At 41.3% G+C, this 283,429-nt stretch overlaps 2 protein-coding genes and 1 non-coding gene across 11 annotated transcripts; 1 reads left to right on the top strand and 2 right to left on the bottom strand.

Annotated features, from left to right (window-relative positions):
• Positions 1 to 1,992: 1,992 nt before the first annotated feature.
• On the bottom strand, positions 1,993 to 23,002 carry N4BP2L2 (NEDD4 binding protein 2 like 2). 3 transcript variants are annotated; one of them, XM_056107948.1, is made up of 6 exons: positions 22,812 to 23,002; positions 20,063 to 21,153; positions 13,679 to 13,803; positions 8,376 to 8,464; positions 7,908 to 7,984; positions 1,993 to 3,661 (listed from the first exon to the last, which is right to left on the bottom strand). In XM_056107948.1, exons 2-6 carry the CDS (start codon positions 21,151 to 21,153, stop codon positions 3,463 to 3,465), a joined length of 1,581 nt encoding a protein of 526 aa, XP_055963923.1. In that variant the 5' UTR covers positions 22,812 to 23,002; the 3' UTR covers positions 1,993 to 3,462. The 3 variants fall into 3 exon arrangements, with proteins under 3 accessions (XP_055963923.1, XP_055963924.1, XP_055963925.1); XM_056107949.1 differs by lacking the exon at positions 22,812 to 23,002 and having other exon boundaries at positions 20,518 to 20,813; XM_056107950.1 differs by lacking the exons at positions 20,063 to 21,153; positions 22,812 to 23,002 and having other exon boundaries at positions 13,729 to 13,798.
• A 17,210-nt stretch (positions 23,003 to 40,212) lies between these two features.
• On the top strand, positions 40,213 to 215,832 carry PDS5B (PDS5 cohesin associated factor B). 7 transcript variants are annotated; one of them, XM_056107927.1, is made up of 35 exons: positions 40,213 to 40,326; positions 107,109 to 107,235; positions 112,677 to 112,880; positions 118,882 to 118,968; positions 119,074 to 119,171; positions 120,388 to 120,514; positions 125,713 to 125,793; positions 133,929 to 134,069; positions 136,331 to 136,446; positions 138,390 to 138,484; positions 144,462 to 144,607; positions 147,213 to 147,364; positions 149,005 to 149,118; positions 152,490 to 152,571; positions 158,839 to 158,887; positions 162,420 to 162,559; positions 164,041 to 164,156; positions 166,808 to 166,913; positions 169,443 to 169,603; positions 176,093 to 176,216; positions 178,587 to 178,745; positions 180,312 to 180,380; positions 182,658 to 182,794; positions 187,450 to 187,573; positions 192,981 to 193,185; positions 194,455 to 194,569; positions 197,255 to 197,387; positions 197,681 to 197,800; positions 198,496 to 198,558; positions 199,113 to 199,258; positions 203,695 to 203,797; positions 208,033 to 208,472; positions 208,566 to 208,673; positions 211,332 to 211,470; positions 213,044 to 215,832. In XM_056107927.1, the coding sequence occupies exons 2-35, from the start codon at positions 107,128 to 107,130 to the stop codon at positions 213,077 to 213,079; spliced, it is 4,344 nt and encodes a 1,447-aa protein (XP_055963902.1). In that variant the 5' UTR covers positions 40,213 to 40,326; positions 107,109 to 107,127; the 3' UTR covers positions 213,080 to 215,832. The 7 variants fall into 7 exon arrangements, with proteins under 7 accessions (XP_055963902.1, XP_055963901.1, XP_055963899.1 ...); XM_056107926.1 differs by having other exon boundaries at positions 208,563 to 208,673; XM_056107924.1 differs by having other exon boundaries at positions 203,695 to 203,803.
• A 17,151-nt stretch (positions 215,833 to 232,983) lies between these two features.
• On the bottom strand, positions 232,984 to 233,090 carry LOC130017253 (U6 spliceosomal RNA). The gene has a single exon (XR_008791358.1). It is a non-coding gene; the product is annotated as a U6 spliceosomal RNA (small nuclear RNA).
• Positions 233,091 to 283,429: the final 50,339 nt, after the last annotated feature.

The following is a 283,429-nucleotide window of genomic DNA, read 5'->3' as shown; positions in this document are numbered from 1 at the left end:
TATTCTTTCTACAAAACACTAGAAAGCAATTTTGTCCTCTGCCGCTTGGATCATCTTAACCTCCAGCTTCTGGTAACATATTCCTCATTTCCAGTTTCCATCTTTAATATTTTTATTTCCGGGCTTAGAGGAAATTGCCTTTAATATTATTTCCACTAATACTCTGCTCATGATCATGTATAGGTTACCACTAAGTTCTGTACTACAGCTACAGCTACTTTTCTTCCCAAGTCATCTCCAGAATTAGCTTATTTAAAGGCCATTTCTATCAGCAATCTCTCAAGGCAATCTCTTTTTTCTAATACTAACCTCAAACTCTTTCAACCTTTACCACACCCGTTCTCAAAGCTTCCCCCACCCCTTGTTGGTTGTTGGGCCACACCTACTGGCACTTAAGGATTACTCCTGGCTGTGCTCAGGGATCACAACTGGCAGAGCTTGGGGCACCACATGTGAGTGGGTGCCAGATCTGGTGGGGGTATTAATCCTGGGTTGGTCGCATGTGAGGTACACATCTTGCTCGATGCAGTCTCTCCAGCCCTATTTCTATATTACTAGACTCTACATTTGTTAGTCTAGGTACTTGTGTCTATTACTGTAGGTACAAACATCAAAATTTTATTAGGGGGCTAAAGCCACAAAAGATACCAAACATCTGATAGCTTTATTTCACTGGATGATATTTCCTTACAATTCTAGAGGCTGGCAATGGGTTGATTTTCTTCACAAATCTGTCTCATTGGATTATAGATGCCATGTTCCTTTGTCCTCAATCTTACCTTTATACCCATCTATGTCCAAATTTTCTTATATGAGGAAACACAATGCACGAAGGTGCAATGAACTCTTAAAGTTTACTTTAAAAGTAAAAAAACTTTTAAAGATATCTTATATCTTTAAAATTAAACAGGGGCCAGAGAGATAGTATAGCAGATGGGGCACTTGTCTAGCATGCAGCCAACCTGGGTTCAAATCCTAGCATCCCATCTGGTCCTCCAAGTACTGCTAGGTGTTATCCTTGAGCACGAAGCCAGGAGCAAGTCCTGAGAACCTACTACCTGTAGGATAACTATGTTATCCTACAACTCCCCCCAAAACAATTTGTAATCACTTATATCAAATTTGTAATCACTTATATCAAAATCCAGATCCCGGAACCGCGCGACATCTTATCAGAACTTTTTTTTATGACATCTTATTGTCTCATTCCTATTTTGGACAAACTTGCAGGCTATCGAATGTAGCCTGCCCACAGGGCAGAGTCTGGCAAACTCCCCGTGGCGTACCAAATATGCCAAATACCAGTAACAATGATGGGTCTCATTCTCCTAAATAGCCTTGAATATAATCTCATGGCTAGGATGAAAGAGACGTTACTGGGGCCTGCTCGAGGCAATCGACGAATAACAGGATGATGAATGAATGAATGAATGAATGAATGGAGAGTCTACCACTTAAAAAAAAAACTGGATTTTTGGTACTAAAATCCTGTTTACCAGTAAACAGTAGCAGACGAAAAGGGATACGGTCTAACAGCTGCTTAACCTGATCCCCAATGAAATCCTTTAGACTATTTTTAAAAAGTGCTAATTTAAGGGTCGGCCAGAGAGATAGCTTTAATAGGTAAGTTGCTTGTTTTTCAAGTGGTCAACCTGGATTCAACCTCTGGTACTCCATAGTTCCCCCAACTCCATTGGAAGTGATCACTGAAGTGCAGAGCTAGGAGTAAGCCCTGAGCACACAGGGAGTAGCCCAAGACCAAAAACCAAACTAATAAAAACCATACTAATTTTCACAGTAAAATATTAGGTAACCCAAGACCATGTTCTAAAAAAGTATTTATTCTGAAACAATATGTGAAAGTAGTGGAAGAAGGTAATGTGTACCTATAAATATATATTTACCCACTACATATAATTAGAAAATCCCTCCTACATTAGTTGAATACACAGACATACACACACAAAGCAATGTAGTACTCATTCAACTGCATTGAATAGTACAAGTCAATTTTATTATCTCACTAAATACAGAGTAATCAAGGTCTTGTTGAAAGTATTGTATTTAGTTTTGAGCCTTGCAACTTAGTATTACTTAACAACTCATTAATTAAAAAGTAATATAAAGATATGGGGTTAACATTTAAAATGAAGTTAAAAACACCAGCAGATTTTAAAACACAAAAAAATTACGGGATTTGGAATGGGCTACTTTAGAATAGCTTAATGGTTATGAAATAATATCAAGCAACATAAAAGATCATGACTTTTGTATAGCAAGAAATTGGGTTTTTTTCTTCCCCCTAAAAAAGAACAATCAAAGCAAAGATCAGGGATCTGGAGAGATAGTTAAGTGGGTGGGGCATCTGCCTTACATGCCTTACATGCAGCTGGAGATCAATCCCCGGCACCACCTATGGTCCCCCAGTACCACCAGGAGCAATCTCTAAGCACAGAGCCAGGAATAAGTCTGAGCACCTCCCGATGTGGCCCAAAAATAAAACAAAACAAAAAAAGGGCAAAAATAAGGATAAACTATGTCTGAAATTAATTCCATCTTGGTTTTAAAATCAAGATCAGAAGAATAATCTAACAAATCTACATAGTGAAGGAGTGATATACAGTTAACTCTACAGAATAAAATCAGAAATAGAAATAAAATATCCTATCAGACAGATGCTAAACATCTGTCCAAAATATTTTTATATTTAAGCTGTATTAAAAAAAGGAAAAAGGTTAAAAGTTATCAGAATAGCCTAGATTTTCCTAATAATATTTTCCTAATAATATAGCTCTATCCATTCCAAAATTAGGAAGAATGGGGACATGGCTTGATCAAGTGAAAAATCTGTACAGATTATGATGAAAAAATACATAGATTACAGAAAAAAGTCAACGTGATTACTAGAACTATTATGATATTTGATGGTAAATTTGGTTTCACTAAATGATGTTAATTTTAGCTTAGAGATATTTTCATCAGAGATGAATTTACATAAGCATAATTTTACTTAAATAATGAATAGGAGAATCAACTCAGATACCTACAATAAATTAATGTTTTGTATATTTAAGGATGTCCAAGAAAAATAAAAATACTGAAATTTTATGAAAAGTGAGATTTAGGTATGAACTATAAAACTTTTCAACATCATCTACAAAATTCATAAAATTAGCTTAAAATTCAATTGTAGAAAAACAATCTACTTCCTACTCATTTTTTTACCCAGATGTTTTCAAATAACCAAAGGCATTACAGCAAAATATTATTAAAAACATTTAAAATACATTTTTATATAATTTTTATTTACAGTTTAGAATTTGAACAACTTACTGGGACTATCCTTCATGAGGCACCCTTAGTCCTTAGTTCTTTTTTATTTGTGACTATTTAAACTTTAACACAGGCTCATTACTTGTTTTCCAGGGAAAGCAACAAATGTGTTACCTGAAAATACTCAAGTTACTGATTATTTGTAACACACACTTGATTCTGTGAGTCTAGAGAGCCTTCCCACCTCTGTCTCTCCTGTGAAGGAGAACTCTGTGTGCTTTTGTGTGATGGTTCCACTGAATTCATTACAATAGAGATGGACATTTCATATTCATAACGATCCAACATCTGAGCAATCTTCTGTCGAGACACACCATGCTTATTCCTCCTAACAAAAAAGAAAAGGATTTTATTTCTTTTTTAAGAATGTATAGGCTAAAGCTGAGTTTCCCATACTTATCTGGCCTATAATTATTATCCTTCTCAGAAAAAAAAATTCACTCAGCACTCCCTGAAAATCTACTTTAGTAAAATAAATAAGAAGAGGATTGGAGAGAAAATGCAGCAGTTAAGGCTTTTGCCTTGCATGTGGTCAACATGGGGTTCAGTCCCCAGCAGCCCCTACGGTCCACTGAGCACCACCAAGAGTGGTTCTCGAGTACAGAGCCAGAGTAACCCGAGTACAGATGGATGTGTGTCCCCTCCCCCAAATCAAAAGTAAATAAACAGAAAGTGCTACTATAGCTATCCCACACTATTCTAGTGCACTCCACAGGGTAATAACACCAACTGGGAAATTAGAATACAGATTCAAAACTATATTTTGCAAATAAATTAGAACATATATCTCATTTCCCTATATTTTATACCTAAACATAATATTTTATACCTAAATATAATAAATACACTGCCTCTCCAAGGTATTACTATGTTTTAAAGGTTTAAAGATATAATGAAGCATCAGGCCAGAAAGTTAACTCCAGGGGCTGGAGTACACGCTTTGCCACAGAAGCCCCAGGTTCAATACGTGGCACTAAAAGGTCCTCTAAAGACCATTAAGAGTGGCCCTCAGCAGGGCCAGAGCAATAGTACAGATGGGAGGGTGCTGGCCTTGCATGCAGCTGACCCAAAATTGATCCCTGGAATCTGATATGGTCCCCCATGCCCTGCCAAGAGTAATCCCTGAGCGCAGTCCTAGAAGTAAGTCCTGAACACGAGAAAGTTCTGAACACTGTTGGGTGTGGTCCCCAAACAAAGGAAAAAAAGAGTGGCCCTGAACATTGTATTGGGAATGAATAGACTTGAGTGTTACCAAGTGTGGCCCAATAATAGGGGAGATACATATGCGTGTGGGTGTGAGATACACAAGACATGAATGATGTTAACTGAATATGAAGAAGGTAAGCATACCCAGTATACATAAGCAGTACATAACTACTGAATTACTGACCCATTGGGTTTTAAAATCTCCCCTTTTGAATAACAGCAAATACTTACATAATACTGTTTTAAGAATTTTAGAATAAGTTCTAGGACTTAAAAAAAAATCAACAAAAAACACCTTCCATGTTGTTTTAGGTTCCTTCTTATCGCTTTCTTTTGAAGTTGGGGATCCTCTGATGCAGTGCTCAGTGGGCCTTGGAACCATGCTGCTGATACTTGGCCCATACAAGACACATGCACATGAGTCCTTTGAGCTATTTCCCTATTCCACTTACTGCTCTTTTAAATATATTATCAACAGCAAATTATTACTAATGATACAACTACTTAGACATAGCTCTCAAACATAATGTTGAGTGAAAGAAAGTAGATACAATACAACAGAATACAACTATGATTTTATTATTTATTATTTAGCTTTTGGGTCACACCTAGGGGTGCTCAGGGATCATTACTGACAATGGTCCAGGAGCACGTGAGGTGCTCGGAATAAAACCCACATTGACCCATGCAAGGCGAGTGCTTTCTACCCACTGTACTATCCCTCGGTCCCATGAGCACATGTTTTGCACGTGGGAGGCCTGGGTTCAATCCTCAGCAACGTGTGGTCCCCTGAGCATGACCAAGAGTAATCTATGGATTACTCCATAGGCAGGGCATTTGTTTAACCTTTGGCTTACCCAGGTTCAATCCCTGACATCCTATATGGTTCCTCCCAAACACTGTCACGAATAATTTCTGAAGGGCTGGAGCGATAGCACAGAGGGTGGGGTGTTTGCCTTGCATGCAGTTGACCCAGGTTCGATTCCCAGCATCCCATATGGTCCCCCGAGCACTGCAAGGAGTAATTTCTGAGTGCATGACCCAAGAGTAACCTCTGTGCATCACCAGATGTGAAAAAAGCAAACAACAACAACAACAAAACAACAAAGAATAATTTCTAAGGGCAGAGCTGAGAGTAACCCCTGAGTACCACCCAAAACCAAAAATCAAATAAATTAATTAAAAAAAACACAAAAACAAAAAACAAAACAACCCCCCAAAAAAACAGTAGTTCCTAAGTTTAAAACAAGGAAAAGCCTCTCTCTCTCTCTCTCACTCTCTCTCTCTCTCACACACACACACACACACACGATACTCACAAATCTATCAACTGATCTCTCCACATATAAGCACAAAACATGAAAAATCGGAAAGAGAAAAATGGAAACCAAAGGGATAAAAAGCAAGAGGTAAATATTTAAATCTACTAAGTAACACAGAATTATAATTTTAAGCCAGAAGCATCTTAACTGAGGCGGGAGGGAAATACTGGTTTAAAAAGAGAAGTGATACTCATACAACTCTGTGAATAACTTCTTGGGACTGGAGAGATAGCACAGTGGGTAGGGCGTTTGCCTTGTACACGGCTGACCCTAGTTCGATTTCCAGCAACCCATATGGTCCCCTGAGCACCACCAGGAGTAACTCCTGAGTGCAAAGCCTGGAGTGACCCCTGTGCATTGCCGGGTATGACCCAAAAACCCAAAAATAAATAAATAAATAAAAATAAAGGAATGACTTCCTGAGTCAGGTCTGAGTTATGTGAAACTATGTATCAAAAGCAGTTTGGGTAGGCCATGTGTAAGTACTGAAAGAAGAGTAACCAGGAAAACCAATGATGTGACCAGAAAGAGATAAAGGAAAACATAAATGAGAAAATGAAGTTGAAAGTAATACAAGTCCATGATCCCTCCCCACAAATTCTTAAACACAAATATTCTGAAATTCTGAAAACTCAGTTTTCAGCTGATTCACATGGGAGCAAAATCTCAACAGACTTGTACTCACATGGCAGCACAATCCACTAGAAATAATGTTAATAATGTTAGATCATGTAAAATCTTATCTTTATACTTCGACCAACAAGTCCTGATTTGCAATGAAATATCAAACATATTTGATTATGACATGTTTCCCTAAAACTCTGCTAGCAGAATTTTAATTATGTATGCCTTATATTATCTTTATAAAATGAAAAAACAATCTAATTCCAAAACACACTGAATTCCAAGGACTTTAGTTATGAGGGGCATAGATCAGTAATAGTTAAGACAGGTAAGAGAGCAAGATGAAAGTAAACAGGCTACAGGGCTGGAGAGAGAGCACAGCGGGTAGGGCATTTGGCTTGCAAGCGGCCAACCCTGGTTTCGATCCCTGGCATCCCATATGGTCCCTTGAGCACTGCCAGGAGTAATTCCTGAGTGCAAAGCCAGGAGTAATCCTGAGTATTGCTGGGCGTGACCCCAAAAGGGGGAAAAAAGTAAAGAGGCTATTAGACCAAAAATGGGATGATGATAAAGTTAAAAGGGCATGCATGGTAGTGGGGAATGTACACTGATGGAGGAATGGGTGTTTGATCTTTGTGTGACTGTAACCCAAACATGAAAGCTTGTAACTATCTCATGGTGATTTAATAAAATTTAAAAAAAAAGAAAAAAAAAGGATATGTAGAGAGATTGATAGCTCACTGGGTAGGGCGTTTGCCTTGCAAATGGCCAACTCGAGTATGATTCCCAGCATCCCATATGGTCCCCCAGCACCACCAGGAGTAATTCCTAAGTGCAGAGCCAGGAGTAACCCCTGAGCATCGCCGGGTGTGACCCAAAAGAGCAAAAATAAATAAATAAAATAAAGGGCATGCAGAGATAGAGAGCTAGATAAAAACCAGAGGTAAAGTCCTAATTTCCCTCGGTTTTCTGAATCTCCATTAACATTCCATAAATCTTGAAGTAATACAGGAAACCAACTAAGAGATAACACATTTAATAAACTGTAAGAGGCAATTCTCTTCAAAATTATTGATTTTCAAGTCCTGGTTGATTTCCCCCCCCCATGCCCCCCATGTTCTTTGTTTTATTTTGGGGCAACACCCAGGGTGCTCAGAGCTAACTCCTGGCTGTGCTCAGAATTCACTTCTGGTGGAGATCAGGACCATATGGATGCTGAGGATCGAATCATGCCACCCAGATATAAGGCATGGCCCTACTAACTGTACTATCATTACAGCCCCACACTTTCAATGGTCTTAATAGAAAGGAGTAGTACCTGGTTCACAAATAGTTACATCAAGACAAACTAGTAAAGGAAATGTATAAAGAAGAAAATAGAAAAATATTAGAATTCAGTTAAAAAAAATTTGAGCGCCTTACTTTTCTAACTCCTCAGGATCAAATTTCCACCAAGTTTCTGGTTCATGAAACTCAACTCTGTACCCTTTTCCTATGGCCTATACAAAGAGAAAGAAGAAAACAAAAACCCAGAGAATACTTCTTAAAGTTAAAGACAAGTAAGTTTTATTTTTACAAAACTACTTCAAAATTTGTTCAACCAAGAAAAATTTTACTTTTAAAATAAAACATCACATTTGTGCTTATAAAAACAGTAAGATCACGTAAATGGACAAATTCCAACTACTATTCTCAAACTACTGGTGAAAATAGTAAAATGAACATATTCTTTAGAAAGCATTATTTCCAATTTTAAAAAACTACACAACTGTACATACCTCTTTAGAAAATAAGGACAAAAGTTTTCATGATAAATGGTAAATATTCTAAATTTCAGAATACTAAAAAATTGACAAAAAATGTAAGAACACTCTCATGTTTCATATTTACCATTTCCACATATGGTTTCATTTCCCAAGCTTGTGTATTAGTGTTGTCTATTATAACTGGAGATCTCCCCTGATTGATGGCTTGTTTTGCTGAAATAATAAAATAAGTTTAAAATAAAACAAAATTAAAAAAGAACCATTAGGTCAAAATAAAATAAAATGTAACATTATGTTCTGGCAATTAAAAGATTTAGTCTTTGCTATAACATGTTATAAAAATTTAGATAAAACAAGCTAACAAGGACTTTAAAATGAAAAGAAGGAATAGAAACAGTAAAAAAATTAGGTGATGCAAGAACACTCCATCAAGAAATTTTCCACACCTCTACACTTAATAAAACTATGCAAATACTGAGTCAATGCCACTTAAAATTCAAAGAACTAAGGGGGCGGGGGGTCACTTCACTAGATTAAAAGGAAATTAAACACAACCACATTCAATTTCTATTTTCCAAACTGAACACTGCTTTTGCCAAATTAGCTAAGTAGGAAATCTTCTGCAAACCTACCATCTAAGTTTCATTTACAGGAAATACAGGTACACCTTGCTTCTGGACAACATCTGAATATAAGAGGTGAATATTTGCTGACAAGGAAAGATGGAGAGTACTAACCGAAAACTGCAAGTAATGAAACAATGTGTGAGCATCTTATATCTGATTAAAATACAGAGAGCTGGAAGAGTTACTATGATACCAAAAGTGGTGATCTGTAAATGGCAGAAATATATGCATTTTATCTATCTGTGTTGTATGAGGTTTACAATTAAAAATAAAGCTTCTGGGGCTGGAGAGATAGACAGGCTAGCAGGAAGGGAACCTGTCTTTATGCAGGATTCAAACCCCAGCACCCCATATTGTTCCCTGAGCTCACCAGAAGTAATTCCTGAGAACAGAGCCAGAAAAAACAAAACCAAAAAAAGAGAAAAAAATGTTCCTGAAATATAGATTTGCTTGAAAAAAAAGAGTACTAGAGGAGTTGGAGAGACAGTGTAGGCAGTTCAGGGACACGACTTGCGTGTAACAAATCCCAGTTTAATTCCTGGCACCACACGCTCTCTTGAACTGCCAGGGGAGACTCTGGGGGCCCTGGGATACCAGGAGGCACCCCTACTGCAAGTAATAGCATCTCAAGTAACAGCATCCTCAAGCCCTTGCACTGAACCACCAGTCCAACAGACCTTGACTAAGAGGCCTCCAGCCTCTTAAGCACTGACTGCTTAGAAAAAAATTCTATGGATTTATCAGTATTTGCCAACAAAATCAGTATTTGCCAACAAATGTACCAAGTGGCTGAAAACCACAGTTCAATGACTTTTTATCTATTTCTTATAACTATGATTCTTAAATCTTGAATTGAGATAGAAACTTTTCTAAACTAATCCCTGTATTTTACTATTTCCTGTGGGCTGAGAATTCCTGTCACAATCACCCACTATTAACGATACTCGTGTGCCTCTTAATTTTCTTGAGATTTAAAATTTAAGCCTCTAAATTCGACATAATGCAGAAACTTCATACAAATGTCTAGGCAGACATATAATTCTTTTACTTTTGTTGTTTTGCTTTGTTCTTGCTGTTTTGCCAAAAATAAAATCCCAGGCCTCACACATGCAAAGCTATGTAACTAAGTCACATCTGGCAAGGACAAGCTTAATTTACAAGGTTAGTCAAGTAGCGATGAGTACTGTGAAATACGCATTTTGGAGTTTGGTTCTATCGAAAGAAATTCAGAATTTGGGGCCTGATTAGGATATCACCCCATCTTCCACCGCTTAATCCTCAGTCATAAGCAAGAATTAATTTTTTCTTTAAAAAAAGCTTTTTGGGGAGTTCTTGGTTTTTTTGGTGGGGAGATGGGAGGCACTGGGCCACACCTAGTAATGCTCTGGGGACCGTATGCATGCTAGGTACAGAACTGGGGTGAGCTATGTGCAAGGTACTACCTCTCCAGCCCTAAAAAAGTGATTTTTAGGGCTCAAAAAGCTAGAGCATATACTTTGCATTCAGGAGCCCAGATCTGACCCATAGCATCACATGGCTCCTTGAGCACCACCCCGAGAATGACTCAAAAATAAAAATAGGGTCAGAGAAATAGCTTGATGGACTGAAATACATTTTTGTCTGATGAAGGCCCAGGTGCAATGCACAGCACTGCATGGTCCCCAAAACACTGTTGGAAGCAACAAATATCCAGCTCAGAGCAGCCTTTGATCACCTCTGGCTGTGGTCCAAAAATAGATAAATATTAAAAGCTCGTTAAAGTAATTATCCTACTCCCTGAGATTTAGGCTTAACCTTCTATACCTGAGAACTGGCACCTGTCTGCACAGTAGTTACAGTTCTAACCACTGTGGTTGACCAGCAGTTGCCCACCATTCTATACTTGTTGATCAGCACCAGTCCACAGACCTGTGGCTGAAGGCCACTGCTCTAAGATAGACTCTCATTAGCTAACATATTTCTAATTTGCAAGACTAATCACCATCCAATACCACGTTCTGGTGTACTCCAAAATATAGCATCTAATAACCAATGTGTGAATATCCGAACAGAAAGATCTGTTACCCAAAATATATCACCATAACCTAAGAATGATACCATGGATATGTTTTCAATTTCTAAGAGGCTGGTCTTAGATGATGTAAGAATTATTTTCAAAATGTCAAACCATTGTTCATTATCATTACCTTGAAAATAATCTCTATTATACCAATTATAAAACCAACAGTTTATCAAGACCCCTTATTTTGTTCAGCAAGTATAATTCACGTGACACAAACATTAATGAAATATTCTAGCCTAGTATTAATAAAAGGAAAAAAATTCTAAACATCTCAGTCTACAAAATACTGTGTAGATATTTGGAGGCCAATACAGCGGGTAAGGCATTGGCTTTGCACGTGGTCATTCCAGGTTCAACCCTGACACCCCAGATGATTCCCTAGAGCCAGGAGTAATCCCCAAGTGCAGAACCAGGAATAAGCCTATGCAATGCAGGTATGGACAACCCCCACCCTCAATACACAGTGAAATCTATTATAGTCATTACTGATTCAATGTGTTAACCTACTTCTAATTTCAAGACAATACCCCAAGTATTTTTAGAACTACAATACCATTGTTATCTGATTTGGGCAATAATGTTCTGTGCCATTAGAATAATTTTTTGATACGTATGCCTCTCTAATGTATGTAGGCAAATTATAGACTTTCATAGGAAAGTAAAAATTATCAATAAAGAAAACATCTTTCAATTGAACTTATTTTTTTAAACTTTCAATGAAACGATGAAACAATAATAGCAAAAATATTTTACTCAAAAATACCCTCACTGAAATTCCTTATTTTGAAAACTGTTAACCGAAACAGAAAGTCTTAATCCTGTTTTTCCTGTACAACCTGTTCTTCAGGATAATACTAGTTGCTAGTTCTAGCTGAAATTAAAAATAAAATTCTTCTTTATAGAAGAAGTCTAGTTACTATACAGAAAAGGACAGACTTAGAAAATCAACATTTTACAATCCTTAATGAAACAACTGATTCAAGAAACATTTCACTGTTGGCTAAAACCACTAAAATAAGGGGTGTGGGGGCTGAAGAAATAGTATAGAACATAAGGTGCTTGCCTTGCATGCAGAGACTTTGGGTTCTATCCCTGGCATCTGATATGGTCCCCTGATCTCCACCAAGAGTATTCCCTGAGTAGGCTGGAACGATAGCAGAGTGGGTAGGGTATTTGCCTTGCACGCGGCTGACCTGGGCTTGAATCCCAGAATCCCATATGGTCCCCAGAGCACCGCCAGGAGTAATTCCTGAGTGCAGGGTCCTGAGCAATGCTGGGTGTGACCCAAAAAGAAAAAAAAAGAGTATTCCCTTGAGCACTGCCAGATATATCTCAAATACCAAAAACCGAAACCACTAAAATAAGATAGGACTTAGAGATATAGTACAGGAGGTAAGATGCTTATTTGCATGTGCCCAATACCAATTCGTCCTAGCCCTGAGACTTTTAAAAAGGACGAAAGAGACGTTACTGGGGTCTGCTTGAGGCAATCGACAAACAACAGGATGGTAGTGATCGTAGTGAATACCAATTCAAATACCCAGAACAAAATATAGTTCCCTGAGCACTGCAGGAGTCCCTCATGAGCAGGGAGCCAGGATTATAGGATCAGAGGGGTGTGGTCCAACCCCTTCCTCTCGACACCCCCCCCCAAAAAAGATTGATAGAACCTTTACAATAGAGAAAGAAGTCTGTCCATTTGAAGCTAATTATCAATCTGCTTGTGAAAAAAAAACAAACAAAAACCCTAAATCTAGTACATACTCCAGTCTAGCTCTAAGTTTCATTTAAAGAAATACAGAAGAGGAATAAGATAAACAGTTATAAGGAAGCAAAGTATAAGATATGAGCCATTCCACATGATTAAATAACCAATTTTCTACAATAAACTAATGATTGAGAGTGAAAAGAGAGGAAACAGCTTTAGATCAACATAATTAAAATTAACGGGTAACCAAATATACTTCAAAGGAGCATGATCCTGATTAAAAAAAAAACTGTAAAGAAATATATACAGCACTAGGGGAAATTATATTATAAACTGGGTATTAAGTGATGTCAAAGAACTGGATTTCTTGTTTGTTTGAGGGCAACATTTAACTATGCTTAGGGCTCATTCCTGGCTCAGCAGTCAAAGATCGCTTCTGGTGGGATCAGGGACCATAGGGGTGCCAGGGAAAGAACTCAGGTCTGCAACGCAAGCATCCTCCCCACTGCATTATCACTCCAATCCCCCAGAATTGGCTTTTTTTTAGGCTTGATAATGGCAGTGTAGTTAAATAAAATGTGCCGTAAGAAAAAAAAAATCTGAAATGCATTAAAATGTTCAGAACTTGTCTTAAAACACTTTAAGCAAGTGAAAAACTTAATATTCAAAGGTATTATAAGACTTGCAAAACATTAGTGTGACTTCTAAGGAAATAGCTACCGCGTTAGCTATCAAATTTATTTATGAAGTACAGAATATAAAACCTACAGAAATTGCCTGCAACTCTTTTACCAGTTATTCTGATAAGCTGTTTACAATAAGCTGTTTCATCTAAATTTTCCTATTCTCCTCAAGCAGGCAGAACAAATATAATTTCATTGTTTCTACAGATTTAAAAAAATGGGTTTCAGAGCTTTTTAAAGAGCTTGTCAAATCATTCAGCTGATAAAAATCTAAATTGAGAATAAAACCCACGTCCATCTGAATCCTAACCAAATATTCTATCCCAGAAGACTTGGTCCAAAACAAACCTCTGTTCTGGTTCCAGTCATGGGCATCACCAAGCTGATTAACATTATACCTGTACCCATCTTGATGGTGAAAATAGTCATCAGTGCTGAACACAATGCCATCGCGACTCTGACCAAGCAGAATTCTGTTAATGAAAGAAATCATAAAGGTGCCATTTATAAAACCTGTTAACCATAAGAAATAAGTCACACAGCAAAGCTGATTAAATGAACTATGTATACTTACCTGTACATACACTGCAGAGATAATAACACGTGAGGTGAACAATAGCTAGCATCAAAAAACTTGTTGGGGAGAAGAGCTGGAGATGTAACCCACTGGTAGAAGACATGCCTCCAATGTACGAGGCCATGATTAAGTTCAATCCCTTGGTGCCCTTCTCCTCAAAAAAGAAAAAAACAAAAAAACCCCAAAATCTTTTGACAAAGAAATGAGAAATGAGAGACAGTACAGAGGTGAGGTGCTTGCCTCTTGTGCAGCTGACCCATTTGATGTCTAGCACTTCATATAGTTCCTGTGAGCACTGCCAGAAGCAGTCACAAAACAAAATAAAAGAAAAACAAAAGTGATAATTAGCAAGAGCTATTGCTCAGTTCTAAAGCTGCATGTGTGAGGCTCTGGGTTCAATCCACAGTGATCATGCTGATCTAGCTCTACACATATAACAAACTACTATTCAGCCTTAAAAAAGGAAATCTTGTTATAGCAACAACATGAATTACACTAAGCAAAATACATCAGAGAATGACATTAGTGAGATCTCATTTATACATGAACCCCCAAACAAACAAAGGTCAGGGCGATGGTGCAAAGGCCTGAAGTGCTTGTGCTGCCTCTGGAAGCCCCAATTCAATTCACAGCTCTGAGTGATCCGTTGAGTACCAGGAGAAATAGGCTTCAAGCACCGTATTGGGAATAGCAACACACTGCTAGGTGTTGTCCCAAACTAAAAAATTGTAAAAACACAATCTCACCTTTACAGAGAACCAATTGTCAGAGGTAGGAGTAGAGGGCAAAATGGATTTACACTTAAGTGTTCAAAATGCCACTTCATTATGAAATATATATGATAGGGTTTTAACATACAGCACGATGAATATATTTAATACTGTATTATATGTTTTCTAGCTTTTTAAACTGTGGGTGACACCTATTAAGGGGGTCACGTGTTTTAAAGTTGGAGCAACAGAACAACAGGTAGGGCACTTGCCTTGCACATGGCCAACCCAGGTTCAATCCCAAGCATCCCATTTTGTCCCCCAAGAACCCCCAGAAGTAATTCCTGAGTGCAGCACCAGAAGTAAACCCTGAGAATATAGCTGGATATGCCCCCAAACAAACAAAAAAATCAAACTGCCTAAATACAACAGGAAAAAAACAAGCTTAAACCAGCAACCTATTTGGAGAAAATCATGTTTCACCTAGAGAAATCGGATTAATTCATTTCTACGAAACACAAACATACAGCCCAAAAGTAGGAGTCAGAGTGAGTCAGGGAGCATCTGGAGATAAAGTTTAGCGGGTAGGATGCTTGCCTGCTGACTCAAATTTGATTTGCAGCATCCCATTCGGTGCTCTGAGTATGATAGGAGTGATTCTTGATTGCAGAACTAGGAGTAAGCGGACTATGGCTCAGTGGTCCCTCAAGCCCCACCAGGAGTGATTCCTGAGCTCAGAGCCAGGAGTGAGCTGGGTGTGACCCCAAAACCAAAATGGTAACAACCACCCCACAGTAAGAGAGTTGGATCATATAGTAACAAATGTTATCCAATTCTCTTCCTCATTCATTAGGCAATTAGGTAACATTCTATAATTTTTTTTAAGAGAATTTAATATTGCCCAGAGAGTCATTTTAGCAAACGGTTTTAAGACCCACGAATTACATGCAGCTGACCCTATGCTGGCACTACAAGATTCCCCCAGCATTGTGAGGCAATCCAGGAAGCCCCTTAAACTACATGAGACAACGCCAGGAGAAGCCTGAGCAATCCTGGCACCTGAGTTCTCACAACACTGAATGCTTGGGCCTTTCACTGAACTGCAAGCCAGTTAGGCTGAGAATTTCTGAGGAGCCCAGACTTCCTGATCAACAGTTTGAAAATCTCCACACACACTCCCCAGGAGAGTTCAGGGATATTTTTAAGTATACTTATTTTGTGGAACAGGCATGTGGCTTAAAACAGAAGACAGAGGGGCCAGAGAGATAGCAAAGCAATTACGGTGTTTACTTTGCATGTGGCTGACCTGGGCTCAATCCCTAGTACTCCATTTGGTCCCCCAAGCACGTCCAGGAATGTTTCCTGAACAAAGCTCTAAGCACCACTGGGGATGGGCCCCAAACAATAAGGAAACACACACGCACACACACACAAAGTACCCTTCAAGTTAAGTCACTTTCTAAAATGGATTCTCAGAATGCAAACATTTACAATTTAGAGAAACTAAGTCACCAAAAATAGAACAAATCACGGGCTGGAGTGATAGCACAGCGGGTAGGGTGTTTTGTCTTGCACTTGGTCAACCCCGGTTCGATTCCCAGCATCCCATACGGTCCCCGAAGCACCACCAGGGGTAATTCCTGAGTTCATGAACCAGGAGTAACCCCTGTGCATTGCCGGGTGTGATCCAAAAAGCAAAATAAAATAAAATAAAATAAAATGGGAATCTGCTATACACCAGCATATTTATACACACATGTGACTTCATTTAATTCTAGTAAGGTTAGTATTTTAACAGTAAGGAAGTTCAAGAATGAAAATAATTTCAAAAATCAAGTCTCTGGGTTAACAAATCATGGTGAGCCAAGATAGATCTCTGACCCCTAAACCAATGACTTACAATGACCCTTGCTTCTTGATATTCACTTCCCTGAGTGCTAGTTGGATTCAGTGACTAGCTTCAAACATGGTGGATGGGGAAACAAGCAAACCTTTTGTGAGTGATGCTGAGTGAGCATTTAACTCCCAAAATCAAACTACAGACAATCAGCTTCTGTCCAGCACAGTTTCTCTCACTGTGTGGAGCACCTGTGCAGGGGCTGAAAGGTATCTCTGGTCTACGGCCAGGCCAGTTAGGAAGTCTTGTTATCAACTATAAATAATGAGTGTATGCTATGTTTATGATTTTTCACTTCAGGAACAAACGTACATCTTCTTCCTGAAGCACTGTTTTGGGAAAGCTAGTCTACAGCCAACAAAGAGTTACTTTTTGTGGCCTATTTAAAAATGTTTTAAGAATTATATATTGCTTAAACACATCTATAAACATTTTTAAACAGAAGTAATTTCCCCACCACCACCACCGAATCTGAGTAAAACTGATACTTCATGAATCTTTTATTGCCTACCAAGCAGCCTTGAACATGACTAAGAACCCAAGGGTACCTTACGCTAAACACTCCCTCAATTAAGAGACCTACAGAGGAGATAACATACCAGTCTAAGAATCCAATCCCAGCACTACATGGTTTCCTGGGTATCACTCCAACATTCCAATCCCAGCAACACATGGTTCCCTGGGTATCACTAGGTGCAGCCCTGGAGACGCCCAGAATCAGGGTGTCCCAACATTGTAGGCATCACATGGTCCAAGCAGCATGGTATCCTTGAGTTCTTGCTGGTTGGCTGAGAAATGCCAGTAGTAAGATTAATGGGCTAGAGATATAGTTCAGCATAGTGGGTAACAAAGGAGCAGATGCAGGTTCCACCATCATGAATGATCCCTGAGCACAGAGTCAGGAGGAAGCCCTACGCACCACCGCACGTTGTCCAGGAACCCAAAAAAGAAAACATAACTTTCCTCAAGAACTGAAAGATCTCCAAAAGGAGGGAAAAAATATCCTCCTCTTTCTCTGGAAACTGATAGATAAATTGTAGCACATTATTAGAAGCACCAGAGAAATAGTATGAGAGCGAAGGAGCATGCCAGGAACAGCCCACCTGGGTATAGTGTATGATTTCCCACGCAACACCAGTGGGGAACCCTGATTATAGAACCAGGAGACCTAGACACCACAAGTGTGGCCCAACCCCCAGCCCCACAAAACTTACTACAATTTTGATGGCTTAAAACAAAAAGGATTTGTTACAGTTCTGATGATTTGAAGTCCAAAATCATTCTTTCTGGAGGCTCTAAAACATTTTCCCAAACTTACATGGCTTATGGCTTCCCTTTCAGGAGGAAAAAACAAAAAAAAAAACACCCTGGAAATTTACCTGCTTTAAGTGAACAAAGAGAAAGCACCCCTTCCCCTAGAGATAGTACTGCAGGTCAGGCACTTGCCTTACATGCAGCTGACCTGGGTTTTATCCTCAGCACCCCATAAGGACCCCTGAAGTCAAAGACCTGTCCTATCTCTAAGCGCACAGCCCTGGGAACTGCCAAGTACTGTCCCTACCAAAATTTTTTTTAAACAAATTTAGCCCTCCTCTTTATATAGATAGGATATAAGAATCTAATAAAACCTACAGCCCAAATCCATGAAGCATGATACCTTAAATGATCCTGAGCCCAAATCCATGAAGCATGATACCTTAAATGATCCTGTGTTCAATCAGTGAGACAAATTCTCTGGCTGGGGCCTGAGTGATAGCACAGCAGGGCAGGTGTTTGCCTTGCACGCTGCTGACCCAGGTTCGATCCCAGCATCTTATATGGTCACCCAGAGCCGCTAGGAGTAACTCTTGAGTACAGAACTAGGAGGAACCCCTGAGCATCGCTGGGTGTGACCCCCCCAAAAAGAAAACAACAGTAACAACAACAACACCCAACCCCCCCCCCCCCCGAATTCTCTGGCTGATTTCAAATGGTAACTAAACTCTATCTTGAGACTACCGATTCTAAATTACTGAGAGCCTGCTATAGGCACAGGCTTAAGGCACAGTTGGGAAAATTGGAAATAACAGTGGTGAGGAGGTGCAATGGTGGTGGGATTGGTGTTGGGATATGCAGACCGTGAGCATGTGAGCTGTCTGGGTTCAAGCACCGGCACCACATATTGTCTCCCAAGCTCTGCCAGGAGTGATCCATGAGTGTGGAGCCAGGAATGAGCCACAAACACTGCCATGTGGCCACCTCCCACAAAAAAAAAATTTAATATATTTTCAGATATATTGATTCTGCTACAAATCGACCTTTCAAATTGCTGTTTGCCTAAAAATTAAAAAGTTAGCATTTCATCATATGTACAAAGGCTGCATAGGCTGTTTTACATGAACTTATCTGTTAATACTCAGAGTACTGTTAGACTTTAGTCTGATTTTATTAGAATCTGCTAGAAGTAGTGAGTAAACCACTCTCAATCATTTATAATCAAATTGGCTACTGTTATATATTACGTATTAATAAAATAAAACAATGCTGTCTTAAATACCTTAAGCTAAATGCAAAGAATAAAAGCAAATACTGCAAGAGACCAGGAGGATCACAAATAAATACTACAAAGGGGTCCTGAAAACAACAGATGGGCAAATAGGTTTTCTTAGATGGATTTACACAAGCAAGTAAGTAAAATAAACATTAACAAATTAGTTCCTTGAACCTTTATCTTATCCAAAAATATCAAATAAAAAATCTGGGGGGTGGGAGTGGGTTGGGTCATACCCAGTGGTGTTTAGGGGTCATTCCTGGCAGTGCTTAGGTACTGTGTGTGTGTGTGTGTGTGTGTGCGCGCGCGTGTGTAACCACCAGGGTAAGCTGTAAGCAAGGCAAAGGCGAACCTTAAAGTCTGTGCTATCTTTCCTGATCATCAAATAATTTTTTTCTTTATATCAGTATGCATTTGGAATCATCCTCCACAAACTACAAAAAATGTGTTGTATTGTTCTCCTTTGCACCATTTTTCACCATTGCATCAGTATTTTTTTTTTAATGTAATAAAACCAGGAATTTGCAATATTTCGGTCAGTTTCAAACTTCTTATATTTAAAGAAATCAAAATATATCCTCTGCCCATCAATGTTTTAACATAGCACAGCACTTAAAATATACTCAAACTGCCTCAAAAATAATTGCGAAGAAGTAAATACTATTCTGTTGATAGCAAACCTGTCCAGGATTATATGGTGCAATGAGTCAAAGTCCAAATCATCAAACACTAAGTCCACCTTTAAACTCTTAAGTCCAATTATTCTCAAATAGACAACTTAAAGGGAATGTAAGCAGAGTTTTCAGAATCTCATCACTGGCATAATTAAGCATGCTGTATTTTAAAGTCCATAACAGAAAACATTTAAAAAACATTTACATTAACAGATACTATACTGAAGTATGACAAATTAAAAACTGCCTACTAGAAACAACAAAGTATTTGTCATCTACAGCAACTACCTTTTGCAATTTTAAAGTAATGAATTACCAAGTATTCACCTGCATCTTTTACTTACCGAGACAAAGTTGTTTTCCCAGAACCAGGCAAGCCCCTTAAAAGAATGAGTAACTTTTGCAATTTATTCAACTTTTCCTCTTGAAACTGCTGGTTTAGGAACCTGTCTGTTCTATTATACTCATCCATAGAAGGATCTTTCCAATGTACTGCACTGGTTTCACAGAAACCAATATATCCATCTTGTACACCGTAGTCTGCATATTCTTTGTTCTGGTCAAAAGTCAAACTGTTCCAATTAACATGACAGCTATTTTCATAAAACCCATTTCGTATGTGAGAGCTATCATGGGCACAGAAAATCTCTGATGGCAGATTTGGTGGAGCACTGAGTCTCTGAATATTTAAATAGTTAAAACTGGGAAGAGGAGGACCATGGGGTACTACAAAAGGAGGAAGTGCTGGCCATTCAGGCCTGAAGGAAGTAAATGAAACATCACAAACTGAAGGGATTACCTGTCCATTACAAGGATGTTTGTCAGGCTCATTCTCCACATACTGCAGATCAGCACAATGGGGTTGAAGAGCATTACTGATACCACTTTCTTCTTTTTCTTCAGATCTGAAGAGATCATTTTTATGATGTTGATCCTCAGGGGGGTCAGGTTCCTTACCACCACCTTCAGAATCAATTTTTTCATTCTCAAGCTCTTCGATCTCTTTATAGAATTGGGATAGTTCACTGTCAATCTCTAATTTTTTTAAATGAAATTTCTGTTTTTGTTCTCTTCTTCCTTTGCTATTGGTACTGCCTGCTTGAGTTCTTTTTTCACTACCTTTTTTTTTGTCAGGTTTGTAAAGGGGTCCTATAAATGCTTTACTTGTGCTATATATCCCATCATCAGTAGACTTTAATGGAGGCCTTGCATCCTTTGAAACTTGTGAATCAGGCCCCAGTAAATCTGTAGTTTTGGTTTTGTCCACTTGAGAATCACTATGCTTTGCCACATCAGTTCCAGTTTTCTCTTGGAGTCTGTGAAAATTAATCCTACACTGACGAGGAAAAATGGAACGCTGTTCGGTTGCCTTCAATTTTTTACTGCATGGTTCACTTAATTCCTTCCCATTAACCTCAGTTTCTCCATAAGGCATCTGAAGAGAAAATAAATCATACAATAAATATCTAACAATTTAAAAAAACCTAAACAAGGGACTGGAGACAGTATAGTATTTACCTTGAATGAGGCCAACCTGGGCCCAATCCCCAGCACCACCAGGAATGATCCCTGAGCAGAGCCCAGAGTAAGCCCTGCTGTGACCACCACCCCCCCCCCCCAAATAGCCTAAACAAAAATGTCTCCAGAAACTTAAAAAAAAAAAGGCATTTAAATTTGTGAAGGCACTAATCCTTTTAAATAAATAAATAAATAAATAAATAAATAGGGCAGTCCCACCGTGCAGTGCCAGGAATCGAGGCCAGGATTCCAACATCTCCCAGTCCCCACTTTTAATCTAAGTTTTTTCTTAGTTGTTTGGGGGCCACGCCTGACTGTGCTCAGGGCTCTGCTCTGCGCTGAAGGATCACTCCTGGCAGGGTTTGGGGAGCTGGGGATGAAACCCGGGTGAGAACTGTGCGAGGCAAGTCCCCTACTTGTTAGACTACGGCTCTGTTCCCTCAACGATGCGTTTCTGTGCTGAAGAGAACATAGGTGTGAGTCAAGAGCACAGCGTCTGTTCTGTCTAAAGACAGTTTGTTTTGGGGCCAAATTCTCCGGCGCAATAGTACAGTACAATATATTTTGATAATATACTCAATTGTGTACTAAGGGTTGTTCATTTTTTTATTTTTCCTTTTTGGGCCACACCCGGGATGCCCAGGGGTCACTCCTGGCCGTGCTCGGGGACCACGTGGGATGCTGGGGATGGAACCCGGGTCGGCGGCGTGCGAGGCAGCCGCCCTCCCCGCTGTGCCGTCTCTCCAGCCCCTGAGGGGTGCTAATTTGCCCAAGATACCGACACACAAAACTAGACCTGGAGGACCGCATCATGATCATCTCTCGCAAAGCGCCGCGCGAGGGGAGAGCACGGGGGTGGGGCCCTGGCCCCCCGCCCCCAGATGCAGGTCCACGGAGGGCCGTCGGGAGCAAGCTAAGAATAAACCCTGGGCACTCCCAGACGTGGCCCCTTGTCCCGCAACCTTATTTTTCAAAACCACATAAAGCCATGATGTCCTTCGAAGCGGCCGGCTCCAGCTCCTACGCTTCTGACCGCCGCTTGAACCCGGGTCTGCGGGCTCCACTCCTGTGAGTGGCTGCCAAATGCGTCCACCTGCCGTCGTCTCGCGGGAAAACCACCCCCGCGGCTCCGAGAACGAGGCCAGGAGCCCGGCCGAGCCCGCAGAGTCGAACTCGGGGCCGGCCCGTCCGGAGGGGTGGGGGGCCGCCAGGCGCCCCCTCCTCAGCTCCCTTCCGCGCCTCAAGGTCGAGCGCAGCCACCCTCGGGCGGCCGGGGCCGGGCGGATGCGGCCGCGCGAAGGGGCCGCGCGAAGGGCCGGCAGGCGAGCGGCCCGCGAGCGCGCGGCCTCTCCCTCCGCCTCGCTCGCCCGAGCCCGGCCTCCACACGCCCTCCCGGCCCGCACCGGTCCCCGGCCACGCACGCTCAGGTTCCTTCTGGGATTCTGGAAGTCTCTGGCGGCGGGAAGGGTCCCCGCGGGCGACCGAGCCGCCGCCGCGGACGAAGAAACGAACCGGAAAACGTCCCCGGGAGCCGCCCGACCCGTCCCTCGCAGGCGGGCGCGCGTCGGCACTCACCTTACTCGACCGCTCCGCATTACCTTCCTCTCCCGACGAAAGCGCTCAGAGAGCAAGCACTCCCGAGAGAGGAAAGCCGCAGCCAAAACCCACGCGGGAAAAAGAAAGGGAGAAATAAGAAACGCCGGAAACGGCCCCAGAGCAGCGTCCGGGCGAAGGGCCCCCAACTCCAGACCGCAGCCGGGACCACGGCAACAGACCGCGGCGCCGTACGCAAGATGGCGGCCGCCTCGCGGCAGCCCCGGTAGGAATCGCCGGGGGCGCCAGGCATTGTGGGAATCCGAGTCCGGCCCTCGCAGCCTGGCCCGGGGCCCCCGCGCGGACGGACTTCGGCTCCCAGAACCCTCTGCGCGACATCCGGCGGCATTGGGCCACGCAACTAGGCCGGAACTGGTCTCTCGCCCCGGAGAGGAAGTTATTGGGAAAGCTCAACTTTGGCAGGAAAAGGCTGCGCGTTGTTCCGGAAGACAAAGGGAGCTCGAGTTCTTGGCACCCCAAGATGATACCAAAGCTGATCTCAGAATATGTTTTTAGGGTTTCCTAGGAAATAAGAAATCCGGTTTTTTTTCCCCAAAGAGGTTTTAGCATTTATCATCACCTAGTTGGGTTGCCTGCTACTTGCTGTTTCTATTGAAAACACTCAGTGGGCCTGGCAGTGTGGCTCCTGGGTGAGCGTTTGCCTTGCGCGTGTAGAGACCGTGGATGGATCCCTGACGGCAGAAGGAAAACCGCTCAGCAGTTCTACACTCGGGTTCTACCGAAGTGGAGAATCACTGCCAGAGAGACTTTTCTCTTCCTGTCGCTTCCCATCGAGACCTACTCCCTTCCTTGTGTTCTTTCCTAAGACTCAAGGAAGACTGCGGAACGCTTTCAATTTAAATATTTTTGTTGCAACACTGTGGTAGTTAGAACCATATTTGGAGTATTTGGTAACAGCCTTGAAATGTAGAGAACTCACCGAAGCTATCCGCTTCAGAAAGCTTTCTCAAATGGTATGGGAGTGGTAGTACAGTGGAGAGGGCACTTCCCTTGCACAGGGCTGACTTTGGCTTGATCCCTGGTGGTCCATTCGATCCATAAAAAATAAACAAACAAAAGTTCCTCAGATAACCTGAGAGGTCTCAATCGCATGTTTTCTTGTGGATAGATTTGAAAAAAGATTCCTTTCCAACTGCTGTGAGCAGTCCCATTTCCAACTGCCCTATCCTACATTTTTAATATTTCTGCAAATTCCTGGGCTCTTTCTGATAAATGGGTTAATGGATAGGTAAATGGATAAACAATTGTCCAACTTCATAAAATTCTTTCCCAAGACTTGAGGCTCTGCTAGGAGAATAAGATAATGGGAAATCCATAAGGCAGATGGCTAGACCGCTCTGTAAAATCTCTGTATTCTCTGTAACATTCTTGTCAACCAATAAAACAATTCTGGGAACTTAATTTTCACTTAAAAGCCCTCCCCCCACACCAACACATAACCCCTTATCTTTATGCTCCCTGCATTTGCTGTAACACAAAGGCCCAGTTTTCCTATAGAAACCCCATAAATAAAACTAGCCATAATTAAATTAGTCCTATACAAAGTTCCTCCCCACATAAGGATTCCTATTTCTTTTTTTTCTACTTTACAATAAATTTTTCTCCTTTCAAACTCTGAGCATTTTTATTATTCAATATTTTCATACTTGAAAATATTGAAGAACCTGGGAACCGTGGACCAACAAAGAGACATACTATCACTGCTCCTGCATTAGATTCAAGTTGTGAATCCTACCTAGTAATAACATGTTGGGTGTTGTGTTTTCTCTGGATGTTGTATCTAGACTGTCTGTCTATCCATTATAAATTGGTACTAATCTTTATCACTAATTATTTCCACATTACTCTCTCTCCACTTTGATTTCATTCAATATTTCGACCCCAGACCCACCATTATTAAAAATTTGGGATTTTACCCCAACACTCAGATCTGCAGAGAAGGCAACCGTAAATAATTTGTTTCCATTGCTGATTATGAATAACATATAATGTCACGCAGCTGCAGTAGTGGCTGCGTGATATTGGAATTCTGAAATTTTAACAATTAAATCTAGAGGGATTTCTGCCAAACCCTGCTGGGTTCCAAGATTTGTTCCTGAGCTTTTGGGACGTTAATCAGCTTGATCAGGAGCCAAGAGAGGCGGTTCATGGGCGGCAACTTGGGGGTCTCATTGGAGTGGGAAAGAAAGGACCGGCTCCACCCTCCTCTGGTGAGGCCTTGCGTGTCTCGTCACTGCAGGCCCAAACCTGACCATCCAATGGCCTCTGGAAAATGGTGGCCACTGAGCCCACAGGAGGAACAGGCCAAGACATGAAACCTATTCCCACTTGGAGTAGCCCAGTGCCAGTAACCGCTGTGGGGACCAGACACATTTCTGCCAAAAGCCACTGGGTTCCGAGATTTGTTTCTGAGTCTCTGGGATCATGGCTGTTAAGCAGTTTGATCAGGAACAAGAGAGGCCTTGCCTCCAATTATATAACTGAGCCGGAGGTGGTTTGTGGGTGTGTCTCCCACATGCCTAACTTTTGGCTGTTTACTTTCTTGGTAAACTTTGCACCGAGTTGTTGGGGTGTGGCCAAAGGTACAGGAGCAATTTTGGGGTATCTAGAAGTCTGAAGGCACCATCAGGCTGCTGATGCACTCGCCTCAGGCTTGCAAGCCTTTTAAGCCACAGAGCCAGTCCCTGTCTGGACTGCTACCAGTGTTTCTTCATTATTATTCTCTCCCCTGGTCGGGGCGGGGAGGAAAGCTCAACCCGCTCCCCTCCAAGGGACCCTGGCGAGGAACAGCCAGGCGCAGGGGCAGGAGACTGCACTGGTCTCGTCCGGGAGCTGGATTTTATAGTCTCTGAGTCTTGGCCGTTGATGGGATTACACGGTGCCAGGGGGCCAGGTGGTGGGTGTGACCCCTGCCTACTGGAATTTGGAGGATCTGGGTGGAGGATGCTCAACTCCAATCCGAGTAGGCTTGGAGATCTCGGCCCCGGAACCCGCGTGACTTTGTCCCTCTGCCAGTACCTTCATGTGTGCGGAGAGTGGTCTCAGCATGGTGGTGGCTGGTCCTGGAGGTCCTCGGCTGCCGGAGGGGAGCGGGTTGAGCTTTCCTCCCCGCCCCGACCAGGACTCCGGCAGCCGAAGACCTCCAGACCAGCCACCACCATGCTGAGACCACTCTCCGCACACATGAAGGTACTGGCAGAGGGACAAAGCCACGCGGGTTCCGGGGCCGAGATCTCCAAGCCTACTCGGATTGGAGTTGAGCATCCTCCACCCAGATCCTCCAAATTCCAGTAGGCGGGGGTCACACACACCACCTGGGCCCCTGGCGCCGTGTAATCCCATCAACGGCCAAGAATCAGAGACTATAAAATCCAGCTCCCGGCCGCGCGACATCTTATCAGGACATCTTTTTATGACATCTTATTATCTCATTCCTACTTTGGACAAACTTGCAGGCTATCGAAGGTAGCCTACCCACAGGGCAGAGTCTGGCAAACTCCCCGTGGCGTACCAAATATGCCAAATACCAGTAACAATGATGGATCTCATTCTCCTAAAGAGCCTTGAATATAATCTCAGGGCTAGGATGAAAGAGACGTTACTGGGGCCTGCTCGAGGCAATCGACGAATGAATTCTCTCCCAGTTTTAAAATTTGAGGTATCATACTTTATAATAATATTAATGATATTATTTCATCCTTATATTGCTATTGCATCATACCCACTACCAGATCCCCAGTGTCTCTCTGTCCCATCTCCCATTAAAACCACCAACACTATCACCCAAACCAGCCATGGCAGTCTCAGTTTTATGTTCTCTTGGCAGTATCTCAGAATTTGTTTCCACTGGGCAGTGTCTGTTCTATTTCTCTCTACCTTACATATATGTAAGACCGTCCAGTATTTGTCTTTCTCCTTATTCATTTATCCAATGCCCACCAGTTCCATCCATACTGCAGTGAAATGTAATATTTCACTTTTTTATAGCTCAGTAGTATTTCACTGTGTATATGTACAATTTGTTTATCCACTTGTCAGTTGTCAGACACTTGGGTTGCTTCCAAATCTTTACTATTGTAAATATCACTGAGATGGTCATAAGTGTACATATACTGGGCTAGATGTCAAGGAAGATCATAGGAAAAGTCTATGTTTAGTTTGAGAATTTCCATATAGTTTTCCAGAGAGACTGAATCAAATAGCAGTTCCACCAATGTTGAATAAAAATTCCTTTGTAACCACATCCTCACTATCACTGGTTGTTTCTGGACTTTTTGATATGGATCACTCTCACTGGTATAAGGAGCAATTCTGAGAAAACAGAAAAGAGAATTCAGCACATTTCCTGACTTTAAACTATCCTGCAAAGCTATACCAATCAAAACTGAGTGGTCCTAGAATAAAAGCACATTTTAAGACCTGTGGATGGAATTGAGAGTCCAGAGAAAGAACCTCAGAGAATCGACAGTTTATGGCAGAAGGGTGAATGAGGTGCTTTAAATGAAGCAAGGAGGGAGGGAGCTGGAGCGATAGCACAGCAGATAGAGCATTTGCCTTGCACGCTGCTGACCCGGGTTCGATTCCCAGCATCCCATACGGTCCCCTGAGCACCGCCAGGAGTAATTCCTGAGTGCAAAGCCAGGTGTAATCCAAAAAGCCAAAAAAATGAACCAAGGAAAGATTCTTTAGTAAATGGTACTGGAAAAACTGGTCAGCCTTAAGTGAAAAAAAAATAATAATAATCAAACCAAGCCAAACTCCAATTTCACACCACACACAAAGGTTTTAGGAGTTTGGAGCCATACCTGACAGTGCTCAGGAAAAATTCTTAGCTCTGTCTTCAGGAGTTGAGTAATGAAAAATTGCTAAATCAAAGGATACATCTCGATACGCTATGTAAATTAAAGATGGTCTCATTCTGTATTCTACCAACAATATGAAAAAGTGCCAATCTACCTGAACTTTCATTATCATGAGTGAGAAATTATGTCAACATAATTTTAATTTACATTTCTCTAATTAAGAGTGAGAGCATTTTGGGACTCTGTATGTGTGGCTCTTATATATCCTGTTTTGGGGCCACATCCAACTAGGCTCAAGGTCTATCCCTGACTCTACCTCAGGAGTGATCCTTGGGTGATGCTCAGGGAGACATAATTGTGCTGGGGATTTGAAAGGGGTCAGCAGAATACCAGGCCCATTGGCTTATATTTGTTGAAATTGAAAAGGTTCTTGCTTAACTCAATTAAAAAATGTACTTATATACTAAGGATATTTATTTATCTTTATTTTTACTCATTTCTTTTTTGTTTTGAGCCACACTTGGTGATGGTCAGTGATTACTCCTGACTCTTCAGTCAGGAATTAGTCTTGGCAGTGCTTGGAGAATGATATGGGTTGCCAGGGATTGAACCAGGGTTGGCCACATGCAAGGCAAATATCATACCCACTGTACTATCTTTCCGGCCTCTCTGACATATTTCTTGCACTATATTTTCTCCACCTAAGTGTATTTACTGTGATTTTTTTTCATGTAAAAGTTTTTGGGTTTTGGCCACACCTAGCAATGCTCATGGCTTACTACTGGCTGCACTCACAGAGATCACTCCCAGCAGAGCTCAGGGGACTACATGGGATGCCAAGAACTGAACCTGAGTAAGCTGCATACAAGGCAAGTTGTCTGCCTGTCTCTCTGAACCCTCCATATAAAAGGTTTTTTTAATTAGAAAAATTATTTTTATTAAACTCATCATTTCTTGGGGTCAGAGCAATAATTCAGAGGGTAGGGCATTTGCCTTGTGCATGGACAACCCGAGTTCCATCCCCAGAATCCCATATAATCTCCTGAGCATTATCAGGAGTAATTCCCAAGTGCAGAGCCAGGAGTAGCCCCCACGCATTGCCAGATATTTCCTCAACACCACCAAAAAAGAAACTCATCATTTTTTTAATTGCATCTGGACTGTTATGTTTTGTTTGGTGGCCATATCTGACAATGTTCAGGTGTTATTACCAAACAGGTTCAGTCCCAGCAGTGCTCAGGGGCGCATGGCAGTGTTCAGGGGGCCACGTAGTGCTGAGTATGGAGCCCAGACCTCCAGCATGCAAAGATGCACCACAGACCTTTGAGTATCTCTCCAGTTCTGCATTAGGCTTTTAATTCTTTTGGAGAGACGGTGGTGGTGGAAGGGCCCTACCTACTGTGCTATCGCTCCAGTCCCGGTCCTATATTTTCATAATTTTCTGGTGCTATCTATAATGGTTCACCTGCCTGTAGCTTTGGAACAAGATCCCTGATTTAAGTCAGTATAATTCAGTCCCTCTTTCATCCTGATGAATATTAAGAATAGACCCAAGTCATTCATATACTCACAATTACTAAGTCTATTTATTTATTTATTTATTTATTATTTAAAATTTTATTTTTATAAACTTGTTCACAATAATTTATTACATTCAATATTCCAACACCAATCCCACCACCATTACACTTTGAATGGTGTAATTCATTACTTTGAAACTTCCCATCACCACCCAAGCCTGCCACAGAGGCAGATCTTAAATAATTTATTTTGTATTGCTTATTATGAATAATGGGCTGGAGCAATAGCACAGTGGGTAGGGCATTTGCCTTGCATGCGGCCAACACAGCCGACCTGAGTCTGCTTCCTCTGCCCCTCTCGGAGAGCCCGGCAAGCTACCGAGAATATCTCGCCTGCATGGCAAAGCCTGGCAAGCTGCCTGTGACATATTCGATATGCCAAACACAGTAACAAGTCTCACAATGTTACTGGTCCCGCCTGAGCAAATCGATGAACAACAGGAGGACAGTGACAGTGACGGTTATGAATAATCTACTAAAAATGATCCAAAAGGGTTTCCTTAGAAGAAGTGTGTGAAGATTGTTTTATCTCACCTTGGAGCCCATAAGTCCTTGTATAAGAGATTTCTAACATGTTACAGGTTGAGCCATGTGTACTAATTTATATATATGTGTGTGTGTGTGTGTATAAATATATATATATATATATATATTGAGATTGGTTGCCTTCTATTTTACATCCCATCAAATGTAGTGTGCTGCTTTTGGTACATCAGTGGCATAGAGTTTGAGATGTTGCTCCAGGAATTATAAAATTTTAAATAGGGTGATACAGCTGAGTTAAATTTTTAACTGTTTGGTCACTTTGGGGTCTGGAGGTATCTCTGCAGCGTTTGCTCTCTTCCTAGATTTATTTGTGAGTTTCTGGATCACGGCTTTAATGAGCTTATATGACAACAGAGGCAGTTTGTAGGCATGGCTGCCAGGCTTCCAGAAGGACGGAGAGATATGGGGAGGCTGTCCATTTCTGACTCCGCAAACCTGGAGATTTTTGTCACAAACCTCACATACCTGAGTTTTTCAGCAGATTCTTTCTCATGCATGAGGGGCTCATCCCAAGCCTGTGGAGATTGGCTGTGAGCATGGTAGTGATTGGGTTCTGGAGATTTGGGGCTGCCAGTGCTCTATTGGGGCAGGTGGTGGGACTCATCCGCCTCTCTCTGGGGTGCTCTGGATGGACTCAGCCTGGTGTGGGGTGTGGAGGCATCTCTGCAGCTTCCTGCTCTTCTGAGATTTATTTGTCTCTAAGTTTATTTCCTTGCCACAGTAGCCCTCATCATTTAGATGTAGATTAGTATTAAACAGGCTACCAGGTTATAGACTTATTTCTGCAATACATACAGACTTGATTAACAAACTGCCACAGAAGAGAATAATGACAATTAGAAACCTATTTTGTGAGTTTTATTACGGACTTTAAATGTTCTTTTTTTTTTTTCCCGGAGAACCAGCTCTTGGTTTCATTGATCTTTCGATTTGTTTTTTGGGTTTCCATGTCGTTGATTTCTGCTTTAAGTTTTATTCTCTCTTTCCTTATGCCTGGTTTGGGCTCCTTTTCTTGGTCCTTTTTTAAGATCTTGAGTTGTGAAGTCAAGTTGTTTATATGTGGGCCCTTTCTTCCTTCTTGAGAAATGCTTGCAGAGCTATAAATTTTCCCCTTAATACGGCTTTTGCTCTATCCCATAGGTTCTGGTAGCTCATGTCTTCATTCTCATTTGTATCCAGGTATCTTTAGAACTTTAAATGTTCTTAAAAATGGCATGTAAGTATCCTAGCTACAACCATATGAAGAATTTATTAAAACAACTACAATGAAGGAAAAATCAAGCTAAGGATGTGGCATAGGTGGTAGAGCATATACCTAACCTGTCACCAACTGCCTGTCCCTTAACCAAACTCTCCAAAACAAATTTTTTAAAAAGTCACTTTATAGATAATAAGCAAGAAGGATCCCCCAGATTCGTGTCTAAATAATCTTTTCTTTCTTTTCTTTTTTTTGGGTCACACCCAGCAATGCTCAGGGGTTACCCCTGGCTCTACACTCAGGAGTTACTCCTGGCGGTGCTTGGGGGACCATATGGGATGCTTGAGATTGAATCCAGGTCGGCTGCATGCAAGGCAAACGCCCTATCCACTGTGCTATCGCTCCAGCCCCTAAACAGTGTTTTAAGAAAATAACATCATGTTGCTTCAAGGATGCCTTAGTAATCTAAGAATGACTATTCTATGTATAATGCTTTGTATCAGTACATATCTGTTCTGTTTTTCTATTTATTTATTTATGTAGGAATACTGCTATTTATTCAGCTGATTGAATTGGGCATGAACTCCACCTTACTTTTTTTTTTCATTTTTTATAATTTTATTTATTGAATCACCGTGAGAGCAGTTACAAAGTTTTCGGGTCTAAGTCTCGATTGTACAATGAAACACCTGTACCTTCACCAGTGCCCATTCTCCACCCCCAACAATCCAAGTATACCCCCATCCCACACACTCCACCTACCTGTGGGGCAGATGATTTCCACATTACTCTCTCTCTACTTTGATCACATTCAATACCTTGACACCAGACCCATCATTATTATTTGAGATTTTACCCCAATACTCAGATCTGCTGAAAAGGCAACAGTAGACAATTTGTTTTCTATTGTTGGTTATGAATAACATATGATGTCACGTGGCTGCAGTAGTGGCTGCGCGATTTTGAAATTCCGAAATTTTAACACTTATATGTGGAGGGATTTCTGCCAAAAGCCACTGGGTTTCGAGATTTGCTCCCAAGTCTCTGGGATAATGGCCATTGAGCAGCTTGACCAGGACAGAATGACAGAGAGGCCATTCGTGGGCGATGACTTGGGTCTCATTGGGTTGGGGAGGACAGGCCCGGCTCCACCCCCATCCTGTGAGGCCCAATAAGATTCGTTACTATGGACCCAGACCTGACTGTCCAATGGCCTCTGGAGTATAACGGCCACCGAGCTGCCAAGGGGGAACAGGCGGAGGGACAACATCCTTTCCCCCCTGTGGTGGCCTGGCAACAGTAACCTACTGCGTGGTTCGGACGCATTTCTGCCAAAAACCGCTGGGTTTTGAGATTTGTTTCTGAGTCTCTGGGATCAAGGCCGTTAAGCAGGAGCCAGAGAGGCCATTCGTGGGCGATGACTTGGGGTCTCGTTGGGGTGGGGAGGACAGGACCGGCTCCCCCCCCCATCCCGTGAGACCCTGCGTGTCTCGTCACTGGGGGCCCAAACCTGACTGTCCAGTGGCCTCTGAAGTATGGCGGCCACTGGACCACCAGGGGGAACAGACCAAGGCACAAAACCTATTCCCACCTGGAGTGGCCCAGCACTGTTAACCTACTGCAGGGACCAGACGCATTTCTGCCAAAAGCTGTTGGGTTTCCAGATTTGTTTCTGAGTCTCTGGGATCATGGCTGTTAAGCAGTTCAATCAGGAACCAGAGAGGCCTTGCCTCCAATTATATAGCTGAGCCGGAGGTGGTTTGTGGGTGTGTTTCCCAAATACCTAGCTTTTGGCCATTTACTTTCTTGGTAAACTTTGCTCAAGTTTTTGGGGTCTGGCCAAAGGCACAGCATCAATTTTGGGGTATCTGAAAGTCTGAAGGCGCCATTAGGCTGCTGATGCACTCGCCTCACAGGTACAGATTGACCTGCTGGCGGCACCATACCCCCAAAAGTCTTTATATCTCTTAATCATCTTTAAAATGTATATTAATGGGTCAGAGAGATAATACAGAGGTAAAAGGCACGTGTTTTACTGCATTAAAAAATTTTTTTTTGCACTGAAAAAGATATGAGAGTTGGGGTCAGAGCGATAGCCCAGCTGGTAAAGCACTTGCCTTGCTCGTGGCCAAACTGGATTGATTTCCACCACCCAATAGGGTTCCCCTAGCTTTTCCAGGAATGACCCTGGAGCACAAAGCCAAGGGTAGGACCTGAGTACTGTGGGTTTGTCTCCCAAATAAAAACAAACTAACAAACGAACAATAAGAAATGAAAGTCAAAATAAAGAAACCTTACGAATAGAGGGGAAAAAAATTCTTACATCATATATCTGACAGTGCTAAAATTCATGAGATGGTGAAGCACTCATGAAACTCAACAACAACGAAACAAACCCATCGAAAAATGGAGAGAGGATAGGTCAGGCAAATCGCTTTAAGGGCCAGAGTGCATGCTTTGCATACAGGGTTCAATTCCCAACAGCTTGTCCAAGGAACCAAGGGACATGGTCCCTTGAGTACCAACCAGGAGCAAACCCCAAGCACCCAGCCGGAAGCAGCCCTGAAACTCCACTTGGTGTGATCCCCAAACAAAAACTGAGACAAATGGAGCTGAACAGATACTTTTTTCAAAGAATACATATAAATGATCCACAAGCTTTTGGAAAGGTCACTTACTATATTTATAATAAATATATACTGTATTTGTTATTAGGGAAATTTGAATAAAGCAACAATGAGATCATCTCATATCCTCCACCACCGTCCCCACGTCACTTTGGTCCTCCCTTCCCCCGCCCCTACCCCATATGCCTTTTCCCTGACCAGCTCCACTGAATTCTGGTTGTTAATCATTTTTTTTAGTTGGATGGGGTGTACACTCAGCACTGTTCAAGGGTTGCTCCTGGCTCTGCATCCAGAAATTACTCTTGGCGGTGCTGAGACCATATGAGATGCCAGGGATTCAACCAGGGTCAGCCATTTGGAAGGCAAGTGCCCGACCTGCTGTGCTATCTTTCCAGGTCCTGGTAACAACCAGGTAATAATCAGTTTTGTAATGTAAGTCTGTTTGTCATTGTTCACTAGTGTACATTTCCTTGTTTTGTCCCAATTCTACTGGTTTTATTTCTGCAAGCTAAAAAAATTTTTTAAGTAATGTCAACATTCTTCAATAGCACCATCTGCTGGTTGCTGAGTAAATTAAGCGTTAAATATTTCCTTCTCCCTTCTGCCCAAAGAAAAAGAATTCCTGTGTTAAAACTAGGGATATGGGGACTAGAGAGACAGTGCAGTGGATAGGCCTTGCCTGGGCCCACCCAGGCTTGACCCTCAGCATCCGGTATGTTTCTCCAAAGAACGCCACAAGTGGTTTCTGAGTGCAGAGCCCAAAATGACCCCTGGATAGCTCGCAGGTGTGGCCCTCAGACAAACATAAAACAAAACAAAACCTCTAGGGATGCTTCCGAACCAGGGGATCACTCAGTGCCAAAAGCACCTGCCCTGCAAAAGTGAGTTAAACCCTGTTCCTGCCCGCTTGTACCCATAGGCTCCACTTAGGGTATCTCAGTGTCACTGAGTGCAATCTCGGAGCAACACGGAGCAATGCTACGGCTCAAGTCTGCAACCCTTAGCGAGCACCATAGTCAAGTATGAGCACCACAGTCAAGCATGTGTATAACCCTCAGTCATTGCAACAGCATAAAACGAAAGGGAGGAGGGTGAGTGCTGACTGATAGTACAGGGGGTAGGTGCTTGTTTTGCATGTGGCTGTCCTGGGTTCGACTCCCCGCTCCTCCTGTCTGCCCCCTGCACTCCAGACCCCTTGAACATCATCAGGAGTGATCCCTGAGTACAGAGCCCTGAACTCTGTACACAGGGCTGTTGGGTGTGACCCAAAACAAAACAACACAAAACAAGAACAAAAAAACCTGCCTTTTAACTAAAAGTCTTTTAGTTAATTGATGATTGATGTTGATGTTTCAAAATTTTATTATCAGTCTGCTTACATGTAGATATACTTTGGAAACGATCAGGGAATTGTGTCAGAAGCCACAAATATTGAGAATTTTAGGATTAAAAGAGCATAGACATGATCACCTGTAATTCTCACACTTTCCCAAAAGAAAGGAGACTCTGGCCTTGGGAGATAGATCAATGATCCAGGCACTTGCTTTGCATGGTAGAATCCTGGTTTTCATCCCCAGCACTGTACTGTTCACTGAGCACTGCTGGGAATGAATAAAAAATCACTGTATCACTGTTATCCTGTTGTTCATTGATTTACTCGAGCTGGCGCCAGTAACGTCTCCATTCGTCCCAGCCCTGAGATTTTAGCAGCTTCTCCTAACTCAGCTTTCCCAAAGCTGCTGTATTGGAGGCTCTCCAAAGCGAATAAAAAATAATAAATAATGAAAATCCCGGGGCTGGAGAAATAGCACAGCGGGTAGGGCGTTTGCCTTGCACGCGGACAACCCAAGTTCGATTCCCAGCAACCCATACAGTCCCCCAGGCTCTGCCAGGAGTGATTCCTGAGTGCAGAGCCAGGAGTAACCGCTGAGCATCGTCTGGGTGTGACCCAAAAAGCAAAAAAACCAAAAAAATCCCTTTCCATATCACGAATATGCTTGAATCTTTTAAAATTATGTACCGCTCAAGGGGACTGGAGCAATAGTACAACAGGTAGGGTGCTTGCTTTGCACGTAAGCCAATTCTGGTTTGGTCTCCCAGCAGCCCATATTATCTCCTGAGCACTGCCAGGAGTAATTCCTGAGTGCCGAGCCAGGAGTTACCCCTAAGCATTGCTGAGTATGACCTCAAAACAACACCAAGCTAACACACACTCATACACACACACACACACACACACACACACACAAACCCAAATAAAATTAAATGCCACTCAGGGCTGGAGCGATAGTACAGTGGGTAGGGCGTTTGCCTTACATGCGGTGGGCGCAGGCTCGATTCCCAGCATCCCATATCATTCCCTGAGCACCACCAGGGATAATTCCTGAGTGCAAAAGCCAGGACGAACTCCTGTGCATCTCCAGGTGTGACCCAAAAAGAAAAAAAAAACACTCAAGTCATTAGAAAACACTGCAGATTGTGGGAATACTGAATAATTTAAGAAGAAAAAAGAAGCCCTAAGTCATGGCTACTTCTAGAATCTCATCAAATGTACCTTCTTAACCTTTTTTTAAGTAGTTCAGTAGTGTGAAGTATATTTACATTGTTAAAAAACAGCTCCAGAGCTTCCTTATTTTATAGAATTGAGATTTTCAACTCATTAGTAACAGAAAGCTTTAGCTCTTTCCCCAGCTCCTGGTACCCACCATTCTACTTTGCTTCTAAGAATGTGTACTTTAGAAACCCTCTAAATAGAATTGGAGAGTATTTGTCTTTTTATGACTGTTAGTATTTTTTTCTTTTTGACCATGCTGGCTGTGCTCAGGGGTTTTCCCGGCTCTGCATTCCAGAATCACTCCATTTTGGGGGGGGTCACACCCAGCTTGCACAGGGGTTACTCCTGGCTCTGCACTCAGGAATCACTCCTGGTGGTGCTCTGAGGACTGTATGGAATGCTAGGAATCGAACATGGTTGGCCTCGTGCAAGGCAAATGCCCTACCCGCTGTACTATCGCTCCAGCCCCCAGACAGAATCACTCCTGGCCGGGCTCAGGGGACCGTATGGGATGCAGAACATCTACCCAGGGTTGGTTGTGTGCAAGGCAAGCATCCTACCCCCTATAATATTGCTCCAGGCCCATGACTGGCTTATTAATTGACAAATGATAGATTTTACTCCCCTCCAAAAGAGGCCACATTTGGACACTCCAAAATTTATTATCTTATTAATAAATATAGACATTCAACTAGTATTAGCATCATTCTTAATTAGCATCAATATTGCAAAAAAAATGATGAAAAGCTGTGGGTTATTTATTGCGTGTTGTTAAGAAACAGCATTTTGTTCTAGAAGTTTAGCTTTATCTATACATGTTACTGTTTATACACACACACATACACACATGAGATCTCTTTTGTATGTGGGATATAAAGAAACATAGTAAGGGAAACAACAAATGGCAGAAGGGATCTGAAGTGGAGATTTTGGGCTGGAAAGATAATATGGTGGGTAAGGCCTTTGGTGGGTAAGGCCTTTGCTTTGCATGCAGCCCACCCTGGTTAGATTCTCAGCATCCTATATGCTTCCCTGAGCACTGTCAGGCGTGATTCCTGAGTGCAGAGCCACGGGAAACCCCCCTGAGCATTGCTGGATATGGCCCCACCTGCCGCACCCCCCCATCCCACCCAGAAAAAAAAGTGGAGGTTCTGTCTACAGAACTGAGATTACCTGGGAATGAGGGTGGATGGATGGGAGGGATTGTTAGGATATTGGTGGAAGGAAGTGGGCAGTCTGGTGGAGGGAGTGGTGTCGGAATGATGGATGTGTGCATGAAAAGTCCAATTTATGATAGTCCAAATCACCTCAATGAATAAGGGCAAAGAGGAAAAGGTAGGATTCTGACTCCAGGGTCTACAGCTTAGGGAGTTCACACCGGAAGCCTCTAGCCACAATGTGCTAATGAAGCACTTGAAGTATATCCACTTTGAATTAAGTGGTGCTTTAAAATTTTTTACTATATGAACCAAATGATGTAAAACAGCTTATTCATCCATTTTAAATTCACTTGGGTGGGAATGACAACATGGCTACGTTGTATTGCAGAAAATATTAAAATTTATTGTTTTGCCACTGGGGGACACTTTCTGTTTGTTCCTAGATTTCTGGTGCACTTGCCTGCTCTCCCTTCTTGTGGTGTGTAATTTCTCAGCCTTGCCTTGCCTGCATCTATCTGAGTTGTGGAATTTCTTACTTTAGGGCACATTTCCCCAATTTGGGGAAATGGCTCACACATTCCTGCTTAGGATGTGAGTTTGCTTTTTCCATTTTGGATAAGCTTCTGTTTTCTCTTGCCCAATAGCTTTATCTACCTCTCCCTTCTCTCATTTATTACCCTGAATCAATTTTTACCTTTTTTTTTTTTTTTTGGTTTTTGGGCTACCCTGGGTACACTCAGGGGTTATCCTGTCTCTGCATTCCTGGCAATGCTCAGGGAATCAAATAAGATACTGGGGTTTGAGCCCAGGTCGACTGCATGCAAAGCAATCATCCTTACCTTAAAAAGTATTGCTTTTGAAATACTGGTATTGCTCTGGTCCTTAAACATGTACTTGTAGCACTGTAGCACTGTCCTTGCATTTTTCATCGATTTCTCATGTGGGCATGAGTAACGTCCCCATTGTGAGACTTGTTACTGTTTTTGGCATATCGAATATGCCATGGGGAGCTTGCCAGGCTCTGCCCTGCAGGCGGGATCCTCTTAATAGTTTGCCAGGCTCTCCGAGAGGGAGGGAGGAATCGAACCCGGGTCGGCCGCATGCAAGGCAAATGCCCTAGCCACTGTGCTATCGCTTCAGCCCTATCACTATGCTATCACTCCATGCACTTAAAAAAAAAAAGATAGATTTACAGATGGAGCTCTGGGTAATTATTTTCTGAAATGGAAAGGTCAAATCAATTTGGAAATATATGCTTTAGAGTGTAAGTAGATATAATTTCCTCCGATCACTGAGTCCAGATCCACAGACTACCAGTGCTGAGTGCTGGCTGAGGTAAGACAGGGGTCTGGAGAAGACAGCACAATCTGTTTTGTGCAGTTCCTAAGACATCATAGAGTTAATTTCTATTCTGCTTAGTCTCCACTAATAGATACAGTAGATAATGAACTCATGGGCAGTCTTTGTCAAGCAACAATGTGTTTTTCAAAACCAGTCCTCTAAATGGAAGGATTTAGCAGTTGCAGAATGGAAGAACTCATCTTTTCATCTTGACTGGCCCTGGGGGAGGGTTTGAAGTAATAGTCTCTACCTAAGTAGATGGAGTCTTCTCACTCTCTAACGAAGTACCTTGCAGGCTTTAATACATACAATAAGTGTTCTGTTTTTTAGTGATTATAAAGGTAAATGTCACGGTCACTGTCACTGTCCTCCCGTTGTTCATCGATTAGCTCTAGCCGGCCCAGTAACGTATCCTTCGTGAGACTTGTTACTGTGTTTGGCATATTGGGTAGCTTGCCAGGCTCTGCCCTGCGGGCGAGATACTCTTGGTAGCTTGCTGGACTCTCCGAGAGGAGCAGAGGAATCGAACCCAGGTCGGCCATGTTGGCTGCGTGCAAGGCAAAGCCCCACTGCTGTGCTATCGCTCCAGCCCAAAGGTAAATGTAAAATGATAAAATATATTCTTTCTGTTGTTGTTTATGGGCCACACCTAGCAGTGCATAGGGGTTTCTCCTGGCCTTGCACGCAGGAATAACTCCTGGTGGTGCTTGGGGGTTGTGTGGGATGCCAGCGATCAAACTCAGGTCAGTCATGTGCAAGGCAAATGCCCGACCCGTTGTACTATCATCATTCTGTCCCCTTGACAATGATATATTCTTTTTTTTTAAAATAATGTGGGAGTACTGCTATTTATTCAGCCATCGATTAAGCCGATTGAATTGGGCATGAATGCCACACTGCTTTTTAAATTCAGAATGTCAATTATACTTTTATTTTATTATTATCCCCCCTTTTTATTGATTCACCGTGAGATAGTTACAAAGCTTTCATGTTGAGCTCTCCTACAATCATCAAACGCCCCTCCTTCCAGCGTGTCCTCTATCCTTTGCCCTTCACCAACTCATCAGGCTGGGAAAGCCGCAGGACTAAGAGGAGACGTTAACACGGAGCAGAAGAAACCACGTCTCCCGAGACCCTGGGCGGTGGGAGCAGTCGCCGCGCCAGCAGCCCAGGAGTCAGCAGCACCAGTCGTACTTCCAGGAGGTCAGCCCTCGGTTCTCGGCGACGCCCAGTCACGCCGAGGGAAGCGAGGCCAGGAGACCCACTAGTCCTCGGTGCTCCCTGCGGGCGTCGACGCAGCCGCGGGGGCACAGCGCCGCCAGCCGCCCCGGGGCCGCGCGGCCCGGCTCTCCAGGCTGTGCGCGCGCCGGCGGCGGGGCGGGGCGGGGCGGGGCGGGCGCTCGCGGCGGGGGCGGGGCGGGCGGCCGGCAGGGGGCGCTGCGTCCTCGCGCGGCGCTTGGCCCGCCGGCCCCCGGGCGCCGTCCGCGGCGGTTCGATTGGAGCAGCCGCCGGAGAGGGCTTGGCGCCATTTTGAAGCGGAGAGGAGGAGGAACGGCCGGGCCGGCTGCGGAAGGGGAGGGGGAGGAGGCGATTGGATGCGGCGGCGGCGGCGGCGGCGGCTCCCGGAGGGCAGCGGAGTGAGCGGAGTCGCGAGCCGAGCGGCCGGAGGTAGGGGACGGTGCGGGCAGCGGGGAGGGACCCGTCCCTGGGCTCGGCGCCGCCGCGCTCCATTTTTCGCGCGGCCGCCGGCGCGGCTGGTGTCGGCTGGCGGGGCTCGAGCGCCGCCCGCTCCCGCCGGCCGGACTCGCCCGCCCGCCCGGCTGCGGGGCTTGGCGGCGGCGGCGGCGGCGGCGCGGGGGCCCCGAGCGCGGGGCGCGGGCGGGGGCCGCGGGGAGGGGGTCGGGAGGCCCCGCGGCCCGGCGCACTCCCTGCACGCCGCCGCGGGAAATTAAACTTGCCGCCCTGGCCCGGCCCGGGCGGCGGCGGCGGCGGCGGCGGGCGGTGACCTTGCGCGCGGCTGGGGGTCCGCGCCGGCCCCGGGGCCGCCCGCGCCCTGCGGCCGCCGCCCCTCCCCCCGCCCGCCAGCCCGGCCGGCCGGCGGCTGTTTCCCGGGCGGCAGGCGGGCGGCGCGGCGCTCCTGTTGAATCCTCCCGCGGGCGGGCGGGTTTTCCCCCTTCCGGGCGCGGGGCGGGGAGCGCGGGGCCCGCCGAGCCTCGGGGCGGCGTGCGTGTGCGTGTGCGGGCGGGACTGACATTTCCCCCGAGTGGCGCGCCGCGGGGCGGCGAGGCGGCGGGGTGCCCACGGCGCGGTGGGGTGCGGTGGGGGCGCGGGGGCTAAACCGTTTGGCACCGCGCTCGGCCCGAGGCACGCTCGGAAAGTTTGTGGCTGCGGGCGCCGCCGCCTTCGTTCGCTGGGGCCGCGGGGCTGAGGGAGCGACGGAGGCGGGGAGGCCGGGCAGTTCCTCCGACGTGGGGGGTCGCCGGGCGGAGACGCAGCCCGCCCCCACCCGCTCCCCGCCCGGCTCGGTCTGCGGGACCGCGGGCTCCCCCGCGCCCCCCCCTCCCGCGCCCGGCCCCGCGGCCCCGCGCCGCCCGCGCGTCCCGGCGGGAGGCGCCGGGCATGGCACCCGGGCGCGACCCGGTCCTCAGTCGCAGCAGAAACTTGCAAAGTTGCTCCGGAGTCGTGTAGCGTCGGGTCCCGTGGGGGTCTTCTGCCGTCCGGACCAGTAACCCGCGAACGCGCCGGAGTGTGTCTGCGTGCGTGCGTGTGTGTCTGCGTAAAGTCGGCGGCCTGGCCGTGGCTTCGATCGGGGGCGGCCGCAGGACCATTGTTCCTCCCGCGCACATCCACGCGAAGTTCCGCTCGAGAGCAGGTTGCGCTCGTCACGAGGGCGGCGGTGCCGGAGAGCGGTCGGAAACGCGAGTGGCGTGAAGCGAGTGCGCGCGCGAGGGGACTGCGAATCTCCGCGGAGCGTGTGTCGGAGGGGTGAGCAGTCCTGGGATGAGGAACCTAGCGTTCTTGCAGGGCTGCGGGGCCGTGTGTGGAGCCAGCAGCGGCTCTTTTTCACACCCGGCGATAGCAGGAACTCACCCACCCTGTCGTGGCGGCGAATGCGCGTGAAGGTCTCAGCAGCGACTTCAACGTGGAGATGCATTTACTGTCAAGGGCAGCTCGAGAAGCAAGTGCCTTTCCCTGACTAACGTACATAGGGCATCCCTTTGAAATGACAAATCTTCCGCGGACAGTACACGCTAAACTTTCTAAGTAACTTAAAATTTGGTACCTGTTTTGGGCCCACACCGGGCGGTGCTCAGGGCTTTGTGTCTCCTGCTCTGTGCTCGGGATCGCTGCTGGAGGCGGCTTTGGGGACCATAATGGGTGCTGGGCGAGCAAGTGCCCTGTCCGCTGTCCTACATCGCCCCGGCCCTCAACACTTTTTTATTGATGGTTCATAAATATTCCTTTTTAACTGGGTTTTATTTGAAGGTTTTTATTAAAAACATTACTTTATCATATAAAAGGTATTTTGAGTGATAAGGTAAAGTTTTTACAGGTTGGTGTTGGCTTTTTTTTTTAAAGAGTTTTTGCTTTTTGAGTCACACCCAGCAGTGCTCAGGGGTTCCTCCTGGCTCTGCACTCAGGAATTACTCCTCGCGGTGCCATGGGGCCCATATGGGATGCTGGGAATCGAACCTGGCTCTGCTATGTGCAAGGCCAATAGTACAGCTGTACCATTCCTCCAGTCCCAAGAAGAGCTTTCTTTCTTTTTCTTTTTTCTTTTTGCTTTTTGGCTCACACCTGGCGATGCTCAGGGGTTGCTCCTGGTTTTGCACGCAGGAATCACCCCTGGTGGTGCTCAGGGGACCATATAGGATGCTGGGAATCGAACCCGGGTCGGCTGTGTGCAAGGCAAATGCCCTGCCCGCTGTGTTATTGCTCCATCCCCAACCTTTCTTGACCTTACCTTTTTTTTGTTGAGGTTGATTTTCCCTGTCGCTATTTCTGCAGCCGCTTTTGTACTCTTTTTCCTATGGTTTTATTATTAAATTATTGAATTTTGGGCCACACCCAGCAGCTCACGGGTTCCTCCTCACTCTGTACTCGGGAATCTTGCGTTGCTGGGGAGGGACGAGATGGGACGGGGATGGGAGATGGGGACACCTTTACTGGGATGCTGGGGGATCGAACCTAACCTGTGTCTGTGTGTGCGAGATACATGCGCTGCCTGCTCTACTATCAGTAATTTGGCCCCTCCTCCTGCTGCTTTTATTCCTCTGTGTGTGCGTGTTCCATTAATCCCCCCCACCCCATTGGAGGAGATAGGTAGTGATGCTGATAGGTGTTAAGAGATGTTTTTGACTAAGTTTATGTGATTTGTCCTACAGAGTTGTCTGTTGGATAAGTAGTTTTAAATGTTAGAAAACCAAACAAAACTATTCTGCACTTTTAACAGACTCAGAGAAGCGTTTTGAGAAAGAGAAGACTTTTATTTGTGATTTAAGCCTAAAATGCAGTGATGCCCTGTATTATCTAGAGTTTGCCTTGTGGAAGCGTGAAGAATGAGTTGGTAGGATATTCTCAAAACTTGAAGAGGAAAGGAATATTTTGGGGGATTTTCTTTCCCTTTTCTGTTTCTCTGCCCACCCCCTTTGGTTTTCTCAGTGCTTTCTCCTACCCCCAATATGTGCGCTTCAGACAAATGGAGCTTAACTTTGATTTGGCTTAAATGGCACGTAAATATTAGAAAAGAATAATTGTGCCTCCATTGTTAATATTAGGCAGCTTAAAGATTTTTATTTCACTTTTTCATATAATTGAGAAATTTCTTTCATATTATAATTTAATTTAAAGTTGCAGTTATCTTCATGAATTGGGGCAATGCAGAGATCTAGAAGCATGAGAATTTCCCTATGGTCCGAATTAGTTTTTCAGAACTTAAGCAGCATTTAAAATTATTGCCAGGTATCCTATTGTTTTCCAGTCCTTTCTCCCCAACTGCCCCTTTTCTTCCTCCATTCACTCAACCAAGAAATAAAGTTTCAGGGTCAACCATTTGTTTTTAGAGTCTGGTTTTAATGATTTCTATCCAGGAGTCAGCCCACTTAAAGTTGTCTCTGAAGACAGCCTCTTGCATGTTTCTTTTGGAAACACCAGCTTCTTGGTCTTTCATTGTGTATCTTTCACTGTACTTGATAGGACATTGCTTTATTCTTTGTGACACTTGAGAGTCAGAATAATTTGGGAAGGTTAATATTGAACTATTGTGTTTGATCTGTGTTTTTCACTTTTATTAATTTTTTTTCTTTTTTTGGGTTGCACCCAGGGATGCTCAGGGGTTACTTCTGGGTCTGCACTCAAGAATTACTCTTAGCAGTGCTCAGGGTACCATATGGGATACTGGGGATTGAACCCGGGTCAGCCGTGTGCAAGGCAAACTTGCCCCTACCCAATGGACTATCGCTCCGGCCCCTAAAATTTCTTTTTTTCTTTTTGAGTCACACCTCGCAATGCACAGGGGATACTCCTGGCTCATGCACTCAGGAATTACTCCTGGTGGTGCTCGGGGGACCATATGGGATGCTGGGGATAGAGCCTGGGCCGCTGTGTACAAGGCAAACACCCTACCTGCTGTGTTATGGCTCCAGCCCCTAAGAATTTTTATATTATTAATACTTGCTGGTTTGGGGGCTACTCCTTGTGGTACTCAAATTTATTCTTGGCCCTGTGCTCAGGGATCACTACTGGCAGGGCGCTGGGGATCAAATTCAGGTTAGCTGCATGCAAGGCAAGCACCTTATTTGCTGTACTCTCTGCCCCTGTATTCTTTGAAACATTTTTTTATTTGCTCATACTCATCTTTTCAAAATTACAACAGGGATTGGGAGAAAATTGTACTTACAGTATTCCTGTTCCGCAATGTTATAAATTTAAAAGATACTCAGGTTAAAAAATAACCAGTAATTCTTTTGAGTATATATTCACCTTTTTTTTTTTTTTGCTTTTTGGGTCACACCGGCTATGCACAGGGGTTACTCCTGGTTCATGCACTCAGGAATTTCTCCTGGAGGTGCTCAGGGGACCATATGGAATGCTGGGAATCAAACCCCGGTCAGTCGCATGCGAGGCAAATACCCTACCCGCTGTACTATCGCTCCAGCCTCATATATTCACTTTTAAGGCTTACTTATGATACTGCCAGTGGTTTACAGTTCTGATTTTTGGAGTGTGGAGCTCAGCTCTTTCCTCTATTCAGTTATGAATCACCTGATTATAATAGTTCTCCCCACACTTAAAAAGGCCCCTATCATAAGTTTAATTGAAAAATGGAGAATGTTTGCTGTTTTAAAAAGTGCTCTTGAGGGGGCACACCCAGTGATGCTCTGGGCTCCTAGCTCTGCCCTCAGCAATCACTCCTGTTGGTGCTTGGGATGCCAGGCATCGAACCCGGGTTGGCCACATGCAAGGCAAGTGTTTTACTGTACTATCACTCAGGCCCCCCCACCCCCCGCACTCCCCTGCCCCCACAAATATTTATTTTGATGATATTTGACAGTGCTCGGATTATTCCTGGCTCTGGCAGGCCCCAGGGACCATATTGAGTGCCAAGGATTGAACCTAGGTCAACTGCATGAAAAGCAAGTTCCCTACCTGCCATTCTCTCTCTGGCCCCTGTATGTTTGCTGTTTTGAGACAAATTATTTTAGTTGGAAGCAGGATCATCACGATTACCATCACGATCATCCTGTTGTTCGTTGATTGCCTCGAGCAGGCATCAGTAACGTCTCCTTCGCCCTAGCCCTGAGATTTTAAAAAGTGCCATATTCAAGGCTCTTTCAGAGTTAGGGGAATGAGACCCATCATTGTTACTGGGCTGGAGCAATAGCACAGCGGTAGGGCATTTGCCTTACAAGCGGCCAACATGGCCGACCCGAGTTCGATTCCTCCGCCCCTCTCGGAGAGCCCGGCAAGCTACCGAGAGTATTCGATATGCCAGACACAGTAACAACAAAGTCTCCAGTGGAGACGTTACTGGGCCCGCTCGAGCAAATTGACGATCAACGGGAGGACCTTTACCTTTATTGTTACTGGTATTTGGCATATTGGGTACGCCACTGGGAGTTTGCCAGACTCTGCCGTGTGGGCAGGTTACATTCGGTAGCCTGCCAGGTTGTCCAAAGCAAGAATGAGATAATAAGATGTTGCGCAGCTGCTAATGTGGCCACGCGCTTCCGGGAGCTGGATCATGCAGTGAGGAAACCATGAAGCTCAGACTCAGATGGTAAAGGTAAAGGCCCTCCCGTTGATCGTCGATTTGCTCGAGCGGGCCCAGTAACGTCTCCATTGGAGACTTTGTTGTTACTGTGTCTGGCATATCAAATACTCTCAGTAGCTTGCCAGGCTCTCCGAGAGGGACGGAGGAATCGAACTCGGGTCGGCCATGTTGGCCGCTTGTAAGGCGAACGCCCTACCCACTGTGCTATCGCTCCAGCCAGATGAGTGAAATTTAATTGTTTAAATCTTAAAGCCAATAATATGAGGTATTTAACAATACCCATAGTAATTCCTGGGTTCTAATGATTAGATGTTAGTAAGAGCTAGAAATACTTGGTTTGATGTGTAAAAGTTTAAAGTCAGCTTAGACTGATTAAGTTGGAAGGTTTTTTGAGGTACCTTTGGAGTCAAGACCTAGAAGTTCTTCACAGAATTGCCTTTCTTGTGGACAGAGAGTACTCTGTCTAGATTCAGTAAGAATGAACAAAAATTTTGTTTCCTTGCAATATCAAGGATGTTGCAGTAAACAGGTTGAAGGCCCTACTCTGTGAAGTCAAATGGTTGGCTATTTGACCAAGGTGATGAGCACTGGTCTCTGGGCTGAGCATTTTCTAAGGGGCAGATCTTCCTTCTTCTTCAGTGACAGTTCATGTGTTCATGTTAGCCAGATTAGGTAGGAAATTGACCAGAAGGAATATTATGGTGCCAATAGTTGTCTGTCTCTGGGAGAGAATGGTTAAGGGTCCTGAAAGGATAGAGTTTATGGTTCCCATAGGCAGTGTAGAGATCCCTTTTTTCTTTATCTCAGCGGTGTGGTAGGGACGTGATTTAATAGGAAAACACATAGTTATCCAAATTGTATATCCAAAATATATTCCTTATCAGTCAAAATTCTCTCCATTTCACATAACCTTCAGATGGGTGGTGAAGAGTTGGTGATAGACTTGAGGTTGGGGGGGGGGGGATAGAGTACTTTCAAGTGCTGTATGTATATATATTCTCCTCACCCTTTTTTGGGTGTCCACACCTGACTGCTTGCCCAGCTTAATTCCTGACTGTGCTTAGGGATCAGTTCTGGTGGAGGTGGGGGACCACATGGGATGCCAGGAATTACTTCTCAGTTGGCTGGGGAAGGGAGGTGTTCTACCACTGTACTATCTCTCTGTGTTGTGTATTTTAAAAGTTATTAGTATTGTATGGGGGCAGGTAGTGGCATGCAGTCTGTAAGGCGCTTGCTGACCGGGTTTGACCCCTGACATCCCGTATGGTTCCCCAAGCACTGCCAGGAGTGATTCCTGAGTGCAGAGCCAGGAGTAACAACCCCTGAGCATTGCAGGGTGTGGCCCAAAAAGTTTTCAGTAATGTAAACTACAGACTCTCAAAAAATTTACACATATTCATGGAAAATTCTAACAGAACAGAAAAGTAAAAATAAGAACTACGTTTTCTCTTTACCCCAGATAGTAACTGCTAAGTTTCCAGAAAATTAAAATCATACTAATACTATTGTACTTTATTTTTATTTTTAATTATAACTAATTTTTTGGCTTTTGGGCCACACCTAACGGTGCTCAGGACTTTTTCTTGGGTCTGCCCTCAGGGATTATTCCTGACAGGGCTGGGGGACCATATGGGGTGCTGGGGATTCGGTCTCTGGGCCAGTGTTGTATAAGGCAAGCACCATACTAATACGATATCTCTATCTGCTAGTATCCCTGGGTCACCGTTGCAGAAGGCAAGCACTTGTACATTATCTTCATTTGCTAGCATTTGCTAGCATTTGCAAATGAAACTTCATTTGCTAGCATTCTTTATAAAGGTTGTTCTCTCTCTCTCTCTCTCTCTCTCACACACACACACACGCGCGCAGGCACAAACACACACACACACACACACGGTGCTTAGGTTGCTGGGTATCGAACCTACCCATTGTACTATTGCTTATTGCTCTAGCCCCTGTAGTTCTGTTTTGCCTTTGGACCACATCCAGCAGTACTCAACATCTGTTCTTGGCCCTGTACGTGGTACTGGGGACTAAATTGGGTTGGCAGCATGAAACCTTGCCTCCTCTGGCTCTTTTTTTCTTTTTAATGAGATAAGATTTTTCTTTGTAGATTTGGGGAGGTTATTGGTTAAGTATAAGACCTGTCAATACCCCATTCCCATGGTAATTAAGTGGAGGTGACATTAACATAATTCTGCTCTTTCCCCAGCATGTATATATCAATACAACTTGTATTAAATTGTCAAAGGTTATCTTAATAAAGTGTTTAAGAAAAGGTTCTTGTTAATCTTTAGTTATGATAGATACAGGTAATAAATCATTGGCACTGTTTTTCTTTTACTCTATACTTAATCCTAATCTAGACCGTGGCTTCTCAGAAGGGGACGATAATGGATGATAAAGGGAAATTTCCTTTCCCCTGCTATTTGGCAGTGTCCACAGAGATGGTTTGGGGGTCACACTGGAAGATGGGATGAAGGGGAGATCTAGTAGATAGAGGCCAGGGATGTTTGCAGACATTTTCCTACAATGTATAAGATAGTCTTCCACAATAAAAAGTTAACTGGTTCAGAATGTCAGTCTTGCCAAGGCATAAAAACTGTGGTCTACTCAGAGTAGCCTGGGGAGCCTATAATTAGCACCCAGCTTAGCAGTTTAGTCTTGCCCATCAACTTTGATGCAAGTTATCAAGAAGCTGGAGAAGAGAAACTGTTAAAATCAATATCAAAAGGGGTTCAGAGTTACAGTTCAGTACAGTGACAGTACAGTAGATACTATGGCAGACCCTTCCTATCCCATATGAACCCTGAAGCATCATCAGGAGTGATGCCCAGGGCAAAACCAGGTCTGACTCAGATGCACAAAAATTCCTGGCTCTGCTCAGGAGTCACTGTTGGCAGTGCTGGATGCTAGGTAAGCTCCGAACCCATTGTCCTGTCCCTCCAGTTCCTTAATCTCCTTTCTTGGTTCATAACATGTATCCTGGCTTGTCCCTGTCCCCTCCCTCCCGCCTTAAGTTGTGAAGGGTGGAGATCTGTTACCATGTCAGAGATGGTCTGGAGTAATATTGACCCTTCCTCTGTTTCTTCTCATATCAAAAGAGCTACCAAAGGCTGTTGCCATTGATACAGTGTTTCCAAAGTGATTTTTACTGTATACATATAATACTTTGAAAGGTAAAAATGAGAAAAAGCAGCTATAGAGATATAACCCATGAGTGGGAGTACACACATTGCATGCAGGAGGCCTGGATACCATTGCCAACATTGCATAGTTGTTCCCAATTCACACCCCTCTCCTTGCCATTCTCTGCACGACTGGGTGGGAGTAAATTGTAGAGCAATGCTGGTTGTGGCCAATTTTTTATTTTTATTTTTTACCTGGTGATGATCAGGGGCAACTCCTGACTTGAACTCAGGAATTAACTACTCCTGGCAGTGCTCAGGGATTGAACCTGGGTTGGCTATGTGCAAGATAAGCACCGTATCCATTGTACTATTGCTCTGGCCCTAGTTTTGGCTAAATTAAAAAAAAAGAAGTTATTGTTGGACCCAGAAGGATAGTATAGTGGTTTAGGGTGCTTGTTTTTAGTGTGTTGTTCTGAGTTCAAATTCCAGGTGTCCTCAGGATGCCCAGTTTGATCCTAATAGCTCTGTTTTCTGCTTTCCCTGGCACTTAAGTGATTTTTGACTACACTGCAGCCAGGAGTGTTTAAGAATCACAGAAAGAGGTGTGACCCCTCCATTAACCACAGCATTAACAAAAAAGGTTCTTGTTTCATTTTTTTGTTAATACTGGCGCCAGAGAGATAGTACAGTGGGTAAGGTGCTTGCCTTGCATGTGGCTGATCTGGATTCAATCTCTGGCATCCCATGTGGTCCCCTGAGCACCTCCACGAGTGATTCTTGAGTATAGAGCAAGGAGTAACCCTTGAGTATCTCCAGGTGTGGTCCCAAAACCAAAACAAAACAAAACAAAAGAAAAAGTGTGGGTGCTATGGTGAGGAAGTACAACCCCTGGTGAGCGTGTGTGAGCATTGCAGCTAAATGAGCGTAGAACTTGGTGAGTATGGTGTGCGCTTGTGCAAGTGACCTTAATGTGCAACCGCTGACAAGTACTGGGGTTAAAAATGTGTGAACACTGCAACAGGCATGTGTGTAACTCCGAGTCATTGCAGCACAGTTAGCCAAGGAGGGATGGGTGTGAGGGAATTAAATATCTAAGTAAAGTAAAGTAAAGGCCCTCCCGTTGATCATCGATTTGCTCGAGCGGGCCCAGTAACGTCTCCATTGGAGACTTTGTTGTTACTGTGTCTGGCATATCCAATACTCTCGGTAGCTTGCCGGGCTCTCCGAGAGGGGCGGAGGAATCGAACTCGGGTCGGCCATGTTGGCCGCGTGCAAGGCAAATTGGCCAACATGGCCGACCCGAGTTCGATTCCTCCGCCCCTCTCGGAGAGCCCGGCAAGCTACCGAGAGTATTGGATATGCCAGACACAGTAACAACAAAGTCTCCAATGGAGACGTTACTGGGCCCGCTCGAGCAAAAATATGTAAAAATAAAATTATTTCTACCTGGGGCTACTGGCTGGGAAGAGGGGGATGAAAGGTGGCAGTGTGGTGGTGCTTGCCGTGCCAAAGAGCAAAGCGAGTCTTGTGCCAGCAGATTTGTGTTCTGCCCTGATGCTGTAGTCCAGGCCCCTAACTGCTTTACCTCGTGACACCTTTATGACTTTTTATACTCTCTAGAACTTTCTCTTGTGCTGGTGCCTGAACTCTCTGGTTTTCTTTTTCAACTGCTGCAGTGTTTGTTTTTTATTTGTGTACCATGATTTAGCTAGCCCGCTGATTGTGTTTTTTGTTTGTTTGTATTGTATGTGTGTGCTTGGGGATCCAGGACCCTAGACATGCAGAACATTTGCTATACCATTTGGGGTATTACCAGAGAATTTAGAGTTTTGGGGGCTGAAGAGACAGCATAAATAGGTGCATGCTTGTCTTTCATGCAGCTGACCCGGGTTTGATCCCTGGCACTCTGAGCCCCGCCAGGAGTGATCCTGTGCTCAGATCCAGGAATAAGTCCTGAACAGCACCAGGCATGGCCCAGAAACAAAAACGAATTGAAAAAATCGTCTCTATGACATAGTATTTCCAACTTTATTTTTGGCGTAGATATAAATTTCATCGGATGTTTATTCTTCTGATTGAAGAACTTAGTTTTTGTTTTATTCCTTGGTTTTGGGCTGCACTGGGCACTTCTCAGGTGCTACTCCTGACTCAGGGTTGCTTCTAGCAGGGCTTAGAACACTGGGTGGTGCCCGGAGTGGATCCTGGACTGAGTGTCTGCTCTCAGTTTGCTTAACTCGTTCTGTGTCCGCAGTTCATTTCTTAGTTTTTGATTTTACTGAAAAAACAAATGACAGTGTGTCAATTTAAGACATACCACATAACTGGAATATATGTGTGTATAGTGAAACGATGTTCGGGAGCACATCAGTCAACTCACATAGTTAACATTTTGTGGGTAGTGGGAGGATATTTACCAATCTCTTAGCAGCCGTCAGGTGTATTCTACCTAGCTATAGCCTCTGTGCTACACATCATTAGTACCTCATCTCTTCAGAGAACTGAACGTTTGTATTTTTTGACAAATTTACCTATTTTCACATTCCCCAGCCTTTGGCAAACCCAATTTGTTTATATGGATCTGATTTTTTTTTAAATATTCCTGCTTTATGCTTAATGGTAGTTTAGAGTTAAGGTGTTTTCTTTTATACTTTATGTGTTTTGTAATATTTGTATGATTGGGAAGTCATTTTTTTGCATCTGAGCACACATAAACATTTTTCCATGTAAATTGATGCAGTTTGCCTTAAAAGCCGTCTTTGTACCTGGATCAGCACCTGACTGCAGACTAATAGTTGGAAAGCAGTGCTCTAAGCATTTCGACTAAGAAAAGTGTCATGGATACTGCATTTGAAAAAAGTTTGTTTTTTAAAAAATGTACTTTCTATCTTTCAACTTACTGTAATACTGCTTTAAAGTCCTTGTCAGTTAGTTGCCTAAGTATTTCATGATCTTCTATTTACTGATTTCCCCTATTTTTAACAATAGGTTACATGTCTAGGAAATTTTAATTGGAAATAATTACTGGTTGAAGATGTTGAATTTTTTTTTTTTGGATTTTTAGATGTTGAACTTTCGTAGGTTGATTTTACATTTCAGCTTTATTGTTATTATTATTTTTTTTGCGGGGGGGGGGCTTGCTCCCAAACCATGCTCTGGGAGCATCCTTTAAGTCACCCAGCTCTTCGAACTGTCTCCCAGGCCACTTTGCCTTTCGTTTTAAGATGGGTTGGTAGAAAGATGTTTTATGCTAAGCCGTTGTAATCTGACCAGATTCAGATTTCAGACTCCTACTTCCTCTGCCCTGGGTAGCAGCTGAAATTACTGCTGAGTTCTCTCAATTGACAGTTGTTTCCCACTCGGCTCCGTGGACTCTTTCTGGGCATCTTAATCCAGGGGTCAGTGAAGAATTTAAAGTTTGCAGTAGCTTTTGAGACTTTCCCTAAGTCTCCTTTCCCATCTAAATATCCAACCACTCTGGATAGGAATCCAATAAAACGGCATCTTTTTGCTTGAATTCTGTTATTTCTGTCTTATTGCAAATTATATCGCTCACTTCTAGTCTACCACTTCCTTCCATATCCTCTCATTGACAAAAGTCTAAGGGATTATTTATTTATTTATTTTTGGCTTTTTGGATCACACACAGCGATGCACAGGGCTCACTCCTGGCTCTGCTCTCAGGAATTACCCCTGATGGTGCTCAGGGGACTGTCTGGGATGCTGGGCCACGGGCTAGGCAAACACCCTACCTGCTGTGCTATCACTCCAGCCCCTGAGGGATTATTTTTATTGTGTACTGTTCATTCCCTTGCTTTTCTTTATATGCCACATATGAGAGATCACCTGGTAATTCTTCCAACTGCAGCTGGTTTATAGGGGTAGTTCACTGGATAAAGTGCTTGCCTTATATGCCTTGTATGGTCCCCCCGTGGCTAAGAGTGATTCCTGAGCACAGAGCCAGGAGTAAACCCTGAGCACTGTTGGTGCTTCTAGCACAAGTCCAGCATTAAAGTAGTGTGGGGGCTGGTGAGAGCACAAGCAGGCGAGGTTGGCCTGAGTTTGAGCCCTGGCACCCCATGTGGTCCCTTGAGCACTGCCAGGAGTGATCCATGTTTGAAGAGCCCGCAGTAACCCCTGAGCATCTCCAGGTATGACCTCAAAACCAAAAACCAAAACAAAACAAAGAAAAGTTAGTCTAAACATATTTATCTTGTGATTAATTTTGATTTGGAGTCCACAGACAGCTATAACTAAGCCCCACACTGAGGGATAAGTCCGTGACATCGTTCAAGGAACTTGTATGGGTTGAATCTGATTGCGTGAAGGCAAGCACCCAACCTGCTGTATTACCTCGCTGGTACTATCTTGGTTTTTAATTGCTTTTGAATAAGGAAAATGCTTCATTATTCCAAGAGTAATAATAACTATGAGAGGGCAGATTTTAGAATTGCATTGGCTCCGTTAGAAATGCAGAACTGGAGAGAGAGTAGGGGATGGAGGGAGGTGCTTGCTTTGCATGTGGCCTCAGTAATGACCCTGGAGCACTGCTGTTGTGGCTCCAAAATGAATAGAAGAAAGTAGGGATATTCAAAACTTAATGTACTTCAGGTCAGACATAAAAGCATTTTTGCTGATGGGGAAAAATAAGGCATATGATAACGTCAGTATGTGGTATTTTTCTCTTTAGTTTGGATGCTTTATGTTATGTGATGTAGGGAAGAAAACAGATGGAAGAAAACAGATTTGGCCCTTTCTAAGCTTAAGTAATATTTTCTACCTCCATCATGTAGAATCTGACTAGAAAAGTAAAATTATGAGTAGTATTAGTTTTTGTTGTTGTGGTTGAATCTGATCAATTTTATTTTTTAATTTATATTTAATTTTGTTTTTGGGTCACATGTGTTAATGTTCAAGGCGTATTTCTAGCTCTGAAATTGCTCCTGGTGGTGCTTGGGGCGGGGGGAGGGGGGGTGCATATGGGATGGGGATGCCTGAGATTAAACCCAGGGTGGTCATGTGCAAGACGAGCACCCTGTCTGCTGTAATATCTATCGCTCAGGCCTCGGAATCTCATTAATTTTAGGACCTTCTATATTGCTAAATTTGGTGCCATATAAGCCAGTGGGTGTTTGAGCTTTTAAACTGCAATCTGAAAAAAACAAACAAAAAACTGAATAAATAGCAGTACTCCTACATAAAAAGTCTAAAATGTGGAACTCAGAACTCTGAGTCTGAATTTGGAGCCTTCATTGTTTATCATATCACTGTGTGCACACTTGCATCTTTGAATATGTGGGTAACCGTAGTAGGTATGGCACAGCTAACCAGGGAGCTGCATAGAAACGGTATTATTTGAAAAGCAAAAGTGATTTGACAGGAGCTGAGACACGTAGGCTCAGTTGCTGCCCCAGACCACGAAGGTGCTCGAGCTCAGAGATCCAAAGCAGGGCCAGGCACACAGAGTTCACTGGGCCACGTCTTTACTTTCCACCTGGCTGACCCTGTTCTGTCCTGCACTTCGTTTGGTTTCCTGAGCGCCACCAGGACTGATCCCTGAGCACAGAGCTGGGAAAAGTCCAAACAAGGCAAAGCCAAAAGAACCCAGTATGTGAAAGTAAGCAATAGCACCTGCCTTGAAAGTGATAGTTTGAACTTGGCTACTGTTTCTTTAGTGTTCTAAATCCAAGGCAATTTCTTTTCAGGCTGATTCTGTTCTGTAACCATGCAGGTACTGAATTTGGAGAGACGTAGTTGCAGCCAAAATCACAGTAAAAAGCCCTCACAATCCACTGTCTTGTCACTGTAATATTTGTACACATTCTTTTCAGTCATACTTACAAATATAGTTGCAAAGCTACAGTTTTGCTGAACATAATGCTCATGTTGTTGTTCATCTGATAATACACAAACTCTTAAGAGCATGTGCAGCATGCCTTTATTCATAATTGGACTCATCCAGTAACTTAATTACGGAAGTATGTCATGAGATTAGCTACTTTTAGATGGTTGTAGAAAGGGAGATACAAAAATAAATCAGCTAATTATGTAAAAATTTTCAAATCGAAATTATTAATTAGAATTTTCATTTCTGTAACTAGTTACATGACTGTAAGTGGTACCTATGATTGCCTTTTCTTGTTGTCATTCCGCCTTCCCTCTGCTATTGGCAAGTATCTCAGCTGATTGTGGTTTTTTCCCAACTGGGGTTACCCAGACTTTCATTGCTTTAGGGTCTGGTTCATTAGCAGCCCTGTCTGGACAGTTTCCACTGATGTAAATCATAGTATGTGGAAAAACTAAGTGGTTTGCCTGAGGAACTCCTGCATTCCAGTCATACTTTATCCTAGTACCTTTTATGTAGTAATCTGGTTTCCTCTTGATAGTAAGATTAATCATTCCAGTCTGTTCTTTGGTTTGTTGATTTATTAGTAGGAAAAGCCCAAAGATAATGGTGGTAGTCTGAGTTTGTTTTGGGGCCACACCTTGCAGTGCTCATCAGGTACTTCCTCAGGTAACCATGTGGTGCTGGGGATCAAATCAGGGACTCCAACATTCAAAGAATGTGCTCTAGACTTTTGAACCATAGGGGTCCTCTTCCTGTTTAATAGAATCAGTAATGAATCTCTTGGTACCAAGCAAATTATATGGGCATATTTGAGTAGAGGATGTATGTTGTACATAAATGATTTGAAAGCAAAGTATGTCAGTTAAGAGTGAGAATGAATTAAAAGAATATAGCTATATACATCAGGATACTGTGCACACCTACTTAGTAGCACATATCAAAGTGCACATAGTTTTTTCATTATGGGGCTGGAGAGAGTACAGTTGGTAAGGTGATTGCCACGGATGTGGGTGACCCAGGCTTGATTCCCTGCACCTCCGAACGACCAGGAATAAACTCTGAACACAGCTTTAAAACAAAAACAACCCCCAAACAATACTTCATAATAGACAGGTAGTTAGAAATTGAGTTCTTATTATAGTTATTTTTGTGTGTTTGTGGAGTGTGGGGTACACTTGACAGTGCTCAGTAATTAGTTCTGGCAGTGTTTGGGAGACCATAGAGGATATTGAACCTAAGTTGGTTGCATGCAAGGCAACCAACTTCTTATTCTATAATAAGAATTCTATAATTCTTATAATTCTATAATTCTATATATATATAAAATTCTATAATTCTATATATATATAATTCTATATATAATTCTATAATTCTATAATAAGAATTCTATAATAAGAATTCTTATTCTTATTCTTATTCTATAATAAGAATTCTTATTCTTATTCTAGGTTTGATAGACTCTTGTCTTTATCTAATGTAAGAAACAAAATTATATTTACTAATTTGATCTTTTTTTTTTCTTTTTTTGTAGGAGTACTGCTATTTATTCAGCCACTGATTAGCTGATTGAATTGTGCATGAACTCCACCTTACTTTTTTTTTCTTTTTCCATTTTTTATAAAAGGCCCTCCCGTTGATCATCGATTTGCTCGAGCGGGCCCAGTAACGTCTCCATTGGAGACTTTGTTGTTACTGTGTCTGGCATATCCAATACTCTCGGTAGCTTGCCGGGCTCTCCGAGAGGGGCGGAGGAATCGAACTCGGGTCGGCCATGTTGGCTGCGTGCAAGGCAGACGCCCTACCCGCTGTGCTATCGCTCCATTTTTTATAATTTTATTTATTGAATCACCGTGAGAGCAGTTACAAAGCTTTTGGGTCTAAGTCTCAGTCATACAATGAAACACCCGTACCTTCACCAGTGCCCATTCTCCACCACCAAAAATCCCAGTATACCCCCATCCCACACCCTCCCCCTGCCTGTGGGGCAGATGATTTCTACATTACTCTCTCTCTACTTTGATCACATTCACTATTTCGACACCAGACCCACCATTATTTAAGATTTTACCCCAACACTCAGATCTGCTGAAAAGGCAACAATAGACAATTTGTGTTCTATTGCTGGTTATGAATAACATATGATGTCATGTGGCTGCAGTAGGGCCATGTGCTTTTGAAATTCTGAAATTTTAACACTTAAATCTGGAGGGATTTCTGCCAAAAGCCACTGGGTTTCGAGATTTGTTTCTGAGTCTCTGGGATCAAGGCCGTTGAGCAGCTTGATGAGGAGCCAGAGAGGCCGTTCGTGGGCGATGACTTGGGGTCTCGTTGGGGTGGGGTGGGGAGGACAGGCCCGGCTCCCCCCCCCCCCCATCCCGTGAGGCCCAACAAGTTTCGTCACTGCGGGCCCAAGCCTGACTGTCCAATGGCCTCTGGAGGATGACAGCCACTAAGTCGCCAAGAGGGAGCAGGTGGAGGGACAGCACCCATTCCCCCCTGGGGTGGCCCGGTGACAGTAACCTACTGCAGGGTCCGGACACATTTCTGACAAAAGCCGCTGGGTTTTGAGATTTATTTCTGAGTCTCTGGGATCAAGGCCGTTGAGCAGCTTGATGAGGAGCCAGAGAGGCCGTTTGTGGGCGATGACTTGGGGTCTTGCTAGGGTGGGGAGGACAGGCCCGGCTCCACCTCCCCACCCCCCCCCCCCCCCCATCCCGTGAGACCCAACAAGTTTCGTCACTGCGGGCCCAAGCCTGACTGTCCAATGGCCTCTGGAGGATGACAGCCACCAAGTCGCCAAGAGGGAACAGGCGGAGGGACAGCACCTATTCCCCCCTGGGGTGGCCCGGCGACAGTAACCTACTGTGGGGTCCGGACACATTTCTGACAAAAGCCGCTGGGTTTCGAGATTTGTTTCTGAGTCTCTGGGATCATGGCCGTTAAGCAGCTTGATCAGGAGCCAGAGAGGCCGTTCGTGGGCGATGACTTGGGATCTCGTTGGGGTGGGGAGGACAAGCCTGGCTCCACTCTCATCCCGTGAGGCTCTGTGTGTCTCGTCACTGGGGGCCCAAATGTGACTATCCAGTGGCCTCAGACGGATGGCGTCCACTGGGCCGCCAGGGGGAATAGGCCAAGGCACGAAACGTATTCCCACCTGGGTTGGCCCAGCACCGGTAGCCACTGCAGAGACCAGACGCATTTCTACCTAAAGCCACTGGGTTCTGAGATTCGTTTCTGAGTCTGTGGGATCATGTCCATTAAGCAGTTCAATCAGGAACCAAAGAGGCCTTGCCTCCAATTATATAGCTGAGCTGGAGGTGGTTTGTGGGTGTGTTTCCCACATACCTAACTTTTGGCAGTTTACTTTCTTGGTAAACTTTGCCCCAGATTTTTGGGGTCTGGCCAAAGGCACGGCAGCAATTTTGGGGTATCTGGAAGTCTGAAGGCGCCATGAGGCTGCTGATGCACTCGCCTCACAGGTACAGATTGACCTGCTGGAGGCACCATACCCCTGTATTTGATTTTTTGTGGGCTGGAGCGATAGCACAGCGGGTAGGGCATTTGCCTTGTGCGCAGCCAGCCCGGCCGTGCTGGGTTCGATTCCTCTGCCCCTCTCGGAGAGCCCAGCAAGCTACCGAGAGGATCTCGCCCGCATGGCAGAGCCTGGCAAGCTACCCGTGACATATTCGATATGCCAAACACAGTAACAAGAAGTCTCAAAATGGAGACGTTACTGGGCCTGCTTGAGCAAATCGATGAACAACGGGAGGACAGGGACAGTGATCTTTTGTAAATTTTAAAGGCTTTTCCACAAAGTAAATACTGTAGTAGTATTATTGTACCTACTCTGGAATTGAAGTTATATGACAAAGTGATTAGAAAGGTGAATATGGGATAAGAATGTGACCCTTATTTTTTTTTCTCTTAAACTTTTTTTTTTAAGTTTTTGGGTCACACCTGATAATGCTCAGGTCACGCTTCATTCTGTACTCAGGAATTACTCCTAATTATGCTCAGAGGACAATATGGGATGCTAGGGATTGAACCTATGTTAGGCACATGCAAAGCAAATGCCACTGTATTCTCTTGCCAGCACCAAAAAGACTGACTTTTAAATTTCACTTTTCTATTTGTCAAGAATATTCTTAGGACTGGAGTGATAGTACAGTGTTTAGGGTGCTTGTCATACATGCTACTGACCCGGATTCAAGCCCAGGCACCCCATATGGTCCACTGAGCCCCGTCAAAAAATGATTATTTGTTGCTTTTGGGCCACGTAAGCAGTGCTCAGGACTTACTTTTAGCTCTGTGCTCAGTGATCACTTCCTGGTGGGCTCAGGGGACTTAGGGTGCTGGGGATTGAATTTGGGTTGACTGTGTGTGCAAGGCAATGTCTTATCCTATAAAATATTTCTCAAGCCCTTCTGATATTGCTCTGAATTTGCCCTCCCTCACTTAGTCCTTGGGGCTGGGGATGGGGGGATTAGTCACTTAAAAAGAATAGGTATCATTTCTCTTTTTCAAAACTCTTAGATTTTTTTTTTTTTTTTTAGTTTGTTTGCTTTTTTGGATCACACACAGCAATGCACAGAGATTACTCCTGGCTCTGCAGTCAGGAGTCACTCCTGGCTGTGCTTGGGGGACCATATGGGATGCTGGGAATTGAACCCAAGTTGGTCCTGTGCAAGGTAAATGCTCTACTAACCTACTGTGCTATCGCTCCAGCCCCCCAAATTTTAAATTTTTAAGGAACTTGATTAAATCTATTAAATCATATCCTATGATTCCCAAAGCTTTTCATAGTTGGGGTTTCAGATATGCTATATTGCAGCACCAATCCCACCATCGTGGCTTCTTCCCTACACTCAGGTTTCCGGGTACCACCCCGAAAATCACGTTTTCCCCGCATTCTCAGTCTGTCACCTTGACGGACGTCTTTTGAGTTTTGATTGCTGGAATTTGGCTCTTGTTTTTGGCGGGCGCTGTCAATCTGTGTTTTTGATATCTAGCTCTGCCATTTCACTTGCCCCTGGTGCCCTTGGACTCCTGCTCCTTCCCCCTCGGTTCCTGTCTTTCTTCCTGTCCCTTTGGTTTCTTAGCTTCTCTGCTCTTCTCTTGTAGTCAGCGGCTAGGCATCCCCCCTTTCCAGCATTGCATTCCCGTGCCCACTTATTTTGCATACTACCTATGGGTGAGATCACCCTGTGCTTGTCCTTCTTGCCCATTGCTGGTGGGAGTATCTGAGTACCCACAGGACAAAAATACATTAATTCAAAAAGATATGTACACCATTCTTTATTGCAGCACTCAGTCCGATAGCTAACATAGGACATCAGCATAGGTGTCCACTCACAGCTGAGTGGATGATGAAGATGTGGTGTACAAGAACAATGGAATGCTGTGCGGCCTTAAGGAAGATGACATTATACAGTTTACTGCAACCTGGGTAGGACTGGAAGAGAGCATGGTAAATGAAGTCTGTTCCTCATGAATCTGGATCAGATGGAAGTTCCGATATTCGGACTAGACTTGTCTCGTTTCAGCAGAGGTGTTGCATTTCGTATCATTCCTGGCAGGTGGCTCCTGACATTTCTAGAGCTTGATTAGCTCTCTGCTTTGTGCTTGAGGTTGACGGAGGTCTATATCTCTCACTCATAGGCCAGCCTGCAGGTTCATATGAGGGTGACAGAGTTGAGAGGTGGTGGAAGTGTGCATGGTCACTTGAGACCTACTGTTGGAAAACAGGAAGAAGATGCTACTTCTGCCAGGTTCTGTGAACCAAAGGACTCCAAGACGTGAGGCAGAGTTCAAGATATTGAGACCTTAACCTGCTTCTTGAGCAGAGGAACTGTGGGATTGGGTATTAAGAGGGATGACCATTGGGGCTGGTTTCCAGTCATTCTGCCATACGGTGAGGTCTTGCCAAGTCTTCATGTTTTGAGTCTGTTTCCTAACCTGTGTGAATGAGAGAACTGAGTGGTAGGGCGTTCGCCTTACACGCGGCCAACATGGCCGACCCGAGTTCGATCCCTCCGCCCCTCTCGGAGAGGCCGGCAAGCTCCCGAGAGCATCTCGCCTGCACGGCAGAGCCTGGCAAGCTCCCCGTAACGGATTCGATATGCCAAACACAGTAACAACAAAGTCTCCAATGGAGACGTTACTGGGCCCGCTCCAGCAAATCGATGAACAACGGGAGGACAGTGACAGTGATGTATTTAATTAAGGATTAGATAAAATAATCTTTGTTGTTGTTTGTGTGTGATTTTTGGGCCACACCTGATGGTGCTTAAGGTTTACTCCTGTCTGATGGGGCCACACCTGATGGTGCTTAAGGCTTACTCCTGTCCTGAACACAGGGATCAGTCCTGCCAGAGCTCGGGGACGCATGGGATGCTGGGAATCCAGCTTGGGCTGTTCGTCTGCAGGGCAATTGCCTTACCTGCTGTATTATTGCTCCAGTCTCTAGATAAGATACTTTGTAAAGTGTTTATGTTAGCATTTTGATATATGCTGGTTTGTGCTCAATGAATGGTAGTGTCAACTCACGTTATTTCTTATTTGCAACTAAATCTTCATAATCTGTGGATATATTCATTATCTCCTTAGAGATGAGGAGGTGGGTTAGTTGATTGAATTGAAATGCCAAGGTTGATGGTTGACTTTTACATTTGAACCAAGTTTTGCTTTGAAAATCTAAGACTTGCCTTTGAGAGCTATTGGTGTGGTTAAATGTGTGTTCTGCAGTTGTATTGAAGTCCTCCCCTTAACCCTTCCTAACAATTTAGCCTTGGGCAAATTGCTTCACTTCTTCCATATTTTCTAGGAAAGGAGAATGCTTTTCTGGGTGTTGGTGAGGATTAAGTGAATTAAAAGTCAAATGTTTAAACGTTTGAGCAGAGGTTAAGTAGATACTTCCACCTTCCTTTTCTTCTTATTAGTACACCATGTTTAATCTAAACCTTCTAAAAACTTGCTTGGGTTAGGCTTGCATGAGTGGAACCCCGGGTTCAGTTCCTGTTAACTCATGATCCCTCAGTTCTTCTGCTGGTGACCCCTGCGTACCCAGTAGACAGTAACCCTCAGCACTATCACCCCCAAACCAACCAAGCAAAAAGTTTTCTTAGAGCAGTGTTTAAATGAGACAGAAATGATCACCCATTGCTTTTCACAGCTCTCTGAATTTCTCACCAAGTAGCATTAGCCTTTGTGCTTAGTTTCCTAATATAGTTATCGAAGAATTGGTTGATGTGAACTGAAATTGATTATATAGTGATGTTTCAGTCTAAAGGAAAAAGTTACACAGTATTTTGTCTTTTCCCTCATCTCTTTTCTAAACTTTTCTTGCATAAATGTCAAACAGTTATTTTCATGGCTTTCGTTCTTTATTTTTGTTGTCATATTCAGTGGTGCTCAGGTTCCTCCTGGCTAGGTTGTTTGGGTGGGGGTGCTGGCTACCTGTTTGCTGGGGACTGAAACCGGGTCTCCTATATGCAGACATGTGTTCAGTCCCTTGGACTCTGCCCTGTGGCTCACAGATCAGCACCTGAAGTTTGACATTATTCCTGATTTTTTTGTTCATTAATTTTTCTTTCCTTTATCCTATTTGTAAAGTTTGTTTTTATTTATTCAGTAATGTAGGAGTACTGCTATTTGTTCAGCCATTGGTTAAGCTGATTGAATGGGGCATCAACTTCACAATACTTTTTTTTTTTTTAAATTTTATTGTATCACCGTGAGAGTTACAAAACTTTCATGTTTGAGATTCAGCCAAATAATGATGGAACACCCATCTCTCCACCAGTGCACATTTTCCACGACCAGTGTCCCCCCCTCATCCCAGTCCTCACCCTGCCTCTCACGATCATGACCATCCTGTTGTTCGTCGATTGCCTCAAGCAGGCTCCAGTAACGTCTCCTTCGTCCTAGCCCTGAGATATTTTAAAAAGTGCCATATTCCAACACCCATCCCTCCACCAGTGCCCATTTTCCACCACCACGGGTCCCAGGATCCCTCCCGCCCCCCATCCCCCCATCCCACCCTGCCTCTGGCAGGGTATTCCCTTTTCAAAACATAATTTTAGAGAAAAATATCACTGTATGTTTACTTTAAAGTCAAACTCTGGATCATTGTATAACTGAAAACCAAGCACAAAAATTTGTAACTCTGCAACTGTACCTCATGGTGTTTCACTAATAAAAATTAAAAAAAAAGGTGCCATATTCAAGGCTCTTTCAGGGTTAGGAGAATGAGACCCATCATTGTTACTGGTATTTGGCATATTGGGTATACCACGGGGAGTTTGCCGGACTCTGCCGTGTGGGCAGGTTACATTCGGTAGCCTGCCAGTTTGTCCAAAGTAGGAATGAGATAATAAGATGTCACAATCAGATGTCGTGCAGCTGCATTCGCTTCTGGGAGCTGGGTTTTATAGTCTCTGCGGCACCAGGGGGCCAGTTGGTGGGTGTGACCCCGCCTACTGGAATTTGGAGGATCTGGGTGGAGATGCTCAGCCCTGATCCGAGCAGGCTTGGAGAGCTCAGCCCTGGGACCCGCATGCCTTTGTTCCTCTGCTAGTACCTTCATGCGTGTGGAGAGTGGTCTCAGCATGGTGGTGAGAACAGCGCAGTCTCCTGCACCCTGCCTCTATGGCAGACAATTCCCCAATACTCTCTCATTTTGGGCATTAGGCTTTGCTCGAGTTTTCCCACCACCATTCGAGCCTGCCTGCCAGGGGTAGACGCTAGATAATTTATTTTCCGTTGCTCATTTTGAATATCACGAGAGCTTGCGCGGCTGCGATTGTAAATGTAAATTTCTAGATTGTAAATGGTTGGGTTCCAGAGACATCCGGGTATGACACTAATTCATTTTGGGATTCAATTGGGAGTCTCTGGGCCAGGGCTGTTGGGCACTAAGATGACGCCTGGAGGCAAATTGTGGGCATGACAGCCAGTCTTCTGGGGGAGGTGGTGACCCAGGGAGGGACAGCCCCGGTCCTCTGCTGCCATGTGGCCTGGAGATTTAGTCCTGGACCCTGCATGGAGAGGGGTGGGGGCGGCCTTGCTTGTGGAAGCTCTTGGGCACTGGGATTCCATCTGGACTAAGGGGGGGAGATGGGGAGATTACACCTGCTCCATCTGGGGTATCCCGGTGGTATTGGCTCGGTGTGGAGCCTGGAGAGATCTCCGGCACTGTGGTGTCTCCAGGGACTTGCTGCTGTGTCTCTCTCTTGGCCAAGGCTGTTGGTGCGATAAAATAAACATTACAAAATTTTCAGCAGATTATATCTTGGTGAGGTTCATCCTGAGACAGTAGAGTCAGGCTGGGGGCATGGCAGCGGTTTTGTTTATGGAAGCAAGGGGCTGTTGGAGGTTCTGCTTGGGTGGGCACAGGCCAGCCCATCCCCTCCAGTTTACCCCATCTGTTCAGCCATGCACTGGTCTGAGCTTAACTCTGGCTTTTGATCTCTTTCGAGATTTATTTCAGGGTCTCTGAAGCAAGGCTGGTAGTAGAGCTTACAAGGTGGCGCTGGATTTGGTTCGTGGAGGTGACTGCCAGTGCTTCCATATGTATTGGGAAGTGCGGGGAGGTAGCCCACCCCAACTCTGAGAAAGCCTGAAGGTTTCAGTCACAAAAGACCCATACCAGAATTTTCAGCAGATTATATCTTGGCGAGGTCCGTCCTAAGACGGTGGAGTCAGGCTGGGGTGGGGAGGGGTAAGGCAGTGATTTTGGATTGTGGAAGCAAGTGGCTGCTGGGGCCTCTGCTTGGGCGAACCACCAGGCAAACCCACCCCACTCTGATTTACCCCAGTCATTAAGCCAAGCTTAGCTGCGGCTTTTGATCTCTTTCGAGATTTATTTGTGGGTTTCCAAAATAAGACCAGTAATTGAGCTTGTATAGCTGAGCCAGAGGTGGTTTGGGGTGTGGCTCCCACATACTTGAGTTTTGGCCATTTAATTTCTTGGTAAACTTGGTCCCAATGTGTTGGGGTCTGGTCAAGGGCACAGCGACAATTTTGGGGTATATGGAAGCCTGAAGGCATCATTAGGATACTGATGCACTTGCCCAGTAGGTACAGATTGATCTGTTGGCAGCACCGTATCCCCTGTTTTTATTTTTTATCTTCCTTTTCTACCCTTTGTTGTTGCTGCAACGATTGGGGGTGGGTGCGGGTCACACATGGTTGTAGTGCATACAATTTTTATTTCATTGTTTTTTTTTTCTTTTTTTTGGGGGGGATAGGGGTCATGTACTTGTATTGTCATGCTTGAATACACTTGGTTGTAGTGTGCCAGGTATTGCAACTTTATTTGGCACTGGGAATCAGGGACAGTGCTAGGGACTCACTAAGCATAGGGGGTGGTACTGGGATTGAACTGGTTCTACAGAGGCCTATTCCTGAACCCGTTTCCTTCTGTCATTTCCTCTTTATGCTTGTTGCTTTGGGTTTAGTTCAGGTCTTTTATTTTATTTTTTTTTCTTCAATTGGTTTTAGCACCCCCCTCACCCATTTCTCAACATCATTTTTGCCTTTCATGCTCTTTCAGGAACTGTCAGAAGTTTATGTAAAAAAACATTCGGTCATTTTATTCCTTTGGCTAAAAATTTATTTATTTATTTGTTTATTTTAATTGAGTCACCATAAGACACACAGTTCCAAAGTGGGTCATAATTGAGTTTCAGTCATATATCATTCCAACATCCATCCCTTCCTTCAGCAGTTAAAAACTCATTATTTGGCCACGCTCTGTAGTGCTCAGGCCCACTCCTGGTTCTGCACTCCTGAATTACTCCTGGGGCTCCAGGGGACCATATGGGATGCTGGGAGTGACCGGGGAGACTATGTGGGATGCTGGAGATCAAATTCAGGTGGGCCGTGTGCAAGACAGGCACCCTTCCTGCTGCACTATTGCTCCACAGCACCCTGCCCACTCTACTCTTGCTCCAGCCTAAAGCGTATTTTTGTTTTTAAACTCTCCCCTTTTGAGGTCCCTTATCTTAACTGCATGCAAAAAATAAGCCCGGTTTAACCAGGGCATTTTATGTTTTTGGTGTGGTGCTAAGGGCTCTGACTCATCACCTCATGTTTGGGAGCTGGATATTGTACAGATCCACATCTCTAGCCTCAACTCAGGGTTCTGGGTGAATCTGTGTCTGACTTCACTCCAGCAGAATCTTTATTTTGCACTGAAAAATTTGAGTTTTGGCTGTACTAAATTATTAAAGGGTTATCATAGTCGCTGTACTTACATGTATTTTCATATGTTTTAATTTCTGCAGAAACAGTCTCTTTCTAGATATGTTCTTTTGGAAGACTTGAAATGTTCTTAAAAAAATTTTGTTTTAACTCATACCAAAAATACTGGGAAAAGTCTGTTGGTGGGGATGTGATGAAAAAGGAACTCTTTTCCACTGCTGGTCGGAGTGTTGTCCGGTTCAACCCCTGTGGAAAGCAATAATAGGGTTCTCAGTAAACGTAGAATTGAGCTCAATTCCATTTTTGGTTATCTATCTTCAGGACAGAAAAACTTTCATTCAGAAGGATGTATGCACACCATTATTCATTGCAGTACTCATTACAGTAGCTGAGATATGGACTCTGTTAGGTGTCCAACAACAGATCAGTAGATTATGAAGATGTGTATATATAAATACACACACACTTATATATTATATATATATGCTACACAGCTGTAAGGAATGATGAAATCATGCAATTTGCTCCAGTGTGGATGAAATTAGAAGATACGTAAATGAAGTAAGCCAGAAGAAGAAGGACAAACACAATGATACCACTTTTATATGGTATTTAGAGCAAGTGGACAAGGAAATGCAGTGGTTTAAAATGGGGGGTGCTTTAGAAATTGAGCTCCCATTTGACCCAGCAATACTACTCCTGGAAATATATCCCAGAGAAGCAAAAATGTATAGTCAAAGTGACATCTGCACTTGTTTGTTCATTGCAGCACTCTTTACAATAGCCAGAATCTGGAAAAATCCTGAATGCCCGAGAACAGATGACTGGTTAAAGAAACTTTGGTACATCTACACAATGGAGTACTATGTAGCTGTTAGAAAAGATGAAGTCATGAAATTTACATACAAGTGGTACAATATGGAAAGTATCATGCTAAGCGAAATGAGTCAGAAAGAGCGGGATAGACACAGAAAGATTGCATTCATCTGGGGAACATAAAGCAACAAAACGGGAGACTAACACCCAGGAATGGCCGAGATAAGTTCCAGGAGGTTCACTCCATGGCTTGGAGGCCAGCTGCACATGCTAGGGGAAAAGGGAGCTCAGATAGAGACGGGAGCACCAAATAAAGAGTGTTGGGAGGATCCTCCCAGGATGGGAGTAGCATGCTGAAAGTAGACTATGGACCAAACATGATTGCCACTCAATGCCTCTTTTGCAAATCACAACACCCAAAAGGAGAGAGAGAACAAAAGGGAATGCCTGGGCACTGGTGGAGGGATGGGCAGTTGATCATTGTATAATTGAAACCCAAGCACAAAAATTTGTAAGTCTACAACTGTACCTCATGGTGTTTCACTAATAAAAATCAAAAAAAAAATGGGGGGTGCTAAGTGGCTGGAGCAATGTATAGTGGGTAGGGTGCTTGCCTTGTATATGACCAATCTCTGTTCTGTCCTCCGCACTCCACATAAACCGGTTTCCTGAGCCCACCAGGAATAATTCCTGAGTATAGAGCTAGGAATGACCACTAAGCGCCACTAGAGGTGTGGCTCCCCCCAGCTCCCCTATCAAGAAATAAAAGGGAGGGGGATTCCTCGATCACCTTGACACCAAAGTATAGGAAGGAGAAGGAAAGGAATTGAGAGGAAGGAGGGGAGAAGAAATGATGAGAAGCAACAGGGGCCAAGGGGTCAGGGGGATTCAGGTATGTTGTTGGTGTTCAGGAATGATAGAGCTGAATACCCAAAGCCACAAGTCATCAACACTGAAGTCAGACTTCAATAGCCAAACTTAGAAAGGTGCCTGTTTAGATGGGGACTGAAGGGGGTGAGGGGGTAGGGGAGGAAGCCTGGGAACACTGATGGAGGGAAGTTGACACTGGTGGGGGAATTGGGCTGGAACATTGTAAGTCTGAAACTCAACTATGAATAATTTTACATATCATGATGCTTTAATAAAATAAAATTTTTAAAAAACTAGAAAAACTACAATAGCAAAAAAAATTTTTTCCTCATTAAAAATACTTTACCAATGCAATTTTCAAGAGGACCAATGATAGATTAGTGAAGAAGTGCTGTAATGGTTGCCATGAGGGTGAAGTTTATTCCCTGATGCTGCCCCACATGCTGTGTGTTCCTTGTATGTGGGATAGAAGGGTGGGGCACCAGGTGAGATAGTTAATTCAGTTATTAAATTGAGTTTTGTTTTTTTTTGTTTGGGGGCTATACCTGGTGGTGCTCGGGGCTTTCTTCTGGTTTTGTGCTTGGGCTCAGGGACCTGTATGTGGGGCCAGGGAACCTGGGTGGGCCGTGTGTAAGGCACAATACCAGCTGTGCTATTGCTCCGGCCCTTGTGAGTTATTTTAAATCTTGCCTGCTGAACAAAACAACTCATCAGAATAGATAATGGGATGGCTGAGAGGGGGATAAAAGGAGGGGATAAAAGGAAGCCTTCAGTCAGGTAAGGTTAGCTTCTCTCTCTCTCTCTCCCTCTCTCTCTCTCTCTCTCTCTCTCTCTCTCTCCCCCCTCTCTCTGCCCCTCACCTGGCAGAAACAGGAATCTCAGGAATCTCATCTGTATGTACGAGGCTCTGGCGGGAGACTAGAGGTGATAGGGAGCTGCCGGGGTACGATCCGAGAGAGGCCCAGCGACAGGTCACATGGTGGCAAGCCCCAACAAGAGAACACAGGTGATAAGACTCCAGCTGCAGATTCCAGGTTAGGAAAGTGCACACTGGACAGAGAATGATGTAGGGACAGTACGGGGCTGTTGTACACTAGAGAGATTAGACAGGGGGACAGGACTTGGTGCTGCACTCTGAACCTGGCAGCGAGGGACAGGATGTGTGATGTTCCACATAAGGAGAAGGACAGTGGGGAAGGACCCATCATTCTTCAACTGTACTGTAGACTAACTTCTTTTTTTTTTTTTAAGTGAAACACCATGAGGTACAGTTGTAGACTTACAAATTTTTGTGCTTGGGTTTCAATTATACAATGATCAAATACCCATCCCTCCACCAATGCCCATTTCCCACCACCATGGATCCCAGTATCCCTCCCACCCCCATACCCCTATCCCACCCTGCCTCTGTGGCAGAGCATTCCCTTTTGTTCTCTCTCTCCTTTTGGGTGCTGTGGTTTTCAAAAGAGGCATTGAGTGGCAATCATGTTCGGTCCATAGTCTACTTTCAACATGCATCTCTCCTCCTGGGAGGATCCTCCCAACACCCTTTATTTGGTGTTCCCTTCTCTATCTGAGCTCCCTTTTTCTCTAGCATGTGTGGTTGGCTGGTTTTTATAGTTTCTGAGTCTTGGCCACTGATGGGATTACACAGTGCCAGGGGCCCAGTTGGTGGGTGTGACCCCCGCCTACTGGAATTCGGAGGATCTGGGTGGAGGATACTCAGCCCCGATGGAGTAGGCTTGGAGATCTCGGCCCTGGGACCTGCGTGACTTTGTTCCTCTGCCAGTACCTTCATGTGTGCAGAGAGTGGTCTCAGCATGGTGGTGGCTGGTTCTGGAGGTCTTCGGCTGCCGGAGCCCTGGTCGGGCCGGGGAGGGAAACTCAACCCGCTCCTCTCCAAGGGGCCCTGGTGAGGACAGCCAGGCACGGGGGCAGGAGACAGGGCCAAGACTCAGATACTATAAAAACCAGCTCCTGGAACCGTGTGGCTGCATTTGCGGCCACGCAACATCTTATTATGACATCTTATCATCTCATTCCTACTTTGGACAAACTGGTAGGCTACCGAATTTAACCTGCTCACACAGCCGAGTCTGGCAAACTCCCCGTGGCGTACCCAATATGCCAAATACCAGTAACAATGAAGGGTCTCATTCTCCTAACTCTGAAAGAGCATTGAATATGGCACTTTTTAAAAAAAATCTCAGGGCTAGGATGAAGGAGACGTTACTGGGGCCTGTTGGAGGCAATCGACGAATAATAGGATGGTTGTGATTGTGATTGATTGTGTGGTTGGCCTCCAAGCCATGGAGTAAAATTCCTGGTACTAGTCTCGGCCATTCTTGGGTGATGGTCTCCTATTTTGTTACTTTATGTTCCCCAGATGATTGCAATCTTTCTATGTCTATCCCTTTCTTTCTGAGTCATTTCATTTAACATGACACTTTCCTTGTAGTACCACTTGTATGTAAACTTCATGACTTTGTCTTTTCTAACAGCTGCATAGTACTCCATTGTGTAAATGTACCAAAGTTTCTTTAACCAGTCATCTGTTCTCAGGCACTCGGGTTTTTTCCAGATTCTGGCTATTGTAAAGAGTGCCACAATGAACAAACAATTGCGTATGTCACTTCGACTATACTTTTTTGCCTCTCTGGGATATATTCCCAGGAGTGGTATCGCCGGGTCAAATGGGAGCTCAGTTTCTAATTTTTTGAGAATCGTCCATACTGTTTTCCAAAAGGGCTAAACTAGTCGGCATTCCCACCAGCAGTGAAGGAGGGTCCCTTTCTTGCCACATCCGTGCCAGCACGGTTGCTTTTGTTCTTGTGGATATGGGCCAGTCTCTGTGGTGTGAAATGATATCTCATTGTGGTTTTGATCTGCATCTCCCTGATGATTAATGATGTAGAGCATTTTCTCATGTGCCTTTTTGCCATTCGGATTTCTTCTTTGAGAAAGTTTCTGTTCATTTCATTGCCCCATTTTTTGATGGGGTTGGATGTTTTCTTCTCGTGGAGTTCAACCAGTACTTTGTATATCCTGGATATCAACCCCTTGTCAGATGTCTATTCGGCGAATATCCTTTCCCATTCTGTAGGCTGTCTTTGTATTTTGGTCACTGTTTCTTTGGAGGTGCAGAAGCTTCTTAGTTTGAAGATAGTCCCATTATCTATCTCTGTTTTCACTTGCTCGGCCAGTGGCGTGGCATCTTTGAAGATACCATTAGCTTCAATGTCATGGAGGGTTTTGCCAGCTTTGTGTAGGCTAACTTCTTAAGGGTCTGAGTTTTGTATGCAAATCATCTCATATGATTCTCAACCCATAAATAAGTCATGTTTATGCTAACTCCTGCAGCACAGTTATTTGGATCCCTGGTAACATAACCAAGTCCAGGATCCCCCCAGTGAGCACCAAGTGTGTTGTTTTTTTATTTCCATGGTATTATTTGAAGCATGAAAGGTGTTTTTTTTTTGAGTCTGTGCTTCCCCACTTTCTGTCCTTGTTGTCTTTGGCGTTGAGCCCAATTTCTTTCCTCTATTTTGTCACTCTTGCCACTCAGAGAGATACAGAATAGCTTACTGTGGCATAAAAGTTATTTTGAGATCTTTGATTTCTGAGCTCTCTCTTTTTGTTTAAAAGCAGAGCCTGTCCAAGAACACAGCCGTTTTGCACCTTCTTCCCTAGAATAGTCAGGGAAGAGCTACTCATTTTGGGGAATAAGGGAATAGGGTTGCAGGGTGTCAAGGATTGGGCCACACTCAGCTGTGCTCAGGGCTTATTCCTGACTCTAGGATCGTTCTTTGTGGTGCTCAGGGGAACCTTATGTGATGTCAGGAATTGATCCCAGATCGGCCATAAGCAAGGCAAGCACCTTGCCTGCTATATTATCTCTTTGGCTCTGAAAGGTCTGCTCTTACCATTGGAGAGAAGTCTTCATACATTATTACCTCAACAAATGCTGTCAACAAAAGTACCAGATCTTCCATCTCTTTTGAGGGTGAGATCTCCAAAGATCTTCCATCTTTCCAAAGATCTTCCATCTTTCCAAAGATTTGTTTTCCGGTGTTCTTTTTTTCCTTTATTAAGATGGTAAATAAGTGCTTAATTCTAAAATCTCCTTAAGTCACATTTTTCTGGGAATCACTATACATATATCAGTAATTCTTTTTTTCTTGCTAATATTGTGGTAGAGAAGGGGAAAAAAAAATCTGTCCTATCTCTTTTCTCCAGCCTCGGGTTCAGTTGATTGAGCTCCTAAAAATTATATTCAAGAGACAGATTGATGAGAGAAAAATGAATGTTAATTTGATCATTGCAAATGCATGGACGTACTAAGTGATAAGTAAGATGAGTATGTCTTTAGAATACTCATCTTTCTCATGGCAAATAAGGAAAGAAAAGCACATTTTTAGAGACAGATCAAAGAGTTTTGAGTTTCCGTTTTTTTATTTTTTCTACACCTGGCAGTGCTTAGGGATTTTGGAATCAGGAATCACTCCTGGCAGGTCTGAGAGGACCATACAGGATGCTTGTGATTGAGCCCAAGTTGACAGCAAGCAAGGCAAGCTCTCTACTCACTGTAGAACTCTGGCCCCAGGTTTTTTGCATTTCTAATGTTGGAAAATTGTGAGAAGTTAAATTTATTGGGCATCTAATGGAAATAAGGGCTAGTTAGTAAAGTTAATTTATACATAGATAATAGTTTCAGGCATATAACAATGATTTAGTGTTTGTATGTATTGTGAAATTATCACAGTAAGTCTAGTTAACATCCTCTCAATGTGGTACAGTTTTTTTTCTTGTGATGAGAACTTTTTGGGGGTGGGGTGGGATTTGGGCCACCCCTGGCAGTGCTCAGGGCTTTCTCCTGGCTCACTGCTCAGGAATCACTTGAGGTGCTGCTCAGGAGACCACATGCAGTGCTGGAAGTCTAACCTGAGCTGACCACGTGCAGATATTCAACTCCCACTCCCTGCTGTCTGGCCTGTGATGAGACCTGCTAGGGTGTAGTCTTACAGTTTAAAAATATGCAATACAGTATTAACAGTAGCCATCATGCTACAAATTACATTTCATGACAGTATTTTATAATTGGAAGTTTGTGTTTTGTTTTATTTTTGGGCCACACTGGTGGTTGTCAGGGTTTTCTTTCTTTTTTTTTTTTTCAATTTTTATTAGTGAAACACCATGAGGTGCAGTTGTAGACTTACAAATTTTTGTGCTTGGGTTTCAGTTGTACAATGATCAAGTACCCATCCCTCCACCAGTGCCCATTTTCTACCACCACCGGTCCCAGTATTCCTCCCACCCCCCATCCCCCCATCCCACCCTGCCTCTGTGGCAGGGCATTCTGTCAGGTTTACTTCTGACTCTGATGTTTACTTCTGATGTTCAGGGATCACTCCAGGCAGTGCTTTGTGTGGGTGGCATGTGTCGTGGTTGGGATTGGGCCTGGGTCAGCTGTATGCAAGGCACATTCCCTAGTGGCCCCTCCCCCCAGGTCTATCATTCAGCACAAGATTGTTTTTATTTTCATTTTGTTTTTGTGCCACGCCCCTGCAGTTAGTGCTCAGGGCATATTCCTAGCTCTGTGATGAGGAATTACTCCTCATTGTGTTTGGGGTACCATACAGAACGCAAAAGATCCTATCAGGGCTAAAGATCATACCAGGTTGGCTACATGCAATGCAAGTGCCCTACCTGTTTTATTCTCTCTCCAGCCCAAGATCGTGTTTTTTAACTATAGTAACCCAAGATAGGGACCTTTGATCTTACTTCTTTATTCTAGTATCTTCCCTCCTGATTTTTTTTTTGAAATGCAGGAGTACTGCAATTTATTCAGCCATTGATTAAGCTGATAGAATTAGGTATGAACTCCACATTACTTTTTAAAAAATTTTTTTAAATTAAATATCCATGAGATAGACCGTTACAAAGCAGTTTATAATAGGGTCTCAGTTATACAATGATCCGTCACCCATCCCTCCAACAGTGTACATTTCCTATCAGCCAACCACTTTAAAAAATGTTGTTTAGGGGCTGGAGTGATAGCACAGCGGGTAGGGCATTTGCCTTGCAACGTGGCCAACCTCGGTTCGATTCCCAGCATCCCATATGGTCCCCTGAGCACCGACAGGAGTAATTCCTGAGTGCATGAGCCAGGAGAAACCCTTGTGCATCACCCGGTGTGACCCAAAAAGCAAAAAAAAAAAAAAAGTTGTTTAGGGACTAGAGAGATAGTACAATGGGTAGGGCACTTGCTGTGTGTTCAGCTGACCTGCATCCAATGTACCCTTTATGGTACTCTGAGCCCCTCAGGAGTGATCCCTGAGTGCAGAGCTAGGAGTAAGCCCGGAGCACCTTTGGGTATGGCTCATTCCCTCAACTCCAAGTAGAAAAGGTTTTGTTATTTATGGTAAGGTGGAAATCAGTACTTTTTTGTTTGTTTTTCTGCTTCAAAATATGAAATTTATTCTTGCCTTTCTCTCACATTTACTCAGTTAAAAAAATTATTTGCTAGTTTAAGAAGACCTAAAGTGATTTTCTTAAATCAGTGTTTTATGAACCTTGTTTCAGTTAGAGTAGAAAATATCAGAATGAAATACAAGAATAATATTTAATGAGTTTTGGGATATGGTTATGTACTACTGAATTGTATTGCATTTAAAACCAAGTATAAGGTATGAGCCAGCGGTGACGGGGCAACTGCAGTCTCATGGGAAGGGGGGCAGTACTGGCTCGTCCTTCATGCCCTTCCGAGGTCACGGGTTGCCCCCCAGAGCAGCTCTCCGGCATGGCCATGGCTCCAGAGGCAAAAGGACTTAATCCAGAGCCCTGCAGCTTGTGGCAGAAAAGTGAATGGACCATGCATTAAACTATGGCGCCATGGCTCCCCGGGAGGGAAAGGGTGTTGCTCCCTTCTACCTTTTCTCCCTCCCCCCCCAGCAAGGTGGCTGCTGCCTCAGAGCTTATCGGAAAGCCAGGTATGAACCGGCGGTATGAACCAGCGGTGACAGGGCAACTGCAGTTTCATGGGAAGTGGAGGCGGTACCTGCTCATCCTTCACGCCCTACCGAGGCCACGAGTTGCTCTCCGCCACAGCCATAACACCAGACACATAGAAACCAATCTCGGAATTGTCTGGCATTTTGCAGAAATCCAAAATCATTATATGACATTATATGATTCTCATACTAGCTATAGAAAACAAAGTATTTCACAATGCCTTTTCAGCAATTCTGATTGTTGGGGAAATTCTGAACAATAATGGTGCATCTTTTGTCGAAATAATGAATGTGATCAATGTAGAGAAGAGTTAAGTAGAAATCGTCTGCCTCACAGGCATTGGGAGGGATGGGAGGGGGGCATATTGGGGTTCTTGGTGGTGAAAAATGAGTACTGGTGAAGGGAAAGGCGTTTGATCATTGTATGACCGAGACTTAAACCTGAAAGCTTTGTAACTTTCCCCACAGTGATTCAATAAATAAATGTAAGAAGAAAAAAATAAATAAAATTATGAAAAAAAATAAAACCAAGTTTAAAAGTCATTGTCTTAACCTTAGGCATTTGCTCTAACCTCTGCCTCCCCCAAAGAACCTTGTCATCTATCAAGATCTATGATGCTGAGCGCTTTAAGAGGGTCTGGGGCACTTCTTTCCTCTTCTAGCCACAATGGAGGTATTTAAATGTTCTGAAAACTGAAAATTTGAGTTTAATGGTCCAGTGAATATTGTTAATAGGTATGGAAGTGGTAGGTCAGACTGTAGTTCTTTGCTTTTCCTCCAGGACAGATTAGGGACCTCTGCTTGTTACCTTTCTTTTTTTCTTTTTGAGTCACACCTGGTGCTGCACAGGGGTTACTCCTGGCTCTGCACTCAGGAATTACCCCGGCGGTGCTCAGGGGACCATATGGGAGGCTGGGAATCGAACCCGGGTCGGCCGCGTGCAAGCAAATGCCCTTACTGCTGTGCTATAGCTCCAGCCCCTGTTGCTACATATTTTGTAGCTTAGAATTTGGTAGGAAACTTAGTTTGAAAGAAAAACAGCTATTAATTCTTAAAAAAAAAACTGAAAACTATTGTTTTTTAGAAACCGAAGCTTTAGGCTATTAATAAACTACCATAATATAGGAAATGTTTCAGTATTTTTTTTGTTCCTGACTTACTGTTTTCAATCTTAAATTTTTTGGTCTGTTTTCTAGAATGTATTGTGATGTGAGCAGCTTGTGGTATGTTTTCGATCTTCACAGTTTTTAAATTTACTTTGCCTTGTCACCGGTAAAGATTGGGGAAAGATGTGCAACTTTAGAAGTGTCTATGAGAATTTCTTTCAAACACAATGGGAGGTTCCCATATGTTCTTAGTTCATGGTGTATTAGTACATTATTTTTTCATAAACCCAAAGAACACACATAACAGTCTTGCATTATTTGAGAACAAATAGCTTGATAAGTATATGTGTTCTCAAAATTTGCGTAGAATGAAGGCACAATATATTCTTTCAGTATTTAAATGATGACATTTACTTATTCATGAAATACTTGAGTATTGGTTATGTACAAGTTCTCATTTTTGGGAATCAGATTGGGCACCCTCATTTTCTGTTTCACACTGACTTTTTGTTTTTGGGCCACATCCAGCAATGCTCAGGGTTTACTTTTGGCTCTGCACTCAGAAATTACTCCTGTCAGTACTTGGGGGACTCTATGGGATGCCAGGGATTGCGCCCAGGTGACCACGGGCAAGGCAAGTGCTTTAGAATGATCTCATGTTGGAATAAAATTACCTTGAAATAATAATTGATGAGATCTGATAGATCTTGAGAAGTGTTTTTTTTCATTATAATTAAAAATATCTCACAATGCCTATGAATTTACCATAGTGTTTAGGGTATCCTGGTATGCAGTTTGATAACTGCAGTTGTAGGACTTACAGTTTATACAGTGATAAATTGATGACCACGCTACATTTTATAGATGAGAAAATGGAGACTTTGTGGGGTAACTTTGAGTTGTAAAATTAGCAGAGTAGATCAACACTGTAAATATAGTAGGTAAACTGTAAACTCTTAGAGGAAAACACAGGCGTACAACTACATGGTCTTGGATTTCATAGTAATTTCTTAAATATGATATCAGCAGGCTCGGTAATAAAAGGATAAGTGGATAAATTTAATTATGAGAATTAAAACTTTGGTACATCAAAGGACATTTTCATGATGGTAGAAACACAGACTACAAAATAGGAAAAAATGTTTGAAAATTATTTGTGATAAGACTTTAATATTAAGGGTAGACAAAGAATTACTGCAACTCAAAAAATGACAACTTGATAAAAAGTGGGCAGAGGGCTTGGGTAGATATTTTTAGAAAGGACCCATGAATTTATACATTAGTGTTCATTGTCATGTTATTTCAAGTAGATATAGGGAGGAAAAATTCAGATGTCCATCAATAAATGAGTGGGTAAACAAAATGTTGCTTATATTAAACAATATTAGCATAAGAATAATGAAGTTCAGGCAGTGAACTGTTTCTTCTCTGTATAACCGACAGAAAGTAGATTAGAAATAACGATGATTAGGGAAAATATTGAATAGTATGGGAATGGGGTTAATGCTTGATGATTCAAGTTTCTCTATGAGGTGGCAGTTCCACAATATTAGGAATGTGGTTAATGATACTGGTATTGTATATTTAAAATGGGGGCTGGAGTCATAGTACAGTGGGTACCGTCCTTGCTTTGCATGCAGGTGAACCAGGTTTGATCCCTGGCACCCCGCATGTGCTCATTCCTCCCAAGTTCTGCCAGGAGTGATTCCTAAGGGCTGAGCTAGGAGTAAGTCCTGAGCATTGCTGATTGTGGTCCCGAAATTAAACTGAAACAAAAATAGGGCTAAAATAGTAAGTTTTATGCTGTGCTTATTACCATGATAAAAATTAATATTTTATTATGTCATAAACTTGTGTAATTTGAAGAGAGAATTATATGGTATATGATATATTCCAGTAAAGCTGTTTAGAAAACAAAAACAACTGTCCATATTTGGGTAACAGCACAATAGAAGATAGTTGATTTTAGCTATAGAGATGGTAGATAGAGACAATATTTTATCATTAACCATAGAAAAATCTTTTTGGGACACTCCTTCACTGTTGGTGGGAATGCCGACTGGTTCAGCCCTTTTGGAAAACAGTATGGACAATTCTCAAAAAATTAGAAATTGAGCTCCTATTTGACCCAGCAATACCACTCCTGGGAATATATCCCAGAGAGGCAAAAATGTATAGTCGAAGTGACATCTGCACTTGTTTGTTCATTGCAGCACTCTTTACAATTGCCAGAATCTGGAAAAAACCTGAGTGCCCAAGAACAGATGACTGGTTAAAGAAACTTTGGTACATCTACACAATGGAGTACTATGTAGCTGTTAGAAAGGATGAAGTCATGAAATTTACTTACAAGTGGCACTACATGGAGAGTATCATGCTAAGCGAAATGACTCAGAAAGAGAGGGATAGACATAAAAAGATTGCATTCATCTGGGGAACATAGAGTAACAAAATAGGAGATTAATACCCAAGAATAGCTGAGATCAGTACCAGGAGGAATACTCCATGGCTTAGAGACCAGCCGGGCATTCTAGGGGAAAGGGTAGCTCAAATAGGGAGCACCAAATAAAGGGTGTTTGGAGGATCCTCCCAGGAGGGGAGATGCAGGTTGCAAGTAGACTATGGACTGAACATGATTGCCACTCAGTGCCTCTTTTGCAGACCACAAGATCCAAAAGGAGAGAGAGAATAAAAGGGAATGCCCCGCCACAGAGGCAGGGTGGGGTGGGGGGATGGGTGTGGGAGGGGTACTGGGATCCATGGTGGTAGGAAATGGGCACTGGTGGAGGGATGGGTATTTGATCATTGTATAATCGAAACCCAAGCACGAAAATTTGTGAATCTACAACTGTACCCCATGGTGTTTCACTAATAAAAAAAAAAATCTTTGTAAATCTCCCAGAGTCCGATCTGTAGTTTCATGGGATGATGTTGGTGCAAAATATCAGCAAATAAGCAAATGACATTTGGGAAATTGAAATTGTCAGACATAATTCAATTAAGAATAATTAAATTATGCCCAAATAATTGTATAAATAATAAGCTGTATTACTGAAGGCGTAATTATTTGAAAGTGTATTACTTACCTTGACCCTTTGCTTGTTGAGGATGGTAACTAGCCCGGCTGTCTACTAATTTAAGCCCATTAAGATGAGTCAGTTGGGCTTGTTGTTGTCTTGATCAGGTTGTTGGGGACAAGCAAGCCTAGTGGGGCACGGAGAACTTGTGGCTAAAGAGGAATGAGACATTTGCAGGGCAGAAGACAAAACCCTGACAGAAGCAGTAATCAGATCCTCAGGTGTATGTTGGGTCATTTCACTTTTTGGGGGGGGCAGAGGGAGACCACTCAGGAATTACTCCTGGTGGGTTCAGAGTACTGTATGGGATGCCAGGGATCGGACCTGGGTTGGTGGCATGCAAGGCAATCGGGAGTTAGTTCCTGAGTGCAGAGCCAGGAGCAACCCCTGAGCATCGCTGGGTGTGGCCCAAAACAAAACCAAAACCAAAAAGCAAACTACCAGTGTTGACATGGATGTGGGGAAACAGGAACCCTCATCCATTGTTTGTGAGTGTTTACTGGTTCAACTTCTCTGGAAAACCTCAGAATAACAAAGAACTGAGCTTTCATATGACTCAGCAACTCCAACTTCAAAACATCAACCCCAAGGGCCCAAAACGTCTTCAGAAAAGACATTTGCACTTCTGTGCACTTCTGTGCATTTTGGCAATAGCCAAAATGTGGAAACAAGTGCCCAGGAATAGAGGATTGTGTAAAGAAATTATGGTACATTTTTTAATTTATGGTTTTTGTTTGGGGGCTGGAGCGATAGCACAGTGGTAGGGCATTTGCCTTGCATGTAGCTGGCGTGGCTGACCCCGGTTCGATTCCTCCGCCCCTCTCAGAGAGCCCGGCGGAGTGATATAGTGAAATATTATACTCAAAGTATCTTGCCCACACGGCAAAGCCTGGCAAGCTCCCCGTGACGCATTCGATACGCCAAACACATGGAGACATTACTGGTGCCCGCTTGAGCAAATCGATGAGCAAAGGGAGAACAGTGCTACAGTGCTACAACATAATGGAATAAATTTTTTTAATTTTGATTTTTTAAATTGAGTTACTGTGCGATACATAGTTACAAAGCTGTTCATGATCAGGTTTCAGTCATTCAATGATCCAACATCCATCCCTCCACCAGTGTTCATTTTTCACCACCAATGACCCTGGTTCCGTGGCCTCCCTCCCCATGGCAGACACTAGCTCTGTACTCTTTGCTCTCTCCTGCCCCCACTATGGTCTGCAACACAGAGACCTGAGAGGTTATCGTGTTTGTTCCTTTACCTATTTTCAGCACACAGTTCCTGTCCAGAGTGGTCATTTCCAACTCTCTTTGTCATTATGGTCCCTTCTCTATCCCAATTGCCTCCCCCCCAGGACTTCAACAGGCTTCCAACTGTAGACTAATCCTCCTAGCCCTTGTTTCTACTGTCGTTGGGTATTAGTCTCATGTGATGAATCCTTTTTTTTTTTTTTTTGAAATACTGTTTGATAGTAAGTTTGAAGGTTTGCTGGTTAGATCTACCGATCTTTTTGCATAAATGTTTCTGAACCTTTCTCAACTGTGTTCCCCTTTAGGCTGTGTTTCCTTCCTGTGACCCTCCTGTTTTACTGGTTGGCCTCTTCGTCTCATGCTGTGGACCTCTGTTTACGTGATTTTCAACTGTGGCCCCGTTGGAATATACTAGGGATCCAGGTGGCCTCTAGTTGAGAAATGCTGGTTTAGATATGTTATGCTGTGAATGAAAATATATTTTCTTAGTACAATACAAATTAGAACAATAGCTGGGAATTCTGATCCAAAACTGTAACTCTCCTCTTCGTTGTCTTTCATATCTTAAATTCTCTGTTATACACTGTTGACAGTTCTCCTGATCATTTCTAACAGAATGAATTGTTTCTTATTTAAAATATGATTTTATGTCTATAACACAGTGATGTGGTACATTTAGAGTTTTGTATGACACCACCCTACAAAGATTGCTTGTGTCCATTTGTAGTCACTTTTTTCAGGGTGGAAGTGAGGGGGCCACACCCAGTGCTCCTCAGGGGTTACTCCTGATTCTGCCAGCAATTACTCCTGGTGGAACACAGGGCACAGTTTGGAATGCCAGGATCAAACCTGTGTGGGCCCCCTGCAGAGCAAACACCTTACCCGCTCTGGCTACTGATGACTGATTATTACTTTTTTCTATAAATTTTCCTCTTCTGATATTTCATAGGAATATCATACGACATAATTTAATATAGCTAATGTTTTTGTGGTTGCTCCTCCTTATACATCAATGAGTTTCTTTTTATTCCTGATCAATATTTCACTGCATATATAGCATATTACATTTTCTTCATTCACCATATTTTGTTAACTAATTAGTAAACATTTGTGTTGTTTACACTTTTGGACTTTTTTTAATATCTCTTTTGTTTTAATTGAATCACCCTGAGATACAGTTACAAAGCTTTCATGTTTGAGTTTTAGTCATACAATGGTCGAATATCTATCCCTCCACCAGTGCACATTTTTCAGCACCAAAGTCCCTAGTATCCCCTGCCCTCCCAGCCCAACCCTCCTCCTGTCTCTATGACAGTTTTCCCTATACTCTCTCTCTACTTCTGGACATTATGGTTTGCAGTTTAGATACTGAGAGGCTGTCATGTTTGGTCCTTTATCTCCTTTACACATCTCCGATACCGGATGATTCCTCCAACCATCATTGACTTAGTGATCCCTTCTCCATTCTTTCTCTACGTTTGGATATTACGGTTTGCAATATAGGTACTGAGAGGCTATCATGTTTGGTCCTTTATCTCCTTTACACATCTCCGATACCGAATGATTCCTCCAACCACCATTGACTTAGTGATCCCTTCTCTATTCCAGCCTCCTTCTTCCCCAGCTCACGAGGCAGGCTTCCAACTATGGAGCAGTATTCCTGGCCCTTATGTCTACTATCCTTGGGTGTCAGTCTCATGTTATTTTATATCACTTTTGGTCTATTATGAATTACAATTCTCCTCTTTTAGGATGCATTGCTACTCAACTTAAAATATTTTGCATATACAAATTTCCGTGGAACTTTTACTGTTGTTGGAACTTTTTTTAAGTGAAGATGTTTGGGCCTGTTAGAGGAGCTATAAGATTAGGAATTACTAGTTTAAGGAAATAGAATTGGGGATCAGATATGAATTATTTTGTTACTGGGTTAATAACTGTGTTAATTATGAGCATGGTTAATAACTGATCCTCTTTTTCTTCCTGAGGAAAAATTTTTTAAATGGGCATAATTATGTAATATATCTCATGAGGAATATTAAAAATGAACAGAGGTATGAAGTAATTTTGCGTGCAGCAGCCCTGGGTTTGATCCTTTGTTCATGCTGGAAATGACCTAGCATCTAGTTGGGAGTAGCTCCTAGGAATGTCTAACTATGGAGAGAGAAAACACACTTGCTATTTATTCTTCATTTTCTTAAGTATTAGATATACAGCATAGCGCTGTAGCACTGTCCTCCCGTTGTTCATCGATTTGCTCGAGCGTGCACCAGTAACATCTCACACCAAATTGCGAGACTTTTTGTTACTGTGTCTGGCATATTGAATACGTCACGGGTAGCTTGCCAGACTTTGCTGTGCGGGCGAGATACTCTCGGCAGCTTGCCGGGCTCTCCGAGAGGGGCGGAAGAATCGAACCCAGGTTGGTTGCATGCAAGGCAAACGCCCTACCTGCTGTGCTAGATATACAGCATAGGGAAGAAAAACAGGGTTCTTGGTTTCATATACTTTTAGTTTAGTAGTGCAAATGAAACCAGTTAGAGGGTAAATATTTTCAGTTAAAAGTTTTTAAAATATGTACAAGTGTGGTATTAGAATATAATAGATACTTCATTGAACTTGGGAAGGAATTTACGTAAGAGACTTAAAAAGTGATTGTCAGGAGTGGGAAGGGGTGACTGGAGGAGGAAGTCTCTGAAGTAGAGAGTTTCGAACACAGAGACAGAAGCATCTTGGACTGGTGCCTTTATGGGACAGAGATGTGATTAGAGGAGAGAAAGTGTTTCATATTTTTACAACTCAATCTAACTAAGGTCAGTAGGAACCTATTTAAGAATTTGGTCCACATCCTTGGGTACTCTTGGGTCACTTTTTTTTTAAAATTTTTAAAAATTTTTTTGCTTTTTGGGTCACACCCGGCGATGCACAGGGGTTCCTCCTGGCTCTGCACTCAGGAATTACTCCTGGTGGTGCTCAGGGGACCATATGGGATGCTGGGAATAGAACCTGGGTTGGCCGTGTGCAAGGCAAACGCCCTATCTGCTGTGCTGTCTCTCCAGTCCCACTTGGGTCACTCTTAACAGTGCTTGAGATATCACGTGCACCAAGGAACATAGGTGATGTTGGAAATTGACTGGGACATCTAGCACAGCAGGTAGGGCGTTCGCCTTACAAGCGGCCAACATGGCTGACCCGAGTTCGATTCCTCCGCCCCTCTCGGAGAGCCCGGCAAGTTACCGAGAGTATCTCGCCCGCACGGCAGAGCCTGGCAAGCTCCCCGTGACGTATTCGATATGCCAGACACAGTAACAATAAAGTCTCCAATGGAGACGTTACTGGGTCCGCTTGAGCAAATCGACGATCAACGGGAGGGCCATAATAATATAATCTGTAGCAAGTCAAGGTACTTGACCCCCCTCTATTACTTCTCTGGCTTCCTGTATGAGAATTTTAAATAAGGCAGCAATATGAAGAGATAAACATATCAAGACCATTATATTAAATGAAGAATGAAGTTGAGAGGCTGCAGAGATAGTATGGGGGATGAGGTTACTCACCTTAACATATGGCCAGCATGAGTAATATCCCCCGCATGACGTAGTCCCCTGAGCCTTGAGCTCCACGAGTAGTGACCTGTGAAAGCAGAACCAGAAGTAAGCCCCGAGCACTCTCAGGTGTGGCTTCAAAGCAAAACCTGACAAAAAAGTGAATCAGTTGGAAGTACTTGGTATCTTCTCAGGTAGCACTTTCAGGGATGATGGCTGTTATTTTTTTTTGGGGGGGGGGTGGTGCTGCCTAAGAATGCTGGGGACTGTGCTGTGCCAGGGATTTGCGCCCAGTCCCCCTGCATACAAAGCAGACACCCCAGCCCTTTGGGCCATCTCCCCTGTGTGTTGATTGCTTTTTAAATGCTGAAGATTGTTACCAGTTTCTTGGGAGGGGAGAAAGTTGTGTATGCTAAAGTACCAGATACACTGAGAAGATTGAAGGAGGAGGATCCTTCTTGGAGAGAAGTTGGACGGTAGTTTGTTGCTTGGGGCATTTTAACTTCAACTTGACTTGAAGAATACCCAAGAAGAAATGTTAAGTGTATGTGGGCTGGAGTTCCAAAGATACCACTTAGTGGGTATCACAGTCACAATCACAACCATCCTGTTATTTGTCGATTGCCTCGAGCAGGCCCCAGTAACGTCTCTTTTGTCCTAGCCCTGAGATTTTTAAAAAAAGTGCCATATTCAAGGCTCTTTCAGAGTTAGGAGAATGAGACCCTTCATTGTTACTGGTATTTGGCATATTGGGTATGCCACTTGGAGTTTGCCAGACTCTGCCGTGTGAGCAGGTTACATTTGGTAGCCTGCCAGTTTGTCCAAAGTAGGAATGAGATGATAAGATGTCACAATAAGATGCTGCGCGGCCGCATTCGCTTCCGGGAGCTGGGTTTTATAGTCTCTGAGTCTTGGCCACTGATGGGATTACACAGCGCCAGGGGGCCAGTTAGTGGGTGTGACCCCTGCCTACTGGAATTTGAAGGATCTGGGTGGAGGATGCTCAGCCTCGATCCAAGCAGGCTTGGAGATCTCGGCCCCGGGACCCGCATGCCTTTGTTCCTCTGCCAGTACCTTCATGTGTGCGGAGAGTGGTCTCAGCATGGTGGTGGCTGGTTCTGGAGGTCTTTGGCTGCCGGAGCCCTGGTCGGGCCGGGGAGGGAAACTCAATCCGCTCCCCTCCAAGGGGCCCCGGCGAGGACAGCGAGGTGCGGGGGCAGGAGACTCTGCGCTGTTCCCTTCCGGGAGCTGGGTTTTATAGTCTCTGTTTTATACTCTCATAGTGGGTATATGTTTACTATTTTAACTTTAGATATCATGGGAAGAGCTTTGTGAGAAAAATGAATGGCTTAAAAAGTGAAGAAAGTGGCCAGACCTGAACTGATGGATTACTGGTATTTAGAGGTTTGAGTAGAGGTGAAGGAAATAAGTTAGTAAGGTAGGAAAAAAATCAGGAACAGGTAGTGAGGAGTAAAGATAGTTGTTGTGGAAACCAGTGGAAGAATTTTCAAGGAGGTGGTGATCAATTGTGTTTTGCTGCAAGATTGATAAAGTAAGGATTGGAAAAGTGTGTATTCAGTTTGGCAAAGTGAAGGTCATTGATGACTTTTAGTTTTTACTTCGTAGCAATCAATTCTGCGTATTTGTAACTCGAATTTGACTTAGCTGGACGTTCTTAGCTGATCTTACCTTGGCTTGTCAAGCATACATAGGTGTATATCTGTCACCTAGTGAATTGGCTGGGATTGGCTTGATCATGATGGTTATAGCTGGGGCCTCTCCACCTTATTTCTCATTTTCTAATGTGTTTCTACTATGGTCTATTTCTGGACTTGTTCGCATGTTAAGAGCAAACTTTTTAGAACAGTAGGTCAGTAAATCTAAAGACTAACAAGGAGTCACTAAATTTGCCAATGTTGCATTGACTAAAGCTGATCATAGACCACCTCAGATTCAAGAGGTGGAAAACGGACAGGTCCTGTACAGCGGGCAGACCCTGACCGTGGACATGGTTAACCTGGGTTTGATCCTAGCGCCCCATATACTCCTCCCCCAAGTCTGCTAGTAGTGATCCCTGAGTGCAGAGCCTGGAGTAAGCCCCGAGCACCACCGGGTGTGGCCCCCAAACAAATAAACATGATAAAACCTTCATGGGAGTAGCAGCAAAATGACATTGCAAGGGTATAGATATGAGGGGGAAAATCACTTTGTTACTTAGGTCTCTGCTCTAAATGGATTGAGGGTTGGAAAGATTGGATTAGGATTGTCTTCTAAGCAGATCTGTTCTGCCGAATGGTGCATGCACCTGTGTGTGTGTGTGTGTGTGTGTGTGTGTGTGTGTGTTGTGTCCTGCCTTTTTCCTCAGTGTTCTCTTTCTACTCCTAAGCAGTGTCTAGAACATTGGAAGAATGATCCGATGGACTCAGAGTATACTGAATGCAAAGGAAAGGGGGGCAGGTTAACTAATGAAGTGAAAATCATTAAGAAACCTGTAGAGGATAAAATTTATGTGCGCTTATGAAGGATTAGATTTTGATATGAAGACTGCTTCCTTTTCGATAACTGGAAGGAAGAAAGGAGTTGGGTACAAATAGTTTAAGCAGGAAAGTGGCTTAGTGATGAAAAACTGAGGAAGTACCTGTTTGACATGATACAACTTTTCCTAGTTGGGAATGGGACATAGTGCAAAAATGTGGACTTCAGGCTTGATGTGAGTGAAGAATTACGTGATTCTGTTTTCTCACTGCATGGGATGCTGTCATTGTAAGAGGCATTATTTATATAGGAATTTAGTACACTTCTGTTAGGAACTGATGCTAGTTGACATGTTCCAGGACCTGGATGGGATTTCTTTCTGTTTGAATTCTTTCACTTGACTCTTTTCTGTAACACTGGTGGGCCTTTAAAGAATGTAGGCAAGAAAGCAACCATATATTTTGACATTTGTAAAAAGACATTCTTAAATATAGCAATATATTGGGCACACTTTATAAAAGTACATTCCAGAGCATTTGAAAATTTTTTTCAAAGAGGAATAATTATTAAATTCACTTAATTTAGTAAAGATGAATGATGGGTTGATTAGTGTTAATATTGTGTAAAAAGCCGACTTTCTGGCTTAGTAGTTGGAAATTTTGTACGTTGCCATAAGGTTGTATATTTTGGGGGGGAAATAACATTTTCTCATTTTTCTTTTTTCTTTTTTTATTTTCTCATTTTTCTCTTAGGAAATTCATCCCTTGGTTTTTCAGTTGTCCCTGGTCAAGAAGTTTACCTTACCCTGTGTTGGTAAGGATTATTAACCGAGAGGGTTGTCTTTATGGAGGGCACCATCTGCTGGTTGTAAGAGGTACTGGAGTGGCAGACTATTTTGCAATTACAGATTCATCACAAAGTCTTGTTTCCTTTTAGTCCAAACCTTAATCCTGAAGTCTCAGGAGGAAAAAAATGCCTATTTAATAAGCACTGCCATAGAATTCTGTATATGGTTTTATTTTAATTTTTTGTAAAATCATGATGAAAATGGCAGATGCCTTCTGAGTTTAATTTAAAAATGATTATTGTTATTGCTTTTGCTGCTATTGCTACTTGCTCTTCAATCTAGTTAGGGCAAAAGTTGTTAAGTAACGACAGTCTCTTTTGAATATTTATATATGATATTATTAGAATGAATAGTGAGGGGCTGGAGCGATAGTACAGTGGGTAGGGTGTTTTGCCTTGTACGCGACCGGCCCGGGTTCCATCCCTGGCAATTCCATATGGTCCCCCGAGCATCGCCAGGAGTAATTTCTGAATGCAAAGCCAGGAGTCACCCATCAGCATTGCCGAGTGTGACCCAAAAAGCAAAAAAAAGGAAAAAAGAAGAGTGGATAATCATGATTTCCTTCTTTTCCCTAGGGCCAATGATCTGGTGTTTCCCTTAATTTGTGACTGAATAGTCACAGATTATCTGAATTTATTCAAAAGATGTATGAGTTCTTTGGTGTTAGAATATTCTAGTTGGTTTTTGACACGCAGCGTTCCGTCACTGATCCTGCCGTCAGTGTCGCCTTCCTCACGCCAGTGTCGCCAGCTTTCCTCTGCTGCGCCCCCGCCCCCTGCCTGTGCCTCCTCCTGCCAGCCTAACGTACCTTTTCGTTGGGTTATTAACATGCAATAATTTTTGAAATTCATTCTGAAAGCGATTTCAGTTTACTTTAGAAGCCAGGGGAATTCTTTTATTTATTTATTTTTTCCTTTTTGGGTCACACCCAACGATGCACAGGGGTTACTCGGGTTACTCCTGGCTTTGCACTCAGGAATTACCCCTGGCAGTGTGCAGGGGACCATATGGAATGCTGGGCATTGAACCCGGGTCGCCGGTGTGCAAGGCGAACGCCCTACCTGCTGTGCTATGGTTCCAGCCTCAGGAAATTCATTTCTTTTCTTTTGGTTTTTCTGGTCACACTTGGCGATGCACAGGGGTTACTCCTGGCTCTGCACTTAGGAATGACTCCTGGTAGTGCTCAGAGGACCATATGGGATGCTGGGAATCGAACCCAGGTCTGCCACGTGCAAGGCAAACACCCTATCCGCTGTACTATCGCTCCAGCCCTGCCCTAGGAAATTCTTGATTGTCATATTTTTACTGTAATTGATGGTTAATTAAAAAGTTGTTTGTGTTGTTTTTGGGCCAAATCTGCTGATACTCGGGTTGCTCCTGGCTCTGCACTTAGGAAGTACCCATGTAAGGGCCCAGGGGACCTCATGGATGCCAGGGATTGAACCCAGGTCAGCTGTGTGCAAGGCTTTATATTATCTTCTGGTCTCAAGCTTTTTTGGGGGGAGGGGGTTGCTTTTGGGCCACAACTGATGGTGCTCAGGGCTTGTTTCCTTCTGGCTCTGTAATCAGGGCTTACACCTGGTGGGGCGCTGGGTGGCCATATGGGGATCGAGTCTGGATCTGTTTTGTGTCAGGTGAGCCTTACCAATGTTACCCACTGTTCTATCTGTTAGGCCCCGAAAGTGTGAATTTTTTTAGATAGAAAAAATTATTCTAATATGTAAAATAGTTACATGAATTCAGATATACTTCAGTTTTACACAAAATTTTTTGTATGTCATTCATTTCTCATTTCTAGTATGTCTGCTTTGCCTTAAAAGTGAGTAGAAGAAATTGAGTCAAATAATCTGAAACTGTTAAATTCAGAGGAGCTCTTTCACCGGAGGTGTTCCAGTTAAGCTTCTCCTTTATTTATTTATTTATTTATTTATTTATTGAATCACCATGGGAAGGGTTACAAAGCTTTCAGGTTTAGGTCTCAGTCATGCAAATATCAAACACATTTCCCTTTACCAAAACTTATTTTTTACCATGAAGAACCCCAGTAAAACCCCACCCCCCACCCCTCCCAGTCCCTGTGGGGCAGATGAATTCTAGTTAACACTCTATCTGCTTTGATTAGATTCATTGTTTCAATAAAAGATTCACCACTATTATTTAGAGTTTAACCCCCCCCCCCCCCCCCCCAATCAGACATGCTGACAAAGCATTGTGAAGTGATTTGCTTTCTACAGCTGGGTTCAAGAATTATATGTTGGTTTTGGATTTCTGCTATTTTACTTATTGACCCTGGAAGTATTTCTACTGAAAGTCAGATAGTTAAGAAATTGGTTTCTGTGCTCTGGAGACGTGGCCGTGCTGGAGAGCCGCTAGTGGGGGGCAACTGGTGACCTCGGTAGGGCATGAAGGGCGGACTGAAACGCCCCCCTTCCCATGAGGTTTTAGTCGCCCCCAGTCCCCCGGCTCATACCTGCTGTCCACAAGGCTCCCATGCGGCCGCCATCTTTCTTTCCAGAGAGGAGAAGGCGACTGGGGCAACACCCTTTCCCCTCCGGACAGACATGATGGCCTGGATTAACGCATAGTCCTTTCACTTTTCTGCTCCAAGCTGCCGGGTTCTGCATTAAGTCCTTGTGCTTCTGGGGCCATGGCCGTGCTGGAGAGCCGCTCGCGGGGGGCAACTGGTGACCTCGGTAGGGCGTGAAGGACGGACCAGAACGCCCCCCTTCCCATGAGGTTTTAGTTGCCCCCACACCCCCGGCTCATACCTGCTGTCCACAAGGCTCCCATGTGGCCGCCATCTTTCTTTCCAGAGGGAGGAGGGTGGAAGGGACCAACACCCTTTCCCCTCTGGGCAGACATGATGGCCTGGATTAACGCATAGTCCTTTCACTTTTCTGCTCCAAGCTGCTGGGTTCTGCATTAAGTCCTTGTGCTTCTGGGGCTGTGGCCGTGCTCCAAATTTAACTATGATTTTCAGAGAGAAACGTTGGGTGGTTTACTTCCCATGGATCACTTTGTATATAGAGAGATGTCGCGCGGCCGCCTAGTTCCCGCATACTTGAGCTGTGGTTGTAGAGGCTTCTGGTCACCGGGGTTCCATCTGGGGGAGGCGGGATGCGGTACCTACCCCATCTGGGGCTTCCTGATGATCTCGGCTCTTTTTGGAACCTGTTTTTTTTTTTTTCCTTCGGGATCTGTGGATCCCGCCCTCCATGTTGTCCTTCTCTTCCAAGCTTCTCCTTTATAGATAAACAAACATCTTTTTTCCCCCATTGATTTTCGATAATTGATTTTTGACCTTTTTTCCTCTACCCTTGCTTTCTTCTGAATTGCTCCCTTCTCCTTTCACTTTCTGTGTACCTTGTAATTGTGCTCATTCCTGTTTATTTTGGGAGACTAAAGATCACCTTACCTCAGTCCAAGGAGTGTATTTGAGGTCATTTTCTGTGTTTCAGTGCTGTGCACTTTTGAAGGAATTGGTACTATTTTTCAAACATTACAACAGTTTACTATTTTTATTGGAAGTAACCGCTGAGCTAAAGCAAGCCCGGGGCTGGAGCGATAGCACAGCGGTAGGGCATTTGCCTTGCATGCAGCCAACGTGGCCGACCCGAGTTCGATTCCTGCGCCCCTCTCGGAGAGCCTGGCAAGCTCCCGAGAGCATCTCGCCCCCGCGGCAGAGCCTGGCAAGCTCCCCGTGACGTACTCGATATGCCAAACACAGTAACAACAAAGTCTCCAATGGAGACGTTACTGGGCCCGCTCAAGCAAATCGATGATCAATGGGAGGGCCTTTACCTTTACCTTTTTAGCAGGGGAGCGCAGCTACTCGTATACCCTCGACCAAAGACCGGTCCGTCTCTATCGGGGAAGGCCATCCTCTTCGACCGAGCGCACAACTTCGGGAGGGACGCACATGGAGCGGTGAGGGAGGAAGGGGACACCCGCCTAGCCAGCCAGATCAGCTGAATCAACCCTGGCGATCAATGGGGTGACATATGTCGCAGCCAGAAAATTTTGTTTTGTTTTGGTTTAGTTTTTGGGCCACACCCAGTGCTGCTCAGGTCTTACTTCTGGCTCTGTGCTCAGGGATCATTACTAGCTTGTCCTGGGGGAAAAATATGGGATGCCAGAGATGGAACCCGACTCTGCTGCATGCAAGACAAGCACCCTATATGCTGTACTCTTACGAATACCCCAATAGTTCATATCTTTCCTAACCTGAATTCATGAGGTTCTGATACATATATATGTATATATGCACACATATATGTGCATGTGTATATATATTTAATTTTTTGGGGCCACACCCAGAATGTTCAGACTTTTTTCCTACTCTGTGCTGAGGGATCACTTGGGGCAGTGCTGGGGACCATGTATGGTGCTGAGGATTGAATCCGGATTCCTTATGTGCAAGGCAAGTGCCCTACCTGCTATACCATCACTCTGGCCCCTCTGACTAATATTTTAAAAACTTGCACGTTTTGTATAATGTTTAGGTTATTTTATTTGTTTCATTTTGGGGCCATCTCCCACAGTGCTAAGGGGGAGTTATTCCTGGTCCTGCACTCAGGAATTACTCCTAGTGGTGCTGGGGTGGGGTTGGGGTGGGGAGACCATATGGGATGCTGGGAATTGAACCCCGATTGGTCACATGCAAGGCAAGCACCCTACCTGCTGTACTATTGCTCTAGTATACCTGAAGTTAGTGGTGTATAGTGTACGGAATGGAAAAAGTGTCATTTTCCCTCCATATATCCTAGAACTTAAACATACAAATCCAGTTTTATCGAAGTTTAATTTACGTACCTAGATCCTCCCTTTCTCCTCTTTCATTCTCAGATTTGCAGCCCTCCCCTCCCTTTCCCATTTTGTGCGCTGGATGGCTCCTGAGGTGCTTGGAGAGCTCTGTTGTAGGGGATTACACTGAGATCTGCTGAGTGCAAGGCAAGTGCTTAACCACTCCACTGTCTCTTCTGCCCCACCTATTTATTTATTTATTTTTTTATAATTTTTTTATTGAATCACCGTGAAATACAGTGAAAAAGCTTTCATGTTTGAGTTTTGGTCATACAGTGATCAAACACCCACCCCTTCACCACGCACATTTTCCCACACCAAAATCCCCAGTATCCCCCCCAGACCCTCACGTCCCCCATCCCAACCCTTTCCCTGCCTGTGTGGCAGACAATTTCCATAACACTCTCTCTCTACTTTGACTACATTCATTATTTTGACACCAGTCCCACCATTATTATTTGGAATTTTCCCTCCACCACACCAGTCATGGGCTGGAGTGACAGCACAGCAGATAGGGCATTTGCCTTGCATGCAGCCAGCTTGGGTTCGATTCCTCCATCCCTCTCAGAGAGCGGGCAAGCTGCCAAGAGTATCCCGCCCACACAGCAAAGCCTGGCAGGCTCCCCGTGGCGTATTCGATATGCCAGAAAGAGTAACAGCAGGTCTCACAGTGGAGGCGTTACTGGTGCCTGCTCAAGCAAATCGATGAACAACAGGAGGACAGTGCTACAGCGCCACAGTGCTACTCTAACCTGCTGAAATGGAAGTGCTAGACAATTTATTTTGTATTGCTTGTTATGAGTAGTGTAAGGTGTCGCATGGCTGTGAGAGTGGCTGTGCACTCCTGGAATTCTAAAATTTTAGGGACTTAGGGTCTGGAGAAATCTTTGCAATGAACTGCTTGGTTCCGAGATTCTTTTTTTTTTTTTTTATTAGTGAAACACCATGTGGTACAGTTGTAGACTTACAAACTTTTGTGCTTGGGTTTCAGTTATACAATGATAGAGTACCCATCCCTCCACCAGTGCCCATTCTCCACCACCAATGACCCCACTATCCCTCCCGCCACACCATTTTTTTTGTAGTACCCAATATTTTATAGAAAAAAATGGAAGAAAAACAAATATATGAATGTATCATACAACACAGAATCCTATTATTCAAGCTTAAATGAAATAATTCCCTCATACCAGCAGAATAATTTTTAATTCTCAGCCTCATCACCTTACCGTTACTAAAAATTTGATAGGTGTATTAAAGGAAGAGAAATAAAATACCTTCACACCTACAGGTAGTCTCTCTGTCTTTAGTTAATTCAGTAATTTTCAAAAGATACATATATAACATGTTATCAGATTATACACCCAAAACTTTATATAATTTAATTTGCGATATAAAAGAAAAAATTCTAGGCAGTTTAAAATGACTATTTCATGCTTGAGACTCCATCTTACTGAACTTTAAACTTCTTTATTTATTTAAATTTTTATTTATTTATTTATTTTTTCTTTTTGGGTCACACCCAGCAATGCACAGGGATTACTCCTGGCTCATTGCACTCAGGAATTACCCCTGGCGGTGCTCAGGGGACCATATGGGATGCTGGGAATCGAACCCGGATCGGCCGCGTGGAAGGCAAACGCCCTACCCGCTGTGCTATCGCTCCAGCCCCTATTTAAATTTTTATTAGTGAAACACCATGAGGTACAGTTGTAGACTTTCAGATTTTTGTGCTTGGGTTTCAGTTATACTATGATCGAGTACCCATTCCTCCACCAGTGCCCATTCTCCACCACCAATGATCCCAGGATACCTCCCACCCCCCACCCACCGCACCATTCCACCCCGCCTCTGTGGCAGGGCATTCCCTTTCGTTTTCTCTCTCCTTTTTGGTGCTGTGGTTTGCAAAAGAGGCATTGAGTGGCAATCATGTTCGGTCTATAGTTTACTTTAGAGCATGCATCTCCCATCCTGGGAGGATCCTCCCAATACCCTTTATTTGTTGCTCCCTTCTCTATCTGAGCTGCCCTTTCCCCTAGACCGCCACCCCATTTTATCCCCCACATCCCACCCCGCTTTTGTGGCAGAGCATTCCCTTTCGTTGTCTCTCTCCTTTTTGGGTGCTGTGGTTTGCAAAAGAGGCATTGAATGGCAATCATATTTGGTCTATAGTATACTTTTAACTTGCATCTCTCATCCCCAGCGAATTCTCCAAACATCCTTTACTTGGTGTTCCCTTCTCTATCTGAGCTGCCTTTTCCCCCAGCATGTGCTGCAGGCTTTGAAGCTGTGGAACAGACCTCCTAGTACTTATCTCACCTATTCTTGGGTGTTTGTCTCCCATTCTGTTACTTTATATTCCCGAGATAAGCGCAGTCTTTCTATGTGTGTCCCTCTCTTTCTGGCTCATTTCACTTAGCATGATACTTTCCATGTAGTACCACATGTATGTAAATTTCATGACTTCATCCTTTCTAACAGCTACATAGTACTCCATTGTGTAGATGTACCAAAGTTTCTTTAACCAGTCACCTGTTCTCGGGCACTCGGGTTTTTCCCCCAAATTTTGGCTATTGTGAACATTGCAGCAATGAACGCAGAAGCGCAGATGTCATTTCAACTGTACTTTTTTGCCTCTCCGGGATATAATCCCAGAAGTGGTATTGCTGGGTCAAATGGAAGCTCAATTTCTAATTTTTTGAGAATTGTCCATACTGTTTTCCAAAAGGGCTGAACCAGTCGGCATTCAAACTAGCAGTGAAGGAGGGTCCCTTTCTTGCAACATTCGTGCCAACACCAGTTGCTTTTGTTCTTTTGGATGTGGGCCAGTTTCTGTGATGTGAGATGATATCTCATTGTGGTTTTGATCTGCATCTCCCTGATGATTAATGATGTAGAGCATTTTCTCATGTGCCTTTATGCCATTCGGATTTCTTCTTTGAGAAAGTATTAGTTCATTTCATCACCCATTTTTTGATGGGTTTGGATGTTTTCTTGTGGAGTTCAACCAGTGCTTTGTATATTTTTGATATCAACCACTTATCGGATGGGTATTGGGTGAATATCCTTTCCCGTTCTGTAGACTGTCTTTATATTTTGGTCTGTGTTTCTTTTGAGGTGCAGAAGCATCTTGGTTTAAGGTAGTCCCATTTGTCTATCTCTGTTTTCACTTGCTTGGCCAGTGGCGCGTCATCTTTGAAGATACCATTAGCTTCAATGTCGTGGAGGGTTCTGCCAACCTTGTCTTCAGTGTACCTTATGGATTCCAGTCTGATGTTGAGGTCTTTAATCTATTTTGATCTTACTTTTGTACATGGTGTTAGGTAGAGATCTGAGCCCATTTTTTTGATGTAGCCGTCCAGTTTTGCCAGCAGAATTTGTTAAAGAGGCTTTCTTTGCTCCACTTCACATTTCTTGCTCTCTTATCAAAGATTAGCTGATCATGTATTGGGGTTGGGGGTGTTAGTATATTCGATCTTGTTCCATTGGTCTGTGGCTCTCTGCCTTTGTTCCAGTACCATGCTGTTTTAATTATTACTGCTTTGTAGTAGAGTTTGAAGTTAGGGAGGTTTCCCATTTTCTTTTTCCCAAGAAATGCTTTAGCTATTCGTGGGTGCTTATTGTTTCATATGAACTTCAGGAGTGTTTGCTCCATTTCTTTGAATAATGTCATGGGTATCCTTATAGGGATCACATTGAATTTGTACAATGCTTTGGGGAGTATTGCTATTTTGACAATGTTAGTTCTCCTGATCCATGAGCAGGGGATATCTTTCCATTACTTCGTGTCCTCTTTTATTTCCTGAAGTAGCGTTTTACAGTTTTCTTTGTACATGTTTTTTATGTCCTTAGTTAAGCTGATTCCTAGGTACTTGATTTTCTGGGGCATGATTGTGAATGGGATTTTTTTTTTTTATGTCACTTTCTTATTTGCGAATAGGAAAGCCATGGACTTTTGGGTATTGATTTTATAGCCTGCAACTTTTTACTATACAAGTCTATTATTTCTAGGAGTTTCTTGGTAGAGGTTTATGGTTCTCTAAGTACAGTATCATATCATCTCCCGAATAGTGAGAGCTTGATTTCTTTTTTTTCTACTGGATGCCCTTAATATCTTTTTCTCGCCTAACCGCTGTTGCAAGTACTTCCAATACGCTCACTTAAACTTGAAGGAATGGTACACTATTTTGTGGATAAACAACAGTTCAGGAACTTTATAGACTCAAAACCAAACCTAAAAGAAGGGCTAAAGGAGCTACCGTAAGGCAAGACAAACCCCTACAAGCACAACAAACCCTTAAAGATGACACAAAACCCGATAACAGTCTCTTTCAGTGTCAATGGTCTAAATTCACCAATTAAGAGACACAGAGTGGCAAAATGAATTTAGAGACAGAAGCCAACATTCTGCTGCCTACAAGAAACACATCTGAACAGTCAGAGCAAACACAGACTCAAAGTCAAAGGATGGAAAACAATTCTGCACCCCTCAAAAAAGCTGGGGTGGCCTTACTAGTATCGGACAACATAGATTTCAAGTTGAAAAAGATTAGAAGGGACAGTGAAGGCCATTTTTATTAATCAAGGGATATGTACAGCAGGAAGAAATCACACTCCTAAATGTATACATGCTCAATGAGAGGACAGGCAAATATCTAAGACAACTGCTAATTGACCTTAAGAAGGACATTGTGAGTAACACAATAGTAGTTGGAGACTTCCACACCGCCTTGTCACCTCTGGATAGATCAAGAAGATTAAAACTCAGCAAGGAAATAATGCCTCTGAAGGAAGAAATAGAAGAGAGAGGGATACACATTCTTTTCCAGTGCACATGGAACATTTTCCAGAATAGACCATGCACCGGGCCACAAAGAATACCTCAACAGAATCAGGAAGATAGACATTGTGTCAACTATCTTTTCAGACCATGATGCACTGAAGATAGAAGTTCATCCTGTATAGATGCAGAAAACCAAACATCTGGAAATTAAACAACTCAATGTTTAACAACAAGTGGGTCAGGAAAGAAATTAAGGAAGATACCTGGAAAAAAGATACCTGGAAACAAATGAAAATGAAGACACGAGCTACCAGAACCTGTGGGACGCAGCTAAGGCTGTGTTAAGGGGGAAAATTTATATTTCTGCAAGCATTTCTCAGGAAGGAAGAAAGGGCCCACATAAACAACTTGACCTCACAGCTCAAGATCTTAAAGAAGGACCCCCTCAAAAAAATCCCAAACCAGGCAGAAGGAAAGAGGTCATAAAACTTAGAGCAGAAATCATCAACCTGGAAACCCAAAAAACAATTAGAAAGATCAGTGAAACTAAGAACTGGTTCTTCGAGAAAATAAACAAGATAGGTAAACCAATAGCAAGACTACAAAAAAAGAGAGAGAACCCTAATAAACTGAATCAGAAATGAAAATGGGGATATCACAACAGAAACCAAAGAAATTCAAAAAATCATCAGAAACTACTTTGAAAGTTTGTATGCCACGAGACAAGAGAACCTAGAAGAAATGGATAAATTCCTAGATTCCTATAATTTCCCAAGGCTGAATCAAGAAGATCTAGAATATCTGAGTAGTCCTATTAATATCAAGGAAATTGAAACTGTCTTCCCAAAAACAAAAGCCCACATCCAGATGGATTTACTAGTGAATTTTTCCAAACATTTTTTTTACTAGTTTTTCCAAACATTTTTTTTTACTAGTGAATTTTTCCAAGCATTTTCCAAACATTGCCAGTTCTTCTCAAGCTTTTCCAGGAAATTGAAGAAACAGAAACTCTCCGAAGCAGTTTCTGTGAGGCTCATCTCTCTCTAATACCAAAGGGAAACAAAGATACCATAAGAAAATAAAACTACAGGCTGATATCCCCGATGAACACGTATGCGAAGATTCTCAACAAAATACTAGCAAATAGAATTCAACAACTCATCAAAAAGATCATACATCACAGACAAGTGGGATTCATCCCAGGGATACAAGGATGGTTTAACATTCGGAAATCAATCAACATAATCCATCATATCAACAAAAGGAAAGAAAAAAAACCATATGATCAGATTAGTCGATGCAGAGAAAACATTTGACAAGATCCAGCACCCATTTCTGATGAAAACCCTCGCCAAAGTGGGTATAGAAAGGACTTTCCTCAATATAGTTAAAGCCATCTACCACAAGCCCATGGGGAGCATAATCCTCAATGGGGAAAAACTAAGAGCCTTCCCTCAGAGATCAGGGATGAGACAAGGATGCCCACTCTGTCCACTGCTGTTCAATATAGTACCAAGATTCTTTTGTGTGTCTCTGGATCATGACCGTTAAGGAGCTTAACTAGTAGCTGGAGGCAGTTCTTGGGCATCATCTCAGAGTCCCATGGGGCGGGGGGACGAGAGGGACCAACTCAGCCCCTATCTCGGGAGGCTTTGTGTTTGCCGTTACTGCTCCTGCATACCTGGGCTTCTCATTGGGTTCTGGAAGATGGTGGCGGCAGGAATTTCGAGGGGGCAGGCGGAGGCAGAGCATGTGCTCCTGTTCCGAGTAGCCCACCCTCCTATTTCTTAAAATTGGATATTTTGTCAACTCTTTTGATCTGCCACTCTTCTCACTTTTCAGATTTTCCCAAATATTCTTATCACTGAGAATCCCTAAATCTCGCTCTAGCTTTTGAGATCTACTGCGCACCAGCTATTTCCTTCCTTCCTTCCTTCCTTCCTTCCTTCCTTCCTTCCTTCCTTCCTTCCTTCCTTCCTTCCTTCCTTCCTTCCTCCTTCCCATCATGAGGGTCCAGCATTTGTTTCCTTCTTAATTGGTACTTGCTGAAAACATTTTTAAAAAACTACAGCTTATTAGAATATAATTGACTCTTTTTTTTTCTTTTTGGGTCACACCTGGTGATGCACAGGGGTTACTCCTGGCTCTGCATTCAGGAATTGCTCCTGGCGGTGCTCAGGGGACCATATGGGATGCTGGGAATTGAACCTGGGTCGGCCACATGCAAGGCAAACGCCCTACCTGCTGTACTATCACTCCAGCCCTGTAATTGACATTTTAAAAGTCCACCATTAATATACACAGTTTGATGAGTTGGGACATATGCAAATACCACGCACAGTCAAGATGGTAAACCACTTCTTCCAAAAGATTCTCTGAATCTCTGTGCCTCCCTGTCCTGCCTTTTAAAATTTTTTTATTGTAAGATTTAACCTCTTCATAAACTTTTTCCAGGTGCCTTACAGTATAATTAACAACATGAGGCACTTGTCTTGTAAGCCCTGAGAATATCCAGGTGTGGCCTCAACACAGGAATAAAACAATTAATCGGCTGTGTGTTCTACAATACGTTTCTAGACTTTAATCATAGTAGCACTGTGGCATTGTTCTCCGTTCATCGATTTGCTCGAGCGGGCACCAGTAACATTTAGCCATAAATTCATTGAGTGACCTGTTTCCCTTTCTTCCACCATTCACATCTGTTACTCTGTTTTCTGTTTCTGTAAATTTGACTGTTTCATAAATGCCCTCATTCAGTATTTGCCCTTCATTGACTGACTTCATTCACTCAGTGTAATGTCTTCCAGGGCTGTTAGTTCCAAATGGTAGAATCCCATCAACTTTGTGGAGGTGAGGTTTATACCTTGGGCTTCTAGTGTTTGAGGCATGTGCACCAGTGCTGACCCACATTCCCCTCTCCCCTGACCCCCGGATTTTTGTTTTCTTTCTAAGGCTACATAATATTTAATTTTATGTATATGCCAACTTTTTCTTTCTTTCTTTTTTTTTTTTCTTTTTGAGTCACACCCGGCGATGCTCAGGTGTTACTCCTGGCTCTGCACTCAGGAATTACTCCTGGCAGTGCTCAGGCGACCATATGGGATGCTGGGATTTGAACCCGGGTCTGCTGCGTGCAAGGCAAATGCCCTATCTACTGTGCTATTGCTCCAGCCCCCAAATTTTTCTTTATTGATCTGTTGGTATACGTTGGAGTGTTAGTCATGTCATGGCTATTGTGTATAATGCTGTGATGAATGTAGGTGCATATATCTCTTAGCCTAATTTCTATTCATTTGGCTGTGTATGCAGGATTTCGAGGAACTTCAGAAAAATGCGAACTGTTCTTTATAGTTGATGACACCATTTTACATTTCCATCAACAGTGTACAGGAGTCTCTGCATTCTTGTCATTAGTTATTGTAATGATTTATAATTTTTTGGTAATGCAGGAATTGAACCCAGACCTTTCACGTGGCAAATGGTCTATAGAAGAGCAACATCTGAAGGCCCCCATTACGAAAATAATAGTAATAATAATAATGACAGCTTGAACAGGTGTTAAATGATAACATTATTGTCATTTTAATTTACATTTTTATTGGTAATATCGGAAAGCCCCCCCCACCTTTTTTTTAAGATCAGGAATAAGATATGTATGCCTCTCAGCCAAGGAAATTCCAATCAAAGCAATTAGGCAAGAAGGAAATAAAAAATGTTCTAATTAGAAAGGGAGAAGTGTAATTATTTGCTCATAGGTATCATGATCTTATGTAGAAAATCATAAAGCCCTGTCAAAAATTATTTAGAATAAACAAATTGAATAAAATTGCAGGATATAAAATTAACATGCAGAAAAAAGCCAGATTCTGGTTATGTTAATAAGAACTATGTGAAAAGGCAATGAATACATTTCATTCACTGTGGATCAAAGATAAAAAAATTACTTAGGATGAACTTTTTCAAGGAGTTTGTGAAAGACTTGAAAAGCACAATACAGTGATAGAAGAAAAAATGACACAAATTTACAGGAAGACAGTGTTTATTAGTCTGAAGACGCAACTGTTGAAATACTAAGCAGTATTCAAAACATTTATTTTCTTTTTGATGTGACCTCCTATTTTTAATATATTCGGTTTGTTTCTAGGCTGTCCGGCTCTTCCCATGGAGGGATTTCTACACCAATACCCACAACATCTATTAGTTTGCACTTTATGACAGATTTTTAGCATCTGGGTGAACAGATTTATTCACTGTTTTTCATCTTTAGATCTTGCTGTTTTGGGGCATATATATGCATACATATGTTTATATCTACATATACATGTATACATCTGTATATGTGTATACATACATATACATTTACACATATACATACACATATATGTACATATATACATACATATACATACATACACATATGCATATGTGTGTATATATTTATGATTTGAATGCTTTTAAGAAAAGATTAAAGATTTTTTGTTGCTTGGGCCACACCCACTGATGCTCAGGGGTTGCTCCTGGCTTTGCTGAGGGATCACTCCTGGAGAGCTCAGGGGATCATATGGGATGCTGAGGTTCTAACCCAAGCTGGCTGTGTGCAAGGCAAGATCTTTACCCACTGTAGCTTCACCTAGGTAACGTGGTCAGAGTAGTAATAACTTTTATGATTTTGTTGTGTAAGATTACTACACTTTCAAGGACTGGAGCAATAGTGTAACATGCGTCCAACCCCAGGTTTTATCACCAGCATCCCATGTGGTCCCTTGAGTACTGCCAGGAGAGCCAGGAGTGACCCTTGAGCATTGTCCAATGTGCTCAAAAACCAAAACAAAAAAAAGTCACTGCAACTTCACCACCACTGAAGTCCCCCAAGACCCATCTGTCATTTTCTACCTCCTCCTCCTCTGCCTGGAATCACTGGCTTAGTAACTTAAATTCTCTGCACAATGCTAAGAAGTTTATCACCTTTCAGTCTCAACCATTATAGTGCAGATGAGTGCTGTCATTTGTTATTTGTCCTTCACCCCCTGACTTATTTCACTTGAAGCCTTTAGCTTCATCCAGATTGCAACAAATTGCAACTTTTTTTCCATATTGCTGCATAATATTTCACTTTGTATATACACCACTTTATCCATTCATCTGTTGTTTGACATGTTTTTTCCCATAGCTTGGATCTAGTACTTAGTACTTCCATGAATGTAGATTGCTGATGTATGTTTTCCAGGTAATGCTTTCATGTTCTTGGGGTAGATACTGACAAATGGAATTGCTGGGCCATAAAAGCTGTATTCTTGTTTTCTTGGTGGGGGGGAGGGGGAAGCTATGTGTTACTCACAGCTTACTCTGAGCTCAGCACTCAGGGATCACTCCTGGTGGTTCTTGGGGAGCTACATGGGGTGCTGGGGATTGAACCCGGGTCAGGCATGTGCAAGGCAAGTGCCTTACCCCTAGAACTATCTCTCCATCCCTAACACATTTTTATTTTGGAATAATTATGAAGAAGTTACAAAAGTAATATATAGAGTTCTCTGAAATTCTCTATCTTCTGCCAATGGGGAAATCTGTAGCACGATATTAAAATTAGGAAGGTGACATTGATATGATAGTGTTAATTTATAGACTTGTTCAATTTTCTTTGGTTTTTGCGTGGCACTTAATGTGTGCATATATGTATGCATGTGTGTGGGATTCTTTGTAATTTGGTACTATATAGAGATTTGTATCACCATAACCACGTTCAGATACTGTGTCATAATACACTTTTCTTACATCCATTTATGCCTCTTGGCAACAGTTAATCTCTTCTCCATTTTTATTGTTTTGTCATTTTGACAAAGTTAAATGAATGGAGTCCAGTCGTGCAGCAGGAAACCTTTTGAGATGAGCTCTTCCAATAATCATAACACTATAAATTATTGCACATACCAATGATTCAATTATTTTTATTGCCCAGTGGTATTTCATTATATGGATCTCTCTTGAGTTCATTCAACCTTTGAAGGGCATTTGGATTGCTTCCAGTTTTGTGTTTTATGAATAAAGCTGCTATAAACATTCTTATACGGATTTGCATGAACACAGGCCTTCATTTCTCTGGGATAAATGCCCAAGAGTGCAATTGCTGACTTGTATGGTGAGTGAATATTTAGTTTTATGAGAAACTGCCAGACTGTTTTCAACTATGGTTGCACTATTTTACATTTCTAGCAGCATTGTGTGATAGTTTCTTTTCATCCTTGCCTACATTTGATGTTACCCCTTTTTAATTTTAGTTATTCTAATAGTATATAATGATATCTCATTATGACTTTAATTTGCATTTTCCTAATGATTAATGTCATTGAACATCTTTTCATATGCTTATTCACCATCTGTATATTCTCTTCAAATGTCTGTCTTTTGTCCATTTTTTAATTGGATTATTCTTTTAGTATCCTTTTCAGACTATTCTTTGTATTGTTGAATATGAGTGATTAGGGCACACTCCCATGCCTTGTTTCTGATCTTTGGAGCTTTATTAGAGTCTTTCAGTGTTTAGTATTGTGCTAGCCATAGAAAGTCGATATTTGTATATTGACTCTTCTACTTTAAAACCATGCTAACTCAGTCTTATTTTGTTGTTCTATCTGTAAATCTTTGTTGTTCTATCTGTAAATCTTTTTGGAATTAAATGGAATTAAATGAGTTTTAAATATGGTAAGGAGGTGATGATTAGTCTGGAAGGGTTCCTTTGAACTGTGTCCACGGACTTGTCCAAGTACAAGTATGTGTACAAGCGTCGAACGTCTTTATGAGTACTACGGTATTTCTTAGTCTAGTCAGTGGCTAAAAAGGGCTGTGGTGCAGATGAGGCGGAGCACATTAGTTGGATTCGGCCCTTGGTTGGATTCGTCGCATCACACAGTCGCAGGAGCATCTTCTTACGTAGCCTGGTGGCCCCAGCACACCACCTGATCCACTGAACTTCCAAACTTGTACCATTGTGCTGAATGTGACTGTATGAAAAAAAGATAAAGAATGGGGTGCGGGAGGTTATGTTCTTAAGGCTCTGGCCAGTGGATTTCTTTTGTTTCCTTGATCTAATGAGTGTCTTAAGTTTTGATAAGAAGGGGAAGCGGGCACCAGTTTTGATGATTTGGGCCAGAGGTCTGCCCAGGCAATTTTGGAGGCCTTGGGGCTGGCTCCTCCTGGTGGTACTCCCCATGAAGTGTTCCACTTTTTAATACTGCACTGCTCTTGCTGGGCGGGCCTGGAGGTCATACTGAGAAGTGCTTGAGGTAGGGAGCATGTAGGGATTTAACCTAAGGCCTCACACATGCCAGGTGTGTTCTCCAGCACAATTAGTCCTTGCTCATACACTTTTTTGTCTGCATTGTTTTGTGGCCACATTCAGCGATGCTCAGGGGCTACTCCTGGCTCTGTGCTCAAGGATCATTCCTGATCCGGGGACCATATGGGACACTGGGGATTGAACCCAAGTTGGCGGCATGCAACGTGAGCACCCTACCCAAGGTGCTCTCCTCTGGCCTATTGCCCATACACCCTTTAATTTCATTCTTTCTCTGTTGACTTGTGTTTCTATTAAAATATCAAATAGAAGTAGTGATAGCCAGTGGTGATCACTGGTAAAAAGCTTTCATGGGATCATCAGGATGCATGTATGTACACTTTTTGCTTAGGGTGTTTTGTAATATCCTACCCGTCCCAGATAAAAAAAAGTTTTGTCTAGTTCTGAATTTTTTAGTGTATCCCCCACCCTCCGACCCCTGTTTTTTCTTTTTTTCTTTTAGCAATTGTGATTTGATGTTGCATGCAAGGCCTTGACACTTTTATGTATATCTAGTCCCTGGTTTAGTTTTTTGGTCACATTCACTGGTGCTCAGGAATCAACTCCTTTTTGGTCTTGGGACTATTTAGGGTGCTAGGAATTGATTTCTGGGTTGACTGTGTGCAAGCAAGCGCCCTACCCACTCTACTTCTTCTTTGATCCCTTAGCTCTGTTTTAAAAAATACGTTTTGGAAGCCAGAATGATGATACAGCGGGAAGGGCACTTGCTTTCCATGTGTCAGACCCTATTACCAGCACTGCCTGTGGCCCCTGAGCACCGCTGAGTACGGACCCCCATGCCCACACCTCCCACTTTATATATGCACAATATATTTTATAGTGTATACATAATACATATGTTAGTGTTTTCATAATTTATATTTGTATATCAATTTACTGTGGCACTCCGTTTTTAAATTTTATTTCACCTTGAAAATTATATTTCTTTTATGTAAACTGTTTAGCTTTGTAATTGTAGTTTTTCTCCATATAGGGATGACATTTTGCTGTTTCAGGCTTACTTTCTTGAGAAATCACTTGTTAATTTAAATACTGTTCTTTTCAAGAATTTGTTTTCTGGGCACACTACTAATTGGGTATTCAGTGCATTCTAAATACCTTCTTGAATTTGTTATTTTATGATAATATGCCTCACCCCTCTCCTTTGCTACACGAATAGATCTTTTTTTGATATACTTTCCGCCCTTCTTTTTCCTTGTTACTGCAGTGACTACAAGTCTTCCCCACTTGGTTGTAATGCTCGCTGTGGAATCCCCACTTGACTTGCGGTGTGTCTGGTAGTGCCTGCCCTCTTGAAGTGCCAGGGATTATAACTGCATTCTTCTCAGGATTGTACTCAGCATGAGGGGCAAGCTGGGAATTGAACTCGTTGCCTCATGCATGCAAGACTGGTGCTGTACCACATAGCCACATCCTCAGACTTTGTTTTTATGTTTCTTTTCCATTCTGGATAGTTTTTTCTGAACTCTCTCTTTGATCACTATTTTTCCCCCCTTTTGGGTCACACTTGGCGATGCATAGGGGTTACGCCTGGCTCTGCACTCAGTAATCACCCTTGGCGGTGCTTAGGGGACCATATGGGATGCTGGGAATTGAACCTGGGTTGGCCATGTGCAAGGCAAATGCCCTACCCGCTGTGCTATCGCTCCAGCCCCTGATCACTATTTTTTTTTTTTTAATGTAGGAGTGCTGCTATTTATTCAGCCACTGATTAGGCTGATTGAATTGTGCATGAATTCCACATGATCACTATTTCTAATAACCTTTTTCTAATCTGTTTCTAGACTCAGCCACTGAGATTCATTAACCCATTTTTATGTTTTCTTTTTTATTTTTCACTGAATCACTGTGAAATACACAGTTACTAAGTTGTTTATGATTGGGTTCAGTTGTACAGTGTTCCAACACCCTTCACTTCACCAGTGTACATTTTCCATTTTTAATACTTGAATTTTTAGACAATTTACTTTTTTTGTTTCTATCTTCCAGTTTACTCTTTATGATTTGTTTCCTGTAGATATTCTTCTATTTTAGTTTTTAGAATTAGGCATACATCAGGATTCTTCTTTTCCATTTTGGGGGAACGGGCAGGGAGACCTCCCATTTGGTGCTGTGAGGTCCCCAGGTTACAGTGATACTTGGGTGACTTGGCCTAAGGTTCAGGGTGATCCAGACCTGTGGTGCTGGGCACTGCTAGTGCTGCTTTGGCTCTAGTAGCTTGGGGAACCTCCAGAGCGACACCCAGAGATGTTGAGATTAGGTTACCAGGGATGGTGCCTGGGCTAATGGATGTTGTTCATTGTCCTAGAAATCTCACAGTGAGGTGAGGCTCATTTGAAGTATGGGTGCTCTCCGCCAGGCAGGACTGAGTTTCCTTGGTGTTGTGCTTGGGAATCCTTCTGTTTGGGGCCACTGAGCCTGCGTGCTGAGGTGATCTGCATTACTTAGCTAATAGAAAATACTGCCTAAGTACTCGGTTCCATTGTCAGATTACTTTGTTCTTCCTTCCTTGATCCTTGCCACTTGACTCTTAAGTACCAGGGCGGCCTTTGCTGTCTTCTGTGTGTGTTGATGGCGAAATAGGCATATGATATCTGATTTACTCTCCCTTTGCAGCTGCTATAGAATGCAGTTCTGCATAATGTCGAGAAGCTCTTTTATTTGATGTTCTGCTTTGACAGGCTCTGTCCCCCTAGCCCCATAAGACCCCCAAAACAGAAACCTGGGCTTTCAAGGTTGGTAAAAATAGCAGGACATAAATGGATATAATGTTATGGTGCTCCGTTTACTTATACTACACATTCTTTTGGATTTTGGCTTGAGTTATTTGTGATAATTTTTAAACACATGCTTAATTTGCAGTTTCCCGTCAGTGTCATTTTCTAGTTGTCGGATTAATGCAGAAGACCTAATTGCCACAAAGGAAATAAGTGATTTTTATTATTGCATAAATGGATTACTATAGAGATGTTTTTGAATAATATTGGGGGGCAGGCTGTGTTTTATATTATGCCATTTATTTCTAGTTCTGGTTTGATTCTAATTAAATTTTCTTGTTTTAGGGGTAAAAATATTTCCATCATGGCACATTCAAAGACAAGGACCAATGATGGGAAAATTACTTATCCCCCTGGTGTCAAGGAAATCTCAGATAAAATATCAAAAGAGGAAATGGTGAGACGGCTAAAGGTGAGTAAAATTGGGTTATATGTTTTGTATATCTGTTTATTGTGGGGGGGATGTGTCATGGTGGAAATTGTATAGGTGTGTATTTTTTGGTTCTAGGGGTTTTTTTTTTTTTTGGGTCACACCTGGCGATGCACAGGGGTTACTCCTGGCTCTGCAGTCAGGAATTACCCCTGGCGGTGCTCAGGGAACCATATGGGATGCTGGGAATTGAACCCGGGTTGGCTGCGTGCAAGGCAAACGCCCTCCCTGCTGTGCTTTTGCTCCAGCCCCTGGTTCTAGTTTAAAAAAAAATTTGATTTAATTTTTTGGGCCACATCTAACAGTACTCAGGGTTTACTTTTGGTTTACACTCAAGGATTACACGGGCAGGGCTCTGGGGGCGATATGGGGTGTCAGGGATGGAACTTGGCTTGACCATGTGCAAGGTAAGAGTCCTAACTATTGTACTACCTCTCAGACTCCTGAGTGTATATCTTACGACGGCTGCTTTAGGATTTTCTGCACTTGGGTTTGAAAACAGTCTACAGTACACTGTTATTTCCTTTGTGGGTGCCATTCCCAGGAGTGCTTTGGCTGGTGAGTGGTGAGGGGCCGTGATGGCTGTGTTTGGTGTGGTGCTCTGAAGGTTATTTGGTGTTGGGAATCAAACCAGGACCTTCTCCATGCAGGGCGTGTGCTTGACCGCTTGAGCCACATCTGTGACCCTTGAATTTATTTTTGTTTATAGTAGGTTTTGTCCTTACATCTGTATGTTATTTACTGTACAAAACAACCATTTGATTTGAGGAGGGTAGTTTTAAGTCTTTGTACTCAGCTATATTTTGAATTCTTATGTGACTCTGAAGATAAGGAAAAGAGTTTACTTTTTTAATTTCTCACCCTCTGAAATGCCACACAGGTCCACATTTGATGGCGAATTTTAGATGAGAGTCTTGGATGACTGAGTCTCTAGATGTATTTTTATTTATTTAAAGTGCTTCTCAGAGAACAAGCTTTTCTTTATATTTTGGTCTTTAGCCACACTCGGTCGTGCTCAGCACTCTGGCTCTGTGCTCAGGAATCACTGATGGCAGACTTGTGGAACCGTATGGCATGGGATGCTGGGGATCAAAGCCAGGTCTTCAGCTGCAAGCGAGGCACGCGCCTTGCTGCTGTGCTGTTGCTCCGACTGCTAGATTTATTTTCAATATCTTTGAAAAACACCGTTTTCTTTGTTTTCACATTGAATCGCCATGCCTTACAAATTTAACGATTATTCATGGTTGAGTTCTAGGTAGACAGTGTTCCAGCACCAGGCCCTGTTCAGTGTCCACTTTTGTCCACAAGTGTCCCCAGTTCTCCCCCTCCTACCGCCAGCCTGCCTCTGTGGTAGGCACTTTATAGAAGTCCTCTTAGCGGTCCATTCTCCTTCAGAGCGGCCACTTCCTTCCACCATTGTTGTATTGCACCTTTTTCTTCAGGGCAGTGATGTTAAAATAGCTAAAGAAGAAGAAAGTTCAAGGACAGTGTTAAAGGTGAATTCACAGTTCAGATATTATTATCTCTGTTTCAGTTATTTTTTCTCTCTCTTTTTTGTTTTATTTAGACATTTATGTCAACTCGACTTATTACTGTTTATTTCTGTTCAAACAGGAAAACTCATGTTTAACCATTGAAATCTCGGGATGCTTGAAGTATTGTTTTTCAGTATGCACTTATTGCATAGCTAATGTATATTCATAATAAGGGTCTTCTAATAAAAATAAAGTGTTAGGACTCCCGAACGGCCATGGTTCTAGAGGCATACAAACCAATCTGGGAACCTGGCCGCTTCTGGCAGAAATGTCTCTGGACTTAATTACTAAAATACCAAGAATCAAAAATCACGCAGCGCTGCGTGATGTGATATGCTCTTCATTTTCAGCAATAGAAAACAAATTATCTAATGATGCCTTTTCGGCAGGTGTGATAGTTGGGGAACAATTTCAAATAACAATAGTGGGTCTTTTGTCGAAACTTTGAATGTAATCAAAGTAAAGAGAGAGTAAAGTGGAAATCATCTGCCACACAGGCAGGGGGAGGAGTGGGATGGGGGGATACTGGGGTTCTTGGTGGTGGAACATGTGCACTGGTGAAGGGATGGTGTTTGATCACTGTATGACCGAGACTTAAACCTGAAAGCTTTGTAACTGTTCTCACGGTGATTCAGTTAAAAAAAAGATCAAGTGTTAGTATTATTTGTAAATGCAGAAATCAGTAAAATTTCACATAAGATGTTTATTATAGAAAAAATATCTTTGAACTGCCAAAATTTCCTGATAGGTAAGTGTTTTATTATTGGGAACTGAGTATATTTTTTCCAGAGATAAGCCACACTTTATATACTCTGATGTTTTCATTTTGAAGGATTTATGTTTTCTTCACCTTTTTTTGTTTTTTTCTGGGCCGCGACCATCAGTTCTCAGAATTTACTCTTGGCTCTATGCTCAGGGATCATTCCTGGTGATGCTGGAGATCAAACCCTGGTTTTGCATGTATGAGGCAAGCACCTTACCCATTGTACTGTTGCTCTGGCCTCTGTGTACATTTTCTTTACCTGTTCAATTTTTTAAAAAAGAAATACATTAATGTCTCAAATTTGTTTATATTCCACCAATGATAGGTAAACAGCTCTTATTAAGAAATCAATGTTAAGCCCTTATTTTCTAAGGTACATTTTTAATTTAGATGACTCATGTAAGAAATTTTTTATTTTTTATTGTGGGGCCACACTGGGTGAAACCTGGGGTAGGGCTGTGCTTGTGGACAACCACAGCTATAGCCAGTGGTGCCTGGGAGCAGGGAGTGCTGGGGGGCCAGGCAGTGCGCAGGACCAAAGGCTTGTGCTCTCGAACATAGTCTGGCTCCTCATTTAGGAGTTCGTGATGAATTTTCTAACACTATTGGAGTTTTCGACTGAACTGGAATGTAGGGAATTCCCACTTAGCACTTGAGTAAACTTTGTTGTTAGTTAGTCTTGGTGATTTCTAGGTGCATACTCAGTGTTTATAATACGCTTTCCAGGGGCTGGAGCGATAGTACAGCGGGTAGGGCGTTTCCCTTGCATGACCCCGACTTGGGTTCGATTTCCAGCATCCCATATGGCCTCCTGAGCACCACCAGGAGTAGTTCCTGAGTGGAGAGCCAGGAGTAACCCCTGTGTATCGCCAGGTGTGATCCAAAAAGAAAATAAGTAAGTAAATATAGTATGCTTTCTCGTGTCTTGTAGACATTTAGTAATCTGGCTAATGACTTGTTCTTTATTTTCTAATTTGACCTACCCACTATTTTTAGCATCCTTCATAAAAATATAAAAGATCTATTGTGGGATGACAGTAATTGTCATATGAACAGGTTTAAGCTGTATAAATTATAATTTGTTACATAATATATCAAAATGTTTAGAATTTTCTTTAATATTAAAATATACTTTTCCTTTCACTCTTGTTAAGATATTCTAGAGAAGCAATTTAGTTATTTGGCATATAGCTCTTTTTTTTTAAAAAGTATTTCTTTTTTTTCTATTTTGGTTTTGGGCTGCACTTAGCTGTGCTCAGGGCTTAGTCCTGTTTGTGCACTCAGGGTTCACTCCTTGGGGACCAAGAGGGGTGCCAGGGATTGAACCTGAGTTGGGTGCTCAAAGCAAGTGCCTTATTTGCTGTCTGTAATATCTTTCTGTCCTCAGCTCTTTTGAAAAATTATTTTATTTTTTGCCTCATTTAGTGATACACCTAGGTGAAGAAAGTGTCTTAAAGATGAATAAAAAGAGAGTGGCTCTGAGCTTCATAACCTTAAACTTAGTATGCTGTAGTTCTGGCATCTGAGCAGTAGAACTGATGGTTGAAGAAAACCCAACACAAAGCTTTGTTTCTCCCCAAAAGTCTGAGCATTCAGTAAGAACTTGAACTACCTACTACTTAAAAGAATGGTGACTCTGCAGAAAGTGGACATTCTTGGAATATGTCTTAAGCATCCAGGCATAGACATTGGTACTTGGGGACTGTTCTAGTTTATTAGTATTTGCAGCACCACCTAGTGGATGCCACATCATCACCTTTTTTTTTTTTTTTTTTTTTTTTTGCTTTTTGGGTCACACCTGGCAATGCACAGGGGTTACTCCTGGCTCTGCACTCAGGAGTTACTCCTGGCGGTGCTCAGGGGACCATATGGGATGCTGGGAATCGAACCCGGGTCGGTCGCATGCAAGGCAAACGCCCTACCCGCTGTGCTATCTCTCCAGCCCAGCCCCACATCATCACCTTTTGATCACAGTTTTATTCCTGTCAAGTTGGGTAATTTTGTTGTTTCATTTGAAGTAGGAAAATACAGATCGAAGGCTTACTGTGAGTACCAAAGCTGAAATTAGGGAAAACTCTTGACAGGACTCGGGCCACACCAGGCCTCACCTTTTCCTGTAGCTTCCCCCTGCCCACCCCATAGATGCTGTTGAGTCTTGTCAGTTGGCTGTTCTCTTCTTCTGGGGCTTAACAATATTTTGGATTTCTTGCATATTTTTAAGTTGAAAAGATACATATATCTGAATGGTTTATCACTGATGAAGAAGTTAGTTGTTGTTTGAGGTTTATATTTATGGTTCACTTTTTCTTCTAATGCAAGATTTAGACATGTTATTTTTGAAAGGTACTATTATGATAGTACTTTAAAAGGCATTTCAAAAACAGACACAATTCTGTTAGTTCAGTTGTAAAAGTGAAATCAGAAGCACTCTCTAGAGTTAGCCTTAAATTTCAAAAACCGGGTTAGCTAGTACGGTGGGTAAATAGGACACTATGTAAAATACTTCTTTTTTTCACATCCAGTGGGATGGTGGGGGCTTAGAATAATGTGTGTGGAGCCCTGGGGCTCCTGCACACTAGGCATATGTATGTTCCAGCTCTTTGAGCGTCGCCCATGCTTCTACTTAGTCTTTAAAAAAAAAAGTTATTCACTCTGTCATTTTTTGGGGTCGTTTTGGTTTTGGGCCCCATCTAGCAGTGCTCAAGGCTTACTCCTGGCTTGCTGCTCAAGGAATCCCACTTAGCAGGCTTGGGTGGTCATATGGGGCGCTGGGGATTGAATCTGGGTTGATTGTGTTGTCCTGTCATTTTAACATTGAATTTCGTTTTTGCGTTTTGGGCTCAGGGATCCCTCTTAGCAGGGCTGTGGTTGGGGGGGGGGCACACAGGGTGCTGGGGATTGAACCTGGGCCAGCTGTGTGCAAGGCCGGTGCCCTACCTCCCTGCTGGACTCTTACCTGACCCTGTAGATTTTACAAGGATCTTATTTTCTCAGAGAAGCACTTTGAGGAGAACAATCAAAGTATCTTTATTGGAAGTTAAACTCTATGCTTTATAAGGCTTTTTATTTTAAATGACTGTATACTTATGTGGGGAATTTTATTCTTGGTTTTCTTTTTTGAATAGATGGTTGTGAAAACTTTTATGGATATGGACCAGGATTCTGAAGAAGAAAAGGAGCTTTATTTGAACCTAGCTTTACATCTTGCTTCTGATTTTTTCTTGAAACATCCTGATAAAGATGTTCGCTTACTGGTAGCTTGCTGCCTTGCTGATATTTTCAGGATTTATGCTCCTGAAGCTCCTTACACATCCCCTGATAAACTAAAAGTAAGTACTAATTTAAAGAATTGCCATGGTTGATACTTTGACTTGTCTTTTAACTAAAATGGGAGTTCAAGGATTTATGTAATTTCTGTGGGTTCATTGACATTAGGTGCAATAATCTTTTTTGCTTGTTTGTTGTTTTGCTTTTGGGTCATACCCAGCAGTACTCAGGGGTTACTCCTAGCTCTGTACTTCGGAATCATTCCTACTGTGTTTGGGGGACTGTATGGGATGCCAGAGATCAGCACAGGCCAGCCGTGTGCACGATCACCGTGCTATTTCTTTAGCCCTGAAGCAATCATCTTTTGATAAAGTTTTGTTTCTGTGGGTTCCCCCCCTCTAAATTTAGTACTTTTACAAAGCAGTTTCTGTTCTTCAGGAAGCAGTAGCTTGGGGGGCTGGAGAGAGGGTCCAGCTAGTAAGGCACCGACCTTACGTTGCTGTCCTGAGTTCGATCCTTGGCACCGCATATGGTCCCCCAGTACTGCCAGCAGGGATCCCTGAGCACAAGCCAGATGTAAGCCCTGAGCACTGTTGGGTGTGACACAGAAATAAACCAAAAAATAAAAGTGGCTTTGACCAATGTATTGATGCTGTTAATATTGTTACTCTATTTCAGTTTCATTTGGGAGGGATACTTTTGCTTTTTTCTTGAAATTCATATTGAAATTCGTATTGAAGACCATGCTATTTAAGTGATAGTATCTAGTACAAATTGGAATCACTGTCACTGTTCATTGATTTGCTCGAGTGGGCCCAGTAACATTGTGAGACTTGTTGTTATTGTGTTTGGCGTATCGAATACAGCATGGGTAGCTTGCCAGGCTTTGCTGTGCGGGCTAGATACTCTCGGTAGCTTGCTGGGCTCTCCGAGAGGAGCAGAGGAATAGAACTCAGGTGGGCTGGGTTTGCCATGTGCAAGGCAAAAGCCCTACCCGCTGTACTATCACTCCAGCCCACAAATTTAAATATATAAGTCTAGGTCATAAAATGGAAACTATGAGTTCCTTGGAAGAAAAATAATGAATAAAATTTTAATGAATAGGTAGACACCTAGTACTTGGTTACTGTATTGATAGTAAAGCCATGTGAAAAGATAAAAGGAAATAATTTATTTGGAAAATGCTGGTAGAAAGCAAAAAAAAATCATTAGAGCTGTTTAAAAGGGTACTGAACAAGACAGATTAAAAAGTAAACTAGGAATAACAGCAACATTAAAAGAATTATGGGGACTGGAGCAAATAAGGTATTTGCCTTGCATGCGGCCGACCTGGGTTTGATTCCCAGCATCCCATATGGTCCCCCAAACACTGCCAGGAGTAATTCCTGAGTGCATGAGCCAGGAGTAACCACTGTGCATTGCCGGGTATAACCCAAAAAGTCACTGTCCTCCCATTGTTCATCGATTTGCTCGAGTGGGCCCAGTAACGTCTCCATCGTGAGACTTGTTGTTACTGTGTTTGGCATATCGAATTTGTTACGGGGAGCTTGCCAGGCTTTGCCGCGCGGGCGAGATACTCTGGGGAGCTTGCCGGACTCTCGAGAGAGGGGCGGAGGAATTGAACCCGGCTTGACCAGGCCAGCTGCATGCAAGGCAAACGCCCTACCGCTGTGCTATCACTCCAGCCTGCAGGGCAAAGTCTGGCAAGCTACCCGTGACGTATTCGATATGCCAAACACAGTAACAACAAGTCTCAAAATGGAGACGTTACTGGGCCCGCTCGAGCATATCTATGAACAACGGGAGGACAGTGCAGTGCTAAACCCAAAAAGTTAAAAAATAAAAAAGAATTATGTAAACTACGTGTTAGATGAGTGCTTAGAAAGATTATTAATACCCAGTATGGAGTATGGCAAATAGGTGAGGTTAATTTCACTTAATTTCACTTAACATGTGTTAATGTTAAATAGGTCCTATGGACTAGGTTTACAGTGGCTTAACAAAACAGCAGCAACTTCATGCTCAGGCATGGTGCTTGTAGTGTTGGAGATTCTTTTTTGAAGTTAGAAACCGGCTTATTGACCAGATGTGCCAGAGTTTGAGTATAGAATGCTCGTTTTGGGTGTACTTGTTTTATATTTGGTTTGAAAAAAAAATGAGGCACACAATTGTCATCCTTGAATCTGCTGTGGGAGCTCAAGCAACATTGCACCCGTGGGGCTTTATACTGAACCACTGGTGTGATTCCCCACCCCTACCGCCAGGCCTTCTGGCCATCACTTGAGAGGCTCTTCCCCTGCCCGGCACCCCCAACTCACAGTTACCTTGAGGGGTGTGTAAGTTTGTCTTGTGGCCAACGTGGGTTCACTCCCCGACACCATACATGGTCCCTTGAACCTGTCAGGAGTAATACAGAGCCAGAAGTAAGCCTTGAGCACTGCTGGGTGTGCCCCCCAAACTGGGAGTGGGAGGTGCAGATGACACAGGCTGTCTCCCTGTTTTGACCCGTTGGATTTGTGAACTTCAGTTTGGAGGCACCTGCGTGGTTTAAGGAGTGGTGGTTTGGAGCTGACTCTAGGCTTTTAATTTTCCTCACTAGGTGTTTTGTTGGCATTTTCATGATGAGGAAAGTCTAATTCTTTGCCTTCTCTGTGGAGTTCTCAGTTTGCATGATCATTTAGGTCTCTCAAGACTTTATTTCATTTTTAATTTATTTTATTATTATTATTTTTGCTTTTCGGGTCACTCCCGGCGGTGCACAGGGGTTACTTCTGGCTCTGCACTCAGGAATTACTCCTAGTGGTGATCGGGGGACCATATGGGATGCTGGAAATCGAACCGGATCGGCTGCATGCAAGGCAAACGCCCTACCCACTGTGCTATCTCTCCAGCCCCAGGTCTCAAGGCTTTAGGGTAAAGAAAAGCCCTTCCCAAAAAGAATAGCTACAGACAGAACAGAAGAATTTATTATAGAATGTCAAGGAGCGGAGATTAAATTAGTTTTAGAACAGAAGAATTTATTATAGAATGTCAAGGAGGGGAGATTAAATTAGTTTTTTTAGATTATTCCATAGCTAAAGATTTTTAAACTATGTTGGGCTTCTTTTTTTTTTTTTTTGTATTTTTGATCTTAATTTAGATGGTCCTTTTTAATTTTAGTGAGATAGTACTTTAAAATGACTTGTTTTGAGGGCATCTTCTGAATACTTATGGAATGATTAGCATCAATTTGATTTTTTTTTTACTCTACAGTAGTGTTTTGTGTAGTAAAAAATCGGTATTTGCTCCTCAAATGTCCATTGTTAACTAGTTTATCATTAGAAAGCTTTTATGTGCCTGGATACATGTATAAGTCATTAATGAAGGAATTACAAAGGAGTGACTTGTCTTTCCCTATCTTGGTAGAGTCAGTATGGCAAGCCAGAAAGGGTTCATTCTAGGGGATATATTTTATATGGTCTTATTATTTAACTGTTCTTTTTTAAATATTCAAGTATTGTTTTTTATTTTTCAATTTTTTTCCAGTCCCAAATTATTATTCTTATTTCTTTTTTTTACTGAATCACTGAGAGAGACCCTTACAAAGTTGCTTATGATTGGATTTCAGTCATACAGTATTCCAACACCTACCCCTCCACCTGTCTACGTTTCCCAGCACCAGTGCCTCCAGGTTCCCTCCCATTACCTCCCAGCCCCCTGCCTTCCTCTGTGGCAGGTTTCTCTCTCTCTCTCTCTCTCTCTCCCCCTCCCTCCCTCCCTCCCTCCCTCCCTCCCTCCCTCCCTCCCTCTCCCCCCCCCTTTTTTTTTTTTTTTTTTTTGCTTTTTGGGTCACACCTGGTGATGCACAGGGGTTACTCCTGGTCTGCACTCAGGAATTACCCCTGGTGATGCTGGGAATCGAACCCGGGTCGGCCGCATGCAAGGCAAACGTCCTACCCGCTGTGCTATCTCTCTCCCCTCTCTCTCTCTTTTTGGCAATTGTGATTTGCAATATTGATACTGAAAGGTTGTAAAGCATATCCCTTTACCTACTTTTAACATTCAGATCCTGTCCAGCGTCATCATTCCCAGCTGTTGTCATTGTCTCTTCTCTATCTTACCTACCCTCTGCCCCCCACATACTTGGGATTAGTTCCCCCACACACTTGCAGTTAGTTCTGACCATTGACCAGTCCTCCTAGCTCCTGCTTTCCCTGGCCATGGATATTAGTCTTCTAATATATATATATGTATATATATATTATATACTATTATTGTCCCCTCTCGGAGAGCCCGGCAGGCTACTGAGAGTATCTTGCCTGCACAGCAAAGCCTGGCAAGCTCCCCGTGACGTATTCCATAGTCCAAACACAACAACAAGTCTCAAAATGGAGACGTTACCGGGCCTGCTTGAGCAAATCAATGAACAGTAGGAGGACAGTCACAGTGACAATTATTATCATGTTATATTACCTAGATACATTCAAGGGGGTGTATCTTGGTAATATTTTCCTTGAAATGCTACTCCAGTCACCTGCATATTGCATTTCTTCCCTTTTAAAAACAGCCTTGGGGCTGGAGCGTTAGCACAGCGGCTAGGGCGTTTGCCTCGCACGCGGCCCACCCGGGCTCCATCCCCAGCATCCCCTATGGTCCCCCGAGCACCACCAGGAGTAATTTCTGAGTGCCGAACCAGGAGGAACCCCTGTTCATTGCCAGGTGTGACCCAAAAAGCAAAATAAATAAATAAATAAATAAAATAAAATAAGCCTTGTTTGTCATTTTACTTACGGGAAAACTTTTTTTCTCCCCCCCTTGGGGGGGGGCGGTCTTCCAAATGAAGAGTGGCCTGAGTTTCTGCCTGGTTTCTGTGGGTCCAGATCCACCAGGGCCATGCCAGTGGTGTTTGGGGAACTTAGTGGTGTTCGGGAAGCCATGTGGTGCCGGAAGTCAGCCCTGCTCAAGTGCGTACTTAGTGCTTCACTGCTGCACTATCTGTTGGCACATTTGTCCCTCTTCTTGATTGATGTAGTAGTTTTCTTGCAAGATTAACATTTAAAATGACTCCTAAGTGGCATTCCAGGCTCAAAAGGAGATATAGTAAAAAAAGTCTTAAAAAAGAGATGACAGTAGGTTGAGAAATAATATGGAGAAAAAATCACATAAATCTAATTGTTAGATAGGAAGCTTGGCAGATTGACACGTAAGGGTCTTTTCTTTCTTTTTCTTTGTTTCTTTCTTTTGGCTTTTTGAGTCACACCCGGCAATGCACAGGGGTTACTCCTGGCTCTGCACCCAGTAATTATTCCTGGCAGTGCTCAGGAGACCATATGGGATGCTGGGAATCAAACCTGGGTTGGCCGCGTGCAAGGCGAACGCCCTACCAGATGTGCTATTGCTCCAGCCCCAACACGTAAGGGTGTTTTAAAAAAAAAACAGATCCCAGGCCTCTACAGTCTGTTATCTTTTTACTTGATTTTATTTCAAGTTTCCTGAACTGAATGCTTGCTGTATAATTACCATTTATTTATAGTGCTTTTCTAGCAAAGTCGATCAGTTCTCAGCCTTGTAACCTTTAAAAATTTCTAATTATGGCATAAAATCTAGTTTCACTTAGTTTCAAGTCTTTGTTTTGTGATGATGGGGTATTGAATGCAGAACCTCTCACATACAAGGCTTATGCTCTGGAACTGAACTGTATTGCTAAACCTCATCTCTTTTTCTAAACATGCTTTTAGGGGAAATTTATATTTTTCTCTTTTAAGAACATGGTGGGTAATTTACTATTTCTCTTGAAGGGTGATTAATATACTTTAGTGTTTTTATATGATAATGTGCTTAAATATTTCAGCCCGATATATATATGTATATTGTGTATATGTACTCATATATAACATATATACATTGTATGTATATATACATATATATTACACACTGATATAGATATTAATACATACTTTGTAACCAACTCTTTATGATTTATCATAATAGATACATAGTAGTGCAGAATTTAGCTGGGGAGGGTTTAGTGATTTTTATTTAGAATTTATAATCTAAGCAATAGTTTGTCTTTTCTTTTTCAAGGATATATTTATGTTTATAACAAGGCAGTTGAAGGGGCTGGAGGATACCAAGAGCCCACAATTCAATAGATATTTTTATTTACTTGAGGTAAGCAGTATATTATACCTGACAAGAACATTTTAAATTGGTTTTTGTGCGGAAATATTTTTACTAATTAAAGTGTTTTCATCTTTTTTTATGTCTTATATTTAGAACATTGCTTGGGTCAAGTCATATAACATATGCTTTGAGTTGGAGGATAGCAATGAAATTTTTACTCAGTTATACAGAACTTTATTCTCAGTTATAAAGTAAGTATTTTACTGTGACTATAAGTTTTTTAAAACAGAAATTTAACTTACATTCATAAATTTTTATTTTTATTTTGGGGCCACACTGTTGGTATTCAGGGCTTATTCCTGGCTCTACAATCAGGGATCACTCTTAGAGGTGCTTCAGGGACCCTATGGGATGCCAGGGATCCAACCCAGGTCAGCCACGTGCAAGGCCCTATCTGCTGTGCTATCTTTCAGGCCCTGAGAATTTTAACATAAACACACACACAAATTTAAAAGAATGTAATCCAAAGATTATGTTTACATTATATATTTACATTGACTACTAATTGTTTTAGGCTATTCTTATTGTTTGCAAAACACAAATAATTAAGTTCTATGCATTTTTAAGCCTCTATAGTAATATTAAATGAGTTCTTGGATATTTTATATTATAACATCAATCAGATCAATCAGACTTAACCCTCCTCCCTCCTCCCCCCCAACCCCCGCACTCCTTAATTCACATCAATTGAAGTTTGGGGTGTTTAAAAAAAATTCTATTAAGGGTCCAGAGTGATAGTACACCTGGTAAGGTGCTTGCTTTGCACACAGCTGACCTGGGTTTGATCCCCTGTACCCCAAAGAGTTCCCTGAGTACAGAGGTGGGAGTGATTCCCGAGTACAAATACAGGAGTAAGACTTAGCTCTGCTGGGTGTGGTACGAAAGACCCCCCCCCCCCAAAAAAAAACCCAAAAGACATAACAAGAAATTGTCTATTAAAATAAACTTAACCAAAGCAATTACTTTATTTTTCTGAATTTACAGAGAGTTAAAGTAGCATTTGATTTACTTACTTTCATTGTGAGAGGTTAAAATTAGGGAATGTATTCAAGGAAATGGAGTTTAAGTATGTATTTGGATTCTGTTGTTTAAGATTTGGGATCGGGGCCAGCACAAGGTGCTTTTCATGCCACCAACCCCAGGCTCAATCCCTGGCACCACACACATAGTCCCCTGGGTCCTGCTCTGAATGATCCCTGAGCACAGAGCCAGGAGTAAGCCTAGAGCATTGCTGAGTGTGTCCGGGGGTTGGGGGTGAGAAAGATCAGGTAGAGGAGACTTTATTAATGCATAGAATTTCTCAGAATTTAGGTATTTTAAAATAATGTAGTGTTTTTCAATATTACATTATGATGAATATTAAGCATTTAAGTTACACTTAAATGAGATACTAATTTTGAATTTCAGCAACGGCCACAATCAGAAGGTTCATATGCACATGGTAGATCTCATGAGTTCTATTATTTGTGAAGGTGATACGGTATCTCAAGAACTTTTGGATACAGTGTTGGTAAATCTGGTACCTGCGCATAAAGTAAGTAACATAGAAATGTTTAAGATCTAGGAGTGCTGAATCCAGAATGTTTAATGTTCTTAATATTTCTTTTGGTTTCATCTTAGTTCCTTTGATGCTTCATTAATAAAATGAATGTCAATTGTGCTTAATGTCTGGTAAAATAGTATGTTCACTAAATGAGAAGAAATTGATGTGATTGTTGTGATAAAATACCTGATAACTCAGTTTTACGTATTTCAAGGAGTGGGCTAGTTAGTCATAGCTGCTTATGTGCTGTATGGCACTTTATTGGGAGATGTAAAAGAAAGTGATGGTGATAGTGTAGGTGAAACAGAAAGATGAAATTATTAATTCAGATAGAAGGGACGTCAACAGTTTTTCTCCCATGTGGTGATTTCAGTCAAGATGTGCAGTCTGTGTTTTGTTCTGTTCTTCAAATTACTTACTCTCTGAGAGCAGCTGGAAGTATGATTCTGTGATGTACAAGGGTAGTTAGAAGACACAAGAATGATCTTACGGTTTGCACCATGAAAACCTGTATAAACCTAAGTGCTTTTTTTTACAAGGTGTTATCTAAGTTTATAACTACATAGCATTCACATAAATAATATTTAGTGAAATATCCTTTATGATCCAAAATTTCCAAGTCTAAAAAAAATTGTGAATGCTACAAATAATAAGATTAGTAGAGAATGTCACATAGTAGATAAAAGCAGTAAGGTAAAAAAAAAAACTCCTAAAAGGATTAAAGATAATGCACAAGGAGATTAAAGATATTTATGAAAAGAAGAGACTGGAATGAAAAAAATTTAAAATTCAAAATTTAAGATATTGACCACATAAAGAGATCAAAATGTTAGTGATTTTAGAATAGTCTTTTCTAATCTGGGTAATTCCACTCCCTTGGGGGATGTATGTGCTGGAACGATCCAGAGGGATAGTATTTGTCTAAAGTGCAATTGGGAACTGTTTCACATCTGTTCTCACTAAAAAGGTAGATTTCCAGGTGAGTCCTGAGTGATTTTATTTTTCTTACAAGGGGTGGTATGCCAGATAAGTTTAGAACAGGTAGAGAATATATAGAATGATAATTAAAATAGAAGAAATTTGGTTAAAATACTCCAGAATTGATGACATGAATAAATATGTGGGTGTTTCAAGCAAAATAAATATAAATACCTGTCCACATTGTAGAAAAATTACTGCATGCCCAAATCCAGAAATATACTATAAAGCACATTAAGGGAAAAAGGACATGGATATTACCAAGAAATACGGGTTTGGGCTGATTGCTCACTTGTAAGTATCTGGAGTAGATGCCAGAAGATAATGAAACTTTGTTTCCAAAGTGCCAAAATAAAGCACCTGTCAGTTTGGAATTTTATTTGCAGTATTATGAAATTAAGTCATTAAGTATTCACTTGTCAGTAGATACTTCTTTAAAAAACTTCTTGTGTGAGTACTTTAGAATGGGAGTGTTGAAGAAGTGAGAAAACGAAAACTTTAATTGTGAATGAGGAAATGCTCTAAATATGAATTGATCAGTAATAATAGTATTACAATGATTATTTAATTTTAGTATTTAAAAGGGTTATTAACAAAATGGTCCTAGAAGCCTGAATGGTCAGTGGGTGGTATTATCCTTATGGGTGGTATTATCCTTATGATGATAGTAGTAGGAATCTATTAACTTTAACTATAAATGAAGTAATCATGTTAAAATTTTAGGGATTACAATAAAAGCAAGAATTACAATAAATGTAAAGTTTTCTACTTTATTATTGTGTTTGATTGTAAGTGATCTATTTTCCTGGAAGTAGACCTGAGGAGACTTGGCATGAGTCTTGGTGCCTTCCCTAAATCTGCACCTTCCCTGGAGTATAACTGGGAGTGGCCCCTGGACACTGCCAGAATGTGTCAGCCTATCAAGGGAAAAATAATTCAGCTGGTCATTATTAATAAATAATAACAACAGAAATACCATGATAAAAAAGTTGAAAGTAGAAGGGAAAAATGACTTGCTATTCATTATACCTTAAAGAAAGCTGAAATAGCTTATATTAAATTATCACAGACATAACTATAGGAAGAAGGAATGTATGCGGAGACACAACATTCAGTTTCCATACCCATCCCTAAAATTATATATACAGCTCAAAATGTTTAAAGCATAACTTGAGAGAACTATTGGGAGAAAAGAAACACTGATAACTTGACTGATCATTTCAGTGTATTTTCCAGTGATTATTAATCAAGTAGACCAAAAGTCTGTAAGAAGATAAAATGTTTCAAACTCAGTATAACTACAAAGCTATATTAGTCACAGTTTGTTAGAAGAATAGCTCATACTGGCTGTTAGAAAATATTTTAGGGAGTGATAGGAGAGTGGGTAGAGCTTGCCTTGCACGTGAGCCATCCCATCTATGTTCTATCCCTTGCATCCCATGTGGTCCTCTGAGCTTGCCAGGAGTGATCCCTGAGCACAGAGCCAGGAGAAAGCCCTGAGCACTGCCAGGTGTGGCCCCCAAATAAACAAGAAACAAAACAGAAGTATTTTAAATGATACAAATTAAAGTTTTGTTCAAGAAATTGTAAAAGCACTATCAGAAGATACAAAGTGTACAAGGAAGAAAACAAGTAAAAATCAGCTAAATAGGTAACACACTTCACAGAAATCCAGATTTTTAATTGCCAAGATTGGTAATTAAAAAACAGAAATTGGCAAACCCTTGTAAAATTAGAATATGAAAAGGGAGATGCCATCAGTATACAGTTTCAAATATGGAATGAGGAGTAACACATGACAAAGATCAGAATATAGTCCCAGAAACATTTTATGCCAGCATACTTAAAATTAAACTATTTTAAACAGGTTCCTTTAAAAAAAATCTTAAAAATTTGAACAAAATCTTGAATAATAAATTGGTTTTTTTAAAATTATGAACATCAAATGGAAAAAAATTCTTTCTAAATAACAGTAGCAATAGTAATAATAAACAATAGTAATCAAACTGGTTAAAAAAGAACTTAGTTTCAACAAAATTTTATTAGTAATACAAATAGTGTATTGTATTCAGTAAACTCTTCCAGATTATAAAAAGGAAAAATGGAATTTTTTTAATGGGAAAATGAGAATTCTTTTCGGAAAACCAGGCAAAACTAAGCAAGGAAAATTTTAGACTACTTTATAGAACTATTGACTAAATCCAGTATAAAATACAGGAGGCATATCTAGCCTTATTGATATTAGGAATTTTAGGAACATTTAAGAACATTTAGGAATTTTAGGAACACTTAGGAACACACTGATTTTACTTGAGGTACATAAGGATGGATATATTTTATAAAATGTTTAAATTAAAAGACAAAAATATCAGTAGATAAGAAAAAGAGAAGTCACAAATAAGAACAGAAGGGGCTGCAGTGATAGTACAGTGGGTAGGCATTTACCTTGAGGATCGAACGATCCTCCTACCTTATATGGTCCCCTGAGCACTGCCAGGAGTAATTCCTGAGCACAGAGCCAGGAGTAGCCTTAGAGCATCACTGGGTGTGACCCCCAAAACAGAAACCAACCAAACAAAAAGAACAAGGCAGAAAAGCATCCTGTTGGAAGCTGATGCAAAAATTACACTAAAGTTTTTGGAAGCATAGGAAGCATGTACACATTTAATAGAGTATCTACTCATTCAGGTTGTGGCATGTTATGTAGTGAGTTGCCTGCCTTCCCCACCCTGCTTTCCCCTCCCTCCCTCCCTTCTGTTCTTTGCTTGTTTGGGGCCACACTTGGCAGTGCTGGGGTTGCCCTTGGCTCTGTGCTCAGGAATCACTCCTGGTGGATATTGGGCAACCGTGTGGGCTGCCAAGGGTCAAATCTGGGTCAGCTGTGCTCAAGGCCAGTGTCTTACCTGCTGGACTGTCTCTCTGGCCCTAAGGTGCTTTTCTTTCTTGTGGTTGACCCAGCATTGCATATGGTTCCCTAAGCACAGAGCCAGGAGTAATTGCTGAACACAGTTGGGTGTGACTTCCAGACAACAAAAATACCAAAAGGTCATGCTGAATGAGTTTCAGGTTATGTGGTTCTCTGTAATATATGTGTAACCAAAATAATGATTTCGTTTTGTTTTTGGTGTTATTTCTTCTTTCATCATTGACCTTAGAAGTACGTTTTGTAACTTTGTTTTTTTGGGTCACACCCAGCGATGCTTAGGGGTTACTCCTGTCTCTCTGCACTCAGGAATTACTCCTGGTGGTGCTCGGGGACCATATGGAATGCCAGGGAATGAACCTGGGTCGGCCAAGTGCAAGGCAAATGCCCTGCTGGTACTATCGTTCAGGCCTCTTTCTTTTTCTCCTCCCCCCCGACTCCCCAGCCCCAAACCACTTCTAGTTTCTGGGTTTGGGTGGGAGGATGACATTGTTTATGGTGCTGGGAGTTGAATTAAGGGCCTTACATGTGCTGGGCATGTGCTGTGCTATTTGAGCTATCTCCCTGTCTCTAAACCATTTATTTTAATGCATGATGATGTGTGTTTCCTGTTGTAGCTATAGACTTTATCTGTGCTGAAATATGCCTGAATAATTCTGATTTTTCACAGGTACCACATTCCTGTCTTTCTCACTTGTGGGCCCCACTCCCCCCATTCCTGAATATTTTATAACCTCAGTTCATCTGTTTAGGATGGTCTGGTTTCTTGAACCTGGATCCCGTATTTGTACTCAGTTGAACTGATACAGTTTTGGGACTGTAGCACTGTCCTTCTGTTGTTCATTGATTTGCTCGAGTGGGCACAGTAATGTCTCCATTGTGAGAATTGTTACTGCTTTTGGCATGTCAAACATGCCACGGGGAGCTTTCCAGGCTCTGTCGTGTGGGCGGGATACTCTCGGTAGCTTGCCGGCTCTCTGAGAGGGGCGGAGAAATCCAACCTGGGTTGGCCGTGTGTGTGCAAGGCAAACACCCGACCTCCTGTGCTATCGCTCCAGCCCCAGCTTTGGGACTAGGTTTAAAAGTTTATTTTAACCTAATAAACGTTTTTTGACCCTTTCTTTCTGGTTTACCTTGTTCTATGACTGAGATATAAATAGACTATATTTATCCTTGCTTGAAAGGGATCTTACACTCCAACTCTAGTAAACTGTAGTCTTAAGGGGAAAAAAAAAGGTTACTTTAATAGGAACCTCAGAGTTACACACTGCAAATATTTATTTTTCAGAATTTAAACAAGCAAGCATATGATTTGGCAAAGGCTTTACTGAAGAGGACAGCTCAAGCTATTGAACCATATATTACTAATGTAAGTCCCGGTTACAATTTATTGTCTGAAGGATTAGCCAAAATTGTAAAATTGGCAAGTAGTTCATTCTGTAACATTTTGTGTTGTGTAAATTATTAATATATTTTCTTCTCATTTTAATTACTCTTGCTGAATATTTTCTGGGAGATTAACTCTTGTCTTCATACATTTATTTTCTTTGCGAATGTTTTTGGAACTAAAACAGCGTAAGATATAAAAGTAAGGTTTTTATTGGAAGGAAAGTGGGAACTTTGGTGGAGGGAAGTTGACACTAGTGGTGGGATCGATGCTGCAGTTTATTTTACGTCTAAAATCCAGCTCTGAATAACTGTAAATCACAGTGATTTAATTCAAAAAATCCCCCCAAAATTTATTCTGGTGATACTGACCTAAGACTTATGAGTTTCAGGTGTTGAGTCTTGTGGTAGAACACTCCTTGTCACGTTCTCCACCAGTGAGTCCCCTCACTTACTCACCGGCACTTGTCTTCACCTGGTTTCCCTGGAGTAGCTAGTCTGCTTTCTGTATCGGTTTGTTCTGGTAAAATTGTTTTTATTCTGTCCAGCAATATACATCTTTTTTTTTAAATGCTGGAAATAGCATTACATGTAATTAGCTAAAACATAGGGAGCTTTTTAGTTATTCAGAGAAATACAGTTTTTTAGAGGTTAAATTTGACTTGTATAAGAAGATTGAACTAATATCAGACCTAGAAGTTGAAGGCCTGGGTGAATGACAGCAATCCGTTACGAGCTACCTATCCTGCTCAGTGACGAGCCTGTATTTATTCTTCAAAGGAACATATTTTAGCTGATAGTGTCATTGATAGAAGCTTGTGAATTTTCCTCTAGAGTTTGGTTGCATTTTGCATAATGCTCAACGATTTCATTAACATTAGAACCGTATCTGTCTGTCTACTTCAAGCTTATTCTTTTTTAAACCCACTTTGAAACATGTAGAAGGAGGATGTAAGATTGTCTTTAAAAAGTCTGTCTTGACAAAGACTTATAGTTATTGAAGAATTTTTCCTGTTTATTAAAATTACAGTACAGGGAGCTGGAGAGAGAGTCTAGGAGGTATGGTGCTTGCCTTGCATTTGGCAAACCCAGGTTTAATCTCTGACATTCCTTATGTTCCCCTAAGCACTGCCAGGAGTCATCCCTGAATGCAGACCCTTGAGCAGCACTGGGTGTGGCCCCAGAAGAAAGCAAAAAAAATTATCTATAAAATACATCAGGAAAGAGGCTTTGAAAAGTAACATTTAAAAAAAAATTTTTTTTATTAGTGAAACACCATGAGGTGCAGTTGTAGACATACAAATTTTTGTTCTTGGGTTTCAGTTATACAATGATTGGTACCCATCCCTCCCCTAGTGCCCGTTCTCCACCACCAATGATACCAGTATCCCTCCCACCTCCCATCCCCCCTATCCCCCCCTGCTTCTGAAGCAGTGCATTCCCTTTTGTTCTCTTTCTCTTTTGGGTGCTGTGGTTTGCAAAAGAGGCATTGAGTGGCAATCATGTTTGGTCTATAGTTTACTTTAGAGCATGCATCTCCCATCCTAGGAGGATCCTCCCAACATCCTTTATTTGGTGCTCCCTTCTCAATCTGAGCTGCCTTTTTCCCTAACATGTGTGACTGGTCTCCAAGCCATGGAGCAAACCTCCTGGTGCTTTGAAAAGTAACATTTTATAAAATGGTACTTTATAAATATTAGCTTTTGTTTTGGCTTATGAGCTTTTATCTAAATATGTAATGGCTTGTGAAAATACAATTAATTTACTTATAAATACACTGTTTGGGGTTGATGAACTTTCAGGAGCTGGCAACTCAAATTATGTAATCTGTTTTAATTAGCTCCAAGATTGTTAGGGATCTCCTGTTATTGGTTTCTGTAAGTATTGTGAGCCTTTGGTATTGTCAGAAGTCAATCTGTACATAGTTCTTTCTGGTACTGTGGCCCTTGAAGTGGGTAGAACCAGACTTAAGCTTTCTTTTTTTTTTTTTTTTTTTAACCTTTACCTTTTACCTTTATTAGTGAAACACCATGAGGTACAGTTGTAAACTTACAAACTTTCATGCTTGGGTTTCAGTTATACAATGATCAGGTACCCATCCCTCCACCAGCGCCCATCCTCCACTACCACAGGTCCCAGCATCCCTCCCACCCCCCATCCACCCCATCCCACCCTGCCTCTGTGGCAGGGCATTCCCTTTTGTTCTCTCTCTCTCTTTTTGGGTCCTGTGGTTTGCAAGAGAGGCATTGGCTGGCAATCATGTTTGGTCTATAGTCTACTTTCAGCATGCATCTCCCATCCTGGGCAGATCCTTCCAATACCCTTTATTTGGTGCACCCTTCTCTATCTGAGCTGCCCTTTCCTCCAGCATGTGCGGGTGGCCTCCAAGCCATGGAGTGAACCTCCTGGTACTTATCTCAGCTATTCTTTTTTTTTTTTTTTAATTTTAAAATTTTTTTTGTTTCTTTTTTTTTTTTTACAGTTGTAGATTTACAATTTTTTGTGCTTGGGTTTCGATTATACAATGATCAGATACCCATCCCTCCACCAGTGCCCATTTCCCACCACCATGGATAATATCCCCCCACCCCCATCCCCCATCCCCCCCTGCCTCTGTGGCAGGGCAATCCCCTGTGTTCTCTCTCTCCTTTTGGGTGTTGTGGTCTGCAAAAGAGGCATTGAGTGGCAAACATGTTCAGTCCATAGTCCACTTTCGACATGCATCTCCCCTCCTTGGAGGATCCTCCAAACACCCTTTATTTGGTGCTCCCTTCTCTATCTGAACTGCCCTTTCCCCTAGAATGCCTGGCTGGCTTCTAAGCTATGGAGTAATCCTCCTGGTGCTGATCTCAGCTATTCTTGGATATTAATCTCATACTTTGTTACTTTATATCCCCCAGATGAATGCAATCTTTCTATATCTATATCTCTCTTTCTGACTCATTTCGCTTAGCATGATACTTTTCATATTGTACCCCTTGTATGTAAATTTAATTGAGCTCCCATTTGACCCAGCGATACCACTCCTGGGAATATATCCCAGAGAGGCAAAAATGTGTAGTCTAAGTGACATCTGCACTTGTTTGTTCATTGCAGCACTCTTTACAATAGCCAGAAACTGGAAGAAACCTGAGTGCCCAAGAACAGATGACTGGTTAAAGAAACTTTGGTACATCTACACAATGGAATACTATGTAGCTGTTAGAAAAGACTTAAGCTTTCTTACCCCTTCCCTTTTCCTCTCGGTTCACAGTCCCTCAGAATAGTTCCATGGCTCATTAAAACACTAGGTGAGCTCCTCCTGGTGGTCAGTTACTTAAATTGATATTGCCAAACCAGATGTGTTTTAGGGGAACACTAATTTTTTGTTGGCTTTTTTTCTGTCATAAAGATAAGAACATAACATCAGTCCACATATCTTATTTAGGATTGGAGAAGGTATCGTATTATAAACATAGAAAAGAAGTTTTCAGGTCAATAATTTGTGTTGGTGATAGGGGATTTGCTGTTTGAGTAGAATCAGTATAATATTCTTTAGAAATTTGTTTATGCTTGAAAATATATTAAGGGTTAAAAGGATAAATGTCTAAGGAAATAATCTTAACAACTGTAGAGAGATCAAGTAAAAGTATTTTCTTAGTATTTTCTTATCATGTATACATTTATAAATATATCTACTTTTTTTTTTTCTTTTTGGGTCATACCTGGGGATGCACAGGGGTTGCTCCTGGTTCTGCACTCAGGAATCACTCCTGGCGGTGCTCAGGGGACCATATGGGGTGCTGGGAATCGAACCTGGGTCGGCGGTATGCAAGGCAGATGCCCTACCCGCTGTGCTACATTTATTTTTGCCTTCTAAGTTGTGCGTGGGTTCCCCTTTGCCACTCTCATATACTTGGCCCATCAGGTTAATAGCCCAGTGCTGGAGTTCCAGGATACTGTAGGATGTTGGTGCCAGGGACCATTGGACTGCCCTGGCGATAGTTGAGCATTTCATATCACACATGGCAATAGTTGGGGGCCTCCAGGCTGCATTTGGTAATGCCCAGGAGGCCACGTGGTGCCGGGGATGACCCCGGCCGGGTCAGGCACCTGCTGGTCATGCGTGCCCTCTGCTGAGCTGGCTCCTAGCCCTCTCTCAGGCCTGTTGGTCTTATCTTTGCTACAGAAACATATACCCTCTTTACTTTCTTGTTACCTTTGTTTTTTTGATTTTAATTCTTTATAGGGGCCACTCTGGGGGGTACTTGGCCTGGCAGTGCAGACCTGGAGGTTTGGTGATCAGCCTATTGGTGTTGGCAGTTGTGGGCAGATTGAGCTGATGGTGCTGCACTTGCACTCTGGCCCTTACACGTGCCCGGCGTCTGCTCTGTCTCTTTGCACGGTCCCTTGTCCCTTCTGTTAAGTTTCTGTCAGGGCTGGAGAGGGCAAGAGGTATATGACGGAAGAGTGGTTTCAGAACACCTTCATCGGTATTTATTCTGGTGCTTTGTCCATTTTCTTATCTTTTCCTGTTTTCTTGATTTATTTGGTGATTAGCCACAAAATCATTATTTCATTCTTTCCTTCTTTAGTAAGTACTGTGTTTATTTCTACCTCAACATTACTCAATTGCATAAAAATTACTTTCAGCTGAATGTCATTGTCTTGGAGTAGGATAATGTTACTACAGTGTTAAAGATAATTTTCAGCTCTTTGGACTTTCATATTCAGTAACTGTTCATTTGTCTTTGTAGTAGTGAATTAACAAGTGAAGAGAGAGGTAGAATACTGAAATACTAATCTTTTATCTTTCTTTCAGTGGCATCCTTTTTAAATTTCATCTTGCTGCACTGGGCAGTGTTTAGGGTTACTCCTGGCTCACTGAGGGATCACTCCTCGCGGGCTCTGGGGACCCTATGGGGTGTCAGGATCGAGCCTGGGTCAGTTTTGTGCAATGCTCTACTGTCTCTCCAGCCCTCATTACTGGCATCTTATTTACTCATGCACATAGCTACATTTAAGTTAGTTTATTATAAAGTGATTTGTAGTAGTACTTATATAGTAATTCTTAGATATGTAAGTGGCATAGTAAGTTATACAATAGAATTTGTTGTAATTTGGTAACTGAGGATACTTTAATACATACATTATATATTAATATATAGATACTGTCAAATATATTTGTATGTACATATATATTAAAGATGGTATCAGGGAAAAGAGTATACAATGACTCTTTGGAAAATTTACCGCATGTATCATTTCTTGGTAGTGTTACTATTTTTCACGGGATGAATACAATGCTGTTGTTGGTTTTTGTTGTTGTTGTTAATATTTGGTTTCTGTGCCATAACCTGTGGTAGTCTGAGAGCACTCCTGGCCACACTCAAGAAACTGGTGCGAGAGATTTAACCTGGTTCAGCTGCGGGCAAGGCAAATGCCCTAGCGTTTATAGTATTGTTCTGGCTCCTAACCAGCACATTTTTATTCACACATTTAAGAAGATGGCACAAAATTACCATGAACTGAAAAGGTCCATCTTCCAGTATAAGTAAAATTCAGTTAAGTAGCTTAATCTCACTTACCCTTCATTTTTGCATCTGTGAATTGAAATTAATAATGCTCTGTTGAGACTGGAGAATGTATGAAAGCACTGTCATAATTAAAACTGATCTTTAAGGTAGAATTTTATTACTCACTTTTATAACTTACTCATATTAGGAGGTAATTGTTTTAATTTGTAGTGTGAAAATTACTCACTTGTAAATGAAAGACTAACGTTTTCAGGAAGGAAATGCTTTAATCATCTGTGTCTACCTTCACTAGATTAGAGCTTTCATGCAGGGCATGAACCGTTTTACTTATATTTCATATGTAAAACCCCTTCCAAATTCACTCATTAACCATATTAAGTACCTACTCTGTCAGGCACTGCTCTAGTCTCTCGGTATACAGTGAGAAGACGTGCCTTTGTGAGGATTATGAGTCTTAATAGTGTTAATGTCTTTGACAGAATTCCAGAGAATGACTTATTTGACTGGGCTGTGAGGGAGTTGGTGTTAATGTCTTGGACAGAATTCCAGAGAATGACTCTTTTGACTGAGAGGTGATGGAGTTGGTATTGGGCAGTCCTTGAAGTGCTTACACTTCATTACACCCTGCAGTACTCAGGGCTGACTCCTGGCTCTGCACTCAGTGATTTGTCTTGGAGGGCAGCGGGTACCATATGGGGAACTGGAGATCAAACCTGGGTAACTATTGCTCCAGCCCCAACATTTACTATTTTTAAACAAAAAATTTGTGAACTTGAAAATAACAAAGCTACTTTATTTTAGCCTGGATAAGAATTTATCCATGAAATTTGGTTTCCAACAATTTTTAGAGGATATGAAGCAATTTTCAAGACTAGCGAAGAAAAAAATAGTAAGATACATTTTGTTTTCATTTGATTCATTCATGTGTAGTTGTTTGTGCAGTTTCATAGAACTAAGAGCAGCCCAAGAACTAAAAATAAACAGAAGAGATGTAGAGATGGGAAGTTCTTGACTTTGTGCATTCATAAGCCAGGTTGTATGTCATCTGTCCAGGAGAAGAGATCAGGCAGCTGATGCGTTGTAAGGAGTCAAAAGCTCCTTCAGGGAGGCAGAAGATACTGCTGACAATAGCCATGTGCTCTAGGTTAACCTTACACATATTACGGAAGATTTTAAATAGAAAGCAACCTGCCCTTCTCCCAGTTTTGATAGTAATAGGATGAGTAATCTGATTCCGGAAACTGCTTAGAGCTGGTGGCTTGTTGAAAATTGTTCATATTTGAGTTTTCCTTGTGTTTGTGTGTATTGATTTTAATCTGTAATAGCTCTGCTCAGTTGGTGCTGGGGGGGGGAGGGGAAACATGGGAGACTGGGGATCAAACCCGGCTTGGCTGTATGCAAAGCAAATGCCCTACTTATTGTAGCATCACTTTGGTCTCAAAAAGCTTCCCCCCCCTTAAGTTAAAAATAACAAAAATTTAGATTTTGTTATTGGAGCTGGAGCGATGGGACAGTGGGGAGAGCCCTTGCCTTGGCTGCAGCTGACCCTGGTTCGATCGATCCTTGGCATCTCATATGATCCCCTCAGCACTGCCGGGAGTGAATTCTGAGCATGGAGCCGGGAGTAAGCCCTGAGCATCGCCTGTTGTGGCCCCAAAACAAAACATTGGGATTGGAGAGATTAGCTCAGAGGGCTGGAGTGCATGCAGGTGGCCTGGGTTCCATCCCCTGCATAACATGGTACCCTGAGAACTGCTGGGAGTGAGCCCTGAGCACCACTGATTGTGGACCAAAAACCAAAAACAATAACCAGAACCTCCCCAAATTACATATTTAAAAGGAGCAACTGACTCCTATGAAGGCGCAAAATTTTGTTTTAGTTGCTTCCCATACACTGAGATGAACAGGATTTAAATCTTAAGAAATTTGCCCAATAAATAAATTAGGACCTGTAAACAAATACAGATAAATTTTGGTAAGTACCATAAGGTAAATCAATGTATTCAGTAGGCAAGGTTTTTAATCATTATGTTCATTTTGAGTCATTACAAACCACCTATTTTTATTGAGTACACGTGGATTCCTTTTTTTTTTTTTTTTGCTTTTTGGGTCACACCCGGCGATGCACAGGGGTTACTCCTGGCTTTGCACTCAGGAATTACTCCTGGCGGTGCTCGGGGGACCATATGGGATGCTGGAGATCAAACCTGGATCAGCCAGGCAGACGCCCTACCCACTGTGCTGTTGCTCCAGTCCACTGGGTTTCTTTTTTATATCTTCATGTGGTCTGTAACGGTTTCTCATCTTTATGTTGAGGTGGGGGCCACACCTGGCAGTGCTCAGGGGTCACTCCTGGCTCCCCACACAGGGATCACTCCTGGTAGGCTTGGGGGACCACATGGGGTTCCTCAGATCGACCCAGGTAAGCCGTATGCAAGGCAAGCGTCCTACCTGTGGCACTATATTGTTCCTGTTCCGGATTCTCACCTACTTTTGAAAAATGTTTTGATGTGCTTATTTGACTTTGAAGTAATAACAACTGCAGTTTTAGAAATTTTATCTATGGTCTTTCTATTAATGATATTTTTTTTTTCCTTTCAAGTTTTTCAATCAGGTGCTGATGCTTGGGAAAACATCTATTAGTGATTTGTCAGAGCATGTCTTTGACTTAATTTTGGAGCTCTACAATATTGATAGTCATTTGCTGCTCTCAGTTTTACCCCAGCTTGAGTTTAAATTAAAGGTAACGAATCTAATCTAATTATCTAATTGTGTCAACCAGATGAGTAAGTAGCATTACTGTGGATTTAAAATTTCTGTAATTTTAAATGAATGTTATAGATGTGGGGGCTGTATTTCTAGGTATATTTTAGATGTCTTTTAAGTTTATTATTAGAACGTGATTTTAACTTTAGGGTCATAGCTCTACATAAAACTGAAAATTTCCAGCTCTGGCTGATTTTGACGACTCTGGAGCTGCAGTGTATGCTCATTAATCCACATCTGTGTGAGCTGTCAGTGGCATGTGCTGGTGGCAGCGTGTTAAATGGGTTCTGAGCTGCATTGATTGGGCCATAAAAGAGTTTAGGATTCTCTTCATACATGAGATGTTTTTCCTTTTTTCCTTTTATCTTTTTCTTGCCTATGTTGAAAGCTCATTTGCTTTTTATAGAGTCCTCTGGAATCTTTTGGTTCCTCTTGACATTAAATTATGCCATAAAATTGGGTTTCGTTTTCATATTTGAAATACATACTTTAAAAATTATTTCAGGAAAATTAGAGCAATTATAATTATTAATCTTTGAAGGAACCCTTGTGTCACAGTTCTTAAATAATTTTTGTACGTAATTCTTGTTTCTGGAAATGTTTGATTTTTGTTCTTTTAAACCAGCAACATTAGCAATCTATGTTAGTAGTGTGTTTACCCCACACCTCCCAACCAGCAGTTATTGTGATTTTATTCTGATGTATGTTTTTGGTGCGTTTCTCACGTGAGCCATTGGATTCACTGACCTCCTGACACCCACTTTTCACATTGTTAGCAATTTTGATGAAGCAGAAGGCAGTTATTCCTCATTGAGCTGATGTTCTCTAATAAAATTATTTAATGATTCTTGCTGTGTGCATTTTCCTACACACGATAAGAAATACATAAATAAGCAATCTATAAGCAATAAATAAGGCCAGTCTAATAAGAGGCCAAATATTGTAAGTGTCATAAAAGATACAAACAGCATACAATTTACGCAAAGGAATAAACAGCAATCAGAAGCACGTAGAGGTAGGAAGGCGCTGAGTGAAGTTTTGGAACACAAAGAATTATAGTTGGACAGTAACATAAAATAAGTTGAAAAATCTTTCCTGACTGCTCATTAGAATCTCCACCTGTGGAGCCTTCGTAACCAGGCAGGTGTTTTGACTTTAAACTAGACCAGTCGAGCAGAATTTCTTTCGGTGGAGTCTAGTCATTATCCTTAAAAAATAAAAACCTGATACTTTCGAGGTCAGTTTAATAGGCTCAGAAGTACTAGTGCTTTTAAAGGGATAGTGACAGATAAGGAACGAGTCTGCCATTCATGGGTGCTCTTTGTGCTGTCTGGAGAAATTGCTCCAGAAAAGTTGTACATTGCCTCCCATAATACCTTGAATGTATGTTAGAACTTTCTGATAATTTCTGATTGTCACATTATATGTTGAAGCTTAATATTATGACTGGCTTATTTAACCACTGTGTCATTTGTTGGAGGTCTCAAAATCAGTAATTGAGTTTTTGGCCCTAGGATCCTGCAGTATGTTATAAAAAGCAGAAATTTCAGTTTTTGTGTGTGCAAGAGTTCATCATCTTGTTGAACTCCATTCTGAACCTGGGATAAGATGTAACTGTCTATGTAGTTGATGTAACTATCCTACTGGGAACCTTCAGACATATTTCTATTTACAAAGATCTTAGTCATGTGCAGTGATGCAGAATTACTGTTTTCTGTATACCTGTTACTGATTGATGGCTCTTTTTCAAGACCCAAAATGAGTTTTCAACAGTCAAGTCAGTTTAATGAGTTATTTTTCAGTTTGAATAGAAATAAACCTTAATTGTAGAGATGGTTTCTAACATTTAAGCTAACTCTGGGATTCATTTTCCTTAAGGAACTGTGCTTAAATTTGAAATGGTTATAATATTACAAACAGTGTCTTGTTTTTCAAAATCTATATTGAGCATTTCAGAAACAAGGTCACACCGAGTGCATGAGAGCTTCCAGGGCTCACATCTGGTAGTGCTCAGGGTGCTATGTGGTGCCACCTAGGCATGGAACCCAAGAGTCTCACATGTGCAGATCACATAGTCCACTCTTTGAGCTGCATCCCCAACCCTGCTTGGGCATTTTTACGTGTGATTTTGCAACATTTTCTGTAGACTTGGGAGGCGAAGGGATATCGTGCAAAAGCTGTGTATTCTGCTTCTGTCTACCCTCAGTGTTCTAAAGCTGTGGTTGTGTTTCGTTGTAGAGCAATGATAATGAGGAACGACTGCAAGTTGTTAAACTATTGGCTAAAATGTTTGGGGCAAAGGATTCAGAATTGGCTTCTCAAAACAAACCACTTTGGCAGTGCTACTTGGGCAGGTATATGATTTTGATGTACCGTTTACAAGTAAAATACTTTTTTGTTTTAAAACATCACCCATTGCTTGTTATCTGAAGTCTAAAAATGAAATCTTGCTGTTAGTGACTTTGCCATACTTAAAAGTTTTTTTTTTCCTTCTAATCTTATTTTCTTCTTAGTAATAACATTTTCATGTTATTATGATCTTGAAATGCATTTTTGCATACCAAGTGATTGATTCCAACTGAAAAAATTGTTAAATTAATCCCTTCGTAAAGGGTGACTTTGGAGATACTGTAGTACAGAGTAAATGTGTATGTATGCTACTCCTTAATCTCTTTCTACGTTTTTTATTTAAAGGAAATTACAACCTGAATTCCTTGTATGCTTCTAGTCACATAACTTCCTGAACTGGTTATGAAAGTTTGAGTGGGTTGTATAGTTCTCTTTCCTGTAAAGGAGGTTCGTTTCATTGTTTTTCAAAAGGCTTTTCTCATTTTGAATATGTTATAACCACCGTGGTTAAAAGCCTTCCTACTTTGACCCTGATGTGAAGGAGGATTTTCCCTTCTCAAATTATCCTTATAACAGTTAACTGCCATAAATAATAAATAGGATTTAAAGATTCTAATGTTGTTTGCTTTGAAATATTTGCCTTATTAATCAGAACCACTGTTTTTTTCTATTTCAAGATGATTTCAACCATTTAAATGATTACGAGAAGTCTTTTGTCCTTATTTTCCTTATTTGTTAGGTTATAGGCTTTTATAAGTGCTTGTTAAGCCTTAAATTCTTACTTGGATTTCTGATCTCTTATGTAGCACAATAATAATCAACCAGGTGAGTTCAACTATAAATATCAGCCCATTGTTATTTTAGTTTGATTTCTAGTCCTTTCCCCTTAAATAAAACCGACAGTTGGTGAAATACATTACAAATTTAATTGAGTTAAACAACTAAATATAAAGTAATTTCAAGTGTTAAAAGTTTAATTTTTATATGTAAATGTTCAGTCTTTAAGCCAGGAGCTGGATTACCCAGATACTTTTGGAGGAAACAAAAGTCCTAATGGAAATTTGTTACCTTTTTATTATATTGCAACGTATTTAGGCTTTGAACATCAGTGATTTAGAGATATCTAAACATGTTTTCTGATTGAGGAACATAGTATTATCTATGAAATAGACTTGCTGAAAAAATGAGAGTATGTTCAGGTTTGTTGATCTCACTATCAGTTTGCAGGAGATAGCAGAGAGGAGGGGAGCCTATTAATTCACCCCACACAATTTAATTAGCAAAATGTAATGCAGAAAAACACTGCATACGTAAGTACAAAATGATTGCTTCACCAAATCAATGGTAAGAAAACAAAAAGGGAAGAGAGAGGGGCCTGGGGGTGGTGGAGCCAGAGTCTTGACAACTCCAGGCCCTGAGTAGATCCTAGCACCTCCGCTAACTTGGCGTTTCTACCCAAAAAGGGTGGTGGGGGGATTGAAAAGTTAATCAGAGAACTTTAATTTGGTACGTAATCAGATATTTTGGTCTTGAAAATTGTCTTTGATATTTGAGAAAGCCTAATACTTAACGATGATTAACGAGGGGTAATTTGGGCACAATTTCAGAGTAATAAAATTATGCAAGATTTAGCTCAAGATCTGTGGAATGTTTGTGAATGCCTATATTTAAGAAAGAGCACTTTGAAGAATTTGCTTTCAAACACAGTATTGGATCTTGGTAATGTATCTATGAATTCTGTACACACATTTGTATGAACAGATAAATTTGAAATGACAGTCCAGTTTTGTTGTTTGTTTCTTGCATTTGAGCCAAAGTGTATAGTTTAAAAAATAGTTTTTATAGGAGAGTGTCGTAGTATATACATAAACTGAAAACTTGAAGACAAGCCTAATTCCATACCCGTTTCTCTTGTTTTAAAGATCACTGTGTCTTTATGTTTTATCAGGTTTAATGATATCCACGTGCCAATCCGCCTAGAATGCGTGAAATTTGCTAGCCACTGTCTCATGAACCATCCTGATTTAGCAAAGGACTTAACAGGTACTATATACACAGAACAAATGTTCTTACATATTTTACAATGCAAAATAATCTGTCTCATACATAAGAAAAATTAGTCCTTTGTTACTGTGCTGAGGATTTTTTTAAGTTTTTTTAATGGAATATTTACGAGATAGACCATTACAAAGCAGTTCATGATGGGATTTCAGTCATACAGTGATCCAACACCCATTCCTTCACCATTGTGTGCGTCCCACCACCAGTGTCCCTCGTTTCCCTCCCACCATCCCCCCAGCCTATCTCGATGGCAGACACTTGACTTTCTCTCTCCCCTTTTATGCATTGTGGTTTGCAGCACAGGTACTGGGAGGTCATTGTGTTTGTTCAGGGCTTTCAGTATCTTTATTGGGAAGATAAGGCTGGAGTAGCTTTTTTTTTTTTTTAACTGGGTGGCAGCTTTGGAAAGTGGACATGTTGGCCGAGTCTTCCAGAAGCACAGGGAGTGTGTGTGTGTGTGTGAGGGAGTAGCTCATCCTGGAGAAATCCTAGAGATTTCACTCACAAAAACTGCATACCTACGTTTTCAGCAGTCTATGTCTTGGTGAGGTCTGTCCCTCCACGGTGGAATCCGGCTGGGGCCATGGTGGCCATTTTGGATTGTGGGAGTAAGTGGCTGCCAGGGGCTTTGCTCAGGTGGGCACCAGGTTGACCTGATCCCCTCCGCTTGACCTTGGTCTATTTGGCCTTGTGCAGGTCTGAGATTCATTGTGGCTTTTGATCTCTTGAGATTTATTTATGGGCCTCTGAAGCAAGACTGGTAGAAGAGCTTACATGGTGACCCTCGGGTTGGTTCATGGGGATGACTGCCAGTGCTTCCAGGACTCTAGGGAAGTGGGACAAGGTAGCCCATCCTGACTCCGAGAAAATCAGGAGATTTCAGTCACAAAACCTGTATCTCTGAGTTTTCAGCAGGTTGATAACTTACTGAGGTTTGTCTTGAGACAGACCTGGGGCATTGGGGCATGGCAGTGATTTGGGATTGTCGAGCAAACGACTGCCATGGGCTCTGCTTGGCAGGCACCAGGCTAAACCAACTCAGCCTAACCCGCCTGCCTCCAGTTTACCTTGGTCTATTCAGCCTTTTTGTGAGTTAGAGATTTACCGCTGCTTTTGATCTCTTTTGAGATTCATTTGTGGGTTTCTGAAGCTAAGCTGATAAATGAGCTTGTATAGCTGAGCTGGAGGTGGTTTGTGGGCGTGGCTCCCACATACTTAACTTTTGGCTATTTAATATCTTGGAAACTAGGTCCCAAGTTGTTGGGGTCTGGCCAGAGGCACAGCAGCAAATTGGGGGTATCAGGAAGTCTAAAGACACCATCAGGCTGCTGATGTACTTGCCCTGTATTGCCTACTTAGAAACGCGTTAAAAACTTGCAATTATCAGAGACAATATTGTGTTAGTAAGACCAATTTTAAAAATATTTCAGGCGTATGTATTTAAACAGTCATTGACATTGTTGTTTTTTTCTTTCTTTTTTTTTTAAGTTTATTATCTGCAGTACGATTTGGTTGCTTTATTGGGGAGAGGGCTACACCTGGTAGTGCTCAGGGGTCATTCCTGGTGGGTTCGAGGATCCTATATGATGCAGGAGATTAAACCAGAGTTGGTTATGTGCAAGGCAAGGCCTACCTGCTGTGCTGTCTCTTTGGCCCCAGAATTTACTTTCTAAATGTCTTTCCTCATGTTGCTTTTAAATCCGTACTTTTTAAATTTTTTAAAAGGAGAACATGCATTCAGTTTGTTTTTATTTACTTATTTGTCCATACCCAGCAGTGCTGGGGCTTACTCCTTGTTCTGTGATCATTCCTGTGGTACTCAATAGACCATATGGGGGATGGAACCTGGGTTTGCCACACGCAAGGCAAGCACCTTAATCCCAGTACTGTCCTCTCTAGTCTCTGTTGGCACCTTGTTCTGGGTGCTCTCAATCCCAGTTTACACCATTCTTAGAGATGCTTTCTTCTGTTTAGGTTTTTTGTTTTATTACTCAGCTTTCAAGGAGATTTTCTAACATGTAGTAATGTTTCATTTTCCTCTTTAAACATTGTCATTTTTATGAAAATAACTTTAGTGACATGATAAAAATGGTAATATTTATAAGACTTTAGAGATTGATTATAAAACTTTTAATACTTTATTTTATGCTTTAACAGATTTAATAGATTTTGAATTTTCTTTATTGAAATAGGTTACCCCTTTTTGTTTTGTGTGTTGTCAGCATTGAACCCAGTCATTCATATAAGGTCTCTAGTTAAATTTTATTCTTTTAAATTCTGCATAATTTGAGCTAATTAAAATTCCTTGGGTTTCATATCTAATTAGTAACTCTTAATTGGTAATTAATATAGTAATTAGTAACTGTGTATTCCATATAGTTCCTGGCTATTTTATTGAGCTTTATATATTATTAGACTATATATTATCTATTTATGATGGCTTGGGAGATCAGACTGCTTTCACTTAGCATGATATTTTCTGTATTATTTGCTTATTCTTTTTTTTAAGTAGTTCATATGTCGTTATCTGTTCATTTTTCCTTTTGATGAAAATTGGGCCTTTTTGGGAAACTGTTGTGACTAAGATTCCAAAGAGCATTTAAGTCCACATGTTTTTTCTGTGGGTTTATGTTTTCATTTCTATTTGAAAATACTTAGGCGTGAAATTGATGGTCACAGTACAGGTACATGTTCAGCTGTAAAGAATGCCAGGCCTTTCCTCCCTTGGAGACAGCCATGTTCCCTCTTGGATGTATGTCCCTGCCTTTCTCTCCCTCCATTTCTTTAAGTGAATTTTTAAAAATAAAACTACTTCACTTAATTTTTTTGAAAAAGAGATCACTTGCTTCGCATGCTTGCCTGACCGCCTCCCTTGGCACCACACAAAAAGAAAACCAGAGTCATAGTTCTTCGTGTCCGTTGTATTATTTTTCACTTGCGCCAGAAAGGCTTAAGAGAAAGTTCTTAGTGTTTTAGCTAACGTTTCTCTCCCTCCTGCCCTTCTCTTTGTTGCTCTAACATCAGGGGACTTGATGCTTGTTTGCTTTGTTCACACGTATTTTGGTTGCTCTGTGTAGAGAGTCACAAAGGGGATTGCACCCTCCATGTGGCGTGGTGCCAGGTGTTGAACTCTTGGCATCTTGCATGCAAGATTAGTGCTCTGCTCCGAGTCACATGCCTGGACCCTGTAGCCAACAGTTTTTTTTTTTCTTACAAATTTTTTTTTAATTATATTTATTTATTTTTTAATAGTGAGGCACCATGAGGTACAGTTGTAGATTTACACATTTTTGTGCTTGGGTTTCGATTATACAATGATCAAACACCCATCCCTCCACCAGTGCGCATTTCCCACCGATAGCCAACAGTTTTTAAAAAATTCTTGTATTTTATCTTTATAAAGTTGTTCTCAGTAATTGATTCCAGTCAATATTTCAACACCAACCAGGCGCACCACCATGACACCCTCCCACCACCATTATTGCGTATTTTCCCGCTACCACCCAAGCCTGCCCCACAGGCAGGTGCTCGATAGTTTGTTTTCTTTTGCTTTGTTATGAGTAGTACGAGATGTCTGTAAGAGTCTGTCTCACAGTGATTCAATATATGAGATGTCGTGCAGCCGCACGCTCCTGCAATTCTAAAATTTTAAATAATTGGGGTCCAGAGGTATCTCTGCAGCTTGTTCCGTTCTGAGGTTCGTTTGCGAGTCTCTGGATCATGGCTCTTCGAGCACTTAAGTGCCTCTGGCCAACATTTGATGTTGCCTTTTTTGCTTCAGTCATTCTCCTAGGTCCTGCTCTATTGTCTATTCTTTGACAGCATTCTTCGAAGAATATAAAGAAGAGTTTGTATTTTTTCTAAGGACTGAGAAGTTTGAACAACTTTCCATGTACATGCTGATAATAACTTTCTTTCTCTCATTGTTTTGTTTTTGTGCCAAACTTGGTGGTGTCTGGAAACTACTCCCATTTCAGTGATTGGGGGTTGTTCCTGGTATGCTCTGTGGACCATGTGTTGTCAGGAATCAAACCTGAGGATCTTCCTACGTGCAAAGCGTGGGCTATGTATAGTCCATTGAACTGTTTGTCTGGTCCACCAATCTTCTATTATGAAGTGCCTTTAAATATTTTAAAATTATTTTTAAATTTTTATGGTTTTTTAATAAATTGCCAAGAGAAACAGTCACAAAGCTTTCATGTTTGTGTTTCTGTCATACAATGTTAGAACACCCACCCCTCCACCAGTGTGTCTGGTGCACATACAAATGTGTGCAGTCCTTCTATGTCTTTTCCTCTCTTTCTGACTCATTTTACTTAGCATGATACTCTCCATGACCATCCACGTGTCTTTAAATTTTAAACCCATCTTTTAAAAATTTGTTTTTCGTGTTTTCTTGTTTTTAGTTTGTAGTAGTTCTGTACATATCTGAAGTATGAAAAATTAATTTATTTCCTCATGACAAAGATTTGCTATTTGCTAAATAGATATCTTGATTTTATTATAGGTATCAAAAATAAACCTTCCTATTCCCCACCCCCTCACCCCCACCCCAGTTGCTTTCCACTAGTTTGTAGTATAAAAAACTTCTGATTACAAAACTACAGGTGTATGTGTATTTGTATGCTGCCACTTTCTTCATTAATTCTAGGAATCGTACTATAAAATATTTTTGTGTGTGGTCGGGGGAAGTTTTGGGTCCCTCCCTATGGTGCTCAGGACTTATTCCTGGCTCCTTAATTAGGGACAACTCTTGCCAGTCTGCGGGGTGGGAGTGGAGGACCAAACCGGGGTCAGCTGCATGCAAGGCAGACACCTTACCTGCTTGCTGTGCCAATTGTCTGGCCCTTACCGTGTACTCTTTTTCTCTTCTTCTTTTTTTAAAAGAATATTGTTATGTGACTCAGAAATAAACAGTGATAATATTTTTTTTCCTCTCTGAATTCCTGCATTCTAACTCCCCGCCTTTAAGCCATCCCCATCCTCGAGGTGGGGAGGGCTGTTCTCCCTAGGACTTGGTACTGGTAAGAGTGGACATGCTTTCTTTTTTTTGTTAATGTATCAGTCAACACTAATCTATATTAGTGTCCATTGGTCTTAAGTCATTGATCAAAAAAAAAATCATCTGCTAGACTTCCTGTTTCTGTTTCATCCAGACTGATTTTTGGAACAACTTAACTTGTCACTGGATTTAACATTTTTCCATATTTGCTTTATTTTTCTACTAGAAGGTGCTGTACCTCTTGAGGAATTGTTTTTTAGGCTATCAGGGAATAAGGGTTAATTTTTTTAGGATTTTCCTGAGTGTGGGTGGAGGGTACCAGTTTGGGTATGAAGTCCCATTTCTTCTCTCATTACTTTGGCCTTTCTTCATTTTGTCTCATGGTTTTTCCTGTAATTCTATTTCATGAGTAGCAGTGTCTCAATACTAGTTTTTAAGTAACTTCACTCAGTTTTCCCTAGTAAAGCGATACTCTTAGCTATTCCCAAGTTCAGCACCTTGAGTATTCTGACCAGTTGAAGACAAAGGTAACATTTTTTCTGACCAGTTGAAGACAAAAGTAACTTTTTTTCTGGGTAGAGACAGTTTGGGGATCAAATCTATGACTCCACTCACGTCAAGCTTATACTCTATCTGTGTGGCACATCCCGGACTCTCAAAAGTGAGAACTTTCATGTTGCTGTGTTTGTTTATTTATGTGGACTGTTAGTGAGTTAAGGACCCCTGAATCAACTACTCGTTCTCCACATGGATAGGGGATCTACGTTGCTTGTGTTTTGATTGAAGGAATGATTTTCTTTCTGCTTCCGTTTTACCACCCTCCCTCCCTCCTGATCTTAATTCTTAGAAAATTTAGCCTTCTACTTATTTCCATTTCATTGTTTACTTCCAATGTAATCTGAAAACAATTGTAGTTGTGAAAACTCCGTTTTAATCAAGGACAATTTTATCTTTCAGAATATCTTAAAGTGAGGTCCCATGACCCCGAGGAAGCTATTAGACATGATGTTATTGTATCTATAGTTACAGCTGCTAAAAAGGATATTCTTTTGGTCAATGATCACTTACTTAATTTTGTGAGAGAAAGAACATTAGACAAACGGGTAAGTAGAAAGAGTAATTTACCGTTTTTCATTTTTACAGATATTTAGATTTAAATGTTATCAGCTCCTTTACCGGGGGGACTTTTCTAGTATTTAAGATTTCATGAGAAAGTTTTACTTTTTATCAGGTTATATTGTATTAATTTTCCTTCTTAACATTATTCTCATTACCAGAATAAAACAGTTGTAAACGGTAGTCAGATATCCCATCCAGCCTGTACACTGTTTTCGTAAGTGTCTTAAGTGACAAGATCTCTGACACACTTCACTTCTCTTAGGTTTTGGCTTCTTTCTTTTCCCATTCATAAGAGTATCAGTTAGTAGTCTTCTTTCTGCTTGGATTATAATTTCCAAGATCTAGGAAGTAAAAGATGTGTTTTCATCTTGGCAAAGCTAATCCCAGCAGGGCATCATACCTCTAGCTTGTGTTCTGTGACCCCCCCCACCCCCACCCCTTCCTTTCTGAGTGAGTATCCACCATTTTCACTTATTAATCAGTAACTTCTGAAAAGAGAATGAGATCCTGTTTTGTATGTATTTTATATTGCTTGGAGTATATTTTGGTAGTCAGTAAATGTTCTTTCTCCCTCTCCATCGCCTGCCTTCATTGCTTAGAGTAATTTTGGTGAGGAGTTGAAATCCTTAGTGCATTTAGGTGTCAGCCAGCAGTAGACAAGGGAAGGTCTGTTGTAGCTATGAGTAGCTTTGACTAGGTCAAAGCTTTTCAGTGTTTTTACCTTAAAGAGTTTATTGTGCTGTCACTGTAGTTTTCTTCCTTTTTTTTTTTTTTTTTGCATTTTGGGGTCACACCCGGCAATGCACAGGGGTTACTCCTAGCTCTGCACTCAGGAATTACTCCTGGCGGTGCTCGGGGGACCATATGGGATGCTGGGAATTGAACCCAGGCCTACCATGTTCAAGACAAACACCCCACCCACTGTGCTATTGCTCCAGCCCCTGTATTTTTCTCTTTGGTAATATTGGTTATGGGTGGAGACCAGATGACAGAAATTCCATCATTTCCCCCTCTTCAGATCTACAAATCTTCAGAAAAATTTATTTATTTGAACTGATAAATCTGGATTTTTAAAAAATTAAATATTTTATTGGGGCATAAAACAGTGAAAAGGCCAAAGGCATAAAGAAGAAAAGGGAGATTAGCAGTAGGATGGGATAATAGCCCTTGAAATGTCAAATGCCCATTTTCCTAAGACCTGAAATTTGGCTAGGTTTTGTGTGTTCTTGGGAATCATAATTTATGTATACTTTTTCTCATCATTGCTTTGGTTGTAAATCCACTTAATTCATAGTATATCAAAGAATGATTGTATGTATGATCATGATAATAATAGGATATGCTTTTTAAATTCTTAAGATAGTTTGGAAGAATTAGAGATAAGGTAATGAGTTAGACATAAAGTTTTTGTAAACAGATTGCGTTTTTGTTTCATGGGGAAGACTTTTAGAGTTTTTCTATTTGGAGCGGGAGGTGTGTGGGGGCTTCCGAAGCAGTGTTTCAATGGCCAGGAACACTTCTGATAGGTAATACTCAGCCTGGCTGTGTGCACCTGATGGTTCAGTTTTTGGAATCAGTGAGGTGATACGGCACTGACCCAGAGGTGGTGGGCCACCAGACGTGCAGGAGCTCTGCAGTGGTACTGAGGATAAAACTAAGAGCTGTGTGCATGCAGGTTATGTAGTAGATGACTTAAGAACTGTCTTCGGGCCCAGAGTGACAGTGCAGTGGGTAGGGACTTGCCTTGCATGAAGCCGACCTGGGTTTGATCCCTGACACCCCCACATGCTCCTCCAAGCCTGCCAAGAGTAAGCCCTGAGCGTTGTTGAGTGTGAAAACAAAACAAAAAGAACTGTATGTATTGTCGTGAATGGAAAGAAAAAGCAAGAGAAGAATATTGATAAGGATGACTGACAAGTTAAAAAAGAAAGTAATCTCTGCCCATTTATAGAATGCTAAATATCACTGACTTCTTATTACAGGACTGTGTTAATGTCAACTATAGCACTAAATCCATTTAAGATTGAAAAGTGTTAGATTTTCTGAAGCAATATGTATTTTAAAGTAGTTGAATACATTCCTATTATGTTTCAATTTGATTCACAGTTGTACACAATGAATAATTTATGGACCTTGTACAGGGAGCATTTGATAGAACAATGTCATATATATCTCTAGTGTCTAAAATAGTTATAATCACCATTGTTGATACAAGTATGCTTAATACAGACATAAGTTAGAAAAAAATTGGCTGTATCTGTATCAAGTTTATCCAATTAGTTAACTTCTTTTGCTTTTTAAAATATGGTAGCTTTCTCTCACCAATTCTAAGTGATGACATGTAGATATGACTGATTTGTTTTTTTAGGGATAGGTGATGGATTTGTGATACCGAAGCATAAAACTACGTGTTTTTTATACAATGGATATAGTCATAATAATTGTTTCTGATACAGTAATTTAAAAGTGATATTCATTGAGACTATGGGAAATGTGTAAATTAGAAATTTGGAAAACTAGACTTTCATAAATTTAATAAAAAAAGGGAAGTATTTTTAAAGATGAAAGCATTTTTGTTTTTATCTTAAGTGGAGAGTACGCAAAGAAGCCATGATGGGACTTGCCCAGATCTATAAGAAATATGCTTTACAATCAGCAGCTGGAAAAGATGCTGCAAAACAGATTTCATGGATCAAAGACAAACTGCTTCATATATATTATCAAAATAGTATTGATGATCGGTAAGTTAAGGATACTTTATGTAAGATTTTTGGTGTTAACAAAACTGTTGATCTGTTGTTTTAGACAAACTCTTCTTTTTATAGTTTTTAACTCCGTTCTCAGTTTTTAGTACAGGCAGCTAATTTCCATCCCATGAAAGCCATAAATTAAGCAGTAATATACAGTTTATACATTAGCCTTTATTTACAAAATCTGGACAGTAGTATTTCAAAGTAAGAATGTGCACAACTATAAATTTTATTTTATAGATGTGTTGTAAGGATCCTTGTTTTTTCATAATTGAAATTTAAATAAAAATAAAGTTTTGTCCAAGATACTTTATTTTTTAATATATATATATTTTTATTTTGGGTCAAACCTGACTGTTCTCAATCCTGGCTCTGCACTCAGGGATCACTTCTGGCAGACTGGGGGGGACCATATAGAGTGCCAGGGGTCTAACCCAGATGATCTGCTTGCAAAGCAAGTGTCCTACCCACTGTACTGTCTCTTTGGCCCTGGATAAGATATTTTTTTCATTAAAAAAAATTCCTAAAATGTTTAAAAGGGAAGTTTGCAAATTTTCGTAAAAACTTTTTTTGATGTCTCAGTCTTTTTCTGTTCCAGCATAAGGTTAGGTGCTGTATGGATTCTAACCATGTAGTAGTTAAATTTGAAATTCTGTTTGAACTTACTAACAGACAGTTGGTGGGATCCATTGTTTTTTGCCTATAATAGGTTACAAACTATTACAAACTATGAATTACCTTTTAAGTGGCGAAGGAATTAAAACTGTGGTATGTTTGATTAGGAAACGTCAGTTACTTTTTTTTTCTTTCTTTCTTTTTGAAATAAAATTCAAGTCTTTCGACTTTTTTATGTTTGTAACCTTGATGCACAGAAATCTACATGATGATGTTAACACTTTTTGGGGAGTTTGTGTGTACTTTTAACCAGTCCGCTCAAATGAATCTTAGAAATTTCTTAGTTTTAACTTTAGAGATGTTTTGTTTCTCTCACTTGTGGCGTTTTGTTTTCTGTTTTTGTGTTTCGGTTTGGAGACACTCTCACTCAGGTTAGTGATCCAGTGTGAGAGCACAGAATTGTGCTGGGGTCACCTCAGCCACCCTGGCAGTGCATAGCGGCCTGAGGGATGTGCTGGGTCTGAAGCTGGGCTCAGCCACATGCAACCTACCTAGATACTCTAATTCCTGATAGTAGGATTTTTTCTTTTACTACAAGCGGACAACATGGCCGACCCGAGTTCGATTCCTCCGCCCCTCTCGGAGAGCCCGGCAAGCTACCGAGAGTATCTCGCCCGCGCGGCAGAGCCTGGCAAGCTCCCCGTGACGTATTCGATATGCCAGACACAGTAACAACAAAGTCTCCAATGGAGACGTTACTGGGCCCGCTCGAGCAAATCGACGATCAACGGGAGGGCCTTTACTTTACTTTTTTACTTTACTCAGAGAAGGAAATTGAATCTTTAACATAATTTACCCAGGGTCATGCAAAGGTTTTTAGCCAAGCCGGCTGTCAAACTGTTTCCGATATATCCAACTAAATCCTTATATCTCTGACACTCAGAAGAATCTGTGTTTTGTACAAATTAAATACATGCATTAAAAACTAGCACTATTATCTTCATGTTCTTTTTTAGATTGCTTGTTGAGCGGATCTTTGCTCAGTACATGGTTCCCCATAATTTGGAAACGACAGAACGGATGAAGTGTTTATATTACTTGTATGCCACACTGGATTTAAATGCTGTGAAGTATGTTTCAAATGTCAAATTCTCTTCTTTTAATTTTTTTTCAGTATATTGGATTTTGCGCGGGGTGGAGGAGATAACAATAATACTTTAAAATGCTAACAATTTAATATAAATATTTAAATTGTTAAATACAATAAAACTCAGTTTTTTTAGAAACTTTGCTGCTGTGAAATAAAAGTACTGCTGTTAGCATGAGTTTAACAGTGATTTTTTTCAACAATTAAAAAATAAGATCTTGTGGAATTTGATTTTTATATCTCTTGACGTTTATAATTCAGAAAATATCATTGTATTTGTTGCTTACCTTTGTGTTTTCTTTAAAGCATTATGAAAATTACATTAAACACTGCTGCCTGCCACATACATACACTGGATTTTGGGCTACAACTGATGATGTTCAGGGATTACTCCTGGCTCTGTATTTAGGAATCACTTCTGGCAGTGCTCAGGGACCATATGGGATGTTGGGGACAGAACCCGGGTTGGCCTTGTGTAAGGCAAGCGCCTTACCTGCTGTATTATTCTCCGGCCCACAAATATATTTTTATGATCCTGTTTCATGCAGAAAATATTTCATCAGTATGGGTGTTTTCATCAGCAGTTGGAATTTTGGATACGAAGGAGACATAACTAAATTGTGTTGTGCTAGGAAATGGTTGTTACTGTCACTGTCCTCCTGTTGTTCATCGATTTACTCGAGCAGGCCCAGTAACATCGTGAGACTTGTTACTGTGTTTGGCATATTGAATACACCACAGGTAGTTTGCCAGGCTTTGCCATGTGGTGGAGCTTGCCAGGCTCTCCAAGAGGGGTGGAGGAATCGAACTCGGGTCCGCGGTGTTGGCCACGGGCAAGGCAAATGCCCTACCCGCTGTGCTGTTGCTGCAGCCAAGGAAATTGTTGAGAGGAAAATTAGAAAAGTCTAAAAGTTCCATTTGCTCTAGGTTTTAGGCAGTGTAGGCCCTTAGTACTTCACCATATGCAGTTGCAACTATTGGGATTAATTGACTAGACGTTAGAAGTAGTGGAAGTCATATATGATTTTTACTCATGTTATTTAATGGGACTTTTAACTCACCCTGTGGAACTTTTATATATGCTATTTAAATATTCTTCTAAGAAAGGTTGAGGAAGAGGAGAGAAATGTACATTTCTTGATACCTGGGTATTTTCAGACATAGAAATGTACATTGTCCTTGACTGCTTTTCAGGTACAGTGGCAAAGTTGAGTAGTTTTAACAAAGACCTTTGGTCTACACTGTATCACTGTCATCCTGTTGTTCCTCAATTTCCTTGAGCAGGCACCAGTAAAGTCTCCTTTGTCCTAGCCCTGAGATTTTAGAAAGTGCCACACTTGAGGCTCTTTCAGGGTCAGGGGAATGAGACCCATCATTGTTACTGGGCTTTGTCATATTGAATATGCCACAGGAAGTTTGCCAGACTCTGCTGTGCAGGCAGGACACTCTCGGTAGCCTGCCGGGTTCTCCAAGAGTAATAAGATAATAAGCTGGCTGCGCACTTCTGGGAGCTGGGTTTTATAGTCTCTGGGTCTTGGCCGTTGATGGGATAACATGGCACCGGGGGCAGTTGGTGGGTATAACGCCTAGCTACTGGAAGATGGGGGAGCTGGTTGGAGGAGGACCAGTCCCAATCCGAGCAGGCTTGGAGATCTCAGCTCCGGGTCCCACACACCTGGGTTCCTCTGCCGGTTCCGTCAAGCGTGAGGCTCATCCGAATGTGTGGAGAGTGGTCTTAAGTGTGGCTGTAGCTGGTTCCGGAGGTCTTCAGCTGCTGGGGCTCTTTGATCTACAAAAGTTAAAAATAGTAACCATGTACTTTTTTAAAACCTCATGGGGAGATGAAACAATTTTTACAAATTATTTTTTAATTCTTATGAGGTTGTTCACAATATTTGATTACATTTAATATTCAAACACCAATTCAAACACCATTATACCTTTCTACCACTTTCGTGAAGCCCAAATCCTGCCCCCAAAGCAGAACTGAAGTAATTTATTTTGTATTGTTATGAATAATCCACTAAAAATGAGACAAAAAGGTTTTTTAGAGGAAAGTATGTGAAGATTGTTGAATTTCACCCAGGAGCCATTAAGCCCTTCTATAAGAGATTACGAACATGTTGAGACTGTGTGCTTATGTATCCATCTGTAGAAATTTATTTCCCCCTAAGATTGGTTGCCTTCTACTTTAAACCCAGTCAGATGTGGCGTGCTACTCTTTGTATATTGGTGGTGTAAAGTATGAGATGTCCAGGAGTAGATTCGCTTTTGGGTGAGACTTGTCTGAGTGTGTGGAGACAGCAGTGAGCCTGGTGATGGTGGAGTTCTGGAGGTTTCCGCTTGCTGGGGCTGGGTCCTGGGGACAGGGAGGAGCTTCATGTACTCCCTTCCCGATTGCCCTGAATGAAGCAGCCTGCGTGGGTTGTGAGGCAGATCTGTGGCGTTACTTCTGTGCTCTTTCGAGAGATTTACATTGAATTTCTGGATCATGACTCTTAGTGAGGTGGCTTGTGGGTGTGGCTGCCAAGCTACCAGAAACCAATTTTTTTTTTTTAACTGAAGTGTTTTTTATAATTCCATTAGCCTTTTAGTTGTAACAAGAAATAGAAAATAAATTATTGTATACCTGCTAAGGGGTTAGGTTTGGGGAGTACTTTGGAAAATGGGGATCCCAGTGGTGGAGGAGGGTCACCTATGTGGTAGAATTGGTGTTGGAACATTCAAAAGCCATGAACACCTGTGTTATGAACAACTTTTTGTAAAACCGTCCTGTTTCTTTTTGCATAGCTTGCTGTCCTGTAGTAAAGGTGATGGTTTTCCTGATCACCTTTATTCATGGTAAACAGAACCCCAGAGTTGTACAAATAATTAGAGATAAAACTAGGATTAGAACACGTTGTGTCTACTTCCAAAGCTCAGTTTCCGTCCCTATGTATAGTAATACAGATTCCTACCATGTTTATGTATTTTTTTTCCCTCTTTGTTTATTTGGTTTTAGTCATCTCCCAAGTAGTGCTTAGGAGCCGTTACATTTGATTCCTTTTCCTCTCTATACACCATAGGTGCATAATCCTGTGAGTTCTACCATAGGGCACCTCTTTTTTTGTGATTTAAACTTTGTTTTTTGTCCGGGGGGAGGGGGGTGGGGGGATGGGACCATACCTGACTGCTTGAGGCTCTGCTCTTGGCAGGGCTTGGGGGACTGTACATGATTTGGGTCAGCTGCATGCTGCATGTTTTACCCTCCCAGCCATTGAAATCTGAACTCTGAAAGAGGGGAATACAGTTGAGTATTCTGGAAGGATTTTTCTCCTGTTGTATTATTTAAATTCACATATTTCTGTTTTTCAGAGCATTGAATGAAATGTGGAAATGTCAAAATCTGCTCAGACATCAAGTAAAAGATTTGCTTGACTTAATTAAGCAACCCAAAGTAAGTGAAAATAAGAAAAAGGAATTGTTCCTTTGATGCTCAGTACTGTATTTTGATTTCTCTTTACCATTGTTGCTACTTTTAAACAACTAATACAGTGTGGTACTGTTCTGATTACAATCTGTGATCCCTAAGCACACCGTATTTTAGTTTTGTGGACACACCCAGTGGTGCTCAGGGACTATTCCTGACTGTGTGCTGAGTGACCATGAGGGTTGCTGGTGATTGAACCTGGGCTGTCTTTTGTAAACATTTATCTCTCTGGCCCATAATTCTGTGATTTTTTACTCTGGTGCACTTAGAAAATTGCAGGAGTCCCCTCTGGCCTAGGTGCTTATGTGGGCACCTTAGCCGAGAAGGGGTCTTCTGGTTCGCCCTGGCGGCTGCTTGCTCCGCTCACTGCCAGTTCTATGCTTGTTAAGAACTTTAATTATAAAGAAAAAAATCTAAATATACTCTGTTAGCTAAAAGTTATACCCAACAGGAAAACAGTTTTGCTTTGCTGCTGTGTAGTTGGAAATGAGGTGGCTTCTTATTGTTTAAGCTTAAAAATGAGAAACTCCAGCATCATTGAAAGCATGCAAAATGGAATCAAATTATACTTTATCTTGTCACAATGGCTTTTCCTGTTATTGTATTCTTGTTTAGCAAAGTTTTCTGTTTTTTTACTTTGGCCACACACTCAGTGATGCTTGGAAGTGAGGGAAGGGGAGGGGGTTACTCCTAGCTCTGTACTCAGGAATTACTCCTGGTGGTACTCCTGGGACGCCAGGGATTCAACCCTGGTCAACCATGTACAAGGCAAGTACCAGCTATGCTATCTTTTCAGCCCCTTGTTTTGCAAAGTTTTAATTATCGATTATAATTAAATCTCTTGGTATTTTCATTTACAATTAATACCATGGAAGTTTTAACATAGTGCTTATTTCTTGTTATAAATTAATGTTGGAGTTCATCCAGCTGTGTCTTATTTTAGTTAGGGAATTTTTTTTTTTTTAGTTGTCTCATGAAACACAGGACCCCCAAGTATCGAGTCAAGACTCGACTGTTCTTCTCCACAAAAATCTTTAATAAAAGCTGAAAGATATATATGATCTGAAGAGAAACCAGAGTTAGTTTGAGGATATTTAAAATAATTTCCAGTGTTTTGTTTTTGTTATGAAACACATGTTGTGCCTAGACCTATTAGAGGTACAATTTATCAAAGCTATCGTTGTTCATATTACTACCATTTTTTCCTTTTGAGTCACACCCAGCGATGCCAGGGGTTACTCCTGGCTCTGCACTCAGGAATTACTCCTGGCGGTGTTGGGGGACCATATGGGATGCTGGGAATTGAACCCTGGTTGGCCGCGTGCAAGGCAAATGCCCCTACCTGTTGTGCTATCCCTCCAGCCCCCAAAATACTACTTTTTAAAAATTCCCTAGTCCAAAGCAGAATGAACACTCCACCTTCTACCAAAAATGTATGCTCAATGTTCATACTGTAGAAGCCAGTAGAGCTCTGCATATTTTTTTTTTTTTTTTTTTTTTATAATTTATTTATTTATTGAATCACTGTGGGAAAAGTTACAGAGCTTTCGGGTTTAGGTCTCAGTCATGTAGATACCGAACACATTTCCCTTTACCAATACTCATTTTTAACCCCGAACCCCAATAGACCCCCACCTCCCACCCCTCCCAATTCTTATGAGGCAGATGAGTTCTAGTTAATACTCTATCTACTTTGACTAGATAGATTATTTCGATAGAAGATGCACAATTATTGTTTAGAGTTTACGACCCCCCCCCCCCCCCCAATCAGACATGCTGAAACAGCGTTGTGAAATGATTTGCTTTCTAGAACTTGGTTTAAGAATAAAATGATGTCGCGCGGCCGCTATCGCGGCCGCGCGGTTTTGAATTTCTGCTATTTTACTTATTGACCCTGGAAGAATTTCTATTAAAAGTTAGCTAGTTAAGAGATTGATTTCTGTGCCCTGGAGTCGTGGCCGTGCCGGAGAGCCGCTCGTGGGGGGCAGCCGGCGACCTCGGTGGGGCGTGGGGGACGGCCCACAAAGCCCCCCTTCCCATGAGGTCCCCGCCGCTTCCCCGAGCCCGGCTCAAACCCGCTTTCCACAAGGCTCCCGTGCGGCCGCCATCTTTCTTTCCAGAGAGGAGCGGGCGGGCCGGTCAACGCCCTTCCCCCTCCGGGCAGGCTTGGTGGCGCGGATCAACACAAGTCCATTTGCTTTTCTGCTCCAAGCGGCTGGTTCTCTGTGCTAAGTCCTTGTGCCTCCGGGGCCGTGGCCGTGCCGGAGAGCCGCTCGTGGGGGGCAGCCGGCGACCCCGGTGGGGCGTGGGGGACGGCCCACAAAGCCCCCCTTCCCATGAGGTCCCCGCCGCTTCCCCGAGCCCGGCTCAAACCCGCTTTCCACAAGGCTCCCGTGCGGCCGCCATCTTTCTTTCCAGAGAGGAGCGGGCGGGCCGGTCAATGCCCTTCCCCCTCCGGGCAGGCTTGGTGGCGCGGATCAACACAAGTCCATTTGCTTTTCTGCTCCAAGCGGCGAGCTCTGCATTTTAAGGTGTGAAAATTTTAGTTTTCCTAGGTATAGGTTTGCCTGTTTGTTCTAAAAATAAGTGTGCTAACCCTGTTCGGTTTAGTGCTATGTAATGACCCTCTCATTAACTTTTTTTTGTCTCTCTTGTTTTGTATTATTTTTTTGTATTATTTGCAGTTTTATTTGTGGGTGGTTCAGTCTGAGAATGTGACACCATTGTTGGGTAGGGAGCACAAATTAGATACAATAAACAGTCTTCTTTATGTTGTCCTTAATTTATGACAATATTTTAAATTTCATTTATAATGGGATTATACATGTATTGTATGCTCTCTTTTATTGCTGAAAAACACTTGTTTGGATGTATCACATTTTGTCTCTCCTGTAACCAGTTTATAAACATTGAGACAATTTTCAGTTTTGGGTTACAACAAAGTATGTCATTTTGGGCATTCATATGTAAAGCTGTTGTATGAATATATATTTTCATTTCTTCTTAAAAAATATTATAGGGGGACCAAAGCGATAGAACATCAGTCAACCCCTCACTAATTAAAATATTTTTTTCAAATCACAAGTAGTAAAGCATTTCAGTGTACTTATTTGTCTGAGATTTTCAAATAAGTAATACTTTATTTTATAAGCTAATAATTATAGTTTTCTGACCATAATTTAACCCTTTATTGATTATATTGAACCTAAGAAAATGAGTTTTCCATGTATTTAACGAAGGACTAAAAACTGGTTTTAGGGAATTTACTTTTCTTAGTTATTTTTCTGAAAGAGAGGATGTTGGAGAAAACCACTGAAATTACAGTTTGAGCAGAGAAACCTGTGTTTTTGGTCAGGGTCACAGTGTTACAGTGTAATACAACATGAGTTACTCATAATAATGAGTAATTCTGTTTTCCTTAAGAAAGTGGGATAAAATGCTCCATTTGCCACCTAGTACAATATTGCTTCCTTTTTTACTTAAGATGGAGAAGTATTACTTAAAGATGAATAGTTAAGAGTGAATCATAATTAAAGCAAATCTTTTATATGGATTTTTTAAGTGATTACATCTATTTTTAGGCATAATTGATGCTGTAATAATGGCCAAGTGATATTTTAAATGTGTGACATGATTTGTGAGACTGTAATCAAATAACAAGTTTTTCCACTTCCACTGCCCTGTAAGAGTTATTTAGTGGGAGCATATTCCCCTTGTTGAAAAAGATTTTGGGAGGGTATCATGATTTTCCTGTTCGGTCTTAAGTGAAATTATAAAACCAGGCTCAACCAGTGAGAATTCATTGTTATGTGGAATTTTCCTTTAAATTGTCTTAACCAAATGAAGTTATCCAAATTAAATTGAATTCTTGTGGGTTGAAGGAACTTGTTTGGAACTTGCGAGAATTAATAATCTTTCATTGATGTTCACTTTATACCAAGATCATAGTAGATATTGTAAAGTTAAAGTTAGAAAATAAGTACAGATGTGTTTTACTTTTGTATTTTCATATTTTTATTTTACAGGGAAGACCCATATATATATATATATGTATATATATATATATATCACAGTCAGAGAGTGTTTTTTTTTTTATTGAGTCACCATGAATTACAAAGTTCCGTTGATATTTGTGACTGCGTTTCAGCATGCAGTGTCCTAACACCAACCCACTCACGAGTGTCTGCCCCCCGCAGTGGCAGGCTCTTTGCCCTCCACCTGATCCCTTCCCTTACTTCTCCTCCACCCGTCTCCTCAGCAAGCTTCCTACTGAAAACCAGGTCTCTTGCTCTTTGTTTCTATTGCCTTTGGGGCGTTGTTCCAGTTTGTTGTTCAAGTTTATTTATGTCCCACTTATGAGAGAGATTCTGTGTCTGCCCCTCTCTATCCCTCTTACTCTCTCTCAGCATGATGCTCTCCAGACCATCCATGTAGCACCAAATTGCAGGATTGCAACTTTTCTTACTGCCAGGTAGTGTTCCATTGCGTGTGCCAGGGTTTCTTTATCCACTCATCTGTTCCTGGGCACTTGGGTTGTTTCTAGATTTTGGCTGCTGTGAACAGTGACTATTTATTTATTTATTTATTTTTTGGTTGCTATTTAGTCAGACCTTTTTGTTTTTAAAGTTGTTGTTGTTTTGTTTGTGGTTCATCCTCAGTGCTCAGGGCTTCTTCAGCTAAGAGAAGCCAGGATCAGCTTCGGCTTCCTGGATGCAGAGCCTGTGTTCCAGCGCATTGAGCTCTTTCTCTGACCTTCAAGTCTGAGATCTTTTCAGATCTGCTTTAGCTCCTTGTGCAGCTTTTCTGCTGCGTTTGACTAAATTGATTTACTCATTGACATGCAAAATGACTTTGTCATTTCCACTACTTTTGTTGATGCTGTCATCCCTGCCCTTTCTGCCACCAGGGGACAGTTTCTTAAAATTTCATCATTACCTCTTTCCTCCTTTGTTAAACAGTTACAAAAATATTACATGCTTCAACATTCATTCAAATATTTAAGATTCTAGTTATTTTTGAATTCTCTCTTGAGCTCTATTTTGCTTTGCCTCTGACTTCTCTCTCTCTCTCTCTCTCTCTCTCTCTCTCTCTCTCTCTTTTTGGCTTTTTGGGTCACACCCGCCAATGCTCAGGTATTACTCCTGGCTCATGCACTCAGGAATTACTGCTGGCGGTGCTCGGGGAAACATATAGGATGCTGGGATTCAAAGCTGGGTCGGCCTCGTGCAAGGCAAACGCCCTACCTGCTGTGCTATCGCTCCAGCCCATGCCTCTGGCTTCTCTTAGCAACATCCTTTTCAGTAGGGTTTGTTATTTGATTTTATTCCAGTGTTTATCTAACACATTCTACATCAGAGTTATTCAGAAAAAATCTGGATTCAGTGAATTGCATTCTTAAAGATAAGCATTATTCACATGAATTTACGGAGTGTATTGAATGCAGCAGAATGGTGAAGACATTACTGAAGTAACATAATATAGCACGTAACTAGTGCTCTTGGAAATACCTTCTGTGTTAAGTTAATGACAGTTTTTGTGTTATGACAATATTTACATATGTTAGTGGCATTTTTCAGTGTTTTCGCTTTATGTTTTATGATAATCTTTGAAAATTTTAGGAACTCCCTAAATCAGAGTTGTATATTGAATTGTCTTGTATGAGATAAAGCAAAGAAATTAGAAAATTTTCAGAGTATTTTCTTTCTTTTCTAAACTTAGGTGACTGTTTTTTTCAGTATGAAAGAAAAAATACTATCCTTTCGTAAAAGATCAGTATAGAATCTGAGAAAGAGTACAGGGGTTCAGCCTCTTGCCTTTCGTACAGCTGATCTATGTTTGATCCCCAGCACTGCAAATGTTCTTCCATAAACCACCAGGAATGTTCCCTGAGCACAGCTGAGTGTGGCCGAATCCCCATCCAACCCTGGATATGACCCTGTAGCCTCCTCCTCTATTTCCCCACCCTCAAAGAGTAGAAAAAAAAGATAAATGAAGTTAGCTATGGTTTTTTTGTTTGGAGGCAGACAGAACAGGGTAAGGGAAGGTGTGATGACTGGAGTGTGAGCTTACTGCCTCCTTTTGTTTAATTCATATGGGTTTTAGACACAGCAAAAGGAAGAGCATGGTGTGGGCATGGACCTGAGCATTATCAGTGACTAGGTTTTGTTTATTTACTTTTCAGGGTATGTGAGTGTGATCCGGGTATATTAATTTTACAATTTTTTTGTTTTATAGACAGATGCCAGTGTCAAAGCTATATTTTCAAAAGTGATGGTTATTACAAGTAAGTTGTTTTAAATATTATATGTAACTTTAAAAATTTATTTAAACTGTTTTTGAAGATTTGTCTCATGTGGTTCCATTTTAGGTTGTGATAATATAGTAAAAGATAAAATTTTTTTAAAACATATTCTTGGCTTTGCATTTTTTTCTCATATTGAACACTATACTGAGCTTTTGTGTGTTGTTTGAAAACTGGACATTCTATTTATATAAGTTTGATTTTTAGAATTGTTTTAAGTTGTTATAAATTTACTGTTAAAACTGAATCTTTGCTCTGGCATTGCTAGCTCTGATATGAATTTATCTGAAGATAAATTATGTGCAGATAATTTTATTCAGAATCAAAACTTAGAGTGAAGACTCTAATATAGAAAAGAAGCCTTTGGAAAGAATTAACTTGCTTTAGTGTTTCCAGCGATTAAAATATCTTATAATCACTTTCTACAATGAACATAAAAGGATTGTTATTTTATTTTGTTCTGTTCAGGGAAAATATATATCTGTTTTTGCAGGGCATTTTCCCCACTGTCTCTTAGATGATATAGAAGAAATAGTCTTTAATACATGGACTGCTTTACTTGAGCTTGTTTAGTAGTAATAAAGATATTCTAGTTGGATTGCTGAGATGTTAAAGACTATTACCACATATATAGAGTAGTGCTAAGATACAGATGAAAAGAATAAAATAATCAGGTTTTAGAGTAAATAATAGAAGTTTTAGTCTAAGTAAAGCTGTAAGACCAAATTATCTTTTATCCTAGATGCTTAAACATATATTAGTTTTCATTTTGCTTTAAATTTCGCTTTAAATTTACTGGGTAATTTAAAGCAAGTAACTGTGCTATTACTTACAACTATCTCCTTTGTAATTGGATTGTGGAATTATCTTCTCAACATCATCTCCTTTATAGTTTGTTTTTCTTTCTTGTCCTTTTTCTTTCAGTCAAGTATAGGATTTCCCAAATTTTCTTCTAGTAATATTGCAGTATTACTAGTATTGCTAGGAGAAAAGGTCTTCTTAGTCTTATACATTTGTAGAATAGCATAGGTTTTTTTTGTGTGTGTGTTTGTTTTCCCCATTCTCTTCCATTCTTCACCATCCCTATCGCTTGTTTATTTTGTTTCTCTGAATTACAGATCTTACATAGCCTTTTTTTCCTGTACATTATGGAGTAGATATAAAGTGTTTTCCATAATCAGTTGAAAATACAGTGTTATAGAAATATGAAAAGTCAGACTGGAGCTATCGTACAGTGGGCAGGGCATTTGCCTTGCACGCGGCTGACCCTGGCTTCGCTCCCAGGCCTCCCATGTGGACTGTGACACTGTCCTCCCCTTGTTCATCGTTTTGCTCGAGCTGGTATCAGAAGTGATTTCTGAGTGCAGAGCAAGGAGAAACCCCTGATTATCACTGTGACCGAAAAGAGCAAAAGAAAAAAAATGAAATAGTCATATAGTCACCCTTTTTAATGGGAAAACCAGTATATTCAGTCACCAAGCCAGGATAAAAATAGATAGCACAGCAGGTAGGGCATTTGCCTTGCACGCAGCTGACCCGGGTTCGACTCCTCTGTCCCTCTTGGAGAGCCCAGGAAGCTACTGAGAATATTCCGCCCACATGGCAGACCCTGGCAAGTTCCCCGTGTCGTATTCGATATGCCAAAAAACAGTAACAAGTCTCACAGTGAAGACGTTACTGGTGCCGGCTCTAGCAAATCGATGAACAACAGGAGGACAGTGCGTGATGACATTGCTACCGTGCTACATATGACTATAAATGCTGAAGTCAAGTTTTAATTCTCTTGAATTTTTACCTCTTTCATTACAAATTTTAGGTCTATGTTGGCAGCATCTGTTATCAGAGGGTTATTAGTCTGGTGCTACACGACAGATCTGGGTAGCCAGAATATTAGAATAACAAAATCTATATTTTGATAGGTGATATAAGGAGAATAGTATAAAAATAATTTTGTAGTATACAAGGACTCTTATTTCTAATGTAGCACTGTCCTCCTGTTGTTCATCGATTTGCTTGAGCGGGCCCAGTAATGTCTCCATTGTGAGACTTGTTATTTGGCATATCGAATACGTCAGGGGTAGCTTGCCAGGCTTTGCCATGTGTGCGAGATACTCTTGGTAGCTTGCCAGGCTCTCCGAGAGGGGCAGAGGAATTGAACCTGGGTCGGCTGTGTCAGCTGTCAGCTGGGTCAGCTGGGGAGGCTGCGTGAAAGGCAAACGCCCTACCCGCTGGGCTATTGCTCTTTCTGTTTCTAAAAACAGAAAACCCCAAATCCAAATAAATTTCTTGTCATAGTTCACTGTCTTTTTTGCTTTGTTTTGTTTTTGGGTCACACCCGGTGATGCACAGGGGTCACTCCTGGCTCTCTACTCAGGAATTACCCCTGGCAGTGCTCAGGGGACCATATGGGATTTGCGCTAGGAACTGAATCCGGGTTGACATACAAGGCAGACGCCCTACCTGCTATGCTATTGCTCCAGCCACTGTTCACTGTCTTTTGCCTTGCTTTAGCTTTTGCTAATAAAGCCTGTTCCAGTTAGAGGACAAGTTGAAACTGATAGCATTGTTCCTGCAGAAATGTTCCTTATAGGGCAGGATATTCTCAGGGGAGAAGGAGCCATTTAGCCAGTTACTTACCAGTCAGCTTGCTTCTTTGAAGATTCCTTATCCCTTCCTTACTGCTGCTTATCCCTGACAGCTTGCCGAGGCTCCTACCCTACACTGAGTTCTGGAAAGACTTTTTTTAATCTAGTGGGCTACTTTCTAAAGTACAGAAAGGCCTATATAGACTCTTCTAATGTACCAACAGTAAAGAACACAGTTTGGGAAAATAGATTTTTGAAGGTCACCTTAATAATCTCTTTTGTTTGGGAGTCTCTCCTGTGGTACTGGAGCTATACCCGCGCCTTAGGAGATGGTGTAGTGTCAGATACGGAACCTCTTGATAGGAATTACAAGAGGGAAATGTTTAACAGAGTACAGGAAGCAGTAATAAAATTTGTGTTAATCGCATTGACATTTAATGCTCTTGACATCAATATTTTGCCCTCAAAGCAATCTTTGTTTTTGTTTTTTGTTAGATTTTTGTTGTTGTTGGTTTGTTTTGGGGCCACATCTGGCAGTTCGCAAGGTTACTACTGGCTCTGCACTCAGAAGTTACTCATGGAGATGCTTGGGGGGATCAAATGGGATGTTGGGGGTCGAACCCTGGTCAGATTTGTGCAAGGCTAGAGCCCTACCCGTTGTTCTATCTCTATCTCTATCTCTGTCTCTATCTCTATCTCTATCTCTATCTCTATCTCTATCTCTATCTCTATCTCTATCTCTGTCTCTGTCTCCCAGGAGTCAGATTCTTGTTTGTAAAAACGAAATATTGAAGATACTTCACAAATTAATCTCTTTAAACTGAAAGTGTGGATTAGGATTGTTATTCAAAGGGATAAAAAGAATGAGGAAATGTTGATTTTTTTTTTTTTTGAGAAGTTTCTAAAATTGTATTTTAATTGATTTTAAGGAAATTTGCCAGATCCTGGTAAGGCACAGGATTTCATGAAGAAATTCACACAAGTGTTAGAAGATGATGAGAAAATAAGAAAACAGTTAGAAGTACTTGTTAGTCCGACATGCTCCTGCAAGCAGGCTGAAGGTTGTGTGGTAAGGGGAGAAATTTTAAAGAACTAAATGGTTAAGTTTTTATAGTCATGATTTTTTTTAAAGATACAATCAGTTTGGTCAGTATCGTGGTTAGCAACAAAAAACTCAAGCAAAATATTATATTTCTTGTTGCTAATCATCTGACTTCTCCTTGGATATCTTAGCCATTCACATTTTTTTTGTTAAATGGCGTTTATAACCTTTGTCTATTTTTGTGGAATATCTGTCTTAATCTTGGTAACTTATAAGTTTCTCATGGTATTGTATGTTAAGTTGCAAATAGTTTTCTGTCAGTTATAGTTTGCCTTTTCATTTTATAATGTCCTTTACATACTAAATGTTTTTATTTCTCATAGTCTATCAATATTTATTTTGTTTTTTAAAAAATTTTTTTGTTTTTTGACTATGCTTAGGAGTCACTCCTGGTTCTGTACTCAGGAATCACTCCTGGTGGGTTTGGGGGACCATATGGGATGCCATGATTGAACCTCGGTCTTCTGCATGCAAGGCTATCACCTGGTACCAACTTTGGTATTTCCCCACCCCCTCACCCTTTTTTTCCCCCCTGTTTGAATGGGGGCCATCCACAGAGTTGTGGGCGAGGTGGACTCGGGACCATTCCTGGACAGTATCCAGCCTGATATATTGACCCAGTGGCTTAGTGCTTGGGCTTCTGCAACACCTTGGAGACACCAGAGCCAAACCTGCCAAGCTGGGTGGGGATATGGAGGTGTCTGGTGCCAGGGAACAAACTCCTGGCCTTACACTTACTCGTATATTCTCTACTTGTTTAGGTGTACCTAAACCTATGTACCTCTTGTCAAGAATTTTGCCTTTGAGTCCTGCTTATAAAATTGGTTCTGTGGTAGAGATTGAATTTTCAGTGCATGCGTATATTCTTCCTGCAGCCCTTGTCTTTCCCCATACTGATGTCTTTTGAGCATCTTTGTTTTGAGGATCACACTGGTGTGGGGTGTTGCCTGGCTCAGAGCTTGGGTTTGCTCCTGACTGCTTGGCCAGGGTGTGGGGAGGTAGGGAAATTCACTGTGCTTGTGCTAGGGATTGAATCGGGACTCTTGCTTGCAAAACGTGTACTTGAGCCTATTGAGCCTTCTTCTGACACACTTTTTAAAATATAGACAATTCTTGACCTCATGCCAGCTTGAATAAATAAGACTTCAGAAGGAGACCAAGGAATCTTCAGTTTTAAATAGACTGTTCTGAAGGTTTGCTAGTGGAGTGTCTGAATCCACTGACCTTGGGTTTTATTCTTTTGTATATATTTTTCCTTTCAGAATATTTTTGCTAGATATGAGATAGGGATCTATTTTCTTAAGACTAGTTATTTCAGTATACTATATGGAATGATTGTTTATTCTTAATAGCAAGATTATATGACATAAATTATGCAACTATAGAATCTTAGAATTTTAATATGCTTATGAATATTTTTATAATATTCTAAAATACTTACTTTGCAGCGTGAAATAACCAAGAAGTTGGGCAATCCCAAACAGCCGACGAATCCTTTCTTAGAAATGATCAAGTTTCTCTTGGAGAGGATAGCACCTGTGCACATAGATACTGAATCTATCAGGTATCTGTATATCAAGACATTGCATTTTTATTGATACTTATTCAGTGCTTCATTTTCTGATGAGTACATACTCTGCTCAGTGCACTCATCTGTGTGTATGTGTATGTGCATATGGTTAAGTACTCATTTGCATGTTTATATTTATATGAATATATGTCTGTATATAAATAAGCGTACAAACACTTGACTATATCATCTATCTTGTTATCTAAGTATACTTCAGTATGACTGAGAAATTGTTGCTTCAAGTGTACTTTTTGTGTGTTACCTGTGTATCAAAGAATTCCTCTTTTAGAGTTAACTTTCCTAGGTTAGGTAGCATGAGGTTTTCAGTTATTCCTTTAGGAAAAGAGGCATATGTTTGAGGTGCTGACGTGTTTTAATTGTCTTGATGGTGTTAATAGAATAAAAATGAATGAACATGTTTGAGAAAGTCTTGAAAATGTTTTTGTTTCTATTGGGCCACAGCTGGTGGTGCTCAGGACTTACTCCTGACTCTGTGCTCAGGGATCACTCCTGGTGGAGTGCGTGGGATCGTATGGGGGTTGGGGGTCGGGAATGGGGCCTGGGTTGGCTGCATGCATGACAAGCTCCCCACTTGCTCTTTTGTCTCTTTGGCCCAGTTTGAGGAAGGCTTTTTAAAGAACAGATAATAAAATAGTCCATCTTACTAGAAAGAGGGAATAAAGGTGACATAGAATCTAAGAGTTCAAATTCATTGGTATAACTATTCAAGTCCAAATGCTAAAGTGTATAGTAGGACTCTCTTAAATGAGTGAAGGAGCTTGTTTTAAAAAAATTTTTTCTGGGCCTCTCCAGCTGTACTCAGTAAACCCAGAGGCCTCCTCAGTGGCGCGTGTGCAGTTGAATGGAGAGCCTGAGAATGCACAGCAGCGTGCTGGGGATGACCCACCTCCCTGGTGTTCGGGCTTCCCCTGAGCTCACCACGCAGTGCTCAGGTGACCTTCATGCCAAGACTTGAACTGGGGTTGGCTGTATCAAGGCATGTGCCTTAACCACTAGACCTTATAAACTGGTCCCTTGGAATTTTTTTTTTTTTGTAAAGATTTTTTGTAAATGTAAAAAGAGTTTATAGAAGTGTTTTGAAAGTCAGATGAAGGTTTTTAGAAATAGTACTGTGGACAGTCAGAATATGAGGACCCAAATGGACCTGTGACTTTAGAAGACTAGTAGGTGGTAGGGTCACAGAGGTTATGTAAAAAATAAGTAACAGAAACAGTACTTATCATGTGTCTGGCATTACTCTCTGTGTTACGTGTTTTCACTAATTTATCAGACAAGGAATATTATTACTCCCATTTTTTGAGATAAGAACCAGTGACTCACACAGACTTTCCCATAACTATCAAATCACCAGGAAGTAGCAGTTTGCATTTAAATGCAGAAATTCTGCTTCTAGAGTCCTCCTCACTAGGTACCATACCAGCTGTCATTGTCAAGAGGAAGAATTTACTCACAGTTCTCCTGTAGGCAGTGCCTGACTCTTCCTAGGAGTTGCTCTGACCTTTCAGTATTTGGTGCTCTGTGATTTCATTTTATTTTTGGTTTTGGTTTTGGGGTCACATCTCGCCATTCTTGGAGACTACTACCAACTCAGTGCTCAGGGATTACCCCTGGTTGATTAACTCAGGGTGAAACAAACCCTGAGCTCCTCCTCCATGCAAACCATGTGCCCTGCTTATATTACTTTGGCCCCTCCCACAGATTTTTTGGGGCGAGGAGCCACAACTGTTGGTACTCAGGGATTACTCCTGGCTCTGCAATCAGGAATTACTCTTGGTGGGCTCAGAGGGCCACATGGGTTGTCTGGGATTGAACCTGGGTTGTCCACATGCAAGGGAAGTGCCCTGTAGTTCTATCACTCCAGCCCCGCCTCAGATTTTAAAAGCTTGAACTATGTTGGGGCCAGAGAAATAGTATGGTGGGTAGGGCGCTTGCTTTGTACATGCCTGACATGGTTTAGTCCCTGGCACTTCATATGGTGCTCACGGCTTTTGTCCTACCTACTTCTGTGAATGATTTCTTAAAAGATAATTGACAGTGCATTTAGATATTAATGTTAAAGTATTATAGTCTTTTTAGTAGGAAATTTCCAACTTTTTCCCTTTTCAATGCTTTTCAAATAATTTTGGAGTTAGTGAGGTGTTGTTACATGTTGCTTAGGTATTTTTATACGTTCAAGGAGCAGGCTTCTATATTTCTGACCCAGTAATATTTAGTTAATAGCTTGAAAATGCTCACTGTTGCCATTTATTCCTTATTTTCAGTATATATTGTTCTATTACTCTGGTAGTAATGAATTATAGAGAATTAGAAAAATGTTTTATCATTCTTTTATTTGGACATAGGCCTTTCATGGAAAATATAAGAATAAAAATGTAAGTAGTACTATAAACATAAGCAGATCATATGACATTCGACTTTGTGTGAATGGATAGAGGAAAATTAATGTTTTTGAAAAGTCTTAAAGTATGATAGTTTTATGTTATACAATAATGCTTCAGAAACAGCTGTATCAGTTTTGTATGTGATTTGGAGATACCTGTATGTATCATCCTCAGTCCGTGATATTAAACAGTTCTATTTTGTTGTTAGTCCGCTCAACAATTTTATTTTTTGTCATACTTCAGTGCTCTTATTAAACAAGTGAATAAATCAATCGATGGGACAGCAGATGACGAAGATGAGGGTGTCCCAACTGATCAAGCCATCAGAGCCGGTCTGGAATTGCTCAAGGTAAAATTTACTTATGGAGAGAGGAAGTCCTGATCAGATCATTGTTAGACATACAGAATTTCTATTTTCTGTCTTTTGAGGTTTTTCTTTTAGGTTTATAAAACCAAAAAGAAAACTTCTATTTTTTTTTAGTTAATTTAAGGTGTAAATTCTCTTATCTAGCCTCTTATTTATTAATATAGTTGATTATAGCATAATTATATCATTGGTGAGCAGAGAAGTTCACAGAGACAGTTTTTTTTAAAGCTACATTTTATTTTGTAAAACAGTACTTTTTAAAAAATGTTCATTGTTGACAATTTAGAAAATAGAAAATTAGGAGGCTATTTGTAATGTAGCATATATAGTGGTGTGTCCTTTATTTTTTAAAATTTATTTGTTTATTTGGCTTTGGTTTTTGGGCTGCTCGAGCAAATTGATGAACAACATGAGAGCAGTGCTACAGTGCTACAAACTGATTCCGGGGCCTAAGTGATAGTAGAATGGGCCGGGTGCTTGCTTTGCACGCGGCTGACCTGGGTTCAATCCCGACATAGCTTATGGTCCCCTAAGCACTTCCAGGACTAATTTCTGAGTGCAGAGCCAGGAGTACAACATCTGAGAGTTGCCAGATGTGGCCCAAAAAAACAAAGCAAAACAAAAGCCCCTGATTTCGTTGAGCTGTTAATTTTCTTTGTTTTTGAACAGGATGTATTTGATATAAAATGTTATTACTGAGATTAATTTATTAGCAAGATATTTATTAACAGTGAAAAATAAGTTAACTCCGAATATTAATAATGCTATTGAAGTTTTCTGAAAGTTTTTCCACTCATACATTGTAACTTTTCTATTTTGACTTTATTATCCTCTTACTCTTTTGTTCTCATTTTCTTCTGAATTTTATAAAGTAATTACATTAACATTTCTACTGTTTGCTTCATTTTTGTTTTCCACATTTGATTCCACTTGTGTATTTTAAGCTTTCCAGTCTTGGGTGTGGGGATACTCAGAGGACACATGCTTGGCACCCTGGAGCCAAGTTGGTTCCCCCAGCACCTACCATGTAGGGAGTAAGCCCCACCCCATCCCCCCTGAAAAAGAAAGAAAAAGAAAAGCCACCAAACTGTTGATAAATTTTGCTTTTGGAATCTGAAACAAAGTATATGAAAGTTTACTTTGGGACTGTATTGTGGTGGAGAATCTAATTGGATTTTCTCTGCGTGCTTACTCAGTTTCAGCAGAATTTGAATTCTCGCCCTGTCATTTATTTTCTTTGGATCTATTTAAGATAGGTCATAGTTTGTAGAAACCCTTCTGTATGTAAAGCCTTATCGCTCTTCTGCTGTTGATGCCAGGAATATTGATTTGTTGTATTTTAGCCCCTTTCCTGGGTTCTTTGTTTCAAAAAATATTATTCACCAGGCTTTTCTGATAACCTTTATTTGCTTTGTTCCTTTTCTCGTTCTTTTTTCTTTTTCTTAAATATTTTTTGTTTTTTTGGGCCAACCTGGCAATGCTAGGGGGTCAACTCCTGGATCTCCATTCAGAAATTACTCCTGGCGGTGGTTGGGGGACCTTCTGGTTGGTACTTGGGTCACCACGTGGGATGTTGGGGATTAAACTGGGTCAGCTGCATGCAAAGCAAACATCTTATCCGCTGTGCTAGTGCTTCAGCCCCTGATAACCTTTATTTAGAAGAATACAGTATTTTGTTAACCCTTCCTTTTTTTTTCAAACGCTTGTTCTTTTTTTTTTTTTTTTTTAGAATTTACTAAATGGATTTATATTTATTAAGTTACTTTAAAAACTATTAGCGAATGCTTCCACCCAAACAAGTATTTAATATGCAAACACACTATTGAATATCTAAATTACACATGCAAGAAAAATGTAAAACACTTGCCATTCTGCAAACGCTTGTTCTTTTTAACAAAAAGTAAATTCCCAAACAATCAAAACCCAAATCATTTTGAAACTAGAATTACGTTTCTATGTGATTTTATTTTGAAAGAAAGGATGTTTTTAGTTTTTCCCGAAGTGAGAGGAACTTTCCCTTAGAAGGACACTGGAATGATCTCAGGGAGTGGTAATAGTTTTAGGTACAATAGGAGTAATAATGCTTTTTTTTTTTTAAAGGGCCAGACATACTTTAGAACCCCAGCTTCATTTATTTATTTATTTTTGCTTTTTCGGTCACACCTGGCAATACACAGGGGTTCCTCCTGGCTCTGCACTCAGGAGTTACTCCCGGTGGTGCTCAGGGGACCATATGGGGTGCTGGGAATCGAACCTGGGTCAGCCGCATGCAATGGAAATGCCCTACCTGCAGTGCTATTGCTCTGGCCCCAGAACCTCAGCTTTACATCAGATAGTCTTCATACATTTAAAAGAATTACTATTTAAAATGGAGCTCAGTTTAAAATTTTACAGAACCTTCATTTATTTTTAGCATAATTATGTTTGTATTTGATTTGCAGTATCTAATGATATTTTGTCACAATCAAAGATGAAATGAGTTTGCAACCATTTTAATCATTATTTTTGTAGGTACTTTCATTTACACATCCGATTTCATTTCATTCTGCTGAGACATTTGAGTCTCTTCTGGCGTGCCTGAAAATGGATGATGAAAAAGTAGCAGAAGCTGCACTCCAAATTTTCAAAAACACAGGGAGCAAGATTGAAGAAGATTTCCCACATATCAGATCGTGAGTTGAATTTCTTTGATAAATTTCTGTAGAAATCCAAAGGTGGGGAGAATGCTGTTTTTTGTTTTTATGTATCAGTTGGAATCTTATTTTTTGAGGAAGTAGTGCCTAGGTTACCCTGTTCCTCACCATGCAGTTTAGATTGTGTTTTCTTGGAGAAAGCTTAAGTCGTTTATTTAAAAATGCTCATGAGAAGGGGAGGTGAACATGGAATATGTTATTTTGGAAATGGTTTTGCCTTAAGATGTTGATGAAGACAGATTTATTGTGGCATCGTCATTGGTATATCATGGCATGGAGAAAATGATTCATGTGAACTTAAGGTCCAGTGGGAAATTCCAAATGAAATTTTGCTGGAACACTATAGTATTCTTCACATTTCTCTGCTATTAAGGATATTAGGTTAGAAATTTCAAAGGTGCAGTGCTTTTCCTTGGCATGAGTAAAAACGCTTTTACTTTTACGTGAGCAGGAAGCCAGGGAATAATCATCTTTTGTTCTTTTTCTCTTGATTGAATCAACCCATATTTGTTAGGGGTGAGTAGCAGTCTATGGAAATGATGAATAAGCATTTCTTACATTAAGTTTTTCTCATTGAAAGAACAGTGAATAATAAAATGTAGCAGAGCTACAGTTTTCTCACATACCTGATATTAATGTTTTTTTTCCCCAAGTGACTTCCCATATTAAAAACTCTAGGCTTTCTTGCTGTCACATCTTAGTGAATCCGATGCTGGGATATAATAAAAGATTCTGAAGGAAATTTTTCTGTTTCCATCATTTGTGGACCATTTTTGCAGTGGACCCTTGTCATGACTTCAACTGAATTGTGTACTTTCCTTACATTCATAGAGTTTCTTTCCTGTGTGTGTTTCATATCTAATGAGGCTTGCCCTCATTGTTTACATTCATGGGGATTTTTTCCAGTGTGGGATTACATCTGAACAATAAAGTGCCTGGAGCACTTAAGACCTGTCCTTGTATTTGTAGGGATTTATTTCAGTATGAGTTTGATGCGATTATAAGGGGATGAGGAACTTTTGAAAAACTTCCCGCATTTCTCACAATTAAAAGACTATTTTAGTGTGTGTTTCTGTATGTTGGGTCCAGTTAGTAAACCTAATGAGGGTTTTTCTGATAGAGAAACTTAACAGTGATAAAGCTTGTTTTCGTTCTAATTATCTCCATAAGCTGTTCCTCCAGTTTGAAACCACCCATATGAATTTAGACCTGACTCTTTGCTGAAGTGTTTTTCCTGTTGCTCACTTCATCATACACATTCCACCAGTGCTGGCTGCTTCCCACCTCTGTCCTACTAGGTATTCTTTTTTCCAAAATCAAATGACGGAAGGGCTGCTTTCGTTTCTGTTTTGGGGCTATATACTTCTGGTTTTGTGCTCAGGGATCACTCCTTGTGAGAATCATATGGGATGCCAGAGATCAAACTGGTATTGGCCATGTGCAAGACTAGCACCTTATGCCCTATGTTTTCTCTCTCAGGACCAGCTTGGTTTTTTTAAAGTTGTTTTCCATTCTTCAAAGACTTCTTTCTTGTCCTCCAGTCATCTTGTTCCAACCAAAAGTCCCCTTAAGTTTAAATTTAGAAGTCCCTACTGCCCTCAGGTTCTGGCAGGTCTCCAGCTTCATATCTCTCTAGGGGTTCTTTGAGATGGATCCAGTTAACTTCACTCTTCTTGGGTGAAGCTCACTCCACATCAGGAAGATTACTACGTCACTACATCCAGAGGTCATTATGTCAGAGATAACTGAAGGGTCAGGGCCTGAGAAACTTGACAGGCATAGCAGAAATTCTGCTTCCTTGGAAGAAACACCACACAAGTTCCTTTGAAAGCTAGTGAACATGAATGACCCCCCAACCCACTGTGTGGTTTCCTTGGAGGTTTGGGGACTCTGTGAGGAGTCCCTTCCATTCCAGGGTCCCCTTTTCTTGGCCCTCTGCAGGTTCCGTGGCAGGCTGACCATCATTTAAAATAATGTATTAAATTTTATTTATTTTATTATACATTCTTAATAGTATTTTTTAACATTAAAATTATTATAGTGTAGCTAACTTGGTTGTAATAATATTAATATTTATGGCTTGATGTATAAAGTTATGGCACCCCACCTTCACCAGGACACGCCCATTTACTTCTAGTCTATGTCTTTCTCTACCTCCACACTGCTTGCTGCTCTGTGTTATAATTCAAGGCCAGGAACATGTTATCATTTGATATTGTCTGTTTGCGTGTTTCTTTTCTTTGTATATACCACAGATGAATGAGATCATCTGATATTTGTCTTTCTCTCTCGAACTTACTTCGCCTAACATGATGCAGTTCATTTCCTTCCAAGCCACAGTGAACTGAAAAATGTCATTTTCTATAGTTTCTTAGCCTTTCGTAGTGTATGTCACAATTTCTTCATCCATTCACATGCCATTGGACATTTGTTTTCATAACTGACTCTTGTGTTTACTGCTGTAATGAACATAGGTATGCATATATATTTTAAAATTAGTGATTTTGAATTTGGAAAGTAGATGCCAAGAAGTGGAATCATAAGGTCATAAGGAAAGTCTTGTTTTTTTTGGGGGGTGGAAAGGGAGTCTGCACACTTACATCCTATTTCCCATAGAGGTTGAATTATAGGACATTCTCCCCAACATTGAATGAGGGTTTCCTTTTCATCACATTCCTGCCAACAATCGTTGTTTCCAGTCTTTTCAATATGAAACATTACATACATCTCCAGTATAAGCTGTGTGCTGGTGTGAGAATGTATGTTGTCCTTTTGATTTGCATCTCTGACAAGTGACAGTAAATACCATCTCATATGCCTCCTGGCCTTCCCTATATTCTCTTCAGGCAAGTGGCTGCTCATCTCCATTCTTCGTTTTCTCATTAGGTTATTGGTGTTCTTGTCACTAAACTTTGCTAATTCTCTACAGGAGCGATAGCACAGTGGTAGGGCGGTTTGCCTTGCTCGCAGCCAACATGGCCGAGCCGAGTTCGATTCCTCCGCCCCTCTCGGAGAGCCCGGCAAGCTACCGAGAGTATCTCGCCCGCACGGCAGAGCCTGGCAAGCCACCCGTGACGTATTCGATATGCCAAACACAGTAACAACAAAATCTCCAATGGAGACGTTACTGGGCCCGCTCGAGCAAATCGATGAACAACGGGAGGGCCTTTACTTTTACTTTTACTATATATTTAGGATGTTAGCCCTATATCTGTGTGCAGATATTTAATTTTAATTAATGCAATTTGTTTCTTTCGTCATGTAAAAACTTTTTAGTTTGCTGCTGTCCTGTTTGTTGCTTTTTGTTTTATCTTTGCCCAATGAAGTCAAATCATTGAAGATACCTCTGAAGTTCATATCCAAGAGAATTCCTATATTCAGTGTGTTTTCTGGATTCCACTCTAATCTTGAAGTCTTTTATTCACTTTGAATTTGCTTTTCTGTATGGTGTGAGGGATCTAGTTTTGTTATTCTTATGTGGCTAACAAGTTTTCCCTTCATTTGTTTAAGTGGTTTTCCCTTTTCTGCTTCTTGCACCCAGCTCCTTTTTCTTCTAGTAGCTGTGTATGTCTGAGAGTTTATCTCAGGACTCTAGATTCTAATAATAGTGTATTTGGTGTTTGTATCAATATTTCCAGGAGTTGGAAATTATTATCTTGATGCTCTCCAGTAATTGTTGATTATTGTTCAAGATTCTGAAAAAGCTCAAAAGAAGAATGAATCCTTATTATTACATTTTTTCACACCAAGCTGTGTTCAGTGGCTTGCAGTGACTTGCAGTGGCTCTGTACTCAGGTATCACTCTAGTCTGGGCTCTAGGGACCATGTGTGATGACAGCAGTCAAACCTAGATTGCTTGCGTGGGAAGCAGCTGTCTCACTCAGTGTACTGTCTCTTCATTCTTTATGACTTTCTGCTTATTCTGTATGTATCTTTTGCCTTATTTTGGAAAGAGTATCAGCTAGTTTTACCTCATTACTTCAGACAGCCACTTGTCTAGTTGTGGTTGGGATAGCACGCTTCTCTATATGGAAGAATTGTATATTGCCTTTTCATTGAAAGGAGACTACGTCGGCTCTTTTGATATTGAGTACACTTTTGTTGCTTTCTGTTCCTTTGAACTGAATGAGTTCTAGAAACAGATAACAAATGGGAAAAAGTATTATCTAAATGATAATTGAAAGTTAGCCGGTATTTTTTAGCTTTTTTTTTCCAGGAAGTAAAAGAAAATTTGTTAGAGTTGACTTCTTAGTTTTTAGAGTTTAGTAAAAATTTCCTGTTGGAAAGTTGCCATGACTCTCCTGTCCAGGTCAGAGATTAGTATTGGATACATTGTATGTACAGCATTGTCTGTGTTATATACTGAATGTCTGCTTACTGGACAATCTTATTCAATCCTTACACAGTACAATGGAATGCTGAAGTTGTCCAGATCTTCTGAAAAGAGAATATGATGTTCACTGATGTCAGTGGTTCTGTAGGTCCTTTAGCAAGTAACAGAATGATTTGAGTTTAGGCCTGCTGTCTCCAGTGCCTGTGGTGCCATAACCATTAGAGTGTGATTTCTTTCTTAAATTCAAACCTTGAATTATTTTCATTATTTACTCTTTAAATTTTGAGGGGAGGGCCTCCTAAATAGTCTCAGAAGGCCCAGTTGTCCTTCCCGGTGTTTCCCAGCCAACTAGGTCAGCAGGTGAGAATAAGGGCACAAGAATGTGGTGCTGCAAGAGCTCTGTGGTGTTAGAATCACTTGGGCTCCATGCACACAGTAATGCTCGGGGGACCATGTGGTGCTCGGGATCAGACTGGGAGGGCCACCTGTGTTAGGCCTGCGGCTTAACCCCTTACTGTCTCTCTGCGCCCTCACCCTTGCTTTCTTTTTTTATGTATTTCATCTGGACATTTTCTCAGTCCCCATCCCCCTCATTCCTCCACCCCAGCACACACACAGACACACACAGACAGACAGACAGACACACACACACACACACACACACACACATATCCCTTGGGCATATTGAATATATTTATAACAGATCAACTATAGTATCTTTGTCTCACCTATAACATTTTCTGGATCTATTGATCATTTTCCCTGATTACATATTACAAGATCTTTTTTATAGTGGCTGTTGAAAACTTGAATTATTACTAACATAACACTACAGAAAATTTTTGCAGGGGATGTCCTATGCTTTGGCTTCAGGTGGGTTTTTCCAATGCATGTTTAAGAGGCTTCTCTGTACTCTGGGCTGCAGCTACAGCACAGTGGGTAGGGCGTTTGCCTTGCACGTAGCCGACCCGGGTTCGATTCCTCTGCCCCTCTTGGAGAGCCTGGCAAGCTACTGAGAGTACACTGCCCGCACGGCAGAGCCTGGCAAGCTCCCTGTGACTTATTCGATGGAGACTGTTACTGGGCCCGCTCCAGCAAATCGATGAACAATGGGAGGACAGTGCTACAGTGCTACAGATAACTGATGTTACTCAACCAAAGACTTAGAATATCTCTTTAGATTTTCAAAACTTGAGTTATTTTGTTGGTAGCTTTGTTCTCTCATACCTTGCCCTAGAAAATATAGCTGCTCTGGCTTCCCTCAATTGCCATTTTGTCCTCCCACTACTCTGTGCTACCACCGTGTTTACTTGGTTTACTGCTGCTTACACTGCATTCTGGAAACCACCCCCAGTAGGATGGGAGCGGATGTTGGAGCCTCTGATGTGCTTTTTTTTTTAAATCCCTTTCAGGGATTGTAGTACTATATGCTATTGCTTGTTAGCTAAAACCTCGAACATATCTTTTCTTCTAATTCATTAAAGTGGAAGAGTAATTTCAGTTCACACATTCAGATTAGAAACAGAAATCCTCTCACTGCAATTTTAGGGTTTTTTTTTTTAAATGTAATGTCTGCTCATTCATCATAGACTAATTTGTAGTGTCTTCTTTCAGAGAGCTTTCTAGCCCTTTTAGGTCCAGTCACTTTTTTCCATGACTTCGTTAGTCTTTCAGGAATGTGAATCTTTTCTTTGCAATATGCAGCATAAAAGTTCTCCTCATTGTGTCATTTGACTGTATTAGACTTGCTTTGTTTGATAATTGTTCTACCACAAAGTGAAAGGTGACTTGAGTCTTGAGAGTGAATAATTTAGATGCTATTACGTGATCTCTCTAGATATATAATATGGTAGAAGTTAAGTTGGAAAATAAAGGAGAAAAGACTAATGGGAATAATTTTAATAAAATGGCTCATCAGTTTGTACTTTATAATTGTTAATTAGAAAAAAGGTCTTGTATATGAATGGTTTTGATATAGATATTTATAAAGACAAATTATAGATCATTGGAAATGAGTCTTAGTAGATGTTTTGACATTTTTTTTGTTCTGACAAACTTTACTTAAAAAGTGTAAACATTGAAAAGTCTACTGGAAGTCATAATGATTTTTCTGGTTTCTTAAAAAAATATTTTAGAGCCTTGCTTCCTGTTTTACATCACAAGTCTAAAAAAGGACCTCCTCGTCAAGCCAAGTATGCCATCCACTGTATCCATGCGATATTTTCTAGTAAAGAAACCCAGTTTGCACAGATATTTGAGGTAAAGAGAAAATTTTGTTTAACATACACAGTTAAAAAGCAAATGTTAATGATTCTACAGATTGTCCACATTTGGAAATGTGTCATTTTGTGGCATGTGTTTTCAGAATTTGAATCAGTATCAGTGAGTTATGGTTAACACATGAAGACATCTGATTATTCAGAAATCAAATATATGTTTCACTTTATTTGACATTTTGCATTTGGAAACATTTTTATTAGTACTTAGACATAATAATCATGTTTATAGACAACTCTTGGTCAGATCATTTGTAGGTTTAAAAGTAAAATACTAAAATTTATGAGATACTGGAATTTAGGGTTTTATAAATCTAACTTAGTGATAGGTTTAATGACTATTTTGATTTCATGTTAGATAGAAAGTGTCTTTCAAAATATATTTAAGTCTACAGATAGTGCAGCAGGCAAGGCACTATCAGCGCGATTTAACAGTATGCAGCTGACCTGGGTTTGATCTCCAGCATCGCACATGGTCTCCTGAGCTCTGCCAGAAGTGATCCCTGAGCACAGAGACAGGAATATGCTTTGGGTACTGCTGGGTGTGGTACCCAAAACCACTCACCCCTACCCCCCCCCCCCAAAATTGCGAAGACAATTGTAGTTGTTTTCCTCTATAATTTATTTATAAACATTAGAGTTTTATTTCAATAATATAAATTAAAGTATATAACATCGTCTCATTGCAGATAGAAGCTAAGCAAAAGACCTGTAAAATCCTAATTTATAAGTTTAGTTCAGATTAACTTCAGATCATTTGGGAAATGATGATGAAGCTGACCATAAATACCAGTATGTCTTTTTAGAAACATTTGTCAATTTTGTCATGTTTTCATGTGTTTTAGGATCTAAAAGATGAAGAAAAAGCAGCTTTTGGATAATAGTTGTAGATATCAAATAATTTATTTTAAATTTTGTGCATATTTAGATAGCAATTTCTAGAGTCTTCTTCATAGAGAAGAAAGATTTTGGTGAACTCATGTTCATCCATAGAAAATATTTTTAAATTAATCTTTTTATTCTTCTTGAAAATGGGGAGGCGCTATTAATTTGCATTTGTACATTATCTTGTTTTCATTCTGTTATTACACTTTTTCATTTATAAAATCGTGTTTAAAGTTTTTATTCATTGTTACGGTGCATCTCTGCAAGACATGTAATCCTCCTCCTATGATATACAAGGTTGACTGGTTTTATGAGAAACATTTTCCTAGGGAAATTTGGCTTTTATGAGGTTACCTAGGGTTTGGCAGTTTATTTTGCTTTTTTAATTGTTACCACTTTTTAGTCCTATTAATGTGGGATATCGTTTTATGCATTAAAATAATAGAAAAAATTTATTATGAGATTTTTGTTAAGTATAAACCAACAGACCAGATTGATAGTAGCCGTATCAAGTGAACCTAACAAGGAATAAATCATTTAAATATATTTTAAAATGCATACTCGATTAAGTTAAATCTTACATTGCTCTGATATGTTGGAAAGCCTAATTTTTTAAAAATTATTTTTATTCTTTGGGTTTCCCAAATAGTGGTCAGGGAATTGGGTGAGGGCTCGGGGCTGGAGGCTGCTCCTAGTCTTCGGCCTCATGCCACTTTCTGGCCACGGGGGAGCCCACAGAGTGTCAGGGATTCGGCTGTGGCTCCAGCCCTTTGACCTATTCACCCCTCCCAAAGACTTTTTTCTTTGCTGTGATGCCAGGAATTGAATCAAGGGCCTCATATCATCAAGGAACGTGTTCTATACATCCCTGCCCCAGAAAAGAAACAATTTTGTAGTGTTTTTTTAAGCCCATGTGTTATTCTACAGTTTAGGCACGTAGACTTAAACTAGTGAATTCTCCAAGGCACTCTGCATCCTTGACATTAAGCCAGACAATAAGTCAAGAGAAAAATAGACTGTTCGGTACGACCGTAGCATGTGTGTACTTACTTTGACTCTCGTTTCACTAGCTAGAGTTTATTCACATATCCTCACTTAACTGCCATAAAAGCAGTTGGCAGGTATTAGCTTCCGTATTGTCACAGAAAGTAGAACAGTAGAATATTGGGAGCCCTAGTTTTCTCTAACATAGTCATATAATGGGTCCTAAAATATATGATACCTGATCTCTGTGCTGAGATGCTGCTGTTACCCGTCTCTAAAATGTTAACATGAAGAACATTAAAAACATCTAAACACCGTGCCGTCTAGACATACACTGTGGAAGTTTAAATGAGGCTTGGGTTACTGCTTATACCATGTATATGTGTTGAAACTTTAGAATTTTTAAAATTTGAAGATAAAACATATGGTTGATTTATTTCCGTGTTGATAGTAGAGTTGAATTTCTTTTCTCCCTAATTTTTAGCCTCTGCATAAGAGTCTAGATCCAAGCAACTTGGAGCATCTCATCACGCCTTTGGTGACTATTGGCCATATTGCACTTCTTGCCCCTGATCAGTTTGCTGCTCCTTTGAAATCTTTGGTAGCTACTTTTATCGTGAAAGATCTTCTCATGAATGATCGGGTAATTTGTGTTCTTTAAAATGCTATTTTCTAAAGTTAAATATAAGAAGTGATATGATATATATAACCCCTTGCCTGTTTGATTTTAAGTTTCCTTGATTTTTTTTTAACATGTTAAAAATAAGATGGAAGCACCTCCTAAAGTTGAGAATAGGCTTTCTCATCTGATTTTTTGTGAACTTTAAAGAGGTTTGTTTATTTTTTGGCATCTACTTAGTTCACGGTATGGTTTTCATGACAGTAGTTGTCCTTTTCCCTCCATATGATAGAGAATTAAATAAACCCTGGAAAAAATATTGTGAAAGAAATATGATTTTCATCTCTCCAGTTTGTGAGTATTTGGGATAGGAAGCATTTGAGTCTGGAAGAGTTGACTTATTAGTCACGTGAGTCTTTTGCATGTGTGTTTACAAATTTACATATAGACACATAACTGTCAATTTCCTTTCATTGCAGTACGATACTGTGTTCTCTGGAGAACTGAAAGAAATACTAGATATTTCTCTTAACGTATAGTTTAGGTTGGGAGGAGATGTAGTACAAGAGTCACAGAACATGGGACCATTCTGCTTTGTTCCCTGGTAACACGTAATCCCCTGAGCATCTTGGGTATAGCTCTGGAGGCCCTTGGGCATCTCGGGAGTGGCCTGAACCCTTACTCCCTTGCATAGAAAGACCAACTTGGTTGACTGAAAAGTGTCAGGAGAGTACTGCTTTTCCCTGGTGTAGCTTAAAAGTCTCAGATGTTTCGTATCCCTTCGTAGTTTTCCTTCCTAGTAATTTGTTTTAAATTTGGTTATGGGAAAAGAGTTTGTGGGGGAAGTAGTCAAAATCGTTTGTCCATGGTAGCTGGAGGATGGTTTGACTCTTTGACGAGTGATTGGAGCACTGTGATTTGGAGGTGGAAGGCCTGTGTGATGTACCTTTGCCTACTACTAGGAATTCTGGCTATAATCTTGAGCTACCCTCCCTCTCCCTCTGCCTCTCCCCCCTTCCCCTCTCCCACCTCTCTCCTCCCCCCACCCCCCTCCCCCCTCCTTTTTTTTAAATTGTGTGTTGTATTGTTTTTTGTAATCTGTAATTGCAAACCCTTCAGACTTTTTCTGCTGCTCAAGATTTTGTGTATACCTTCCCCTTGTTTAAGAGTACTTTGACTTCATTGATTTTTGTTTTGTGTTGGGGCCACATCCAGAGCCATACTTGGGGGACCATGGTGTGCCAGAGAGTCAAATCTATGGTTTCCATTAGCAAAGCAATGTTTAACCCTCTCAGCCATTTCTCCAGTTTCTCTGTTGATGTTTACATTAGTTCTGCCAGCTGCACTGGACTAATTGGCAAGGTGGCTAGGTAATGAAGTATAGGTAAAAGATTAAAGTCATTAAAAGAGCCGATTGGTGTTGGGTCTGCAAATTCTCTGTGTGGGTGCTAGAGAAGATGTATCTTTCAACTCTTCTAGTAGTAGTATTAGATTAGCCACTTCAGACAAATTAATTTGCTCTACAGATGACATTTTATTCACGCAGTATTAGTGAAACATCCATATTTCAAAGTTCTTATTTTTGCTTAGCTTCCAGGGAAAAAGACAACAAAGCTTTGGGTTCCAGATGAAGAAGTTTCACCAGAGACAATGGTTAAAGTGAGTATTATTCATAAATGTGTTTCTTTCAGGAGAATGTTGGGAATCAAAGCCAGGGCCTCACATGCAGGAGGGTTAGAACATGCCAAACTGCTGAGCTATATGCCCAAGATCCATTCATTTTAGTACACTAATATATTGCAAAGTATTATCACGATCACTCCGACCATCCTGGTATTCGTCAATTGCCTCGAGCAGGCCCCAGTAATGTCTCCTTCTTCCTAGCCCTGAGATTTTTAGAAAAGTGCCATATTCAAGGCTCTTTCAGAGTTAGGAGAATGAGACCCATCAAAGTATTGTAGGTGTTAGAATTTCTCTTCCTGGGGTTGGAAGATAGGTCCACGGTGCATGCTTGCAGGGATCTGAGTTCAGTCCTCTGAAGTTTGTTGCCGTCTCCCTTGCACTGCCTGAGTTTCATTCGGGAGACCCCTGAGTACCACCAGAGTGGTATCCCGGTAGCATTGGGCCTGAGTCGCTTCCTTGCCAGATCTCTTAGCACTGAATCCTGCAGACCGCTTGGCTAAGTTTTGCTGGAACTGGCTCCTGGCTCCCCTAAGCACTGCTGGAATCCTCCTCTGCTTTTGTATCCTGGCCTTCCCACCCCCGCCCCCATTTACATTCCTATTACCAAGGTTTGGCTGTTAAAACCACTCAAGGCAGTTTTCATGGTAGTGATCCCTGACCCATAGCTGCTCATATTTTTATATTATTTTACATTATACTATGTGCTATGAGAGAGTCCAGGGCAATCATTAGAAAACTCTGTGCGTGGGCAGTTTGGCAGTATCTGAGTAGGAAAAGGATTTGGAAGCTGCTGCTTAGATATCATCAGCTATTTTTTTAATGGCAGGAGATGTTGATTTTCTTGTATATAGTCTTCTATTAGTAAAGAGTCATACAGTTTTGAGACTTTTTCTTTTCCGTGCGATTTGATAAAAGTTCTGGTTTTTAAAATGGTTAGCCCGTGATTTCTTGAATTAAGAATTATGCATAAGAATGTAAAAATGTAAGTGGTCCAGCCCTCAAGTGATTTTCCCAAAATGATTGATAATTGATGCTGCTTTTTCAGCATGCTGCCTAAGATTTAAAGGCTAGAAACAAATGTTTTGTCATGTCTATATAAATATTTAGTAGTATGAAAACTATTTAATATGCCACATCAGCTTTAGATTCTGTGCTGCTTCTATAAACATGGAGAGTAGAGTAGCCTTTTCATTAGCATTATTGAGTGATGCTTGATGCTTTGAATTTTATTTAATTCTGTTTTCTAAGCATGATTTTGTAGTGGCAGTTTTGTTTAGGTGGACAGAACTGACTTAGTAGGCAGGTACATCTGCATCAAAGTTCATGCTTTCAAAAGTCCTGAGGAAAGAGTCTTACAAGAGTATCTGTCACATGCCACTGTTTAAGACTCACTGAGCTCCTGAACTTCAGATCTAGAAAAAAGCTAAGAAAATGTGTGAAAAGGAAATAATATGCAGCCCTTCAAAAATGATGTTGTAAACATTAAAGAGAATCCTGGGCTTAGTACTGAGGTGTAGTACAAATGTGAGGTGATGACCTCTCAGGCACAAAACATTGAATATGCTGCTGGAAACTTAACTTTTTTTTTTTTTGAGTATCCCACCTGCATGGCAGAGCCTGGCAAGCTACCCATGGTGTATTCAGTATGCCAAAACCAGTAACAACAAGTCTCACATGGAGACGTTACTGGTACCTGCTTGAACAAATCGATGAACAACTGGAGGACAGTGCTATAGTGCTAATATTTAAACTTAACTTTATTGACTAGGAGAAAGGTTAGGATGATTGTACTGTTGATTAGAATATGGAATATATGTTTGGATAAACATTTTTGAAAAATGGAATGAACCAGTCTTTAAATCATTCCTTTTAACTTGCTAGAAGGGTTCTTTAAGATCTTTTGTGGAAGGGTGGGGAAGGTGGAGGGTGGATTTGGGCCACACCGGCTTTACTTGGGGTTCTCTCTTCAGGGATCACTCTTGCTGGTGCTTCTGGGACCTTGTGTCGTGCCAGGGGTCCAACTAGTGCCAGCCGCATGCAAAGCAAACAGTACCTTAACCCTTGCTGTACTCTCTCCAGCCCCTTGGCATGTCTTTAATTTTATTATTTTTTGTCATACTTAGTTTTAAACTTCCAAGCTATTTTCATATAATCAGAAGATTTTTCTTTTTCTTAAAAAATTAGATCTTCATTTTTAAATGGTTGATAATTTCTTTAAAATATAACACTGTCTTGTCAATATCTTTTAAATAGATTCAGGCTATTAAAATGATGGTTCGGTGGCTCCTCGGAATGAAAAATAATCACAGTAAATCAGGAACTTCTACCTTAAGGTTGCTCACAACAATATTGCATAGTGACGGCGACTTGACAGAACAAGGAAAGATCAGGTATGCAATTGCTCGTTCGTTTTCCCTACCTTCTGTTTTCTTTGCTGTTGTGGGGAGCACATGTAATGTGTGTGTGGGAGTGGTGATGGGACTGTCACCGTAGACGTGGTGCTCTTGCAAAGTCTGGATGGCATTCTCCCCAGGGCTCTCTCTCTCACACACACACACACGAAGCATCCGAGATGCTTCCCGTATGTGGGCAGCACTGGAACTGCTCTCTCTCTCTCTCTCTCTCTCTCTCTCTCTCTCTCTCTCTCTCTCACACACACACACACACACACACACACACACACACACACACACAGACACACACACACGAACGAAGCATCCGAGATGCTTCCCGTATGTGGGCAGCACTGGAACTGAATTGATGGCCTCATGCTTCCAAGTTGGCAGGTGCTTTTGTCTCTGAGCAATTCAAGCCCTTCTCTAGTTACTATTATAAAGACTCTATGGATTGTATCATATTTGAACATCTGGTGTAATTGTTGAGTGGCACAGTCTCATTTTGTGGGGTGGGGCAGGGTCAAGGGCTGGGCCACACCTGGCAGTGCTCAGCACTTACTCCTGGGGTTCTGTGTTTAGGGGATCATATGTGGTGCCAGTAAATGAATGCAACTACACTGTCTCTCTGCTCCCCATCTTGAAAACATAAAACTAGTATTGCTTTTAGATATGACTTTGGCAGGGGTGGGGGTGGGTAGTATATTATCTTCTGCAGATGGTTATTTTAAGGTAAAGGTAAAGGTAAAGGCCCTCCCGTTGATCGTCGATTTGCTCGAGCGGGCCCAGTAACGTCTCCATTGGAGACTTTGTTGTTACTGTGTCTGGCATATCGAATACTCTCGGTAGCTTGCCGGGCTCTCCGAGAGGGGCGGAGGAATTGAACTCGGGTCGGCCATGTTGGCCGCTTGTAAGGCGAACGCCCTACCCGCTGTGCTATCGCTCCAGCCTTATTTTAAAGTGGCATCATATTTTCAGTGTAGAATATTGCTATACAATGTAGGTATTTATAGAGTATTGCAGTACGATGTAGGTATTTAAATTACTAACTCTGGTTTTTAGTAACTGATGTGAAAATGTTAGCATACTGATCAGTAATTGATGTTTTGTGTTATTGGTTTCTTTCGGAGGGGAGTGGGTGTTGGGCCACAGCCATTCTGGGCTTTGTACTAAGGCATGGCCTTTGGCAGTGCTGGGTGAACGGTGGTGTTTGGTGCTCGGGTAACAAACAAGGGTCTGTCTTTTAAGGCAAGCAGCATACCTCCTGTAGTGTCTCTTCAGCCCTGCATCCTTGTCAGTGTCTAAAGGAGAAGGAGCAGACTAAGTAGACGGCAACCTATTAATCTGTTCCCAAAATATAAATACTTACAAAGTTCAGAATTTTACTTGGTATATGTTACTCTGCATACCTGCTTTCGGCACTGGGAGATAGTGCAGTGGTTAGGGCACATACTTAGCACATGCAGTGGTTAGGGCACATACTTAGTGGTTAGGGCACATACTTAGCACATGCAGTGGTTAGGGCACATACTTAGTGGTTAGGGCACATACTTAGCACATGCAGTGGTTAGGGCACATACTTAGCACATGATATAGTTTGGTTCCTTGTGCTACGTAGTCTCCCAAGCATTTCTGGGAACACTCTTGGAGTCCCTCAGCACCACTGGGCCGCCTGGGGAGTCCTCGCACCGCAGGGATCAATCAGCTCCACATCCTCAGAGCCTTTCACTGAACTACTGACCTGGTGGCCTGAGAATCACTGGTGAGCCTCCTGAACCTTAGGGAATCGCTCCCCCCAACTCCCCAAACAAAAAACAAAACAAAAAACATACCTGATGTTTTTTATGTAGTGATTTTGTTTGGAAGATTTAGTATACTTACTGAAGTCTGTATTGAAATCCTGATTTTCAAATTGGGGAGCTGGCTGAGTAGTAGAGCTCATGTCCAGTGCCCAGAGCTGAGTTCTCTCACTGCATGGCCCCTGAATACTCTTGGCTATACGTCTTGTGACACTCGGGCACCCTTGGGGTGGACCTATAGCAGCACAGATATGACCTTATTAAAACATTATTTAAAATGAAATCCTGACTTTGCCTCTTACTGGCGCATTAGTCTTTAGCAAATTATCTTTTCTTAATTTTCCTTCTTTGTAAAAACAAGAGACAGTGGTTTCCAGTTTTCTCTCCATTTTTGATACAAAGCTAACATACGAGAAAAGTATTTGAAGCACTGCCTAGCACAAAGTAATTAGAAGTATCGTAGTTGTAGTGATCAAGTTAGCTAAGATTTTGAAGTTTATGCTCTGAATAAGCCCAGATGTCACTTATTTCCTCTTATGCTGTCACTGTTGTTCATTGTACCATTATTTATTGATTTGCTTGAGCCGGCCCAGTAACGTCTCCATTGTAAGACTTGTTACTATTTTTAGCATATCGAATATGTCACAGGTAGCTTGCCAGCCGTTGCCGTGCGGGCAAGATACTCTCGGTAGCTTGCCGGGCTCTCTGAGAGGGGCGGAGGAATTGAACCCGGTTGGTCGGGTCGGCCACATGCAAGGCAAACACCCTACCATTGTGCTATCGCTTCAGCCCTATTTCCTCTTATTAATACTAAAAATTGGGAAATAACTTCCTCCAAATACACGAAATATGTATTTTTAGTCTTACGTGATAAAATAGTCAAAAGGTTGACTGCCATCTGTTTTCTACCTTTTTTTTCTTCTTCCTTCTTCCTTTTTCCTTCTTTGCTCAGGGTTCACTTTTGACTATGCTCTGGGGACCATGTTTGGTTTCAGGGATCAAACTGGGGTCACACACATGCAAGGCAAGACTGTTCTCTCTGTCTGGTCCCTGCATTTCTACTCTTGAATGTTTTTTTCATACTGTACTTTGCATAGAATGTGAACAGTGGTGCCTCCTTACACAAGTAAAAACAACTCATGAACTCTTCTGCATGGACACTGTCTGGGCTCTTGCAGTTCTGGCTGACTCACCTCTTTATTCTTGTAATAATAATAATTATTATTATTATTATTTGGTTTTTGGATCACACCTGGCGATGCTCAGGGGTTACTCCTGGCGGTGGTTGGGGGACCATATAGGATGCTGGGAATCAAACCTGGGTCGGCTGCATGCAAACGCCCTACCTGCTATACTCAATCCAGCCCCTTCGCCTCTTTATTCTTACCATTTGCATGTGCTGGTGTCCAGAGTTTACGTAGTCAGTAGAAAAGATCCCCAGTAGTAATAATTATCTGCATTTCAGTTATAAATTGCCTTCTATATGTTTATTTAGAGTTTTATCTCCACTTTTTATTCATGATATTCTTTTTTTTTTAAATTAAAACACTGGGGGGCTGGTGAGGTCTCTCCCAAGTGGTGCTCAGTAGGTCCAAGCTACCCACCTGTGATTTTCAGCTTGTCCCACTGGTGGTCCAGTGCATGGGCTGGGATACTCTTCTGCCCAAGCCCTGTTGGGCCAAGGTCCCCCTGGTGCCGGGCTTCTCCACACTGTGCCTGAAATCAGCCATGGTCAGGTCCATGCCTCCTGCCTGACACCTGTTGTAATAATATGGAATAATAACTGCTTCCCAGCTCCTGTTCGCTATGCCTGCTATTCTTTAATCAGATGCTTACTGAATTCTCTAAATGTGAATTGTTTTGACTCTGATTTTTTAAACTACAGTGTTACAGACTCTTGCTCTTTATAAACTTAATTGAAAGGTATTTAATTTTAATTATTTTTATCTATATTTGAATAAACTTGAACATGGAAAAATGTTCCTTTATCAGCGGTTGAGTGATTTATCTGGTAATCAGTGTTTGGAACACTGATTGTAGATAAACCGAGAAGCATCTCCGGGACACATAGCTTCAGAACCTTTTAATGTTGGCATGCTTTCAGTCAGGATTTTTCCATAATCTGTGGAAAGATAAAGGGTTCTTTCTTGAACCAATTAAACTATTAGATCCTGAAGACTTTTTAATCTCTTTAAGTGTTTTATATATATGTGTATGTATAATATATATATATATATACATGCACATTTTTTCTATAGAATAGAAAAGTAATCTTTTGCTTTTAATTAACCTATTAGGAAGCTAGTATATTTTTTGTCTAATATATAAGTAAGCATTAAATATAAAGTGAAAGATGATTTAAGTTCTAACAGGCATATAAAAAGATTCTAGGCTTGACTAAAAGCTTTTTTTTTCCCCCTTTTTTGATTTTGGGCCACACCTGGCGGTGCTCAGAGATTACTACTGGCTCTGCACTCAGGAATCAGTGATAGCAGTGTTCAGCAGACCATATGGGATTCTGGGTCTGACCCCTGGTTGTCCACGTACAAGGTCTTCTCACTGTACTGTCTCTCTGACGCTAAAAGCTATTTTGTATAAGATTAGAGAATCTCACAGCTTTAATGCGCTCCTGTTTTAGAGAAGCTATTTTAAAGAATTGTTTCACTGGTAAAATCGTTCTATTAAGTAAAATAAAATATGTTGCATATCACTAAATTATTTTTTACTTTGTTTTAAAGCTAGATGCTTTTATTACTTCCACTACCCTGATCCCAAATTTGTTATACAACACATGATGTTTTTGCGCATGCATTTGAGAAATTTAATTTATTTTTTTTGTTTCTTATTTTTCAGTAAACCAGATATGTCCCGCCTGAGGCTTGCTGCTGGGAGTGCCATTGTGAAGCTGGCACAGGAACCTTGTTACCATGAAATCATTACGCTAGAGCAGTACCAGCTCTGTGCGTTAGCTATCAATGTAAGGAAAAAAGGCTCTACAGAACAAGACTTTGACTTTGATGTTAATGGTTAATGTTGACTTCCAGAAACAAAAGGTCCACCCTGATAGGGAAGAAAAGTAATCTTGAATATTTATGGCTCCTTTTAAGACCTAATGTATGAGAAAAATTTCAGAGTTCTAGAACCTGCACTTTGAGTTTTAGTGGCTAACATTGTGCATTTGTTCTTTAAAGTCACCACAAACATTGGATTAGCAAATACTGCACTGTTACATCTAGGGGAAACTCAGCAGTGACTCCCACAGGTCTGTGGTCATGTCTCTATCAGTTAAACAGTCCGTAACTCTGTGCTCTGTTTCTTATTAAAGGCATGATAGCTAGCTTGTAGTTGTTTCATTAACATTGAATTTCATGGCTGATAGCACTGTAACTCATGCCCGATTGAAACTGAACCCAGCAGTGAATTTTCTCTGTAAGGGACGTCATAGCCTTCCTGAAACACTACATAGAGCTTCAGCTTTATGGTGGGGAGCTTGGCAAAACAATAACAGAGAGTACAAGGATGTGAAAACTGGCAGTAAATGGATCCAAGAACTGTGTCTCAGGTGGAACACGTGCCAGGCAGCTCGCATCTTCTTAACATTTGCCTGTAGGTGATGAGTGCAGGGTGAGGATTGATTTTTGGAATTACAAATTTCATAGGTAAATTTACAAATTTAGTACCTGATAAAGTTGTATTTTGTTCTTGGAAGAAAAAAAATTTTAAACTTGTGGTTTATAAAGAGGTAATTTTAGGTCAGAAGCGTTTAGATTATTAGCAGAGATATGAATCTGAATTTTTTGTTGTTCTTTTGGATACTTTTGTTCCATACCTGATAGTGCTCCAGGGATCATGTGATGTCAGGAACCGGTGCCCAGCTTCAATGGAATGCATTCCATCCTTTGGAGTTTTGTCTCCCCCACCCCCCCACCTCCTTCCCCCATATTTCCAGTGTTACGTAATAATTGAATCTTTAATCATTTTTTAATTCTCTTTGTCACACTAAGGAAGTTAAAGAGAAACTCTTCCAATGATAATAAATAGGACATTCCAATGTGAGTTTTTCTTGTATCATTTGGTTATTTTAGACTTGTTTTTCTGTCCGAAGTAGTCATATATAAGAATTTGGCTTTTATTTTGGAGATTATTATATTTTTCTCTATTTTTCTGCTTATCGAAAAACTTCTGTTCTTGTATAACTGCTAAATGGTGGTCTGTGCTGCAGTAAGAGCAGACAAAGGCAGAGCATCCACACTTACTAGATTTTGGAGACAAGTACAATTAACAACACAAGCACAGTATCACAAATTTGTGTTACATTGCTTTTTTTTTTTTTTTTTTGCAGGAAGCTGGGGATTTCTTTCTAGGAGTGTTCAGGGGTCTTACGTACTTGACCCAGCTGTGTGGGCCTGACTCTTAAGTGCTCAGGACCTATGGTGCTGGGGACCACCAGGTGTCAGCTCGCGGTGCTTAGGGGCTGCAAGCAGGACTGAGTATTCCACTTAGGGCATGTGCTCCCGCCCTTTGAGTAGACTCATTGGCCCTGTATTGCTAATTCAATCTCTGGTGTGCAGGATGACCATTCAGGTTGCCTCACGTTTCATGTGGGTCTCCCTGTTTGGAGGAGGGGTAGTGGGGCTGGGGATCCAGCACGCAAACATGTGCTTTAAGCCCATGAGCTGTCTCCCATGTCCCTGATATTGCCTAAGTTTGCAGATTGCTTTGCAGCTCTATTTGACTGTGGAACATGTGTTACTGGTTAAATTTTAATTATTAGCATATTCCTACAACTTGCCATATCAGGTTAACTCATTCTAAATAAAACTTTCCTCTTTGTCTGTTGTTCCTTTACATCACATTTCTAACTCTAAGTCTGTCTCAGTCTTACCTTTTAGTCCTCATACTGCTCATTACTCATTTTCACATTTGTCTTCATTATTTTCCAGAAGTGCTGTGAAATTCCTGAAATACAGTCATCTTCTTTTTCATTGAGCCCACTCTTTCGGTGTTACCATGTGACACAGTTGTTTCTTTTTTTCTTGAAACTGCCTTTTTTGGTTTCTGTCATCTTATTTCTGTTTTGATTTCCTGGCTATATCTTCTGGCTGTTTTTTTTTTCTTTAAAAATTTCCTATTAAAAAATCAGGTCACACCATACGGTACTGGGGACCACTCCAGCTCTGTGCTCTGGGGTCACTGGCCTGGCAGTACTCAGGGGCCCTATGGCGCTCACACTTCGGCCCCCTGTTTCTCTTTAAATGTGTTGGTTCAGTGAGACCCATCGGAGACCAGCTTTCCCACTCAGCCACCATTCTTGGGGCGTCTCATTTTCTTTGTAAGCAATGCCTTTATTAGTATCAGTGTTTATTTCCCCCCAAATGTTTGATCCCACTTTAAGTGCTGAACAGAATTTTCAGACCTTTATGTTATAAGATAGAATTAATAATCTTTCTCCCATCTGTTCTTTGCTGACATATAGAGCCTCAGTAAACATTTTTAAAAGTTTGAATAGCATTTCTTAGACACACATCGGTAGATATTGAACTATTTGTTTGTGTCTTTGCCCTTCACTGCAGAAGAGCAGCTCCTTCTCGCCTTTGAGAGAATTCTAGATAAAATCTTTTGTATTCACACTTTGCTCACAGCCCTTATTGTTACAGCCATCAATAACTTTCATTTAGACTGCCATAGGTGACAAAATTTTTTACTGGATAAATTTCTTGGTCACAGGTCAGAAATATTTTGGGGATTTTTTTTCCCCCTTGGACCGTGCCCAGCACTGCTTGGAGTCTAGCCTTGGCACAGTACTTAGGGGTTGCTTCTGTCTGTGCTGGGGATCAATCCTGGGCTTCTAGCATGCAAAGATATGCTCCAGTCTATCTTGCTGTCTCCCTGGCCTGTGTGTCGTTACCGTTTTCTTGGTTTTCTGGACCCCAATATACATTCCCTTTATTTGCCTTCATTTTGGTGAAGCTAAACAATTTCCCCTTTACTTTCGTGTACCTATAATAAGCCACTTTTCATTTAATTTTCACCTATTTCTTCACATCCAAATTTAACCCTTTCTGCAAAATCAGTGCTTAGGTAGAACCTTAGTGTGTTCTTGGTTCTTTTGATTCCTCAAGACAGTTCACTGCAGTCTTTTAATAGAGTCTTCAATCTTGTTTGTGCTTTTATTATTTCTGCACCTGTGGCTTAATATTCTTGAGGTCTTGAAAACCATGTTGTTGCCATTTTATTTTTTGTACTACTCCGCCCCCCCCCCCCCCCCCCCTTTTGGGTCACACCCGGTGATGCACAGGAGTTACTCCTGATTCTGCACTCAGGAATTACTCCTGGCAATCGGTGCTCAGGGGACCATATGGGATGCTGGGAATCAAACTTGGGGTGGCCACGTGCAAGGCAAATGCCCTACCCACTGTGCTATTGCTCCGGCCCCTGTTTTTTGTGTTGTTTTTTTGGGTGCCTGTTTGGGTGAATTATACGAGGTTAGGGATTGAACTCATGGCCTTCTCTCATGTTAGGCATGTACTATCTTTTCTGTCCCATTGTATCTTGGAGGCTCTTTTCACATAATTGGAAAGGAAATACCTCTGGAGTTTTAATAGCTTCATATGAACCAACATGAACATTCTAGACAGAAATAACATGTGTTAAGTGCAATAATACAAAGCATATCACATCTTGTGATAATTGGCTAAATGTGAAAATGTGAAGGTCTTTGTGTCCTATGTGATTCAAAAATCCTGTTGAACTTTTTTTGGCAGTTTAAGAAAAATTCTGATAATTCGTTTTATGATATAATGTTCTAGTCTTTGAGGGTCAAAGGTGAATCATGACAATTCTTATCTACAGGGAACGAGCAGCAAGGTGTGAGACATAAAAAACAATCACTGTCACTGTCCTCCCGTTGTTCATTGATTTGCTCGAGCGGGCCCAGTAACGTCTCCATTGGAGACTTTTGTTGTTACTGTGTCTGGCGTATCGAATACATCACGGGTAGCTTGCCAGGCTCTGCCGTGCGGGCGAGTTCCTCTCGGTGGCTTGCCGTGCTCTCCGAGAGGGGCGGAGGAATCGAACCCGGCTCGGCCGGGCCGGTTGCACTCAAGGCAAACGCCCTACATTATGAAAAAATATTTTTGTTTTTGTTCTGTATCTGGCAGTGCTCATGCCTTACTCCTGGCTCTGTGGGTCACTCCTGATGGTGCTCAGGGAACCATATGTGGTGCTGGGGATTTAGCCCTGATTGGCTGTCTTTAAGCAAGCTCTCTACCCACTGAACTCTCTCTCTGGCCATAAACCAATCATTTTAATGTTGTATGCTAAGAAGCCATGCTGGAGACATGCACAGAACGCAGAGATCACTGAGGTCAGAAGATGAGACTATTGAGTGCTCTTTGGAAGATGGGGAGCTACTCCTAAGAATGAGGAGTTAGGGAACAGAGCTGGTGGTTCAGGGAAGGAATAGTACGAGGACTGTTAGCATCGGTAATGAACACTTTGGGATTTTCATAGTGGTAGAAATGATTTGGTGGTTTTGAAATCTACTCATAACTTCTGGATTTGGAGTTGCTAATTTTATGCTGAATCCTTTCCTTTTTGAAAAATATTATTTTAAAATTTGGCATATGAGACTAAATTTTGGGGCTGGACGATTGCTCACAAGGACTGGAGTTCCTGGCATGCGCAGAGCCCTGGAGTCCAACCCCAGCAGCACATGCCTTTCCACACACCTGGTCTGCAACACTGCCTTGAGCCGTGAGGTCTTCCCGGCCAGGGTGATGATTATCAGGAGGGACCCTCGGATCCAGTAAACACTGTGCTTACATCTCCCCCTCCCCTTGCCAATTGGCTCCCCTCTAGAAAAGACTGTGCTTTAGGGATCCAATTTTACAATGCTTTAAACACGCTACCACAGTATACCCACCACCCACATAGTCGGATTTCTTTACCACAGCCCGTGGGGACTGCCCCACCCCTACACCACCCTTTCAGACTACTCATATATGATAGAACTAAAGTGCATTCATTGGACAGTTTTATCTTCTGTAAATGAGGAAAATACCAGTTATGAGGTAGTATGATAAAGTGTTTAAACCTTTTAAATGTTTATTGCAGTAGAATGGATACGCATGCTTTATCTGTTTTAAAAGTATGCTCAGTATTTCTGTGTCACATCTAGCTGGTGGTAGTTAGGATTCGGGTTTAACACACTAGCCATGCAATTAATTTGTCTCAACATCTTAGTCCTGTGACCAGAGTGATACAATTTTTAGACAAACTTGCTTATCTTTCTGGTGACTTGAGATGGGAAATTTCATATCTGAAGCTGTTAATGACTTTGTGCTGCCATGAAGATAATATGTGGAATAATGATGTCTTTGCAGGATGAATGCTATCAAGTAAGACAAGTGTTTGCTCAGAAACTTCACAAAGGCCTTTCACGATTGCGGCTTCCTCTTGAGTATATGGCGATCTGTGCACTTTGTGCAAAGGATCCTGTAAAAGAGAGGAGAGCGCATGCCCGGCAGTGTCTTGTAAAGAACATCAATGTGAGGCGCGAGTACCTGAAGCAGCACGCAGCTGTTAGTGGTGAGCATGTAGGGAAATTGGCGGTGTACACCCCAGCCCGCCAGTTTCAGTTGTATAGACTACGAAGTCTTATTCCTATTTCTTGTGTTACGATTGGTATTCCTATAAAGACACCGTTTGAAAAGCACAAACGTGTGAGAATGTGAGTGTCGCCCTCGTTCTTCCCGTGGAAGTGATTTAATGACCAGGGCGCATAAGCAGTGACGATGGTAAAACGGTGGAGTGACTCCATTGAAGTAGTCGGATGTGCGCGTTCATTTATCTAGCTGTCTGTCTTTTGTTCAAAGTAGAAGGTGCAGGCCTTTAGGGTGTGCTGCTCTTCCCTTAGCCGACAGTAATACCAGGTGCCTGTGCTGCAGCTGCCCGTCCACCTCATCCATGCCTAGTTGGTTTTTGTAGCTCTCACTTAACAGCATGAAAATCCACCCATTGCATTTAGTGTTAGGTAACTTTTAGGTGTGACTTGTACTATTTTAAGCTTACCGAATGTCCAATTATGTTCTTTCATAATGTACTTGTTCCTTTAATTAAAAAGCCTAAGAAAGAAACCTCCTTATGGAAAAGTACATTTTCCCAGGTACAAATCAGAATCAGGTGTTCCACATACCTTCTTTCTTCCTTTCGGACCTGTCATGGGGCTCGCTTTCTGTTCCTTTCGATATCTTCAATGTCATGTCTCAACTTCCTACCCTGCATCATTTCCCTTCCAGTGTTGTATGTATGTACACCTCCCTGTGATAAGTGCTCCTGTGTCTCTGACCTACCCCCCAGCTTTGCCACATCACTGTCAAAATTATCTTCTAAAGTAGTTGTGATCATAGCACTTCCTTGCTGGTGGTGCTCTGCGATTAAAATACTGTCAGCTTTATTTCCTATTTTTGTGCTCCACTAATGCTGAAATTTTGCTAGTAGTTTTGTATTTGGCTCAGAAGCTTATAAGAGATTGTTAAATACATGGTTGTTCACAATATCAAGAAAAATTGATCTTGTAGTTCCCAATTTTGAACATTGTTTGGGTCACTTTTTTCCATATGGATTTGAAAACTAGTATTTGTTTTTATGGCGTTGGTACGTTGTGCTTGTAGGAGGCATTGTAGCATTGGGTATGATGGATAAATAAGCTCTATGCAATTTATGACATACCTCAGTGCTGAGTAATTATTTATTTTTCTTCCTAGCCATATTAGGAATATAGGAAGCAGAGTCATCAAAGAGAAAGAGAATGGAAAGTGTGTTTCTAAACTGGATGTCTTTTTTTTTCTTTTTCAGAAAAATTACTGTCTCTTCTACCAGAGTATGTTGTTCCATATACAATTCATCTCTTGGCACATGACCCAGATTATGTCAAAGTACAGGATATTGAACAACTAAAAGATGTTAAAGAGTAAGACTTTCTCCATCCATTTTCACATTAATGAAAATTTTTGCCTTTTCTGTTGATAATAGAATCTCAGTTATAATTAGCTCCTAGACTTGTTTCATAGGAGTTTATATTCTCTTATAATTTTATATTCTCTTAATATTCTGTGTAAACTATTATACAATGGCTTATATTCTCTTATTGTCTATATTCTTATTTTTCCTTTCTTGTATCATTTATATTTTATTTCTCATAATTTCCCAGAATTCACTTCTTTATAATTATGTACTGTTCTATTTCTTTACCAGTTGGCATTTCTCTTCTGTTGAAGCAGCCCATTAAATTATTTTATTCCAGTTCCCATTGTTTCCTACTTTATTCTGAAACTGTAGATTTTCAAATGAGGTGAATTAGTACTGTCCTTTATTCACTACACAGTAGCACTTATTCTTTGCTGTAGTTATCTTTCTCTAGAAGAAGAGAGGCTTTTTTTTTCTTTTTGGGTCACACCCATTGATGCTCAGGGGTTACTCCTGGCGGTGCTTGGGGGACTACATGGGATGCCGGGGATTGAACCTGGGCTGGCCTTGTGTGAGGCAAACACCCTACCTGCTGTACTATCGCTTCGGCCCCAAAGGAAGATTATTTTTAACTTAATAATAATGAACCAGATTCGATGGAAAATCACACTCCCATACAACTTCATGGGTAATTATTGAATTAGAATTTATGATAGTTGCCATTCTTTCAAAGATTCTATATTCTTTCAAGGGCTGGAGCGATAGCATAGCGGGTAAGGCGTTTGTCTTGCACGCAGCCAACCTGGCCGACCCGAGTTCGACTCCTCCGCCCCTCTCGGAGAGCCCTGCAAGCTACCGAGAGGATCTCGCCCGCACGGCAGAGCCTGGCAAGCTACCCGTGATGTATTCGATATGCCAAACACAGTAACAACAAGTCTCATGATGGAGACGTTACTGGGCCCGCTCGAGCAAATCGATGAACAACGAACGGGAGGACCGTGACCATGACACATGAATACTTTATAAATATTTGAGATGCCTCAGAATAAAATAAAACTGCTGATAACTCTTCATGGTAAGGAAACAGAACTTTTGCCATACTCTGCAGTTTTTTTTTTTAAATAAGCATTTAGTTTTCCCCAAAATGAGTTTTAAAATTAGAGTTATGATAACTAATGAAAACTTTGTCACTTTTCTCAGAAAACTTTGGTTTTGAAATATAAAATGTAATTAGGAATTTACTGTATAACTGCAAATTCTTAGTGTGCCGCAGTAAGTGATCTATCCTCTTGTCATAGATCTACTCCAAAGGATCTTACTCTTTACTGAGGTCCTTAGTTTCTGTTTTTCCTGTCAAGTATGACACTCTGCCTTCGTATACCCTTTTTTAAAAAAAAAAAAAATGAAAGCAAGTGTTTATTTTTAAAATGAGGGTAAAGGAGTGGGGTATCTGAGAGGAATACTCCATATTCTTCTTTCCTTCTGTTACTTTTTTCTTCACCAAAATCTGTGCCCTTCTGTCTGGATCTTACAGAAACAAAGTCCTTTCAGGCATTTGTTGAATTACATTTTACATAATAAGCTTTAAAATTGAGCTGCAGAAAGTACTTATTTTGTCTCTTTTTGCAAAATGCAGTATGCACAGTTGTCAATGAGTTTTTCCTCTCACATTTACTGATGAAAGTTCTTAACTATTTAGATAGAAAGGTAGTTACAGGGGCTGGAGCTATAGTACAGCGGGTAGGGCGTTTGTTTGCCTTGCAGGTCCACTGAGCACTGCCAGGAGTAATTTCTGAGTGCGGAGCCAGGAATAACTCCTGGTGTGACCCAAAAAGCCCCCCCCCCACCCCCGCCAAAAAAAAAGAAAAAACAAAAGGTAGTTATATTTTCTTGAAGACTTTCGGTCAGGACTATGGTCACTCTTCTGTATTTGGGGTTTCACTTTGTCTGTTGTCTAGTAATTCCTTTGGAGCATCTTCATTTCCTGCCACATCTGGGGATTATACTTTGCTCTCTCCACACGCCCTTCTCTTCAGGTCACACAGTTAGCAGCGCTTCGTGAACGCTGTGCGGTGGTGCCCCTGGGGCAGCCTCCTCTCCAGGGGAGTCAGACCTTGTTCACTAGCAAAGTTGCACCTTCCGTTGCAGCGCACGTGCACTTGAGTTTCAGGGTGTCAGCACTCTTGATTGCCAGAGATCCTGAAACGTTGTGATATGGGAGGGGCCCCCAAAACCTACTTGCCTGGACACACTCATGCATTTGTCCAGGGATTGAAAGTGCGGCTCATTGGTGAAGGTTTGCGCGCAGGCACTTTTTAATCTCTGAGCTATTCCTGAGCCTCTTGAACCAAGTCACCTTGGAATATTAGTAAGATTTTCAGAAAGAAGTCTGACGAACTCGCAGCTACATTTCTGCTAGGTCTCTGTTCATTTATAATGTGTGCGTGATGGGGAGAGGGCATGTTGGGCAGACCCCATGTTGCACAGGGGTTGTTCCTGGTGCTGTGCTCATTGATCATTTCTGGTGGATGTTCAGGGCACCATATGTGGTGCCAGGAATTGAACCAGGGTTCATTGCCAGGGACTTATAACTTTCTAAACATTTTCCTTTCTACGTTTAATTATATTGGTATTTAAAATTTTTGTGTTTAGCAACCAGCCTCATTTATTTATTTTTTCTTGGTTTTAGATGTCTTTGGTTTGTTCTGGAAATATTAATGGCAAAAAATGAAAATAATAGTCATGCATTTATCAGAAAGATGGTGGAAAATATCAAGCAAACAAAAGATGCCCAAGGACCAGATGATGCAAAAATGAATGAAGTATGTAATTCTTTATAAACAATTAATGATTACAGTTCTATTTATGCATTTTGAGTGTTGGTTAGGAAATTTGTTACTACTGTAAATTATTTAACAGCATCAGTCATTTTTTTTTAGTAGTTGAGTACAGAATTACAAAGAAATTTTGTAGGATTAAGTAAAAATGCTAATGTCAGCGTTTTAACTTAGTACTATGAAAAGCTACATACTAATGTTTGTGTACTAGTATTCCTAATTCATAGAATCTAGAATACCAGTTTAAGGAACTAGTTGTGTTTCTAATACCATTGCAGAAACTGTACACTGTGTGTGATGTTGCCATGAATATCATCATGTCGAAGAGCACCACTTATAGTTTAGAATCTCCGAAAGACCCAGTGCTACCTGCTCGTTTTTTCACTCAACCTGATAAGGTAATTATCGAGAATTTGTGTATGTTGACATAAATATATTCTTAGCGTTACGGTATAGGAAATTCCCCCCCCCCCCCCCCCCGCTGCCATACCCAGCAGTGTTCAGGGCCCATTGGTTTTGCATTTAGAAATAACCTGGCAGGCTTAGGGGACCAGTTGGGGTACTGGGGATCAAACCCAGGTTGACCACATGCAAGGCTAGCGCCCCAACCTGCTGAACTACTGCTCTGGTCACATATTACAGGAGGCCTTAGAGGGATCTTTCTCAATAGCTGGCCCATACAGTATCGTAAAAAGGTAGCCGTTAGTCTTAAAAATGTTGTGAAGAACAGAAAATGGGCCAAACCAGTATGCAAGATAAAAGATTTCTTAGGATATCTTGGAACAGTGGCTTTCAGGTGAAGCTGAAAAAGGTTGGAAGCCACTGATGTAGAGTTTGTATTTAGAATTTTATACACTGGGGAAAATATGATCAAACACGCAGACCTGTGAAATAATGACCATCCAAAAAGAAACTACAGGTAGATAAGGTGTGTGTGTGTGTGTGTGTGTGTGTGTGTGTGTGTGTGTGTGTGTGTGTGTGCGCGTTTAAGGTACTTTAAATCAAAATCTACTTCATGCTTTGTTGGAATTTGAATTGCCTCAGAGATAGTATTTCAGTATTCACTCACTCCATCTTTTTCCTTTGCTTATAGAACTTCAGTAACACCAAAAATTATTTGCCTCCAGAAATGAAATCGTTTTTCACTCCTGGAAAAGTACGTTTTGAAAATTGCTGTAATTCTGTGTAGTTTATTTAAGTGTGACTATTGACATAGTAGTGGGTTTTTTTTTATTTGTTTAAAACTGTATCTCAAGGAAAATATAAAAAATTATTAGATATCTTTATATTAGGTCTTTTGGTAGCCATATACTAGTAAGAAATTATTTTATAGAATTAAACTGGGATATATGACTTAACTTTTTAGCTTGTAATAAAGTGAGGGTCCTCATACTAGAAACCTTGGTTATTAAATATCTTGTCCTACTATGAGATTGTGATCAAAATATTAAAAGTAAAACACATTTTGTCACATACTTCCATAGCAAGTTCCTGATAACCTGTTTTTTATTGTTTCCTATACAATTTCATTTATGTCATTCATTTTTATTTAAGCCCTTTCCTCCTCTAACGAAGCTTAACTTTGTACTGTCTATTGTTTTGTGTTTGTTCCAGTGATAACAATTGTTTGATGCTTTTTGTGGTTCTTTACATGTAAGCTTGTTTTTTGGTTTTAATCAGATAGAAAGATACATGCCTTTTTCATTTCAGCCCAAAGCAACCAATGTTCTAGGAGCTGTTAATAAGCCGCTTTCATCAGCAGGCAAACAGTCTCAGACAAAATCATCCCGGATGGAAACTGTAAGCAATGCAAGCAGCAGCTCAAACCCAAGCTCTCCTGGGAGAATAAAAGGGAGGTAAGTAAATAAGAATTATCAGGGGCTGGAGAGAGAGTACAAGTGGCGAGAGTGCTTGTCTTGTATGTGGCTGACCCGGATTTGATCCCTGCCATTGCATATGATTCCCCAAGCACCACCAGGAGTGATTCTTGAGTGCCGAGCCAAGAGTAACCCTTGAGCACCCCAGATGTGGTCCCCAAATTAAAAAAAAACCTGAAAAAAATACGGTACTTTGAACTTGACGATAATACAGAGGACAAGGTGCTGGATTGCATGAGCCTGAACCTAGGTTCGATCCCTGGTGCTTCATAGGGTCCCCTGAGCCCCTCTAGGATTGATCCTGTAAACAGAGCCAGGCCTAAGTCCTGAGGATTAGGATTTAGGATTCTAGCTGTGGCCCCTGGACACCCCCTCTCTCCAATCCAAATGTCATACTCTACATTTAAGAAGTTCAACAAGGCTGAGAGATCCGAAAGAATCTCTAAAACATTTAAGGTATGGAAATCAATACCATGCTGAACTTGACTCTGTCATTTAAATTTAATAGCAGTATCATTTGCAACGTCCATTTGCTTGCCTATTTTAGATGGGTACTCCCTTTTATCCTTATTGGGTTAATCTTGATCAGTTTCCATCCTAAATACCTAACATTTATGAAACTCTGAAATTATGGTCCGTCCACGAAATGGAATACATTGGGGCCCGAGAGATCGTATAGTGGGTAGGGTTGCCTTGTACACGTTCACCCTGAATGGATCCCCTGCATCCGTATGGTCCCCTGAGCACCATGAGGAATGATTCCTGAGCACAGAGCCAGGAATAACCTGAGTATTGCTGGGTGTGGTGCCACCACCACCCCCTGTCTGTAATGATAAAGTACGAATTATTTAGAAAATTAAAACATGATGAGGTATAATAGAAGAGTTTCACAGTACACTGTTGAGTGAAAAAGACAAAGAGCAGAACAGTGTTGTGGCATCTTATGAGTTTCAGCCAAAGGGTTTATATTCTTATTTGCTTGCTATGTACAAGAAGTTTTTGGAAGAGCACACACTGTCTTTACTAGTGCATTTGGTAATTTCGTGTGGGAGGAGAACATACTTTTTGTTTGAATTTCTTTACACTGTGCACATATATAAACATTTGTTTAAAGATTAGTTTTAAGATGCATTTTCAAATTGTGCTTTAAAGGTGAGTCTGTTTTTTTCTTCATTTTAAGGAGGAAAAAGGGGAAAAATCATTTTCTGTTTCACTGATTTGGGCATATGACTTGGTATACCATCAGTAATTTCCTTATAGTGAATAAACTGTTAAATGATTTATAGAAAAATGGAAGATAAGTCACCTTAATAACTTTCATTTGTTCTAACTTTCTGTATTAATACATATTAGTGACTGACGCCTAAGTGATTTTTAATCCATGTCATTTGTACATGTCTGGTGAATGACCCTGAATATAGTCAAAACATTTCCCATTTCCAGGAACTTATTTCTTGAATTACTGGTTTTTGTCCTTAAATTCCTAATTCTCATCAAAGCTGATATAATTCACTCACTTTAGGATGAGAGACTCAAAATCATCTCTGACTTCTCTTGTGATAACTTTTGTCACTGTATATTTTTTATTTTATTTTTTTAACTTTTATTCTCGGAGAGCCCAGCAAGCTACTGAGAGTATTTCGCCCACACAGCTAAGCCTGGCGAGCTCCCCGTGATGTATTCGATGTGCCAAAAACAGTAACAACAAGTCTCACAATTTGTTGTGAGACATTACTGGTGCCTGCTCGAGCAAATCGATGAACAATGGGAGGACAGTTCTACAGTGCTATTATCATAAAGTTATTGACAAAAATTGATCGCATTCAATATTTCAACACCACTCCCACCACCATGACACCTTCCCACCACCATTATTTCAAAGTGTCCCATCACCACTCCAGTCTTCCACAGGCAGATGCTAGATAATTTATTCTGAATTACTTGTTATGCTCGGTTAGGAGATAGATATGTGAGTCTCTGGATCATGGCCTTTAATGCTCTTAAGTAGCAGCCTGAGGCAGTTCGTGGGCGTGACAGCCCGGACCCGGACCCGGACCCGGCTGGGAGATGGGAAGTGACGGCCCAGTCCTGACCCCTTGAGGCCTGGTGCTTTGAGTCACTGGTCCCACATACCTGACTTTTTCGGCAGTTTTAGTCGCTTGTGTGTCACCATATTTTTTGACGATGTTTTTATGTCCTTTTTCTGTTGTCAATTTATTCATTTCCTTTCTTTAATCATAACTGATTAAAATTAACTCTGTAAAACTCAGACCATCTGTCTTAAATGCCCTTTGTTTGCTTTCAAGATTGTTATGATTTTACCCTGTCCTTACTTCCCATTATTATTCAAAATAAATGATTTCAAGTTCCCTATATACTTTTCAGAATAAATGTTTTATTAAACTTTACTTCTTTGTCATTTTTTTCTTGAAATTTTTCTTTCACTAGAAGTCCTTTGAAAGGAATGAGCTTCGTGTATTTGAGATTAATTTACTTTTTGAAGGAGGAATGAGAAGAGCGGTAAACAAAATCAAGTTTAGTGAGAGCCAAATTAAGTTTGAGCTTTGAGGATAATGTAAGGAGATTGGGTTTGATTTTAAGTACAGCTATAAAATATTCTAGAGTTTCATTATCTGATTAATGCTTTTAAAATGCTTCTCTGGAGGGTTGAAGAGAGAGAACAGTGGAGAGAGTGTTTGCCTTGCCTACGGTAGATCCAGGTTCAGTTCGCAGCATGCTCTGTAGTCCACCAAACACCGCCTGAGCATTGCTGGCTGTCACTGCACCCCCTCCCCCCACCAAAAAAAAAAAGAAACAACCAAAAACCCAAAATGTAAAATAAGTAAATAAAGAAAATACTTCCCTGGTTATTTGTAGAGACAAGAGTAGCTGGAACTGAGGTTGGAAACAGTAATCTGGAGAAGAAATGAAGAGGGAGGAAGATACTGGGTCAAAGATTAAGAATTTAGAACTTGGGCCTGGGGTGATAGCACAACGGGTAGGGCGTTTGCCTTGTGTGCAGCCAATCAGGTTCGAATCCCAGCATTCGCTATGGTCCCCGAGCATTGCCAGGAGTAACCCGCGTGTGTGTGACCCAAAAAGCAAAAAAATAAATGGAAATATTATTGCTGACTGTGGTTCGGTGTAAATCAGTATGGAAGGGGGATGTAAAGGATGTAATACGGGCATTTAGTGTGAGCACTTCCACAGATGGTGGTGAGATGCACCTACTTGTAAAGGTCCTGAGGGAGGATGGGAGGAAAGCACGGGGCCGGTCTGGGGGGCCTGGGGACAGGCATAAAGTTGCAGTTAAGATGACTGTAGAAACTCGGAGCAATTTAAGTGAAACGTTGAGTATGCAGTTGAATATGGGCAGCTGGAGAGTCAGGGCAGCATTGGGGCCAGAGATGAAAATCTAGAGCTCAGTGATGTGTGTCAAGAGTTCTTGAGATCATTTAAGGATGAGCTCACCCAGCACAGAAGGCCATGCCTTTTTATCTCGCCTATGAGGGGGGAGTTGCTATGAATCCATTTCCTTGTATTTATGAAGTACGTCTCTGTTTAGCTACTGGTGCAAGTGCTTAGTCTGTATTGCTTAATATTTCTCTTAGTCTATTTAAAATCAATCATTTAGTATTGACAACACAGCCATGCTTATATTCTTACAGGGGCAGGTAGTAGATAGTAAACATAATACTGCTAGTATTATCAGAGGCTGTGAAATGCCGACGAGAAGAAAATGTGGACTGCCCGAGTAAGGAAATAGTGAAGATTGAATGGTAGATTATTAATCTTACTTGCTAACAAAGAAAATTGTAATCTGATTTATGTTCCCACTGCAGATTCAAATTTGTTTTAAAAACAATATAAGAAACATATGAAGTCTGTGATTTGTTTGTTTGGGGACCACACCATGCGGTGCCTAAGGGTGACTTCCAGTGTGGTGCTCAGGAGTACCCAGGTGCTGAGGACTGGAGAGGAGTCTTCTTCCCACACTGGAGCATACAGCCCTACTTTCTCACTTACCTTCCTAGACTGAATTCTAAGAAAACTTTCTTCTGTTTTTGAATTAAATGTGCTTTATCATTGCTTACTGGTTTTTTTTTTTTTTTTGCTTTTTGGGTCATACCCGGTGACGCGACGCACTGGGGTTACTCCTGGCAGTGCTCAGGGGATCATACGTGAGGCTGGGGATCGAACCCAGGTTGGCTGCGTGCAAGGCAAGCACCCCTACGGACTATCGCTCCAGCCCCTCATTGCTTACCGATTTACTTATAAATATGGCAGAAGGAAACTGATATTTTGGAGGAAAAATGAGTGCACTTCTTCCTTGTAATGCTTTAAAGCATATGGTGTGGAACACAAAAACTTTATAGGTTATTTTTAGTAACAGTTCTAAATGTCTGTATTAAAAGGCTTGATAGTTCTGAAATGGATCACAGTGAGAATGAGGACTACACGATATCTTCGCCTTTGCCGGGGAAAAAAAATGACAAGAGAGGAGACGACTCTGATCTTGTAAGGGTGAGATATTTGGTTTGATTTTATAATAATTTTAATTCACTGTATAAGTTTTTCTAGAGAGCTGCTTAAATCTGACATTTGATTTTCTGATTTTTAAAAAAAATTTTATTAGTGAAACACCATGAGGTACAGTTGTAGACTTACAAATTGATTTTCTGATTTTAATCACAACTTGAGTTTATAGTTACCTTCCACCAAGTAATCAAAGTATACGGAATCTTTGTTTCTTGACATTCTGATAAATTGGTCTTTATATTTTAGGTCTTTGTGATCAAACATGACAGCTCCACACTCAAAACTGTGAACAAAAGCACCTTAAAAACAAACAAAACCACTTAGACTTAGTCCCAGAGCAGGGAAACATATTCCTTAAAGTCAATGTTTTTATTCATTTGTTTGGTTTCTTTTAGTTCTATTTGGCCATTGTTAGCAGTGCTCAAGAGTTCTTCCTGTCTTGGCGGAGTTACCCCTGGCAGTATGTAGGAGATCACGCTATGCTGAGTATCGGCCCTCTAGCTAGCAAAGTGGACCTTTAGCCTGTGCGCTACCTCTTTGGTCTTAAAGTTGAGTTTTTGAACCAGTTTTTTAAGTAGGGTCCTCCCCAGTGGTGCTGAGGAAGGTCTTCCTGCCGCACTTCCTGGTGTTGTCAGCCTTCAAGGCAATCTGATGATACATGCTACTCAGCCGTCCAGTAGATGCTGGAGATCAGCTCAGTGGTTTTTAACTTCCACCAGTTTTTTTCTCATTTTAGGGTTTCTCTTACAAGCAGTTCTTTTGTAGAATCTAGAAAATCAGGGGACTTCTTTTACTCAGCTGTGATCATTCCCCAGGACACAGTAACAGGAGTGCCTGTCTATCAGTCCATTCCTGATTGTAGGGATCAGACAAATGTACAGGACTAAATGCCCTTGCTTTGCATGTGGCGACCTCAGTTAGATCCCCAGCCCACGTTACAGCCCTCTGAGTATGGCCATGAGTGACAGTACTCAACACAGAGACAGGAGTAAACCTCCTGAGAGCTGTTGAGTGTGGCCCCAGCCCTCAAAAACAAATAACGGAAAGAACAAGAAAATTCTTCCTTAAAACTTCTTTTAAGTCCTGATAAGAAAGAAGGATAGCATAATTGCATGCCATTTTCAACGAGAACCGTCTAACACTGACATACAGGTTTAGTGATTGCATATGCCAGTGACTCAAGTCCCTTTGACTCAAAGCCCCTCTTTTACAGGACGGTGTTTAACTTTGAGCTTACACACACACACACACACACACACACACACACACACACACACACAGTATGTATGTATGTATATAAAGAGAGATCTGTATATATAGATGAATGATTATGTGGATGCCTTTTGCTGTTGTTTTGTGTAATATTGCATCAGTTTTTTAAATCAGCTAGTTTCAACTGAAAAACACTTTAAAAGGTGAGTATTATGAGATAGAAATTCAATTTAATGGCCAGTAGATACCATCTTGTTTGCATTCCACCAGCTTCACTTTAAATTATTCTTAAATATTCAAATATTTACAGACAACATATTTTCTCTGTTTCCTCCTCTTCTCCCAGTTTCATAGGCTCTAATAAAATTCGATTAGATTATGTAAAATCCGGGACACTCGATTATAGTATTGTCAAAAAGACATTTTATATTTATCAGCAGCCTTTTCCAGAATATAAGGAATTTGGATATGTTTTCAGATGTTTGAACACAAAATGAATTGCAGTACTTAAAATTAGGTGTGACTTCCAACATGAAAATCAATTATAGGACTGGACACCATCCTCCGGCTATTAGAATTTTATTATGTTTATCGCTCAAATATTTTAATATACTATATTAGTATGTCAAATAATAAAAATACAGAATAATCTCAGATCTTGACAAAAAGATAAATAAAATTTGAAATCCACTGCTGACCCTTTGAATGCTTAAACGAATACCAGAAGATTCTTTCCTTATTTCTGCAACACCTGAATGTTTTATCTGTTAAATCCGTCATCATTGGAAGTATTCTTATGTAAGTAGGGGCTGGCTGTATGGCACAGTGGGTAGGGCATTTGCCTTGCTTGCAGCCGAACTGGGTTGGATCCCTGCTACCCTACATGCCCTGCAGCCCTGCCAGTTATTCCTGACCTGAGCACAGGGCCAGGAGGAAGACGTAAGCACTGCTGGGTGTGGCCCAGAAAACAACAGAGAAAGAAAACAAGCAACCTCTTAGGTTGTTATTTAAGTGGCACTTAATTAAATTATTCTAAAATGTTCTATTTTAAACTATTAAAATTGTTCTAGATTGCTTGCGTAATTTGAGTAGATGTGAGAAGGTATCATAAAGTTTTCATTGTTTTGTATATTTTAACAACGATGAACAATTGGAAAACTTAAATCTAGCTTGATAGAGATGAAAGATGTTTTGCCTTATTAGGTATTTACTTGGGGAAAAAAGATTAATTTTATTGCTAATAACCTACAACAAAATAGAAGATAAACAAATAGACCTGAATATTATCTTTAAAAAAGTAAGAGAACCAAAGTGGAGAAATACGGAAAACTTAGTGAAAATGTCTTCGTATTTTTGTGTGAAAAAAATGAGCGTTAAAAAAAATGACTGTTCTTTCCAAGTGTATATAATTATCTAAAGTTTGGTTGTAAGTCCATTTTAAGTCAGTTGGAAGAAAAAAAATGGACAGAAAAAGAAGAGAATTATTATTCTCACTGGCCACGAAGTTAACTTTAATTAGCAAAACACTGTACTGCTGTCATAATAGCCCAGAAATACTGTTTTTTAAAACTGAGTATAAAATAAAAGAAAATTGAAAAGCAGATACGGGGAAGGACCTGAAGTGATAGTACAGCAGGTGGACACTTGCCTTGCATGTAGCAGACCTGGGTTCGATCCCCAGCATCCCATATGTTTCCTGAGCACCACTAGGAGTAATTCCTGAGTGCACAGCCAGGAGTAACCCCAGGGCACAGCTGGGTGTGGCTCCAAAAAGCAAAAATCCAAAGTCAAAGCAACTGTGGGGAGTGTGGAAGTAGGAGAACCAATTTTGAACCTCCTTTTCCAAACTGTTTTAAAATAAGATAAAATTTGTTTGCTCAGGCTGCCAGAAGAAAAGAACTGGTGGTTTTAGTTATGGAGATGAACTTTTCAGATTCACAGGGATGGGAAAGTTCAGGATCAAGAGCTGGCTGGTTCAGTTCCCCGTGATAGTTTCCTTTCTGGCTGGCAAAGGGACTGCCTTTTTCCTGTCTGTTCCTGGAGGGGAAGGAGAGGCTTCTTTGTTGCCTCATCTTGTACGATTACTGATCGCACTTCATGGTCTCATGTCAGCTGAACTATTTCCTGAAGGCACCCAATCTCCAAATTCCATTATAGTAGGAGTAATGTTTAAGTTATATATAAAACATAATGCATTTTTTAACAAGACGGTACAGTTCATAACAAATGGAAATTAAAATTTAAAGAATTAATGCCAAAGCATACAACGACGTAATAGTGGTTTTCTACTTTTTTGCACCTGTAACAGTCATCAGGCCAGTAGTTAAAAACAACTGTCAATTAAGTGTCAATAACAACTGTCAGTTAAGTGTCAATAACTTTTTTTACAGACTGGCAGGGGTTTAGAACTGGCAATTAAAAATCCCTTATGATCCCCTAGGCACAGCCAGGAGTAATCCTTAAGCATGTCAGGGTGTTTTCAGGAAACCAGAAGAATTAAGAAAATAAAAACTGATTAAAGGACTAAAACTCTAGTAAAGAAATAACATTAAGGGTATAATACCAACAACATAATTAGGCAGTGTGCAGACAGGAAATGTTAATGACTACACAAAATTAGGATGATTAACCTCTTCCCTTTAATGATTTTAAAGAGTTGTTAAAAACTTTGAAAATACTGGGGCTAGAGCAGTAGTACAGTGGGTAGGGTGTTAGTCTTGCATGTGGCTGACCCAAATCAGTCCCCTGCATCCCGTATAGTACCTTGAGCACTGCCAGAAGTAATACCTGAGTGCAGAGCCAGGATAACAGCCCTAAGCAGTGCCTGGGTATGACCCAAAAAGCCAAAAAAAAAAAAAAAAGTAAAAGAAAAAACGAAAATAAACATTACTTAGTTCATGTGTGTCTTAGTATGACTAAAGAGGGTATCTTATTTTTTGTTTAATTTTTCAAAATATGTATAATAACAATTTTTTGTTTTAAATTGTGATTCTTATTCCTAGTCTGAACTGGACAAGCCTAGAAGCCGGAAAAAAACAAGTGTCACAGATTCAGAAGAAAAATTAGGTATGGATGACCTGACTAAGTTGGTCCAGGAACCGAAACCTAAAGGCAGTCAGCGTGGACGGAAGAGAGGCCACACGACCTCCGAGTCAGATGAGCAGCAGTGGCCTGAGGAGAAAAGACTCAAGGAAGATCTGTTAGAAAATGAGGATGAGCAGAATAGTCCGCCAAAAAAAGGTAAAAGAGGTCGACCACCCAAACCTCTTGGTGGAGGCACACCAAAAGAGGAGTCCACGATAAAAACTTCTAAGAAAGGAAGCAGGAAAAAACCGGGACCTTCCACAGCAGAGGACGAGGAGGAAGAAGAAAGACAAAGTGGAAACCCAGAGCAGAAGTCCAAAAGTAAACAGCACCGAACGTCGAGGAGAGCCCTGCCAAGGTAAATGTCCATAACTCTAAACTGTGTGTGTTTAGTTTCTACATTGTAAATCATAATTTGATGCTATCCACATTTGGGTCTTCCCCAAAGCAGAGCAGAATCTCCTGAAACTAGTGCAGTTGAATCCACACAGTCCACACCACAGAAAGGACGAGGAAGACCATCAAAAACGCCATCACCATCACAACCAAAAAAAAATGTGTAAGTTGTAAATAATGTTAAATTTCAAACCAATTTTAAATTATTTTGCAAAAGTTCATACATTTTTTCAATATACATAGGGCTGTATTTAAATTGTGTATACTTAAGCCCCAATACACTAGGTAAGGTAAAATTTTAATAAACTTACCTATGTGATTAACATACCAATTAACTCTCTGGTAACATTTATTCAGGAAAACCTTTATATAAATGGATACCAGACACTTTGTGGTACCTAAAGAGATAACCACAGCATATTATCTAAATTGCTTGTTTATTGTACATTACAGTTTTTCTTCATCTCTCACCTCATCAATTTTAACTTAAAAATCAGGGGCCAGAATGATTGCACAGCAGGTAGGGTGTCTGCCTTACACACAGCCAACCCAGGTTCTCTCCCTGGCATCCTATATGGTCCCCCAAGTACCACGAGGAGTGGGTGATTCCTGAGTATTGCTGGGTGTGGCCCAGCTCCATCTCACCCCACCCTAAAAAAGCTTTCTCAGTTTTTCGTGTTCATTGAACTATACTATATAGGAAAACATTAGGTGAATTTTTCTTAAAATACATCCATAGGAATTTGTCACATGTTGATCTTAGGTTTTAATGTTCCTGTTGCACATCTTTACATAAAATTTTGAGTGGTTACACAAACATATTTAAAGAACTAAAATAGCAAACCTGTGTTCAAAATTAGTAATGTGACAGGAGCATCAATGTTGTAATTTGCAGACTTGGCGCCATTTTTCTCTTTAGTTTTCTTTATATGCATGTAGAGTGGTACACCTATTCGAATTCTGCTGGCACATTTCTCTTAGAAATTCTGCAAGTTTTCTGAGTAATCATGTGTGTGTGTGTGTGTGTGTGTGTGTGTGTGTGTGTGTGTGTGTGTGTAGCTTGACATCAGTAGTTTGACTTTTCAGAGTGACCAGCACAGCTGGGTTAAGTACTTGGTTCCGGATTGAAGAGCTGGCGTGGTTTGCTGAGTGCATGCTTTCATGCAGCAGAGCAAGGGTTGATCCCGGCACTGGATGAGTTCCCAGACACTGGGGATGTGAGCCTGAGAACAGAGCTGGGAGTAGTCCCTGGGCATCACTAGGCGTGGCCCCAAAACTAAATTAAATAACTAGTTATCTTAGAGGTTTTTTTTCTTCTATGTATTCCACAAGTGGAAAATTTGCCTGAATGTCTAGCCATTAGTTCATGCTGCCTTTCATTTAATTTTCCCTCTGGTGAAAAGGAAAGGTAAGTATATTTTTGAGACAGCTTCATAAATGTGTTAGGATTCAAACAGGGAAAATTGCTTTTTAAAAAAATCTCTTATGTGGTTCAAATTTCCAGTTTATCTTGCAATAAGGAAATAATAGCAAGGGATCTTTCAGGCTCATAACTTTATTTATATCTGAACTTAAATGCTTATCACTTTATGAAATTATACCTAGTCCTCTAATCAGTATTCTAAAGCAAATAAATCTTTTAAAAAATCAGTATGTAAAGAAATTCTACCTAAATAATTTACCTTTCTCTCATAGGGAAGCTCCTCCTTTTTAAATTTCTTTTGTGTTCTGACCTAAATGAAATTGAGAAAGAAAAAGTATATATTATTTTCTATCTAATTCCTGTGTTAATCCCGAAAAACAAATAAAGTAGAAAAATTGGACTTGATCATGGATTAAATATTATGTATTTTAGATTGCTTATAGAATTGGCAAGCTGTATTCCTTATTAAAAACCAGGAGGGATATTTTTGATTAAATACACTACCATATACTTTAGATTACTTCCATGTTTCCAAGAACAGGTGCTAAGAAAAGTAGTCTCTATGGCATGTAAATAATGACATTAATGTGAAATTAGAAATTAATTAACTTGGCATATGCCTTGGAAGGGAAAAAGTAGACCTTTAGGAGAATGTAGTGGGAGAATTGGGAATCAGTAGCTTTATCATTGGAAAATGATGCATTGGTTCCAGGAGGATTATAAGAATTAGTAAGGTTCTGAAATGGGGAAAATTCGGCAAATTCAGTGCTGAAGTAGTCTAGGGTTTGCTGGATTATGGTGGGGAATTGGGTAGTGGGCAGACATAAGAGCGAGGTCTGTCTTTAAGACCTTATACTCTGTAAAGGAGGTTTAGAAAATTACTCGAACTCCAGTAGGAGATAGTATAATTGTATACTTTTTTTTTTTTTTAAAGATTACTTTGTAAAGAGAAGAGACAGATGGGACTGAGCTGGAAGAAGGTAGTAGCAGTGAAGGTAGAGAGAGATGACTGGACTTGAGATTTCTTTCTACGTAGAATCTATAGGGCCAGGTGAAGAGTGATACACTGTTAAAAGAGAAGCCAGTTTTCCTTTGAGCAGTTCAGTCTATGTCCATGTCTTTCACTGAGTTAAGAAAGAAGGAAGAGCAGATTCGGGCTGTGTTTCAAAATTCTTCATAGGTTATCTTTATTCTTTGGTAGGTAAGTAACACTTTGTGAGAGTCCAAGATTAGACGCTGATTTAGGGGTGAGAATATCAAAAAGCATTGTTGTTGGGTACTCGAGGATAATGATGTTAATGAGAATTCATGCAGTGCTTAAAAGCACTTCCTCTAATGAGGTCATCTCCTCCTTAAAGATGGAAATGCTCACTTTATTTTACGTGTAATTTTCTCTAGCCGAGTAGGACGCTCCAAACAAGCAGCGACGAAAGAAAATGATTCTAGTGAAGAAGTCGATGTGTTTCAGGGCAGCTCTCCTGTCAATGACGACATCCCGCAGGAAGAAACGGAGGAAGAGGAAGTTTCTACAGTAAATGTGTGTATTTACTACAGTGTCATGTATGAGACAGTGCAGAGTATAAAAATTGAGCTGATGAATACTTGCTTAGATGCATTTAGCACTTACTGATACTTAGCAGTTTCTAAGCATTTTTCTCCTTTTGTTTGTGGTGATTTTTTGGTTTTGGTTTTCAGTACCGGCAAGGATAAAGTAGGAAGTATCTTTCACAGGAAACTAAAACCAAGTGAAAATAATCAGTATGCAGTCTAGTGAAGGTGTAGTTAAAACTCAGCTTGAGGGGCCAGGGATGTGGCTCTGTGCTTCAGCTCTTGACCTGCATATGAAGCCTCTTGGAGTTTGATCCCGGACCTGCAGAAGATAGAACTGAACATTGTGAACTAGTGGCGGCAGATTAATTGATACTTCAAGTATTTAAGTTGGAGCTTGAATTTAACTTTAGAGTTCTGATGCCAACTAAATATACCTCTTACGTTTTATAACTTTTTGAGTTTCACAATAGAAACCAGGAGTTACTCAAACAGAATAAAATAATGTCTAAAACATCTTTAAGAATTCATAAAGTTGGTAATTGATTTACAAAAAGTAGTGGGAATGGACTCCACCTAAGAGACTCTTTTTTTTTTTTTTTTAAGTAACATACAACAAAGCTCCTTAACACATCTCAGGTATTTCCCTTTAGAATTAATATAATTTAAATACGCTTTAGTAAGAGCTATTCTTATTATCTGTTAATGGTAAGTCTTAGAATAAGCTCAGCTGGCCATCTCTTCTGAGAAATTTGTGTTCTGTGATCAGTTTTTACAGTTGTTCTTCCTTTCTCCTCCTGACTCCAATCACTCTCGGAGTCTTACTTTTTTTGAAGTCATATTTTACTTACATTAGTGATTGCCAGAAAGTATGTCTAAATTTCAGATTATTTATGTGTATTTGATGGTTGTTAGTAAACAGACTCAAAATTTTCCCATAGACGGACTTCTGTGAGCCTCTGTGGTTACAGAATATCAGGTGTATCTGCTGGAGCGATAGCACAGCGGGTAGGGCGTTCGCCTTACAAGCGGCCAACATGGCCGACCCGAGTTCGATTCCTCCGCCCCTCTCGGAGAGCCCGGCAAGCTACCAAGAGTATTCGATATGCCAGACACAGTAACAACAAAGTCTCCAATGGAGACGTTACTGGGCCCGCTCGAGCAAATTGACGATCATCGGGAGGGCCTTTACCTTTACCTTACCTCTTTACCACAGAAATAAAAGGTATTTGTATTCTTAATAGTTATTAATAGTAGCAATAATAATATATGATTTTATGAGTGATTCAGGGGCTTCCCTTGGTGGTACTTGGGACCAGGGAATTTAGCGAGGCTCACTGTGAGCAAAGCAAGTGCCTTAACCCCTGCACACTTTCTCTGACCCTTCTTGGCTCTTCTGAGAAAGGCCCTTATGTGACCCCAGAGCAGGAAGTTGAAAGGAGAACATTTTTAAGGAGAAAAAAGGGAAAATAAGAAACACATAAGAGCAGTTTGAATATTATTATTACTGTTCTCTAATAAATGTGTGCCTATTTTAATTATCTGTTGACTTTTCTTTCAAGGTACGGCGGAGAAGTTCTAAAAGAGAAAGGCGGTGAACAAGTGTAATTTATAACTTCCCGTGTGAGAGCTTTGCAAAAAAATCATTTTTTTGTCAAGCTTGAGGCCGACTAAAGCCTTTGATGCACAAACTGGGACTTCTGAAGGTGGACAGTTGGACCTTCTTTTGCTGACCTCGTGTATTTGTGGTCACACGCTTTAGCCATGTGCATTGGTGATACATTGACTAGAGAGTCTTGTGAAGGTTGTCATGTACGATGGCTAATTTAGATATGAACTAATGAAACTTGTAAATATATATTTTCTTTTTTCAAATGTTTCTGACTTCTGAAGTGCTTGTATAGCTTTTATCTGCGGCTTTAAACTGACAGGACTCAGCTGTTGGATCTATTGATTTGAAGTTTGTTCGGATAGATCTTAAGCAGTGAACTGTCAGTGTTTGTATTTGTATTCTCTGCAATTTTACTGTGAAAAAAATTTTCAACAAATGGTGTCATTTTCTTGATGTTGCTGTTTGTTGGAGAGCTAAATGGTCTCTTTCCCTTGTGTATCTTACCTTAGTGTTGACTCCTGGCACCCTTAATCTTCAGAGGTGCTACATTGTCTGCCATTACATCTGAAGAAGGCCTCTGATGGGAGGACCCCACGTAACTTGTGAGACGGTCCTGAAGTTGTTTATTTTACACCTCAGTATTGATCCCAGAATTTTCTGGCCTTTCATAACATTGAAAATGTACGGAGAGAAATTTAAATATTTTAATTTTAAAGAGTGTGTGTTATAAAATAATGTACTGAATTCTTTATCCCAGTTTATCATCCCTTTTCAGTTTTTATTAATCTACTGTATCAATAAAATTCTGTAATTTGAATTAGATTTTAATAGTCTAGAATGTTATTGTGTATAGATATTTCCTGTTGAACATTATGTTCAGAAAATGCAAATTACTACACTATAATATAAAATCTGATATATACACATTAGAAAAGTTGCAGTTCTCCATAACAGTGTAAAGTTAATCAGAAAGAGAAAATTTTATTGATGCAGTGTGTCTTTATAAAGATGTTCTTGAAAGCAAGTGTTTTGTATTTTATAGTGAGTTGCATGTTTATGAAAAAAAAAGTGCTGAAAATGGGATGTGCTCTTTTCTGTAAATTCTTATTTAGCCATAGTATATGATAGATTGCCCCATAACATAGTTTTTCATCAAGAGTTTATTATTGTACTTTATTTTGGAGCCAAAAAATTGTTTTGGGGGGGAGGGACAGGCTGGGAGTGAAATAACCAGTTACATGAACTACTGTAGTTTTCCCATTCTTAGAGACTTTGAATGGAATTCCACTTTGTCCAGATTGAGGAAAGTGGAAATTTATTTGGATTTAGACCAAACTTTGATTCTCCCCTTCATTATAATCTGCAAACTATAGAAACAAATTACTTAAGGCATTATCCTTTATACAGTTTTATAAACTGTCTTTTGAAACCAAAACTTATAGATTACTGCTTAATACTTACTTAAATTTACTTTAGAATTTCAGGTGCTGTTTTTTTCTTTTTTTTTTCCCCCATTGAGTTTTGACACCATCAGATAAGAAAATCATATTCTAACTTATTAAACTTATTGCATTAAATAATGGAGCATTTTCATAGAATACATCATATGTTTAAGGTATATTTCCAAGATTAATTATGATAGATGGGGGGATATAATAAAGAAACTACTATTTTGGAAAATGACATTTTACTATTTTCCAGTGTATATCACAGTTGATACGATTATTTTTCTTTTAAAGATTTCTTCATGTTTACGAAATTGCCTTTTACTTTTTCAAGAAGTGTTTTGAACTGTGTCTTAACCTCTCAGTGTTTATCTTGTCTTCACGTACAACCCTCTTGACATCAGTGCTTAGAGGAGGCTGCTGTCTATCGAGGCAGCTAGTAAAGAGTCGGACCAGATCTTGGTTTTTGAACTTTTTGTGAGCCCTTTTCTCCCCAACACACTTTCTGTGTCAGCAGTACAAAGGCATGTTTTTAAATCTATAAACTAAAGAATAAGGGATAGCTTTGTATTTTTGTCTTTGACTAAATTGCACCAGAAATGTTTATGAAAGTATATCTTTAAGACCATTTTATAAAACATAACAAAATTATTGTGGAAGATTTTTATTTGCATGATCATAGTTAACCAAATTCCATTGCACATTAACCCTGTGCATCATTTCATAAGAATATGTTCATTGTAGTTTTGTTCAATGCCGGTGAGTCTGTGATTTTACAACCTGTTTGTTCACTTTGGGGAAGATTATGATGTAAAATTTCCATTTTTCTGTAGAGAAATAGGTGTAATACTGATCAAAGTTTTGATGTCCTGAGTCTTTATCTTGGGGGATTATCTTGTTATTATGTTTAAACTTAACATTTCATGTACTAACATTGAGAGAGCCACATACTTGACAGTAAAATTAAGTATGTACAAAACATTAATTGCTAGCAGTGGTTAGCAGACTCTTCAGTGATAATGTTCATTTTGAGAATATGTACTGTATAAAATTAAGAAAATATTAAACTCACTGTAACAAGCTCCATTATGAAAACCTTATGACTCTTCAGTGAGGTTATCTTGCTGCACTATGTAGCAAATCTGTTTAATCTACGTTATAATAAAATTCCTTGCTGCAGTGCAACAGGAAACTTTTTCAGTGATCTCCACTGTATATGTAAATTACAAATGTGGCTGTAAAACTTGTTCCAGGTATTAAAGGCTAAATTACTTTCTGTATCTTCTTATTGCAACTTGTAAGCTTGATTTTTAAGATTTCCTTTTGCCCACTTAAAGAATGTCAGGAGTTTAAGAATTTGTTTAACTTAGGCATATCTCCCTTACCACATAGTGTTATGTCACCATGATGAACAGTTGGTACTTAAGTAGATAGCCAATTTTCATACACATTTTTGGACTTTCTGTGAAGTTGAATAAACATGAAAGCTAATATGATTGTTTATTTTATTTATATGATTCAGTATGTAATGGAATATATTTACTAGATGTCTTAAGAAAGGTGCCATTTGATGATTTTATGTTTTAGAACCTGTTTCATGAAAAAGAAATGTGTTTTCTAGCAGCATTTTTCATACTTTTTGTTTACACTTCTTTCACAGAATCTTGTCTGACAGATTTATAACCACTGATAAAGAGTTACAGAACTGGAGTAAATAAATGCATAACATAAACTTCAAGAATAAGCGCTAAGAAACTAAGTTGTTAGTGGCAATTTTGTTGATTTGTTCAGCAAATACTGAGTTTCTACTCTTTGAAAGTCTACTGCTTACAGAGGATAAAATTATGATCAGGATAAAGTCACTGCCATTGTGAGGCTTACTTGGACTCTCTGGGGTTAGAAGGATAAAGAAATAATTAAATATGTAATTTCAGGTGTGAAAAGGGCAATGAATAGTAAAGGAAACATTTGCTAGAGAGTATAAATGGAGGAGAAGCTCTTTTAGATGTCTGGGATCTGTGTTAGTACATAAAATTTAAGATTATTATACCTTTGCAGTTTTCGTATTTTGAATTTTGTTTTTTATTTTAAAACTCTGAAAGATATTACAGAATAGCATTATATGTCTAATAGTATCTAATATACATTACAGTATAAATTGCAGGATACTTTCTGGGCATATGAAAATTAAATAGAACAGTTTCTCTATTAAAATTTTTTTTTATGGAACACCTTTATAGTTACAAATGTCACTTGACATCTGTATAAATATTTCTTGCCTGTTTGTTGTGGTATTAATATAGTTAACACCTTTTTCTTTCTTAGCTATAGTATGAGAAAATCTTTTCTGTCCTTCTATTTTCATTCTTTGTGTTCTTATTTTTAAAATGTTTGTCGTATAGACGTTTCATATTTGTGTGTGTTAATCCTATTACGTTCTTTGTTTTTTTTTTTTTTTTTTTTTTTTTTTTTTATTTATTTATTGAATCACTGTGGGAAAGGTTACAAAGCTTTCAGGTTTATGTCTCAGTCATGCAAATATCAAACACATTTCCCTTTACCAATACTTATTTTTTCCCATGAAGAACCCCAATAAAACCCCACCCCCCACCCCTCCCCGTCCCTGTGAGGCAGATGGATTCTAGTTAACACTCTATCCGCTTTGATTAGATTGTTTCAATAAAAGATTCACCACTATTATTTAGAGTTTACCCCCCCCCCCCCAAATCAGACATGCTGAAAAAGCATTGTGAAGTGATTTGCTTTCTCCAGCTGGGTTCAAGAATTAAATGTTGGTTTTGGATTTCTGCTATTTTACTTATTGACCCTGGAAGTATTTCTACTGAAAGTCAGATAGTTAAGAAATTGGTTTCTGTGTTCTGGAGTCGTGGCCGTGCTGGAGAGCCGCTAGTGGGGGGCAACTGGTGGCCTCGGTAGGGCGTGAAGGGCGGAGCGAAACGCCCCCCTTCCCATGAGGTTTTAGTCGCCCCCACACTCCCGGCTCATACCTGCTGTCCACAAGGCTCCCATGTGGCCGCCATCTTTCTTTCCAGAGAGGAGAGGGCGAATGGGGCAACACCCTTTCCCCTCCGGCAGACTTGATGGGCTGGATCAACGCATAGTCCATTCACTTTTCTGCTCCAAGCTGCTGGGTTCTGCATTAAGTCCTTGTGCTTCTGGGGCCATGGCCGTGCTGGAGAGCCGCTCGTGGGGGGCAACTGGTGACCTCGGTAGGGCGTGAAGGACGGACCGGAACGCCCCCCGACCCATGAGGTTTTAGTCGCCCCCACTCCCCCGGCTCATACCTGCTGTCCACAAGGCTCCCATGTGGCTGCCATCTTTCTTTCCAGAGAGGAGAGGGCGAATGGGGCAACACCCTTTCCCCTCCGGCAGACTTGATGGCCTGGATCAATGCATAGTCCGTTCACTTTTCTGCTCCAAGCTGCTGGGTTCTGCATTAAGTCCTTGTGCTTCTGGGGCCGTGGCTGTGCTGGAGAGCCGCTCGTGGGGGGCAACTGGTGACCTCGGTAGGGCGTGAAGGACGGACCGGAACGCCCCCCTTCCCATGAAGTTTTAGTCGCCCCCACACCCCCGGCTCATACCTGCTGTCCACAAGGCTCCCATGTGGCCGCCGTCTTTCTTTCCAGAGGGAGGAGGGCGGAAGGGAGCAACACCCTTTCCCCTCTGGGCAGAAATGATTGCCTGGATTAACGCATAGTCCTTTCACTTTTCTGCTCCAAGCTGCTGGGTTCTGCATTAGGTCATTGTGCTTCTGGGGCTGTGGCCGTGCTGGAGAGCCGCTCGTGGGGGGCAACTGGTGACCTCGGTAGGGCGTGAAGGACGGACCAGAACGCCCCCCTTCCCATGAGGTTTTAGTCGCCCCCACACCCCCGGCTCATACCTGCTGTCCACAAGGCTCCCATGTGGCCGCCATCTTTCTTTCCAGAGAGGAGAGGGTGAATGGGGCAACACCCTTTCCCCTCCGGCAGACTTGATGGCCTGGGTCAATGCATAGTCCGTTCACTTTTCTGCTCCAAGCTGCTGGGTTCTGCATTAAGTCCTTGTGCTTCTGGGGCCGTGGCTGTGCTGGAGAGCCGCTCGTGGGGGGTGACTGGTGACCTCGGTAGGGCGTGAAGGACGGACCGGAACGCCCCCCTTCCCATGAGGTTTTAGTCGCCCCCACACCCCCGGCTCATACCTGCTGTCCACAAGGCTCCCATGTGGCCGCCATCTTTCTTTCCAGAGGGAGGAGGGCGGAAGGGAGCAACACCCTTTCCCCTCTGGGCAGAAATGATTGCCTGGATTAACGCATAGTCCTTTCACTTTTCTGCTCCAAGCTGCTGGGTTCTGCATTAAGCCCTTGTGCTTCTGGGGCTGTGGCCGTGCTGGAGAGCCGCTCGTGGGGGGCAACTGGTGACCTCGGTAGGGCGTGAAGGACGGACCGGAACGCCCCCCTTCCCATGAGGTTTTAGTCGCCCCCACACCCCCGGCTCATACCTGCTGTCCACAAGGCTCCCATGCGGCCGCCATCCTTCTTTCCAGAGAAGAGAGGGCGAATGGGGCAACACCCTTTCCCCTCCGGCAGACTTGATGGCCTGGATTAACGCATAGTCCTTTCACTTTTCTGCTCTAAGCTGCTGGGTTCTGCATTAGGTCCTTGTGTTTCTGGGGCTGTGGCCGTGCTCCAAACTTAACTCTGACTTTCAGGGAGAAAGATTGGGTGGTTTACTTCTCATTGATCACTTTGTATATAGAGAGATGTCGCGCGGCCGCGTAAGCGGCCGCGCGGTTTTGAGAAAAAGTCCTCGTTCCCGCATACTCAAGCTGTGTTTGTAGAGGCTTCTGGTCACCGGGGTTCCATCTGGGGGAGGCGAGATGCGGCGCCTACTCCATCTGGAACTTGCGGGTGAACTTGGCTCTTTTTGGAACCTGTTTTTTCTTTTTTTTTTTCCTCCGGGATCCCGCACTCTCCATGTGTTCTTTCTCTTATGCTTAAGGCTTCAAAGATGGCGCTGGGGGGCGGGCTGTGGGCATGACTTCCGGAATCAGAGGTTACCTGGGAGGTGTAGTTCGGCAGATTTGAGAAAAAGTCCTCGTTCCCGCATACTCGAGCTGTGTTTGTAGAGGCTTCTGGTCACCGGGGTTCCATCTGGGGGAGGCGAGATGCGGCGCCTACTCCATCTGGAACTTGCGGGTGAACTTGGCTCTTTTTGGAACCTGTTTTTTCTTTTTTTTTTTCCTCCGGGATCCCGCACTCTCCATGTGTTCTTTCTCTTATGCTTAAGGCTTCAAAGATGGCCACGTTCTTTGTTTTTTAAGAGTATTTATAGATTATTTTTAGTGTAATTACCAAGAGTAGATTTTTAAGTCTGCCGTCTTGCTATTTTTCCTTGATCTCATTTCATTCCTTTATTTTCTCCTTTGCTTTAAATCTTTTTTTTTCTGGACTCAGTAAATCACTAGATCTGTTCTGTTTCTCTTTTAGCTTCTTGGTTACCTATGATTCTGTGTTTGACTTATTAGAGTGTGATTTACTAATACTTTTACCACCTTTTAAACAGTGCAAGAAATTTAATTTTTTGTTGCTACCGCTCTTTGCACTGCAGTTGTTAGAAATTTTGCAGTTGTAAATGCCAGAGTGTCTGTATTCTTTCTTGTTTAGATCCCTATGTTTTCTCTCTCACTTTCTTTTCAGATAGGTGCTTTGTCTTCATTCGCTTTCCTTCAGACCAAAGAACTTTTAGTATTGCTCGTAGTATCAGTTTGGTGACACTTAACTGTCAGGTTTTGTTTGTTTGAAATATTTTTATTGTACCTCCATTTTTGAAGTTTTTTTTCATTGTTGGGTTTGGCAGTCTTATTGATATGGTAGTTTAAAAGTTGGCATCCTCTTTGCTTCTAGTTTTCTTATTTTCTGTTGAGAAGTCAGCTGAAAGCTCTTTACAGGTAAGTCTTTTCTTCCTGACTGTTCTAGAATTTTTGCTCTTTCATTTTCAGCAATTAGATTATGACAGGCTTATTTATGGTTTTCATCTTAACATCCTTCTTGGTATTTACTAAGCTTCTAAATATGTATTAATGCATTCCATCAACTTTGAAAAGTCCCTGGCCACAGCTCCTTCACACTATACTTTTTTTTTTCCTTTTTGGGTCACACCTGGCGATGCACAGGGGTTACTCCTGGCTCATGTACTCAGAAATTACTCCTGGTGGTGCTCGGGACCATATGGGATGCTGGGAATCAAACCCGGGTCAGCCACGCACAAGGCAAAATGCCCTACTCGCTGTGCTATTGCTCCAGCCCCCCACACTACTTTTTGCTCTGTCCTCACTTCTCTTTCTGACTATATATATATAATCACTGTCAGCACTGTCCTCCCGTTGTTCATCGATTTGCTTGAGTGGGCCCAGTATTGTCTCCATTGTGAGACTTGTTTTTACTGTTTTTGGCATATCGAATACTTCACAGGTAGCTTGCCAGGCTTTGCTGTGTCGGCGAGATACTCTTGGTAGCTTGCCGGTCTTACCGGGCTCTCCGAGAGGGGCGGAGGAATCAAACCCGGTCAGCCTCGTGCAAGGCAAATGCCCTACCCGCTGTGCTGTTGCTCCAGCCCCATATGTATACGTATTTATATATGTGTACACACACATATATTTACATATATATGTTTGTGTCCCACATGCTTTTAGTTCTTCGTTCTTTCCATGCTTTCATTTTTCTGTTCTTTTTAATTTTTTTATATACCATTATTTTCTATTTCCTTTGTTTTCTTTTCATTTTTTTTTTCTTTGCCGAATTCAGTTTGGGTATTTTCTGTTATACCATATTCAGATTTATTGATTCTGTCTTGCCCCATGTCCAGACTTCCTTTTAAAGCTTCCAATTAATTTTAAGTTATGTATTTTTCAGCTCTAGAATTTCCAGATGATTGTAATTTGTAAATTTCTCTATTCAAGACTGACCTCATTTTTAAGCAATTACTGTTTCAAGTGTTCACTAGCTAATTCCAACATGTGAATCATCCATGCACCTGACTCTTTTACCTATTTTTTTTTTCTTGGTTATTATCACATTTTTTTCTATTCTAATTTCCTTTTTTATTGGTTTCACAAACTTTTTAAAAGTGCACAGTAGGTATCTGAAAGATTGATTATGTAATTTTCCCCCCAAGACTTGCTTTGTTTTCTGTTAAGATGTTTTTGGAATGGATCACTTCAAGCTGTGGAGGCTAAGTTGGCTTGCAACTTTAGTTAGAAACTCAGTCAATTCATTTCAGAAGTTTTTAGGGTAAGATTTTTTTCATTCGGCAGTTCGTTGTCAGCAAAACTGCACAGAGATTTTGTTCACACTTTCCAACCTAACTTTTGAGCAGGGAGGATTTAAAAATAGAGAAGATTCTGGGACGAGAGCAGTACAGAGGGTAGGACGCTTGCCTTGCACACACACACGACTCTGGTTCGACTCCCTGCATCCCATTTGGTTTCCTGAGCCCCACCAGGTGTGTCCTCCAAACAAACAAAAAAAAATGGAGAAGGTTCTTTGAGAAGATGCTGTCTGATCATGATCTTCAATTTAGTTGAGGAATCAAGCCATTAAGTACCTAGGAAGAAGTCCAGTGGAAAGGATCACGATCACGACCATCCTGCTGTTCGTCGATTGCCTCGAGCAGGCCCCAGTAACGTCTCCTTCATCCTAGCCCTGAGATTTTTAAAAGTGGCATATTCAAGGATCTTTCAGGGTTAGGAGAATGAGACCCATCATTGTTACTGGTATTTGGCATATTGGGTGGAAAGGGTGTACTGCAGAATTCCTTAGCGAAGAATAAACTTGGAGCATATCAGAATTCCAGGAAGGTTGGTGTTTCTGAAAAGCAAACATGGTAAGTGGGTACGTCAAGCGATAGCAAAAAGCTCAATCTTACATGTATGCTTATGGGGGGTTTTGTTTGATGGGAATATATTACAGGACTTTAGGAGAGTGCAAAGATTTGACCTTTAGAGGACTGGAGAGATAGCACAGCAGGTAGGGCGTTTGCCTTGCACGCGGCCGACCCGGGTTCGATTCCCAGCATCCCATATAATCCCCTGAGCACCGCCAGGAGTAACTCCTGATTGCAGAGCCAGGTGCATTGCCGGGTATGACCCCCAAAAAAATTTGACCTTTAGAAATTTTTATGTAACAAAATACACTGGAATGTCCTTTAAATGTTTATCTTCATATATCTGAAAATAGAATTGCATTGAACTAGGAAAGCAAATCAGAATTCATTTAGTTGCTGTCTTGTTATTGGGCTGTAGCGGTAGGGCCTTGCACACAGAGGGCCCTGCTGAGCCAGGTTGGATTCCTCCGCTCCTCTCGGAGAGTCCAGCAAGCTACTGAGAGTATCTAGCCTGCAGGGCAAAACCTGGCAGGCTACCTGTGGCGTATTTGATATGCCAAACACAGTAACAACATCTCAAAATGGAGGCTTTACTGGGCCTTGATGAACAACGGGAAGACAGTGCTACAGTGCTTGTTATTGTATACATTTATTCTTGTACCTCTACTTTTCAGCCATCCCATCTACTACTCACAGCTGTAGCAGCAACAGTAGTCCATGTAAACCCTGCGATACTTTAACACTTGATCATCTGGTGTAGGATAAAATGCCCTGCAAAGCTGCATGTTGGTCACTTCTAGTAGCTGGTCTTTATGTTGTGTGCCGGCTATACTATTCTTTATACCGACAATTCCAAAGATAATCTACCTTCTACTCTCTATGCCAGGATTACTCTTTCTCCTTCTACTGTTGGTAGTTTCCTGCTCAAAATACACGAGAATTTTCCTTCAGAAATCTGAAATTTTTGCAGTTAGATCACACTCCCTCCGATATTATGTACCCTCCCAGCTTACTCTCCCATAGCACTTGGCATGGATGACATTTAGTTTATGTGATGAATTTCTGCCCCACATGGTAAATGACAAGAGATGGTGTATATTTGTGTATTAGTTTATTCCTTCCTCAGCACAGTGAACATTGGTAGTACTCAATATGTTGAATAAATTTACTTGATTAATATATATAGGAAGAACATTTGAAATTTAATTTAGGGTAAAAAAACTGATACATTTATTGTGCCAGACGTCTTATAAAAGTTGTGTTATTCCACCCAATCTTCACCTAGTTCTGTGTGGCGTATGCCCTTGATTAAGAAAGGGGAAGGAGGATCCTCTCAGATGGTGAAGGGAGATTTTAGACATATGTTCTATTCCAAAGCCATTTCTGTACTACCTTGGAGGCTGTCTATGTTGATTGGCTATGTATTAATAAATTTTAAAGAAGTATTGAAAAGTGTATTAGGGTGAACATAATTCTTAACACATTCTATTGGGTGTTCTTTTACCTGTTTGCTTACATTATCTCCCTTGGTCAGAAATGTGTATTAGCAACTTTTTACAAATGGAGAAATCTAGAGCTGTCCAAGGGTCAGAGTAGAACTCGGGTTGATGGTCTTAATATTTACATTATTGATTGGACTAGAGTTCAAATAATTGACTTAAACCAAAAATGCTTACTATTTACTAGAAACAAAGTTTTTTCAGGCAGATCTTGGGAAGTAATAGAAAAAAGTAAATTTCATTTATTTTTCCATATTTTGTACTGTTGAGCTAATATGTTTAACTGGATTCACTATATAGTAGGTTGCCATCATGCCGTTTAGCATCTGTCGCTATTAAGTATGAAATCCCCAGTGAGGTTGGGGTACTTTAGCACCTTATAGATCTGACCTGAATATTCAGTGTTGCTTGGGTGCGTATGTTCATCTGTGAAGAGATCAGCTTGGTTGAAGAACTCTGAGTTGTGATCGGGTTGTAGGGAGATATTCTTGCAAAATAGTTCAGGTGAATAATGTTTACTGGACCTTTGACTTCCAGGGCCAACTAAAGGAGAAACTGTTTAAACATGACTTTAGAAGGATGTGTAATAAAGTTGAGACTAAGCAGGGAGTTCAGTTAGATGAATATAATATAAAAAGAGTCGCTTAACTTAGTTTGCTCTTAAGAAGCAATTGCCTTGTCTTCAAGCCTCACAACTTCCTAACTAGAACCTGTTAGAGTTCTATTGTTCCATTATTCAGATAAGCAGATATACTCTCATTAAGTAACAGTTAATTCAATATCTTCGATTTAAAATTTACACAGATACTTTTTTTTTTTAATGGAATCACCGACAGGTACAGTTATAAAGCTTTCGTGTTTGAGTTTCAGTCATACAAGGATAGACTGCTCCACCAGGGCACATTTTCCACCACCAATGTCCCCAGTATCCCCCGCCCCCATCCCACCCTCCCCTGCCTCTATGGCAGACAATTTCCCCCATAATCTCTCTCTACTTTGGGGCATTATGGTTTGCAATACAGACACTGAGAGGCTTTCACTTTTTTGTTCTTTACTTTCAGCACATATCTCCCATCCGGAACTATCTTTGCAACCATCATTGACTTAGTGATCCCTTCTCTATTCCAGCTACCTTCTCCCCCAGCTCATTAGGCAGACTGCCAACCATGGAGCAATATTCCTGGCTCTTGTGTCTACTGTCCTTGGGTGTCAGTCTTACATTGTGTTATATTTCACAAATGAGTGCAGTCATTCTATGTCTATCCCTTTCTTTCTGACTCATTTCACTTAGCATGATATTCTCCATGTCCATCCACTTATAAGCAAATTTCATGACTTCGTCTTTTCTAACAGCTGCATAGTATTCCATTATGTAAAGGTAAAGGTAAAGGCCCTCCCGTTGATGGTCGATTTGTTCGAGCGGGCCCAGTAACGTCTCCATTGGAGACTTTGTTGTTACTGTGTCTGGCATATCGAATACTCTCGGTAGCTTGCCGGGCTCTCCGAGAGGGGCGGAGGAATCGAACTCGGGTCGGCCATTTTGGCCGCTTGTAAGGCGAACGCCCTACCCACTGTGCTGTCGCTCCAGCCCTATTCCATTATGTAGATGTACCAAAGTTTTTGTTTAACCAGTCCTGTGTTCTCAGGCACTTGGGTTGTTTCCAGATTCTGGCTATTGTGAACAGTACTGCAAATGCAGATGCAGATGCCATTTCTACTGTGTTTTTTTGCACCTTCAGATTCCCAGAAGTGGTATTGCAGGGTCATATGGAAGTTCATTTTCTAGTTTTTGAAGGAGTGCCCATATATGTTTTCCAAAAAGGCTGGACCAGTCAGCATTCCCACCAACAATTCTGCGCCAGCACTGGTGTTTCTTGTTCTTTTTGATGTGTGCCAATCTCTGTGGTGTGAGATGATATCTCATTGTTGTTTTGATTTGCATCTTTCTGATGATCTTTCTGATGATTAGTGATGTAGAGCATTTTTTCATGTGCCTTTTGGCCATTTGTATTTCTTTTTTGAAGAAGCTTCTGTTCATTTCTTCTCCCCATTTTTTGATGGGGTTGGAGGTTTTTTTCTTGTTCAATTCTACTAGTGTCTTGTATATCCTGGATTCCTGGATATTAACCCCTTATCGGATGAGTATTGGGTAAATATTCTTTCCCATTCTGTGGGCGCTCTCTCTGTTTTGGTTACTAGTTTCCTTTAAGATGCAGAAGCTTCTTAGTTTAATGTAGTCCCATTTGCTTGTGTTCGTTTCCACTTGCTTGGTCAGTGGTGTTTCATCCTTAAAGATTCTTTTAGTGTCAGTGTCATGGAGTGTTCTGCCTACATTTTCCTCCCTGTGCTTTTTGGATTCAGGTCTGATATTGAGGTCTTTAATCCACTTTGATCTGAGTTTTGTTCTTGGTGTTAGACAGAGGTCAGAGTTACTCTTGCAGATAGCTGTCTCGTTTTCAACAAGCACCACTTGTTGAAAAGGCTTTCCTTGTCCCACTTCACATTTCTTGCTCTTTATCAAAGATTAAGTGATGATGTATTTGAGAGTCTGACAGAATATTCAACTCTGTTCCATTTGTCTGCGGCTCTGTTTCTAGTCCAGTGCTGTGCTGTTTTAATTATTACTGCTTTGCAGTACAGTTTGAAGTTGGGGAAGGTGATGCCCCGCATCTTCTTTTTCCTAAGGATTGCTTTAGCTATTCGTGGAGGTTTATTCTATATGAATTTCAGGAGTGTTTTGTCTGTCTCTTTGGAGAATGTCATCGGTATTGTGATAGGGACCACATTAAATCTGTATAATGTGGGCAGTATTGCCATTTTGATGATGTTAATCCTCCCTATTCATGAGCAGGGGATGTGTCTCCATTTCCTAATGTCCTCGTCTTTTTTTTTTTATTTTTTATTAGTGAATCACTGTGGGGTTACTTTTTGAAGTAATGTTTTGTAATTTTCTTTGTATAGGTCCTTCACCTCTTTAGTTAAGCTGATTCCGAGGTACTTAATTTTCTGAGGCACTATTGTGAACGGGATTTTTTTTCTTTTCTTCTTTTTAAAAATATCTCTTTCATCTCATTATTTGTATATAACCTCTTTCCTTTCTTTTTCCTTTTTAACTAAGAGGTTATTATTTTTATATAAATGTATCATTCTCTTGTTCATTTTCATCCGCTCTCTAATATGTGCAGTTAAAAAGAACACGATATTTTGTTAGTTAAAATTGTATGGAAAAGTTTTTTGAAATCTGTTGTTGTTCTACAAATACTCTTATTGAGCTAAAGCAGAATTTTCCACTTTTTCTTTTTTTTAAATTTTTATTAGACACCATGAGGTACAGTTGTAGACTTAAGATTTTTTGTGCTTGGGTTTCAATTATACAATGATCAAATACACATCCCTCCACCAGTGTCCATTTCCCACCACCATGGATCCCAGTATCCCTCCCACCCACCCCCGTCCCCCCCCCCCATCCCACCCTGCCTCTGTGGCAGGGCATTCCCTTTTGTTCTCTCTCTCCTTTTGGATGTTGTGATTTGCAAAAGAGGCAATGAGTGGCAATCATGTTTGGTCTATAGTCCACTTTCAGCATGCTTCTCCCATCCTGGGAGGATCTTCCCAATACCCTTTATTTGGTGTTCTCTTCTCTGTCTGAGCTCCCTTTTCCCCTAGCACGTGTGGCTGGCCTCCAAGCCGTGGAGCAAAATTCCTGGTACTAATCTCGGCCATTCTTGGGTATTAGTCTCCTATTTTGTTATTTTATGTTCTCCAGATGAATGCAATCTTTCTATGTCTGTCCCCCTCTTTCTGAGTCATTTCGATAAACATGATACTTTCCACGTAGTACCACTTGTACGTAAATTTCATGACTTCGTCTTTTCTAACAGCTACGTAGTACTCCATTGTGTAAATGTACCAAAGCTTCTTTAACCAGTCATCTGTTCTCGGGCATTCAGGTTTTTTCCAGATTCTGGCTATTGTAAAGAGTGCTGCAATGAACAAACAAGTGCAGATGTCACTTCAACTATACTTTTTTGCCTCTCTGGGATATATTCCCAGGAGCGGTATTGCTGGGTCAAATGGGAGCCCAATTTCTAATTTTTGGAGAATCGTCCATACTGTTTTCCAAAAGGGCTGAACTAGTCGGCATTCCCACCAGCAGTGAAGGAGGGTCCCTTTCTCTCCACATCTGTCCCAGCACCAGTTGCTTTTGTTCTTGAGAATTTTCCACTTTTTCACAATATAAAATCTCTCAAATTGGGTTGCTTCTTAAATTTGACAGCATTTTGTTATTGACAAAATAATAGGATTAATATATATATACACACACACATATATCCTTATTTATTGAGGTACTATTATTTACAATTCTGTTAAGGATGGGTTAATATGTAGTCAATCTAACACCATACCCATTACATGAATACCCCCTTTCAACTTAACTGTTTTTGTCTTTTTTATACTTGTCACATGAATTTTAAAATTAGGTTGCCAAATTCTAGGGAAATTCCCTGGGATTTGGTTGTAATTTCATAAATTTTTTTTCAGTTTTTGAAAAAAGAAATAGTTTTATGATGAAGAATTTTCTTATCATTGCTAATATGATCTGTTGACTGATATCTTTTATATCAGTTGTTTTACAATTCACAACACCCTTGCAAATTATGTTTAAAATTCTTTTTTTCCTATTTAAAATTTCTTTAGATTATTGATAGACAGGAATGCTCTATCATAACATACAGTTGTTTCATAACACTTGCAAATGATATCTTCCTTTAATTTTTTCTTTCAGTTTTTGTTGGTAGACAGAAATGCTCTACAGCTTAGTCTATATCCTTATTTCTTTGTAGTTATTCCTCTGGGGTCTAAAAGATTTTTTTTTAGTGCCAAAGTTTTCTTTGTTGTCTTTTATATTTGATTACTCCTAGTTTTATTTGCATTTCTTCCTGAAGTGAAATTGGTAACTCTTGTTTTCTTTAGAAGTTGTGCGTGTTTAGATTTTTAAATTCACATTAAAGTTAGGCTATCTTAATTTGTAAGTCTCTGCAGGATCTTTATATATCTGTGTACCTATGTACATATATATATATTTTTTGTCTTGGTTTGCTATTAAGGTCTTTAATTAGCTCTGAATTAATCCTTAGATATACAATATGAGGAGAGGGATTTTTTTTGCATAAGGTTATCCAGTTTTCCTAGCCCCATTTGTTGGAGATACTATCCTTGCTTTGCTTCATGCACCTAGTCTAATCCCTTTGTTATAATTTTCATTTTGATTCTTACACTATTAGTTCCTTCAGCATGAGGAAAAGAAGTTTTCATAGGTTTGAAGGAGGGGAGAGGATATGTTTTCCATTTTGCTTTTTGGTCTGCATAGAGATTTTTTGGGGTTACATGTTTTCATTTTTGTCTGAAAAGGTTTATTCAGTGTTTTGCTACATATGTGTGTATATGTGTGTTTTAGATTGAGCTTGCTTAGAGTTTTGAAATTTTTTATTTTATTTTTTAACTTTTTTATTGAATCATTGTCATAGACCATTATAAAGCAGTTCATGATTGAATTTCAGTCATACAGTATTCCAACACCCATCCCTCACAGTGTATATTTCCCAGCACCAGTTCCCAAATTCCCTCCATTCTGTGGTGGTTTTCATCTCTCTCTCTCTCTCTCTCTCTCTCTCTCTCTCTCTCTCTCTCTCTCTCCCCCCCCCCCCTTTTGGGCATTGTGGTTTGCAATGTTGTTACTAAAAGGTTATTAAGAATATTCTTTACCTAATTTTAGCCCCCAGATCTTGTCCAGTGTGAACTTTCCCAGCTATTATTGTCATAGTGGTCTCTCTTCTCTTAGCTATCCTCAGCCCTCCCCCCAATTTTGGTTACTTCCAGCCATTGACCAGTCCTCCTAATACCCTTTTTCCCTGGCCATGGATATTATTTTATCTTATTTTTGTCTCTTAAATTCCCCAAGTTTATCTTTTACACATATTTACACATATGTAATATTATACACATTTCCCATATATTTTTTTTAAGGGCAAAGGTAGGGAATATTGCAATGATGTTGTTATCTTCTGTTATTCACATTGGTTGCTTCTCAAATCCCTTACACCTGATAGGACATTGTCCAAATTACAGTCAATTTTACATGTCGATCTTGGTTTTCCCTTCAGTTAAATTGTGAGGGAGAAGTGCATGTAACAGTATGTCTTATTGTAACCACTTTGAACTATACAGTTGATGGTGGTTAATACATTTGTTATGTTATACTGTTATCACCACCATCTATTTCTGTAAACCTTACAAAACTGAAAATGAAATTCTCTGTAAACCTTATTTAAAAATAAGCTCCCATTCCCTCCCATTTCTTTTCACCAGCTGCTATTCTACATTCCCACCAAGGTTCATGAGTTCCCAGTTCTTCATCACCATTGGCCCTAATTGGATTCCCATTTATTGTCTTAGTGTATCATTCTAGAATCTGAGATTAAGCCCTGTACTTTCTTGCCTTACCTTCTGCTTATGATGTTAAATTCTAAGTTATCCTTATAAGCAATCTAAATTGATTACACTATAGAGATTCTATTGTTTTTTCAAGTACCTAAGCTGTGGATCCTCTTTGATCTTATTTATTCTATCTTATAAAACCAAAAGACTTTCTATGGATGGCAATTTTTTTAAAGGATCAAAGTAAGTAAAACTCTCAGTGTTTTGGTTTTAAGCAAAGAAATAGCATTAAGTCTACTACAACTTAGGAAAAATATTTGCCAGGTGTTTTTATTAAGCAAGAATAAATGCAAAAGCATTATGAAACAAGCCTTAAGAAAGAATTTTGTGAAAGTGTTACCATCCTAAAAAGACCCTTAGGAGTCTGGCAGTGATAAAGATGCAAAGTGGGCTTGATTGGACCTATGAAATATGTTGGGCATCCCTTCAGGGACTCAGTTTACATCCCAAATGACAAGGGACCTGGAATTGATGAGAAATTCCATGAAACCATTGCATTTTCTACATTCCAGCCTCTATAAACAGACAAGAACTAATCTGGATAACAAAACAATAGCCAAGGGGAAACCACTGCATAACTCAGTTGTAGTGAGACCTCAGTTCAGCAGAGACACCAGGTGGCTCTTTTTCACGAAGAGCCCCCCAGGAGGCGATACAGAGGCAGTGCAGCAGAAACGCCTCCTCAGGCAAGAGTCTGCTAAAGCTCCGGCCACTGCAACCACTGGGAAGGAAGACAATTTCCCTGGCAGTGTCCTGGGTATTGGAAGTGAGGGACCTGGAGAGAATTGTCATTCCCACGAGATGAACGAGTCATGGGCAGAAACAAACCATTAGACAAGCTGAGTAGTCATGATAGCCCGACTGTTTGCTTCCTTTCAGAAATCCTCCATACTCTAAAAAGTCCAGTGACAACCAAAAACCCTACTTGAATTTAAAACACACACACACACACACACACACACACACACACACACACACACACACCAAAAACCTGAAAAAATGAAGCTGTGGAGATGAGAAACAGACTGTAAATAGTTTCAGATCAAACTACAGCAGGTATAAAAATAAGTAGAAATAATAGCTATATGCTGAATTCTGCAGTTTAGAATCTAATTTCACAGGTAAAATTGAATCAAAGCCAAAACAGTATTTTGCTAACCTGCATATAGGCTTGTTTTAAAATACTCTCAGTTCAAAAGGTCAAAAAATTAGATGAAGATCAAGAAAATTGTGAAAGCACTAGTTATCGTAGGCAGTATGTACTCTGGTGAAGGATGTGGGCTTTAGGTTTTTGAAGGCTTTTGTGAGGCCTGCCTTACTCGGGTTAGATGGAAAACTACCTGAAGTTAGGAACAAAGGAGCCATAGCCTGTTCTGTATTAAGAGAATCCCCTGATTGCTGTGATGAAAACACAGGAAACAGAAGCAGCAAACGAAGGAGATGGCTGTGTTAACCCAGGTGACTGTGGTGGGAATGACCATAATGAACAGTGATGACCACACTGGATGGGGTGAAAATGATTGGAGGCAGCACTAACAGTTTGCTCATGAATTGGAATCTTTTCTTGCGGGCTGGGGGCGTGGAGGGGGCTTGTGGCAGCGGAGTGGGGCATCACACCTGGTGATGCTCAGGGCTACTCCTGGCACTGCATTCAGGGATCACTCCTGGCAGGACTTGGGACCCTATGAGATGCTGAGGATCTAACTTGGGCGGGTTGCGTGCAAGGCAAGCACCTTACCTGCGGTACTATCTCTCTGGCCCCATGAATTGGAACCTTAAATGGTCCCAGACACTGGGGAGACACCGTTAGCCAAGGGATGTAGCTTATTACAGAAGAACAAGGCTAAACAGGAGTGGGGAAGAGGGTCAGCGCCGAATCACCGGCATCGCACATCCCCCAGACACTGCCGGCTGTGATCCTTGAGCAGTTGTGAAACGAAGAACGAGACTAAACAAGAAGAGATCGTGATGTCCTTCCCTAAGTACTGGACTTGGAATTCTCCAGCATTCCTCGCCTTGCAACATCTTTATCTGACCTTGATGGGAATGAGCGTGGCAGACCCTGGGCTAATGCTTGCAGCATTAGCTTCACCTTGTGCATGGAACTAGAGCTCCATAACAGGGCAGGACGATAACACCAGATGGAAAACACAGAAATGGAGAGTGACGTTTTCTATGGTTGGGAGGGCACGGGATTTGGCGTTACTTGTGACATAGCTGCTCCAGAGACAGATGTCTGAAGCCAGATTCTGGGTGTCAGCTTGCCCCCCAATTTTATTTTATTATTATTATTTTTTTTGTGGGAGTACTGATATTTATTCAGCCACTGATTAGCTAATTGAATTGGGCATGAACTCCATCTCACTTTTTTCCCCCATTTTTTATAATTTTATTTATTGAATCACCATGAGAGCAGTTACAAAGCTTTCGGGTTTAAGTCTCGGTCATACAATGAAATACCCGTCCCTTCACCGTGCCCATTTTCTACCACCAAAAACCCCAGTATACTCCCATCCCAGACCCTCCCAGGTGGGAGGGGGCACAGGTAGGCTGTGGGGCAGATGATTTAAAAATATGGAACGCTTCACGAATTTACGTGTCATCCTTGCTCAGGGGCCATGGTAGTTTTCTCTGTATCATTCCAATTTTAGTATTTGCGCTGCCAAAGCGAGCACGCCCCGCCCCCCCCCGCCCAATTTTAAAGGGGCCAGGAACTATACTAGTTAATGTAGAGAAGAGCAAATGAGGAAAAGAAAAACAGATGCGGGAGAAATCAGATGAAATTATACCCATGCGTCCTCTCATCACTCATTAAAATGAGCTGTCTGGTGAGGTAGGATTTTTTTGGACACACATTGGTGAGGAAAGCGAAGTTGCTATTAACTGACAGGATGAATCCAAGTGCGGTTTTCTTTTTTTGAAATCCTAAGTGGGGAAGGAATGAGTACCTTTACAGTGCAGAGTGGATGGGAAGTTGGGAAAGACAGTGGAGGCGGACAGGGAAAAGTTTGAGTAAAAAAATAAAAGAAGGGGGATTGGGGATTGGAGCTTTAGTCACACCCAGCAGTACTCTGAACGACTGGCTCTGTGCTCAGGGGTCATTTCTGGCAGAGCTCAGAGGACTTGGTATGATACATGGGATTGAACTTGGGTCCACCACATGCAAAGCAAGGACTTCAACCCCTGCAATATCTATCCAACCCTTCTTAAGAAATTTTAATCAAAAGACAATTTCCAGTGATTGGGGGATGGTAAATGTAAAATCCGATGGTGACTCTGGGTTGTGTGTAGAAGTGGTGAATCCTTTTGAAATGTAAAGTCAATGAATCTCAGACTACCAGAATCTGGCTGCATCCTGTCCTCCCCCAAAAAAACCTCTGCAGCATTTCCTCCCTTCTGAATGAGATTTTGTTTTGTAGGGTGGGAGGGGGGGAGTAAGGTGGTAATCATATGGGGTACCAGGGATTGGCTGCGTGAAAGGCAAGTGCTCTGCCTGCTCTCCTATCTTTCCAGCCCCCGAATTAGCAATTAATCCAGGTACATAGAGGAAGACAAAAATACTGCCTTTATTTAACACTGGAGGACACACAAACACACACACACACACGCACTCTGAAGTAAATGGACAAGATGACCCTTTCCTGCATTTTGCAGCCAAAACACAGTGTAAGATTCAAACAGCAGTATTTCTACTATTTCAAGTCACCATTGAAAAAAGGCCTAACAAATAAAGTACACAAGTCTGAAAGCAAAAAGTAAAATGCAAAACTGCCTTATTTGCAGAAAACATGATTATTTGCATAAAGAATCCTAAGGTATCTATAGAACAACTAAAATGAATACTATAGTTAGATTGCAGGATCACTGGAACAAATTGTTTTCTACTTACTGGTAGAAAATACTTAGAAAAGTATATAAAAAATGATACCAGCAGGGCTGGGGATCTGGCTCAGCATAATCCTTGCCTGTATGAAGCCCTGGTTTGAGTCCCTGCACTGCCCAAAGTGGAGGTGGGGTAGAGGAGGAGGGAACTGTGCCAGCAGCATCCAAAGAGAAGTTCAAGAAGTTTAACAGACTCTTAGGACCAACTCGAAAGTCAAGTTTCTAAGGTTAACTGAATTCCATCCAGAATGGCGACTACCACTCAGCCCAGCGTACCTGATCCTGACACAGCACACCTGCGCTGTCCCTGGTGGTGATCTCGGATCTTTCTGGGAAAGTGTAGCCAAGCTGTAGTATGGCCATCACCCAGTCGCTTTGGAGAAATGCAGAATCACAGCCCTGCTTCAGGTGTCCTGACTTAAACTGCATGTTCATGTTGAAATTGGTGTTAAAATTTGAGCAGTTGCTGTGTGTTAATCTCCCAGCCTTGTGGTTACCTGCTCACTGTAACTTTTCTGCTCAAATTAATGATTGTTTACCCCAATCTAAATTCCCTGTAGATTGAGGAACTCTTGAATTCCTTCTTTAGCATTTGATGTGGACTGTCCATCATAGTAAGCATATCAAGGGGTCACAATTTATTCCTCATAATTCTACAAGGTATTATTACCCCCATTTCACTGATAATAGAACCAAGATGTGGAGCATCTTGCCAGCAAGTTACTAATCAACTAACAAACAGTTCATGATCAGCCAGAATTTTAAATTTTGATCTCATTTTTTGTTGTGTTTTTGTTTGGGGGTCACTGAGAGGTACTCTGGGCTTACTTCTGGCTCTGTACTCAGGGATCATCCCTGACAGGACTCCAGGGCCTAAGGATCAAACCCAGTCAATCCAGATGAATTCTGTAATGACACCAATATCATCCTGCAAACTACATCTATTAAAGTATTGAAAAAGGACATTAAAAATCTGGTAAATGAAGCCATTTTAGAAGTGGCCTGGACACTTCTAAAATGGGTACTGTGGCTAGAGTGCTTGCCTTGCATACAGCTAAACTGGGTTCAATTCCTGGCATCCAATTTGGTCCCCCGAGCACCTGCAGGAGTAATTCTTGGGTGCAGAGACAGGAATAACCCTGAGAATCACTGGATGTGGCCCCCAAAACAAAACAAAAATATTCATTTAAACTATAGAATAGGTTGAAAGTAGACTGGACTGAACATGTTCACCACTCAATGCCTCTTTGGCTGATCACAGCGCCCAGGAGGAGAGAGAGAACAGGGGGGAATGCCCTGCCACAGTGGCAGGGGGGGATGGGGGGATGGGAGGATGGGGGGGGAGGGATATTATCCTGGTGGTGGAAAATGGGCACTGGTGGAGGGATGGGTATTTGATCGGGGTATGACCGAGATCCAAGCACAAAAATTTGTAAATCTACAACTGTACCTCATGTCGTTTCACTAATAAAAAAGAAAAAAAAATAAATAGAAAATAAATAATATACATCAGATCTGAAAATTACCAGTTAGAAATAGTATGACTAAGACTAGATCTCTGGAAGGTATATTGCTTTATTTTACCATTCACTGAGCAACTAGATTAATCAAGAAATCAACTCTGAAATTGCTTATTTGCATTTGCTTATTTCCAAGATTCCTTAATAGTATTGTAGTTATAGAAAATATTCACTAAATATAGTGTGGTCACCTCAGAAATATCTCTCTATATAAGGAACAATTATAGTATGGATAGATTGAAAAATAAATGTAGTTAACAATGCAAACTTCCTCAGTGATAAACTTGACGACAGAACTCTGCTCAAAGTGAATACTTCACTTTCCACTTTATTCATGCTGTTTACCTTTTTTCCATGTTTTATTTGGTTAATGAGAAATAAGGCTAATAAAAGTGGAAGATTCAAAAAAAAATAAACTATAGAATAGGTAGACATCTATAAAACACTTTGAGTTTAAGACTGCTATAGAGTGTTTCAGTGCTTTGCACAAAATAAACTGTACAGAGCTCCTCTGAGTGTTATTTTATTGTACATAGACATCACTAATTGGAGTCCAAACAACTTTGCAAACTGCAGCCCCTACCTCTAAACCTGCAACAGCCCCAGCTTTCCTCGTCTCTGACTGTGGCAATTTCACTCTCACTGAAACTGCAAATCAATGCTAACTCTTCAGTTTCCTTCTTACATTCCTTGTAATCTGTTCGAAAATCTGACTGAAAATATATCCCAGGCTCTGCAACTACTTCCACTACCACTTCTTTGCTCCAATCCACTGGTATGTCTTACCTGATATATTAATTTTTTAGCACTGTTAGACCAGAGTGATGTGGACACTTGCACAACAGATATTCTCACTTTTCTGGAGCATCAGTGGCAGAGACTCAGGTGCTGGCAGGACTGAGGACTTTGAGGACTTCGAGGGGAGGATGGATTCTAGGCATTTCTCTGCAGCTTGTAGATAGCACTTGTCTCCAGGTGTCTCCTTCCTTTGACTGTGTCTGTGTCCCGATGTCCCCTTTTCAGAACAGCACAAGTCAGGTCAGGGCCCAATTCCATGAGCTCCACTTAATCACCTTGGAAAGCCCCAGTCACATTCTCCAGCACTAGGTGCCAGGACTTCAACACATGAATTTTGAGGAGGCACAGTTCAACCCACAGCACCTGGGTAACTACAGAAGCTTTCTACCACATCGCTGCTTCCAGCAGACTCTTGTCTGCTAGAGCCCATTTTCTACATAAAGGCCCTCCCGTTGATCGTCGATTTGCTCGAGCGGGCCCAGTAACGTCTCCATTGGAGACTTTGTTGTTACTGTGTCTGGCATATCGAATACTCTCGGTAGCTTGCCGGGCTCTCCGAGAGGGGCGGAGGAATCGAACTCGGGTCGGCCATGTTGGCCGCTTGTAAGGCGAACGCCCTACCCGCTGTGCTATCGCTCCAGAATTGACTTTTTTTTTTTTAACATGGAAGCAAGACCACCTTCCTTCTGCTTAACATTGTCTAGCACTGGGGCCGGAGCGATTGTGCCATGGCTAGGAAGGTCACCTTGCATGGAACTGATCTGGCCTCACTCCCAACAACTCCTGTGGTTACCTGAGCCCACCAGGAGCTCAGAGTAAGTACCGAGCACAGCCAGGTGTGTCCCCTCCCCTCTCAGCCGCAGCCGATGAGTAACGAAAACGCCCTCGTGCTTCTCCACTGGAGTAAAAGCTGAAGAGTAAAAGCCAAAGTCCTTACAGTATCCTGTGAGGGCCTAAGAATTTGGTTCCCACCCCCTCTCTAACTGCACTTTGATTCTCCCTACCTTGCTTCTACCAACAGATTGCCTCACCCTTCCCATGCCAGAAAAGTTCTATACCACCAGTAGGTTGGTGGTACTGGGGTCACACCTGGTTCTGCACTCAGTGTGGCCCTGTCACTGTACTGTCTCTGGCCCCACCACCCACAATCTTTCTTCTTTCTTTCTTTCTTTCTTTCTTTCTTTCTTTCTTCCTTCCTTCCTTCCTTCCTTCCTTTCTTTCTTTCTTTCTTTCTTTCTTTCTTTCTTTCTTTCTTTCTTCTTTTTGGGTCACACCTGGCAATGCACAGGGATTACTCCTGGCTCATGCACTCAGGAATTACTCCTGGTGGTGCTCGGGGGACCATATGGGATGCTGGGAATCAAACCTGTGTCAGCCACATGCAAGACAAAAGTCCTACCCGCTTTGCTATGCTCCAGCCCCCACTGCCCACAGTATTTCACGTCACGTTCATGCTGCCTGGAATCTCCTGGGTACTTCCTTGACTTGTTCTCAGCCCCTTCAAGTCTGCAGATGAAAACCCATCCTAACATTCTTTCCTGGAAGTTCATGCTCCTCTAGCATGAACTTTTATCCTTTTTTTCTTTCTAGCACCCATCACCTTCTCGCATGTTCCACAACATGCTTCCCTATTGTGTTTATTGTCTATCTTCATGAAAATGTGGTTCCATTAGAATAAGGTCAGTGATTGCTCTGGATAAGAACTGAGTGCTGTCTCATTTGTGGAGTATAAAATAACATAACATGAGACTGACATTCAAGGACAGTAGATACAAGGGCCAGGAAGATTCTCCATAGTTGGAAGCCTGCCTCGTGAGCAGAGCGGAGAAGGCAGCTGGAATAGAGAAGGGATCTCTAAGAAAATGATGGCTGGAGGAATCGGTCAGGATGGGAGATGTGTGCAGAAAGTAGATAAAGGACTAAACATGATAACCTCTCAGAATCTGCATGGCGAACCATAGTGCCCCAAATTAGAGAGAGAGAGAGTATGGGGAATATTGTCTGCCATGGAGGTAGGGGGAGGGTGGGAAAGGGGGATATACTGGGGATATTGGTGGTGGGGAATGTGCACTGGTAGAGGGATGGGTATTTGATCATTGTTTGATTGTAACTCAAACATGAAATCTCACAGTGATTCAATTTTAAAAAAGCAGAACTGAGTGCTGAAAGGAGGTGACATACATGATAACCTTTCAGTGAAAGTGTTGTAAGCCACCGTGCCTACAAGGAAAGAGAGGGAGAGACAGAGACAGAGAAAGAAAGTGTTTATTGTAGAGGCAGGCTATGGGAAGGGGATGGAAGGGAAACTGGGAACACTGGTGGTGGGAAATGTACACTAGTTAAAGGATGGGTGTTGGAGTATTATATGAAGGAAACCCAGTCATAAACAATTTTGTAACTGTGTATCTCACAGTGATTCAATTTAAATAGAGTGAAGTCTGTCCTGTTGTATCCCCAGGGTCTGTAACAGTTTTACTGGCAGGCATTGGATACATGTGCAGAGTACAAATAAAGGAATTCTCATTTTGTAGATGCTGACACCAAAGAACAGAGCTGTTAGCTTGTGTGTGTGTCTGTGTGTGTGTGTATGTGAAGATTACATAATGAGTTGATAGACAGTAGATTAGAGTCCAAGCAGGCAGTCCCCTAGCTCAAAGCTTTTTGTGTCATAACCAGGTCATAAATATTTTCTTTGTTATGATGGTATCAATATGTATGCTAATTAAAGCTTAAAATACAAATTCCATTTTCATTTCAAAGCCTGTTTTCTGCGAGGTGAGGTTATTACTAGCTTAATAGCTAGTTTAGATCACTGCACTGCCAGTCTGATTAGTCTAACCCTCACCTCAATTACAAGTACCATGAGCCTGGTTCGCAACACACATTTCATTAATGGTGTGGACCATTAATGATATCAGTGTTATTTTACACCAAGATGCGTTTTAATTTGTACAATGTGATTGATTCATGGTGTTGGAAAAAGTCAATATTATGGCAAGGCCTAGAATATCCCAGACATTAGAGGATGCCGTGTTCCTTGGATGCTTTTGCCAGTCCTTTACCCCTGCTTTTCCCAGAGCCCACTAGCTGCTCACAAGCCTCTCATTCTGTGACTTTCCACCCCCTTGTGTAGAATACATTTCCTAGGTCCCATGTCTTCCCCCTAGATTATATCCTTAATCACTTAATCACTTAACTTCCCGTTAGTTGTCGATTTGCTCGAGCGGGCGCCAGTAACGTCTCCATTTGTCCCTGTCGCGTGCTAGTGTAGCCCAATGGCATCTGTTCGCTCCGGGAACATGAAGGGCCTCAAACCGATCGTTCATGATCTTGACCATCTAGTAGGTGGGCGGCCACGCGGTCTTTTGACATCCAGTGGAATCCAGTCGGTAACAGCTCTAGTCCAGCGGTCGTCTTTAAATCTCATTACGTGACCAGCCCATCTGATTTTCGACACCTTGGCAAATGGGACAGCGTCCCTGATTCTTGATCGTCGACGGATGTCAGAATTCCGAATTCTTTCTCTCATTTGAGTGAAACGTGATATTCCAAGCATAGCTCTTTCTATTCTTCTTTGGGAGACCTGAATAGCGTTCTCATCTTATTTGCGTAGGGCCCAGGTCTCTGAGGCATATGTTAATGCAGGAAGAACAGTGGAATCAAAGAGATGTGCCCGGAGCCGGAGGTTCTTCATCCTCTTGGCTATTTCTTCGACGTTCTTGAAGGCGTTCCAAGCCGCTCTCTTCCTCCTGCGCAGCTTGGGTGCCAGGTCATTTGTCATGTTGACCTCTCGACCTAGGTACACATAGCTGTTGCATTTGGAGATGGTCGTTCCATTGAGAGCAAATGGGGTGTCAGGAACAAGGCTGTTTCTCATAAACATTGTCTTCGTAAGATTCAGCTGTAGTCCTACCTTTCCACACTCACGGTCAAAGTCGGCCAGCATTTGTGCCGCTTGGCTGATGTTTGGTGTTATTAAAACAATGTCATCAGCAAAGCAGAGGTGGTGTAGTTGCCGACCATCTATCTTCACTCCCATTCCTTCCCATTCCAGTCGTCGCATGATGTTCTTGAGGGTGGCACTGAAGAGTTTCGGTGAAATGGTATGAAGTGGTCCTTGTCAACACAAACTTGGCCAAGAGCATTGATTCCTTCGAATGCCTAACAACACGAATCGGACGTTTACATTTGAATAGATGTGGCTCACTGCCTGCAGTTTCTATCTTCGTTGTCTATGCACCAACATCTCATTATGATGAAAGAGAAATCGAGAAGTTCTACATGGAGCTAGAGAAATTCTATAAAGAAGACCACACCTTCTACAAGATCATTGTGGGTGATTTTAATACCAAGATAGGACTGAGAAGATCAGCTGAAGAACTTCACATTGGGATCCATGGCCTAGAATGGAACGAACAGGGTGAGAGACTGTCTGAGTTCATCATGTCGACCAAGACCATTCATGGTAACTCACAGTTCCAGAAGGCAGAATCTAAACGATGGACATGGGAGTCTCCCGGTGGACGATTCCACAACGAAATAGACCACATCATATTCCATCGACGGTTTTGCCTGACTGATGTCGCTGTTGTCCCAAAATTTCGAACGGGATCGGACCACCGTCTCCTTCGTGCAAAATTCTACTTCACAGAGCGAGGAGAAAGGGCTGCAAAGTTCAAAAAGAGAACTCCCAGAATGACCACCAACTGGGAACTCTTTGGTACTATTGCGGCAACATGGGAAGATGCCATTATCGACAACATTGACGAGGAATACGATCGACTGGTTCAGCACCTCCATGAATGTGCGAGGAACGCCAAGAGAGAGATAGCCACAAAAAATCGCCTATCTTCAAAAACTCTTGAGCTAATTCGCCAGCGTGGTTTGGTGCATGCCTCAGGCAACCGCAAGCTAACGTCTGAGCTCGCAAAGCAGTGCAGAGATGCGATCAAGGAAGACCTCAAAGAGAGAAGAGCAGAAGTACTGGTAGATGCGGCAGAAGCCGGGAAAAGTATTCGTAACGCCTGCCTGTCCTTCGCCAACTATAAGACCAAGATGACTGCCCTCCGACGTCCTGATGGATCCATCACATCCTCCAGAACGGCAATGGAGAAGATTATCCATGACTTCTACTCAAATCTCTTCGATAGCCATGTCCACTTGCCGACATACCAAATTCCACAGGATGGATATATCGTTCCCAACGTTCTCCCTTCCGAAATCCGACACGCCATTTCGTCGGTAAAGAAACAAACAGCAACCGGCCCAGACAAGGTCAGACCTGAACACCTGAAGAACCTGCCGTCAGTACTCATCAATACACTGGTTTGGCTCTTCACTCGCTACCTGTCTGAATGCAAGGTTCCATCCCAATGGAAAACCAGCAGGACCGTACTACTGTTCAAGAAGGGAGACATCCATGACACTGGCAACTATCGCCCGATCTGCCTATTGTCTGTCATCTACAAGTTGTTCACTCGAGTCATCCTAAATAGGATTGGCAGAACACTAGATGAAGGACAACCATGCGAGCAAGCCGGGTTCCGCAAAGGATTCAGCACCATCGACCATATCCACACAATAACCAAGCTCATTGAGGTTTCTCGGGAGTTCAAGATGCCGCTCTGTTTAACGTTCATTGATTTAAAGAAGGCCTTTGATTCTGTTGAGACGGAAGCGGTCATTGAAGCCCTAGCCAAATCAGGGCATTCAAGCCCAATACATCAGGATCCTCCGTGAGCTGTATTGCGGATTCACTACCAGGATCTCACCATTCTACAAAGAAGTGATCGTTGATGTCAAGAGAGGGGTGCGGCAGGGTGATACCATAGATTATATCCTTATTTTGTTGAAAAACTCAGTTTCCGGTAAAATTTTAGGAAAGGGTTATGGGAAGTAACTTTGTAAGTACTCAGGTGTGTGAAAATAAATGTACACGCTTGACTGCCACTTGGCAGCACACAGATGACACACAGCTTTCTCAGGAGAAATGTCAATGGCATTGTACGATGGCACAGAAAAGGGGTGTACATCTGGGGACTCGGGGAAAGTCAGCCAGTGACTGACTCGACAGCAGGTGCTCTTGCCTTTAAGAACTTTAAATTCTCTTCCTTCTTTAGACCCAGATAATCCATTTTTCTTGTGAGTTTCTCTAGGTCTTTCGCCGTATTGTTCTTTCTGATGCCTATTTAAAGCCAGCGTCTGCTCTTTCTCCTTGGTCTGTCTTTCCTTCCTTTGCCCCTCTGCCCCTCTCCCCACCTCTCCCTCCCTTCTCCCTCCCTTCTTCTCTCCTTCCCTTCCTCCTTTCTTACACTGCTGCCCTCTATTAATATGTCAGTTTAATATGTTCACAAATATTCTGAATGAGAACTACTGCTTTCCATTACAGTCCTTTCATCCAAGACAAAAGTACTAAAGAAGCATCTTTGCCTGAAACATTATATATTTCCCCTACTCTAAAACTAGATTTTCCTGCTGCAAGAAAACCCAAAGCGAAAAGGTATCTTCAAAGATGAAGTGCCACTGACCAAGCAAGTGGAGGCAAAGCTTAAACAAATGGGACTGTCTTAAACTAAGAAGCTTCTGTAGCCCAAAAGAAACAGTGACCAGGATAAAGAGATAGTCTTCAGATTGGGAAAGGATATTCACCCAATGCCCTTCTGATAGGGATTAATATCAAGGATATACAAGGCACTGGCTGAACTCTATAAGAAAAAAAATCCAATACCATCAGAAAATGGGGCGATAAAATGAACAGAACCTTTGTCAAGGAAGAAATTCAAATGGCCAAAAGGCACATGAAAAAAATGCTCTTCATCACTAATCATTAGGGAGATGCAGATGAAAACAATGAGATATTATCCATACCTCAGAGACTGGCACATATCCAAAAGAACAAAAGCAATGGTGTGTTGGCATGGATGTGGGGAGAAAGGACTCTGGTTGGTGGGAATGCCGACTGGTTCAGCCTTTTTGGAAAACAATATGGATGTTTCTCAAAAAACTAGAAATTAAGCTCCATTTGCCCCAGCAATACCACTTCCGAGAATATACCTTGGAGGCCCAAAAGCACACAACAGAAACACCACATGCACTCCAATGTTCTTTGCAGCACTATTCACCATAGCCAGAATCTGGAAACAACTTGAGTGCCCAAAAACAGATGAATGGATAAAGAAACTATGGCACATCTACACAATGGAATACCATGCAGCTGTTAAGAAAAATTAAGTCATGAAATTTGCCTATAAATGAATGGACATGAAGAGTATCATGCTGAGTGAAATGAGTCAGAAGGAGAGGGACAGATACAGAATGACTGCATTCATTTGTGATTGTAGAAGACTCATATCCATGACTAGGAAAAACAGGGGCAAGGAGGACTGGTCAAAGATTGGAACTAACCATAAGTGTGTGTGGGGATGAGAGTAGGTAAGAAGGTAAGATAGAGAAGAGGCCAGTATGACAATAATAGCTGGGAATGATCACGCTGGACAAGATCTGGGAGTTAAAAGTAGGTAAAGGGATATTCCTGATAAATTTTCAGTATCAATTTTGCAAATACAATGCCTGAAAGAGGAGAGAGAGAGAGAGAGAGAGAGAGAGAGAGAGAGAGAGAGAGAGAGAGAGAGAGAGAGAGAGAAGAGCGCCTGCCATAAAGGCAGGCAGGGGGTGAGGGAGGGGAGGGGGTGAAGGAAGGGAACCCGGGGACACTGGTGCTGGGAAATGTACACTGGTGGAGGGATGGGTGGTGGAAAATTGTTTGACTGAAATCTAATCATGAACAGCTTTGTAAGGGCCTGTCTCCGTGATTCAATAGAGTTAAAAACAAAACAAAACAGAAAACCTGAAGCCAGGGAACTTAAACTCAGCAGCCGATTTCCAAGAAAACACATTGGAACTGGTTTACTAGCTCTTGGCGGCACCGTTGTGAGCCCACAGCCTATTCCTTCGAAAAGGGAAAGAAGCGGCGGTGGCGTTTAGATGGCAGTCAGGTGGCGCCACACCAGGTCATGTGAGAGAACATCCCAGCATGACGTTACTGGGAAGGGGAATGTGTGTGTGGTTTGGGAATTGGTGAGAAAAGATGAAAAGGATCTGACATATAAGGAAGGATATAAAATAGGTGAACATGTGGCAGAGCAGAAGGAAAGAAACCGATACTGCAAGCACTCCTCCCCACTACACACTCCCCTCCCACCCCCCTCCACACACACACACACACACACACACACACACACACACACACACACACAGAGTAGTGAGGGACTTGCTGGAGTCTGACTCAGATCAGAGGGTGCTGAAGGCTGCACCAGGCATGCCTGGGGAGTGCACACTGCCCAGCGGGCCTGGCTGCCCCATGTGTGGAGCCTGGGCAGGAGGTGTGGCATGGGAAAGGCTCTGGGTCTTCTCTGAGATGGTGGCCCCCAGCACCACTTTACTCAGCACATTGAGCTGGGGGCCAGCCAGGAGCCAAGTGGAAGCAGAGAACTGGGTGTTGGCATGGAGGAAGGGCAGAACTGGGAGTCTTTTTTGGTTTGGTTTTGGGCCACTCCAGATAATACTCGGTGTGACTCCTGGCCCTGCAATCAGAAGTCACTCCTGGCAGTGCTCTGGAACCATAAGGGATGTGGGGGACCGAACTCCCTGCAAGGCAGATGCCCCATCTGCTGTACTATTGCTCCAGTCCCAAGACCGGAGTTGGGGAGACTTAGGAACCCATGGAAGTCCCCACGAAAGAAAACGCAGGTTTCTTCATGTCCAGAGATCTTCCTGCCTGTGCCACCATGTCCTAGGAGGAGGTTCTCTCCCTGCTCTTGTTCCTACCGTGCGAGGTGGGGAAAGGAAGGCGAGGACAGAGACTGAGAGGAAAATGAGAGCGTCCCCTCCCCAACGCTGCCAGCTGCCAGTGTGTCAATGCTGAGACGGGCTGGAGCAGTCCATGCTGGACTTTGAGAGGTATGACTCAAAGTCGCCATTAGGGTTCACCTATTGAAAGGTGATCACAGAGCCACGGGCTTTTTCCAATTTTCAGCCAGAAGCAAGGACTATGCTTTCCTGTTGTCATTAAACGGCAAATGGGAATGCAGAGTTGTATCTCAGGCGCCCCTGGGGAATCACGCCCCCAGATCAGCAGGTAACAAGGGTTTGGGGAAGATTTTTGTTTGGTTTTGTTTGATTTGGTTTGAGGGCCATGCATGGCTGTGCTCAGGGATTTCTCCTGGTTCTGTGCTCAGGGATCATTTCTGGAGGACTCAAGGAAACAAATACACGGTGTCGGGGGTCAGTCAGTTACCCTGACTGAAACAAATACATGGTGCCCTGTCCGTCACCCTGACTGACCCCAGGCAAGACAAGCGTCTTCTTTGAACTATCTCTCTAGTCTTTGGGGAAGGTTTTTCTGGGACTTTACCAAGAGTAAAACTGGAAATGAGTCTCCTTTCACCTGATTCCAGCTGAAACTAGAAGAAGAGAGAGATCAGGTGAGAACTAATGGGCTGGAGAATGGGGGACAAAGGGAAGAGGGTACCTCTGAGAGGCTAGACTCAGTGGAGGCTGTGTGGGTTTGAACAAAATCATGGCATCTGAGAAGTTAATTAGCGTTTGAGACGAAGATGGTGCCTGAACTCAATGTTATTTGTAATTGTTAATTGGCTTTTAATGGCATGTGTTCTAATTAGACATCAATAGAAAATAATAAATTGGAAGCAACCCTAATGTATTAGAATAGGGAGTAAAACAGTAAATCAGAGTTAATTCAGGGATAGAATCACTGTCACTGTTATTGTCCTCCCGGTGTTCATCGATTTGCTGGAGCGGGCCCAGTAACGTCTCTGTTGTGACAATTGTTGCTGTGTTTGGCATATCAAATACGTCACGGGTAGCTTGCCAGACTTTACTGTGCGGGCGAGATACTCTTGGTAGCTTGCCGGGCTCTCCAAGAGGGGCGGAGGAATCGAACTCGGCTCGGCCATGTTGGCCGCTTGCAAGGCAAACGCCCTACCCACTGTGCTATCGCTCCAGCCCAGTGATAGAATAATATGCAATTATTAAAATTTATTTTCAAAGACAAAGAAATGTACCTAGCATGTATCCAAACAACGTTGCTGCTGGTATATGACAAAATCATAAAAGATAAGCACTTTCTGGCAGGTATATTTTTTGAAAAAATATAGGTATTAACGAGAGTCTTTGGCTGCTAAGTTCTTTATTGTTGTCATTTTCATTCTTCCCAGAACCCCAATGCACGGTTGCTAGTATTATCTCCATTTAATTAGGGAATTGAGTCTCCCTGGATTCTGAATAACAACTTAGTTAATGGCCTGCGACCTGTGACCCCTATTGGCACTCTGGGAAGTAACCCCCTTCCTCTCTTACAGCTTTAGCGGGTGGTGGCCTCAGGAACCCTCTGACCTTCCCCTCAAAGGCAGGCGGGGAGAGGTGTCTTTGATGGTGGCCACACACATGCCATTTCAGAATCCTGTCCACGGGTGTCTCCAGCTGCAGGATACAGCCTTGTGTATCTGGTTCCACTGATGCTCCTTTCCCCCACTCTCAATTAGGCTTGCAGGCAGGAGCTGGTTAGATCTCAGGCCTCAGGGTTCGTCCACCTCAACCTTCAGTCTGGGAACCGGAGACCCTGCCTTCTGCCAAGCACCAGTGGCACAGCATGTCTTGTTCTGCTGCAGAACCGCAGACCAAGTTCCAGGACAAGTGGAAGACTTTCCTTGAACAACACATTAATCTTGCAAGGGCCCCACAGAAAATGACAAGACTGGATCTAAATTTAGGTCTGTCTGGCTTTGTAATCTGATCTGCTCTCGACAGAGACACACGTAATTTTGTGTGTGTGTGTGTGTGTGTGTGTGTGTGTGCCTATGCATATGCATAGACTAAAGATGCAGAGGAAATTAATCAAAATCTTAATGGTGGTTGGATCTAGATGCTGCTAACAATGATGGATCTGAATTTGTTAAGCAGAGAAGATGCGACAAAGTTTTTAAATGAAAAAAATTGATGTATGACATAGCTGTGGAAAATAATTAAAGCAATGGTCAAGATAATGTAAATCTCTGATTAGGAAGATGAAGTCAGTGGTCCTCAGCTCTGCAATGTTTGACTGAATAGGCTTATCTGATGTCCTGAATTAATTTCTATGTTGCTAGGACTTCATTCGACACCTTGAGTTCTTTTTAATCAAACCTAAAATCCTATTATTTTAAACACTAAGAAGTTCTGTCTCCCCCCCCCCCCCGTCCAATATTAGAGTGAAACCCACGCTTTACAAACTACTTTGTCTTGGATAGGTTGAAACTTAAAAAGTGCAAAAATCTACCTGTCAAATAAAAAAGGAAAACTGAAAATGGTATAAAAAGGACAGGTACTGTAAGACAAAATGTTTTGCAACCACATAATGAGGAAAGTGCTTATTTTAGGGGGCAAATATAATATTCTATTTTTGTGCACAAATTAAAAATAGCCTCAAAGGATACAAAAATAGGAAGAAGACTAAGACTCAAACACATAAACATGATAGTTTATTCTTTCATGAAAAAATAGTTTTAGGGCCGGAGACATTGGAGTACAGAGATAGGGTACTTGTCTTGCACATGGCCGACCAGAGGTTCAATCCCCAGAATCCTATATGGTCCTCTGCACCTGCAAGAGTGATTCCTGAGTGCAGAGCCTGGAGTATATCCTGAGCACCGCTGGGTGTCCCCCAGCCCCTCGTCCCAAATATTAGTTTTATTTAGAGAAATTTACTTAGTAAATGAAGGGAGAAAGATATGTGTTAAAGAGAGAATACAGAGAGGAAACAAAATCCCATTCTTTATATTATTAAGTTGAAAATTAATAGAGAATATTAGTAAAATCTTATTTTTGTATTATTAAGTAAAAATTAATAAAAAAGAGGAGATTTGAACAAAATGATGTGATGGGCAACAAACAATAATACAGTTCCATATACAGTTAAATGTATATGGAACCTTTGCAAAAATCGACAATGTATTACCCCCTGAAGCAATTCTCAGTGAAATTTTAATAACTGGTATTATATGGACAACTCTTTATTTCTGATCATAATAAAGTTCAAATCTAAGTCCAGAGAGACAATGCAGCAGTAAGGTACTTGCCTTTCATGTGTCTGACCCAAGTTCAATCTCTAGCATCCTGAGCCTGTCAGGAGTGATCCCTGAGCATAGATCAGGTTTGATCCCTGGGACCACTTAAGGTCCCCTGAGCACTGCCAGGAGTGATCTGTCAGAACTTGGATCCAGGAAGTAAGCCCTGACCCCAGCCAGGTAAGGCCTCCAAACAAAAACAAAAAGTTTAATCTTCTGTATATCTTAAGATTGAGGGAATACATCCTAAGGGGAATTTCAAGATACTAGAGTTTGAACTATGACTAATATACCTGTCATATATGGAGCAGAACAGGTAAGCAGAGAGAGATTTATATTAAATGCTGCATTAAAAGAAAGCTGAAAATGAATGTGCTAACTTAAGATGCAAGAAAACAAAAACCAATTCTAAAGAAGCAGAAGAAAGAAAATAAGAGCAGAAATCAAAGAAAGAGGAACAAAAATATTGTAGATTTAATGAAGTTGACCATTATTATTTTTGTGTGTAACAATTATTTTCAGGGTGGGGAGCGTTAAGTTGTATCCAGCAGTGCTCATGGGTTATTCCTGACTCCTGGCACCAGATCATTCCTGGTGGGGCTCGAGGGACCATATGTTGTGCTGGTTTTCAAATACGGGTTGGTTCCATGCAAGGCAAGCACCCTGCCCACTGTACTGTCTCCCTGGTTCTGGTAAAAGTTATTTTTGAATGATCTATTGATCTTATTAGATATTTAAAGAAAAATAAAAACATCACAGAGCAAGCTCAAATAAATCTAGGGGTGAAAAGGGGTGGCATGTGTAAATACAAAAAAGAGGAAATATAAGAGAATGCTATGCAGGACTTTGTACCAATTAATTTAAGTACCTAAATGCTGGAGTACTTGAATGCTGAGTACCTAAAGGGTTGAGTCCCTAAAGGGCTGGAGCCATAGCACAGCAGTAGGGCGTTTGCCTTGTACGCGGCCGACCTGGCTGAGCCAGGTTCAATTCCTCCTCCCCTCTCGGAGAGCCCGGCAAGCTACCGAGAGCATCTCGCCTGCACGGCAAAGCCAGGAAAGCTACCCGTGATGTATTTGATATGCCAAATACAGTAACAAGTATCACATTGGAGATGTTACTGGGCCTGCTCTAGCAAATCGATGAACAAGGGAGGACAGTGACAGTGATAGTGACCTAAATGCTGACAAATTGTTTTCTGAAAACTAAGAAAGAATAAAGCTTGAATTATCTTACTCAGAATGAGTAAAGCAATTCATAAAAAGAAATAATTGGTTGAAATTATTTTATAAGCCAATTTGAAGTTTTTAAGACACTCTGGAGAATAGGGAAAAAAAAGAGGATACTCCCTAACTCACAGCACAAGTTATGATGTTAATAAGTTGGATATTAAAATAAGGCAAAGAGCATGGAACAAGTCCAGAAGAATTATATTTATGGAGGTAGATTTAAAACATTTGAAAATATATTGTCTAACTGAATGTACCTGCTTTTTAAACTTTTAATTACTCTTTCTTCGGGGCTGGAGCGATAGCACAGTGGTAGGGCGTTTGCCTTGCATGCAGCCAACATGGCCGACCCGAGTTCAATTCCTTCGCCCCTCTCGGAGAACCCGGCAAGCTACTGAGAGTATCTCGCCCCCACGGCAAAGCCTGGCAAGCTACCTGTGACATATTCGATATTCCAAACATAGTAACAACAAAGTCTCAAGATGGAGACGTTACTGGGCCTGCTTGAGCAAATTGATGAACAATGGGAGGTCAGTGACAGTGAATTACTCTTTCTTTAATATTTTTATTTTTATTTATTGATTTTTAATTATTGATTGCATTTTTGGGTCACACCCGGCAATGCACAGGAGTTACTCCTGGTTCATACACTCAGGAATCACTCCTGGTGGTGCTCAGGGGACCATATTGGATGCTGGGAATCGAACCTGGGTCGGCCATGTGCAAGGCAAATGCCCTACCTGCTGTACTATTGCTCCAGCCCCTCTTTAATATTTTTAGTATTTTTCAATTTTTTATGCTTTCTAGCTATTCACTTAAAATAACTGATAGGTTTTTTTTGTGTTGTGTTTATTTATTTATTTATTTATTTTTATTTATTGAATCACTGTGGGGAAAGTTGCAAAGCTTTCAGGTTGAAGTCTCAGTCATGCAAATATCAAACACATTTCCCTTTACCAATCATTATTTTTCACCACGAAGAACCCCAATAACCCCCCCAACCCTCCCAATGCCCGTGAGGCAGATGAATTCTAGTTAACACTCTATCTACTTTGATTAGATTCATTGTTTTGATAAAAGATTCACCATTATTATTTAGAGTTTACATCCCCAAATCAGACATGCTGAAAAGGCATTGTGAGATAATTTGTTTTCTACAGCTGGTCACAAGAATTAAATGATGTTTTGTGGCCGCGCAATTTTTTTTTCTTGTGCAGAGTTTTATTGTTATCACATAAAAACATTTTCTGACTTTAATATGCAAATCTTAAATTTAAAGATGGTGATATTGATTGCGCAAAATATTGGACTGATTGATATATTTTTTAATTATTATTATTTATTTATTTTTTAATAGTGAGGCACCATGAGGTACAGTTGTAGACTTACACATTTTTGTGCTTGGGTTTCGATTATACAATGATCAAACACCCATCCCTCCACCAGTGCGCATTTCCCACCACCACGGATCCCAGCATCCCCTCCCCCCCCAGCTCCCATCCCACCCTGCCTCTGTGGCAGGGCATTTCCCTCTCTCTCTTTTTGAGTGCCATGGTCTGGAAAAGAGGCATGGAGTGGCAATCATGCTTGGTCGATAGTCTACCCTCAGCATGCTCTCCCATCGTGGGCGGATCCTCCCAACACCCTTTATTTGGTGTTCCCTTCTCTTTCTGAGCTCCCCCTTCCCTTAACATGTGTGGTTGTCCTCCGGGTCATTGAGTAAAATTCCTGGTACTAATCTCTGCCATACTTGGGTGTTAGTTTCCTATTTTGTTACTTTATGTTCCCCAGATGAATGCAATCTTCCTATGTCTATCCCTTTCTTTCTGAGTCATTTCGCTTAACATGATACTTTCCATGTAGTACCACTTGTATGTAAACTTCATGACTTCGTCTTTTCTAACAGCTACATAGTACTCCATTGTGTAAATGTGCCAGAGTTTCTTCAACCAGTCATCTGTTCTCGGGGACTCAGGTTTTTTCCAGATTCTGGCTATTGTAAAGAGTGCTGCAATAAACAGACAATTGCAGATGTCACTTCGGCTATACTTTTTTGCCTCTCTGGGATATATTCCCAGGAGTGGTATTGCTGGGTCAAATGGGAGGTCAATTTCTAGTTTTTTGAGAATCATCCATACTGTTTTCCAGAAGGGCTGAACTAGTCGGCATTCCCACCAACAGTGAAGGAGTGTCCCTTTCTCACCACATCCGCGCCAGCACCGGTTGCTTTTGTTCTTGTGGATATGGGCCAGTCTCTGTGGTGTGAGGTGATACCTCATTGTGGTTTTGATCTGCATCTCCCTGGTGATTAATGATGTGGAACATTTTCTCATGTGTCTTTTAGCCATTCGGATTTCTTCTTTGTCAAAGTTTCTATTCATTTCATCTCCCCATTTTTTGATGGGGTTGAATGTTTTCTTTTTGTGGAGTTGAACCAGTATTTTGTATATCCTTGAAATTAACCCCTTATCAGATGTGTAGTTGGCGAATATCCTTTCCCATTCAGTTGACTGTCTTTGTATTTTGGTCACTGTTTCTTTTGAGGTGCAGAAGCTTCTTAGTTTAAGATAGTCCCATTTACCTATCTCTGTTTTCACTTGCTTGGCCAGCGGTGTGACATCTTTGAAGACACTATTAACTTCTATGTCATGAAGGGTTTTGCCAACATTTTCCTCAATGTATCTTAGAGATTCCGGTCTGATGTTGAGGTCTTTAATCCACTTAGATCTTACTTTTGTACATGGAGTTAGGCAGAGATCTGAGCCCATTTTTTTCATATAGCCGTCCAGTTTTGCCAGCATAATTTGTTAAAGAGGCTTTCCCTGCTCCACTTCACTTTTCTTGCCCCCTTATCGAAGATTAGATGCTCGTATGCTTGGGGGGGGGGACGTCAGTATATTCAACCCTGTTCCATTGGTCTACAGCTCTGCCTTTGCTCCAGTACCATGCTGTTTTAATTATTACTGCCTTGTAGTAGAGTTTGAAGTTAGGGAGGTTGATTCCTCCCATTTTCTTTTTCCCAAGAATTACTTTAGCTATTCGTGGGGGCTTATTGTTCCATATGAATTTCAGGAGTGTTTGCTCCAATTCTTTGAAGAATGTCATTGGTATCCTAATAGGGATTGCGTTGAATTTATACAGTGCTTTGGGAAGTATTGCCATTTTGACAATGTTAATTCTCCTGATCCATGAACAGGGGATATTTTTCCATTTCCTCGTGTCCTCTTTTATTTCCTGAAGTAGAGTTTTGTAGTTTTCTTTGTACAGGTCCTTTACTTCCTTAGTAAAAATAACTGATAGTTTTAAGAATTGATTTTATTCCAGGAATTCAAGTCAGATAAATATTATTACTTTAATAGAATGAAAGGAAAAAATAAATGACTTGCTTGTCTCAGTGAGTACAAAAAGAACATTTGGTAAAATTCCACACCCATTCTAAATAAAAATCCAGTCAAAAAGAAACAGAAGAGGATTACATAATCTGATAAAGAAGACCTAACAAAACCAAAAAAGTATATATAACAACAGCCAATACTCCCACAGAGAATGGTTAGAATTGTTATGTTTAAGCTTAGGAATATGATAAAGATGCGTATTCATGACTGCCTTGCTTGACATTATCTTGCAAGTGCAAAGTAAAAACAATAAAATAAAGTTCCTTAAAGGAGTTAAGCCGAAACCTGGGTATTATAATTGCACCATAACTGACAAAAGATTGAAACCTAGAAAGAACTCCCATATATATCAATAAGTAAAATGCACCAAAGAGAATAATGGACAAAAAATGTAAACAAGCGTGTATTACACAAGAGGAAACAATGTAAATAATCATGCTTACCTCCTCAGTAATTAAGGCAATGATATTAAGACCTCAACTAGAAATCATTTTACAACTACTAGATTGAACAAATTAAGAACTTTGCTGACACTTTTTAAAAGGATACAGATCAAAGAAATTAGGATGCATGTGGCCAGTAATAATGTAAAGTTTTGTGTATCCTATGACAGAGCAAATTCATATCAAGTAGATAACCTCAAGAAACTGGTATATGTGCATCATGATACTTGAAAGATTGCTCAGAGCAATTCTCTTCCTAAAACCAGGAGAATGGATGAGTATGGATGAATTTTAGGACCAAAATGTTGAGTGGGAAAGTTGCTCACATATGTGATGGGCATTTTTATGAAACAACCAGTGAAACTGATAAGCCTTATGGTGTCAATGATGAATATGGTGTGTACATATATATATATATATGGTGTATATATAATTGATTCTATAAGGCATTGTATATTACATATATATAGATAAATGTGCTTTCTATGAATTTGTAACATGTCCAGAAGACTAGGAAATGATATAACATCCAAGAGGGAGGTCATATCTGCAGGGAAGATGGGAGGTTGGGCTAGGAGAGGCACACAGAGATACAATGATAGTGTTTTTGTTCTGCTTCTTTAGTTGGGTGGCTTGTTATGATGCTGGGTGACACATGACATATATTCTTGTTATGTATCATGTACTTTAAAATAAGGTATGGAGAAGAAGCACATGACATGTACCTGTCCAATTCTGCATCGAAATTCATATTTGTTTGTATCTGAGGTGTGTGTGTGTGTGTGTGTGTGTGTGTGTGTGTGTGTGTGTGTGTGTGTGTGTAGAGTCCAATTGGACTTAAGAGACATTCAACCCAGGAAGAAAGCAGGATCCCTACTCCCAACCAGGACCTTGTTTCCTTAGGGACAGAGACATTCAGAGTAGGGTTGTAGCTAATCTCACTTTGCTGACTCTCGGTGCAAGTCTGTGAGTTAAAGTACGGACTGGAAGTGAATAGCAAAAGGTCTGCTACCCAGACCCTGCAACTCACTGGAAGAGACGCTCTCCTGGTTTGAATGCTTCTAATAGAGTATCTTCTTGGAAGAGATTTCCTTCCCCATCTTTGCAGATCTCTGAGTGTACTGTGACAGAGCACAGGAGGGCTAAGCGCTGGGGGCAATCTTCACTTGTGAATACTTGGCACATTTTTGGTGCCGACAGAACTAAATTGCTGGAGGCTCAGAAAATGTGTGAAGATTAGTTCTAGGTGCCCATAAGAGAAATTAGAGACCCTCAAGTGCCTTGTGATGTTTGGGGGTGCTTTTTGGTAGTTCAAGTTTTTATTTAAAGAATTGTGATTTACAAAGTCAATGATAGTTGAGTTTTAGGCATGTAATATTCCAACCCAATCCCACCACCAGTCGGCTTCCCTCTGCCAGTGTTCCCATGCTCCATCCCTCCTCCCATGACCTGCCACCTGGACAGGCACCTTACAAAGTTTGGTGGTTGCTGCGTAGACCTCATCTTTTCAAAGTGTTGTTGATTCTGTGCTTCGGATGTACAGCTATGCCACCCTCTACGGCACCAGTAAAACTGAAACCATGATGTTTGTTTCCCGTTACTTCCTTTCTTTTGATGTTTCATATCAGTTACTCTGACCACATCCGTATCCATGTCCAAAAGGTATTATGTTTGAGTCCACAGCTTGTAAAATGCTGTTGACCTTTTGTGTCTGCCCTGGTGCCATTTCTCTCTGCCTCTGTCTAGATCTGTCTCCTCTCTTCCCCTTCTTTCTGACCTTCTACTAGAATGCAATGTTAGTTACAAACACAGGTTCCTATTTGATACTCTTTACTCTTACACAGATTCCTATTATTTTTTTTCCTAAGTAAAGCAGACAGTTTTCCACCCAAGTGCAACTGTGCATGGCTTTGATTTCAACAAGACATTTCCTGCCAGTGGCCCCCGCACACCCCCTCAGTCTGACCAAGCGTGACTCACTTTTGTAAGAGTAGGTTCTACTGTACTTGATTTTGTTTCCAGGGCCTTGATGCGACAAAGACTACCTAAGTGTTTTAAGACTGCTCTTTCTCTGGCTTTGTGCCTCTCAACGCAAAATATGATAAACAAATCTCTTACGAATTTCTACATAATTATGGATGTTTTATGTGTAAATGCCAAGGTTGACAACTGCTCTAAGAAATTTAATTAAAAACTGAGTAAGCTTATTTGGAAATTGGGAAGTGAAATTTTATTTGCTCCTAAATATATTTACCTGTAAAGAGAACATAATAGGATGTCAGAACCCAAGAGATATTGAACACATATTAATTGAATCTTATGCCAAGAGTCTAAGTGTATCATTCTACTTAAATTAGGCCGATGCAAATTCAATCCACTAACACAAATATCTGCATAGATTTGCCAAGCTGTCACACCCTAACAATAGCCACCGAATAGTCTAAATATAAAGCTTTAGAAACATTTCTTAGCAATGTCGGAATATTCTTTAATGTTAGGATTCACTGATGTCTATCTCTGACAGCATAGTATTGTAGTTATGTTTTTTTTTTGAGATAAACTTGAGGTGCGATTTCCAGATCTATTTATTAAAACGTTGAAATGACAATCTCCCCTTTCAAACCATTGGAGCTGGGTATATAAAATTCACATTTGCTTTCATGTTTTACTGTGGGGAACCTCTCGCCAGACTGATTTTGAGTGGAAAATAATAGCTTCATTCATGTCATGGATTCATTATAAGAGGAAAGTTTATGTCTATACGATATTTAATTTTGATTGCCGTCTAATCACTGTAGATGTAGTAAATCAATACTCTAATAATACTCTAATAAATATGGAGAGAATGACTGGTGTTAATAGGAATAATTGCTCTTTTTCTATTATTAAAATTTTGAAACATTTTAAACTTCCAAACATCTGTTTTGGAGAACCTAGGAGGGTGAGAAAATGACATATTCTACTTTATTTAGACCTTTTGTTAGGTTGAGCATTATTCATTTATTTATTTACATATTTTTGTGGTTATTTTGTCAGGATTTTTATTCTTTGTTCTAGTATCAAAATAAAATAAGGAGCACCTGAAAAGCGGGGACAGTGCTACAGTGCTACAGGCTTGGGGTCAGAGGGGAAGGGTTTTAGCATCTTTCCCATTGTGTTTGTAAAGTGTTCCTGCTGGGTTGTGAGTGAATCTTTGCAGTTAGCAATACCTCCACCTCCGTCCCCCCCCAAAGCCCCACCTGCAGCCCTCTTAACTGTCATGTGGTCTCCCACATATGCAGTTCTGTGGATGTGGAGGTATCTCACTAAGAAGAAGGTGGTGGGTAGGATGGACTATGGAGGCTGCTGGACCCATGTTTGATCATACTCATTGTTTTTTTTTAAAGTTTATACACCTTTTTTAGTCATTGAACTCAGCATTTACTGAGGCTGTAGTAAATAGTTGAGTAGTCCATAAAATTCTGATTAGCAAGGACCCCCTAATTAATAATGTCTTTTTTTCCTACCTGAATGCCATTAATATCTTTTTCTTGTCTAACTGCTATTGCAAGTACTTCCAGTACTATATTGAACAGAAGTGGAGAGAATGGGCATCCTTGTCTCATCCCTGATCTTAGGGGGAAGGCTCTCACTTTTTCCCCATTGCGGATGATGCTTGCTGTAGACTTGTGATAGATGGCTTTAACTATATTGAGGAAAGTCCCCTCCATACCCATTTTGGCAAGGTTTTTTTTTTTTTATCATAAATAGGTGCTGGATCTTGTCAAATGCTTTCTTTGCATCTATTGATATGATCATACGGTTTTTATCTTTTCTTTTGTTGATATGATGGATTATGTTGATTGGTTTCCGAATGTTAAACCATCACATCCCCGGAATGAATCCCACTTGGTCATGGTGTATGATCGTTTTGATGAGTTGTTGAATTTGATTTGCTAGTATTTTGTTGAGAATCTTTGCATTCGTGTTCATCAGGGATATTGTCCTATAGTTTTCTTTTCTTGTGGTGTCTTTGTTTCCTTTTGGTATTAGAGAGATATAGGTTTCATTGAAACTGTTTGAGAGAGCTTCTCTTTCTTCAATTTCCTGGGAAAGCTTGAGAAGAACTGGCAATAGGTCATCTTTAAATGTTTGGAAAAATTCTCTAGTGAATCCATCTGGACCTGGGCTTTTGTTTTTGGGAAGACTTTTGATTACAGTTTCAATTTCCTTGATGTTAATAGGCCTATTCAGGTACTCTAGATCTTCTTGATTCAGCCTTGGGAGATTATAGGAATCCAGGAATTTATCCATTTCTTCTAGGTTCTCTTGTTTTATGGCATACAGACTTTCAAAGTAGTCTCTGATGATCTTTTGAATTTCTTTAGTTTCTGTTATGATATCCCCCTTCTCATTTCTGATTCAGTTTATTAGGGTTCTATCTCTCTCTTCCTTTGTGAGTCTTGCTAGTGGTTTATCTATCTTGTTTATTTTCTCGAAGAAACAGCTCTTGGTTTCATTGATCTTTTGGATTTTTTTTTTTGGTTTCCATGTCGTTGATTTCTGCTCTAAGTTTTATGATTTCTTTCCTTCTCCTGGTTTGGGCTCCTTTTGTTGATCTTTTTCTAAGATCTTGAGCAGTGAGGTCAAGTTGTTTATGTGGGCCCTTTCTTCCTTCTTGAGAAATGCTTGCAGAGCTATAAATTTTCCCCTTAACATGGCTTTAGCTGCATCCCAGAGGTTCTGGTAGCTCATGTATTCATTCTCATTTGTTTCCAGGTATCTTTTGATTTAGTCATTGACTTCCTTCTTGACCCACTCGTTGTTCAACACTGAGTTGTTTAATTTCCAGGTATTTGATTTGGTTCTCCGTGTTTGTGTGTGATTCACTTCTATTGTCAGTGCATCGTAGTCTGAAAAGATTGTTGATACTATTTCTATCTTTCTGATTCTATTCAAGTATGTTTTGTGGCCTAGCACATGGTCTATTTTGGAAAATGTTCCGTGTGTACTGGAGAAGAATGTGTATTCTTTCTTTTGGGGAGTGTAAAGCCCCTGTATAGGTCTCTAAGTCCTCTCTCTTCCATTTCTTCCTTCAAAGCCAATGTTTCCTTGTTGAGTTTTGTTTTTCTTGATCTACCCAGAGATGATAAGGCGATGTTGAAGTCTCCAAGTACTATTGTGTTGCTACCAATGTCCTTAAAATCTGTTAGCAGTTGTTTTAAATATTTATCTGTTCCCTCCATAGGTGCGTATACATTTAAGAGTGTGATTTCTTTCTGTTGTATCTATTCCTTGATGAATACAAAATGGACTTTGCTGTCCCTTCTAATCTCTTTCAACCTGAAATTTATGTTGTCAGATACTAGTATGGCCACCTCAGCTTTTTTGAAGGAGCTGTTTGCTTGCAGGATTGTTTTCCATCCTTTAACTTTGAGTTTGTGTTTGCTCTGACTGTTCAAATGAGTTTCTTCTAGGCAGCAGAATGTTGGGTTCTGTCTCTGAATCCATTTTGCCACTCTGTGTCTCTTAATTGGTGAATTTAGACCATTGACTTTGAGAGAGATTATTGCTATGGGGTTTTGTGTCATCTTTCTGTAGGGGTCTATTGTGCTTGTAGGGTTTGTCTTGTCTTATAGTAGCCCCTTTAGCCCTTCTTTTAGGTTTGGTTTTGAGTCTCTGAAGCTCCTGAGCTGCTGTTTATCTAGAAAATAGTGTACTGTTCCTTCAAGTTTGAGTGAGAGTTTAGCCGGATAGAGTATTCTTGGTGCAGCGTTCATTTCAGTGAGTTTTTTTTACTATATCCCCCCATTGCCTTCGGGCTTGGAGGGTTTCCTCTGATAGGTCTGCTGTGAATCTAAGGGGTGCTCCTTTGTATGTGATTTCCTTCTTTGACCTTGCTGCTTGCATCTCTATCCTCAGTGTCCATCATTCTAACTATATGTCTTGGAGTGTTTTTGTTAGAGTCTCTTTTAGCTGGCACCCTTCAAGTTCCTTGAATCTAAATGGCTGCATTGTCCAGCCCTGGGAATTTTTCAGCAGTGATTTGTTTACAGTGGCTTTTTCATTGGGATTGTTTCCCTGACCTTCTGGTATTCCAATGATTCTAATGTTGTTCCTCTTGGAATCATCTCCTAGGACTCTGATTTGCTCTCAAGCTATTTTGAGGTCTCTTGCCATTGTTTGTTCTTGCTTTTGGCTTGGTTCAGCTGATCTTCCAGCTCACTGATTCTGTCTTCAGCTGTGGCCATTCTACTGTTGAGGGCATAGACTGAGTTTTTTATTTCATCTACGGAATCTTTTACTTGTGACATTTCTGTGCAAAGCTTTCCAATTTCTGCTCTCATTTCTTCCCATAATTTCTTGATTGTTTCTTTCATGTCCTCCTTAAATTTACTGGATATCTGTCTCACTGTTTCATTGGTTTAATTGAAAATCTTCATTACTTCATATCTGAATTCTTTTTCAGAGCGGTCCCTTAGGTGAGTAGCATCTAGTGAGGCTTCTGGACTCTTTTCATTGTCCTCCCCTCATGGTGGGGATTTGTGTTGTTTCTTCATGTTGGTGTGCAGGTATGGAGACTGAGATGTTACACGAGATTGCTAGGCATGGGTAAACTACTTGCGGCTCAAAATTAGGTCATGCCCACTTCTACAAAAGCCACACCCACTTCTGAAGAGGCAATGCCCCCTACGGGTACCTGGTGTGTGTGTGGGGGAGTACCTGGGGTACCTTTCTCCTGGGGGAGAAAGGAGACTGGCACAGGTTTGGGGGTGAACAGGAAGAGGCTCAGGGTTGGTGAGCATCCCAAGGTCCTAGAGGACTGCTGGGGCATGTACGTGCAGAAATCCAAGTCCCAGGTTCGAATGCAGATGGGCTAGCTGACATGGGGCAGGAAGGAGACTGGAACAGCATTGGGGATGAACAGGAAGAGGCTCAGGAATGGTGAGCGTCCCAGGGTCCTAGAGGATTCCTGGGGCGTGTACGCACAGAAAGCCAAGTCCCGGGTTCGAATGCAGATGGGCTAACTCGATCATTCTCATTTTTAAAAGGGATCTCTATTCTGTTTTCCAGAGCAGTTGTACCAATTTACATTTCTGTTATCGGTGTATCAGTGTTTCTTTTTTCTCCACATCTTTGCTAACATTTGTTTCCATTTTTTTGAGAAACTCCATTCTTGTGAGTGTGAGGTGATAATATCACAATGACTTTAATTTGCATACACAGATGATAGTGATGTTGATGTTATTTCCATGTGTCTGTGGGCCATCAGTATATCTTTTGAAGAAATACCTTCTTATATCCTTTTCCATTCTTTAAAAATTGTGTTGCTGGCTTTTTTTTGTTTGTTTGCTGCTGTTGAATTGTGGAAGTTCTCTATGTATTTTGGATATGAGCCATTATAAATTGTATGAAGTGCAAATAACTTCTGCCAGTCGTCTCTTTGTTTTTGTGGTAGTTCCTTTTGCTGTATATAAAAACTTTTAGATTTGATATAGTCCTGTTTGTTCAATCTTGCTTCTGTTTCCCCTAATATTAAAGTTGAGTCTCAGATGCTAAAATGCATCTCAGATGCTGAGGTTTTGGAGATGTCATACAATATACATATACATATATATGTATATAATATATATCCTAGTGTATATATAAGTCATGTTTACACTACACGGAGTCTATTGAGGGTACATGCACATTAGCATTGTGTCTAATAAGAAAACAAATAAATGTGACACAGAGACATGATGTAAGCATGTACTATTGGGAAAATGGTGCCAATAGACTTGCTGTGCTTAGGGTTGTCATATGCCTTCATTTATTTAACAAAGAAAAAAAAGGAGAGAGAAGGGCGGAGAAGGGGAGAGATAGAGGGAAAGGGAGGGGGAGAGGAGGAGAGGAAGCATCTGTGAAACTCTCTAAGGTAGACACAATAAAATGCGGCATACTGAGTGTGTCCTGCAGCATGATTTCTTCTGCTTATATCCATTATTCCTTTTGTAAAAATTCTAAGAAGCATAATTTCCAAGACAATTTATACCGTTGGACTTGTTCATCTAACTTGATTACTTTGAGCACCAGAATCTTGATGGAAATAGGAAAATGAACTGGAGACTCTAAAGGGAAATCTAGTTTGCAGTAGAAGAAAGAGAAAATCCTCAACTTGGGATGGAGAAAGAGTACAAAGTTAAGGGGCTAGTTTTGCATGCAACTATGGCGCAACCCAGCTTTGAATCCAAATACTGCCTATGGTCCCTCAAGTACTGACAGGAATGAACACAGAGCCAGGAGTGTCCCCTGAGCACTGTCTGGTGTGATCCCCAAACAAAACAAAACAAAACAAATTCCTCAACTCAGTTGACTTAAGCAAATAGGAGACTGTATCACAGAATGTCTGATTCCAGGAGCCAAGTGGGATGAAGGTTGTATTACTTAGTAACCTGGCTTGTTCTCAGGGCTACAATATGGTCACAGCAGTTCCAGACATCACATCAAGCTGTGAGCAGGTGAGAAGGACAGGCATTTTCTGCATTTCTCTTTTTGATTGCCAAGACATTTTTTCCATACTGTTTCTCTGTTATTTGCCAGGTGGTTGCAAGCACGATATAGACCAGGATAAATCAATACCCATGTAATGATTAATTATTTGGTTAGAGGAATAAAATAATTATGTAGCTCAGAGATAGAGTGCTTGCCTTACAACTGTGAAGCTCTGAATTGGATCCCTAGCACTACAAAATAAAAATACAGCTTTTGAAATCTTATTGCTATAGTAGAAATAAGAGGTGTTGAATGAACATGAATACCTTCTTTTCTATGACTAAAAAAAGCTAAATCCATGGGCACTCAAAACCTTAGAATTAATTTCTATCTGGAGGCTTTGTAATGTCTCTAGAGTTCTGAATTCTGTGGGTAAAAGGATCTTACTATTGTTATCAGTTTTATGTTCTCAGAGATTTGCATTTTCTCTGTGTCTCCAGAAAATGAAATTATTTACTTTCTGTGAGGCAGAAATATGTTATAGTATAAACAAGTTTTCCCACATGTAAAACATAATATTTGTCCTTAATAGTGAGCTCATCACATCTAATGAAGTGGAATTTTTAGGATAGCTGATGTTCAATTATATTCTTATGAAAAATGAAAACAGTATGTATTAGTTTAGTGTTAGTCACTTCCAGAGAAGGGGAACAATAGTAGTATTTTTGGTTAATATTTAAAAATTTTATACAATAGAAAATTTTTCTTACAAAAATTAGTATTTGATAAATATATTTTCCATATTATTTAAATTTTTATTATCATTGTTCTATAGACTTGACAATAAATACATATCATTATTGTCAATACAGATTATAATTTTTAAACTTCCTTGATGAACATTAGTTATAAAAAGTATAAAAAGTATACCACATCAGATAAGATCTTCCATATGACTTTTTATTTTTGAAATATAACATTTCTTTGGAACAAAACGTCATGCTACAATACTTTAATTCTCATTTAGAAGTACAATCTTACTAAATTGAGGGAAGTGGGTAGATTTAAAAACACCTTTTTTCCCCTAATGTAAAAGTGTAAATTTAGGTGGAATGGGGGGAGGGTTGGGGGGGAGAGATACTGGGATCCGTGGTGGTGGGAAATGGGCACCGGTGGAGGGCTGGATATTTGATCATTGTATAATTGAAACCCAAGCACAAAAATTTGTAAGTCTACAACTGTACCTCATGGTGTCTCACTAATTAAAATTTAAAAAGTGTAAATTTAAATAAAATAGTATAACGAAGTCAGTTTGTAAATCTTAGGTAGTTGACTTTTGTTTAGTTGATATTGAGCTAGGCCATCTACTTTCTTATTTTGTTATTTTGATTTTTGAGCCACATCCTATGGTTCTCAGAGCTTCCTCTTGGCTCCATGTGCAGGGTAAACTCCTGGCAGAGCTTGAGGTTACAGGGATCAAATCTGTGTTGGCAAGCAAAACAAGTGCCTTACCCACTGTACTATCTCTTCAGTACTAACTTCTTTTTATATTGTATTAACTGTGAAGTACCACCAAGTTTGCTTCTATTAATTTATTTTTGTGGTGCTGGAGATTGAATCAAACCTCACACATGTGAGATGTACTTTACTGCATAGTCACACCCCCAGCCCCAGGAACTTCACTCTTTAAAAACTACATCATCCTTTTCCATCTTAGGAGAAGTAGGTGGCATATTGCTTTAGTCATCTCATTGCCTTCTGCTCTGTCGTCAACTCATCCTTCATCTGACTTTTATAAGGACACCTCTGGTAACTTGAGGCCCACCCACATTATTCTCCTCACCTTGGTATCATTGACTCAATCACATCTACAGTTCTTTTGCTGGTAAGATAACAACCAGAGCTTCCTGGGACCAGGGTCTGGAAATTTTGGCGATCATTAGTCAACTAGAATCATGTTTTTTTAACTCATCATCAATTTATGGGCATTTGGATTGTCTTAACATTTCAGGTATTATGTACACTGCTGTTAACATTCACACACAGAGTGTTGTTTTGTAATTGTTGTTGTTAACATGTTTTCAATGGTTTGGGTGCATATGTAGGTGTGCAGTTGCTAGGATATATAGAAATTATATGTTCTGGTGCCAGAATGATAGTACAGTAGGTAAGACACTAACCTTGCATTCAGCTGACCCAGGTTCAATCCAAAGCCCCCTACATGGTCCCCTGAGCGCTCAGGAGTGATTCCTGAGCACAAAGCCAGGATCAAGCCCTGAACATCATCAGGTGTGGCCCAAACCCCTCCCCTGCCACCACCAATATTATATGTTCAACTGCTTTCCAACATTGTCTAACAGTTTCCACTCCTGCCTTCAATAGATGAGGTTTTCAATTATCCACCTTCTTACTGTCTTTGGCTATTGTCTGCATGTTTGATCTGAGCCATCTTAGTGGACAGGGATGGCAGCTAACTGTGGTTTTGATTTGCATTTCTCTAATGGCTAATGGTGCAGTGCATCTTTGCATGTGCTTATTGGCTATTTTTTCATCTTTGCAGGTGCATCTATTCAAATCCTTTGCCAACTTTAAAAAATAGGCTGTTTTGTTGAGTTTTTAAGAGTTCTTTCCATATTCCAGATACAAGTTCCTTATTAAGTATGTGATTTATAGTTTCTCCTATTCTGTGGGGTTTCTTTTTTCCCTCTTTTGTTAATATCCTTTGAAGCACGACAGTTTTTAACATGATGAAGTTTAATTGGTCTACTTTTTTGTCTGTTGCCTCTGCTCTATGGCATTCTAGCTGCTGTCATGGCCAGTTCAGACTAATCGGGACTTTCTCTTTTAATACACATCACTGTGGCTTTACAGGATGTAGCAGTCACCAGGATGTCCTACTGGTTCTCTGGGTCAGGGACACCCATGAAAGCACCTGGGTGATTTTTTACCTTTTCAACTCTCTGAAGAAGTAGGAAAGACTATGTATATGTGATGCTTTATAACACAGACACACAAATGTGCATACATGTATACTCAAGCATAATTAAATGCAACAAACTATAAATAAAACAGTGACATATCATGAATTTCTCTTTTTGGTCACACCTGGTATGCTTGGGGGCTACTCCCAGAGGTGTTTATCGAACCATATGGTGGTTGAACCTGAAGCTGCTGCATGCAAAACATGTGGTTACCCCCATGCAAAGCACATGCTCCAACCTTCTGTGCCATTTCCCAGTCCTCAGCCATGTTTTCTTTCTCACCATGAAGATGTTGACATCTTGGTTTATATAGTCAGGGTATCATTTCTGTTTTGATCTCATCTACATTCCTCTTCGAAGTCCTATGCTAATCTAAACTAGCGTTTTGACTTTCTTTCTGAGTACTTGTTTCCTGTATAAACTTCTCAACTGCCACTAGTCTTTAACTTTAACTTCCCAGTGCCACTGCTAGTGCTGCAGAAATAGAAAACAAAAGCATTTCCTGTCTGGGGATGGAGTTCAGTGGCTAGAGTACTTGTATTGTGTGTGTGAAGCCCTGAGTGCATTCCTTGGCACCAAACAACTGCAAAAACAAACAAACAAACAAACAAAAAACACCATACCCTAGGCCAAGAGTATAGCAGAGCACATGCTTCTTATGTGTGCAATGCTTTGGGTCCCCAGCACTGCGAACAAAGATATTCCAGGAGTCTTTGGAGTCTGTCTGATCCTCAGTTGGCTGCTTTTGTTTCATCCAGAAAACTGGTTTCTTCACGAAATAGTGTTTTGTAGTCTGTTTCTTTTCCTCTTAAATAATTTTACTTTTTTAAAAACACTTTTTAATTTTACAAAGTAGTTCACAGTATTTGATTACATTTAATATTCAAACACCAATCCTCACCACCATTACTCCTTCCCACCACCATATTTCGGGTGCTTCCATCCTAAACCCCAATCCCTGCCCCAAATAATATAATATAATATTTCACTCTAAGGCTGATTGCCTCCTACTTTGAATCCCATCAAATGTGGCGTGGTACTCTTAGACCATGGGTGGGTGTGTCCTATGAAGTGCGTGTGGCTTGTCTAGGGAAAGGTTCACTAGTGGGTGAGGCTCGGCCTGAGCATGTGGAGAGCGTCCGTGAGCAAGGCACTGGTTGAGTTCTGGAGCTTTTTGGCTGCCAGAGCTGGATCCCTTGGGGCGGTGAGGGGTCTCACCCACCCACCTCTGGGCGTCCCGAGTGAAACAGCCTGGTGTGGGGTCTGGTGTCATGGTTATGGCGAGCGTCATCTTGCTCCCTTCCAGGAGAGAAGGACGCATGATATGGGTGGTGGCTGGTGAAGAGATTATCTGGCACCAGCCAGAGGTGTCTCATGGGTGTGACTGCTGAATTACCAGTGCGGGCAGGGCGTGGGGGCTAAGAGGGAGGATGGACAGCGAGTCTCTGTTCCGAGTTCCATTGAACCCAGAGTCCTGCAAACCTGGGTTTTCTAAATAATTTTACTTTTAAAACCTTCCCTGGTGATGTTTACATTTTAGGAAATAATGAACTGTCACTTTCTGGGGGCTGCCCCTGGGGAGATGCATCCTCATGGCCCCAGCACACCTGCTGTTCCTCCTCTCCATTACTCTGCGGGAGATGTAGGAGCTGCCACTGGAGCCATGCAGCCTAATTGTTCCGATAGTATGTCCTCAGGGAAGGCTGCTGGAACGAGTATAGGAATAACCAGAGCTCCCAAATGGGTCAGCTCTTTGCTTTCTAGAAGCAGGCCATGAAGCTGAAGGCCCCCCCCCCCCTCTCTCTTTTAAAATTTTTATTACTGAAATACCATGGGGTACGGTTGTAGACTTACAAATATTTTGTGCTTGGGTTTCAGTTATACAGTGATCGAGTACCCATCCCTCCACCAGTGCCCGTTCTCCACCACCACTGATCCCAGTATCCCTCCCACCCCCATTCCCCCATCCCACCCTGCCTCTGTGGCAGGGCATTCCCTTTTGTTCTTTCTCTCATTTTGGGTGTTGTGGTCTGCAAAAGAGGCATTGAGTGGCAATCATGTTCAATCTATAGTCTACTTTCAACATGCATCTCCCATCCTGGGAGGATCCTCTCAGCACCCTTTATTTGGTGTTCCCTTCTCTATCTGAGCTGCCTTTTCCCCTAGCATGGGCAGCTGTCCTCAAAGCCATGGAGTAAACCTCTATTCTTGGGTGTTAGTCTCCTATTTTGTTACTTTATGTTTGAAGGTCCTCTCTTCATTTGTTTGTTTCTCTCTCTTCCCTCCCTCCCTCCCTCCCTCCCTCTCTCCCTCCCTCCCTCCCTCCCTCCCTCCCTCCCTCCCTCCCTCCCGCTCTTCCTTCCTTCCTTCTGATGGAACTCAGTTCTTCACCCTGCAAACCAAGCACTTTCCTAACAGACTATACCCCCAGAGCCTCAGTGTCCTTTTCTAATTGAGTACCCATTACCTTTTGGGGACACCTATCTACTTTTAACTCTAACTCAGTCTTTTTTTTGGCTTTTTGGGTCGCACCAGGCGATGCACAGGGGTTATTCCTGGCTCTGCACTCAGGAATTACCCCTGGCGGTGCTCAGGGGACCATATGGGATGCTGGGAATCGAACCTTGGTCGGCCGCATGCAAGGCAAATGCCCTACCTGCTGTGCTATTGCTCCAGGCTCCAGCCCCTCTAACTCAGTTTTAAATTTCTTAGAAATATCAAATTTGTAATTATATTGTTTATTACAACAAATTAAGTGCATACATGTAATCTTGCAGGCCTGTGTGTCTCTGTGCAGGTGCTGAGGGAAGTGGGGGGGGGGGGCGCGTATTTAAGGGAAACATTCCTTAAATGCAGAGAACATTTTTTTCTTTGTTACTGGTATCAATTTTCTTTTATACTTGTAGATACATTCCCAGCAGGATCTTAATGTAGTTAAATTAGCTTATAATGGCTAAAGGGAGAAAATGACCTCCTAGATAGCACATTATAATGCCCCTTCTGAGAAAAGAATTACAACAAAAGTTGGACCTAATTGTAAAAACATTAAACTTATAAAAGCATGAAATTGCATCTTAAGGTATGCATGAATTAGTGTCCTCTTTGTACTTATGGGTTTTCCACATGTATCACTCAGGCTTAACCAATGCACGGTTATGCATTTGCACCACAGAAGACTGCAAGGCAAAGCTGTATTGGCTGCTAGAATGAGAGAGAGAGAGAGAGAGAGAGAGAGAGAGAGAGAGAGAGAGAAGAAAAGAGAAGAAATGAGAAATGTCCAGGGGAGCTGGGCTGGTCCAGAATTGAAGAGCACCTTGAAGATCACCTTTATCTGGATTCCTGTGCTTGTCTTCTGCTCTGAAAGGGAGCATAGCCTTTTTCCTGGGGGACTAATTGCTTCCAAGAATGTGTTTGACTTGCCCATCATGGTCTCCTGACCCTATGTGCAACCCGAATTCTTGATTGTTTGTTTTGTTTGGGCCATACCTGGCATGCTCAGGGGTCATATCTGGCTTAGTGTTCAGGAGTTGACCCCTGATGCAGCTCATGTGGTGCTGGGGAATCAAATGGGGTTGGCCACATGCAAAGTAAGGGCCTTACCTCTGGCACTAGGTCTCTGCCCCCAATACCCACATCCTAATGCCCGAAAGCCAGATCTAGGCCAGTCGGTTCAACATCTTGCAGACAAGGATGTAGCTGCCAGTGAAAGCTAACCATATTGTAAGTCTGCTTGCACAGGATGACCCAGCACTGCCAAAGCCAAACCACCCTGTTTGTGAGGCAGAACAAGTCATCTGTACACTCACTGGGAAGCACTCGGAAAGCTGTAGGATTCTGAGCATGTCACACGGATGATGTAGAAAAGTCAAAGGAAAAACAAACCAGGTCTTGCATATGTATCCACTTTTCTTTGTATAACTTGATTAAAAATAATAAATTAATTATTTTTTGTGATATCCGGGATTGAATTCAGAGCCTCACACCTGCCAAGTTTGTGCTCTACCGCTGAGCTACATCCTTGGCCCTTCCTTGCTCAGTTTAAAATAAGACCAGCTTTATTTATGGAAATTTAGCAAGCAAACTGGAAAGAGTCCTCTCTTAAAAATGGTTCTCTCCGAATACCAAGGACGGTAGAAATGAGGGCCAGAAGGACTGGTCCATGGTTGGAAGCTTGCCACAAGTGGGGCCAGGGGAGAGCAGTTATGATAAAGAAGAAACTTCTGTCACGATAGTTGGACATGGCCACTCTGGACAAGAACTGAGTGAAGAGCCTCAGAGTTTATTGGACAGCCAGGTATGAGCCGGTGGTGACAGGGCAACTGCAGCCTCATGGAACGGGGGATGGAACCGGCACATCCTTCACGCCCTACCGAGGTCACGAGTTTCCCCCCATGAGCGGCGCTCCAGCACGGCCATGACCCCAGAGGCACACGACCTAATTCAGAACTCAGCAGCTTGCAGCAGAAATGTGAATGGACTATGTGTTAAACTACGGCGCCGAGCGCCCCCCACTGGGAGGGAAAGTGTGTCCGTCTCTTCCGCCTTCCCCCCTGCCTCCCCCCACCCCAGCAGCACAATGGCCGCCGCCTCAGAGCTTATTGGACAGTCAGGTATGAGCCAGTGGTGACGGGGCAACTGCAGCCTCATGGGATGGGGGCAGAACTGGCACATCCTTCACGCCCTACTGAGGCCACGAGTTGCCCCCCACGAGCGGCTCTCCAGCATGGCCATGGCCCCAGAGGCACACAAACCAATCTCGTAATTATCCAGCTCTTGGCAGAAATCCCTCCAGACTTAATTAGTAAAATATCAGAAATCCAAAATAGTGGCCACACGACATCATATGGTCTTCATAACCAGCAATAGAAAACAAATTATTTCACAATGCCTTTTCAGCAGTTCTGATTGTTGGGGGAAATTCCAAATAATAATGGCTCATCTTTTGTTGAAACAATGAATGTAATCAAAGTAGAGAGAGAGTTAAAGTAGAAATCACCCGCCTCACAGGCATTGGGAGGGGTGGGAAAGGGGGCATATTGGAGTTCTTGGTGGTGAAAAATATGCACTGGTGAAGAGATGGGTGTTTGATCATTGTATGACCGAGACTTAAACCTGAAAGCTTTGTAACTTTTCTCACGATAATTCAATAAATAAATTTAATAACAATAAAATAAAATATAAAAGAATAATAAATAAAATAATAAAATAAAATATAAAACCAAAATAATATTTTAACAACAAAAGTTATTCTATTTTTTCATTTTATATATTGTTTGTACATGTGTATGTGTGTAGTTCTCTGCAATTTTAGCAAACATGTATTTGTCAAACCACCACTACAATAAAAATATGAATCTGCCCCATTAAAAAAAAAGAACTGAGTAAAGAGAAACACATGATAACATTTCAAAACCAAAATGCTCAGGAATGAGAGAGAGAGAGAAAGAGAGAGAGAGAGAGAGGCAGACTGTGAGTGGGATGAAATGTACACTGGTGAAAGGACAGGTGTTGAAACATTGTGTGACTGAAACCCGATCATGAACAACTTTGTAATTGGTATTTTCATGGTGATTCAATAAAAATAAATATAAAAGAGAAAATGGTTCTCTGGCACATGGACAGATGATGATAACATGTTTATGGTGAGATGAGCTAAAAGGAACTTCAACTCCCAAAGCAGTTGCTAAGGGCACTGGTGCCAGAATCAGAAAGAGCAACTTTTTAATTCCCCATATAAGCATGAGCATTTTGCAGTCCATTCTCAGTTTTCTTGATTTGGTGCTCTGTAAGAAGATTGTGAGACCTGCATTTGCAAGCACAAACCCTTCCTCCAGGGAGTAACCTAGGGTTAGAACCCTTTGAGTCTCTCTCTAATCCCATCGTATCAAGCTATCATTATATGCCAATGTTTGATAGGTATCTGCAATACAGGGACGCTCATGGGAATGCATCAAACTGCTATGTTTCCAAAGCTGTCTGTGATAATGGGAGCACATTGTAAGTGGTGTCAAAAACCATGAAACCAGCATGCTGTTGAGGTATTCCTTGAAAAAGAATTATAGACACTAATGAAATGAACTTTGTATCATCTTCAATATAATAAAGAGATTCTCGTTTGCAAAAAAAAATCATGCCTAATTTCATCTGTATTATTGATTCACTAACATCGAACTCAGGGCCCACAGCAGTGTAACTAGTGCCTGAGGATGCTCATCTGACTCCTGAATTTTCTCTGAAAAGTTCAACTTATGCCTTTTGTTCTTGGGAGCACTCCTCAGCACCTCACAGTACACTTGGGAGCCATTTTGACCAGTGAAATCATGAATAAAACCATAAAATTAAATGGTGGTAAATAGACTGTGAAAAGGACACTTGATCTTTGAAAAGCCAAAGCAGGGAGGCACAGAATCGCCTTGTTTGACCTCTATAGAAATTACACATAGACAACTTGCTTATTTTCACTACTCTACCAATGTCCACAGACAAACAAATCAGTGCAGCATATTTGATTGGGGGTGGGGCACCAATACAGTGGGGTGAGCAGGTAAGTTCCTAAATGCAGACTCTATGAAGGATGAGGATCGGTCCTGCTTACCTTCATACACTTGTTTATCTGTGATTAGAGCAGACACAGTTTCCCTGGGAGACTGCTGGATGAAAGTCAAGGCTTCATCACAAGGACAGGGGTTAGGAATGCCATAGGCTTCCAGTTCTTTTGTCTCTCCCTTAGGATCTCTCCTGTCTTGTCTTAGAACCCATTCTGCTCCTCCTGCCTCTATCTTTCCCCAGTGTACCACTCTGTCTCTATGGGTGTCTCCTCTGCATCCTGTTAATCCAGCCATACTTGCCTTTTCTGTGAAGACTGGGTCAAATCCAACTTGGCTGAGATTTCCCAACAATCTTGCTCCTGCATGGTTAATGCCACATAGGTTTAGTTCGTAGATTTTTGCTTTTTTGTCTTTACTGCACACTATGGATGGGGTTCTAGGGCACTCTGCAATGAGTGTGTGTAAACAAAGACAAGGAAGGGAGGAAGGGAGAAAGGGAGGAAGGGAGGGAGAAAGGGAGAGAGGAGAAGAAATAAAGGATAGAAAAGAAAGAGGGAGGGAGGAGGGACGAAGGAAAGAAAGGAAGAAAGGAAGAGTGAGAGAAAGAAAGAAACACGGAGAAAAAAGAAAGAAGAGAAAAATAGAGAGAAAAAGAGAAAAAAGAAAAAGAAAGTGAGAGAGAAAGAGAGAGAGAGAGAGAGAGAGAGAGAGAGAGAGAGAGAGAGAGAGAGAGAAGGAAAAGAAAGTTTACCAAACTAGGTCTTTAAAGCCACTTGCCTAACCAGTCGCCTGGGCTATGATTTTCTCACAACTGACTTAGGTACCGTTGTCCTCACCAGGAGCATTTCTGCTGTCTGTAGGTACAGTTACATGTACTTAACTGAAGTCCAGAAATATCATGTACAGTAATATTTTGAAAGCAAGAGAGAACACCCAGCTGGCTCGAGGGACCACGGAGTGATGGGAACCAACCTATGCGGTCATGTGCAAGGCAAGTACCTTGCTGGAGTGTTGCACTGGCCCCACCCTTAACTTCACTTAAAGTGTACTGTTCTAATTCCTCTATTACTATTGATTATTATAAATCTCTTGAATATTAGAATATATTTCTCTCTCAGGTCCCAGATCACTCACTGAGTAGCTTATCAGCTGCCCACTCTCTCCTACTCTTTCCAGCTCAGTTTTTCTAAAGTAAAACTCTTTCATTTTTAGGAGCTTGCATTATATGATTTTTTAAAAATCTTTAGATCTGTTATTCTCTCAGATCTTTTTATTTCTTTCATTTATTAGTTCAAAAATTTTACTTCTAGCTTTTATACCTATTGAAATATTATTTATTGTACTTATTCATTTTTGTGTTTCTCCTAGTTTGCTCTTTAATTTGGATTTTCTTTTACTGATTCTTCCTGAGTTCTGTGAAATCGTTTCTTAGTTTTTCTAATTTGGCTCTGTTTTTTTTCAGGCATTATATGCTTTTCTTAATGTGTTTTTTTTTTATCATTTTGAAATACAGTTTTGTACTACCTAATAACACTTTGCTCAATGGTGACTATTAGCCAATGGTGGTTCCTGCATATTGTTCCCACTGTAATGTAGACTCTATGACACTGACTCTCCAGGTTTGTGTTGGGACCTCTCTGATGTCTGCACACTGTAAATTTACCTAATGAATAAATTCTCAGAGCACACCCCTGTTGAGTGACATATGACAGTAGTAAGTTACAGTTTTGCTCTGCTTTGTGGCATAGTAGGAATATAACTTCAATTGTTTTAGCGATGTTATTCTACTCATTATTGCTTTTTTCTTATGATAAAAATCTGTAGGATTTGGCCTGAGCTTTTCCTGTTGTTAGACTTTATGTGAAATTAGTTTTCCTAAAATCTTAGAATAAAATAACATTTGACAAAGTCTAACTCAGAATCCCTGCTCACATTGCATTTATATGGTTGTAAAACATACGGTGATTTGAGTGGTTAAAATTTCCTAGATCTCTTTGCCCCATTTTGAACTGGGCCTTTTATTTAAAATTGCAAAATAAATAAAAAGTTTGTGTATCATTTTGGCATAGGGACAATACAATAACCAATCATGATATTGTTCCAACATGCTGCTAAAGAAAGCACAAATTAAAAGAAAAACAAAATGAAATTTAAAAATGTTTCTAGCCACTACTGAAGGGATTGGAGTTGAAACATTTGGGTATGAAACGGAATCATGAACAACTTTGTAAGCCATGGTGCCTCGTTTTTTTTTTTTTTTTTTAAAGTGCTTATCAAGGAGGCAGGCAGCAGGCATGGGGTTGATGGGGGAAATAAACTTGGGAAGAGATGCAGGGGAGAGATGGATTCCACTGCGCTAGCAATCTTCCCAAAGAAACGCGTAATCATCAATCGCACATCTGTAGACACAGGGATCAGTCAGTGGGAGAGCATCTGAGCAGCCACTGTGCCCGCATGAAGGGGAGAGTTTCTCCTCAGCCCTCCATGGCGTGCTGTGGCCCTCCAGTGACACTTTTGCTTCGAACCCATGGCACTGCACTGCTCTGCAGTCACATTTGGCGGCTCCCCAACTAGAGCATGAGTCCTGCTCACTGCAATAACAAAGTGAAGGGGGTGGGAGGAAAGAAAACCACAGATGAAATCTGAGGGATCCAGATGTGGCTCTTCTGCAGAATGCAAGCTTCGCAAGTGTGAGGTCTTGGGTTCAATCCCCAGAACAACACGGAAAACTAAGAGAGGGTTTCTGGTCTAATTCAAATCTGGTAAAGTCACTCCCAGACCCACGTGATTTCTCCATGGCTTTCCTGGACACTTGGCATTAAACGCACACTATGTGTGTGAGCCTGAAGGCTCCGCGTGACCCAATTGTTGTAGGACTCTTGGATTTATTCTGTACTTCTCTTCCCTCGTCCCCCTAGCTCTCATCCTTCTTTTTTTTTGTTCCTGGAGCAGAACAGCTTACAGTGTCTCAAGGCCTTTGCAAGTCCCCTTGAGTTTCCTCTGCACTATGGCTCTCTCATTCTTTTTTTTTTTCTGTTTAATTTTATGTTTTTTTTTTTTATTAGTGAAACACCATGAGGTACAGTTGTAGATTTACAATTATTTGTGCTTTGGTTTCAATTATACAATGATCAGATACCCATCCCTCCACCAGTGCCCATTTTCCACCACCATGGATAATATCCCCCCCACCCCCATCCCCCCATCCCCCCCTGCCTCTGTGGCAGGGCAATCCCCTGTGTTCTCTCTCTCCTTTTGGGTGTTGTGGTCTGCAAAAGAGGCATTGAGTGGCAAACATGTTCAGTCCATAGTCTACTTTCGACATGCATCTCCCCTCCTGGGAGGATCCTCCAAACACCCTTTATTTGGTGCTCCCTTCTCTATCTGAGCTGCCCTTTCCTTTAGAATTCCCGGCTGGCCACTAAGCTATGGAGTAATCCTCCTGGTGCTGATCTCAGCTATTCTTGGGTATTAATCTCATATTTTGTTACTTTATATCCCCCAGATAAATGCAATATTTCTATGTCTATCCCTCTCTTTCTGAATCATTTCGCTTAGCATGATACTTTCCATGTTGTACCACTTGTATGTAAATTTCATGACCTCATCCTTTCTAACAGCTACAAAGTACTCCATTGTGTAGATGGACCAAAGTTTCTTTATTCAGGTTTCTTCCAGTTTCTGGCTATTGTAAAGAGTGCTGCAATGAACAAACAAGTGCAGATGTCACTTCGACTATACATTTTTGCCTCTCTGGGATATATTCCCAGGAGTGGTATTGCTGGGTCAAATGGGAGCTCAATTTCTAATTTTTTGAGAATCGTCCATACTGTTTTCCAGAAGGGCTGAACCAGTCGACATTCCCACAACAGTGAAGGAGTGTCCCTTTCTCGCCACATCTACGCCAGCATCCGTTGCTTTTGTTCTTTTGAATGTGGGCCAGTCTCTGAGGTGTGAGATGGTATCTCATTGTGGTTTTGATCTGCATCTCCCTGATGATTAATGATGTAGAGCATTTTCTCATGTGCTTTTTTTGCCATTTGGATTTCTTCTTTGAGAAAGTTTCTGTTCATTTCATTGCCCCATTTTTGGATGGGGTTGGATGTTTTCTTCTTGTGGAGTTTAACCAGTATTTTGTATATCCTGGATATCAACCCCTTGTCAGATGTGTATTCGGCGAATATCCTTTCCCATTCTGTAGGCTGTCTTTGTATTTTGGTCACTGTTTCTTTGGAGGTGCAGAAGCTTCTTAGTTTAAGATAGTCCCAATTATCTATCTCTGTTTTCACTTGCTCGGCCAGTGGCATGGCATCTTTGAAGATACCATTAGCTTCAATGTCATGGAAGGTTTTGCCAACTTTGTCTTCAATGTACCTTATGGTTTCTGGTCTGATGTTGAGGTCTTTAGTCCATTTTGATCTTACTTTTGTACATGGTGTTAGGCAGAGTTCTGAGCCCATTTTTTTGCATGTAGCCATCCAGTGATGCCAGCACAATTTGTTAAAGAGGCTTTCCTTACTCCACTTCACATTACTTGCACCTTTATCAAAGATTAGATGATCATATGATTGAGGGGAGATGTCAGTGTATTCAACCCCATTCCATTGGTCTGCAGTTCTGCCTTTGTTCCAGTACCATGCTGTTTTAATTATTACTGCTTTGTAGTAGAGTTTGAAGTTAGGGAGGTTGATTCCTCCCATTTTCTTTCTCCCAAGAATTGCTTTAGCTATTCGTGGGGGCTTATTGTTCCATATAAATTTCAGGAGTGTTTGCTCCATTTCTTTGAAGAATGTCATGGGTATCTTTATAGGGATTGCATTGAATTTATACAATGCTTTCGGTAGTATTGCCATTTTGACAATGTTAAGTATACTGACCCATGAGCAGGGGATATCTTTCCATTTCCTCATGTCCTCTTTTATTTCCTGAAGTAGCGTTTTGTAGTTTTCTTTGTACAGGTCCTTTACTTCCTTAGTTAAGCTGATTCCTAGGTACTTGATTTTCTGGGGTACAATTGTGAACGGGATTGTTTTTTTTCATGTTGCTTTCTTCTCTCTCACTGTTTGCGTATAGGAAAGCCATGGACTTTTGGGTATTGATTTTATAGCCTGCAACTTTACTATACGAGTCTATTGTTTCTAGGAGTTTTTTGGTGGAGGTTATTGGGTTCTCTAAGTATAGTATTGTATCATCTGCTAATAGTGAGAGCTTGATTTCTTCCTTTCCTACCTGAATGCCCTTAATATTTTTTTCTTGCCTAATCGCTATTGCAAGTACATCCAGTACTATATTGAACAGCAGTGGAGATAGTGGGCATCCTTGTCTCGTCCCTGATCTTAGAGGGAAGGCTCTCAGTTTTTCCCCATTGAGGATGATGCTTGCTGTAGGCTTGTGGTAGATGGCTTTAATTATGTTGAGGAAGGTCCCCTCTATACCCATTTTGGCTAGGGTTTTCATCATAAAGGGTGCTGGATCTTGTCAAATGCTTTCTCTGCATCTATTGATATAATCATATGCTTTTTATCTTTTCCTTTGTTGATATGATAGATTATGTTGATTGATTTCCGAATGTTAAACCATCCTTGCATCCCTGGGATGAATCCTACTTGGTCATGGTGTATGATCTTTTTGATGAGTAGTTGGATTCTATTTGCTAGTAGTTTGTTGAGGATCTTTGCATCTGTGTTCATCAGGGATATTGGTCTGTAATTCTCTTTCTTTGTGGTATCTCTGTCTGCTTTTGGTATCAGTGTGATATTTGCTTCGTAGAAACTGTTCGAAAGTGTTTTTGATATTTCAATTTCATGGAAAAGTTTAGAGAGGATTGGGAGTAAGTTCTCTTTAAAGATTTGGAAGAATTCTCTAGTGAATCCATCCGGGCCAGGACTTTTGTGCTTGGGGAGACTTTTTATTACCAGTTCAATTTCCTTGATGGTGATAGGTCTGTTCAGGTATTCCAGGTCTTCTTGGTTCCGCCTTGGGAATCTGTAGGCATCTAGGAATTTATCCATTTCCTCGAGGTTTTGATGTTCCGTGGCATAAAGCTTCTCAAAGTACTCCCTGAGGATCCTTTGAATTTCTGTAGTTTCTGTTGTAATGACCCCTTTTCATTTCTGATTCGGTTTATCAGGGTTTTCTCTCTCCCTTTCTTTGTGAATTTTGCTAGAGGCTTATCGATCTTGTTAATTTTCTCGAAGAACCAGCTCTTGGTTTCATTGATCTTTCGGACTGTTTTTTGGGTTTCCATCTCGTTAATCTCTGCTCTGAGTTTTATTATTTCCTTTCTCCTGTTCGGGTTGTGCTCCTTTTTTTTGGTCCTTCTCCAAGCTCTTAAGCTGTGAGGCTCTCTCATTCTTAATGGATCAGCTCACATGTAATCTTCTGAGCATGGACCCTTGTGTTTAGAGAGATCCTATACCTCCCACCCCTCACCCCACCCTGCCATGGGGGGGGGTCATCATTGATCACATCTCTATTTCATTTCCACTTTGACTCTTGTGAGAGTAAAAACTTCACTGAGGGTTCTGTTTGTTTGTGTGCTATATACTCAGCAAGGGCAGTGATATTGCCTGCCTTGCTGTTTTTACCATGTGTCCACTATCTTAGACAATCCTGATACATAGTCGTGGTTCAATTACTAACTACTGAAAGGATGAATATATTTTGTGCATCCATGACCATTCTTTTTTTCTAAAGTCTTCTCATGTGGCACACAACTAGTCACTCTCTAGCACATGGCATGAGATGCCTTTCTTAGAACATTCACCATTCAGTCATTCACTCATTCATTCTCTTATTCATTTATCTGTTTACAATTGTATCCACTTACTTCTCTCTGTGGGACCCTTGAGGCTGGAGACCTGATGCGATTTATCTTTGTGTTTCCAGCATGTAGGTGGATGTAATAAATCTTAGCTCAAAGAGTGAATAGATGTTTTCCCTAGAGAGTAGGGGTGAGTGGGCAACTGGGAAGCTACTTAGAGAGAGATCGGCTTGTGAGGAGAGAAATGCATTCTAAAAATGTAACACATGCTCGGCCAATGGCGTGACATCTTTGAAGATACCATTAGCTTCAATATCATGGAGAGTTTTGCCCAACCCCATCAAAAAATGGGGCGAGGAAATGAACAAGAAACATTCGCAAAGAAGAAATCCGAATGGCAAAAAGGCACATGAGAAAATGCTCTACATCACTAATCATCAGAGAGATGCAGATCAAAACCACAATGAGATATCATTTCACACCACAGAGACTGGCCCACATCCACAAGAACAAAAGCAACCGGTGCTGGCGCGAATGTGGGGAGAAAGGAACCCTCCTTCACTGCTGGTGGGAATGCCGGCTGGTTCAACGCTTTTGGAAAACAGTATGGACGATTCTCAAAAAATTAGAATTTGATCTCCCATTTGACCCAGCTATAGCACTCCTGGGAATATATCCCAGAGAGGCAAAAAGGTATAGTCGAAGTGACATCTGCACTTGTTTGTTCATTGCAGCACTCTTTACAATAGCCAGAATCTGGAAAAAACCTGAGTGCCCGAGAGCAGATGACTGGTTAAAGAAACTTTGGAACATTTACACAATGGAGTACTATGTAGCTGTTAGAAAAGACAAAGTCATGAAATTTACATACAAGTGGTACTACATGGAAAGTATCATGTTAAGCGAAATGAGTCAGAAAGAGCGGGATAGACACAGAAAGATTGCATTCATCTGGGGAACATAAAGCAACAAAAAGGGAGACTAACACCCATGAATGGCTGAGATTAGTACCACGAATTTTGCTCCATGATTTGAAGACCAGCCACACATGCTAGGTGAAAAGGAAGCTCAGATAGAGAAGAGAGCACCAAATAAAGGGTGTTGTGAGGACTCTCCCAGGGTGGGAGAAGCATGCTAAAAGTAGTCTATAGACCAAACATGATTGCCACTCATTGCCTCTCTTGCAAAACACAGTACCCAAAAGAAGAGAGAGAGAACAAGGGGGAATACCCTGCCACAGAGGCAGGGCGGGACGGGGGGAAAGGGGGGTGGGAGGGATGCTGGGACCCATGGTGGTGGAGGATGGGCGCCGGTGGACGGATGGGTACTTGATCATTGTATAACTGAAACACAAGCACAAAATTTGAAAGTCTATAACTGTACCTCATGGTGTTTCACTAATAATAAATAAATAAATAAAAATGTAACACAGAGCTCTGTGACATTACATATGCTGCATAGTATCCCTAACATAATTTTCATTTACTCTTCACAAAATCCTGAAAACTGGGGTGGGCATTTATTTCTTTCTCTATTTTTTAACAGATATATATATATTTAAATTTTTTAGAAGTTAACATGTGAATAGGAAATGGAAAAAAAAAGCAAAAGAACAGCGATACATAATTGCATGCAGTTATGTCTGATATGTCCTCCTAGGGCCTGTTTACCTACACAACTAAACATCCATTATGTTATTAAGATAATATGTTTATGTATCATGCTTCTTCATATACCATGAATATTTACCATTTCAAAGTAGGGAGTAACAGCAATACCACTCCTGGGAATATATCCCAGAGAGGCAAAAAAGTATAGTCGAAGTGACATCTGCACTTGTTTGTTCATTGCAGCACTCTTTACAATAGCCAGAATCTGGAAAAAACCTGAGTGCCCGAAAACAGATGACTGGTTAAAGAAACTTTGGTACATCTACACAATGGAGTACTATGTAGCTGTTAGAAAAGAGGAAGTCATGAAATTTACATACAAGTTGTACTACATGGAAAGTATCATGCTAAGCGAAATGACTCAGAAAGAGAGGGACAGACATAGAAAGATTGCACTCATCTGGGGAACATAAAGGAACAAAATAGGAGACTAACACCCAAGAATAGCTGAGATAAGTACCAAGAGGTTTACTCCATGGCTTGGAGGCCAGCTGCCCATGCTAGGGGAAAAGGCAGCTCAGATAGAGAAGGGAACACCAAATAAAGGGTGTTGGGAGGATCCTCCCAGGATGGGAGATGCATGCTGAAAGTAGATGATAGACCGAACATGCTTGCCACTCAATGCCTCTTTTGCAAACCACAACACCCAAAAGGAGAGAGAGAACGAGGGGGAATGCCCTGCCACAGAGGCAGGGTGGGATGGGGGGGTGAGGGGTGGGAGGGATACTGGGATTCGTGGTGGTGGAGAATGGGCACTGGTGGAGGGATGGGTACTCAATCATTGTATGGCTGAAACCCAAGCACAAAAATGTGTAAGTCTACAACTGTACCTCATGGTGTTTCACTAATAAAAATAAAAAAAAAACAAAGTAGGGGGTAAGCATTTCTATTGTCACTTAGAAATGAAGACACAGAAGCTTGAGAGTTTAAATATGAATTTAGAAAGCTGATAGAAGAGAATCCAAGATAATGACCCAGGCCAATTTTTTTGTTTGCTTCAATGTTCAAAGACTTAATGTCTTTCTGATTTTTCTTCTTTTTTAAAAATTTTATTAAAGCACTATGATTTACAAAGTTATTCATAGTTGAGTTTTAGACATACAACATTGTAGCACTGATCCCACCACAAGCGTCAACTTCCCTCCACCAAGGTTTCCAGGTTCCCTCCTACATCCTCCTATTTGCCCCCACATCCCTCTTGACAGGCCCCTTTCTATGTTTGGTTTTAAAGGTTGTGTCTCTTGATTTCAGAGCTGTTGACTCTGTGGCTTGAGTATTTGGCTCTATCATTCCTTAATACCATCTTTGTACTTGACTCCCTTGACCTGTCTCCCAACCCCCTCAACGCACACACACATTGATTCTCATCTGTCAACCCAGGTCATTTGATTTCAAAACCAGTTATTTTGCAAAAAACTGGGTGTGTCTCTGATACAATACAAGGAGAGTTGAATTCTTTTATCGGGGTGAATGTTTGAGGCTAAAACCACAGAATAGAACTGACATGGCTTTTCAGGCAAATGCAGTATCATAGAAACAAGTAAATACTTTTTTTGGTGTGTGTGCGTGTGGGGGGTGGGGGTGAGTCTTCCAAGTTCAGGGTACCTTGGGACTACTCTTAGTAATTCTTTTTTTATTATTATTTTTATTGAGCCACCGTGAAATACAGTTACAAAGCTTTCATGTTCGGTATTCAGCCACACCCATCCCTCCACCAGTGTAAACTTTCCACCACCAATATCCCCATTATTCCCTCCACTTCCATCCCAGTCCTTACCCTGCCTCTGTGGCAGACAGTTGCTCAGATACTCTCTCTCTAGTTTTGGGCATCATATTTTGCTCAGATATTCCCACCACCATTCAAGCCTGCCTTCCAGGGACAGATGCTAGATCATTTATTTTTCATTTCTCACTTTGCATATCAGGAAAGGTTATGTGGCCACTTCAGAGAAATAGTTCTGATACCCGCATACCTGGGCCTTGCTTGTAGAAACTCATGGTCCCTGGGATTCCATCTGGAGAAGGTGGGAGACTGCACCTGCTCCATCTGGAGTGTCCCTGCGATATCAGCTTGGCATGGGGCCCAGAGATTTCTCCAGTGTTGTGGTGCCCTCTGGGACTCTTCACTACTGTGTGCCTTCTCTTAGTGATTCTTGGTCAACTTAGTCAGGCCAGCAGTTCAATGCAAGGGCCTCTAGGGTGCTGGAGATGGATTACTTGGGCCCAAGAGAGTCTCTGGAGCCACACTTGGTAGTGTTTGGGGAATCCCACAGCTGCACCTGGTAATACCAGGGCATCTAGTACTATCTGTCTGGCCCCATGAGTATATTTGTGAAAAGAACATGATTGGTGAACACTGTGGAAAGTATGGTGTAGATTTTTATTTTTAAAAGGAGAATCTCTCTCTCTCTCTCTCTCTTTTTCCCTCTCTCCCTCTCTCTCTATTTCTTGTCTGCAGCAGAAACTGGAGAAAAAAATCCAGGGGACGTGGTTGGGTACAGGAACTGGCAAGGGGGAACCGCAGTGGGTCAGCGAGAGCAATGCTAATGGGTGAGCTGTGGCATTGTGAATGGCAGGGTCCTGGGGGAGTATGCACTCTGGGTGTGGGGCATGGGGTGGGAGCAATGGACTGTTTGTGTTAGGGTGTCCGGGGTCCCTTTTCGAAGGTGTGGACAGAGCAGATGACCAGAGTCAATAGCAGCTCTGGGCAAAGTCCATGTTGTGTTATGTTTTCTCAACTGGACTCATGGACACATGCCTCAGATTCTTTTATTAAGTTTTATTAATTCTTTTATTAGCTAAATTACAAAAGGCTCGAGTGAAAACTAACAAGTATTCAAGGTGAGCCCGGCCCAGGCTGGACAAGAGTGTCTTCCTCTCACGTTCTGCTCCTTTGAACTCAGAGTTCCTCCTTCTGAGGAGCCCTTTCAGCCTTCTGATGTGCCAGGCAAGTGCCCTACCCACTGTGTTATCACTCTACTATGCTGAGTGATTTTTAGGATGCTCTGCACTGAATATTTGTACCTGGAGGAAAACTATGTAAAGAGGTTGTGAAGGTTAATAGCACTTGCTGTTAATCTTTTATTATGCCAATACAATTATGCTAATACTATGGCCAGAGCAGTTTTTGTTTGATTTGGTGTTGGTGTAGGGATTGAATTCAGGGCCTCAAACATGCAAAGAAGAACAAACAACTAAGACATCAAACA

The sequence above is a fragment of the Sorex fumeus genome, unplaced genomic scaffold, assembly GCF_029834395.1.
Source record: "Sorex fumeus unplaced genomic scaffold, SorFum_2.1 ptg000183l, whole genome shotgun sequence".
NCBI classification, from domain to species: Eukaryota; Metazoa; Chordata; class Mammalia; order Eulipotyphla; family Soricidae; genus Sorex; species Sorex fumeus.
This window is presented reverse-complemented; position numbering and strand designations above follow the sequence as displayed.

What these genes read in the sequence shown, in the direction of transcription:
- N4BP2L2 (XM_056107948.1), bottom strand. Translation starts at nt 21,153, where the DNA reads ATGCCTTATGGAGAAACTGAGGTTAATGGGAAGGAATTAAGTGAACCA. An exon ending in TGACTGGAACCAGAACAGAG is followed by an intron (nt 8,465 to 13,678) that starts GTTTGTTTTGGA and finishes TTATTATTTCAG; the next exon opens with CAAAACAAGCCATCAATCAG. An exon ending in TGAAACCATATGTGGAAATG is followed by an intron (nt 7,985 to 8,375) that starts GTAAATATGAAA and finishes CTCTTTGTATAG; the next exon opens with GCCATAGGAAAAGGGTACAG.
- PDS5B (XM_056107923.1), top strand. Translation starts at nt 107,128, where the DNA reads ATGGCACATTCAAAGACAAGGACCAATGATGGGAAAATTACTTATCCC. An exon ending in CCGGTCTGGAATTGCTCAAG is followed by an intron (nt 166,914 to 169,442) that starts GTAAAATTTACT and finishes TTATTTTTGTAG; the next exon opens with GTACTTTCATTTACACATCC. An exon ending in CGTTTTTCACTCCTGGAAAA is followed by an intron (nt 198,559 to 199,112) that starts GTACGTTTTGAA and finishes TTTTCATTTCAG; the next exon opens with CCCAAAGCAACCAATGTTCT.